A 232,347-nucleotide genomic window follows, 5' to 3' on the forward strand; every position below is an offset into this window, starting at 1 on the left:
GCAACGACTTTGTTCGTTATTCAAACCGCGCTTCTGATCATTTTTGCCCCAGGCAACTAAGTACTTGTTTTCCATGCACCCTATTTATGATCTAAAAATCTTGTCACGTTGCGTAAGAAAAGGAATAAATGCTATTATTTGCAAGCTGCAAAACGCTTGCAGCAAAGAACTAATCCGGGGAAGTTAATGCTGCAGTAACATTTGCGTCCTGTGGACGGAAACGCAACCCCTGCAGGCAAAAACACTGACAAGCTCGTCCCTACGTGCAGGGACGTAGCCAGAGGTTGGGCTTGGGGTTTCGAACCTCCTCCGAAATATTTTCCAGGCAGTGCGTAAGCGAGGCTTAGTGTTCATTTCCCCAAAACGTTTCCCTTCTAATAACCCATAACCCCCTCCGAAAAAAATTTCTGGCTACGACCCTGCCTACGCGCCCAACTAGCTTCTTTGCGCTTGTCATAATAATCATCCCTGGTGACTGGCACATATCTAGGGTTGTTCATTTTCAAATAAAACCCGATTATACACGATTTTTACTCGCTAAACATGGTTCAGGAGATTCGGGTTAAACCCGCTTCCTCCCCGAATGGACCTGTTCAAAGTAGCGATTTGTAGAATTGTGTGCTGAAGGTCCAACCATTCTCAACCAGTATTTCATGTAAGCAAACCCCACAAACACAGCTGTCGAACTCATTAGTATTGGCTTGACTGCACCGCTTGCTACCCCAGGCTGGAAAATGCTGCACTGACCTTGTTGTGCCTACCTAATGGAAGCTGTAATGTCGAGATAACGTTCTCCCGGTTGAGATGCATTCAACAATCGGACATGCTCCGCATGCAAATGATGTAAACAATGATGTGTAAAATATCGATGACCAGCTTTTCGTAAACAAAATGTTTCATTCATTTCTTAGACGTTATCAATTCTCTTTACTGTCGTCATTACTGGTTCATTTCCAAACAAACGCCAAATTCTGCCGAGTACTCGCTAGAAAACTTAGATGTCCGCGCAGTTACCAGGTTGAAACAAACACCAATTTTAACGCGTAAGAGTTAAGAAGCTTGGGGTACCTTCTGATAAAATAAACTAAATAAAATGATATAAAGATTTAACCCTCCAAAGAAAACAAATTTCGGAATGGCTTTACAAAACCCGATTTCTCCTCGATTATCAGTTTTAAAGAAAGCATTCGATTTTCGCCTCCCAATTTCAAAAAAATATATAAAACCCAAACATGAACAACCCTACAAATACCCATTAACAGGATCGGCCAGTCATCAGCGGTTGGCCCCCCCCAAAAAAGGGAAGCTTTTGTCTAACTACAATTTTACGCGGTGGGAAAACATTTTGCATGAAAATGAAAGTGAAAACAGCTAACATGCAAACACGAAAATCAATGAAGAACCCTTTGCATATTTTGCTTTTGCCTGCACAAACCAAAATTGTCTACAAGCTAGCCTCTACTCCCAATCCCATCTCACCTTCTAAACTTTTTCAACGCCCCCAGCTAGCATGCAAAATGGCAAGCCATTGCCACCTACAGTTGTTTGTCAATTCACAGAAGATGAGGGGCCTGACCACTGTGCAATACGCTGGTCTTTGTGCATTTTATTAACCGATACTATTTTTATTAACATGTATTTTTATTATGAGGGATGCTGCTTCCCAAGCAGTTCGCATGCTCAGACCACGACACATCAATGCAAATACGGCAGTAGTTTATTTATGACACCGGCGGTAAGAAATGCTTGACAACACACAGAAACACGCACTCCTGTCAAAGAATACATGTCCACCAAGAAATGACACCGTCCAAAAACCGTGGCGCCTTGCTCCAGAGTAGTAAAGTTAAGATCGCGCCATTAAAAATTCTCGAGGAAAAAATGCTTGCGTCTACTTAGCCCACAGATGTGGGGGCACGATTAAAGGTAGAAATACACACATTCGGTCCTGTACCATACGCCAGGCCAAGTGGAAAGCCACATTGTAGAAAGGTTGCCACTATGATCAAATTTGATAAAGATATGCACTAAACAAAAACGCAATTCTCAACGCTTGTAACAAACCGTGACTAGGAAATGTACATGGAACGTAAAATCCTATAAAAGGTAGACTAAAAAATAAAGCAACTCAATTTTCTCTGTAAATAAACGGTGCTCTTTCCTCTATAGTTTCTTGCAGCAGTAAATCTTGTGACAGTCATAATGGAGACCATAATTATATTAAGTACACAATATTTTCATTCAGCTCTTACCAGTACACTGAGCCTGGCTAATGATGGGCACACAGGACACAAACAGTCACACACTCTTGTGACAGCTTTGGCATTGGCATAGCGAAACAGCAAATCAATTGCCTTCTACGTTGCAATGGAAAGAACACAGCTCAATGTATTGGTTTCACATCAGTACGACATCCACTGGGGCTAGCAACAAACTGACTGTTCAAGCGACTAGACAGGCAAAAAGAAAGTGCCACGTTACGCACTACGTAATGTATTTACACAGCATAATTATGCGAAACTCACATCGCAGAAACCTGCAGGACAAAGATCCGCATTATTTGCATCCAGGACCATCCATACTCTCAGACTTCATTTTTCATTGGGGAAGGGATGGGGGGGCGGCTGCCACAGTGGCCAAACAGAAGCGACATGCAGTAAAACCTCGCTGCAAGAGAAACTCACGGGACCCGGCAAACATGTCTCTTGTAACCAAGGTCTCTTGTATGTGATGTTGCTAATGCGGCAAACACAGGAAAACCAACCAAACCGTTTTCATTCGAATGTCTCTTGTAACCAAGTGTCTCTTGTAACAAGGTTTTACTGTAACTGCAAAATATACTAACTCAAGTGCACAGTTTGTAAAGGAGAGAAGGATGGGTTAAGTGCTCAAATCTCACTCTTTTGGGGCTTGTTTTCATTTCAAATGACACCACAGGGCTTCCGCTTCCCAATCTGTGAGCCGTGAGGCACATAACTATTTATGGTATGTGATCCAGCAGGTGTGCCAATGTCTTGAGCAAGCAGCTCCTAGAGTTATCAAAGAATTAGGGCAACCGCACTCAAAGCGCAGTGACAGCAAGTCGTGCTCAAATCGACAGCATGCTGGGAAGCTCGTAAAGGAGGAAACTCGTATTGGAAATACCTCGTTGTATTGAAACTGTTGCCATAAAAGGATACAGCAGCAGTTTAGCATTGTGACCGTATGTCAATATGGCAACTGACTGCATGTTAGGAATTTGTTTTTTTAGGCAGCGATGTTGCGTTCAGCTTTATTATTTATACTGCAGCCAGTCCTCACTCCCAGCCTACAGAGTCTTGCCAAAATAGTCAGTCTCGCTCTCTATCTTGTTTATGTCTGTAATTCTACACGATTCTTTTTTTTTTTTTCCAGTTCATTCTGCTAAGTATGTCTGGTGACAATACTGGTTCGATTCCTACCACACATAAAAAAGAAAGAAAGGAAAACAGCTAGCTACTGCCCCTTCTAGAAAGTAACGAAGCACTGTTATGTGCCATTACAATTATTCGTTGTACCACACAAGACAACAATAGGCTATTGCTTGTTAAGATAAAGTAACAAAATAAACCAATGGGATGCCCGAATGTGAACAAATCAGCTAGCAGTTTAACATGAAATTTTTTTTAATTTACGAATCACCACATGGAATTCAAAAGAGCTCGAAAGCCTGTGCAGCTAGTCTGCACCACATACAAGTCCTTACAAAAACATCTATGACTAACGAGTCCCACAATAACAGTGACTAGTGCCTCAAACACCAAGCTGTAAATTTGCAAATTCTGTGCACTGCTTCGCAGCTCGAGCAAAATAAAACAGCTTTAGCAACTATAGAATCCTTCTTGGACACATTAGTGGCTCCTTCTCACACACCACAGCTTGCCTAAATTTGACTCTGCCTCCTGTAGTAACTCCAGTTACCTATGTTAACAAAATGACTAAATAACAAACACATAGCTCTAACTGGTTCAACTGTTCAGCAGCTTCAGTAGCGAAGGAAAAAAATAGTTCTTGTAGTGTAACTAAAGCGGTAGTAATTTGCAAAGATTTCTGTTCATGTTGAACGCTGCATGGCATAACTAGAATTGCATCCCTTGGCAGTTTTCTCTCGTTTTTTGGCACTTATAAATGTCAGGAGCAGTTACATGAATGTTCACATTTGTAACTTGCACCCCCCCCCCCCCCCCCCAAGAAGCTTTACCAGAGTAAAAAATAAGGGTTGTTTAACCTTTTTTTCACTGCAAAATTTTGAATGAGACTGGCAAACTCATGCACAATTCAGCTACGGTGTTCTGGTAGAACAAAGTAGAAAGGTCAAGTTTTGTCTAGGCCCAACAATGACATTGTTCTGCATTAGTGAGGAAACGCATCGAAAAGCTGCTTCAGCATAACTTTGGGGACAGTAACATTAACATTCTCATCGACCCAACATGCGAGTAGCACAGTTCCTCATCTCCATATCTTTCCAACATAACTGAACACAGAAGCTCACATGACAGTTACGGTAACCTTCATTTTGTAATTTTGCGGCAGTTCTGTTCTGGAGAAGATACCATATGTGCCTTTCCCATTTGATGGACGAAACGCACACTGGTATCCCTGATGCTAGAACTCCATTAGTCAAAGCCACACAACTGATGCTGACTGGAGCATTGTAAATGCAGCCGCTCTCAAGGAGCACTTTAACAACTGGGAACTGAAATGGGGTCTATAGCATACCCAATCGCAGCGGCGTGTAAACTAATACATAAACTAACACACAAGCTGCCTTGCTCCTTGCTGGAAAATCTACATCAGCAGGAATCCTGAAGAGCCGCAATGACATTATCTCGGTCAAAACAGACTGAAGTACCTTTCTTCGCTTGATTTTGATCTGCATGCTTCCACAGCATAAGCATCCCCAGTGAGATCGGTCCAGGTACAGGGTCCTTCGAGTGTATGCTGGGTGCAGTACAAGCACAAACGTTTCTCTCGAAAAAAAAGTTTTGCTGCTACGCTGCTCATCCCTTCAACTAGAAAAATCATACCCCGCAAGGGTGGTTCAAAGCATAAAGGAGTTCGCATTGCCAGCAAAGCTAGGACCGACGTTTCAGTACAACTTTGCTCCTCACATCCCGCATGTTGACTTTTAATGATCGCAAATGTGTAGGCTTCACACTTGGTGCCAGGATAGATTTGGGCCACAATCACAAGCGTCACACCAACTGCTACTAGTCAGCCTTAACACAGAATCACGGAGCAGCAAAAACAGCAAAATGTAGCGCATGGACAAATAAAGAGCCTCTTGAAGGAAATGGAACGAAAGAAGGATAGAAAGAGGAGGGAAAAAAAAAAGAAAGGAGTGGCAGCCACGAGTGGGAGGGGCTCGTTCCCCCTCAGGTCTTGGGCGATCCCCGGGAGAGGGAGTTCTGAAGCCGGTAGAGCAGGGTGGTCTTGGGAATGCCAAAGCGTCGAGCGGCAGCTGTCATAGGTACACCCTCGGCGAAGACGGCGCTCAGGGCACGCTGCATCTGCTCCTCTGTCCAGCCAGAGTTGCGGCCGCCCCGGGCAGGGAACAGCGAGTGCGGGGTCCCTGCGATGTTAGAAATGTTAAATGACGTCAAAAATTTCTGGCCCCTGCGTGCGTGTCTATGTTCCTTTAGATTTGATCTGACTGTAATGCACGTAAATTAGTCACCAGTCTGCAACGCTTTTAAGATAATGCTTGTAATTTTAAATGACTGCAGAAAAATGTAAGTTTGGAGTCACTGGCTCCAAAGCCAGGGAAGATAACACGAAAATGTACTGTCATATACCCAAAGTAAGAACTAATTATCTTGCTGCTGCCTAAAATGAGGACTAATTACGGTAAATTTAACTTACCTTTCTCCGCTATTGTTTTCTGGAAATATTTGTAACTTAAAGAAGCTAGTCCACGTCAGCACTTCAAAAGGAAGGTGAAAGTGTTCCTAGTCACTAACCACTGTCTCCCAGAAACCCGAGCGAGCATATTACTTGTGCGACATTTTTCTTCCCTCTCACTCTTTCTGTCGAGGAAAGGCTCCTTTTTCCTTTAAACCACGGTTGTGTATTGTAATACTTATAATATCCCAATGCTCAACGTTTTTTTATATTGATATTGCATAATGCCTGATGCACTTGCTCATGTTTTTATTGCACTCACTACTTGTTATCTTCAACCTTGGGACTTCCTCTGTATAACTCTTTCGTTACCACGCCTATTCAAATCGATCACCGGTGATCGATGATTTATATTGCCTATTTCGACATGTTGTAGTCGTTTCTCGTATACCTAATGCAGCCAGTGATTAGTCTAGGCATTGCCCTTTTAGAATCAGTTTAAATTTTCCCGCTCCGGCGACATTGAGATTTTTGGCGGCGTTTTTTGCGAGCTGAGGTGCGCATGTTTTTGACGAAGGGGGCGTGGCTGCTGCACTTGAGAAAAAAGGATGCAGATCGTGGTTAGGCTGCATTATCATAATATTTTTTTTTGTCAAAAGGCTCCTGGCAAGTCAAATATTAAATAATGGGGTCAGCTTTGTAATCCGACAGCGTTGAGAGGTGATAATTACTTGAAAATGGCCCCAGCTATTCACTAATGATCTTTGGTTCGGACAAAGGGCAGCTTTATTCTCCCAAAGCTTATTTCTGATGATCCCCCGCATGTCTAGCAAGTGTGCCTGACATTTTCAACCAGTTTCCAGCAGTTTCGGTTTCATTTTCGCATTGCGAAATTCATATTTGGCGCTACTACGCAGTTACCCAACTACAAGCTCATTTGCCATGGCGCCTCCGTTGCCCGCTACTGCTCCTCAAAACAAGCACGCCGCTCGCGCTTCCACTTTATCTACGCCTTGCTTCTCCGATAAGAGCTTCCGCTGAAAGTCAAACGATAACACCAAGTCGTCGGGTATCAGTTCAGACGAGGAGAACGCTTCCAATTGGCCTTGAACACCGCCAGCTGTTCACCGGCCAGTTTCGGTTTCATACAAGGTATTTCCGGAAGTCTAGTGTCGCTTCTTAGTAGTACTGTTTATTCTGACAAAGTCTCCAACAGGCTTGTATTTGTTTCTTTTCGAAAGTGTTAGGTGGCGCTGCAATGTAGTAGGCTCGTAGAGTTGAACTCGCTTCACAGCCCGACGGCGGCTTGGTGAAAGCTTGCTGGGCATGATTCTAGCGCATCGTACCTTATTCCTGCAAGCAGGGCTACCATAGTGAGTCAGAACATGATAATAAAACGCAAATGAAAGTTCTGACTGATGAGCGATCATCAGAACGTCAACAAGCATCCACCAAAGAGTTTGGTTCTCAACTCCAAGCGGATTTTTTCACGTCGCTTGCTTGCCTTCAATATTGTGCCGGTCATAATCATTGACAAGGTGTTTTTACATCCCGTGGAGGCTAATTTGGGCCTTTAATAATGTCAAACCACCAGATTTCCTCTAGAGAACTATCCAAAATAGCAAAACTTGAAATAGAGGTTGGGCTTCACCACATGGCATGGGCACCACATGGGCTAACATTTTCTTTTATATCTGACAAATTGTACTGCGCAACTCAATTTTTTTTCTAGGACAGGTTTTTGAAATGTCTACCTACAAAATGTATATTCTAATTTTTTTTTACTACATGTGGTTTATTATACACAACTTACTTTTTTCTTTTTTCTTCGACGCGCGGACAAAAATTTCGAATTCGATAATTTTTTTTCGGAATCATTATTTAGGAAAACATTAATAAAACTGGTGTCGTTGGAAAGCGCGTGGAATAATCTGGATTGTATGTCACTGCAATGTGTGCCTAACCAATATGTATAGCACAAAAAAATGTTTTGTCAGACCCTTCAAAATTGGTCAATTTCCCGCGGTAACGAAAGAGATAAGCTACTCAATGTATGCACACTTCAGCATTTTTCTGAATAAATTTGAATTTTAATACCACTTGTAGTGAGCTGTGGCCAATGTGGCTACAGTGCACCAGGCGGTCAGTCACAAACAAACAAAAATACCTGTACCTTTATGAACAATGCATACAGAAGGGAGCCGGGGTCGATACTAATCTATCAGACTCGACAGCGAAATGTTTATGAATCCAGATGCGACAATCCACGCATACGAAATGTTTAGTCGTTTTACAGTTTACGTATCCTGCTGCAGTAATTACAGGAGAACAGTGTTGCCTGCGCAACAGATGTCCCTGCCCTACCATCGATCAAGAAGTGGAGCGCCTGCAGTGACGCACCTTTGTTGATTAAAGCTTTAAACCAAGTTCTTTTTGTGACGCGTCACGGCCCCGCCAGTCCTCGTCCCGAGCCAGTGCATCGCCGCCTTCCTCAGCGCTGTTACACGGAAGGACTACTTCATTAATGTTGTGGCACTGTAAATGGTATGGGATGCTTAATAGGCAAATCTTCCCCGCCAGCAGCCTGGACAACAAACGGGAGAACGAAGCGCTTTTGATGGGCTGAAGGCTCGCATTCCACGCTTTCCGGTGATCCCCAGCCAAGGCCTGTGAATAAACCTTGCCTCACCCCTTAATCGCTCGATGGAAGGTGTGGGGTAGTCCGCAGTGTACAATAGAATCGCTGCATCTTCGCCGAAGCTGTCGCCTTGCTGGCCTCTCGCCTATCCGAGCAACCATGGCTATGACTGAAGGTAAGGTGACCTTGACAAGCATCTGGCACCACCATTGGGGCACGGGGAAATTTGCAGGGAAGGCCGGTGGATGAATGGCCCACGCATTATGAATAAAAAAGCAAATATAACTGTGGGCAAATATAAATATAAATGCTGCGGTGCGACTCATGAACATCGTGCTTTTCTGGGCTGAGATAGCACTGATGTGGTTTGAAAACCAAGAGGAAACGTTGACGACATCGGATTTATGCATCAAGGAAATTAGGAAGTGCTTTGGAAATTCAATAGCGAAAAGGAAGACAGCCAAGCAGACATTAGATTTGCCAAGCAGACAATTTTTGCAAATTGCTATTAACCTCAGTTACTTTAGACTTATTGTGGTCGTCCCAGGCCAATTCACCTGAGTATACTGTAGGCACATACGTATCCAGCACAATATCCCTGTCACACGGCAGATCTAATGACATTTACAGCAAATGTCATTCGCTCTAAACGTCATTAGTTCGGCGCTACACGAGATTACCGAATGACATTTGAGGCGAATGACATTTAGCGGCTAACTGAAATCCCGGACCTCGGTTAGTGGCCAAATGAGTAGTCTCGACAGCAGTAGCGCGTCCCTAGACAGGAAAATTCAGTAACAAACCAAAGAATACTGTTTCTAAAAACTGTCAGTAAACTTATATTTTCTTTTTTGTATTGTTGTTCTATAAAGAAAGACCAGCAAGTACTAACAAAAAAGAAAATCTCGTCCCCAGTGCACGCGCTACCCTAATCCAGATTTTTTGCAGACTTGTCTCAGCTTGTGATGTCTACTGATGTCACCTAAATCGGTGGTTTTCTTGTTTTTATTTAAAAATATTCCTTTGTTACTTTTTTTTTTTTTTTTACATATTAAGTGTGAAAATATTCTAGATGCGCTTGAAATGTAATTTTGCGGTTTTGCGAGCTCGCTAATCGTCAGCGCTATCACAATCAAATGACATTTGTTCCGCCGTGTAGACCCGCACGGCCGAGCTGAATGTCATTTACAGCTAATGTCATTCAGTTTGAATGACATTAGATTTGCCGTGTGACAGGGGTGTTACATAAGGGATATACTGAAGTAGTGCCGGGCAGTTGATACTAGAATGCCAGAAGACGAAAAAGTTGGGCATGTAAAGGGACATTGAAGTGATTGGTAAACATTGCGGGATTACTAGTGTAAATTGTAGTCTGGAGTCTCTAGAGCATGTTTAGTCCCCCCTCGCTGCATTTATGCGACTTCATTCAGTAGAAAAGTCAATTAAAAAATGCTGTGCTCCTCTCTGAATCCCCCTTGCCGATTTCCTATGGTGTTCGTATGACATCAAAACAAGATGGCTTGGCTTCACTGCGCCACTGCATGGTTTGCCGATCAGTTGCCAGGGGTCGTCGCAATTCGTTCGTTCACTTGAAACTAAGCCACCTCCACACAAGCGCACATGCGATGCTTCGTTGACTGGTACACTAGTAGAAAAAAGTCCAATTGAAGGCGGGAGAAGAGTCAGCGAAGTTAATATAGATACTAAGGGACTAAAATCAACTGAAACTTTTATCATAGCGTAAAACCAAGCTGCAGGAAGTAATTTTTGCACTGGGCGAACTAGCGCAGCGGTCAGCTGCACGACCATACATCTGCGAACGCTTTCCGCCTAACGAATGCACTCGCTAGAAGTGAGATATCTGTGGGAATTTAGGGGACATTTGGGGGACTGTACGTGTGTACAGGATGCCTACTACCAGGACAACACCTATCTGTTACAGATGTGGATTCGCCGGCCATATCTCACAGTCAATGACCCGGTGGTTGGTCACTGCCGCCTGAGGACAAAAGCCAACATGACGTTCACCTTGCGTAGGCATAAAAACCCTGACGCCCATTGGTTGCCACCATTTCCATCTATGAGCAACAACCAGCCTTACAGCCCCTGCAGTGGCTCTTCAACCTCTGATAGAAGTTTGACATTGCTGCTCAAGTGCCAGTGCCAATATCTATCGCCTTGGCGCCGTTCCATGTCCCCGGCCCCAAGAAACCAGCCAGCGCGGCTGATGGGAATGAGGCCGCCAGACAGTCTCTACAAAATACAGTGGAACCCCAATAATACGGCTTTCAATGGACCGGGTGAAAGTGTCGTATGAATGAGGTGTCGTAGGATTAGGGTGCAGGTAAATGCCACCATAGTAGACGGCCTCACACGACAGGTAGGCTAAGAACTTATTTAGATTACTATATATACCGTGTTCCCGCGCAATTCGTGATCCCCTAACTGAAATCGCAAGTGTCTAAAAAAATATATTTTGTGCACCCCCTGCACCATCTGTGCTAAGCCATAGCCCGCCAGCACTGCGCCTCACGTACACGGGATAAGATGGGAAGGCCGACATGGCCGAGCAAATTGAGAGAGGAAAAGGCGAGAGCGTTAAACTGCCAAGGCCGCAACCTAGTAGCGACAGAAAGGGAAACAAAATTAATGATAGTACGAGGTGGCAATGGAAGGAAAAAGGCGGGAAAAAAAGGAACGAAGCGACCATTACCGTGGGGCATCACATATGTGCTCACATTTGTTGGCTCGAGGAGAGTTTCGAATTGGTGGTTCGCCGGCCACCTGGACTTTGACTTTTTGCGGTTGGTGCGTTGGCACTCTGCTGCCTTGTGGGGCCGTTAAAGGCACCTGTCTGCTTGCTTAAAGGCAAATTCCCACTTGCGACTCTGGCACGTCGCATGACGGCGTGACGTGCGTGTCACGTCGAGGCGGTGTTCAATCTTGCGATGAGCAATGATGGGACTGCGTTTAGCGGAGCTGCTACGCGACCTGTACGATTTCCTTGGTGCTTCCAGCATTAGCAGTAAAAAAAAATTGTTACATGAGCGCGGCAAAAACAGGTAGAAATCACTCTAGAACACATTCTTCTAACCTGGAACAGTGCCGAAAGTATTGCGGGTTGCAGGAGGAGTCAAAAACAACGAACTCGAGCAGACTCTTTTCAACATATTATTGCAGGAAGAATTATACGTTTGCTTTCACACTACAACACTAGTACCCCAGCCCGCAAGGTTCGCTTCTTTTCACAGACGCAGAAGTTCTGGTGCCTTCGAACTCCACGGTGTTTACTACTCGCCAATAGAGGTACGAAAAGGCTGCAAGTCAGCCTACCGTCCCGCTATCCATCTGGCTATACGCCTCGAGATTCGCGATCGCTGCGCCGCCTGCCGCCGATTCTCCGCGGCGTTTGCGGGATTAGGGCTGCGTGGCTGATAGGTGGTCATACAGTGTTTTGGTTCTCTTTCGCTTCTCTTTGCCTTTCCGCGCACTAAACAACTTGTTATGGTGACATCTGTAAGCCAACTGCACGTTTAGGGCACTTAAAAAAAACAGGTGCGTCTTGGTAGAGTGCTCTAACGCCAACAAGAGCTACCCGGGGAGGCGGTTCTGCGCGTTTCTTGGCCGCTCTTGCGGGCGTCGGTGACGGCGGCAGCATATCACCGCTGTCACCTTGGAACACGTCAGCACAAGTGAATTCTGTTTATTGTCGCCTCGTTTAGACCTGATATTGGCACTGTAAGAGGTTGGTTCGTTTTGCAGCGCAGACAACAAATGCGGCTTTGCTTTGAATATGCACGTCGTAGAAAAATATGTTTCGGGGATGTGATAACCCAATAGCTGACAAAAACTTGTGCCTTTTATGGGAATATAAGCCACGCGAAAATGTTAAGCACACTCAAAGGCTGTGCATTGTCAGATATGTGCCCACTCATGCCTTATAGTAAAAACCAAAGTATATGTTAATGAAATCACGGGAAAATGAATGGTCTGCAAGTCAGGAATAAATAGAATAGTCGTACGGGAATTAAAAAAGAAAACTGAGTGCAGCTTCTGAAATGCTAAAGACGTTTGTTTGAGCAAGGTAGTATTCACCAGACCAACTAGATGCGAAATGCACTGATATTTCGCTAGACATTGGGGGGGGGGGGGGGGGGGGGGGGGATGAGGAGGAGGACGCTCAACTATCGTTGTTTACAAATGCGGAGCGAAATCAACGAATGAACGTTTTAGTAATCACACACACAAGCTGTGTGTTCACTTTTCGTTTGTTTTTCGCCTTCAAAGAACGGCTGACCACTCGGCGGACGCATTTTTTGAAGAATACAGGGTAGGCAGTTCACAAGCGATACGAGGTGTCGTTGGAATAGTTGATTGATTTATTGCAGGGTTTAACGCGCCGACGCAACGGAGACGATGAGGCACGCCGTAGTGGAGGGCTCCGGATTAATTTTGACCACCTGGAGATCCTTAACGTGCGCCGAAATCTCGTACACACGGGCTCGTTGGAAGAGTGTCGTATCTGATAAGGGTCTCTGATTTCGGTTTATGCTAGATTCTGCAGTCTACCTGTGTCATATGACGATGTTTCGAAGAAGAGTTTGGTCACGGACGCGGATTACTCTATAAGACCATCTTTGCGCTTCTCGTGGAGGATAAATATAACAGATGAATCTTTGCGAGCGCTCACCTCGGGACAAGACGACCCAGCATTAAATTTGTCGTCGTGTGCTGACTACGGAGTGTAATTTTGCATTTATCCATCGTACTTCTTTGGTACAATGTTTGTGAAATTTATACCGCATTGGCTTGTTCATGGTACTGATCAATATCTGATATGTGATATTGGCAGGCGTACCTTGCGTGCTGTCAGGTATGAGTGCTCCGCTGAATTTTGTAAGTGCACAAAGTCGATTTACATCATAGTGTGTATGGCCGCAACATGACACTCGGAGAAAACACTGCTTACGGAGACACTACCACTAAATTTCAGGTTAGCGGAATTGCAATCAGCTGCATGCAAATGCTGGCTTCGGGACGCCCGCCTGTGACACGCCCGGCGCTCATATAGATCTCACTAAGATCGCGTCATAAACGTTTATACTCTCGTGAACACACCCCACTTGCAAACAGAGTGCCTGCTCCATGTTATTCGGTACTTCGAACGCGGGCAAACGGTAAATCGCTGTCTTGAACGAGCCCCAAAAGCAACGGTGACAGGGGGGAGCGGGCCGGGGACTCCCGCGCCTGCTTTCGAAACGAGCCGCTAGGGGGATTTCAGTGGCGCCCCTACAGGCCGCGCTCGAGGCGTATATACGAAGATTACTTGCTTTTGAAATACAAACACCTTTCTCTACACCGATGAGTCCCACATTGTTCGTTGATTCGTACATGTGTACGCTGAAGACACTGACCAAAAAACCCAAGTGCACGGGACGTTGCTTGCCGGGCCCGCGGGCCCATCTCAGCAGGCCGGCCGGCCACCGTTTAGGATGCCGGATGTAAACAAACGATTCGTTTCCAGCTACATCAGCCAACTCCACGGCCATGATTGGCTATCCGTTTTTGTGATGTCATTGCGCGACGAAGCATTTCAGTCCAAGAGCAATCGGAAGCGATGACAAGCGCAGGGGTGAGACAGCTGAATTAGATTTGGGAGCAGTTTTTGGAGCAGCGAAATCTCGATTTTGGAGCAGAAGAACCTTGAGTTGGAGCAGAATGATGACATTTATTACGTCACCTTAGGAGCCTAAAAATCAAATTTTTGACAACTCGGGGGGGGGGGGGGGGGGGGGAGTGCACTTTTTAATGGGTTTTGAACGTACATAACACTGAAACAGCCTTTCAATGAAGTTTTTTCTACTAGAGTATCACAAGGTACGAACTGTACTACCTTTTCACAAACCATTTTTAAATTCTTAGGCTCTATGCATAGATAGCATGGAGCGCCGTTGAAAACATCGAATCGAAAAACTAAGCAATCGTAAGGCATTTTCATTATCATGTGAATGCTGAAATTATTATTTTTGTAATCGCAGACTCGGCTTTACACACAATTGTAGAGGCATGGCAAAAGTTGCGCAAAGCGAGGTGACAATCTTCGCACCCCACCAGCCCTCCCATTTCAATCCCCAAGGTGCGCATTCACTACGATCGCAATTTGAATAACGTTGGTATGTTTAGCCACCTCCCTCTTGGCATTAAATTTCACTTCGGATAGATAAACCATTATTACTAGCGTGCAATAATAGCCCGTCCCGCTATCGGCCACTGCTTGAACATTTTGCGGCAATGTAGCCTGCGCCGCCACTTCTGCAGTGTCGATCGTCTCATTTCCGCCACTCGCAAGCTTGCTGTCAAAGGCAGCAATAACTCGGCGTTTTATTATAACACCGCAATTAGTCCGAAATTTCACTTCAAGCACGCACCGTGCCTCTCACTCGAGGCCGAAACACGGCGAATTCACGGGCATCACGTTGTTTTTGATGAACTCCCGTTCTTCGAGTCATGCAACTTCCCTCACCAGATCAAACAACTAAATGAAAACCCAGCCACCCCCATAACCAAAACCACAGTAGAAATCGGCGAAGAGCACTCTGCCTGAACCACGTGCAACTGCTTCGCCCGACGGCCATGTTTTCCAATACTCACCACACCAAGATGGCGGCGCCCAGTAATGTCGTTCTGGATATACGGCGCTCCCAAAATTGCCGTTTTTTCATCAATTTTCACCAGTAGTTTGTTGCCTGAGTACACATACGTATTTTTTTACAGGGCTTTGCAATTGTTTTCCATGGGAAAACTTAAAAAAACTCACAGAATATAACATGTGCAACCCGACATGGTGACCTTCGAAAAAACTATCTTAGGGACAATTTTATGCGGGTGTTTTATTGTATGATCAATCAATTAAACCTTTACAAACAGGATCACCTTGGGGGTGCTGGAAAATTATGCCGTCGGTAAGCATTTTTCCCCACTGAAACTGGCGGGAGCGTTAAAATCCTTGGCTCTCAGACTGCTTTGGAGAAGTTTTGGCGCAGTTTTTGCAATTTTCAAGCTTTTGGAGCAGCCTGGCGCAGGAAAGCAGATTTGTATCAAAAGTGCGCAATATGCGCAGCTGTCTCACCCCTGCAAGCGACAGCTGACTCACCGCTTTGCGACATCGCGCGACATGCAGTGTCACAAGTGGGAATGTGCCTTTAGTCTATCCAGCAAGTGGTCGGGCCAGCAGCGCACTGTTTACCTTTGCACATTAAGCAGCATCAAATGGGAGTTCAGAAATAAAAGTCGACAGGAGGCGGCGTAAAAGGTGGGAAAAACGCCGGTTTATACCCGCCAGCGTCCGTCATGTAAAGCGGACCACTTGCACCCAAGCATTGTATAATCAGGGTTTTTAATGCCTTGTTTCTATGGGGAGTATGCTGGTAAGGTGGGAACCAGAAAAAACGGTTTTGCCTTCCAAGCCCAAGCTTCAAACGGTCATAACTTCTGCTACAGACCAGATAGAATGATACCGTTAGTCTTCTTGCACTCCTTGATTTGTGCACAGTTCACTGGCACCAGGTTCGGCTGCATCACTCTAGCAGTTTTTTTACAAAAGATGGAAAAAATGTCAAATATAAAAACCATAATACAGTGTAGACCGCTTATAACGTATGTCGCGGGAGCCGCAAAAATCCGCACTATAAGCGATACCGCACTATAACCAAAACACGCGCGAATTCAACCACATCGCCCCCTATCTCTCAAGTCAACCTATATTTATCATCACTCAAACGCACAGCACTTAAAAACGAAGGCACGGTCTACATTTCGTATTATTTTTAACATCAGCCGCTGCTGCAGGGAAAAAGCGCAGTCTCACAAACGGCGAGCGCGGCTTTAACTTCCGTTGTGTTTGTTTTGAAAGACCATGACTGCGTTTTTAGCGTCTATGAACAGATGCCGCAAGACGTGATAAGAACGCCAGCGGGATTTTTTTTTTTTTACCCCACCATGTGTTCACAATGCCGAAGGCGGCCTGTTCTGTGAGGCGGCTGCTTATCAGCACAATGTACTGGTGGTGGAAATCTTCGGCTTCGCGCGGCTCGAATGTTCGGAAAGGGAAAGAGCGGTGGCGTATCTGCAACAACGTTCTAAAGCGTGAACCGCGTGGTAGATTTGGTATCGCGAAAACGTGCAGTGCACGCCAGCGCGGATACAACTGGCGTCGTGTGGGCGGTGTGGTATGAGGCGGCAACATGGCGTCGGCACTGGCCGTGAAGCGGTGCAGGCAGTTCCAGTAAGTTCCAGCGACCGCTTCTAACCGCTCGCTGAAATGCCACACGGGGCGCAAGCGAAGATGCTCATGCAAGAAAAGAGCTAATAATGTGGGCGAAAAGTGGAATATAAACAGCCATCCACGCTGCTTGTGAAAGCGCCCATCAAAAAATACCGCGGTGGTAAGCCTAAACATCTCTGGCGCGGCTAGCCGGCTCGGAGCGCTTCGAATCTCCCGCCATTAGGTACGCGTCTCCCCATTGGTGCAAGTCGTCAGGCTCCTCCCACTGCCACGCGAAGAAGCCACCGCGAGCACGGAATCGTCAATACGAGCACGAAAAAAAAAAAAAACTCACGCGCAATGCCGATGTGCACGATTCGTGCACGAAAACGGGCCATGCGGTTCACGATTAATAAAATAAACTTGCCGCGCGCGGATGGGGAGTCTGTCGCTATCTTCCGAAGTGCATCAAGCAAGGTCAGTTGTGGTTATCAGGTACGCTCGAACTAAAGGGTGCCTATTTTTTTTTTCTTTGGGTGTCTACGTTAGAGGAGGGCAAGGGGTGCACGCTGCGTCAGATGGCCGATTTCATCATTTCTTTTTTCTTTTGCTACCCTAAAACGATGCCTCAGCTGCGCCGGTCGATCAGCAGACCCGCCGAAAAACCGCACTATAAACGGTATTGTGCTTCAACCAACCGCATCTTAAGCGGTATGCTTATGCATTGAGTTCTATGGGAGGCAATCCGGTGGTCGCAAAAACCCACGTTATATCCGGTCCCGCACTATACAGTTGAACCCCTTTATAAGAGACACGTACCGGGGAGCAGTTTCTGTCTCTTATATAAGATGTCTCTTATAAGCAGGGTGCCATGTTTTTACCAACTGATCAACCCATAGTTCAATGTGGGCACCGTATGACTCAAATAAGCTCAAAAGAACGCTACAGCATGTTGAAAAAGATTCATTCTAATTAATGTTTGGCCCAAGCATTTATGAAACTTTGTTTGCTTCATGACTGTATTTACACTGTTTTTTACAACCAATTCTAGAAGCTTTTTTTTCCTTTCCTTGTTTGTGGAAGATGAATCGTAGATGTTGAGTTCACAAGCCTGATCAATAGCCAGAGCGCACAGCTTCTTCCGCTGTGTGCTCAGGCTATTCATTACGCTTGCAGGACTCAACATCTGCACTGCTTCTTGATTGGGAGCTACGCGAGTGGGAGAGCCCGCATGTGTGATCGCGCTCCATTCAATGGACGGCAGTAAGCTTCAACCACATCTGTAAGTTGCATTTTCATTGGCAGGGCTTCTCATTGTCATTTCATAGCTGACTGAACCACTTTGTGTTTGCTGAAGTTATAATAAATAGCGACTGCAGGTGTCTGTTGTCCACCTGTGCTTTCAGGATGGAAGACTGGTGGCACTGTGTCTGAAGTTAAAATGTCTGTTACAAGCGAGATTATTGATTAAACTTCAAGGATAACTTGTCCCTTATAAACAAATCTTCTACATCCGATGTCTTTTATAAAAGAGGTCGATTTAATGGGAGAGATAGGGCAGCCAACCATGTGGGTGAATAGTGTCTCTTATACCCATTTGTCTCTTACATCAGTGTCTCTTATAACGAGGTTCAACTGTAAGTGGTTACGTTATAAATGGTCTACACTGTAAATTGGAATGTAGCTGTTCTACACAAAAACAAATTTTATATCTACAATCAAAATGAAAAACTACATATGTTCACCAATTTTTATCATCATAGCTGCAAAAATAAAGTTTTCGATCAAAGGCCCATGTGCCCCCTTAACTGAAAGATCATACGTTTTGTAGCGCTGGCAATGGTAGCTTTTACATCACTGAGCCATGGCTGATCCCCAAGAACGCTTCTTTGACCAAGGAGGCTGGCTTTCACTTTTATTATTGGGCACCGACGAAACAAGAAATGCTTTTCACCACTCCAGCGGCCGGCCGGCGTGCCCGCCTACACCAGACACCCAGACCCCATCAGGCTGGCCGCGAACGAAGCAGCAACAAGCGCAGTTTCAAATAACATGCAAGCGCGACCGCCCTTCATCTCATTTGGTCTGGGGATGACGTCCATCTCATATTCTCTTCTCTCTCAGCGACGTGCCAACCGCGCGTGAAATACACACTCGCTTCCCGCATCCATTTCAAATAGTCCTCGTAGCCGAGGCTTTACCCAGCCCAGACATAACAAGGGTAGAGCTACGCACACACGATTTACAGATTATTTATCAACAGCGGCTCGCAGCGAATGGAAAAGCACCAGTTTGGATCGGTCGGACAATCCCCTGCAGTAGGTACCCTAACCTTTCACAGGTGATGAGGTACAAACCGGGTGCGGGCACGCTTTACCGATAGCAACATAAGCGCGTAGAGGACGAGTTAGAAGGACGAGTTAGAAGCTCAGGTGGGTCTCTTAACCATTTGCAGAACATCTTGTTTCTTTTGCCACTTCCTGCCGAAGATATTGCTTGCAAAAGCTCGGGCATTCACCGTAGTAGGTTATGGATTTTGCTTATTGTGCACCAACGCTTTTCCAAAACGAAACAGAAAGCATGATGGCCAACTCTGAAGCGTGAGGGAAGCAGCCTACCTCGCAGTGTATAAGAGCTGTAGCCTGTGTTTTTTAAATTACATCGGCTCATGGAAAAATTTGATTCACATTTATATTTCATGTGCTCAACCAATTAGGCACTGTTAATTTGAGGAAAACATTTATAGGTGCTTCTCCAATGAGCTCTTGCCGTTCACAACATTTGTGATGTCACCAAACGTAGTACCCAAAAGTGTACGGGGCGTCGACACCCGTTTTCATGTTTCTGGCATTTTCCGCCTTAAACAACTGCTGGTTGCAAGAATGGTGCATTTAGGTTCTCAGCACCGTAATCTATCCATACAGGCCAACTTGTTCCCGCCCATTAGTGTCCCTTTGAGTAGCTCATGCCATTTACAGCGCCACAACAATACTGAAGTAGTCCTGACATGTAACACTGCAAAGAGCTCGGCAGACAAGGATAGAAGAGCCCATAAATACGGACTCATTTGGTATGAGCCAACCCCGTTAATACAGATCGCATTTACAAAATTCTCGTGGGAGTAGATGATTCACACTGTGCTTGCGGAGCCCTATGTACTTCAAGGTGTCTGCTGTTTTCTGCTAATGCTGGCAGCCAAAGCGCAGCTATTGTCTTTTAAACAGCCTGGCCCCAAAAAAAGTGTGCCACCAGCCGTCTCGCACCTTGGCCGGAGCCGCTTCCAGAGCCGGAGTTCTCGCCCGATGCCGCCAGAGTTGCCAGCACTGCAGAGGCGTCTCCTTCGACCTCTGGCTTGGCACCGGTGCCACTTTCGAGCAGCTTAGCCGTGGCCAGCAGGCTCAGCTGGGAAGACGCAGGGAACAACTTCTGGTGACAGTTTCCGTCAAGCAGCGCTGCGCTGGACTGGAGAAGAAAGAGCACAGACCGACTACGTTGCAGTCCCCCACTCTCCTACAGAGTTTACAAGTGACGCAAGACCGTATGAGTGAAAGCACCCTCTCCTCAACTCCATGCAAGGAGAACTACCAATTCCCTAAGGATGCTAATCTAAAGATTTGAAAAACATTCCATAAGTAGGTACACAACAGTTCTACGCCCACCCCAACTGCAGTAGTGTATCTCGAGTACTGTATTATTTTCCTGTCTTGCAATTTCAGCAACAGCAAAAAATTTGAGACGACCACACAGGGGTGCTGCGAATTTAAATTTCAGCCAGAGCCATTGCTGATTATAATTGATTGCCTGTCTGCAACAGACAGATTGATACCTTTAAATCAGCAGTTTGTATCAAGCCTTGGCCGATTAAACCTTCTGGGTTGTGCTGCCCTGTGCATGTATGTTTCCCGCGAACAAGAATTGGGCAACACGCCACCTTCTCTACCAACATAAACTACACCACGACTGCAGCCCTCTGAGCACTAATAATGGTCAAACCAGAGGCCTCACAAGTGCCAAAGCCCCACTCACCTCCTCCCCCTTGGTAGCCAGGGCCTGCTCTAGCAACCGCGATGTCTCGAAGTCCTTCTCCTCCTCCTCCTCTTCCTCTTCCACAGCCTCATGTCGTGGCCGCAGCCGATGCTTCTGGTCGCAGCCTCCGAGCTCCTTGGTGGACAGCAAGCTCTCCAGCACGGAGCACGAACTGCTGCCGCCCTTGCTTCGCCGCGTGCTTCGCTGCAGGGTGACCGCCTCCGAGGGGCAGCTACTCCTCTTGGGAGAACGCTCCCCGTCACTCGAGTTCTCTTCCTCCGCTTCCTCGTTGCTCGAAACCTGGCTTTCTGCACAGGGTACAACAACACAACGCTGTAATGTAATACCAAAAAATGCGCTACGCACTGGGGTCGAAGCATACATATCATAACCGCCATTATGACATGCTCTTCACTAATTGATAGTTGGCCCATTCCTCATTCCTGAGAGGAATTGAATTACAATATCCCCACAGCAGATGGGGGTGGCCAATCTCGCTCCTCACGATTAGTGGAACGAGGAGCACATGACTGTAGTGCTGCACGAACAAGCGATCATGTAGAAAGACACCCAATGCCATATTCTTTACCAGTTTCTCTGAAAGAGGAATTAACCACGAATTTTGCATCGCCAAGATGCAAGCACCCAACAAAATGTTGGTCTACCAATGATGGTGGACTTCAAAGTAGGTGCCCATGCCCGTGTTGTCCTTCGGTGGACACACATTGTTGTGTGTTGTTCACGTTCTATGAAAGAATGCATTTATACCGCATATATGCATATATAAGACGCCTCGGAAAAAAATTTAGCTTGGCCCAATGAGCCGCGGAAAGAACGATAGAAGTGGTGACGCTTAAAGGGGCCATACAGACAAAACACAGGATTGATTCATTCGAAAGATTGCCTTGTTAGAATCCTACTGACACCACTTTTAACGCCAACTTCGCTCGAATAAGCTACATAATTAGGAAAAAAGGGAATGGCCATGCGACCCACCAGCTAATTTCCCGCAACCGAACCTATGATGTCATAGCCCAGCTGTGCGATTGGCTGTGCCTGGCAAAAGCAAACACAAATTAGGCAGGGCTTATAAGATTGTCGAACGAGCTATCTGTGCTTAAATTTAGACAAATACCTTTTATAGCAGTAAGAATTGTGGGGTGAACAATTATAGTTACGAACAAATCCGTAAACACCGAAGCAGTTAGTGCAGCACTTTGCCGGCTGACGCTGCCTAACACCGCCGTCGGACGCGTTGGACTTGTTCAACACAACACTGACCAACTGACATAAGCGGCCCGGTCACTTACATGACCATGTTTGTCGAGCCATAGTTTACGTTTTAGGAAACGATTAATAGAAACCCTCATAAAAATACGGCAGATATAGAAGTTCAGCCAGAAGCAAAGTGTGAACACCGGCACGTCAGCAGTATTGCAACGCCACCTATGAAAGTGGGCGATAAACAAGATAACGAAACGGCCGTCTGTGAAATGGTAGCAGCCCTGGTCAGCAGGCTATCTTTAGTTTTAAGGCCCTGCTCTGAACACATCATTGTCGACGAAAAAACATGATTTAGCTGACTGCTGAGAGAGACGACTAGAAGTACGAGGAGACAAATAACTCGATCAAGGGATGAGAAAAGAAAATTTGCAAAGAATGGCTTAAAGGGGCACTGACACAAAATTTTGAAGGCGAGATAACTTCAGAGATAGATTGGTGGGAACATATATACATCACCTGCAAAATATCAGCGGCGAATACAGCCTAGAACATATTTAAAATCAATTTTAAAGTGTGCGAAACGCAACCGAGCAGCCAGCAGAGGACCACGCGCAATCGACATCTATGTAAATAAACAACATCCAAACACGTCACGAGTTTGTGTTTGCCGCTTACGCACTGCCGGCGTTTTTCGCCGGCTCGCCCGGCTCGCCGCTCCAATCGGAGGGCCGGAGGGCGGAGCTTCTGCTCTCGAGAACGAACGACCCGATCGTTGGTGGCGGAGGCGCCGTGATTTCGTCAGCTCATCGGGAAGCTGGCCGCGACCAAAGTTCTACAGCGATTCCAGGCACTCTATTTCTATTACTGTTTATTACCATTGGATGCAAAAACGCGCCGGAGGCACGAAAAGCCCACTCAGCTAGCCGCACGGTCGCTGTGCAGGCGGCGGCCAAGGCCGTGAAGTGGCCCAAGCCGGCGCAGGTAGCTCGAGTGATAGCTTGTTACCGCTGCACGAAATTGTCCCCAAGTCCCGACCATGGTGGCTTACATGAGAAAGGAGTTAATGATGCAATGGCGGGTTGCATTAAAAATTGTCATCTGCACCGCTTACGAGAGCGGCTCTCGAATATCCGCCGCAGTGCTAAGCCGAATACAGAATACATCTGTAGGCGGACCTGTAGGCAGACCGGTCGGCTGCTCCCAGCGCGCGTCTTGCCACCCACCGTCTCGAGCGTCACGCGTTGTTCTTTAGCCGCGGTAGCATTTGCACTCGCAGCGCCTGCGTCACATCCACGGTCGCTTTTTAATTAAGCGCCTCACGAGATCAGTACGTGGGGGCATTCGCAGAAACTGCCGTCGATGCGGATTCGACAGTGGTACAGCGGCTCTGGTTTGTGATATCCCTCCGACGGTCACGTGGTCAGCTTTGGTCACACAAAATCCACAAAATCCATCGTTTCGCGGCACTCGCCGAAACCGAAACTGCGACTGGCCGCATTGAAAATGCCTCTAATTAAACAACCGTCGCACGCTGAAGCAAATGAGGTTTCTACAGGTTATAAATAGGTCACTAGCTACTTATCGCAATAAAAAAAACAAGATGCAAAATTTTTGTGTCAGTGACCCTTTAAGATAGTGCAAGATAGAAGCAATTGGAAGTCAAACGGGAGGAACCTACATCCAGCAATGAACATAAAATAGGCTGATGCTGATATTATAAACTGTGGTGATGGACTACTAAAAAGTTCTGAAAGAACGGCCACCAAACCACAGAGATAATATGGGATGGGCGAACTTTCGAGTCAGGTTCAAAAACTACAAAAAAGTGGCTCCACCGCCAACCAAAACTGCGGCGATATCAAGTAAAAAAGCCAGACAGGTTGTGTCTCTTTTGTTTAAAATTGAGAAATCAGCAGTGTTCATGGCCACAGGACATTTTCACGGAGACATTTTCCCGGGCTTTCAAAGGTGTCGAAGCAAGCGCAATTTTAGGGGGTGCGCAATCTTCCGGGTCTTTAAGTAAATTGATTATTTCACCCCTAAAGGAAGGTGGGCGACATTTTGGGTAGGGCGTTCTCTTGAACCTTTATGGTAGTACAAATTACACAAGACAGAAACAGGGCCCAGTGGTTCATACAGCTTCAATTTCGCTCAAACCAGACATGAAAGTGAACAGTTGTCACCTTGCTCTCGAGGCGTGACATGTCTTGGTCTGACCCTTTTCCTCTTGCTGCTGGCCGGAGATTTTACGGGTCTCTTTGAGGGTAACGTTGTGCTCGCTGAGTCCACGATGTTGCTCGCCCGCACCTCCGAGGATGCCAAACTGGACATGAAACAGAAGTGCATGTTTTCTTCTTCCTGAAATGCCTGTTCCCCAGAACACCAGCCAGCAGTGCTAATACACCAAGTGTGCAAGAGCGCAGTTTACACTCTCCGATACCTAGGGCCCCACCCGCATGCCGACGCTAAATTCCTAACAATTAATTCAAGAGCCTGACAAGACTATGCATGCTTTATTGATTACTGTTTCACACCTGTTATCTAAAATAGTTACAGACACCCGCCGCGGTGGCTCAGTGGTTAAGGCGTTGTGCTGCTGAGCACAAGGTCACAAGTTCCATTCCTGGCCGCGGCGGCTGCTTTTCTGATGGAGGCGAAAATCAAAAACGCCCACGAGTTTCCCAGGTGGTCAAAATTAATCCGGAGCCCTCCACTACAGCGCGCCTCATCGCCTGCGTTGCGTCGGCGTGTTAAACACTACAATCAATCAATCGAAATAGCTACAGACAACGATGCATCGGCCTTCATTTGCGTGCAGCATGCTGTAGCAAAAATACCTACCATGAGAGTGTAAAGGAAGCAGACATAAACATGCACGGCCTGTATTTTGTATCAAGTCTTTTGGGGAGTAGACAGTATTACAGTACATCTTTTAGACATTATGCCCGTTCTTACTTTGAAAAAGCTCAAAAGAGCCTTTGCTGCCACGGCCATAAAAGACGATTTCACACCCAAGCATTGTAAAGACACAGAGCCAACGAACCTGGGCAGCTGCTCAACCAGCTCTGGAGTGTCGCTAGTCAGATCGGTGAGGCCCTTGACCTGGAGCGCCTCTGCAGCTTTCAGAAGTGACGCAAGCTGCTCCCGTGATACGTTCACCTCCCCATGGTACATGAAGTCTACAATAGCTCGCAGCTCGTTGAACTTGAAGTCCTTGAGAATGACTATTGGGTGCTGGCATTGGTTTTCTGCAAATAAATTCTGAAAGAGAAGAGAGTGTTGTGTTAGTTGTCCCCTGCCGAGCATTTAAAGGGGCCACAAAGACAAAATACAACTTTTCCATTTGAACACAAACAGTTCAACTTTAAAACCCACTCATCTGAATTTCAGCCCCCAACCGTAAAAGAAAAGAAATATTAAATAGCTTTCAAATTTCATGCTACAGTATGTCAGCACTGACTTAACGTACTAAAAACATGGTTACTAGTGGGTTAACAGCCTGTTAGCATCCAAATGATATGATCAAACGGAGCTGGAGGCCCCACTACAATCGCCCAGCCATGTTTCTTGGTGGTCGCTTTGGTCACTGGCCCCCAATCGCATGAACAGGTCCCGGTGTCGTCACAAGGTCTCGCGAGTAAGTGGCTGGCGAGTTGCCACTGCTTCACCTGTTTTCCTAGATATTTAGCTTAGTTAAAGGGACACTGAAGGAAACCAGCAAGCTGGTTTCAAACTACAGTTTGAGCTTCCCATAGCCATTCTAGCATTAAATCGGTACCGAAAGATGCCTTAATTCCTGAGAAATCGCTAATCAAACAACGCATTTCCCTTCCTCATTTCCCTCGCAGTGATTTCATGACACAAACAGCAGCTGCAGCAGCCAACATTTGCGTCACGATAAACCTTCTGAGAAGCAAGCAAGGAAGTGGTGATGTATAGCCGTATAGAAGCGAGCTCACGCATGCCTCGTTGCATAGCAGAACTGCCCCGCATTTGGACGAGTAGCGCCATCCAGCAGGAGCTCGGGAAGAAGGATGTTGCGTACGCGAGACGCTTCGTACATTAGAAAATACTGACTTTAGCCAAAATAAGCGCTCCCGTGATTTTCTTTTCTTTTTTGCGCAGAAAAGGTACACAGAGGGTCATAATAAATGTACGGTACAGGGGCCGCACAGTTATCCGGCAGAGTATTGTACCAAGTATTTGTACCAAAATCAAAATGAACTTGTAGGCATTTGGGGTCGCCCCGTGATCTACTGGCTGTGCTCTCGTGATATTGTTCCTAGCTTTCTCTTTGCTCTTCGACGTTCAAACATGGCACTACAAAAACTTCCAGTTGAGCTTTATCTACGTCTGAAGCCACATTGTTCCAATATTTGTCACACAATTTTAGCCACTTCCGGTGTAAGTTGCGTGGTAAAGCCAGCGGTGGCGACACCTGTCCTCACGTTTTTGCTATTTTCTATCTTAGGCCAGCTACACATATGAGTGGTATATTCGTGGTGTCAGCGAGCTAATCTATCGATCTAGAGCAACTTGTAGTTTGTCTTCAGTGTCCCTTCAATGGAAGTTTGAGTTAAAATTTGCAGGATCGTAATGCAGCCTTTCAAATGAACCAGATCTGTATATTGTCTTAGACCCCTTTAAGGTAAGCTTGCATTAGAAGGTCACTAAGAACTGAGGAGCCTTTTAAAGGTCACGCCTTTCACACGTATTTACAGCTAGTTGTACAAAAAAGTGGCACGTGGGCTGCACTGGAACATTGACTGAACTGTGAGTGCGTCAGTAAAGTAGAGGCACCTGAAAAAATGGGCTGCACGCCGACAGAACTGCCTTGTGGGCCTTGAGACTGAATCCTTCGCAGGCGAGTGTGACATCCGTAAAAGACTCGCTGAAGAGAAGCTGGTCGAGGGCACTGAGGAGGTTGCTGTAGTGGCTTTTCCACTTCAGGCAGAACTGCTGGGAGCCCATCGTAGCGCCTGACTGAAAAAACAAACAAGGAACGCTAGCTAAGCCGTCACAGAGAACACAGCACCGCACACGCACGAGCACCAATTTTATATAGTGCATGGCGCTTCTCCAACAGTCAACCCGCGCAATTTGAAAAAGGCACCTAATTCAACAGGTAATGTATGCCAAAGAAACTGGGAGGGGCGCCGCGGTAAAGGAAAGAAACAAGAGGCCGAGGGAGAGAGAGAAAGAGCGGTAGCTTGGTTCCCTACGATGCATGTCGTAGCTCTGAAGCAACGTGACCCGTATTTGTGCAACTTACGTCGCCGTTCAGAGATTTCTTGGTTCAGAACACTGTTCCGCGAGATAAAGAAAGAGCACTTGTCAACGAGAGTTGCGAATAACGGTTACAAGCACATGACTGCGCGTTTTAAGACGCGCGGAACGCGCGATCGATTCGGCCTCCCAGCACAAGCAACGATTGCGAAACAGCTTGTCGGTAGTTGGCTGTTTTTGTTAACATGGGCGAGGAGCTGTGAAGTACACGTATTGCCAGATAAATTATCGACAAATGTGAAGCAGGTCACTCACCTCGCGTGAAGTAAAAGTCTGTTTACAAACCAAATGCTCGACTTCCAAGTTTTCAATGTTGCTAATGCACCCAATCAAGAGCCCGCTGCGACATATTAATTGGTAATAAAAATAGTACTGATTATAATTAAGATGGTTTACATATAAAATACAAGAATTACGGTTAACTGTAGCTTCAAATTATAAAGTGCTTAAAGTGGCGGTTGTCTTATGGTCTTTACACTCACAGGTGGCTAACGGCGCCAAACGGCGCTGCGTTCGCATTTATTTGTGTCTGCTTGCAAATACGATGGCCAGCGTTGGTTGTAGCTGGTTGTAGTGAATCGGAGCCAGCGCGTAACTTCTATATTTTATGACAGACTTTTGTTACGTTTACGCAATGTCTCTCTGAACATGAACCATCCTTCGTAATCGAAGTACCATAAAGCAATCATGTACAGCCGTTTAGAGTTCCAGTTGCTTTTGGCTGCTCCTTCGAAACTTGTGCCAACGAACGCTGAAACTTGTGGTTCTTATTCTAAATTGCTCTGTTTTTCGTGAATGTAATATTCACAGCTTTATTTCGATTGTGGATAGCGTGTGTGTCGTTGCCGAACGTCGTCGTGCGTGTGTGATCTGCTTTAGCGGCTAAAGCAATGCATATATATACTCCGCGCGCCCTCGCGTTGTCTCATGAAACTCGATTACTTTCTCTTTTTCAGGCTTGGCGTCACAACGAGACCCAAGAGACTGTCACAGAACAACGCCTTTTGCAAGACTAATGCTCGTCAAAGTGCCACCCTATGAAGAAATGCGATCGCGGCTAGCATGACTGCTCTGCACAGCAGCTGAGAAATGTTTAAAATGTGGCTGTGTAGTGTGAAATCGTACTGAAATCACTTAGCAGAAGGACAGTGTGCCTTGTTGATGGTGGTGATGTTTTACAAATGTGCACTTTGATTTTGCACGCTGTGTTCATTACGTAGTGCGCAATGTTTTTCACCAATGCCTTCCTTGCACTCAGATTTCACATGTTTCTTGGTCTTGTTTGAAACCAAACTTGCACAATTTGTTTTGTAATACCACGCATATGTGCATAGCCATAGTTAATCTATGTCCCCCCCCCCCAACTTTTTTTTTGGCAGTCGCTCTTTGCACAAACATTTGCTGTTCGTGCAAAGAGCCACAATACCATGTACTATTGTGATAAATTGAAATACGAACAATGGAGCGCGCGGCTTTCAGTACATGCCGCGCATCCTGGCGACGAGCCGTGTATGCGCAGTAGGAACAAGTTACGAAAGTTCGTGACCAACCATAATAGGAAAAGACCATCGTGTTTCTATCATCCGTTGGGCGCTCAGCACGAATAAAAAATGGAAGAATATAGCTGTGTGCACCGTTTTCGCTCATCGCAGCAACAAAGATAGATAACGCTTGCATGAGTGGGTGCTGAACGCGGTGGGAAGACAAACCAAAACGCTCACGCGCCAAACGACGGTGCTTCCATATCAACGTGAGACACAAACTCTCGTAACTTGTTCGCACTGCGCATACACGGCCAGTCGCCCGGATGCGCAGCATGTACTGAAAGCCACGCGCTCCGTTGCTTGTATTACGATCGATCACGACAGTACATATCATGTCAAGCAGCTCTTGCATGCTACTTAACGTTTATATTTTCTTTTGCAGTGTAACGTCTATAAGACCAGCATTTGGTATATGCTTGTGTAACATTGTGTTGTGTCTCAACGTGATGCCCCTAGCAACCCTTCTCTGCAGCTGAAAGATATCCCCTGATTCTGAGAAAGCCGTAAAAGCAATGGCTTGTCAAAAATGTTCCACCGATGAAAAATCTGAAACACTGCCATGAAGAGCCAGGTTTCCCTCTTCATCATTCAGGGCTTAATTAGCTCTCACCCCTAGAAGTAATTTGTCCCTTGCCAAGCAAGCTTGTTCTGTCTCAAGCCTTTAGCAGCTCCTAAAGAGTACTTGCCACATGCCTTGCTCTAATCGTTTGTCATTATTTTTCCTCCCCCTACTTTTGAAAGTGTGGCCACGGCAGAGCTCGCAGTTGCCACCGATGGAGCCTGAGCCCGGCGGAGGCCGTCCCGTCACGGCGCCGTGCCCCTACTGCTTCGCTCACCTGAGTGTCAAGTCCCTGTCGAGGCACAAGAAGAACATGCACAGCAGCCAGAAGAAGGTGCACAAGTGCTCCATGTGCGACGCCAAACTGACGCGGCTCGACAACCTCCGGCGACACATGATGCTGCGGCACCGATTTCAGAAGACCCACTGACGCCCCAGGCAGCGGTCACTTCGTCTAACTTGGAGGTTGTGTGTGGGTTGTGGGGTGGGTGGGGGGGTGGGGGGGGGCTTGTTTTGAAGCAAGCTTGAGGATACTTGCCAGAGTTCCGCACCGGAATTAGCCACCAAATCTAAGTCATCTATAGACCAGCTGCACCAGTTTCTGTGGCTTGCACTGGTTAGAGGCAGACAAGAAAGGAGGAAGCGGTGCCATTTTAAGTGGAACACAACCTCCTCCCTGTGCTGTCTCATTTAGAACTACTTTGGGATTGCCGAAGAGCAGGGCAACCAACTTCAGATTTTTGTATAGCTCACTGTGCTGTGTTCAAGTAGTGGAGCTAACCAACTCCCTCTGCCATTAGCCACAACTCCGAACTCTTTTGAAGTGCAAGAGGAGGTCTTTTGTCAGTGTGGTTTTAGGAAAAAAGCACTATCTGTACAGGGTGCACCAGCTCTTAACTTCCATTGAGGCTGTGTCGTGAATTGTGGTGCACGCTTTTGTTTGGGGCTCCTTCACCGGGTCAGCCCAACTGTTTTTTCTGCATGGTTCATATGCACAGCATGGGGAAACCTGGTTTAGATGCACGTAAGCTTGTATCTTTGCTGCACCTTGCCTGCATTCAACAGGCAGCATTAGCCAACACACACCTTAAGTACACTTGATTGCTCGGTCATGGTATGTAGATTAGTACTATGTCTGATGCGCACAACAGGGTCTCTACATGGTGAAGTTGCATGGGACATAACAGTAAAGGCACTGCTTAGGCACACAGACCACAAAAATGTTCCGTCGAAATGGGAAAATTCGGTCTATACCAACTGCCAATAGCTGTGTACCTGTGACCAGTAAGAGGAGTCCATCTGGCAGCCTGGTATTTTTTTATGCCAAGATGCACTTCAGCTACACATACCTCCTGTATCAATGCAACACAATAGCCTCACCAGCCAGGGCACAAACTGCATAGTAGCGATTGGCACAAACAACTGTTCAATTTAATTGTAGCATCAGTGAAAATAGAACTGTTAGCTAGTGCGGCATTAATTTATTTAAACATGAAATGTTTACTGGAACCCCTCTTTTTAAGGATTTTGTGCTACCATGCAGGCAGGGACGTCTACAACAAAGAAATTTAAGACCACACGTGTGCTGCAAACCTTAGCATCAGCTGTCCCTACTACTGACAAATCTCTGGTTGATTGAAAGAGAGGAGAAAGAGGACGTATTGTGATTGAAATTGACAAGGGACCACTGCTGTCTCACAGATAGTATGTGTTCAGGAAATGTTCCTGAAAAAGATGTTGGGTGAAAATCAGAAGTGACTGACTGCAGGTATTTAACGAGCCATTTTGTCGAGCTTTGGCCAGGGTACATTTGAGGGACGATTGCACAAGGATGCTTGACTGGCTGCCAATATTTTTTGGTGGGAGGGGCTTTCGGAAACAACATAGCACTGAGTTGTTACTTAGGACAGAGCAGGGATGGTGCCACACATTGCAGAAAGCTCGGTGGATAGTTTCCAACAGCTTTGCCACTCTACATGCATGGAGTGTAGCATTTTGCAATGATAACGACAAGGCAAGATGTCCCAGGCTTTTGTGCTGCTTTGCGACGCTCCATGCTGAAAACCTGTAAAGGGTGCTTTGTTGCAAGCATGTACATAATGAGGGAAAGCCAACTTCACAGTGTAGTTGAATCAGAACAAGGCGAAAGTTTTATGAAATTCCTTCAGAAGTGGTGCCAGTGTTTTGGTTCGTGAATGGAACACACCAATAACACGTACCTTTTCATGGTACCAGCCAATAAGTTGAGTGTAAGTCGAAAGAGTTGTACAAGAAAACAGAAAGTCATTGCAAAAGCTTGCCACTTGCCGCTGAAACGTTTCATCTGTGGCTGTGTGCATCAGGGGTGGTCCGAATGTGAACATCAGTGATAGTAAGACACAGAACAAAAATGTACGTTGAAACCCAGCCTACAAAATGATCCGTAAGACCCTTGTCAAGTTTCAGTTAAATCGCCGCTTTGCAAAGCCCTGAGAACAGCAGACCATCTACCACTATTGCCACCAATCGCATTGCACTCCATGCAGCCGTAGCAAAGACAAGTATGCTTGTCAAAATTGTGGCACTGGACTGAGGCCACTACCTTTTCCAAAGTTTCGTTTCTTCCTTTGCACACCACCTTCAGAGTTTTATCGTTCTCTCTCATGTACTGCTGTAGCAGCACCCTCATGTACTTCACCAAACTTTTTGTGCACTGTTTATCACCCCCTCGAATCACCGCACAGAACTAGAAGGTGCTCAGCCATCAACGTGTGCCTTGTTCAAGATGCCTCCACCCATGCTGAACACTGTTGTCTATTAATTATCTGGACACACACATTCTTCAACTCCTACCTGAGCACTGTGATCTGGCTGCCTCTTTGGCAGTGAGGCGAAATTTAACTCGAAAACATGGTGATCGAACAAATGCATGTTCACAAACAGGTGTTATATACCTGCCCTTGGATTTCTCACTTGTTTAGGCTGTCATATCAACACCAGCAGCTGTGTTCACTGAGCTGATTGTGTACGAAGACCATTGCAGGCTGTCAGGAACATGCATGGGTGTAGTCTTCTGGGAGCTGTCTTGTGTAGGGGCCATTGAAGTCAACAGAACAAGGAGATACTGCACGTCTTGACTGTTTGGTCCTTGCAAGCACGACCGAAGCACACTGTTGGGAGCAACCTGAGTGCGCAAGCAAGCTGGCAGAATATTAAATCCTGAAAATGCAGGCTTCTTGCTTTTACAACATCCTAAATCGGCCCAAATTAACCCAGCATTGCAGCACAATTTTGCTTGCACTCATCTGTAGCTCTATCAGTAATACACACACAGCTTTTGGGGCATGAAATGTCATCATGTTGGTGGCAAATGCTGTACACTGCCTGCGGCAGAGTTCACCCGTCCATCTATAATTAGAAGTCGTTACACCCGCCCTTTGCATTCACAGCGAGAACCACCTGCTTACAGTGCCAGCACTTCATACGAGCTCATCTCAACCACCATGTTCACGGAAAGAGCGCCCACTGGCAGCCAGTTCTGACGCTGCCAATACTCGAGGTGCTTTCAATAAAACAACAGCCAAACCTTTGTCTTACACGCATGCACTACGCATGCACAGAGAACGTTTTCGGCATATGTAAGTTCATACGTTTGTATGGCCTCATGGAATGTCGCTTGTCATTCAGGTGGTACAGACAGAGTTGGTAAAGGTACCTGGTTTTCATGGTCTATTTATTTATTGTAATTTATCCGACATGCCCGGCTGTGACACTCCATAACCCACCTGAAATAGATAAAAGCGTCTTAATTGTGCAAGGTAGTTTTCCAGTGCTACTTGACGTGTCTCGCGTACTGTTGTAGCAAGCCTTTCCTTCAAACCTGTGGTTGTTGCAACTGAAGTTGTCATGCCTTTTCCCTCCTCACCATTTTCTTTGCCAGTTGTGCACTTAATTAAAGGTGTCTCGAGCTTGTCTATTTTATTTATTTGAAGATTTATAATAAATATAGACTTCAGTAACAATGCCTTTTGTGTTTTTGACCGTTCTCAGCGGACGTTCAACAAAAGGTGGACATTGGGCGAAGGTGCTTGCCGTGCTCGCTGCAACCGGTTAGTGCATGTGTGAGCAATTTACATACTTGATTGGGGCACGGTACTATGTGGCAACTGACGCTGTCTTAAAATTGTGTCCTTCTGCACTTGAAGACGGCTCGTTAAGTGAAGTAATGCACCACACAGCAGTGCTAGTGCACCATATGTGTCGCTTCGCAACATTACAGCACACTTTGTGTTCAAATGCATGAGGCACTGAACAAACAGGTCACTTGCAGCTGTTGCCGTCACAGACCCACTGCCATAGACTCTTGTTAGGGTGAGTTTAAAGTGATGGGGAAAGAATGCCCACTGCACAAGACAGCTGTACAAGTTTTCGTAGTAGGCATTGAAAGCTGATTACCATTCAGAAATACGAGAATGATGTGACAGTCATGTGCGCAGAGCCAGGTCAGTCTGAAATGAGGAAATATCGATGAAATGACGGAATATCTCATTCGACCAATTCGAACTGGATGCACTGTGCACCTGACATGAGAAAACTGACTTCTCTCAAGGTTCAACTTTTTCCCACATTTATTCACCGCGAAAGACGGAGTGGCAGGTGCTTCAATTGCATAGGCCGCTCAAAGTGAACGCAGCAAAAATAAAGATCAGTCAAGCAGCTAGAGTGGAGCTAGAGTTATTAATGCACCCAGGTGCAATGGCCCGCTGAAACAGGCATTGACCCCGACTTTTTCTTGCACTGGACGGTTCTCAAAATCAGATATAGCCCCAACTTGACTTTTTACTGTCCACCAACAAAAACATTTCATTCCATTTCCCAGGCTAGCGATTTTTGTTTCCATCTGTGGCAATCCACACCTAGGAACACAGAGTAAAGGTCTGTTGATTTTGATGTAGGCTCAATTCCCAGCCTCCTCGATTTGGCCTGCACTTTCTGAACCAGTTTTTGATAGTTCAACGCCAGCGCAGCTGTCGTACTGAACTGACCTCATGCACCCTCCTCCTCGCTGTCTCTCCCATGTCCTTCCTTTGTTGATGGGGGGAATAGAGCACAGAGCAAGAAATATAGGACGCGAAACGGCCCATAGCGGCAACTGTGGGCGAGCGACCAGATAATGTCGCAATGAATACCAAGGCGGACTGCAAAGCTTCGTAACTGCAGTGGTGAAGGAGAGGGTAGCGGCACCTGTTGGACGAAATGATAGCGGCCGCAGTTCATTCCGTAGCTGCACAGTGAAACGCCAATTGTGGCAGCCGCGCAGTTTCTTCACCTGCAGCAGATGCCGCTAGCTTAACCTATGACAAGCACTTGTGACATTATCTGGCCACGCTAGGAAGCTTTGTTTCCCCTCCGGTCTTACTCTTGCTCCGTGGAATAGAGACAAGAGCATAAACTCATTCCGCACCAGCCACCTTCACCACAGGCAAACCAAGGAACTAATTTCAGGTCCTGTGCACAGTAGTGACAAATCAAAGAGGCAAGTCACTGCCTGAACCAGTTTGGAGAGCGCAGCCATATCGAGGGCACCTTTGTGTACTTCTGCCTCCACAACCACATCCATCACAATTTGGCTGCCTCATGAAGGCCTGACACATGACTTCTGACACATGAAGGCCTGACACATGACACGACTTTGGCACATGAAGGCCTGACACACCTTGTCAGTTTGAATTCTTATCTATTGATGGACTGTAACTTGGCTTGAAATGCCCTGACAGACTCATGATCCGTGGAACCTTGTGCATGACACACAGTACGTGAAACTCGAAGCATGTTGGAACATCAGGTAACATTTACAGGTGTGAAATTTTCAGTCATGTTAAAGATGGAAGCAGCACTAAGTAAGCTACTGTTCACTGAATCAGACATGTTAGCCATGCTTAATAAACACTTTTGGACTCTTCCAGCTACTTTCTGCTGCCATTGAAGACATGAAGAAAAACAAGAGTATACACATTACCTCAAAAGGAGCTATAAATAGGACATGACCGTTTCAAGACAACACTATAAGAATTTAACAGTGCGAAGAGTTCCTCAGTTATTCCTATGACCAGCAATTTAAGCATGTTGTCTAATAATAGTACGCTGAAATTTCACTTAAACAGTCAATAACTTTGAGAAAATTTTGAAAAAAAAGTTGTTTAATGAACAAATGGCACATCTACAAACAAAGAAGACACTGCCAGCAACAGGAAAAAGAGGGTTGTAGGCAAAACATGTAGGCATCAAGCAGCGCTTGCATTAAAAATGCATTTGCAGTCGTGTTTTAGACACTATGTATTGGGGCATTATTTGTGCTGTACATGTAGTAAACACAATGGAAATGCACTCTGAAGAACACTTAAACTGTTCAAACCGCGCCAAAACACGGAAGTAGATAAAGCGAGGACACGGGGCATGCCGTCCTGTTCCCCCTTTTTCTAAACCGCCAAATTGCCGCTGTTTGAACAGTGCGAACCAGTACCAACTTTCCCAATCTGCAGTCCACCTACAGCAGACTCGTAGCAAGACAGGCTCGGTAAACATGAGTTCACAACAGACCCCCACTAGCTTCTTTGCAACAGGCACAGCGCAAAAACACCCATTTTAAAGCAATCCTGAAATCATCAGGCCATGTGGTCAAAGACGTCTGAGTTGAATGTTGCCTTTTAGCAAACAGCAGGAAGCTCAAAATTACTCCGCAAAGTTTGCCGCCCCTTTCCTGCACTTATGTCAAGACCCCACTGTCTTTCGTGCAGCATTTATGCAACACCAAGCATCCTGCTTGCCTCACCAGCTCTTCGTCAGAATTTACTCCTGCGCATGCAAGAACGTCTGGTTGAGCAGTAATGTTCTAAAGCATTTAGTGGAACCAACTTTCTACCATTTCCTCGTTGTGCTCCTCCACAAAAGCAGAAGTACTGAATTACACAAAAAATCTTATGAAAATAGGAACTGCTTTCGTATTTCCCTCTGCCTGCCCACTGCCTATTTTGGACATCCCACTGATGGATGCAATTGATTGTTACAGCCATATTGAGCAGAACTGCAGCAAAGCACAGGAATGCTAAAATTGAACCCATGAGCTCAGCGTACCAAACGTTGCTGTCTGTATACTAGGAGTGTGTGAATATTCTAATCTTTCAAATATTGAAGAAAATAACAAGACAGCCAATTCTGCTTGAACCAAATAGCACCTCTATTCGAAAATTTCCAATATTTTCGAAGCATTTCGTAGTTCAAAGACGCAAGTGGCCAGTTGCTTCAATAAACTCAGATACACAAAATTGTGTGTTGTTGAAGACAAGAAATTCCCCGCTAAAACACATGCAAAATATGCTCTTTTCACATGAGCTAGAACCATAGTTGGGCACTGGATGTACTGCGCTTCGAGCACTTGCGATCGATCGCTGCAAACATGCAGCGACTTTTCTCACTGGCGGCAACGGCATTCCCGCATTGCACCGGTGACGTGTGGCTAAACAGCCAGAGGAAGGTGCTTTTTGGCAGTGACCATTATTTCCCTGTCATTCAGCCAACTCCACCTTTGCGCTTCTTTTTTGGCAATCTGATAGCGTGGTTGGTAAAGCATAGCCACCACCTGCTGTGGTGGCACAGTGGCTAAGGCGTTGTGCTGCTGAGCCCAAAGATGCGGGTTCGATTCCCGTCCGCGGTGGCCGCTTCTCTGATGGAGGCAAAAAGCGAAAACACCTGTGTGTTGGAGATTTCGGCGCACGTTAAAGATCCCCAGGTGGTAAAAATTAATCCAGAGCCCTCTATTACGGCATGCCTCATCAGCTGTGTAGCGTCAGCACGTTAAACATCATAATCAATCAATCAAAGCATAGTCACCAGTTTTTAATCAAATGATATGCAAAGCTTTACCTTTTTTTAGCCAGTAAATTCTTTTTTTCTATAATAGGACATCAGAGATACAGTAATCGTGTCTGGCTTTGTGTAGTGAAAAAGGTATGTGAGCAGATGGCTGGTGACAGCACTGGAGCATAGCACAAGTGTGTTGGAATTCAACCCAAGTGCTCAGCATACCATGCATTCGTTTCAGTTAACGTTAACGCCACAAGCAGGCTGCAAAAACCTTGGCCACACTAATTGCAGGAGGAGGCATCGTTGCGTACACTAGAGATGTTGCCTCCGTAACTTTTCATCACCGAGTTTAACCAGTCTATCTGGAACTTATTAAGGCGGACTTCTGGGCAAGTTGGTATTCCATTGCAAAACCGTTCGAAGCGCAAAACATAAACGAGGGACGACGAGAGAGCACAGGGACACGCACTACTTCCAACTAAGATTTATTAGGAAAAGAAAGCATATATATACACAGAAATCGTGCGCACACCGGCATATTCTTGAGGTCACGCCGCACACACCCAAGGCACTGCGGGAGCACAAATGGAATGTAGAGCGTGGAAACACGGGGCACCTTAGTGCGCACTGCCGAGATTGTAAAAAATGTAAAAAATGTAAACCTGCCTTCAATCAGACTATAACAATAGCAAGACATCACAACCAGATAACCAGGGGACTTATCGAAGCTTTTGAAATGGCCCGCCTCGGAGGGGATGCATGCGTGAGCAAGCCCTCTCTGACTCTATCACAAAAGGAACTTTCGTATCTGGACATACGAATCTGAATGCGCGTGTTGCACAAGCTGCTGTCGAACAAATATATTTTTCGTTTTTTTTCGTTTTTTCGTTATTTTGTTTTATCGTTATTTCGATTTTATCATGCGTGTCATGGGTGTGTGCGGCGTAACCTCAAGAATGTGCCGGTGTGCGCACGATTTCTGTGTATATATATGCTTTCTTTTCCTAATAAATCTTAGTTGGAAGTAGCGCGTGTCCCTGTGCTCTCTCGTCGTCCCTCGTTTATGTTTTGCGCTTCGAACGGCTTTGTAACTGGAACTTGTTCACTGACATGTGAAAAATCAGGCTTGTCACCATTATAACCAAGCACAACTCTAGATTCCATAGTGTTACAAACAGCTCCAAGGGGAGGAATGGAAATGTGTTCTCTTTGATATGCAACAACTCCATTAATACTGATCACACTCACAAAATTCTTGCAGGAGGTGATTACTGGAACTGTGCTTTGCAGGAGAGACTTTTGATGAGACAGACAGATCTCCTCAGTTCCTTCAAGTCTGGCACAGCCAGAGTGCACTGTATTTGACATTCTGTTACAGTCTTTACTGAATGCAATCAATGGTCAAAGACACGGAATAACCTGCAGTAAGCACGAGCATTGCAGAAGCTCCATTATAGCCCTCCTTCAATTTTAGCAATCTTCACTGGCAAAATCCATTTACATAAATATTTCATTGTACGTTTCAACTCATCGTAACCTACCTATATAATCTGCCAGAACCTTGCCAGATCCAACGATCTGCTGGCCCCTTAAGATGCAATCACCTCAATTTGTTACCCTTGGGCCAGCTGTCAGTGCATTTGAGTTACTTCACGTTTCAACACTTTCCTGTACGAAAACCTTTATGAAAGCTAAACAGGGCTGCTGTAAAGAAACAGGAACAGAGTGGAACTTGAGCTTGTCTCTGGAATGCATTAACTTTTCGCACATGTACATTAAACTGAGGTTGCTCCATTTACTCAACACTTTCACCACAACTATGCCTCGCACAGAACCAGCAGCGCTATGTAGGGGCAGAGTTTCAAAGCGTGTCATCAACATAACACGAAGCTAGTGCAGCACTTAATCCCCACACAACTTCTGTCTATCCCCTTTCCCGCCATCCCTTGTAGGAGAAGGGCAAGAAAAAAGTAAAACCTCTTAGAAAGATGCACCGGCTCTACCGCAAGCGTACCTCAGTCGCCCTAGGTGAGCATGCCGTGCACATTCATGCGGTGCTCGCGCACGTAGTCCTTCCTGGTGAACTGCTTGGGGCACACCCCGCACGGGTAGCGCTGCCGGTTGTTCTCCAGGTGGCGCTGCATGTGCCGCCTCAGGCTGCTGCTGTTGTAGAATGTGCGCTGGCACATGCGGCACCGGGGCGTCATGCCTCGGCTCGCCGGCCCGCCGCCAGTCGGTCCCGGGTCACCTGCAAAAGGTTGCCCAGTATTGCCACACAGCAGACGACCACTTGAACAGGCAATGGACTCTAGCGCAACAACACGCGAATGGGAGCAACTCCTTGGCGAAACATTCGTTAAGATGGAAGCATTATTGGTTGGCACAAGAGTGTTTTGGGTTGGGGAAAATGTGTTACGACCACCCTGTGGCAGTTTTCAGAGTTTTTGTCTGTTTCCAAAAGCGCATGCCTTGACCCACGTCGTAGCGTGTGCACAAAGCACGTAAGAGCTTCATGCTATTCCTTCCAGAGTTTTTAAATGTTTCTATTTGGAACCGTACAGTAGTTTCTAACCAGGCAGGCTTGAAACAGATGCTTTTTAAATGGGTGCGAACTCAGAATAGTGGCTTTCATCCCTTCGTTAAAACATGTAGTTGTGGTTAAATATTTTTGCAAAATCAACTATTGCCCCATTGCACAGCAGCAAAACAGCCACATTATGAAGTATACTTACTATGTGAGAGCTGAAAGGCAGTAATTCAGCACTGTCAAATCAAGCAACAGGACGTTTTAATGAAACGTTCAGAATCAACATAGAACGCGCTAAGCCATGAATGACTATGACTATTGCCAAGACTGACTGGCCATGCCAAAGCCACAGGGAATCAACGTTGACCTTGCTGCATTTCCTACATCCACATTTGTTGTTGTTGCAACCACACCCCACAAGAAAGTGATAAGCAGCGGCGAAAAACTGCAGCCACTTTGTCATTGCCGCTTCTCCATAATGACCCATGTCACAACCCAACTCACAGACCAAGACCTCAGCATTGGTTTGTCAAACAAAGATTAACGATAATTTCAACAATCTGCAGCCTGAAGTGGTGACAGGCAACTTTATTACACAAAAGAATGCAGGCTACATTAGGAATGCGAACCTTTACAGAAGGGAACAAATAACTGCAGTAAGGTGGCCGCAGCTGTGAGATATCACAAGTCCGTGTCAAGGAAGATTGAAAAGCATGCAAGCACAATTATAGGTGATCTGACAGAACGTGATGCAATTTAAATTGAAACAACGACAATTCTGAATAATAAGGAATCCCCCAGACACAGCGGGAAAAATATGCAAATGAATTGTTGAGAGAAAAATAATAATATTACCTCTAGCCTTTTACAAAACAAGCTTTATGAAGCTTGAAGCTGACAAGCTTTAGTATACAACAAGCTTTCCCACATGACAAAATGAAGGTTTAGTTCCTGTGTACATTTCACTAAACGATTTCCTACACAGCCAAAAAAAAGTTAAAACAAAAATAAGACTAGCACGAAAAATGTATGGCACATGAATAATAAACTTATAGAGTTTACTCTCCAAATCCCTTTACGCATCTGAGCATCACCCCAACAATGCCGTTTTAATACACTATGAAGTGAAACAATACCGAAAACTATGGCTTATGATGTCACAACATTGAATTATAGAATGAATGCAAATTACAAAAGTTTCAAACATCTGTAAAACAATCAACATGGTCAGCTAGCAAGCGTCATTTATGTCTAAAGATAAACTTCAGGCAGTAAGCACCTCGCATTCCATTTTTATGGAAGCAGTTAAAATGAATCAATTTAATCTCCTTGCTGTTCAATCCTCCACGTGCCAAAAGAAGCCTGGTTTATACAGGCATGCAATCCTGTCTCACTATGTTTTGGGAAATTTTAGTATGTTCTGCAAGACTAGTGTGACAAAAGCCAACTGGCTAATGTCCAACAAACATCATGCAATTTCTCCTAAAGAAAAAAATATAATTGTTTTTTTTAACCGCAACACAACCAAGAGAGACCATCTAGAGTTTTGAACGTCCCCTCAGGAATATTACTGCAAGAAATTGGCAGCCCTACATGGCATGGGATGCTGTACAACAGTGCAACACACTTCTCACGTTTTGGATAATGTTTCTTGGTAGACAATCATCAATAGAGCATATTTGAGCTAGGCTGCCACCTATTCACCATAATATAAGCACAAACAAATATATCAGCATGAACAAGCTTTCAGGAACCTGTCGCCACTCGGTTTCTCTCAGATTAGCAGTGCATGGGCGTTTACCACCAGTTAGAAAGTCTATATCTCGATAACTTATTCCCATTTTACAACCTGCGCAACGCAGCCACAACTTTCCCTACAGTTCTAGGTACGGTGTGGTGCTTGTGTGAGACATTGCCCGCTGGGCCCCAACCACTGGCCACCCGTCATCGTGCAGGCCGTGCACGTTGATGCGGTGCACTTTGGCGTAGTGCTTTCTGGAGAAGCGCTTGAGGCAAATGTCGCAGCAATACTTTGGGGCGTCATGCGGCGAGTGCAGGGCCATGTGCCTCTTCATGGTTCCTCGGGTGGAGAACACCACTAAACAGACGGGACAACGCCGCCGTTCTTCCGGCGCGCCGTCTGCAATGAGATCGGACAGAGAGACAGTTCTATGCAGCTGCACCAGTGTAGCCCCACCCCGTTGGGTTCCACTGGGAGCCCACTGGGGAGGGATGACAAGGCTGGGTCGGCATGACAACTTCTATTTGTGCCTGCTCCGGCAAAGCACGTGCAAAATTAGGCTTATTCGAAGCACTGAAGTTACACTGAAGCTATGACTCATGCTGCGAGGGGTGCTCCAGATTTGCTCCATGCTTCCCGAAATCGTATGTCGCTGCGGAATGTTTCAGCTGTTACGCAACAGTGGTGGGTGCAAGAGCTCAGCATGTGCTTTATTGCACATGTTCTTTTGAACACGAAAGCCTGCATGGAGCCAACCAACACTGTTTTGCGACCGTACGTTCAATCGAAAACTGATAAAATGTGGGGGGAAGCACAAACGTCGGGATGTGTCGGCACCGTCTTCCCAACTCGCTCCTGCAGTCTTTCCAGTGGAACAACTTTTTTTCACACTGTCCAGCCCTCCACTATTGCATTGAGAACCATTTTTTGATTGCCATGGAGCTTCTTTTCCTTTTTCTATCTCAACGCAAAAATACTGTTTCATGATGCAGCATATTAGTTTTGCACCTGACAGTCAATTGTATCACCCGGTGTCTGTGGGAGCACACAATGGATAAACGCACGCAATGAATGAAAATTCACTTCAAAGAGCTGAGTAAGACCTGCATGAGCAACTGGGATTTCACGCACACCTTGGCCACCACAGCGAATAATTACATCAACAAAATGACAAGGGCCATTCACATTGTTGAGCACACCAAAGGGCAGAGTCTGTGAAAATGTGTTCCTCTATCACTGAAAAATTTGGGCATGTTGATACTGCTTGAGAACACAGAGAGAGAATGAACTTAAAGGTGGCAGCAATGTCAGCCAAGTCATTGCACCTGGCTCGCTACGCAGAAAAAGAGAAAAGGAAAGGAAAATCATAAAAATAAAAATATGTCAGAATATGTGCAAAATTTTCAATCACATTTAACGGTTTCAAGCTGAAACGTGTAACTTCTCATTTGCGATCTCTTGCAACTATGCGGATGTTACCAGTAACAATTTCAAATTTGGCGATGCCTAAAAGTGTTTTTTCAGGGCCCGAAATTTGCGCGTTATATTGAAAACCAAGAGGCAGCACAATGGCAGCTTTCAACCACACATTTACTGGCCAGAACACACATAAATGCAGCACACAGGGTGGGTGCAATCAATAGTTCTACCACAAATATTGCGGTAATAGGACGAGCAAATTCCATTTTCTCATACAAACAACTCACACCACAGCACACAATTCTCAGGGCAAGAACCACCTAGCACCTCTTTGTGACCCGTTGTGGCCATTCTTCTTCTAAATCCTGCAACAAGTACCACTCAGTGCAACAACATATGCTCTGGAACAGCTGCTCAAAACACATTCAAATTTGCGGTTTAATGCACCAAAGCAACACCTGGGCTATACGTCATGAGTCCTCACTTACTGGTGAGCACAGAGTTCCTCTATATCTGCTTGGTTTCCTGCATCTAATGTCGTGAAAATGGAATTTTCATTTCACCTTCTATGACCTAGTTCCAAATCACTGCATGCACAGCAGATGAAAGCCTCCGTTATTACAATGGATGCAAAAACAGTGGATGGCAAGATTTTGCAAGGTCTCCAGAAACCGTAATTTTTTTCCTCCCTTCCAAACAGTTATCTTCACGGCTACACACAAATGGTCACACGTGTGTATCAGGACAAGTTACGAAACTCTGGGTGAGCGACAGCTTTTCACAGATGTACTACATAAAGATACATTGAAACACGAACAACTCATTTCGTGGTTTTCAGTGCTTGCTGTGCACCCTGGCGACGAGTCGTGTATGCCCAGCAGGAGTAAAGTTGGGAAAGCAATCTGGTAACTTATTTTTACTGCGCAGTAACTTATAAGTTACTGGTAACTTATTCTTACTTACGGCATGATCCCTCTTTTCAAATGTGAAGCACATACTAAAAACCATGTGCACCGTTGTTCGTATTTCAATGTATCTTGATAGTACAGGCGAGGCCACTGTTAGCAGTAACACGGAGACGGGTGGCACGGGAATCTCGTGGCAGATGCAGAATCGGCGGAGATAGTTGCGCATCGTCTGCTACAGTTACTCCCACTTTTCCGCAAGCGGATAAAGTATGCAAACAATCTAGCCACGGTGCTACAACAAAACATATTCCAATTGAGTTATCAAAGCCTGCATTGCTGCACACAGAACATTTTAAACACACCTTCCACTTCCGGAGGGTCATTTTTGTTACAGAGGTTCGTGTTCAGCATTTATATCCTTGCAAAGAAAATATCATACTACAAACAATGTTGATTTAGTAAATCCATACCTCAGATTTATTATGATAAATTACAAAACATTTAAAATTTTTCAGTGCATCTTGCATGTGTGATTCGATAACTCAGTAAACATACTTTAATAGAACACCATGGCTGCAGTACTTTCTACAAGAGCGCATGCGGCAAAGTGGAAGGAACCGTAGCAGACGATGTGCAGCCATCTTCGCCTCTGGCACTGATTGTACATGTGCCACAAGATTCCCAAGTGCCCATCATAGTGCTCCGCGTAAATCAGCCATGTGCTCCACGTTACATCTAACAGTAGCCGCGCCTGTACAAACTGAATAAACACAAACTGCACTAACTTGAAATTACCAAACTTGTCTTTCTAAAGGATGCTGTTAGTAAGATTTCTGCCATACCTTGTACCCTTTAGATAATCTACAGTGTGAAAAAAAAAGGGGGAAGGGGGCACGAGCTCTTTTTTGAATACGTTCTAAAAAATTAGCGTCGTTGTGAGGTTGTCCCCTCAGGGACATCCCAGCAGAATATCCTTTTCCAGCTCACAGCCCAGAACTTAAAATTATGCTGCAAAGTTTGTCAATCCTTTTCCGTGGAATCCTTGCCATTCTCCGTGCCACTTTTAAAAGTGATGACCCTTTTCATGCATCACAGAGTAGACAGCTACACGGCAGCTATTTTTAATGCACTCCCGGTAACATACAGGCATTATCCTTGCATCTGCTATCTGCCACCCCAGACACATTTCATTCATTAGTGTTGATTGATTGATTGTAGGGTTTAATGCGCCGACGCGACGCAGGCGATGAGGCGCGCCGTAGTGGAGGACTCCGGATTAATTTTGACCACCTGGGGATCTTTAACGTGCGCCGAAATCTCGTACACACGGGCGTTTTTGCTTTTCGCCTCCATCAGAAAAGCGATTCATTAGTGTTGGCTGCAGAGCCTTCCCCCCAGTAAAAGTGTTCCTTTCCCTCCTGTAGCCCACTTACTCACTGCCGTGCTCCCCCAAGTTTTCTAATTTTTTTCTTCCTCATGGTAGCTTACGATGCGTACTGTGACAAGATATGCACGCACCTTGTAGAAAGTATTGTGCAGGCTGATTAAGCAAACAGTTTTTTCACAGGCTACAGTTGCACGTGCCCAAACATCTCATCAAGCAGTGACGCACACTGAAACATTTCATGATGACCAAACTTCCACTGCCTCCTTTTAATTGTACTCACTGATGAGAACAAAAAGGCCAAGTTACACAACAGATCCACAAAAAATTGGCCGCGTCTGCTGACTTCGCTGCAGATGTCATCGAAAGACGATAGTCGTCCGACGCTCATGCCTCATAGGTCCCTCTTATCTTTCCCTTTCACAACCCTCATGCTCTTTCTCTACCCTCTTACTACTCCCATGACGAATGCAAGAGGGGTTTGTTCAACACAACCCAATTTTCTTTTTTGGGACAGCGAACATCTATTTTCTACCTTTTGTTTTTATTGACACCTACACGGCAGCTATTTTTAATGCACTCCTGGTAACATACAGGCATTATCCTTGCATCTGCTATCTGCCACCCCAGACACATTTCATTCATTAGTGTTGATTGATTGATTGTAGGGTTTAATGCGCCAACAGTTTGAGCCAACATCTTTAAGTGCAGAGCACTTTAGGGGCTCGCCTTGTTGACATAGCTCACTCGCTGGACCCAAGTAGAGCCCTACGGCGTACCGTCGTAGCGGAGTCCCGTCGTAGCGGCATCCCACAAACGCTTTGAAAACCAAGCGGTTCATATAGTCATAGCCGTTCAAAACTCGTGAACTGCTGGCACTTGTCATACATCTCCCCGTTGTTTAGCACAAAGAAAACTGCAGGTACATTTGAGGAAAAATATAAGTAATTAACCAGCAGCGCCCGCGTTCATTTAGATGGCAACGCTCGGTAGGTTGGTTGGATTGGTTGTTGGTTATTAGGCGAAAAAAATGTGGCAGTGCAACACCGGCACATGTGGGAGGAAAAGCAGGCACAAAAAGAACAAAACTCCCGCTGGCGCAGTTTCAGGCAGGGGGCGCGCGAGCACTGCAAAGGCAGAAAATTTGAATTGCATTGGAAAAACCTCCGTTCCATTCACTAAGAGAGGAGTCAGACAGGGCGGCAGTGAGCGGATAATGGCACTACAGCCCATTATGGCGAATCACTGCTCTGCACTTCCGACAGATTTCACATTGAGTGGAACGGCTCTAATTTTGTTTTTGAGTTTGCCGTTACCTCACCTATCTACAACCCCATTTTTAACCAGTCTTTTTCTTTGCTTTTTATTCTCTATCGTAAATATCGATCCAACGTGTATTCTGAGTCAAAAGAGCACTGGTACTCTCCGTTACGTACTTCTATCTTGCCTCAAATAGGCCTCAGGTTTCTTCTGAGCTCAATAATATGGACGTGTATAAGTTATGGCAGCATTTCATTAGCAGCAAAGAAGCAATATACGCGGCCATTTTTTTGGCTGTGCGGCGAGTGTTTGAATCAAGTGACAGACAGACAGACCAAAATCTTTGCATTTAGGTAGCCCAAGAAAGACTCGCCTCTAACCCACCGACTGCAGTGTTAATTTTCCCCTCTGCTGAAAGCATACCTCCTCTTCTGACAGACGCATCAATTTTTACGGGCATATGACACTGACAAGAGAAGAACAAGACTACTAATATTCAATGTGGGGCCATGTGTGTCTTCATGCCTTGCCTTTGCGTACATAATTACGGTTAGACACCCCTGCACCACTGACGGAGCCTGCTGTCTTGATTGCAAGGGCATACAGGCCTTCTTGCAGGCCAGTGTGACGTATGCATTTGCCTCTCACCAATATCGCCTTCTACCCTGGAGAACCTTCCCTCCAAGCGAAACTGACAAGTGCCACAAAAAGCATCCCTCTAAAGGTTTCTGCTCAATTGCCTATACCGAAATGGTTTCCCAAGGAACTTCCCTTCTTGATTATGAGACCAGGCAAGTCCTTCATTAAGGGACAAACCAAGTCAGCAGCCATGAGTGGATTGGCAAGCCCGTGAAGACATAGGGCCGTATTCTGGGTCCCTCCTCCACTCCACCATTTGCTCCCTCCACTCGGCTCAGAGGAGGATTCAACAATGCTTATGTGTGGGTAAATCGATTTCAAGGGTCTCCTTCACTGGAGGCTCAAATGAATGAAGGACTCAGAATACCAGGGATAGTCTCTTTCCTGCGGAGAAAGAAGTATTTGAGGAGGGGAATCCGCTGGACTGGAACAGCGTGGGCGGGCGGCGCGTTAATGTCACTGTCTGGCGACGAGGAAATGCAGCTTGTGGAGCATCACAACAGATGGTGCGTCAGTGCTCTGTAGATTAGCTATACAAGCCATCAAATCCAAGTTGTTGAAGTGGGTGGAAAGTAACGGTATTTTGGGGGAACTGCAAAATTGATTTCGGCCGGGTCAGCGCTTAGAAGACAATATTTTCGTATTAACCCAGACCACCGAAATTTCGGCAGCTCAGGGCAGACCAACATGGCTACTGTTTCTGGACATAAAGGGAGCCTATGACAACGTAGACAGGGGATTGTTGTGGCATATACTGGAAGAAGAGGGGATTGGGTCAGAATTTGCAGGGCTGCTGAGGTCAATATATGAGGATAACAAGGCGCATATTACATGGGAAGGGCGTACAGGCACAGAGCTCGTGTACATTCAAAGAGGTTTAAAACAGGGGTGCCCCCTTTCGCCATTGCTGTTCACACTTTACATTAGAGGAATGGAAAGACGATTGGAGGAGAGTGTATTAGGCTTTCACTTGTCGTACCGAAGCAATGGAGAGTTGGTGGAGCAACGGATTCCGGGATTGATGTACGCGGACGATATAGTGTTGCTGGCAGATAATGCGAAAGACCTTCAAAAATTGGCCGACATTTGTGGTGATGAGGCAACGTACCTAGGCCTACATTATAACCCACACAAATCTGGAGTCATGGTGTTCAACGAGGAAGCTCATACAGCACCAATAAGAATTCAACAGGAAGCCATACCATTAGTAAATAAGTACAAATACTTGGAGATCTGGCTTAATGAAGGAAAAGGCTACCTGAATGTCCATGAAGAACACCTCAAACTGAAAGGGAGACGAAACGCAGCAGTAATGAAACATAGAGCACTTTGGGGATACAATAAGTACGAGGTGGTGCGAGGCATCTGGAAAGGGGTAATGGTGCCGGCGCTCACGTTCTCTAATGCCGTATTATGCTTAAAGTCAGATATCCTGGTGGGACTGGAGGTTAACCAAAAGGCAGTCGGCAGATTAACACTGGCAGCTCACAGTAAGACTACAAATAAGGCGGTACAAGGCGATATGGGTTGGGCTTCATTTGAGGCGAGGGAAACACAAAGTAAAATACGTTTTGAGGAGCGGCTTAGATATTTAGATGAGAAGAACTGAGCATCCAGAGTGCACCGGTATCTGTATTTTAAAAGTGTAGACACCCAATGGCGGAAGAGGACGCGAAAGCTGGTGACTAAATATAACTTGACCGCGGCGAATAAACAATTGGGGGCAGTCAAAAAGCAAGTGAAGGAAACAGAGATGCTCATGTGGACAGAGAGGATGGAAAAGAAGAGATCACTGGGAATCTATAAAGCAAGCAAACTAGAGATCCGGAAAGAGAACTTTTATGACAACAATAAAGGTAGTGCGTTGCTCTTTGAGGCGCGGGCTGGCTGCTTGAGAACTCAAACTTACATAAGCAAATATTCGTCCCAGGGTGAGACATGTGGGATGTGGCAGGGATAAAGAAACAATCGACCACATAGTAATAGAATGCCAGAAGATTCAGCCGGCCAGAATTGGGGGGAAAGTCCTACTTCCTGAGGCACTGGGCTTCGCAGTTGATGGAAGCATTAACTGGTCAGCAGTAGGTATTACTAAGCAGCGGCTGGAGTATTGGTGGAAAAAAAGCAGGGAAGTCGATAAAGTGTCATCCCAGCCAGGGGTTGCGGCAGGGCAGAATTAAAAAAAAAAAAATCCGAGTTGACGGTTAACTAAATTTAAATAACCAAGATAGGCTAGATGGCGCATGCCGTCACTCCGATTCAAAAGGGAGGCCTTTAATAATAATCATCATCATCACCATAGTTTACATATTCTACAGACGCGTAGCACAAAAATTGTAATATCGAATATGTAGTGAAAATTTCCAGATTTCTTTCAGTAAAATACATAAATAGAAGTGCCTGACATTTTAGCAACAGTTATTAGTAAACACTGCCCTAATTACAAGCTGTACCGCGTTCGAAACGAAGCACTAGAAGAAACGCCGGAGCAGACGACGTCTTCCGACGCCGCCTTGCCGCCACGAGTGATTCTTTCTTGCCGCTCTCGCCTCTGGTGGGTTTCTCAGATTAGCGCGCGCTTTTCATTTTGCACGGGCAGGGCGACAAAGTTAGGACAGTCTAAGTATGACCTAATGGCATAGAGGATAAGAACCATCATTTACTGGAACTAACCCCACCTAGATTCTCAACCATGTTTTTTTTTGTTGTTGTTGTTGTAGGTTTCGCATTCTAAAAAAATCAAAGCCTTTTCCTCTAACGACAACGATGTTTGAAACGCGAGGATTTCTTCTGCCGCAAACCGACTCCAATTAAAGGAGCCATGAAGAGAAAATGCAAGTTGGTTTTATTCGAAAGATTTCGTGTTTTATAGTGCCCCCAGCACTTGTCCGGATACAAACGGTGCTTTATTCACTGAGAAATTAAACAATTTAGGTTAAAATTTTGATTTTCCCGCTCAATCGTGCGTTTTCGTGGCCCCAAGTGACATCACAGGAACCGACCGCTCTGCAGCCTAGAGTACCTTCATTCATGCATCCGCCGTACAGGGTAGAGACACGTAACGCTGGCGCCGCCATGTTCGGTTGCTCGCTCGCCGCCGAAGCAAGTCATTGTGTCAAAACCGCGCTAAAATTATCGCCGCAACGCGGTTTACTGAAGAAGTTTGAATGATATTGTCTGTTTCGCGTTGCTAGGTCTCGTGGGAAACGAAAAGAATAACGCGTTGAGCCCGTTGGCCCAATTGCGGCGGCACGGGACCGTTCAAAAATTGTCTCCACCCTGTACAGCGGTGTTGGTTTGTTCCCGCGTTTTTTTACGTTCCGTAACCTAGATGGCGCCACCATACCGTGGCAAGCGTTTGGTTTGTTTTTGCCCGCATTTAAACCTGGCTTGTTTTTGTTCTGGGAGAAAATATTCGTTCCCTGAAACAGTGCTCGCTCGACAAATGGGGTCACGTAAGACACCGTTGCTTGCGTCAATCGGCCAGTGTCGTCTGCGACAACCCCAAGCCCCGTAGTGCTGTGCAGCTAAACCAAAGCATGCTGTGCGCAGTACGAACAGCAGAACGCATCAGTACTTCTATGTTTACATGTGCTTTCGTAACTTCCACTGTTTGTCCCATCATTCTTATTGCTTTGTAAAGAATGTGCCCTAAATTTAAGCCCAAATCGCTCGTTCGTCTAGTTTGTAAGCTCTACCTAATTTGCGTCTGCTTCTGCCATCCTCCGCCAATCGCAGAGCTTAGCCCATGTGACATCACAGGTTCTGTTGCGGGAAATGAGCTGGTGGGTCGCAGGACCATTCCCGTTTTTCTTAATTATGTAGCTTATTTGAGCGAAGTTTACGTTAAAAGTGGTGTCCGTATGATTCTAACGAGACAATCTTTTGAATGAACCAAACTTGTGTTTTCTCTTCATGGCTCCTTTAAAGTCCAGTCGCGCGAGGGATTCGCCGGCGTCGTCCGCCCACGACGGCAGCCGGCTATGCACAGACTGACCTTGAACCAGCGCGCCTTTTCCCTTTGGCGCCTCGCGACAGAGGGCGCGTCAGTGCCGTGCCCGGTGCCCTGACTTTATCGCGCCGCCGGAGCAGGCCCTGTTGCGCCTCCTCAATAATTCTTGCTTCGTGCTCTTTCCTACCCAAGCTTGCAGCAGCCAGTGCAATGGGTGTTGTATGTTTTACTCGACCATTGAAGTGTAGTTGGTTAAATTCCCTCTCAGCGCAATCTTAAAACCTTTCAGTGAGCAGACCAAACACTCGGAACCGTTCTCGTGACACTGAGAAATGCATTGTGGCTTGGATTCTCATGTTCTAGTTTGCTAACCAGGTAAAGTAGCCTATTTATACTTTCCCACACTACACCACATAGCACATTTGTGTGAGGTGTACTCTAAAGCATGTAAATTTGCGTCTTAACTATGTGCTCAGGAGAAGTGTTCACAGTTGTGGTCAACCTAAACAAAACATCATCTCTAACAGTGATAAAGCATGTAAAAGTGGTCACGGACTGGAAGTAAAACAGAAAGTGAATAAATTGGTGAAAAAAAAATAGAAAAAGAGATGAATGCTTCAAGCTGTTCCTTCATAAGTTCAGTTTTATCTCCACTAAAGAATCCTTTTAAGTTTTCTTAATCTCCACTGACAGAAAGGAGCGAGACTTATCGTCAATTGGCTTTCATTTGTACAGCCAAGCCTTCTAGGTAGAGTAAATAAAAAATGGCCATATACATCACTAATGATAAATTACAAATGATAAAATTAAAAAAAGACTTCAAAGCAGGTTAACATGCACAAATAGAAGCATTGTACTCTCACCCATACTTCACCACAGAGCAATAGAAAATGCGAGCATAACAACATCTCAACAATGCGTGACACTTTTAGACTACATAAAGCAGACACAAACATGCACACCCTACACACACACACGCACACCACTGTGCACTAGGAGCATGGCACAGCAGAATTTGCAATCCTTGGACAGCAGTTTCTCCTCGACCCGTGGCTACAGCACAGAACACACGGCAACCCCCAGGCGCCACAGTACTCCACGCTCACCGAAGGCACAGCGCCCTGCCGACAGTTTTTCTTCTTCTAAGAAGACGGAAAAACCTTGCAAGGTGGTGTCACGGGCGCGACACCGTCACCCTCGCAGGCCTGCTCCGTGCGACCCCCGGTGCGGTGGTGGTCACCATCGCGACACCACCCCGTGGGCCTGCTTCATGTGACCCTTGAGGGTGTCCTTACGGCCGTACTTGCGCTGGCACAGCGAGCAGGGGAAGTACTCCTGCACAGGGTCGTGCAGCTTGACGTGCCGCTTGAGGTTGCTGTAGTTCTGGAAGGCCTTGTTGCACATGCGGCAGGTGTACACCGCCCGGCCCTGGCTGTTCATCACCGAGTCGTACGCCGCGTCCAGGGAGAGCACCTCCAGCCCCATGGCCTCTGCCACGGGGGAGAGAACGGAGAGAACCACCGTGTTTGAGCGGGAAGACGCAAGAGGAAGCTTGACATTACGAGTTCAGCAAAGCCCATCCACCAGCATTGCACGACATCGCAGGTAACGTCACTTCCTGGTATGCTACTTCACGTGCAGTTACTTGTTTGCATCTTCACATGTGCTAATTAAAGGTTTCCACTGGTCCCTCCTTGCCCACAACGAAATATTTGATTTAGAGACCTAGCAGTGTCATGTTGTACTGGTCCTTCTGACATCCAACACAGCTTTTGTTCTAAAAGCGAGGAGACATTTCACCGGGAGAAGAGTAGTTCCAAATACAATATACAATGGCCACACTGCGGCATGCCTCTTGAACTACAACTGGCACACAGAAAACATTCGCGATACAATTGCATGGAAGTAGGAGTGCCAAAACAATGCTGGCTGAGTAACAGAAAAACATAGGGCACTGTATTTTAATCTTAATGCTCTATCTTGCAACTGAAATCCTTCGGCTTTAATTTCGCTAACATTAATTTAATTTTTAAGACAAAACCTTCAATTTGTGTTCCACAATTTATCTTTTTCCACTATTTCAAAATTCAATCGTTAAATTTTGGTTTGATTTTGATACCTCCGTTAAATTGTCAGCACACTGCACAAAACTCGCTACCTTTTCTTTCATTCCTTTTTTTTTTTCTCTTCATTTTAGCACTATGTTTGAACATGCAGACACACCCCACCAATCATTCCACACTATAGTGTGTACTGTCTGGCTGGCATAATGCTACACCGGATGAACCACCTCTACCTTACGATGTGTTCAATATACTGCTCCCCCTCTCAGCCAAACCTCATGTACCAGGCACTAAGATGAGATCTGTTCAGTTAGACCTAAAGAGCAACATTAACTTAAACACATAGACTATTTAGGAGTTTTAAACCCATCAATGCACAAAATAAATTAATCCCCAATTGCGATTGACAATACGTGCTGCATACATTTTCTGTAATTTTTCAAATGCTTCCCAACTTTTCTCTAGTGCCACTTAAAAAATACAGCGGAATTACTGCTTTCTTTCTGCCTAGTCAATTTATAGCAGTCTTCTCAAGAAATGCAAGCTACAAAGTCGCACATTTCCTGCTACAAGGGGGTTATAGCCCAAGTTAATTCCACCTCTGTTACTCCAACACTACAGCACATTAGTAGCAAAGCAAGTCAAAGCGTGCATGACGAAAACACGTTTCACACACAACTGCATCTAATTGCATCCAGTAAGTGCAGAAATCAAAGCACAGAAGGATATGCAAGGTTTCTTTAGGTAAAAACAAAGTCTGTGAACTACCTGTTGATACTACTTTGCAATGTTGCAAAAAAAAAAAAAAAAAACTGTTGATCATTACACACACAACAATCTCCTTATACAAAGAAAGAAAATTTCCACTATATGATTGACCACTTGAAATGCTCCACAAACATGAGAAATATTTTTTTGAGACGTGCTCTACATACAATGCCTTCTATTGTGGTGTACTTAGCGCTAAACACACAGCCGGCATTAAGTTTCCTGGGCACTTCTCAATGTAACAAAAAAGAATTGCTTTTAGCCACTCGTCAATCTGCTTTGAACTTGCAAACTGCGCCGGCAACATAAGTAAAACGTGTTCACCCTGCTGAACACTGGATTTTGCAATTCCATTTCATTTGAGCATTAGAGTACGTTTGTTCTCAGTACAGCCGTGACAAGCTTCTGGTTTCAATATGTACAGACACTGCAAAGTGCATATTCTTAGTAGGCAGACTTTCGCTAATACCACTGCACCCTACCAAAGGTGTGCAGTGGTTGTCTCTCGTGTCTTAAGAAAAGTGTGCATGTGGTGTGCCCCGTAGGGCAACAGTGGTACGTTATGTGTCTACTGGGCTCGAGATAGATCTTTGCGTGCAAACAGCAATGAAAAGGCGCTGTAAGTTATCGATTCTAGGCTGGGCATCTGTGACTCTTGAACTGAGTAGCAGTGCTTAAATCCACAGAGAGGCGGGAGGGAGTGCGGTAAGATGATTTCAGGCACCAGCGGCTAATGCATTTCAGCAATATGAAAGTGTACAGTCATGGTCAAATGAAATGCAAATACGGGAACATGAACCAGAACATGCACAACTGAAAAATACTGTTTGTGAAGGTGCAATAATGGCACACCCAATTGGTATATTTGGAAAGCCGCTTTCCCCAACTTTGTTACTGCCGTTAATACACACGTCAATTTGGCCTGCATGGAAAGAAATCGCGCTATTTATGTGTTCCGGATTATATTTTCGCGATCCCGTTTCATTTGTCCATGACTATGCACTAATCTGTAAACTCGACAAATACAACTCCTACTGCACATCACAGCTCTATCAAAACTTGAATGTGCCCTAAATTCCAGCATCAAATTGCAGCAAACATGCATTTCAAAGCATTAAACTCATAAACAGACGTTATTTATGTTGCTTGAAGAACACCGGTTGCTAACAATATTTTGCAGCAGCACATCTACTTCGCTGCTCGTTTTAAGGTACCAAGGCTATTATCAAGGACTGGGGCTCGTCACAAATAATCAGTGCTGCTACAAAAATAATATGACATGAGCACATAAAAGCCGGCTACATGAGATAAGTTGACCAGCAAAAAGGCAATAAACTCAGTGGTACAGATATGTCAACAGAAGAACATCAATAGGAGGTCACAAAAAAACAAAAAACAAAGAGTGAACATGAACAAAGCACAAAAAGTTCCCAGTCGAAGAATTTTTTCACTGTTGCATATTCACAGTTTCAAGTCAAGTTGGCACAAAGCTTCTTTCCTGGAGTTGCAGTCGGTGAACCTGGTGGAACAGAAACATGGTAACAGTCAGAATGTCGGATCACCCAAAAACATGGTGCTGATCAGACGGACGGTTGAGTAATAACAGTTTTGTGCTCACAAATGCTTACCAACCCTCTCTTAGAACACAATTACATACATAGGGGGGCACAGGGGGGAAATAAGCAATAGTTCCCCGTTCCTTTTGTAGTTTGGGGTTGGAGGGAAAATGTCATCCAGCACCAGCTGCAAGCAAATTTAAACGTTTACGCACCACTCCCATTTTTTCGTAACTGTAAATGTGCTGTACTATTAGTGTTTTCGAGAGGCACAAGCTGAACATCTATGTACAGGCAGGCTGTGTGGCGTTCTGTAATTGAACGTTGCATGACCCAATTGAATAAAGGTTCACATCAGGGCGGCTGTCGGAGAAAAAGGTCATGCTTTATCTGTTTCCCTGAGCAATAAAGCGGCACAAGGCTATTACACTTTTACCTTGACTAATTTTCCCATGTTGCGCACAAAATAATTTGGTTCAACAACTCAAATATTCCTTTGAGTAAAGAAAACCACAATGACGAGAAAAACTGTTGCCCCATTTGAACAATCCCTTTGGACTGGAGTTTGACTACATCACAAACAGTAGTTTTTGCAGATAGCAGCTATCCCAATTAGTTCTTGCAAACAGCAGTTAAACTGCTTCTCCCGTAGTGGCCTAGCAAAAAAAAAAAAAAAAAGCAGAAGGAAGTGGCAGTAAATATGTGCTGTTAACATGGTCGCTGATGGTGGTGACATTTCACGCAAACTATTAGAACAGCTGAAGCAGAAAAAAATAATCAGTATAACGAGCTGCCTAGAACATAAAGCTGCTATTTTGTGCATGCACATCTGGCATGAGTCACAACTAGGAAGTGACATTGTAAAACACAGTATCATTGTAACACCAATGACATTTGAGATGCAGGAACGAGGACTATCCACCACAGAGTTGACTGGGCTTTTAGCAAATAATCGTATGGTTTACCTCGCGGTCTCACCTTGAACCCAAAATGAGGTCAAGGGGAAACTTTTGTGCTTTTTGCATTCTAGAGTGAAGGCATGATGCAGGTGCATAGCACTGCTTTGCAACCCAGTGCAAGGCAGCAGCTTGACATTCCCACATTGGCCGCACTTCTCATACATTACAGCGTACAGGGGGGATTAAAAGAAATACGAACAACGGAGCACACAGCCTCCGACGCATGCTGCACCGTCTGGCTGCAAAGTCAGTAAACTGCGCGCATGCGCACTTCTTCGAGAGCGTGTGAGATTGTGGCCTACATTTATGAGAAATGCTTGATCAAGAAGCGACCCCGGTCGTTTATTTTGAGGTGCCTTTTCAGGCTGCGTCGCCACTGAGCGGGATGATCGTTGAACGGCATCGTGCTAGCTGCAATCAGCCTAGCTGCTGCGCGCTTGGCTCCCGAATTCAGTAGATAACAGGATGTTCAGTGGCGACAGAGCATAGAAAGGCGCCTGAAAATAAATTACCGGCGTCGCTTCTTTATCAAGCATTTACCCTAACAGTAGGCCACACTCTCAAACGCTCTTAAAGAACTACGCATGCGCGAAGTTTACTGACAGTGCAGCCAGACGGTGCGGCATGCGTCGGAGGCTGTGTGCTCCGTTGTTCGCATTTCTTTTAATTCCCCCTGTACCTATCTGACATGCCTCGTTTTAGGTGCTGAAACCAATTATTAGTGTCACTTGCACCGGAAGGGTGGAAAAACATGTTTAAAGAATTATATATTTCATGTGTCAAAAATACACCTGCACTTTAAGGCGTGCTGCAGCTCAAGACTAATTTTAGCCACCTGGGGATCTTTAACAGGCCCTGAAATCCCCACACAACACAGAAATTTTTTTCACCTCTGCCAGAAAAACTGTCACAATCGAACCCGCCTCCTTGAGATCAGCAGCACAATGCCTTGGCTATTAAAAATACGTTTTTCAGTATGCTTCAGGCAAGTGTCAAGAGCTGTGGCATTACTTCAACGCATTCGTTCTGCATTTCCAACACGCACAGTCTGAAAACTGTTCTCGTTGGGAGTTTGCTGCCCCGGCAGAAAAGAAAGTTGTGTTAGTGCTTTTGGCCCGGAGGCCTTACGTTGGTAATCTTGGCCAAGTGGCATTTATTGTAACAACAATGAGCACTACAGCTGAACAAGCGTTTACAAGCTGATTAATTTGTAACTACATTTAAACTTTAACAAAGCTCCCCAAAACATGTTTGCTACGTCTGCAGTACATTCATCAACCCACGAAGCTGAACTTTCCAGACAAGGCATCTAATCAGAGAATGCGAAAACATTAAAATGTTAAATTAGCTAGCGCAGCGACGATTCCGAGTCTGGCGTATGTGCGCCACTCGGGCAGAGAACACTCATGAAAATGAGAGCAAATACAATCACGCCGAAGCATCAAAAGTGTCTAGCGCGAAGGAGTAGGCGAAATGTTTGTAGCTGCGGAAACCAAAATTCCTCAAGGTGGACAACGGGCGTAGCTATTGTCGACGAATAAATGCTTCGATTCGTCGCCCATCATTGCATAAAAACTAAAAATGGAACCAGAGCTTGCAAAAGTAGCGTTACAAATTGACCGCGGTAGTTTCCTGTCGAGCGAAATGACAGGAAATGCACTTACGGTCTCCATGCCTACGATAAATGCGTTGCCACGACGGTGGCGTTGAACAACCTATCTACTCACTTTTTTTTACGAGATACTGTAAAAAAAATCGTATTTCACAATTCTGCACGATGCTTTTTAAAGCACGCCACATTCGCCTCAAACAGGGCTCCCGAAAACAAACGTCCGCGTTCGGTGTTCAAGCCGGAGCCTTAACCGCAAATCACCCACGACCACGACGGAGGCAGCGCCAAAGGGTAAAGGCCCCTGTGGTCTCCCGAAAGCGCACACGATTGTCTTGTGAACATCTGCGGATGCCAGGGAGGACACAAAATGCCAGTGGAGTTTAGGGTCTGCAACATCGGAATACTAACGGTTTCCTCGGGTCGGCGCACAGAAGCAAAAAAAGCACACAAAAATTCAATGCACGATGAAGATTAAGAAGCGATTACGTTCGTAGGACATGTAGAGGTAGGTTGTCTTGTAATAAAACACGTAACGCAAACTCAGGTAAAAGATGTTCAGCTGAACAGGTATCCGGACAAACCACACGATCACACAAATGCCACCGTCGCCATGTTACACAACAGAACACAGATAGTGTCAGCCATTTAGTAGCTAAAGATCACTTTCGTAGCATACCAAAAAGCAAAAAATATTAAAACGTGACATAAGTTTAATACATTTTTTTACTTACAAAGTAATAAAAATTTGTTATAAAAATAATTAATGAGCGAGCATGACACCCGCTCATTCCCATTCCCATTCACGACGCTCCGCGCGAAATTTACAAGATGGCGGACACCGGCTTGGTGCATTGCTCCGGAGACGTCAAAAATTCGAAAATCTTGGTTGTTGGTGCCGGCGGTATCGGGTGCGAGTTGCTGAAGAACTTGGTACTTTCTGGTTTCTCGGACATTGAAGTGATTGACCTGGACACCATTGACGTGAGCAACCTGAACCGGCAGTTTTTGTTCCAGAAGGTGCACGTCGGAAGGCCAAAAGCTCTGGTCGCCAAGGCGAGCGCCGAAAGGCTTGACCCACACGTCAAGATCAAAGCGTACCACGACAGCATTGTGAAGCCGGACTATGGGCTCGACTTCTTCAAACGGTTCGCAATCGTCATGAACGCCCTCGACAACCGCAGTGCGCGCAGCCATGTCAACCGCATGTGCCTGGCAGCGAAGGTGCCGCTGATTGAAAGCGGCAGCGCCGGCTACTTGGGTCAAGTGACGCCTATCTTCAAGGGGGTCACCGAATGCTACGAGTGCCAGCCACAGCCAGCGGAGAAGACCTACCCGGGGTGCACTATCCGAAACACTCCGTCCGAGCCAATTCATTGCATCGTGTGGGCGAAGCACCTCTTCAACCAGCTCTTCGGCGAGGCAGACCCGGACGAAGATGTATCGCCGGACTCGACAGACCCAGAGCTGAGAGGAGAGGTGAGCCTGGACCAAATGCTCAAACAAGGCACGGACGCCACGGGCAACGTTTGCCGCGTTTCGACGCGGCTGTGGGCCACAAACTGCGGCTACGACACCGAAAAGCTTTTCAACAAGCTTTTCGGTGACGACATACGGTACCTGCTGCGGATGGAAAAGCTGTGGTCCCGCCGAAAGCCCCCAACGCCCCTTCGGTGGGAGAACCTTCCCGACGCGGCACCCGGCAGCAGTGCCGAGGTCGCTGACAAGGCGAACTCCGGCATGGCGGACCAGCGGCTGTGGACACCGGATCAGTGCCGCCTGATATTTGGCGCCTCCGTGGCGAAGCTGAAGGAACGGGCGCTGGCACTAGGCGACGGCGACCACCTGGTTTGGGACAAAGACAACGAGGAGTGCATGAACTTTGTGACCGCCTGTGCCAACTTGCGCGCTCACTGTTTCGGCATTCCTCAGACCAGCAAGTTCAACGTCAAGGCGATGGCGGGAAACATCATCCCTGCCATAGCGACGACTAACGCCATCATCGCGGGTCTCATCGTACTCCAGGCGCTCAAGATGCTGAAGGGAAAGCTGGAAGAGTGCAGGTCCAGCTGCAGGCAGGTGTTCCTCAACAAGCAACCCTCACCGACCAAGAAGCTCATCATTCCCGCCCATATCGTTGGGCCGAGCCCGAAATGCTACACGTGCTCCTCAAAGGCAGAGCTCTACGTCAGTCTTAATGTAAAGCTCATGACGCTCGGCGTCTTTGAGGACAAGGTGCTGAAGGAGCAGATACGTATGGCCGCCCCAGATGTAGAGCTGGATGATGGGAAAGGGACCATCCTCATTTCAAGCGAAGAAGGTGAAACGGACAGCAACCGGGCAACGCATTTGGCCAACTTGGGTGTGCTGAACGGCTCACGGCTGCGGTGTGACGACTTCTTGCAGAATTTTCAGGTTACCATCAACGTCATTCACGACGAGAGTAAAACGGATGTTGCAGCGTTTGAGATCACAGGTGACATGTCTCAGCCAGAACCTGACACCAACATGGCAGATAGCAACCACAAGGAACAGGACAATGGCAAGGACGGCCTTTACGAGGATGGCGACGAGGATGATTTGCTTGTCATTGAGCACAGTGACATCGAGGAGTGTGAAAATGGCAGAACCGGCCTCAAACGCAAACTGGCAGATGACAGTGACGACAGCGTGGACGTCAAAAGATCCTGCGTGGTGATTGACTGACCACGTTCTTTGCCGCTTGTCCTACGTTTACAAACGCCCCAAATCTGGGGATGCAAATTTGATACCTGCCAAGAGAATCAGCGTTCATTATGTCAGAATGCACACCATTATAAATATAAAAATATTCATTGCGCAGCAGAAAGTACTTAGTGTGCCACCAATGAATGTACGATTACGGTTAGAACCGCCAGCACTTCTCGTTTTTTTGGTAAAAAGTGCAGATTATTCTTTCTTTTGCTTTGTCGTAGCAGTTTGAAATTGCAAATTTGCCCCATCGAGACTGTTTCAACAGTTGAGTTAGAACAAAGTCGACTTTATTACACCCCTGTGTCATTTCCAGTGTCGCTCTTTTTCGGCCGCTGGAAAATTCCCCAGGCCCTTCAAGCAACCCTGCCAAGTATTCCTCGTTGAGTGGTGCCAGCAGTGCTTTTTTTACTTTATTGCCTTTCGTGCAACAAGACCAAGCCGTTTACTTGGACATCCCAGCCATTTCATGAACTGCACACACGTCTGTCAAATGATTTCAGAACTCCTGCTGCTAATATTTGTATACTCTTTCTCGTTTTCAAATTTTTTTCCTTTATTTTTCTAGTTCCTTTTTGCGTTTGGCTGCTGTAACTGCAAGGATGTTTTCCTTCCTTGTACGCGATCACACAAATTTTACACTCACCTTGTCATTGTAAGCTTCTGCGTTCCCCAATGTGGCGTATGTGCTGCAAACAGTACACTGGTGCCCGCCACAAGCTTTGAAAAGCTTTGAGGCGTGGAATACGTTTTTGAACCGAAGATCTTGAGCTTCTGAATAAATAACCGAAGTTGTCTTCCCTGCAACTGTTGTCGTCCTCTCAAATGGTCGTGCAAATTTGTTGAAGGGTGCCATGAAGATAAAGTACAAGTTCGGTTCATTAAAGATACCCTTCTGTCCTGATAACGACACCACTATATTGCAAACTGCAAGCAAATAATCGAGATATGAAAGAAAGCATAAGAAGCAGTGGCACTCCCCAGCCATTTTGCGGTGACTTCTCTGCGACGTCAGAATCTTGTTTCAGCGATTGGCAGCTGCTGGCCTACGCCACTGCCAGAAAACGTGACTGGGCTGTTGTAGTGGGGCCTCTAGGTCCGTTATATCACTTGAATGTTAACATGCAGTTAATGCACTGATAACTGTTTTTAGTGCTGGCCCATATGACCACTCCTGTCCACATTGTCGCTAAGGCGAAATTTGAAATTTTTTTAATACAGTGGAATCTCGTTGATATGTTTTCAAAAAACTGTGAGGGAGAAACGTACAATCCGGGAAAACGTACTGTCTGGTAAGAAACTTGCTATGGGGAATTTTTAGTGTTCACAATTGAGAGCGCAGTAACCGGGAAATCGTGTGAATCAAGAATGTATCAACGGGATTGTACTGCATTTCTTTTTTTTGTTGTTGAAAAGCCTTTCTCATGGTGGGAGTGGAGCTGACTGAGTTGCCAAAGGCTAGTTCTTTCTGACTGAACAAAGTTTCGTTTTGTCTTCAAGGCCCTTTCAAACCCATTAGAAAAATGTCGGGGCTGCTGCACATCAGTACAGAAGTGCTTTTCAAGCAAAGCTGTGGCCTGGGCAGTAATGTACCAATGAGGATTTTCGGGCGTTTCACGCCGTTGCTTGTGTTTATACATTTTTTGTTGTATGCGTCGACTGTTCCATTATCAGTGAAATCAATCTAGTACAATGACTTCCTTCACCGAGATTGGTGCAGCGTGTGCAAATGCAGAATCCACAGCATTTCGGTGGCAACACTGACACTACTTCTAGCATAATTGTAGTCCCAGCAGTATTGTAAAGCCACCCCACCCGCCGTCTTGGTTTTTTTATGCTCTTTTCATTCTGTCCCAGCTCTCATACAAATGAAAATTTGGCTGTGGTCTTCCCAATGCAAGGCTTCAGGCATCAAAAACTGGGTGGCACTAACGTCGCCACCTAAGGCAAGGTGAAGGTTTTCAAATCTCTGCTACAAGAGGTATGCTGTTACGCCTCGTGGTGTAGTGGCAATGCCTTGGTCTTCTAGGCAGGGGATGTGCGTGTGCATAAATGTCGCTTCCCGACTTCATAACCAAGAGCAGTGGAAGTGTGCATTATATCTCAAAATGGGAATTTAGGTTTGATTAGTAGCTCCCTTTAGGCAGAGTGCACAGTCGTACGCTCAGCCAGCGCCCTGTCTGTGTACCCTTTTTGTAGTCTCATTTCCCTCACTGCTTTACAACTCAGTTATGTACCAACTGGCCCGCCTTCAATTATGTTGCACAGTCAAAACACCAAAACATTTCCATCCCTTACATTGGCTGTTTTTAGCAAATGTGCACCCAGGTATAGTACGATCTGACCTAACTGATTGGCAAGTCTTTGAACAAGGCCTTTCTTTGTACGACTAAGGCAACTGGTCGCAATGCAATGTTTACACTCTATCGCAGATGTCCGTCTCTATTAGTGGAATTCAAGGATGGCATAATATGCCTGTGTTTACAAGGTTGATACAGAGCGCCTTTTTGGAGCTTTATAGCCTCTTAGATGCATATGTGCATGTTTATGTAAGCATATACAAGACAGCTCTGTACACCCTGCACTACCCCAGTTGTGAAATTCCTTAGACAGGAGTTTCAATGACTGGAGGTAATTAACAGGAGAGCTGTTGAGGTGGACATGCAGAGCAGCAACGAAATACAAAGCTCCTTGGAACTCCCACCTTCTCGCCTGTATCAGGGGGATTCGAAACTTGCAGATGTTGAAAGTAAATTGGAGGATGGTTAAGGTGGGTTACCCCTACAAAGAGAGAAGGACAAGGCTTGGCCATAGGAAAGCTGCAGGATGCCATCAAGGGGAAATTCAGAGCAGCAAACCGCGGAGTTGATCGTTGATTAAAATGACGGTTGATCTTCCCCTAAAAAACCCATCGAGAATATAAGATGTAAAAATCAGCTGAGTGACTGCTGAGCAAGCAAGCATTACTAGCACAGTGCTTTTATTCATTCTCTACCAATAATCCAATGGCTATGTGCCATCTGTTGGGAGTACTAATTGTCTTTTGTGGGTTCAAGGGAAAGTAGTGAAGCCTACTAAACTGCAGAAAGGACCAAAATACTCCAGCAAGGCCCATGGGAATATTCCCATATTTGTCTTCGTGAAGCTCAACTGGCTGTGAAATATGGTTGGACAGCATTGCAATACAACATTGTTACAACAGTATCAAAGCGATACTTTTGGGCATCTATTCCTGCATAGACATATGGTTGCCAAATCTATTTGTATTGCTACAGTGAAATAATTTTACGGTATGTTCGGAACACCCCGACGTGCCTAAAAATCTCATTACCATATTTACAGCAAAAGGTGTAATGTCTCAGCACCTGCAACATTTTTTGGGTGGCCATCCATAGACAGAATATGCTGTGTGGCAAAGCCCACCCTCTTGTTAATCATGTCACAATAGTTACAGAAAGTGGGCGGGCCAAGCATAGAGTCTATGGGGCCAAGTACTTTAACCGACACCAATGCTCAATAGTGCGCTCATCAAACTGAATAACTGTAAATGGCACCAGGCTCAATGTCCATCTGTTGACCCTGAAGTGGTGGTTAAACCAAAAGGATAAAAACAAAAACCTAGCACACCTCCCCACTCTTGAGTGCCAGCCACCAGTCGCATTCATTTTACTAAAAAGATTTACTTTTTTTTTTTGTATCTCCGCCCAGCCCTGTTTCACAATGCCAAGCCGGTTTTAAGCTACCACCTAAAATCTCAACCCCCCATCGATAAAGTGATCGTTCCATGAATATTTTAAAAATTATTTTTGCTCCATTATGTTTCTAGCATCATTTATCACTGGTCTGCTGGTATGGAAAGCGTTATGATTTATGTTATCACCCAATCAGAAGTACAGTTTGTAAAGACTGTCTTCAGGTGTGAAGCCCGAGGCCTCCTGATGTACTGTCAGGTGCATAAGTGGACCACATTAGTTCTGGAGTAGCAAGCCAAGCTCACTAGTACCAGGCTGACCTTCCCAGTGCATAAAATGTTTTTTAAGTTTAACCATACGGTTCTCTCCCACATTTCTTCATCACTCTTCCAACACGACTGCCGCACTTGCAACCTCCCTCTCACTACCTACCACTTGGTGCACTCGTGCCTCGACAGCCCTATTCCCCTCCTCAACCCATCACCTGAGCCGTGGGAGTCTGCGCTGACCAGCTCGGCTCCGGAGCAACAACAAGCTCTGGTCAACCGGGTACTGGAATCAGCGCGGGCTCGCGGCCTCCTGGACTTGGGAGGCTGACCGCTTTCGCTCTTACTCCTTTCTCTTTAAGATAAATAAACGTTTATCTCTCTTAAGTGACACTGGCAGCCAAGTCACCTGGTCCACCGGGCCCACACATGGATTCCAGGCACCTTGGAAGCGCCATCTTGCCTGGAGGAAGCTGCCTCGTAGATAAGTCGCTCCCTGGCAGCCATCTTTCCGCTGCAGTGCATGCCGGCAAGAGGACTGGCCAATGAGGGACTATGGCATAACCGTGCACCAAAGTTGTCCCACTGCCCTCCTCCACAATATTTTCCCTTCCATTGGCTTCACGTGATCGCCTCCATGAATAAAGTCAAAAGCACCTTCATCCCAACAATTTCAACTTTTCTGTCCCATCATGCATCCTCATTGAAATCATAATAACCCAGTGGATTCCCAATCATGAGCTCGTTGGGGACTTTTTGGGGCTGGAGAAGTGATGAGGGACCCACAGTTAAGTATGTTGATACATGTCATGCTGTCAAATGCTCTACTTTTGCAGCTAAAGTCGCCTACACATTTCCATGCCCACCTTTTGTGTGTTCAGCTTTCTCACACGACTGCAGTGTTGTGCAAAAAGCCTACTTTAAAGCCCCTGCTACGTGGAGAAATCAAACGTACATGCCATGTGGCAAAGTATACTTCCTTTTTTTTTTTCCATTGGCAAAAAGGTTCGGCAAAACAGAGAAAAAGAGGGAGGGTCACACTGTCTTTACAGCCCCCCCCATACCCCCCAGCAGCTAGCTGTTAAAGGGACGTTGTTGGGAGATTATGTTGTATGTCTCTGGCAAACTAAAAATCGCCTACAGGCACCACTGACAATCGCAACGCATTTTTCTTTACATCGTCTGTCAATTTTTAGAGCAAAGCTTTCTACCTCAACCAGCCAACAGTTTCATCATGGTGTGCACCACAAGAAACACCCAACGTGGCTGGGGATGGGGAGGGTGCTTTTCACTCACGGAGCACAGTGTAGGGGGCGTGGCGAATGGGCACTATTACCCAGCGTTCCCCCACTCCGGAGCCTGCTCACCCCGGCGGGCCCATAGGCAGGACCCATTTTGTCAGCTTTGTCGTCTGCTTTAGCAATGGTTGTTTTGGGCCTGTTTTGGTACGACTTCACGTCCATTGCTCGCTTCCTTCGCTCGGCTTAACTTGTTCAACAGCACCTCCTAGGTAACCCAAACTCGAAGGAATTATATGGTCGTACAGCAAAGATATGTTAAGGAATGGTTTACAGGGCAGGAAAACAAAATGTAGTGACCACATACAGACATCTGGCCGCTAGAGAAACGCTACCTTCTCCGCACTGCTTGCCACAAATGGGACTCCGTTTTCTAAATTGATGAATACCGATTCGGTTGTGTTTTAAGTGGTACTACAAAAGGCAAAAGGAGCAACTGGTTCTGATAGCGATTATAAAAGTTCATTCAGCTTTCTCACAATTATCAAACAATTACTAAACTATCTAATTTTAATCGGCATAAATGGGAATCACTAAGCTCACATGCCGAATTGTTTCGGTGTCTGCGCTTGTGTTGCGTGGTGGTGCAGCCCCGAGCTAGCACATCAGGATGGCTAGGTTCCGCTGAAAGACGGCCCTTCCCGTTTTCTTTCTTCCGATGCACGGCCGGGTTGTAAACAGCGGCGGCGTCCGCCGCTCTAGCCCGGCCGCGGCCGATGCTACTGCGTTCGGGACGCCGCCCCGCGAATTCCAGGTAACGGCTGGCAGAATCTCTGGTTTCACTCTTCGTACAGCCACGTTTGTGAATTCGAGTGACGTGGCATGGGCAATTGTTGTGGGTGTCGCTCACAGCTTTGCTTTTCAACCACCTTCACAGTGTGGATTGGAGCCAATTTTTTTCGTATCAGAATCTAACACCTACTTGCAATATCGCTTAGTTGTCCACACGAAAAGATCGTCATAGTTTCCGCCATCTTTGCTGGTGCAGGAGACTGGCCACGAAGCTAGATGTAAACCACCATAATTGTCGCTGTCCAACGCAGCCGTCGGGACCGTACTTGTCCTTGTCGTCTGCTTTGGGAAAGGCATTTCCACCAAGCAGCCAAAAGTAGACCACCACAATTTGGTGCAGCTCATATTCCCCGACCCTTGTCATTTGGGAAACCCACTCCTCAGGAATGGCGGATCAAAACTGTAACCTCATCCAGGTCCAGGGGCATTCCTCACCAGCAACGGTTACCAGAGGGATGCAAAAGGAACACTACCTTTGCTTTCTGAGCATACATGCATGCTTTTATTCCATACAAAAATCATCTCTAGATGTTTTAGAAAGGCTGCCACGCAAACTAAACGCATTCACACAGTAACTAGCACTCCGCAGAACAAGTTAGAAAAACTGTGGGAGAGCAGATGCTGACTCATTAAATGCAGTGCTCTCGATGCGCTCTCAATACTCTTTGGCATGCCAATAACACACAGGCAGGCACTTTGACGTGCTCGTTATGTTGTAACATCGACAGCATGAATGCGATTGGTTTTCATGAAAAGTGTGCTCTGATAACACACAATAAGCTTGGCACAAACAATTATGCTTGCAGAAATGACAGGTTCAGAACTGGACATGCTACACTAACAAATGCTTTACTTAGTGGTACATTTAACAAAAACAAATGCCTCTAACTCTAATAGCACACTCCTTGGACCTTCAGTCTTTCCTTGGGCCTTCCTTGGGTACTAAAATCACTGCACTAACGTGGTATGGTTTGCCTTAATCTGAATTTCTCTCGGGTGGCTGCTTCAAATTTTGACAAGAATGGTTAAGGCCACCCTTCAACATTAGTGACATAGCCATCACACAAGATACAACTTCCCTTTCACAAACTTAGAGCTATGTCTCCGCACATCTGCCTGCTTGAAACAGTAAGTTATCCAAAAACGACGCAGTAAAGGACACTGCTGAAAACCAAAAAAAAAAAAAAAAAACGGTTGTTATTACACACACAAAGAAAATTCAAGCAGTAAAAAAGCGCCAGTGACTTGTGACTAAGCATTGCATCAAAGACATATCACGGTCTTTTTCTGCCATTTGGTTCATGCCCTGGGCTTGCACAGAGTTTACACGTCAGAATCACAGTGGCGATAACAGGGCCTTGTGAAGGCTACTGTCAGTGACGCATGAACCTCTTTTGTCCTACACAAAGAGAAAAAAAAGAAGAAGACAAGAAGTGGCCTCCAAGATATGTACAAACGAGAAACATTGTAGGCCAACCACTAATAGTTCATTCCTCTTACTGTGAATAACAATCACAAAAGATGGTACGCAAAGTGGCCGCAACGAGTGCAAGTAATGTAAAAGCACTGCCAATAGAATCAAAAGAACACCTATGTGGGCCTTGCCCATCACTACTCTGCCACAATTTGACTTGTTCAGCACAGTAGGTAACAAAAGGGACCGCAGCGGCGTGGTCATATGGTGCATGTCAGCCCATGAAACTGGTAAAAGCGGTAGACAGTGGAATCTTGTTTAATTACACTAGTTGCAAGGTCCAGGAGAGTCTGTTTACATTTACCACGAGTTCTACTGAATTTACTAGTGCCATTTACTGAGGATTTTTGGTCACAATACAAATCATAGGACTGCTTAATAATTAACTGCCAATTGCATTTAGCCAACTTTCGTTTAACAAGAATCCGCTAGGTATACCTATAACTCGATCACAGATGGACGGCACTTATGACACAATCGCTCGTCAAGTGCCTCACCAAGCCTGTTAGAGCTTTGTCGAGTTTCGTTGCAAAATACGCCTTCGTAAGGTCAGACAATACCACAGTGCATCTTTAGAATGCCTCAGTTGAAAGACACTCTTACTTAAAGGCTTCCACACTTACACCATGTGCACATGTTGTTTAAAGTACTTATCGTTCTTCATGCTCATACGCAGCAAGTAGTACAAGCTTTAACAAGCCCAGGTAAGCGAGCATCTAATCAAATGTCTTCCCCATCCGTTTACAGTGTAGAACAGATGACGTCACCGCACAATACTGATTTTTAACATTAAAACTAAGGCACCTTGTCAACCCCGTTCTCGATGATCTATGCTGATTTATACGCTATCATACATGAATGCATCAAATAGTGTTTACCAATCTCAAAATTACGCTCTCAACACTTATGCACTTCTCTTTTCGGTGCTTCCTGGTCACACTTAAGTTCGGAAATAAGAACAACTTGTTCGCCGCTCCTTTCACGTGGCCCTGAGCCTGCTCTTCCCTGTAGAAGTAATGCCCTGGAATCTGTGGAGGTTGGCCCCCTGGAAGACGCGCCGTGTGGTCGGCAGCAGTGGCCGTCACTTCTGTGCCTTGAAGCCGTACATGGTGTGGTACTGGGAGAAGCAGTTGCGCTCCTTGTTTATGCACAGCACCGCCTTGCACTGCTTGCACTGGTGCATGGAGCGCCGCTGGAGCTTCATCATGCTGCACATGACGCAGCGCCGCTTGGTGCATGGCTCGGGGTAGTGGTCCGGACCCCAGGGCCACCAGTCACCGCCGCCTGCCGGGTCCTTTCGGCCGTCTGAAACGGGGGATGGCGCAAACGTCAAAACGGCTCCACTACCTGTTCACTCGATTTCTACAGTTTATCGAGCTGCATTGTGGTTCTCGGAGATGCCTAGCGTTCTTGATTCTCTCAGTTTATCGGTGAAGCATGAAGCCGTACATTGTGGTTTGCACTATGGTATGCATACACTTCTTTTAGTTGTGCCACCCTTGTAACGAGTGATGGAAAATAATGGTTAGCGCGAGGAACTCGGAGCAGCAAAGTTAAGCCAGCAAATTCTTTTGGAGATGAGGTTCTCTCTCTCTTACAAGAGGCTGTCACGAGATCACTCAAAATCCTGACTCAATGAGAGGCTGGGCCTTCAACCCACGACACCACCCTCCTCTCAAGCGGTGTTAAGTTGGGGAAGTGTTTACATGACTTGCTATTTTCACAGGTTATTGCAAACTCTGAATATTTGGCAATAGGTGTGCCCAAGGGCTCCAATTGGCCTTAAAGATCACTTGAGCTAGTTGTTATTTTATTCTGACACGTTAAAATTAAGAAATTTTTCACGAGCACCCAGTTAGCAAAATTTATTTGATATTGCTATTAAACAATAAGAACAAAGGGTGTGTAAACAAGGTTTCAGGAAAATTATGTGTCTCCTGAATTTTTCTCTCGGGTCCTGCGGGCGTCCAGGTGGCTTGAATCCTAGTCTCGCCTTTTACAAACAAAATCAAAAGGCTCGCTTAACCAACACACTTTGTTTTCGCCACAATTGAAGGGAAGCAGGTGGCCAAGAAAGTTTCTCAATGCTTTTTATGAGGTACTGTGATTTATTCACAGTAAGAAAATTCGAAACCTCTTTTCCACACCAGCATTTGCAACAACAGAGCTTCAGCCACTACAGAACCAGCTTGAGCGGCAGAAGCTAGGCAATTCTGCATTAGCTAAAAGGATAAAGTTCGCCACTGCTTGTTGAGTGCTGTATTTGCACAGTTAAAAATAAAATTCATTCAATTTATTTCTCTGCACTTTCTTCTTTTCCAAAAATCTCAATATGGAAATACAGAGGGTATTTAATATCATGCAGTTCCAAAAGCATGGCAAAAAAACAAAAACAGCATTGAGCTAAATAAAAGTGTAATTTCTTTTTCCATAAAACCAAGATTCACAAATACAGATGGTAGTTAATATCATGCAGCTTTCAAGAACACAAATATCCGCATAAAATTTAAAGGCTACGCAACTAATAGCTGATGGCCGGTCAATTAGAATAAGTGCAGTGCAGAAACGCTAGATCGCATTATAAAATGGCAAAAATGAACTCTTACCTAAACACCCAGAAAAGTTCAAGTGATCTACCAAACAAGCTCAACTGATCTGTTTTTCTCAACAAAATGCACTTTTAAATGAGTTTGGAGAAGAAAAAAAAAGCAGGAAACACTGCACAGAAAAGCCCCACAAAAAGAAAACACAAACAAATAACATGCAGAAAGGACATTAAAATACATTCGGCACAAAAGCAAAACAAACCAGGCATAAAATGCGCAGTACCACTCAACAAACACAACAGCAAAACTACGTGAAAAGATAAGCAAGTGTGAGATGGTTGGAGCCACCACTGCTGAAAAATCGTAGTGCAATTTCACCACCACCACTTTCATTCCAGTCGGCGACCGGTTTCATCTACAAAGATTGTTTTGCCCTCACGACAGTTTTTCTTTGAGGCGACTCTGTGCATAGACTGTGTTAGTTCACTGAAATTTCGTAGTGCCACCCCTGTGGAAAAGTCGGTCAGGTGCAAGGTCACCTGGGGGCGACACGAGTGGCAAAGTATAAAGGACAGGCACAAACGTGGGACTGACGACAGTGTTGAAGCAAAACTATGCAATGCAGCATTATACTACTATGATGCAACAAAGGTGCACCTACATTATTACCTTGTAACGAGAATGAATTTTGAAGTGTTCTTAACTTCGGTGCACACAGCCCTTGGGACAATGTAGTCAATGCCCGAAGACTTCAAATGCAAATAGGAGCAAGAATTGTTGCCAAAGCTTGTATGTCAAGGGTAAACGTTTCAATGTGAAGACAGCATTACATTGATAAAGCACTGTACATGCTGGTACATGCTGTACATGCTGCAAACATTCTTTCCATTTCTCGTTACAGGCATCCCTCGGAATTCAGGAAAGAAGGATAATTCCTCTCAATTACCACTTCTTTGCACTTCGGGTCTTTCGTCATCATCAGTGCAAAAAATCCTTACGTCACTCAGATGTCACGATGGCTGCCAGCCAGCTCAAAAACAGTACTGAATGTGGTAAGTCCAGCGTATAACCAGGCAGTAGCGAAGACGTTGTGGCTATAAACTGCCCTGAATCCAAGACACAGACAGAATGGTTGCAACCACTCCTGCATACGTGCATTTATTTCTTGTGTAAATATTACGAAAATCCATTCTCATTTTGTAGCGGCACTCACACACAGGTTTTTGTACCCCACACAGACTTTTACAACCTCAAGCGGCTTCCGCTAGCGACACACAAGTGCACACAGCACGAAAAGTGTGGAAGACAATTGTCACAATTCGCTCGGTACGATATACCGAAGAAAAAGAAAGGAAAAAAAAAAGTTTAGATTTACCGCATCTACTCGCACAATGAACACATTTGCATAATAAATGCACCCCTACAACAGGCATAGAAAATTTTGAATTATTTTCAGAACAGCTCCATTTTAATACACCCCATATGGAAACACCCCATTTCTGTGAATAAAAATGCACGAAAAATTATTTTACAGAATGCCACTACGTCGTCGTTTGCCTGAACCCAGCTGCTATTTTGTAATCGCCTTTCTGCCACGGCATATTGTTATATTGTGGTTGTTATACTGTTTCCTTTGGCACCGTAACGCGAGGTGTTTGGCCTTGAGCGCTCATAGCACGATGCACTCGCGACAGGCAAACATGGATAACACCACATTTAAAAAGCTTTCATGTTAATTCAACAACTCTGTTCCTGCTTTTTAGGTGGCTACTAATTCACGGTAGAAGGTGGTTGTGACGCGTGCAAGAAAATGCAAAGTTGGAATTGCAGCCGTGGGGGAAAAAAAATGTTCACACCTCAAATATGTGTTAATTCCTTTGGGGTAAAGAGTGCGCCCATCATACGAGTAAATGAGGTAAGTTTATCAAGCTGAGATGACATATGTTGTTATTCAAACAACTGAAAAAAAAATAGCATATATATAATTCTGTGATTTTAAATTAAAGAATGAAATGACTAGCGTTTTCATCTGATACTTATCGGCTCTTCATTCAACCAAGCACTTTAACAGCCTAGAGATAAAAATGAGTGTAAATACTTATGCCACAGTCCACGGAAAAAGAACCTACGCATCAAAGCACAAAGTATTATGAACACATTTAGACTGATCAGAGCCTATGGCTTCGAAAAATAAGAGCAGGCGACCATATATGTACTGGTAACATTGCCTTACATATGCGCAAAGTCAAACACACTGCTTTCAGCTATTCAGATAAGCAGGAACTAAAGCAAAGCACAACTGCAAAAGGTTACAACTTTTATCAGTTATATAAGCACTGCAAACACCTTGTTTGTACTGCAGATGAAATAACTTCAGACGTAGTCACTACACATATGACAGCAAACAACACATGATACAAGCATAGAAAGCGAACTAATATTATCCCCTAACGTCATTTCCAGACCAAGACTGCAAGATGCATCACACTGACTGCACAACCAAACAGCCTGCCACATTCTGCATCGAAACACAATGTTTACCAATTCAAGAACTTCACCGTAATAGTCTTTTTTCTTTTTTTTCAGAGGCTCAGTTTTTATCTGTTCAAAACATTCAGCACTGGAATAACAAACTTCATTTTCATCATCTGTGCACAGTTACAATTTTTTCAATATTTTTGAACATTTTTAAAGACTACCAAGCAATCAATCGGTGACCAGCAAATTCCCAATTTCCTCTGTAGCATAACATAACTGAAGTATAACACAGAATTCCTAATAAACAGGTTTGAATCAAATGATAATTCAAATACTCTAACCGTGCCCTCTTATGCACAAAGACTACACCTCAGAAACATGAATCTGCTCGTGTTAGGAATTTTCATTGCTATACACACACAAAATTTTTTTAAAACATACTAAAAAAAACAGCTCCAGATTCTTCACACTGCCATCGAAATAGAATGCACCTTAATTATAAGTGCAAGAAGAAATGTAACTACACTGCACTATTCTTGAAGCATAAATAAATAAACAAAGAGCACTGTTCATTAACACAAATGATGATGATTACTACCTTTTACATTGAGTCATTACGGGTTTGGAAAATCCAATGTTACCTTGAACATCTTACTGCACAATGTCCGAAATGCTTTGACATGAAGTGTGTACGCAAGAAGTCAAAGTTACCATGCTATTTCTAATTTAGGATGTCTGAATTTTATTCTCCACATCAGCAAGCAATACAAACAAGCAATCTTGTGAGCTAAAGGAAAATGGTTGTGGTATCAGGGCGTTCTTGATTTTAGCATCCACGATACCTATATTTTTGGTGTTTAGCCTCTACTTCCACAAAATATTTTTGTTTCCACAGGTTCATAGTGACTGGTTCTAAACTTTGGTGCTGCTTAGACACCTTCAGTGTGTTACGTAGCATGACAGGATGGGACACAAGAGATTCACCATGGCGGTACTTATTGTCTTTCATGGCAGTAAAGTATAGCTCACAAAACAGCTGGTGGCAAAAGGAAGAACACCAAGCATCTTTAAACAGACAAGGAAAACAGCCACATACAAAAAAGAAAGAAATAAGAAAAAGACAAGGGAACAAACATACACCTAGGCTATCCGTGGTCACGAAGAGGAGCTTTGGTTAGTGTAAAGAGGTTGAATGTTGGGCAAGCTGGTAATGGTTCATCTTAAAAACAAAACTGCGCGCAAATTAATGGGGAAGCGCAGTTTATATTGGTTAGGGTCTTCACCGTAATTTCTTTTTTTTTTTTTTTTCCACAGGCTCAGTTCTCATCTGTTTCAAAACATTCAGCTTTAACCCTTTATCTGTGAATTACCTTGTTCATAATGCTGTCACCTTAATGCTACATGAACATTATTTGAACCAAAAACCTCACCAGGCATAAATTAGTGCAGAAGCACACAACGTGACTAGGAGTATTCAATGGACTAGATTAAAAGGAAAATGTAAAATGATATATTATATATAGTGACTGCTTCACTCGGTTTCCTTGGCTTCAATCATGTCACGCCAAATGAGTAATAACAACTGAAAACGAAATTGTTCTTTAGAACAAGATGACAATGCAGACAACTTGAGCTCACAGCTGACAAAAAATTTATGAACAGTAAAAAAAGGACGCAATTTTAAGCGCTCATGTGGGACAGAACACCAGACCTTCCACAAACACTCAAGTTCACTATTTTCCCCATCTGGCTGCCCATTAGCACCAGAGAGAGCCAAAACTGCCCAAAGATAGTTACTGGGGTTATCAAAAGCACACATAATTGCGTATGCATAATTAAGGCTGTTTACCGATTAACTTGAGCCACTGGTCATCACAAAATACACTAGCCATCATTGATGAATATATTAATTTCCTTTGAACACCATGGGCATGAATTTAACATGTACCACAAGCTGTCAGCCACAAACTCACAAGTTCGCTGAAAGGAACTCTTGTATGCACAACCGAACAACCTTGTTTTATGGGACTCAATGTGAAACTTGAAAATTTTCAACCTGCACCGACTGCTCCAGTATTTGGCATAACTTCACAAAATAACCACTGCGGAACAAAGCGTGATTAAATAAACGGTACTGGCCTCTCAAAAATAGGACGAAAAAAAAAACTGAATAGTGGGCCCTGATAGCTGCCTTCATGTACTTAAAAAAATAGATGGGACTTTCTAACTTTAGAATAGTGTTGTTTTAATATTAATAACACATTTTGTTATTAATATATTCCAGTTGAAAATTAGTCCTTGTCCTGTGTATTCCATCTTTCTTGTGCTGTGATATCTGCTTAACTTATCCCCTTTTCACATTTTTGAACTTTATCATTTCTGTTTAATCACTTGACCGCATTCATTATGCTCTGGCCAATTAATATTGCGAGGTAAGCCTTGAAACTAAAATAAAAAATACCTGCTTCACAGTGCACCTACCAGTCCAGCCTCCCCGCCTCTTTTCTTTTGCAGTGCTAAAGAGCATGGTGTGACACCAGTGCAAACAAGTGAGTGGGACATGGCACTGTCCCGGTTAATCCATTACGCATGCACCAAGTGCCGAAATATGGACTTGCCATACCAAATTGCTGCCAGAATAAATTCCTCGCCAGATCGGCTTCTTTACAGCAGAACAAAGAAGAAGAATATTTGCAACACGTGGTACTGAAGCCGTCCTAGCAGGTTGAAAAAGATCAAAGCAGACGGGACAGCGTTCTGCCTCCTCCTGGGTGAAGCACAGAGGACATGGATGACGGCTGGAGAGACTCCTCCCCCCCACAGATGAGCAGTCATTCGTGGTGGTGGCCGCCGCCCCCACTGCCGTTGGCATAGGGGTGGCACGAGTCGACGTGCTGCTCAAGGTCCTCGATGGTGGGCATGGCTGTCAGGCAGAAGGGGCAGGTCAGGGCCAGCTGGGAGGGGCTCGGCTGGCTGATGCCGTGCACCCGGCGCAGGTGGCGCCACAGGTGGTCCTTGCGGCTGATGATCATGTGGCAGATCTGCAACCGGGCAGGGTCAAAGGGCAGCCGTGTTACCAGCAGGTCACCCTCGTCAAACTGTCCGTTCTTTTCCATGTGGAAATTAATTATACCCGTGCCACATGTACACAAAAAATGACATTAAGTGCTTAAGGGGGGACACTGGTCTTAAAACAATTTCTTTTAATTTTCAAGTGAACTCTGTGAAACTTGTCAGTCTTGCTGCTTTTTTCCCACTGATTTCAAATATGCTAGTATTTTTTCAGTTGGTCAATTAGTTCCCAAGATAATTAGAGATAATTAGCCATTTTTGCCCCCACAATTAACAAAACAGTGTTGGTCACAAAACTGTAATCTTTATATTTTCCATTACTATGAACCCTGCTGAATGCAATCTTGGAAACAGTTTTTTGATGCATCGCTTGGAACTAATTTTACAGCTCATTAAACTTCGGTGTTTGAAATGGGCACTGAAAATGGTTCCTTGCCACTGGTGCTACCGAAGTTTAATGAGCCGTAAAATTAGTTCCAAGCGGTGCATCAAAAAACTGTTTCCAAGATTGCATTCAGCAGGGTTCATAGTAATGGAAAATATAAAGATTACAGTTTTGTGAGCAACACTGTTTTGTTAATTGTTGGGGCAAAATGGCTAATTATCTCTAATTATCTTGGTAACTAATTGACCAACTGAAAAAATACTGGCATATTTGAAATCAGTGGGAAAAAAGCTGCAAGACTGACAAGTTTCACAGAGTTTACTTGAAAATAAAAGAAGTTGTTTTAAGACCAGTGTCCCCCCTTAAAGCCTTAAGCTTTAATGCCATTAATTTGCTGATACATGCAAAAATGTAATGTCATTCACTCTAATGTCATTTTTTGTAAATGAGTTTCGCACAACTTATTCGCCCTCACAAGTGCGTTGGTTTCATGATTTGGTGCTCTTGAACATGATGGGCACCAAATGAAACCAACGAAACTCTAGCACCAGAGTGTTGACACAGTAACGTAGCTGAACTTCGAAATAAGACAACGTTTTGTGCACTCTTGGTGGCGAAGTTCTAAATATGACGAAGTTCACTAAAACAGCGGCAAAAGGCAAAACATTGTGTCACTTGTCATTTTGAATTTCTCAAATTTAACTACTCCTGGCAGGCGATGGCAGCTGCTGAAGCCACTTTTAGAAACAGCTCACACCATTTTTTTAGAAAACACTATTTCTCATAACATTTTCTTTCACAAAAAAAAAACATATTTAACCGTTGCAAGACATTTTTCTCTACATTAAAAACTTCTAAAACATGAGTGCATTCCTCTTTTTGGTCTGCCCAAATAATGTCATTCGGTATCTTAGTACCTTAAACACTTAATGTCATTTTTTGTGCACGTGTGGCACAGGTATTAAGTTTGGGGGTTTTAACATGTTAAAAGCAGCACCTGTGCTGTTGCAACATCTATTAGTCAGGTAAAAGTGAAGCTTGTTCCACCTAAATTACATCCACACTTTGAGCTGCCGACTGGCCGGCAATCACTGCCCTTCGCATAAAATTTGGTGCTCCTATTACTGAAACTTGTGAACAAAAAGCAGCAGACAATAAGGCTGCGGATTAATTTACACCACATGGCATTCACTGCACATGGTGCATGGCTTTTGTAATTGCGCACTGTCTTTTATTTCTAGTGCTAGAAGTGGGAAATTGTGGCCTCATGCAGAGAAGTGGAACATCTTGGTTGCTGACCTAAATATGGTTAATACATACAAATAGAGGTAGCACAGTTATATAGAGCACTTAGTTACTAATGATCCAAAAACTCGTACATGCCATTCTCCTCACCGCCAAGTCAGCAAAAGCTGCACCTTAAAGCTTCCTCTTTTAATGTTATAACGGACACCCAAATGCTGCAGACTTCCAACACAAAATGCATAAATTTTGAACAAAAAAAAAGTAGCATAGTCAAAGAACACCATGTTTGGCAAAGTAGTGTGTTTTTCCTAGCAAAAAGAAAGTAATCAACTGTAAGAAGCTTCTACCCATGGCCACTATGTTCTGGTAATACACATCCGGCAATTCATATGTGGTGCAGCTCAAAGAAAAAAAACCTGTGGAGTTTTTCTAGGTTTGCCTCCATCATTTTACCCTCATTTAATTTGTTCTGGGTAGTGCTTATGGCTTATATTTTTTTTTACTTTAAATTTAAACAAGCATTAACTAGTGACACTGCACCTAAAGTGAGAGTAAAAAAAAAATCAGCAGAAAGCCCCTTTTCCAAATTAGAGTTGCCCTAAAGTAACGAGCAGTTTTCTAACAAAAAGCTGTGGAAAGGGCTTCACCTAACAAACAATTTTCAGGTGGCAGTTTTCTTTGATGCATCCCAGTGAGATTGTAGTTATTTGGGATATTTGATCTACTAAGGGGTTGCCACTTAACAAAAACATCGATTTTACAGGGACTGTTACCTCACATTAGAATCTCATTGTTGTGGACATTTGCTCGTTCCCCTTTCCACATGGAAAACAGAGGTGGCCAAGACCCTCCTAGGTTATTTAACATGGACCAGTGTTTTTGCATTTCAACTTGACTAGCAATATGTACATACTTCCCCGGCAACCAGGGATCAACACTCCCCCCCCCGAACCCCCAACACGCACACATTTTTCAAACACAGTCAAAACTCCGTTTAGCAAAGTTGAGGGGAGCCGCGAAATAGTTCATTAAATCAAGAACTTCGGTAATTCGAGTTAGGCATTTCTTGGTCACTTAATTCGGTACATTCGATTACATTCTGTAGCGGCATCCAACAAGCTTATGTGGCGCTGCATTTGCAAAGTGTAAATGCTCTGAAAATGATATTGTGGCCCACGCATATTAAAAGAGACCACCAAAATTGTTACCTGAAACAAGAACGGCCCCGAGTGAGTACAAATTTATTTCCAACCAAAGAAGTCGGTGATGTTTCCTTGCGTGTGCTTTGTAAGCAACGGCTGCATGGACTTATTAAAAGTTTGTTGTGTGTCCAGTGAATCTTCTGTATTCTCATATGTTCTGGCAAACATCTGCACCAGATCAAGAGCATCCATCACTTGGCCCTGTGTCGGCCTTTTTTTTTTTTTACATTGTTGGAAACAGCACCAGTGCAATTTATGACACGTGAACGAAACTTTTTAACCACTGATGCTATGTGGTGAATTCAACTCAAAATTACAACTCCCGTTTCGCACCGCGCAGCTTCGTAAAGGCGGAACAAAGGTGCTCCGTGATGTTATCTTTGGCACACTATGAATCAATTTTGAGGCGTTCTTTACAAAATATACCACCAATTACACTTTTTGAGCTGCATTTATTGAGCAAAGATTCATTAAACCGGGACCAGTGATGATATTGGTTTCATTATTTTGAGTTAGTCAAAGCATTGGGCTCTATGGGCGTCTGAGGGGGGATTGGGATATCTTCATAAAGTGAGGACTTTCATTAAATCAAGTTTTGTTATAACGAGTTTTGACTGTATTTCAAACTTCCCTAACCCTTTGGATATTATTCCCTGAACGTTAGTTGTGTCCCTACATTATGACGCAGCTATAACTCCCATGTTGTGGCCAGCTACTTAGTGGCCACAACATGGGAGTTATAGCTGCGCAGTAATGCCAGCTTGCACCTTTTGAAGCGAGGAGGGCTGAATCACTGGCGACTCCTCAGCAAAGGATGCTCACCTGACACGTAAAGCGCTCCCTGTAGGGCACATGGATCAGCTCGTGTCGCTTGAGCGCACTCCTCGACCTCAGCTCCAGCTTGCACGCGAGGCAAGACCAGCGGCCACTGCTTTTGCGCAGACCGAACATCTTCCGCCGCGAGCGAAGGTCTTTGAGGACGGAGCCCACGTGGCAGGAGGAAGAGAGAAAGAGAGAGAGAGAAAAGCCCGCTGTGGCCCCTTGCGCGACAAAATGCGAGCCGCCATTATTCGCATCAATACTTTTATCTTTCTACCTTGTACCGAGTTGTCTGGGTAAATTTCTCTGACAGCTTAGGTCACAATGAAACAACTTCACACGCTTTGAAGTTACATAAAAGGATAGAGTAATAGAAAGGAGAGGAATTCGGTACTGAACACGCTACTGGCATTATTTGTACACAGGAAAATACCAAGGTTGCGACTGATGTTAATTAAGCTACACCTAACACAGTTTAGCTAACCTAGACAAAAATAACTGCCGCACAAACAAAGGCAGGCAATAAGAGCAGATTCTTTGTTGTAGTCCCTCGGGAGACTGACCACACAATGTAAAAAAAAAACCTGAACACTATATTATTACAAACGTCCTTATAAAGCCAGCCAGAAGAAAGGAAATGTGAAAATTTGGCTCCAGTTCATTAGACGGCAACTGCTGATGAACCCATTCCTATCTTGTCTTTGATCATGTATAGCTCTCGCACATTACAATATTACAATGTTGTATTCGGCATTAGACACCACACTATGTCTCGCTGTAATGTCTTCTTCAGCTGGTACTGTCCACTGAGGATGTTGTACCACACACCCCAAGAGAAAATGTAGCTGGTCCCAGCGGGTTTGTGGTTATTAGTGAATTTTGTGTTTAGTAAGATCTGCACAGGCAATTTTCGATGAGAATCTTTTCAGTGCTCTCAGGTTCACCGCTTACAGATAACTTCTCAGGGCTCAAACTCGATTAGTCAGCTCAACTTTCATGCATCCTACATTACGCTTACGTGTGAACGCTGGCAGAGTTGAAATCATTTTCAGAGGAAAAGTATTCGGCAAAAAGCAAAGACATTTTGCCACAGGAAAAGTAGCTGCAACTACCAAATCGCACAGCATTTCCAAGCCTAAGGTCTGCATCACGTCGTGACAGCATCAGATATGTTATAGGTGAAAAAAAAATTTATAATCTCGGGCTTTGCTCCAAAACTTTCCTGTCCACTTCTACCATGTCACTAGACCACACGTATGTATGCCGACACACTACATCATTTGCCTAAGGGTAATTCACTGAGCAAGAAGTGAGGTGTAGCACCGCCTTCTTTTATTTCTCTCACCACCTGCAAGCCTTTACAGAAAAGCGGCTGCACTGGCTTATTGCAGTAACCCCGATATTCAAAAACCAGCCTTATATATATAAATAAAACATTACAGCAGCAAACTTGCACACATACAAAAGACAAACAGTAAAAACACGAGGAGACTTAAGCTCACATCAGCAATGAAGGCACTCGAAGGTAATGCAAGTGGCACGAGTTTGCATGTAGGTGTTAGAACAATAAACCCAAATGTCAAAACACAAAATGCACCAGGTGTGGACAGTCAAAGCAACATTGGTGGCACTGCTGAATACTTGTAGCTTATTATAACTACAAGAAATCTTGCTCATGAAGGATTACCATGTATGAGGAAGAGGATGAAATGAGTGCATGCTAAAGCTTACACTAACAGCATACAATCGCTGACTGACATAAACCTTTCTGAGCTTTTTTTTACGGTATACTGCTACAGTTTTCCAAATTTGTAAAAATCCATCTCCAGCGTGTTCATGTAACTAACATGACAAGCGTTTGTGGAATGGAAATGGCACATCAGAAGCCCGCACACAAAAACCTGAGATTCCTACAAACATGGGAACACAGAACATAACTGGTAAGAATACGCTTAGCATGAAGTGTAACATTGCTCAAGCTCATGTCACATAATGCCATGTCAGCAAAGGGTGCTAAGAATCCCTGGACCCGGACAGGCCACCATTGGAATCTGAACCTGGCAATGTTTAACATGAGAACTTCTTCAAGCAAGGCGAGTCTAGAGGTGTTCAAGAATTAGAGGGGATTAAATGGGATGTAATAGGGCTTAGTGAGCCCGAATGGGGAGCATAAAAATGAAATAGACTTTATGCTATGCGATAACCCTGGCGTCATGCAGCATGTGGAAGTGCTCGGAAGGGTGAGGTGTAGTGACCACCGTACGGTGAGATCTCGAATTAGGCTAGATTTGAGGAGGGACCGTAACAAGCTAGCACGAAAGAAGCCGATTAATGAGCTAACAGCAAGATGGAAAGTTGAAGAATTCAGGACCGCGCTGCAGAACTGACATTCAGCTCTAACTGAGGAAGCAGAGTTTACGACACAGGAAGCGAGTGACAATCTCACATGCATTATCACAGTGTGTGCAGTAGAAGTCACAAGGTACGATCGCTAGACAGGATACTGGTAAACTTTCCCAGAAGACGAAAGATTTGATTAGGAAATGGCAAAGCAGGACAGCCTCCTCCCAGGCTGACAGAATAAAACTAGCGGAGCTTTCGAAGTTAATCAATAAGCGTAAGACAGCTGACATACGGAAGTATAATATCGAGAGGATTGAGCATGCTGTAAAGACCAGAGGCCGCCTGAAATCAGTGAAGAGGCGTCTTGGCGTGGGGAAAAATCAGATGTGTGCACTTAAAGACAAGCAAGGCAATTTCATCACAAACAGGGATAAAATAGTTATAGTAGTCGAGGAGTTCGGTACAGATCTGTGCAGTAGCCGTGACATCCAGGATAACACCGAACGAGGAAGTAGTTCAGAGGAGGTAGACATCCCACCAGTAACGACCGAAGACGTAAGGAAGGCTTTGAAAGAAATGCAAGGGGGCAAAGTACCAGGTGAGGATCAGATAACAGCAGACCTCGTGAAGGATGGCAGGCAAATTGTACTAGAAAAACTGGCAAACCTGTATACGCAATGCCTAATGACCGCAATGGTACCGGAATCTTGGAAGAACGCGAACATCATCCTAATACATAAGAAAGGCGACATGAAGGACTTAAAAAATTACAGGCCGATCAGCTTACTGTCAGTCGTCTACAAGGTACTTATCAAAACAGAATTTCTGCCACCTTAGATTTCTGTCAACCTAATGAACAAGCAGGGCTTCGTAAAGGCTATTCAACAATGGACCGTATTCACACGATCAATCAGGTGGTAGAGAAATGCGTGGAGTATACTGAACACCTATATATAGCCTTCACAGATTATGAGAATGCATTTGACTCGGTCGAAACCTCAGCAGTCATTCAGACATTGCGGAATCAGTGTGTAGACGAGCATTATGTAAGAATACTAGGGGAAATCTACAACGGGTCCACAGCTACCATAACCCTCCATAAGGAGAGCAGTAAAACACCTATAAGGAAGGGCGTCAGACAAGGAGACACAATCTCTGCAATGTTATTCACAGCATGTTTACAAGAAGTATTCAGAACATTGAATTGGGAACAGGTGGGCGTAAGGGTTAATGGAGAATACCTCAGTAACCTCAGATTTGCTGATGACTCGGGGGACGAATTGCAAAGCATGCTTTCCGCACTAGACGAACAGAGTAGAACCGTGAGCCTGAAAATTAATATGTAGAAAACTAAAGTAATGATCAATAACCTCGGGACAGCACAGCAGTTTGGGATAGGGGGCGAGGTAGTGGAAGTGGTAAAAGAATATATCTACTTAGGCCAAGTTGTGACCCCAGATCCCAACCATGAGGCACAGATAATTAGAAGGATCAGAATGGGGTGGAGTGCATTCAGCAGGCATTCTCAGATAATGAATGGCAGCCTACCATTGTCCCTGAAGAAGAAAGTGTATGACAGCTGCATCTTACCAGTACTTACATGCGGGGCAGAAACTTGGAGGCTCACTAAAAGGGTTCAACTTAAACTGAGGACGACTCAGCGGGCAATGGAACAAAAGATGAGAGGTGTAACATTAAGGGACAAGAAGAGAGCGGAGTGGGCTAGGGCACAAATGCATGCTAAGGACATATTAGTAGAAATTAAGAAGGAGAAATGGGTGTAGGCAAGTCACGTAATGCGAAGGCACAATAACCGTTGGTCATTAAGGTTAATAGAGTGGATCCCAAGAGAAGGCAAGCGTGGTAGGGAGCGGCAGAAAGTCAGACGGGCAGATGAGATCAAGAAGTTTGCGGGGATAAATTGGTCGCAGTTAGCACAGGACCGGGATAATTGCAGATCTATGGGAGAGGCCTTTGCACTGCAGTAGGCGTATACAGGCTGATGATGATGATGAATGCCATGTTGCTTGACCTCTTCCATAAACAAGATACCTCCTGGCTGTCACCCATTGAAACTCTAGTCCACAGCCTTTTGTTCGAAAAACAGTAGAATCCGCACAGTTACGCCTGTGGCTACAGGAAAAGAGCCAACTATTTTTTGCACTCTAGGGCCTGAAATCACCACTTTTCTTAAGAAATGAAAAAACATGGAAACAAACACTGAACTAATGAGAGCCTAAAGGAGTTGATTCTTTCGTGCAGGCACAACATGCAAATTAGTATGTTAGCAAAGAAAGGAAATCTACAAAACGAGCTGTTAAATTGTAGTAAAAATTTTGTGAACGAGCTAATAAAGGCCCGACATGCTAAAAAAAAAAATACGAAGCGAAGCAAAGCGAAGCAGCTAAAAAGGCAAGCTGTTACAAAATGCTAAGCAAAAATGTGACAATACGCCTCGTACATAGAAGCTCAAGTTCACTACAAGGCAGGCTTGAGCGGCTTCCTGCATTATTAAGTTCAGAAACAGACACAATCAAGACAACCATGACATCTCAAAACAACAGGCAAAACAAGTACTGGCTATTATTTGTTAGAACACATTATTGGCAAGCTTATTGCATAGTTCGATGCAAAATAAATGTTCATGAACAAGTTATATTTGGGCCTGTGCGCCAATTGATCTCCTCAAAGCCACATTTCTTGTCTTACAATAAACATGTAATTGACTGGAAACCTGTGTATGGCTACAAAATTGCTGTAAAATATGTATTTAATTGCTACAAAATTAACAAGCAAGAAAAGATGTTATAGATTTTTTTTCCATGAGGTGCCTGTCACTGCTGGGTGCTTTAGGAACGTACCTCATAAATTGTTACTTCCAGCAAAAATGCAAAGGTGGGAGTGGCAAATGTAAAACAGAATTGGGAGCACAAGTGATTTCACCCATCCATGACAGCTAGCTTTATGCTCTAGCCAAAGGCCTTTCCCTCCAAGAACAATTGTACTACGTAAGAGGAATGCAAAAACCAAGTCTGACATCACCTCAATCACATAAGGATTGCATAGCCTTAGCTATATCTGAATTCAGAGATTGGTAAATAGGACATTAAACAACTCCCAGCAAAATCCTCGATAGAATGAATTCTGTCAAGAAGCTTCCTTTTAAATACTTGCATTGCATTCACATCTTCATTAAGTAAAGCACCAATATCTTGAACATGCAATACTTGCAGTTCGCTGCATGTATTAAACCAATGCCTGCAATGTGCCTAATGTGAAATGATCCATAGACAATATGACTGCACCTGTTTCTGGGTTGTCAAGCCTTGGTCAAGGCTGCAACAACAAACTTCGATTAATGCTCCGGCAACGGCAAGTGGCCACACCAACGTTTCATTGCACTTTGACAGTGAAATAATGATCTTACGACAATCAATCCAGCATAAAAGAAAAAAAACTGTTTCACAGCTGGTTCAGCACAACAAAATATACTAAGCCTTAAAGCACTTCCCCGGGAACACAATGCCCAACAAATTGTTGGGCTGTTGAGTTTGACTAGCAGGAACACAATGTGCACCAAGAATGAAACCAAGAATGAACAGAAGACTCGTACACCTAGCTCACTTGAACCAGGCAAAAGAATACTTGCACTGTCCCTTACATTGATGCCGTGAAACAGAATTACGCCCATCACTTTGATTTACCAGTTTATAACAGTTTCGTGGGCCTCTTTTACTTCCACATCTGCAGGCATTCTACAGGCCACTTTTTAAGTGGCATATTTAATACCCCTGTACGCTCGGCCTTTGCTGAATGTTATTTAAAAAAAAAAAGAGTGTGTCTCGACTGCGAATTACTGAACTATAGGCAGCTTAGAGGTACATTTAGAAAGTTTTTTAAACGTCACTCAATGGCCAATTCATAAATTATTTTGAGCTATCACATAACAGGGGCACAACAGTAGCGCCTCAACTTAAAGCCACCTGCACTCAAATTTTACCTTGACGAAATTTATTTCGAATGTGTAGTACGTTTCACCAAATCAGCTGGGACACGAGTGGCAGCCCCGTGAGACGCCTCATTAATCAGCCAGAAGCGTTTAAAAAGGCTCCGCACAGATCACGCTGCACCTGCCGGCGGATCGCGTAAACAGCCATGAGGCGCCTGTGACGCCCCGGCCAACCGGGGCTTTTTCCTCTGGCCAGCCACGCAGCTGGAGAACCGGTCGGGCTCTTCTGTGAGCGCTTCATCCATTTGCTTCCTCGCGCGCGCGTGAAGCTTGCGCGCAGGCTTGCTCCCGAGATGCTGGCCGTCTGGCCGCTCGCTGGTCGGCTGCAACGTCACTTCAATGGCCGCGCTATCCTCAGTTTTGGTTTCAAAATCACCGATTTTTGCTGATCCCTTGCGGCATCTACACGTGTATTTCAGCTGTTATATTTTGCACTTTGCTTTCTTTTTAGGCAGAGTGTACGGAAACAGGGTTTTCAGGGTGAAATTTTGAGTGCAGTTGGCCTTTAAGGACCTCTCCTTCTCTCAAAGGACTAAACAAGTGCGCAACCTCAACAGCAAGGTCGTAAAAAGAACCCTGAGACGGAGAACTCAACAGAGGCAGTTTCAACCCTTTCAAAAGCCACTCAAAGTTCTGAGATGATGGCTCCTCTGCAAAGTCCACCGGCGAGTCATCAACTGCCGTGAGTCACGAATAATGCGTCCGACAGTGAACCAGCAAGTTGTCCCGGCGGTTATACCGACGACCGCAGACATTGCAAGCAAACGACTTGGGCTGGGTCAGGTGCTGGCGTCGATGGCGCTGCATGCTGTACGCATGGGTCATGGATTGGCCGCACAGTTCGCAGGTGAACACCGGACCGACCCCGCCAGCCGCTGCCTTTCCGCCGCCACCACCACCTCCACCACCATTGCTGGGAGTCGGCTCTTTGGCAGATAGTTGTTGCAGCAGCATGGGATGGGAGAAACCTACGGAAGGGAACAGATCAGTTTGCTTTGACCTCTGTCACAGTTTCCACTGGCTGGAGACAAGCACTGCATTTACACTCTCACTACATCCTTGGTACTACCCTACATTGCTTTGGGGACCTGGATAGTGCTGACTTTTAATTAACAGTGCAAAACAGGTTGCAGTGAACGAACAACACACACGGGGCACACCACTTCTCTCTCCCTGCCTGTTAATCAGTTCCTGTATTGCCTGGTTCAACAAACTCAGCACTTTCTTCTAGAACCAAGTAATATAAACTAGCCTCCTTCAATGCCTCACTGTCTCTTGTAAAGCTAAGCATTCTTTTTTATTGCTGAAAATTTGTGCGCGCAAAGTCGGCTGCTATGTAAAAGAATCTTAGTTTACATAATTATTGCATAAGTATTATAGAATGAAAGCAGAGAAGCTGCGCTTAAAAAAAGCACTCCAAAAATACTAGGCCACAACTGCACTTTTTGGCAAGTTCTACACTTGAGGCATTTTTTTTTTTCCTGAACTGGTGCAGCTAGGTGCAGTGTTGTGCAGATTAGTGCAGAGTGCTATTCTAGTAAAAAAAAAAAAGGACATACGCTGCACTTCTTGCACCAGTGTAGCCAGTGCAAGTAAAAAGCAATGCCTCTATTGACAATGCCTAAAACGCAATTTCCTCCTTTTTCCAAGTGCAGCAAAATATGAGCAAACATACCACAAAAATTCTTATATGCACACACTAATTTTCTTTCACGGGGTGATTAGCTAAATCAGGATATTTGGCTATGAACTGGCTGATGGGACCAATATGCATAAAGCCTATCAAGAGTTGAACTACACTACACAACAAGCACAAATTTGAAAGCTCATGCCCTCACCCTCACCAGCCAACACACAGTAACAAAGCAAACTGGCCTTTTTCAAACCTTTAATTCAAGGTGAGAATCATGTCTACGGTCCCAAAGTAAGTAAATCAAGGAGCAATTGAAGACGTTTAAGCTGCTATTAGGTGAGCTACCACAAAAACCACCAGATGGAGCTTTTGTCTCATGACAAATGGGCTACATGAAATGTGTGCATGGTTTTCTGCTCAACAAAATAACATTATCTGGCCACAAGAGCGAGGGAAGCACAACCAACCAGGGCAATGCTGGCACCTCAACCAAATCGGTCTCCCCTAAGTGCCTAAATCATGCATGGCATCATTAGTTCTGTCAAGGGTATTTACTGTACCATGAAGCAACAAGCAAGCACTTGCTCAAAATTTAGCGACAGCCAAAAAATTTGGGTGTGAACAATTGTTAGGCCCAAGATCTAAGCTTAAGAGATCTATGGCTTTTTAAATAACAAAAAATAAAAGAAACTCAAGTCACGGTGAACTTTACAAGATCCCTCATTCATTTGCCTAACAAGGAAGCTGCATTCTTGCAATCGTGCATCACACGAAGACATACGTGCTGCTAGAGTTGAGCAAATGAACAGAGTCTCGGTAAATTTGAATGCAACATTTAAAACACTGTTTTTGCACAGGGGTTAGGTAACATCTAATGTACCTGGTGTCATTGCTAAATTGCTCTGAATAGGCTCTCTTTGCTGCAGCAGAAATTGTTGCTCCCCCTTTTTTTCTACATCTCCTTCAACAACAAATATGACCTCTATTCAATATTAACAACAAAATGACACACAATCAAATTTAGTACATAAAAACTAACTATAAAAAATTGATCAAAAAAGAAAACAAGTAAAACGAGCTAATAATGCAAAGCACAACAGCTTTTCATGTGACTGAGCAACAATGTCAGAAAAAGCTGTAAGTGAAGCAACTAAAGCGGTGTGGAACTAATGCGAGCGCAAACAGTGAAATAAGAAGTTTGAAACCTCGGCAAGGAGTTACTTGCTATACTTATGAGCCCATAAAACTATATTTCAGCTGAGCGCGAAAAAGGGGAAAGGAACAGGCAGGCTGACAGTGAAAATCAAAAGCATTAAAACGATCAAAAGATGCACAATTATTGCTTCTCAGCTCCATTTAGTGTTTCATCACTACGAAAGCAATCATAGCACAAAGCATCTATATATATGCACATATATCATCAGCTAAAGTAGTTTCAAGCTACTGACAAGCAGCACATGTGCACATGGCAAACATAAAAAAATATATAAAATATGGTTCAGTCGTTAGAAGAGCACTCAACATCTAGTACCTACTTGTGCATGGTTACGCAGCTCATACGGCCATTACCATGCAGACAGTGAGACAGGTTCAATAATTAGTTGGAATATATTCCACACTGAACGTACCACAGACGGTTGGTTGGTCTACATAAGGACAAGGCACAGAATGTGTGCAAACCCCGAAACAGCACCACGCACACACAAAACAAACCAAAACATGAAAAACAACAAAAAGACTGCTTTCACAGACATCGTGCAAATGAGACGAGACAGGCATGTGCGATGAAAACAAGGCATAAATGTGCACCAGCAAGGCTTGTGGAATGCAGGCAGTCCAAACAAACAGAAGGCCCACTTACATTGCACGGTACTCTCAGTGCAACGTTAGCAACACACTCTGAAAAAATTGGCATGAAAGTAATGTCGCCCACGTGTAGCCATAGCCTCAGCAGAAACAGGGAACTGCAGAGGCAGGCGCTCTGGGCTTAGCAACTGGGCAGATAATGCAGGAGCGTGTAGGGATGCAATGTGCGTAAAAAAGTGCGAGCAGGCCGAAGTTATCGATGCATTGCAATATAGATGAGCTGTGGAGTATTTGCACTTACTTTGTGACAATAAGATCACTAGCTGCGGTACATGCACATTTTGCTAAGACACTTGACAACAAACGCACAAGAGCAGCGTGGAGGGCAGTGGGATAGCCGACGTCAAGACAATCACATAGCAAGACGACAACAGTATTCTCTTGAACTCTTTTACAATTCCATTGTAGCAGTTGTTTCTGTGGTAAACATTTCTTTAGGCCTACAGGGGCTTGTTTTGAAGGTTAGCATGAGGACCCCCGTTTTTAACTTCAACAGACAAGTAGAGTCCCTCATATTAAGTATGTCGCCCCCCCAACTACTATGCCATAACTGCCATAACCAGGGGCAGATCCAGGCTTTTTCTGAGAGGGGGGTCAGCTCCTATCAGTGATGATGATGATGATGATGAGCAGGAGGAGGAGGAGCCTTATTTATTCACTGTCGGGAAAGCAAAAACACAAGGAATACAACAAGTCATGAATTCACCTTTTTCTGCGACCTGAGTGGTCATCTTTTTGGAGGTTTAAATTCAAAAATTAAGGGAGGGGTCAGGACATCCGGACCCCCCCTCTGGATCCGCCAATGGCCATAACCAGAAACCGAACAAGCGCTGCACTGAGAAGGCTTAACTAAGAAGGCTTAACTAAGGCTTAACTAAGCCCATGAAAAGCCCTTACTAACAAGTTGGCTGACTATGCAAACGAGGCACAGTGATTGCGAGCTCGTGTTTAGCCACGTTTTGCCATACCATTGTAACCACGATCTATACTGCTCTAGTTCTCTACCAATCGAGACATTTAACTACTAGCTTACAGTGTGCATGGTGTTACAAAAGGACGAGGCTTAAATCATTTCAAGGCCTTTTGTTTTTTATTATTAGGACAGTTACAAAAGTTACAGCCAGAGCAGTGACAAGGAAGGAAGACTTGCCTTTGATTTAGACCAAATACGTTCTGCATACACAAGCATACTCACAACAGCAAATAGCACATGAAAAAAAAAGAAAAAAAAAAAGGACAGGGGCATACCATTGTAGAACGTAATTGCCACGAAAAAATGTAGGCAAGGATCTTTTTCTTCTTACGTCACAGACAGCCTATTCTTGAGACCAGAACGCTCACTGCGTTAAATTGACGAAAATAAAACATTTGGCATTATACGTTGGTATACTATTTACACTGAATGGCAACCTGAAGTTCAACGCTTTATGAAATGCGCAACTGGCATTATGAAAGTTGCGACCCCTTCTTTTCCATTTTCTTGTGGCTCGGCCCACCAATATCGCATTTCTTAATCTTTCGACTTAGCCCTGTACAGAGTGGTGCGTGTGATGTGTCAAGCTTTCTTTTTATTGCATTGCTACGTAAAAAAAAGCATACAGGTGTGCAATATTCACTAAAAACGCAGCACAAAAGCCGAGATTACGGGCCTCCCTAAACTCCCAAGCACCCATCACAAGAAAGTAGTGCTAGAGACTTAGTGCAGAAACGGTGAGTTGCCTAATGTCACGGATCTCAATACCATATTTTCACCCTTATAACTGACTCCTGCATATAGCACGTACCCTGCCGTACATAACCTGTAGAAAAAGAGAGAGAGAAAAAAAAGAAAAAAATGTAAATATGTACTAGAACAGTTGACTGCATAAAGTGACGCATATATATAGAAAAAACTAATGTTGCTCAATTCCATCGCATAATAGATGCCCTCTCCACTGTCCCTAAAGCTTTTTTGAACTTGCGCTGTGGAAGAAAACTTCACGAATTTTGGTGTGGGTTAAACGTTTCAAATTACAGTAACCCATGGTACATCGTATTAAATGCGAACATTACTGTCAGTGCTTTCATAAAGATTGATTACCCTGCTCAATTTCTGAGCAATCAACAAACTGAACTTTGTGTCATAATTATACTCCTTGGTAGTTAGGGTCGAACAAAAAAGGGAAAGAAGTTTTGACATCAGTGAGGGACGTGGATACAAGCCCACGACAAAAAAAAATTTCGCAGCCAATCAAAGCTCAGATTTGGTGGTTTCATGCACCATACTTGCCATTCATAGGTGTATACCACTCATTTTCCGTCCCAAGTTTCTGGCTAGATCCACATAAGTACACAGACAAACTAAACAGGGCTAATATTTATGAACATCAATAACGTGACCAGACACACACGTAACCTGTATCCTCATGAGCGTGCAAGCACACGCGCAAGCATAAAAGAGAAACCTAACACTAGGGAGCGAGTGGTTGCTCTGTAAATTGTGTCACAATGGGACAAATGCACCTGCTTCAAAAATCACAGCTAAGCTACGTTTCTCCATTTGATACTATGGCCGGCAGTAACTCCTCAGTGTGCAATGGCGTCACTAATGTGGGCAACAGGCTACTTCTTTTCCTCCATTTGTCGAGTTTTGTCTATACAGTCGAGTCCACTTGTAAACGATATCGTTTTTAGCAACGTATCGGATATAATGATGAACAACTATGGCACCGTCTGCTTTTATATGCTTTTTGTGGTAAAATAAACTGCTTATTACAATGCCCCAGTGCCCCGATATCAGATATAACAATTGAATCCGGTTACAGCGTGCACCGAAAATGTGAGCTGCCGCTGGCTCTCCGCACCGACAGCATGTGCCGCAATGCGCCTCGCATCCCTTCCACTTCTCAGAAAATGAGTCGACTGCACCGCTTATGAGGAAGTGCAGGGAGGAGGAGAGAAGTCTTCCTTCCAAACCCCTCTCCCAGTGCCGCCGCTTTGGCCTCATGCCTGCGCCCACTCGCACACTCACGCTCGCGCGCATGGAGGAAGATGCTCGTGCACGCTGCTTTGAATTTGGCTGGGTGGCTCTTCAACTGCCTCTGTTTTTCCGCAGAAGGGACACCAGGGTACATGTTTTGGAAATGTCTGAGTGCCTCACTGTAGAGGTGATCGTTGCACGTACGTGCTGCATAACAATGCAGTTGTGCAGCCTACTCGAGTAGCGTCTTGGCAGGAGGCCCGATGCATGATACAGTCCCTAAGGGACTTCGTTTCTGCCAAGGACCCTTTGCTCAGCCAGGTGAAGCTCCTATAGATGCTCTTGAAAAAGATGTGCACCAGCTTTGCGTGCCGCAAACAAAGCCCACAGACTACGGCTTCTTTTCTGCAAATAAGTTGTCGTACGAACTTGCTTGCATGTGAATAAAATGTTTTTAGCTCTGTTTTATGTTTTTATTTTGCAACCTGCTTATAACAATTATCGGTTACAACAACTGGACTTTCTTGGCACTTGGACATCGTTATAAGTGGACTAGACTGTACCTTTAAAAAAAGCATGTACGAAAGATGACATCAAGAGATGTCACATACAACTGTTCTCCTCCTACGCAATTACTGGAAATTCTCCCAGACAACCTAAGCTGCTGGGGCGAAGCTTCTTGAAAGCTCGTGCCACGTATGATTTATACGGTGCCAGGTAGTCACAGGATAAGAACATCTCAGGACATGAAACGTCTTCACAAAAACTGTGCCTAGATCACGTATGCGGCACAGGGCAGAGCTCTAGTGTTTGTCTCGGTTCCTCCTTGTGACAACAGATGGAGTTGAGTGCATCAGTGTGCCCCAAAGCGAACAATGTGTGAATGCCTTCTACGAAACGAAAAAATACACGGTGAGTATTGTCGCCTGAATCTTTTATAGCCTGTGCAAGCAGTGCCGCTACACCAGCACAAAACTTGTTGAATACAGTGAAACCTCGTTAAACTGTACCTGACGGGGACGCGAAGACAGTACGTACCAACCGGCACTACGGTTCATCCGAATGCATTAGGTTAAAGGGAAACTGAGTTGGGGATTTGGCTTAATATAAAGTAACTGCGGCCCATGTGGCCATGCTTTAACGAGATTCCACTGTACTACGTTATAGACAAAGAGGCCTGCATGATGACAGATCTATCATTTTCAAACTGCGCTCACATCCGGGGAATAAATTATTGTTCAAGCTAATTGTAGTCCTCCAACTTGTCTCTTCACCTATGCGAATTTCACTTTATGGCTGGGGCCACTTAGCATTACTTTAGATTTTTTTTATTTGACCTTTTCCCAAGCAGGCCACGAATAATTTTTTTGCCAGGTTATTCCCCAAACCAGCAAACATCGAGTTGCTCAAATAATTCCCCTTAGCTCACATTGGCAGCGTATAGATACATTTGCAACATAGAGATGCCTATAATTATTACCCCCGCTGAAATGTTTTCTGAACACACAGCACAGATCCTTGGTACGTTGACTTAGTAAATGCAAGAAAGTAGCAAAAGCATGAAATGCTCCAGCAAATCACAGTAACAAAAATCACAAACACTGAAGGAACTGAGGATCCTATAGTTAAGGACGTAAAGCAGAAAACAAACTGCTCTCTTACAAGCAGTGAATTTGGTGTGCATAAATATTTACTGTGTGATCCTACAACACATTGCGGCCACCATGTGCGTACTAAATGAGTCTAAACGTGCACATCTAGTATTCACAGGCTTGCGCTAGTTCACAACAAGCAACACCAAAGAAAACAAGGAGGAAGCTAAAAAACAAAAATTACCCCAGAGGACCGAGGTGTAACCTTGTTCTACGAAGCGCAGTTTTTCTTCACTGTTTACTTTCCCATCGGTAGCGTCTAAAGAATGCAGAGGACTGCATCTTCTTAAAAAGCAGGCAGAGAGTGGGAGAGAGACCACTTTCACCGACTGTTACATTAAACGGTGCATTGTGTGCCACTTCTGTTTGAGCTCTTCTTATGCCCAGTGAACAAGAAATAAATCACACGAAACAACCCATAGATGCAAAAGGAAAAAAAAAGAAAACACCTTACGCGCCGCCTACTAGGACAACGACCTCCTCAAGCACACAAGGAATGCTCCAGTCCACCGCATGGACAAGAAATAAGCACACCGCAAGCTTTCACGACCCCTTCCACTCACACAGTTTTGCACGGTAAGCTGCCCAACTTTGGATTACACTCAAATACAAAAGCTCAGATTGACGTCAAGCGGAAAAAAAAGGGGGGGGGGTGACCGTTCAGCTCGACATCTGCCGGTCGGGGGGGCTGCCGGGGTGGCGGTTCCGGGGCCGCCCCCTCTGGCCTTGCTGCAGCACCACGCCGTGCACCCCCTGCATGTGGGAGCGGAGGTTGTCGACCCAGTTGAACCTCCGGGGGCAGAACTCGCACTGGTGCTTCAGGAAGTTGGGGTTGTGGATGGCCCGGTGTCGCCGCATGGTGTACGCCGTCGAGAAGTCCTTGTTGCAGATGTCGCAGGGGAAGCGCACCTCCTCCTTGCTGCGCGGCGCCAGCAGCGGCCGCAGGAGGGTGTCCGCAAAGAGCTGCATCGACACGGCCCGCTCATTCACATCAACGCTGGGGGCAGCGGCGGCCACAGCAGCAGCGGCAGCATCTGCAACAAGGAAGCAATAAGGGCTGCAGTCTCTACTACCCCCTCTTCTTCCCCACACATAACGAAATAAATATGCAAATACAGTCCTTACCATTAACATAATTTTTTTTACCATTGTTACATTTCTGCACTTTCAAAAAACAGAAAAAGGTAAAGACAAAAGAACAAGGTGAACACGTGGTAGTGCAATCGCTAATGTGTTTACGGTTTTCGTGGTTACCTCGACAAAGTAAAGAAAAATTAGGAAAGACAAGTATGTTAATCACTTCAGCAGGTTTGGCCGTTCTACTGAATGATACGTCACTAAAAGATGTGTCCAAGAGCACTTTTAACACTAGAACAAATTACCCACACATTTTTAAGCTAATTTCATGCCCAGGGATGTAAACTGCCTTGAAGACACTAATAGCCACAAACGATAATGAACCTCTGTACATGCAGTAACATTCTGAATAAATGACACAGCGCCAACAAATTAAGTCAAAAGTTTGCATAATGCCAAAGATATTACTGAAAGCTGGCTAAATAATGGCAAGGAAGTAGTATATTTCCTTTCAAGTTGAAGTTGGGGCGTTGCAAGTACCAAGTGAAACAGCAATTAAGAAAGAAAGACAAACACGGGCGGTTTTCACCATGCCAACTGAATATCAGACTTAATGACACATCCTGGCACTAGCTAGACTGTAACTATGAAAAAATGCTTCAAAATGTCTAAGAAATTTAATAAAAATTTGGAGCTTTTTTGTGCTTCTTCGTAGCTTCATATTCTGTATGTTGTTGGCATTACGAGTATCTAAATGCACAAAATAACTCAAGTGCAAACATATCTTAATGCATATTTACACCAAACTAGAGAACACAGGCTTCCAAGCGTTGTTCACATGGGTAGTTTGACCCAAGGAGCACGTAGGCAACAGTCACACGCTTTATTTTCACCAAAGCAAGAGGGAAAGCACAGACTCCTTTGCTGGTTTCAAATTCTAAATAAACTTTTATTGCTCTGCAACAAAATATACTCCAGGCTTGCATTGTCAACTGAACTAGACTGGTCTTATGGAGCACTTCTATGAAAGCAAGAACAATAAATAGAAACAAACCAAATTTCTGGCACCAAGATGCATCCCCACCCCACATGAACAGTGCTGTGCAGTGTGCAGTGGGATTAAGAACAGGAAACAAAACAAAAAACAAAGCTTCCTCGTAGCTAGACTGAAAGCTGGATCAAGAGCACAGTATGATGCACTGAACACTCGTCTTGTCAGCTTGGGGAAGTGTGCTAAGCGCCATTTCACATATCGGTCGACATTTTAAAGTAACAAAGTACTACCACAACACGCCGCGATATGGCAAACGTTTTCATTCTTAGCACCGGATATGATGAACACTTCAGATTAGAACACACTGGTGCGACCAACCACAACCAAACGAGAGAAATCAGTGCACACACACACACACACACAAGCAACAGCTACATGACGAAACATTGATCAACACCTGTTACACTATCCCCTCACAAAGTGCTCTGGAATGTTTCAGTTAGGTGTTTCTGAAATAGTGCCGCCAAAGTAAGTTGTTCACTCTTAGGGACAAGAACGACTTAGGCACTCGACCAGCATGAAACAAGCTCGTTTAGACGGGCCCAAACATTGTTGGGTTCAGCACATCACGTGAAAGCATTACCTCATTGAAAGCATCAGCAATAGTCCCTCTTACTGCTGTGGAACAATGCATCAGAATGAAGTGTACTAAAAGCTCAAACCTCAGTATATAAAAAAGACAATTACGTTAGCAGCAACCCATCTTCTGTTAGGCCACCTACAAGTTACGAGACTGCTTGCATGTCAGTGGGATAAAACATACATACATCAACAAAGTTTTTTGCTTGCATGCCAATATTGACATCGTAACAGCATCGCCGATAAGCAAGGTGTATTCACGTGCTGCTGACATGGGCGACTGCAGGCTTTTTTGCACAGAAGAGCAGGGTTCAGAGGGAAGCCATGGGGTTTTACAGGGCTAAGGCTAGCTGTAGTAGAAGAGCTTCTTTAATGAGCACCGAAATCTAGTACTAGATACGAGTGCCTTTGTACTTTACCTCTAGAGCCATAGCTAGAGCCCTTGCAACTGGGAACCAAACTCGCAAAAGTTAAACATTCTCTTGAACTTTCCCGTTGCTCTCATTGGGCCGCTGCCACAGCTTCATCCATGGCCACTTCCTGCCGACGGTGGTTACGACGAATGGCATTTTGAGCTGCCCCAGCCTCTTCCACATTAGCGTACTTTCTTTATCTTTTCCACCTGCGACTAGTTTTGGAATGAAGCTCCCCGCCAACGCGACGGCGCAACGTATACAAGGTGCGTCTAGAACATCCTACGGTTTGCTGCCCCTTCTCAGAAACCTCTTCCTGCACTGCCCTTTCCGTTTCCTGGCAAACACTCCGTTTCCTGCACCATTGTTTTTCTTTACGCTTTTCTTTACTTCCTGCGTTCCGTAAAACATAAAGATCTAAGGCTCTTGCCTTGAAGCAGATGGATGGTTAGCATACAACTAATGGCACACAGCCGACAAAGGGCAAAAGACCGGAGAAACAGAGAGCTACCCAGGGACGGGATGAGGAAGATAAGGCGAGAAAATTCAGGTGCAGAGGTGAGTGGGTACGAGTAATGCAGGATTAAGGCCGCTAGAAGTCCGTGGGAGTAGCCTTCAACCCGCACCCATACGGTGACAACATTACAATGACGACTATTATTATTACTATTATTATTAAACAAGCTTGCTGGTTCCCCGCCTGCAGACACTCATGGCTGCTAACACTAGCATTCAAAACTGTTGGCACGGGTGCAAGCCACTCGGCAGCAGTTACAACCTCTATGACCAGTCAGCACTGTTGCCTGAGACGTCCCTGCCCCAGTACAACACTGGCTGCCGAAATTTGAAGTTCACCACACTGAGTGGAAATTCCGAGTTACACCACAAGGGCAGCATCATAAAGCACAAGAAAGCAAACCAGAAAAACAGGGTACACACAAACAACAACAATAAACAATATTTCAACAACAACGTAAAATAAAAAAAATTTATCTAAGAACATGCTCAGATGTTCGCACAGAGCACACCCTCTGTTCGTACAGCTTGCGCTCTTTCTGGCCATAATGAAATCTGTATACAGCTTAACAATGCAAAAGAACTCAAATGAGGCATCACAACACGAGATATAATAAGCAAATCAAGAGAAAAATGCCATCAACACAACGCAACAACAAAAATATCATTTAGGGCGACCGCACACCTCGCAAATGTAGGCTTAAAAAATGCAGGCACAACTGGGCTGTTGAAAAAAATAAAATACAGAAGTCCACGTTGAGGTTCAAAAATGTCAAACATGAGTGCAACCCTGAACAGCGAGAGAAAGCAAGAAAAAAGCAGCTATCACTCAAACTCTTCCTCTTTCTGCTGTCCACAATGAATGCCAAAACTGGCGAGTGCGAGGATAGAAAGAAAGTGCTGAAAAGAGAAGGGGAGATAGGGAAGAAGGAAAAGAACACAATCGCACTGTTTCAGCTCGGGTTTTAGTAAGTACAGTCTGAAATGTTACTCCTAAGCCACTCAGCATATCTGAAGCAGCAAGACAACGTCGTGCGTCAATAGTGAGCATCTTTGATTATCAATCTCAGGAATCAACAGAGACAGAGCAGGATGCTTTTCTCAAGCACTACTGCAGTGCAGGCATGTTAAGAGGTAGTTACAAAAAAAAAAAAATCACGAATATAAGCGAATTTTCTCACAAAGTGGCCATCCGGCTACTATTGCAGGCCTGTACACGGTTCTTCAACTTGGAAAAACTAGCCTAGACACATAAACCGGTGGGAAAGGCCCCACAAGGTGGAGTATTTCCCTTAAGTTACTAAGATGGTGTTCTAATTACTTTTGATGCCAACTGTATGTTCTGCCACTGATGATGCCCCCAGACTGCCCACTAACTATCCAGGGCTACCTAGTAAATCAAGGAGATTTAGTGTTCTTACGACATCTCAGTGCTGACCGCCTGCAACCGGCAGAAATCTTTTTATGAGCAAGTTTTTCAAGAGGGCACATTCTTCCAGGGTGTATATGTACTGCTGGCCTTCTGTGCCCAATTAAGAACCAGCAGACATCTCAGAAAAGAACTAAGGAAACTGAGAATGAGCCACTGAACAGAAGACGAGGAAATTGCCCCACAACCGTTTACTGTGTCGAATGGCGACAGAAACAGACAACATGATCACCTAGCTGCCAGTGGCAATAATCTTTACACTTTCCCCAACTGCTGTTATAGACATCACTGGCAGTAAGAAGTGACAGCAGCTTCAACGTTCACAAATGTCTCGTTCACTGCACACCAAGGCAAAACACTTGACCCAAATCAAAAAAGTAAACTCCCGAGGCCACCTGAACACTTCTCAAGGGTTTTGAATGCAGAGGCATTAATGTCCAATTGAATGCCTAAGATGCTTCGCCTCCACCCCGCGTTTTCGAATGGGTTTGTCCTCTCGCCACCTTTCGCTAAGTCGAGTTCAAAGGGGCCACGGAAAGAAAATACAACTTAGTTCAATTCGAAAGAACTAGCCTTCGGTAACTCAATCAGATTCATCCCAGCCCAGAAAGCTGTCTTTTAAACAGGAAAAAAAAAAAATGGAACGCAAGAAATACTTCTAAAATTCACGCTACAGTAACGTAATATGGGCAGGAGCGAAGGTTGTGGGCCAACAATAAAAACAGTTACCAGTGTAAGCTGACCATTAGAATCCAAGTAATACGATAAAATGCAACTAGAGGCCCTACTGCAATCACCCAGTAACGTTACTTGGCGGTGGCTTCTGTTGGCGGCCGCCAATTGCACGAACAAGATTCTCTGACGCCACAGAGATATTGTCAGAAGTGGCTGGGGAGTCGTCACTGCTTCATCAATTTTCTTTAATATTTTGATTGTTTTTTTCTTGAAGTTTGTAATAAAACTGGTATCGCTGCCATTGGGAAAAAGTAGTCTTTTTAATGAACCAAACGTATTTTGTATTTATAGTCCCTTTGAGCATGTGCTACAGAACAACTCGCGCTATGAAACGCTTCAAAGACGCATCGTTAAAGAGCTGTTGCGCTGTTACAGATGCCGCCACCAGCTTTCCCACCCAAAGGCCATTTGATGCCATTAATAAACAACGGTGGCCACATGGCATGTATATGTGACACAACCTGTTTTCTAATATGTATTAGTAAAACCTTATCATACTGCTCTTTTCTTTTTCAGAAAAACACCGAAACAAGCTCTTTCAATCCCTTTTTTTCATTTTTTGTATAATTAAAAAGAAAAGTGTAACGGTTTCAAGTGGTACATCTGCATGCCTGGCACTGTAATCTACAGTGTTGAGTTCTTTTCACAGATCAGTGTGCCTCTGTAGCGTTCAGAGGCAGGAGCTGGCATTGGAATGAAGAAAACCAAATTTACAGTTGTAACAGATATAAACCAAGTTAATGTACTTTATTACTAGTATGAAGCAAAAGCTCGGCAGCACAGTGTTTAGGTTTCCGACTGAAACATGGGAACGCTGTGAAGGTACAGCTGCAACTAAGCCAGGTTGTTTGGGGAGCATGCTCAAATTTGACATGGAGTGCACAAATTTGACATGGAGCGCAGTCAAATTAGTTGAAGTTCTTTGTATAACATTTCACTCGTGTCAAATAGGTAAGTACGGTGCAGGGTTATGGTACACTAAGGTGCTACACACACACACAAAAAAAAGGCAGCACGACATTTTCTGTGAGGAAAGGCTGCCGGAAGCTCTGAGTTTTTAATATATGCCTTTGCCCTTCAGCTTAACAATGACTGGAAGCATAAAAGACTGCTGCCAAAGCTTACCTGGGCCAGGCAGGGCGACCACTGCAAGTCGTCTCGCACAACTGCACTGTCGCAGCAACAACACCCTCCTCGTGTCCAAACGTGCATCACCGGTGTGAACTGTCTCACACCACACAACATACTCTAGCAGAGCTGCACTCGCTAAAATGCAAAGACACACACACAGCATCCCTGGGCAGTGCATGGTTCATGGCTGGACGGCACAGAGAAGACGAGCGGAGGGAAACGTCAGCCGCTGGCTCTTCTCTGGGTGGCATCACGTGCGTCACAGGGCGGAGGGCGGCAGAGGCCTGCGACCTCCGCCCCCGCCGCCCAGCTTGGGGTCGACATTGAGGTGGTGCACGCTGCGGATGTGGCGCTTGACGTCGTCGGGCCAGTTGAACTGCTTGGGGCAGAGGAAGCAGGGGAACTTGCGCCGGACGGGCCAGTGCAGCAGCTGGTGCCGCTTGAAGTTGGCCTTGTTGGCAAAGCTGTGCAGGCAGATGGGGCACACGATGCGCTTGAGCGGCAGGGGGGGCGACTGCATGGCCAAAGGGTCCAGCTCGTAGCCCAGCTCAGGGTGGCTGGACTCGGAAGCCTCGAGCGGAGCCGTGGGCGGGTGGTGCTGCGGGTGTATTGGCATGGACATCTCGTGCATGGACAGGTCTGCGGGCATGTGGTGGGCAAAGTAGGCCGACGACCCGTCAACGTTGGCCGCAGCTGCCATGTTGCCGCCAAGTTCTTCTTCTTCCGGGGGTTCCTCCTCTTCCGTGTTGTCCCCGTCCGTGTCAATCTCCTCTTCCTCTTCTTCTTCGTACAGCCCAAGCTCTGAAATTTTGTTTTCTCTCTGTTTATTATGAAAAACCACAGCGCATAAATACACACAGACATACTTTGCCGAGGGGTAAAAATGAATGTGGCCAGTGTACCACACGCATGAAATACACAGCACAAAGAGAAAGGAAAGTCACACTTTTTGAAATTGGACCATCGCCAGCAGTGTAAATTAACAATCGCACATTGAAAAAGCTGCACTTCAACCAAGTGGTTATGACACTGGCAGTATAAAGTAGACAAGAAATTATAAACAGCAAGCAAAGTGAGTTGCTGTCATTCGTCTCGAAAGTAATCGGAAAGATGGGTTGACTGTGGTTTGGCCAATGTAGGTAGTAATGAAATGGCTAGTTCTGTCTTGGTGGTGCAGTCATTAAGAAATTACACTATAGAAACGCCACCACAATTTTAAAAGTTAAGAGCGCACAATTGAAAACTAGGCCCACCTATAAGTGAACATTCAACAATTTACGTTTGCCAGGCAAGCTGAGCTGAACGAGTAACAAAACATTTCAGGAACCCCAAAGTGCCTCGACATTATGCAAGCTAGTGACTATAAAAATAATGTTTAATAGAATAAAAGGGACATAAGCTGGTACATCACAGAAAAGCATAAGCCTTGCAATTTTTGCCTCACGACACACACCAGTCAACTCTACAAGCAACAAAAGCAAAGCTGTTCAAAAAAAATTTCACTTCTCGTAAGGTAAGCTTAGCACGCAGACAATCATCGACATACACACAGCAGAAAATTTTCATGTTCATTTTAGTTGATAACCTACAAAAGGAATTGAGGTCTGATAGTGGCATGTGGTACAGGTAGAAAAGGCACACACATGCTTTCGGCAGAAGACCTCATTGCAAAAAAATTTATTAATCCATTAAACAGAGCTTAAAGTTGTCGCAATAGTAGACGCCACTTAACACCCGTACTTAGATTATAAAGACAGCTACAGCCTCATTATTGCCATCAGATCTAGCTTTAATGCGCCAGCTAGCAGATAAAAAAAAAGAAAGCAAGAGAGAAATGCATGAACTGTGTGTATTTTTCTGGCCTTATTCAGTAAACTACGAGGCACTGTCAAACAGCAAAACATCTGCCCAACTCATGAGTTCGCAAGATTTACAAGAACACTACAGAAAACAGACAGTAAAAACAATACACAACAGTAAAGCTAGCTTGAACAAAGCAGGGGCACAAAATACAGCCCAACAGTATGCCATACACCAAGGTCTCTCTTAGATCAATGAATTCAAGATGGGATGTCTGCGAATTGTACTTTCTCACAAACCAATAAAACAAACAATGAACTTTCTTGGGTACAATAACACGGAGGTCAGTGATACAGTTAAATGCAACTACAGTAAAACCCAATTAATTCAGATTTCACGGGACCGGAGGGAATGTCCGAATTAACCGAGTGTCCGATTACCCCAAGTATGGTCACAACTGAAAAATGCTTTCAACATCACCAAACTTTTATTATATCAAGAAGCCAGTGATTTAGACCGTGATCTAAAAAGTCGTATGCACATGATGTAAAGAACGACACAAAAGAAAGGAAAAGAAAGACAAATCCGTGGTCGCCGTGGCTGTCGGCTAGACTGATGGCCACAGCGAGGGGCATTTTGCCTTTCAACTTGGTTCTAAATCAATGCCATGCGTTCACCCCCCTCCGTGATGTACACAAGCTTGTTCGTATCCCGTTCCGATCTCGATATTTTTTAGGTGCGCCTTAGATTTCTGCTGTGAATCTGAATTAACTGAAGCGTGGCCAGAGTGGAATGCGCTGCTGTTTCTCCACCTGAACTCGGTGGGGAGTCCAAATTAATCGAATTGCGGCCGAATATGTCCAAATTAATGAGAGTTGTTCAGCCATAGAACAATGCAGAATTTGGACGGGACCAAAATTCCGAATTAACGGGGGCGGAATTTACATGTTTTACTGTATGAACTTGACAAGCTTTTGTGTGCTTGCTCTGGCCTTCTTATGCTGTCGTCACTTTTGTGCCAAGCGAAAGAACAGAAGCAACTAGCAAAGCAACGCCACGCACACTGAAAGCTTTTGGCCTGCGGTTCTTTCAGAGCAACACAGCAATTGCAATAAAGCATCCAGGGACAAGCATTCTCGTTTGGTTATCCTCCCCTTAATCCCCCAGGTTTGCTAATCGGAAACAATGCAAAATCTGTGCAATACTAACTGGAGCCTTGTACACACAGAGTGAATCTGTTTGTGGTTTCAGGCCGCAAGGAAGCACCTTGCCTTATAGTAGGGCACTCTAGCTTAGGAGAAAGAACCAATTAATCAATCCCCTATTTTGCATAGGCCACCATGGCTTTCATACTTAATCTTCAGCACAGCTTCAACTCCCCTTCCCCTCCACTTTCGCCAACAAGCAGAGATAGGAACTGAACTGAAACAACGAAAACTACGGCTGCACAAAGCAACATCATCAGAAGTCTGCCATTCTTGCAGTACAAAAGGCAAGAGAGTGCCAGAGTTTTGTGTCCCTGGTCTAACAACTCCAGTTGAATGGCAAGCATGGCTTATACAATTAATGTCTTCGTAATCATACAGCAGAACTTTGTCAAGCCCCAATTAGGGCATGGTAGGCGTAATACCATCTTTAGTAGAGAAATCAACTCGGACCGAGTCTAATGTGTTCAACACAGTGCGGGGCTGGGCTGCTAAGCTCATAAAATGTCGGAAATTAGCACAGCATAGCGGAACACAATAGACACACATTGAACATTTACAAAAATTTTGTAACGTTCCAAATCACTTTGAAGAGAGAGCACTCTTGAAAACACGCCACTTGAATGTCCAAGCAACTACAGCAGGAGCATTCCCTTGGCCTGAAGGGTAAAACTGTTCCAGCAGCCATTGCAGAGACATGGGCTCCCCCGTAGGCAGCTGCTTGTGGAGTGGGGCCTACAAGAGAAAAACGAGAGACAAGGCGTGTCAAAATAATTAAATCAACAATCCATGCAAACGTTGCTCTCTTACCTTTTAGATGATGCTTCAGGCTGGACTTGCATAATGAGTGCCGGTGACACAAACCACGCGAGACGGCCAAGAATCTACAACGCTTCTATGTTGTGCATACGCTCGACAAAGCGGCATGCATCGAGTTCTGAAAATAAGCAAGTTGATAGCGCATTTTTATCCGAGAGAAGGAATATGATGGACCCAATTAAGTGTAAAACTTTATTTGTCAAAAAAGCGACAAAAAGACAAAAAGGATTCAGATGGGCACAATCCCCATTTTATAATTGTATCAAACTCCCAGTGCGCGTACACGTCAATGCTTCAGAAGACAGGCAGTGCTAAAATACCCATAAGAGTGCAGCACAAATCATTCATCTTAAGATTTCTTAACAAAACTAATGCAAAACAAACCATATGCACAGTTGTAGGCATAAATGTGTAGACCTAAAGAGGGAAAACAAGAAAGGACGGGGCCCGACAACATGCTGAAATGCCTTAAATTAAAATGCCCATCTCTCTAAAAAAATATTACTGGCTGTTTGCTTGTGCGGCAAAAAAAAAAAAAACTATCAAATTGTCGTGCCTTTCATATTCCTATAGTAACAAAATGCAACTGTACAACACACAAACAGAAGCGAGAGACTAAACCAGTAACTGAACCATTCTTGTGTTTTCTTTGGACAAGTGTTTCTTTTTTTTCAGCATCTTTCTAATGTCATCTAGAAAAATGATGAAACAACTACGGAACAACAACACCATTGTTTTTGCACAAATTAAATTTGACAAGCACTCTAGACAAGCCTCATGCCAACACTTATGATAGAAGCAAATAATGTTCTCACACTGTCGGCATGGGCAACCAACAATGCCATCACAGGTCAGTTTCCATTGCTCTGGGCTTCACAAGGCTTTTAAGAAAAAGGTGCTCACATGTGTCAGATAAAACCAAGCTAAAAAAATTGGCTACCAGCAATAATAATGTTGCTGTTTGACCTTTGGTTGCCGAGTATTTATTTCTCCAGTCACTATTAATCGTCCAGTGGTACATACGAAGTAAATTTTTGACTTTCATTTGTTGCAAGCGTGCATACATAGCTTTAGCTCACATCCCCGAGCCCCTTTAAAGCGTTCTAGAGTCTCTTTGTGTATCGTAAGATGCTGCACAAAGTTGTGTCCCAAGAATTACCAAATATAAGCAAGCACACTCAGACAATAAATACCAGAAAATCTCCCACAGGTAGAAATAAAATACAAAGTAAAAGTGCCGCTACAAACACCACTATGGACTATTGTGAATAATTGTGTGGGAAATACAAAATGAGAATACACATTCCCCTCCCCATAAAATGTGAGACTCCAGAAACGCAGTGTGTAGTGAACTGACCACACCACTTTTCCTTACCCCTTCCCAAATGTGACTGCCACTCAACAGTGGCACCCCCAAGTAGGTTTATCTTATCTTGTTGAAATCGCGTTGTTGTTGCGGGAACTTTTCGATTCACACGGAAAAATACGGGCTGCTGCCATTGACTTTCTAATTTTCTGATTCGGGAAGACACACATTATGTGTCAGTTTCATTTGAGAGATGCACCCAAAGGAAGTTCTTCCCTCGCCTGTCTCTGCACTGAATAGTGCTCCTGTACAAAACAAAATTTAAACAAATATGTTTTTTTTTTGTGCAATGCTTTTTTGTTGCTGTTGTTAAACAATCAACAAATATGTCAACAGGCAAAAAACAAGCAGGCAGGATGACAGTTACTACACACAATGATGACTACACACAATGATGAAGTGCCACTTTAGTATCTGACAAGATGTCTGGAACTTCAAAACTGTGACACAAGCCCGCGCACACATGCACGCATGCTCACATAGGCATGATGCGAATTTTTGTTGACGCATAGGCTTTTAACGTTTGAGTATCATTACAAATAACAGCTATACAATGATAATTTTGGTATTGCAGACAGTTGAGCAAAGTCCCCTTAACTTGTGTCACTAGACAAAATACAGGGTAAATGTTTAATGCTTTGCAAGCAGGAAAAATGAAAAAGTAAGCTTGTAACACTTCCATAAATATTAGGACTAAGTGCCTGCCAAATGAAATCTCAAGGTGCAGGGAAGTTCTAGCTCTAGCTCACAATATTCCCAACGTTGTCATGACTCAATTCATTTATATAAAGCTTAATTAACTATTTTGACACACCCACTGAGCAGGATTGAGCTGGATTTCCTTACATTGCAATTTTTTTATTCAGAGAAAACAACAAATGTTCACAGCTCAGACTGATGTGGGAATTAGCAAAAGGGATCTTTGATCTATCATTTCACTTTAAAAAGTAAAAAAAAACTTTTCTTCTGCAAGAATTACTCATGCACCCATACACCGAAGATCATCATGAAATCAGGTCATTCATGTTATTGAACATGATTGCCACATTATTCATGTTTCTGTTTCAATTTCACCTAGTAACTGCCGTGAAAAAAAAAAAAAGTGAGTGCGTCATGATATTACTAATGTAAAATTCCCGTTCAAGCAAAACATTCGATGAACCCTGATGTGCAAAAATAATAGGTCATCAGATAATGATGTGCAAAGCTAATACGCCAAAAACAAATTAAAGACAGGTAGGTTCGCAAGCGAGTCTCTCTCGTAACATAGACACTTTTGCTATTGTCAACAAAGGCCAGCGCATGTTAATGCCTCCACTGCTGGTCCTGTTCTTTTCACACTGATAATCATCTTCAGAAGTTTTTAACCTCTGCATACCTGCCAGATTTGCCGGGATGGCATTAGGGAGATCTTACCGGGGGGGGGGGGGGGGGAGCGGGCGGGGGGGGGCAACAACAGAATGGGTAACTTTACACACATTTTTTATTTACTTACAAGATAGCAAGAAATGAACTGGTTCTTCGCCCAAACTACCAACAAAGTACACCACTTAAATGTTCGACATTGCTAATGCCGCCCTTTTCAGAAAGTCCTGGAAATAGTATACTGCAAGCGCAATACAAAACAGCAGGAACTGAACTGTTTTGTTGTTTCGTCTAAACTAACAAGCTACACCACTGGAGACTTGCTAAACCTTCAGAATGGCCGTGCTCGTGCGTAAATGAAAGTTGCGGCGGCGCTGCATTTCTATAAACAGTAAACTAACAATGGGACGAACAGGTTCACCGTCTGCGCATGGCCGACTACACTTTTTAAGCACTTCACTGATAACAATGCCAAATGGTGTCGGGTTGGATTGTCAGGTATACCTCCGGCGCATTGTGGCCATGCTGGGAAAAGGATTAAGCCGAAAACGGGTGCATTTTCGGGAGATTTTTGTTTCGGTCGTACAATCGTACAAAACCATGAAAATTCGGGAGTCTCGCGGAAAATTCGGGAAACCTGGCAGGTATGCCTCTGTCTAATGTTAACCAAAATCTATGAAAACACCTTACAGGCAATGCTTGCATTCACATCTGCTGGAGAGCATCTTTGTACACACACGTTGAAAATGATGCGAGTATTTATACATGATTAAAGCTGCGTGAAAATTTAACACTTCGAATCTCAATACAGAGTACCCCTGAGGTTGGTGCAGAACAATGAGGCTATCAGGAAAGAAATTACGTCGTACAAAAGGCAGTGAGGTGCAAAAAGATCCCCAAATAAAAGGCAAAGCTTCTCGTAAACAACCCACTGCTCTCCCAAACTGAAGAACTATTCTTCCAGTCACAAGTAAGCTGGGAAAAATGACAATCACTCAACGCTGGATGCCCAGGACATTTTAACATTGAGATACGCAAAAATCACACAAGCATGCACAACAAAACCATGCTGAGCAAATAAGGCCACCGGGTACCACAAAAAAAAAAAAAAAGGACTTATTAATGCAGCTTCAAATATAAGTACACCTCTTGCTTTTCCTTCTTTTAAAGCTGCACTGCAACTCAAACTCAGTAACTGTGGAAAAAAAAATAAAAACAGTGCTGGAAGAGCATGTTTTGCGTGAAATGCCAAGACCCGAAATCAGAATTAAACGAACTGACTTATTGATAAACTGAACGACTCTTGTTTCAATATAAAGCTGGCCCATGGCCATGTTATGCTGAGGTAAATTTTCCTATTCGTTGTCACCAAATTCATGGGGTGGGGGGCCTATAACATGTCTTGCTTCTGATATCAAATTTCTGTGACTCGGTGCTTATCCATGCAGTGTATGGAAGCAGAGGCTCTAGTAAGCCACAGGGAGCAAATGACACTAGTTTCTCATTCCCTACATGAAATTTTATTGGAAAGTAGCTTGTCAGGTCATTCCCAGCTTTTTTCCATGCAATTAGTTTCGTTGCTGAAAGAAAAGCTCAACTGTGTTCATGACATAGAGCAAGAAAAAATAATCCTGCAAATATTCAGCCCCTGAACATGCAATAATTTAATTCCGACCGACAGCAGCGCAGAAAAGAAGCTGAGTGAGGGGCACTGAAAAGCATTCTCACAAGGCGGCTTACAAACAAGTGTTCCAACAAGAAGACAAAATTACGTCAACGAAACATATCAGTGCAGTTGGCCTTCGAAATGCCAGCTACTTGAAACTCCCACCAAAAAAAAAAAAAAAACACACAACCCAACAGCTCACTAGCGAGGCTCGATGACTTGGCTGAAATTTATGCCTCAAGAAAGACATCTGAACTCTGCTGCAAACTGAATATACCTCACACATGACATAGGAGCATTTCATAGACCATGCAAGAGGAAACAAACTACAATCCATCTAAAGGAGTAAATAAATAAAAACTGTGGCAGCGAGTCATGCTAGCTGATGGAAGCTCTTAAAAATGGTAGTAATAATGCACCATCAAACAAAGTGTGAAGAAACAGCGAGAAAGCAGAGGTGGGGACATGCACAGCAGCAGCAGCAGCGGCCTCTCCTCAGCTCAGCTGGGAGGCAGGCGGAGGCGGGAGTAGCCGAAGCGGCTCACGCGGTGCCGCGTCTGGGGCGAGCCGTGTGTGATGCGCAGGTGGGTGGTGAGGTCGCTGGGCCAGGCAAACTCCTTGGTGCAGAGGTGGCAGGCGTGCTTGACCCGGAACGGCCGGTGCATCTCCATGTGCCGGTTGAGGCTGCCGCGCGTCGCAAACGCCCGGTTGCACGTGCGGCAGAAGGGACCCGGGGCCCCTCTTCTGCTGCTGCTGCACGGGGGAGGGAGGGAGAGGGACACACGCACACATGGCATCACTAGGGCTCAATGTACAGCGACCAACAGCCCTTAATCCTGACAGTACCCAAAGTTATGATCAAAGACTCTTTTTATGTCAATCACTTGAGTGCATTCGTAAACAACCGGGAAACTACACATGCAGGCGGCAGAAAATAGGTGCCGAATTGTTAAAAATGTTCCTCTGACAATTGCATCAAAGATTTCAACAAGTTGCACGCAATTCGTTCAATCACAACAGGCCCCACAAAGTTTTTACTTGCAACACCAGCAAAGACAGTTACAAAATATGTGATTATGCCGACAGTAGCATAACATATTAGAGAAGCCAAAACTTAAGTGAGTGTAGCCCGAGACCAAGCCACTCTAACGTTTGCAGCCCCATGCAAAGCAAGCCTTTGGTCCGTCCCTTTAGCTCACCAATGGTTGAAAGCACACTAGCACATGTGCAGCATAGTGGGCCTTGAACGACAGATATAGCAGAAGCTAAAAACCTTGTGCAACACAAGCTCTCTGCACCCTCACATGTGCACCCAGCACTTGTTGCAAAGAAGGCTCACGGTGGCTTCTGTGTGCAAGTCTATTTGGCATCGATGGGAGCTTATGTCTCAATCACAAAGAAACTAAAGACGCTATGCACACAGAAGCACTCGCTACCTCGCACCGGTGCAACACCATTACGAATTCTAGTGACTGGAGGCCATGGGGGATTTACAGTAACTTTGTGCGATTCAGGCCAAGTCCATTTTCCTTTTAAGAGCAACATTCCTCCAACCACAGCGGAGAAACACACACACCTTGTAGATGTGCCTGGGCTTGGAAAGTTGTCCACTGTGTTTCGGTACGCCGGCTGCTCGGTTGCTGGTGCCTGATTCTCCGGCTGCACAACCCCCCACAAGAGATAGACATCCGAAGACTGCGAGGCACTGCCCGCTCGTGCACTCTTAGGGTTACCTGCGGGCAAGAAGATTGACACAGTCACCAACCCTGGCTGACCTGCCTGCCCCCGCATTGCTTGACAATTGCCCATAGCAATGTGCTTCACCTCATAGGCATGTACAACGGTTGGAGCAGGAGGCCATAGCGATGCTTGTACCGTTAAGAGAGGTTTTAGAACTCTGGAATATTCGAGGAAGTACCACGTTGCGAACAAGCACTACTCCACTGTTTGGCCTCCCCTTATCCAAGCCCTTGAGCACGTCTATATTACAACTGTATTTGCGAATACAGAAATGCGATAAGTGTAGCACTTTGTGACATTAAAAAATATATTCAATTCAAGTGGTCTCTTCAGATGTGCTGCTTGGGTGCATCTGATACATATTATGTTCTGTACATTTCAGCATGTAACAAGCAAGCTTCTTTACTACAAAACAGCGAAATGTTCCTCATTTCACAACTTTTACTCCACAGTAGTAAACTCTATTGAATTGCAATAAAACAGGAAGCCTCACAAATGCTGTTACACTCTTCCAGCATACACAAAAAAAAGAGCTCTTTCCACAAAACAAACAAAAAAAAAACGGGAGAAAGATTGCCTCATCTTAAGGTCCTGGCAGGGACGATGAGTGGAAAGAATCTGGCACCAGTAAGTAAGCTTTAAGAGTATAATAAAAAGACACCCCAATAAGTTGCAAAGTTGGCAACATGTCAAAGTGTTTCAAATTGACACAAGCCTCGACGGCTTTGCCAAACCCCTTGGCGACACCACGGCTAGTTTCTTGCTCCCGAAAACTTAAACTATAATGTAATACTGCTGCAGAAAAATACAGAAAAAAAAAAGAACATCAACTCCCATGATCAAACAGGCACTGTTCATTACAAGAGCAAACCAATCATTGTTCATAAATTTGTTGCTTGAACCCATTAGGAAGGCCGAATTTCCTCGAAAAGGCACTGCGAGCATTACAAAGTCACATTTGCCTCCTTGCTTACTCTTACAATTTTTCATCAGGGTACAGCGAATGCAGCATGACAAGATGAAGCGAACATATATTTGCAGAGGTCTGAATGTCACGTTCCTAACAATTATTTTTTCAAGTAACAAAGATAGGTAATTCAAAGCATAAGCATTTTTTCAAGGGCTTATATCACAAGGCTGTGAAGGCAAAAAAGTTCGCTCCACTGGAGAAACATGTCTTCGGCAAGTGCAGTTACGCAATAGTATAAGTGTAGTATAAAACAGTATAAAATATTGTAAAACAAAAAATTAAATAAGGCTAAATAATGCACCAGCCGTTCGCGCTAAGTTCTCATTGCACCATGCATCGACACTCACTTCAAACAAAAATAAACACATCATGAACAAAGTTATAAAAAATACAGACAAATTAAAAAAAAGGGGGGTACCTTTCAGGACCATTCCCCACATGCTACAAAGCAGTCAAGTACACGAATTTAGACTGGAACAGCTGCCTTTATTCACTAAGAAAGACATTACAAGTCACAATCCCTACCAAGAACATACGCCACCCTTACGGAGAAGCACACACCCCATAAACTAACACGAAAGTTAAGAGATGCATGTCGACAACATGAAAGCAAGGACACAAAGTAAAGAATATCCTCAACCCCAGTAGCAAGATGGGTCAAGCCACTACACTAACAGTTTCCTCTACTTATCGTATTGAGGACAACACGCCCAAGTATGTTTCAGTGTAAGTAGGTATATGATGCTATAATTGTGCATAGGTACAGAGGTGGCGATACAAACAGCAACGCTAAAGAGTACATGCCCTCCACGACACAGCTACATGTGCAAAGTGAAATACGAGTATAATGGGGCCAAAAAACTACGCAAACTATTCAAACTAAATAACGAGTACAGCGCAATGCAAAAACATTTGCAAAACAGACAGTGTAGCGTACAGCCTAAAAGTGTGATTACAATATAATAAAAATTAAGGACAAAAAGTAAGTATATGTTTAGAACAAAAAAGTAAAACAAAAAGCTTTGGGTATACTAGCATCTGTTCAGCAGTTTGCTGAAACAGCAATACATTGCCCTGATAGTAGGTAGCTTGTCGTCCAGTGGCCATTCTTTTATGCGAATGACGCATAATCTGGACATCAGCGTTTAAAAAGACACAGTTATGCATAGTAAAATACGACCATTCATATTACAAGACTCGTTTAAAACGGTTGATCATGCTAAACGATCAAAACACAGGTTCGGTTATCTGGGTAGCTGAGCTTAGCTAGCGCAACACATGGTAGGTAAATAACACCAGCTGAGAATGCTTGTTTCAGCTTGAGAAAAAAAAAACTTATTAGAACTAACAACGCCAGTTGCCATTTGGTCAGTAATGCCAGCAAGAGCTTCCACTAACTCTTTCCCACCAAAGAAAAGCCCTTAAAAAGTTAAAAAACAAGTCTGGCCTCCGAAGGCCATTCCAAGGTTCCCTTCTGTCTGAAACGTAAAATTTTAAAGGTGAATCAGCAGCTTTGTGCCACCTAGGTAATCTCAAATACTTTGAAGTGCAGGAACTTCCCCTGCCAAGAATGGCCCAAGCCATATATGTAAAGAGTAATAGTCTACACTGTGTGCATAGCATAAGTTTAGGAACTAAGGGCGCTAAAATTCCGTGCGAGCTATAAAAAAAAAATTGCGTACAGGCAGAGTTGAGAAATCCAACCTGTACTTGCATTAGACTACTTGATCACCAGGTGCGTACAACAGCTTTCTGTAAATGAGCAAACTGGAACGAACTTTTGGTCGCTAAGGGAGTGTGTCGGCCGACAGCGAGGATTATACCATTCGGCCTTACGACTGACAACTTGGTAGGTCGGCAAACTTGCACAGCGAGTGAAATCCTCTGTACCGAGCTAATGTGGCTGCAAGTCAGGCCCTGTGTGCCTGCCTATGCGCCGGCACAAGAAGGCATTGTATGTTGCTGAAGCTTAGGGTGCATACGCTTGTGAGGCCACTGCCATGAGCAGCCATTCTAGTCTACGTTGTACATCACAGTTTGTAGGAACATTAGTCGCACGAAGGAACATTTGGAGTGGCTGTGACCTCAACAGAGCTAAGATCCAAGTGTGTGAGAACAGCCTGTTGCCAGAAGGGAGCATTGCGAGAAAAGAGCGTCTCAATCGTGACAGCATGCTTCAAAAGTAAACACGAAACTGAAAAAAAAAAAATGCAGTCTGTGCAGCAAGTTAAGCTGTGATGGACTCATGGATGTAGGCATCGCCACACAATGATAAAAATGGCACAGGCCTTGTGCCTGGCCAGTCGCAAGGCTACCTGTTCAACACCCACTAACCATGTGTAACGCGAATGGAATGTTCTAAAAACTGGTAGGCAGCTGCATTTGAGCCAATAGATGCAAAAGCTGCCCTCTGAAACGCTAGTTTCCGTGAAGGTACAAGGTGCAGCATTTCACAATGCATTTTCCAAGTTCTGTCCGTGAGTTGAGTTGAAAAGCCTACACTTGTATGCAGGAAGTGAAATGTACTGCCAAAAAAACTATCGCAAATGGCCTTGTCGGAAATGCCATTTTACTGTATAACAATTGCATTAGATGATGATTAAACTGTTTCAAAAGGGACATTACCTTTAGCTTTCTGGTCACACTAGGCTAACCGATTGCTTGCTCTTCAATGAGACAACTGTGTACACTTAAAAAGACATCATCAAAAAATGCCCCCATGACAAAGCCTAACAACGTCCCCAAACTAGTACAATGGGCTAAAAATTTAAGCCTCGCCATGTCCTCAAAATAAAATAATGGAGTAAAATAAAAGCCTAATTATTCCTCAAACTAAAATAACGAAATAAAAATAAGCAGATCCCTTTCTTTTCTTTGTACTGCACATTTCTCACATTAAAAGCTAGGAATAACACCAAGCAGGGTTAAAAAAAAAAGAAAAACAAGCTTCAAAGCCACAGTGAGTAGCCCTTTGACATTTTAACAGTAATAAATAGTGTGATGTTGATAGATCACAAGGGGACCATAAAAATTTGAACGTAACGAAAGAAATAAATATTAAACGACAGAAAGTGCAAAAAAATAAAGCCCATTGTGAGGGCGAACCATCTTGAGGCAAGTGTTCACACTTGCTGAACCCACATCAAGTTAAGTAGAGCTGATGAAAACCAAGCACAGCAAAAAAAGAAAGAACTATGTGGGGACCACATGCGTCCCCATGCCCACTTTGCATACATCCTCAGGGTCAGTCGCCCCGCACTTCTAGAAGGTCCTGCCACCTTAACAGCAACCACCAGTCATAGTTGTACACTTTGCAGCCAACAAAGCATTTTGTTCATCTCGGACCACAAACTCATATAGAATCCAGGAACGGTGTTGCAAATTACCTAGCTGGAATTTAAGCTTTCTGTATCAATCTGAACTCTACAAAGAAAAAAAAGGAAGAGACTAACATCAACTGTCCCAAAGGATTCTTCTAAGCACTAAATTGGAAAGGGACTTTCACACCGTGGAATTTAACCTCAATTTCAAGAATGTTTGAGGGAGGTGTTCTTGTTTCTATGGGCTTTGTCACATCTAATTGACTGCATTTGCACACGAGTCTTACAAACAATGGCTATTGGCTCTCAAGTGAAACAACCCATCCATATTACCGAAGAACTTCTTATAAGATTATTCACAAATAAAATTGTCCAAAACGAGATTCAAGTTTAGCCTCACACTTGCATGTTAGGCGAGTAATAAAAACACACCAAAACAAACAAAATACAGCGCGGTCACGCTCTACATGTGTACAATGTAAACACACACTAACAGAGCAAGTCATTCCCGGCACCAAACAATGAGATGCCCACAAATAAATGCGTCGGTCAAAGAACCAAAGAACGTCCTACTCCAATGAAAATTTAAAAAAATGCCAAAAGGCTGGTCAGGACACCGAACAATTCAAGGCAAATCTACACAGCTGCCAAACTTTGCAAGGTGATGAAAAATAAAAATAAATGCAAAAATGCAACACACATGTTCATTTGCGCGTACAAGAAGACGAGCAGGCGTAATTGGGTACAAGCTACAAGTGCTCCAAACTATCCTCAAAGAAAGGCTTCCAGAAATTAGCCAGAGATCTTGCAACGCCCACAATGGTGTCTTAGAGAACCAGTGGCTTTTACATACCTTTGTGTCACCATACGGAGAAACTGATTTCTACATGCTGAAGGGTCTAGTCAGACACACCACTTGGTCTCATTTCATACAGAATTCAGCAAAGTTCTGCTCTGACAAGTTTCCTCTATTGCTGTTGATGTGCCCTTTTACAGCTGCCTCCACCACCTTAGCAGTTATCTTAAAACGGTTCCACTGGTTTCCCGAAAAGCAGCACGCATACACAAAGAGTTTGGGGATTTCAGTTGAAACATAAATAACTCAGATTTATAGCAGATCAACTGGCATTAGGTTTCAATTGAAAAAAAGAAATACTCGAGGGTATGCAGTATGCATGGCTATCGAGCTGAAATTAATAAAAAAATTGGCATGTTCACTGTAATCGAATTCCTACACCTAGCATGTACCTCCTTTTTAGCTGCCTTGAGTGTAACCCAGCCAGGCTGGTTTTTTTCTCTTTCTTTTTCTTCTTTCGATTAAGCTGGTAGTCGTGGCCAGCAGGTGTGAATTTGCCCTTGGAAGCACTTGTTAATTCCTCGGCACTAGGCATTAATTTATTAGCTCACATGAAAGTTTTGGGCTGTTATTCTAAAAATTGAAAATTGTAAAGAAAAAGAAAACAAAACAGCACCAGCAATCCTAAACGAACAACCTACTCTCACTGCTCTAGGTCAGACATGACAGCAACTTTGCTTGCTTCAGCAATGCACGACTAACTCGAGCGATGTCAGGCAATGTCAAGAATGGCAAGGACAGCAAATGGCAAGCACCCACCTCCTTGACAAGGGGACCAATTAGCCCAGCCACCCATTTCCTTGTCATCAAGTAAGTGTGACGGCAATGTGCAGCAAGCGCACTGGCACCAGCTTTGCTTTGCAGCCCTGACAGACATCCATTTAGCGGTTCATCAGACACCACGTAACCGCGCAGTAATGCAACAAGTGCACAGCATATCAATTTCATGCCAAAACAAACATAACACCCGAATGCATGAACTTTCGTGTCCATGGGCATTCATTACAGTTAAGTAAAACAACTGCAGTATTGTTGACTTCTCACCTAAAATTACAGGCTTTCTTGGTTCTAAGGTTAGGTAAAAAGATTGTCACTATCTGCCTCTTTCAGTCCTTTGGTGCACCTATGCTTTTCCTTTTTTTAGCCTTCTGAATGCTCCAAGCTTGATTTTACAGCAGTTTCCGCACGAGTCTTGTTGTCAAAATTAAGGCGTAACAACTGACGCTCAATACATTTTAAAATAAAATGGACAGTAATAGTTTACCTAAATACATGTTTCTCAAAAACGCAAAACTCTATAAGCAAGGAGTATACTAAAAAGCAAGATGAAATTGGGCATTGGAAGGTATTACATGAAAATTTTAGTTGAGCATTTTGATGTACTACTTAGTCCCGCCGAAAGAAATGGATCGAAATATTTTACTATTTTATTCTGCGATTTCTAGAAAAGCGAGGAGAAGATTTTCAGGTGAGGGACCGTAGAAGTAACAACTGCACCATGAAAAAGACGAAGTTTTTATGATGGGGTTTTTACTCGTACGTTTAAAAACATTACGCCTGCAAGATTCATGATGAGCCCAAACAATGAGGCCACAAGCAGTGACAACAAATAATGAACTCGATTCTACATGAAAAATCTAAACAACAGCTACGATCATTATTAATGAGGCCAAATGACGGAAATTCATTCTGCTTCCACAATAAACGAAAGAAAGACAACAACACAGCATTCCATAGGCCAGATTTTAAGCAACCATCTTGTGACCTCAACTGCACAACTGTACAGTTTTGTGACCCTTACCTCCAGGATGCACGTCCTGCTTAGTGACTTCTTTTGTGATCTCAACCGCAAAACTGCTCCACTTCAAATCTCCATCTCCAACATGCAAGTCGCTCTAAGCAATGAAGCGCCGAAGGAGGTTTACTTTCTGGACATTGCGTGCAATTTAGGAAATGCTTTCAACTTCGAGCACAGTGTTGCTCAAGCTAGCCAAACAAACATATTCAGCCGAGCATGAAACCGAGGAAGGAATAAACCTTGCTCCAGTTTTGCGACAACCCCCGGGGTTGTGTGGTGATCCGCTGCGCCAAGCTTCCACAGGCACGCCCAGCACAGCAGGAGAGCATAGACTGCAGGTCACTCACAGTTTGGGGGCCACACCACCATCGAAAGGAAAGGATGGGAAGGAGGAGGAGTCTCTCTCTGTCGCTGCTCCTGCTCCTGCCGTTCCTCACTCCTGCGCTCCTTCTGCCCCGCCCTTGTTCTGCTGGGGCCGGTGGACGTTCTGGATGTGCTGGCCCTGGTACCATTTGGTCGTAAACGACTTGCCGCAGTACTCGCAAGGGAACCGCCGGTGCGACCGGTGCTGGTAGTACTGGTGCTGGCGCCACGAGCTCACGTTCTTGAAGAACTTGGCGCACGGGTCGCAGCGGTAGTTGCCCTCCGCACTCCCGCGGAAGTGGTTGTACAGCCGAACCGACGAGAAGTGCCAGCGGCCCAGACCTCCGCCGTCCCCAGCGTGGGGGCCTCCGCCTGCAGCAGCAGCACCAGCACAGCACCAGGGGGGGAGAGGGGGGAGAGACGGGGGAGGAGGGGAGAGAAAAATCTCAAGAGCGGAGCACGGCAGAGTGCAGTGTTGCTGTTCCCCCACCCCCAAAAACCCACCCACTACGAGCGGATCCAATCGCCATTGACACAACTGTTGCCGATTCATGGTCACTCGCACCAACTGTTCGGTCCCGCTAGCAGATTGCATGAATCACATTATTAACCCCAACTGTGGTGCAGCAGACTTTGCATTTTAATAGACAAACAATACCCTTAGAATGACAAAGAAATAAATACACCCATGTGATGGTATTGACCCTGAAATGCGTCATGAAGGATATACGAACGATGAGAGTTAGGAGGCCAAGCGAAGTAAGGCTAATTCAAGACTGCTTTCTGTTGCAACAGTTTAATTGTTAAGCACAAGTAAATTGTCTTTAAAGCACAGTGGGTAACTATGAATTACTACACAACTATGCACAGGTATTAGAAGAAATCCCATTTACAAACTTGGCAAGCTTTGGTTGGACCAAACCCTGACTACAGTTGTGTGCTGCCTGCTTCGAGACATGACGGACTAAAAAAATGCTTTTTCTGCCTCCCCTTGAGAGTTTGGCTGGAAAATCGTGAAACGCCAAATTTGTGAAACCTTATGCAGAGACTCTCACTCACAACACAGTAAAACAGCAGCCATCTAGGTTCAACGAAAAGGTGAAAGAACGCAAACGCAACTGCAAGATTAAGTGCAAGCCCTGACCGCAAATGAAGTATAGTACCAAGCTCTGCTAATAACCAAACTGTAGAGTACATAAAAGAAATGCCCTTTTTCAAAAGTCATGCACAACACTAAGTAAAGAAATGGTGCACACGGCTATATCTGAAAGTGAAAGCAAAGCACTTTGTCAACACGAAAAATGAAGTGTATGTGGAAATCATTCCTTTGCTGGTCAACGACGACACCAAGCAGCTTTGTACTTCAGACACATATGGGGGCCGTGTGCCACTATTTAGCTGTACAATGTCCCTGCATCCAGACGGGACAATTTCTTTCACACAATAACACAAGCACTGCAAATTTTGGGGTGTGTTCTAAACTCAAGATCTTTATTCTTAGCTGCAAGACATCTGCTAAGAAATTGCACAAGTGAAATATGAGCAGGAAAAAATTTAAAAAATCACTGGAGCATAGGGCTTTGGCCCAGCACTTCATGTAACTACACTACATTGAACATTCTTAAAAATGAAGAGGTCATGCAGCAAAGGTGAAAGGAACACACAATTTATCAGTTCGACGCCTTAGGTTTCCGAAGGACTGAACATAGATCAAACCACTTTGTTTAACGTGGCAACTAAAAATGCAGTAGAGCATGGTTTCTCAAAGTGGGTTCCGCGGAACCTAGGGGTTCCGCAGGCCCCTCCTCAGGGTTCCGCGAGCCACTGATAAATTTTCCCTGGTTCCGCAGTCGCAAAGTCTTATATGGTGAACTTGAGGTGCGATCGATCTAAGGAACCTCCATTACTCACGCCCGAGTGTCAGTAAGCACATCTCGGCGCATAACAGAAACGCGCGAGCTGCGCAATAAATCTCGCCAGCAGCTTGTAGCAAGCCAGACTCCGAAAACGGGCCACGTGGTTAAACTATTGCACTTGAATCTCGGCCTTATATTACCCCCATGCGCATTTCTCCTGTTTGGAGATAGGTGCCGCTAGCGTACGCATTCGCGTAAAGTCGACGGGAAAGAAACGATACCCTTGCTTGCTTTTGAATTTATTGCACGTTAATGTAGCATGAACGGAATGAAAAATGGCGGGAAGGGGGGGGGGTTCCTTGGCACTTAACGGTACTTAGCAGGGTTCCCTGGGACCAACATGCTTGAGAACCCCTGCAGTAGAGTGTTAAAAATGATACCGCATCTTAGTGTAAGGGAATATGTGAGTTTCAGCCTGCTCGGTTCAAGTCCCTCATTAAAATAGCACTGATTATAGAACAATGACACAAAGAGCATGCGCCAGACCATCCAATTGGCAACAAGGTTCCCTTCCAGCCACATTTGGCAAATGTGCGCTATCGTCAGTCTAAACATAAAATACTCACAAAAATGGTCTAAAATTGCAAATAATGGTACACCACTCTACAGGGCTCCAAAACAAGCTGCAAATAAGCAAATCACCCAAGGAAAAAAAATCCCTCATTTGTCAGCGGGAGCACCCAGAGCATGCTCTCAAAACTGACAGAGCTTTATATATAAACCACGGGTCACACAATGCAAGCCACACTGAAAGTCCCAAAAAAGCTAAGGACGATGGTTTTCTAGTCACAATCTATGAAAATTCAATGGTGTTAGCAAACATCTCCAGCTGAGCTGCCCCAATTTCCTGCACTGCTGTGCGTTTAGTAAGAAATGTGCTTTTCTTGGCACACTTTTTTCGCTACTGCTAGAAGCAAAAGACCAAAGCCCTAAATCAGCACCAACCTAATGTGTTGACCAAGCAAAATTACAGAAATCCTTGAAGAGGCAACTTCAGTACTTACCCTAAGTTTTAAAGTTTTGCCAGTACAGTAAGCTAACCCCACAACGTTACAAACATGAAAGCTGATGAAGCTCAAATGGCTGTGAAGGCAACAGAAGACAGTGAGGAGAAAAAAAAAGCACTTCCATATTTCCCTTCAGCTAGGTATGCACCACCAGTCATATGCAACAGACTACATATGTACAATCAATGCCATAATGTGGTGTTGAAGGCGCATTCAACAAAGTTAAGCTACTTTGGTGTTCTTATTGGCTGCAACGTTTGCAGACAAATGTACGTCTCTCCAGATTGTGCACAATACAAATGAACGTAGTGCATTTGTGCGTTATGTAACAGCCCCTGTGCACTAAATAAAAAAAAAAGTTGCATGTCTTTGAAAAACCCCAGTATGCCTTTTCACCCACGTCATTGGTCCCACACTTAAAAACACTATGAAACACTGCCTTTTACATCATAAAAAAGATATGAAGCGAAAAGCAGCAACCCAGGCAACCACAAACCCCACCCACAAACTAAGAACACAAGTATTTACAATTGTGCAACGGATCACAAAAAAGCTTACAACACGGTCTGTTCACTGTTTGTTTGGTACTGTACACACAGACACGCACTCAAGCATGCACAGAAAAAAGGGAACACAGTTGTTTCCAACAAGTAAAAATGGTAATCTCTGTATGCATTAAAACACTTCCACGTTTTTATCACTGCCAGCTTGAAAATAAAAACACTGTAATTGAGCTCCTTCTTTTCCCGAGTACCTAGAGTTCACAAGTCCCACTAAGAATTTGCCCAGTGAACAATTTCTGCCAAATGTCGACGCAACAGGCCCGACAACACCAACATGCCCCGCTCTTTAAGAGGGAATTCAAAGCTCCTCAAACAGTCACTGGAACATTCCGAAAAACGAAGGTTTGAACTGGGGCTAGTTGGAGGCGTTGCATTGTGACGAAAGACAGCGCGCAGATGAGGACGAATCAAAGAAATTCACATGGAAGAACACCGACTAACAATGAAGACATTATTATTTCGCCAGGCAACATGAGGGGAAAAATGGAGCGACCTCAGTTTTGAAAACATGCAAACAAAAAACAAACATTGGTGAACGAGGCTAGTGGGTGCAGCCACAGAGCCAACATCCTAGGAATTCACAAGCCTAGATAGCCGAGTTGTTTTTGATAAAGGGCAACTGAAGCATGCTCGCACAGCATTTGTGAAGCATCTTTATCACCCATGCTTCAAACATCTTGCCTGCACATGTGTTGCGCGACGCTGCGGCTGAACCATGTTGCTTGTCTTATCAGTTACATCAGTGATGTCAGTTTTCAAAACTGATGTCACTCCATTTTTCTTTTTATATTTTCTGGAGCAATAAAAAAACATCTTAGTTGTTAATCACCACTCGCATTTGTAAATTCCTTTCCTACATGCTGTTGTTCGTCCTAATGCAACATTCCGAAAAATATTTCAGAAAAAATCATTTATAAGTAGGAATTTGTGCAGGCTGCAATTACAAATGACCGCTGCGAGCATATTTTTGCCAATGGAAAGCAATGGAAAGGCCTGACCTGTATACATCATTATGTTTAGCCCACGCACATTTGATTATATTATGCTGACCTATCAGGTTACCTTGCAATTACCTCTCCATACCTTCTTCCACAGATACAAACATACAACAAGGCTAGACAGGTTACACCATTACTTGTGGCCAACTTAGGTTGCAGAAAAATGCCGGCAGTGGAGTATTTCACACATGAAAGCAGTGAAGAAAAAAAAATCAACAAAAGATCCATTCGTGGATTGAACACGTGAGCACTTCCGCTATGCAGTGTTTTTTACACACCCCCTGCCCGCCACACCAACTGTGCTTAGAGTTCTAACCGTATCAGTCAGTGGTCATGTTTGCTAGCTTGGGCATCGGCAACCTGTCGCTCCTTCTGTTGTTGTTAACCAGTATCGGTGTTTCGTTGCTGCCTTTCCCATTTTATCCTCTCTTGCTGCTTACTCGGTCCTCCACTCGCTGAACATTCCATTTTACAACGAGTGCAAGCCGTGACGGGGTGCATCAAGACGCCGTTAGACATGCGTGTTGGGCGGAGGAGGAGGCAAGCTAAATTTTACTAGACATTTCCCTAGCAACTATCACTGTAAACACTGTGCCGCCACAGCCCCCGCTGCCGCCAACTCTCCTAACGTCCCCTCTTTCCACTCACACTCTATCGTCCTCTGCTTTTCTGTCGCTCTGTCAGCAGATTGACGGCAAAAAATTTTTCCAAAATGCCCCATTTATTGCTCACGCAATAATAAAGCAGTTCAGCTTTTCCTAATTTGGCTGTTCCCCATTCCTTGCATACCACGAAATTTGGCAGCCGCACATTTGGTTAAACTTCGTGAAATAAACAGTTTGCAAAGAATGAGACGTTTATAAAGACCGTAAAAGTAAGACGTCTTCCCTTATGTGTCTGCCTCACTTACTTAGCTTGTGACGAAACCCATTGAGCTTATTTTATTTACTGGTAATTCAAACTAATGTAAACCGAGTTGCCATTAACTCACCTATAACCGTACCTGTTTGTGTAATAATATTCATCCCTCTCTCTCCCCCCCACAAAACCAACAGCTTTCAGCACACGTCACAACACCTTTATGAGGGGTGAAATGCACTCCCAACAGCCCAAATGTTGTGCCTAACCTAGCCATAAAAACAGTCAATGATCTCATTTTGAGTTGAAAAATAAAAAAAGTCAAATGCAGCAACCTTGTTCACACAGCTTACAAGAATGAAAGAGGATGGTGTACTGTAGGATAGGTAACAAAAGACAGTAGACCTATGTAATAAGCCAGATTGATACATGTGTTGCGTCGATGACATTTTCCAATTCTATCTGCTTCGCTAATATCTGCCTCTGGCTGGTATGCTTGATGTGATCCGGTAGTTCTCTATGCCTTTTACCACTCTCACACACTAATAACAAATAGTAAACACAACGCGAGCATGTATATAGTATTTTGACTAATAATCTCATAGGCTCACAATGATGATGATGATATGATGAATAAAAAGATCATTCACCTGCATTTTGGGTTGATTACCCCAGCACTGATGTCAATTCTTATTCAAGATATTAAAATTCCAGTGTGAGGCTACTGATTTCACTTCCCTGATGTGAGCAACGTTAAAAAAAAATTTCCTTGAACCTCAAACCCCAGCAGAAAAAGCATGCTTGAAATGCTAGATATAATTGCCGTGTTGAGGTGCTATTCAGGTCAAGCAACTTTTTTCATAAAGCTGTTTAATTCCAAGCCAAAAATTCCATTCTATGCAGCAGTGGGTATCAGAGCAAACAACTCTTGAGCATACATGATTCTGATTTTTTTTTATCTGAAACATAACACCTTTTACGCTCCTTCTGCTTTTTTTGAATGACGAATGATTGCTTTGCCTGTTTAGAAATACATAATTAAAGCTGGCACTCCTCCCCTTCATTTCCCTTCTATTTTAACACAAAAGAGCCGATCAGCAAACTTACAAAGCGGCCTCCTCCAGCACTGAAACAGCAAGAGCGATGCTACTGCCCAGGAGAAGGTGTAGAAAATACCCACACAATTCCACAGCATGGTGATAAGTACCACTAACTTTTGCTGCTGGTTGTCATGTTCTGAGCGCGCGTGCATGCGCACACGCACGCACGCGTGGTCGGTACCACTATTTTTTTTACTTTTGCTGCTGGTTGTCATGTTCTGCATGCGTGTGCGTGCTTGCACACGCACGCACGCACACACACGTACACACATATATATTAGTAAAAAGGACGACAGCTCACATTGACCTGCATAAACCTTTTGACTGAACTTGCAGAAAAGCACAACACACTTGACTGAAATTGAAATGGGAACAATTACTGCCACCACTTTTAGTAAGGGAACCTGAAGATACATAGAAGCTAAAGCTCGTGTCTTAAAAAAACAGTCCCTGGCACACTCTTTTTTTTTTTTTCTTACGAAAAGTGCTTAGACAAGCTCTGACAATCTCAGTTCCCCCATCCCAATTTCATCATCATCATGTTTGTGTGCATTGCAGGGCAGAAGTCTCTCCCATGTTTCTCCAACTAGTCCTGCCTCGAGATGCCCTTTTGATTTCTTCATATTCGTCCTTAATCCTACTCGGAGCTTTCTGAGCGCAGCTCCTTAAACATTTCTTGTAGTTCTCCTCCCCATTCATTGAACAAGATAATGTCGTTCGCAACACTCAAGTTTCTCAAGTGTTCTCCGTTGACGTGCATCTCAGGCTTCTCCCATTCGAGCTTCACAAATACTCCCTTGACACAGGCTGCAACAATATTGGCCTCACTCCAATTCTTGCCTCACTCCCTTCCTGACAGAAAACTTTTCCCTCTTTTCTTGAAGGATTATACTGCCCGTGCACACCTTGTACTTGTCCTCCATAAGCACCATGCAAGTCTCCTCTATTCCCTGCTCTTTCAATGCTCTCAGTATCGCAGAGGCGACAACGGAATCAAACGCTTTTTCCTATCTATTAATGCAATGTTAAGGGGCTTGTTATACTCCACAAATTCCTCTGCTACCTGATTGATGACATGAATCTGATCAACCTGCTCCTGCTCGGTCGATAGAAATAAAGTCCAACTTGTTTTCGCACTTTAGTGTCCCTTTAAGAGTCCCTCCGCTGTGACGCCGAACAGGTGTTTTAAGTGGCACTAAATCCCAAGTTCAAATTAATAAAAAAATTAAAATCTAAGCAAACAAAAATGAGTTCAGAGAGCTGCCTGATTTAAATACCTTAAATATGGACATTAAATACCCAAGCTACCAGATTAGATTTATAGAGTGTGGGATTTATCACGCCGGAGCTACACCAGCGCTATGAGGCGCGACATAGTGAAGGGCTCCAGACTAATTTTGACCACCTGGGAGTCTTTAACGTGCGCTGAAATCTTGGAACATGGGCACTGCTACCAGATTCAACTGTCAAAGGTGTGCCACTCTGATTCAGTGCATTTTCTGTCTCTTCAGCACAAGAGGTTAAATGAAGAGGCTGCAGCCAGCTCAACTCTTATGAAAGCTTCGTGTGCACAATGCAGTTAATTTTTCTGCATAAAAAAAAAATATATAACGTCGCAGACAATAACACTGAGAAAATAAAAATCACAAGAGATTTCTCCAAAGGTTTTTCAAGAAATGAAATTTTCGTATTTTTTTTATGTTGGCTCAACCACGCAACAAGTATTTGCTGTGAGTGAGCAATGGTGTATTTCTTTCCTTTCATGTGATGTGGGTGCGTGTGGCTCGACTATCACTGTTTCATCACCTCACCTGCGCAACTGCCGCCGAGGACACCAACGTCCCCCAATGGGAAACTATCCCACCCGAAATGACTGTCATTTTCCAAATGCAATTAAAGCAATTCCAAATGAAGTGAGCGTAGCAAAATTTTGCATGGTTAAAGATTACTTTCAACAGAAAAGTGTGTGCACTTCGCTTCAATGTAGGTGCACAGGAACAAGAGTTGATGTTTTCTTTCTGCAACCACACGCTGCTCTGTAGACCCAACAAGGCAAACGTCGTTTTCAAGCTCAGATTAAAGCCACTTCTAATGTACCTAGCTTAATGAAATTTTGCATAATTATGAATCGTTGTTAGTGGCCGAACGAGTGCAGTTTGCCATCATGTATTGGCATTGTAATGGTGGTTAGGGCCATTTGCAACAACCGTGAGCTCCTCATTCAATCCTAACAGCTATCCTAACAGCTGAATCCAGCTTTAAAAAGACACTAAAAAAATCTGGCGAGTTTCACCAAAACAACTTCCACTTATGAAAGGACGCCCGTTTGAAGCCACTTACGCAACCCACGCGCATATTTAGGGTGAGGCAGCCTACAAGGGTGTTCCGTTGTGCATGCGGTGTTTTGAAGGGAAGAGAAATGGTAGAGGAAAATGATTCTGTAAAACGCAGTGAAGAAAAGCCGAAGCCACTCCTTGTACACTCCACCTCCTCCTCCTCCCCCCTTTTCCACACACGCACATCAATTTACACAGTTTCGGAGAGAAAGTGAATTTACACACCTCAGTTATGATGGTGCAATAGAATGATCGGCATGCCTTACAACTGAGGATAGGTTGATCCTATAAATGCGGTCCTGGTAAACAACACCATCGAACAAAATGTGCCAGTTCACAAAGCAAAGTGTTCCTTTGCCCTCCCTTTAGCCCTGTTCACAGACACAGTAACAGGCTGCCCACGTGCAGTTGAGATTGCCCAGCAAACCCCACAACACTCCGCATAGGGCCAGGAAAACACAAGAGCAAGCGAAAAACAGAGGAAGGTAGCTGAGCTTGCTTGGCAAGTCCGCCCGCGTCTCCTCAGAGGTTTGCGGCACCGAGTTCGTCGCACAGGGGGCTCCTCTCCCAGTGCTTGCGCAGGTCGTAGCGCTTCTTGTAGCAGCGGCCGCAGCCCTGGCACACGTGCATCTTGATGGCACGGTGCATGTAGTACAGGTGCACGCGCAGGGACTCGGTCGAGCAGAAGCGCTTGCCGCACGTGCTGCACTTGTACGGCTTGCTGGGCACCGCCACCCGCCAGGGACCTAGTGAGCGCACGGGGCGGGAGAGAGGGAGAGAGAAAGGGTCAAGAGGAGGGGCACACACCCTGTCAGGCTGCAGCTGTGCAGCTTCTTGTTTGCCCTTGCATATCCACGTAAGAAATGCTCAACAAAAAGTTGAGTTTAGTTGTGAAGGCAGAGCCTCCCCCTCAGAAGAGTAGGCAGGGGGGATGCAACCAACACACAGGAGGGCATCTCCCCTGCGTCACTCAATGGGCCTGCCTTTTAAAACGGGCTAGACAATTCAAGTGGAACCACCCACTCTTCTCCCTCCCCATGACAGATAATGGGACAAGCTTGACCATGACAAACTACAGAGACTTCGGAGGTACGCTGCGACACACGCTTAGTCAACAACACTGCGAAGAATCACTATTAGAGCTGCTTCTCATTAAGCCCATGACCTTCCTGCTCAGATCACCTGTCTGTTTGCCAAGGAAGCTCTCATTGAAGTTTTAAGCTCTATATTCTTGATTTAGGAGGGCCTGCACATCCTCGATTTATTTCTCAATTTCTTGGTTGCCCTCCCCTTGCTTCCTACAATACGATTTGTACACTCTTCAAAATAAGCATGCGGATACCAACTACTGATGCAATCTGTTTCAAGCAAGCAGTTCTTTTAATACCGCCTTTGTTCTGCAGTGAAGTGTCTCTATAAAATGTACACGAACATACTACTGGATGCTGTTTTTAATTAGGCATTCAGGTACCACAAAAGTGGGTTTAGGGCACATTTTGCTTTCCCTTCAACACAGAAATAAGTCAGCTCAGAAAACACCCACAAAAGTATGCACAAGGTCACATAAACAATGCCCCACTGGTTAGCTCGGCATTCTCACAGCATGAAAGCTTGAGAACTGTTGCCACTAGGTTGTTAGTATCCTCACACAGTCAAAGCACTTGTCATGATACAAGAAACATAAAAATTGTTCTTAAACATGGGCAAAGGGCTGTAATCATGGCTGCCAGAAACTAAAAAAAAAAAAAGATCCTATATGTAGTGCTTAATGCCAAAGTAAATTATAATTCTAATGGCAGCCAGGGAGATACAATATAATGCTTGAACGATCAATTCAGGTGTACCAGTCTGAGATGCTTAAATAACTTTTTGAGTTATTGCGAGGATATGGGCACTCAAGGACAGCCTTTCTCAGGTTCGTGTTCATTTCTCGCTGCTTTATAAAAAAAAGCTGTTATGTCTATTGCTAACACAGTATGTTGAAAATGCGTATCATAATGCAAAAAATATTGTACGCTACAAAAAGAGAAGGTTAGCCTTCCCACCCAAACACACATAAACACTTGCACACAACAAAGCACACAGCCAGTGAAAAATTTGTTTTGCATTGCTTTAAAGGAGTACTGACACGAAATTTTCGTGCTACGTTTTTTTCGCTGCATGGGTGCCTACCAGCCCACTAATGACAGAGTGGCACATTAGACAGTCAGTCGCATCATAAATAATTATTTACAGCCTCTTTATTTGTGACAGTTATGGTTTCAACAAAACGAACAGCGAGGTGGCCGCCATGACCCGCCATGACAGGAGGGTACTCACGACGTCACCGATCTTGTCGCACCCCTGCCAATGCGGACGCGCGCGCGCCCAGACCGGTTGTGATCTCTACTATTCCCGCGCGCCCGAGCAGCATGATGTCAGTCTCAAAACCGTGACGTGATACACACGCCAGAGCAGCACGTGCCAACCGCAGCCAGAGCATTAGCCCCATCACGGGAGTTCTCACATCGGAAATTTGGGGCCAGTAGGATCGGATGGCATCATGCTGATGCCGACTGCGAAAGGGTATCCGTTTTGAGCTTTCTCGGGCGTGCAAAGATTGAAATGAATTTAAAATATGTTTGACTGAACTGTTACAGTTGAAACTCGCTGGGAGGTATCTCCATATACACAGGAAGCCTTTTTTTTATAGTTATCTCAGCTTTGAAATTTCGTGTCAGTACTTCTTCAAGACTGATATTTTCTTCACTGATATGCAACAATGCTCGCCAAGCATTTGCTAATCCTTTTTTTTAGAGCACACACTGTGCAACGTTGTTACTTAAGATGTCACTCACATGAAGTAGTAGTCATGCCGAACCCCCCAAACTATAATTTTCAACTCAGTTATGTGCAGATAGGCTGTACTACCCAATTGTATACAGTATTTCGGCTGTTCCCACCCGGCACAGCCTAATATAACAAAATTTTGCCGTACATAATTTTTGCATATAATTATTGCCAAAGTTGCGGACAGGCAATAATAAACAAATAATGATATAAGAAAGTGTAAGAAGTTACATCCATATCGTGGCAGTGCACATTACTTGTTGCTTCCCGACACGTGCTTTTCCTTTTCTAAGCCCACCCTCAAAAAACATTGCCAAGCAGAGCCATAAACGTAACAGGAAACCTCCAACACAGCATGCGACAGTTTAAATGACTTTGCCAAACACAAAAACACTGATCTCTTCTTGACATGAGCTGTGAAAATTGCACACTAGACTAACTTGTCACTAAACTGAAGGCTTCTCAAAAACCCTAACCGTTTCCGTGCCTCAACAATTCTCACTTGTCAAAACGTTCCGTGCAAAGTTTGCAGCCAATGACTGTGTCACGCCCAGGGATGCTGCGTTCTGCTGCCTTCAAAGATTCAGAGGCGTGACAGCAGTCTTTTTGCGCACAGTTGCTACTTTGGTTTCTGAAAATATTACTCCCCCACTTAACTTGAAGCAGGGAGAGGAAGCATGCTCATCCCTCAAGCCTTTGCAAAGTACAAGTGCACAAGTTTTCATCACAGCCGAGAGATGTGCATCACACTCCGAGAAAGAGAGGACACCACACTTTTCTTCAAATAGAGAGATAACTTGTCAATTAATGTTGTTTCCTTGCTACGCAGTTAAGATTCTTTTTTTAAAAAAAAAGCACTTATATTTGTACCGCAGCCAAAACTGCAACGCATAGGTATACAAGATTAGAAGTTTTAAAACGTTATTCTCCTCGAAAATGAAGATTTCCTGGGGAACAGACAATACAAGAAGCTCAAAAATTCAAAAGATATTGATTGTATTTTTGGAATAAAAAAAAAATCAGGCATGGAGAGGGTTAAAAAGCACGCGTCCAGGCTTTCTCAGAGGTATGTCAATACTCAGCTACGGGAACAGAAGTTTTTCCATTTCTTCCCTAACCACATAACAGTTTAAGCCAAGACCACTGGTGAACACAACTTTACAAACTGGCCGCCACAGACACTTGTCAATTTCGGCCCCACAGCCCGCTTCTGAAAGGCAACTTGCCAAGCTCACTTGAGGCCAGCACCTGTTGGAAGAGAACAGAACAACCCCATGCTACGACAAATAGGATGCACCGTAAATACTCAGCAGGGAGGCCTTCATCCGAGCACCTGAACTGGCTGCCAGAACTATCAAATGTGCACTCCCTACAAGCAGCTCGACAGTTCGTACCATGCTGTATCTACTATGCTACATATAGTAAATGCTCCCATGTGGCTAGAAGTTTTCATAAAAACTAGCTCCTAAGAGCGCAGTGTTAACAAGTGAAAGGTTAGCCATCTACATTTTTTTTCCCCTTTTTAGAACAATTAGATTTGCCCAGCCACAAAACATCTTTTTTGCAATGATTAGCATACCACAAACAGGAAAGAAATGGCTTTTTTAGAATGTAACAAGGCCTGTCACACTAGCTAATCACAACATTTAGTTACAAGTGGTTTTAAAATAACGCTATGTTACAGATGATTATATTTAGTAACTCACTAAAAACAAATGAACAACAATACATATACGACTGAGTAACAAGTTATACTTAATAAAGGGCATATTATCTGTTGCACAGTGGGATTGTACATTATTTCAGGGCAAGTGCCCCTCCCCACCCCCACTGTCTAAACACTGATAAACACAAAGAAACAAAACAGGGCTTGACAGCCGATGAAGTCCGCCTGCATTTATCCCATCCAAAATTTGTGCCCATGCACAATCCTCAAGCACTGACACACAGCCCATCATGCCTGGAGGACAACATACCTTAACTTCAAGGCTCAGGTCAGCTAGACAACACTGACGGCACCTAACCTTGAAGGGAGAATGGACACACAGATTGAAACAGCAATACCACTTTGCACAACCAGTAGGAGGCAGGGAAGATACGCTTGGAAGAATACTCAAATAGAGCTCGGTTTCTGGCACAGTGGCAGTTTACCAAGAATACTTCAAATCTTCTCACCTCAATACGCCACGCTTCATCTGCCACAAGCTTTAAACGTGGCGAGGAGGCCACACTAGTACAGCTTTTGGAGTGCAAATAGCACCTCACGAATGGCACACGGGACATTTAGGTTGACTGTTACAAACCGTTCCCAAGATGCACAGCCAACAATAAGACAGCACAGGGGGAGAAATGATAACACTGATTAAAATTAAACAACAGGGACGATTAAACACACAGAACAAGACATGTGATGGGTGCATTCACACAGAAACGCGTGTCCCGACTTGATGTACGAACCAGTTTTCACTTGGAACTTGGCACAAGTCCTATTCAATGACAAAACTGGTTACAAAGCAGGTCTGAGCAGCTCTTTTCGCGTAACACCAGCTGACATTTTCAGACTAGTCCAAATTCACCACACTCAGCTAACGCCTGCTCGACAAAATTCATTCAAATAGTTCCTGGCTAATCTGTTTCGTCTGTGCCTTAGTGATGGACATGATGCAGCCCTCGCTGTGTGGCTGCAAGCACTTGCTACAGTGGTTGAATGCCAAGAAATGGTACACACGGTTGCAAACGTGTTAAGAAATGACAAAGGCCTACAAATGCCAGTCGCCCGACGCACACCAAACTCAGAGGCCAGAATCCACGCAGCAGAGCATGGAAAAGCATCATCACAGTCTGGGTGCAGGAGGCAATTAGGCAAAGTGTAAGCTGGCACAAACAATGCCACCGTACTATATGGGCTAACAGGTTTGCAACACCTCTTGGGCCCTATCCAAAGCTAACCAAAGCTAGCTTGCTATTAGTACTAAAAATAGCATGAAAATTAAAGCCATTTGCTGTGCAAAGAAACTGGTGTCATTTTTCACTCTAGAATGCCTCAAGATCCAGAGCAACTAGCGAGAATATTTCCACAAGTGCTTGAGCTGTTTCGTGCTTTCAGTTGAGTGATGTAAAGCCCTCACATTTAGTAAACAACGAGAACTTCTTCAAACACACTTTCCGTCAATTCATACAGGAACACATTTAAGCAACGCCCAATCCCACAAGCGTAGTGCTAGCAGGTACTATTGGTCCTACTAATAAAAAAAACACAGAAGACAGGATTGCTTAGCTAAAGCTCTTTTATTTTCATTTTGTTCATTTTTTTTTGCATTTGATTCACTCGAAAAACAGTCCTCACAAGACGCGTATACTTGAAGAAATAAGAAGCCCACCAATGCAAAGGTATAAACAAGCATCCCACAGCACAGTCCACTACCGAAAAGCCACCGAAAAAAAAAAAATGCACAATTCTTTGTTCCAGTGGTGACCTCCATGACGAGACGTGACACGCACACACAACTCTTAACATCAAGACATGCCTACATATTGTTCTTCACGGACGTCGAAAAAAAAAACTGCATACAATGAGGGAACCTGTACAGTTCGAAACACTCGGCGCTTTCCACCTGTGACAGTTCCGCACAACACTGCAGTCGGTGTTTTCTGAGAACATGTCAGCATCTACACGAGTCACCGTAGTATTAACAAACTTTTTGATCTTTTTTTTTTCTTCTTTTTATGTCTAAACAGGCATACTACCGACAGACATTAAGCGAGGCATTGTAAGTGGAGTTAAAGCATCCCACATTGGCGTTCAAGTCCCCAGAAGGTCTCAGCAACATCCAGAGAAATGCAACGACGCAAGCAATGGAAGACCTGGCAAGTGTACACACGACACACACAAATTCTGCGCAACGTTTCTTGCACATCCACCGAACTCCAATCTGCTAAACTTTAAAAATCATGCACTGCTCTTCCCCCGTTTCCCTTGTAAATAAGAAGTGAAAGAATGCGCAGCAAAAAATATGCGAGAAGCAATGCAAACATACCACCACCGGACTGATATCCTACTACGATGCAGTACCTACCAGGATGCTACGATTACTTAAAAAGTGATGTCACAAAATTGAGACAGGTGACAAATTACAGCGGAAACCACATTTAACAGACCCTCAAGGGACCTGTAAAATGTTCAGTGAACCCAGAGGCCTTTCTATTGAGTGTTATCTGCTGAGTAGTCCTATTCAAGAAGGCAATAAGACCTTCAGGAAAGTTGTTCCACTAACTTGGCAATTCCACTTTGGCCTTTCCTGTATCATGAGAGTCCACTGTAAATTTCGGTGAGTGTAAGGAGTGAAGCCTAAACTCTGCTAAACGCACAGAAGCCCAGATGGCAAGTCTGAATGCGGGCCTATTAGGATGCTGAAAGTTGTCGCTAATTTCTATGCTGGGTTCCCCAAACGAGTCTCTGGTTCAGCCCCTATTGAAGACAAGTGGCCAAAAGAAATCGTCTCCATGCACACCCATGCGCTTCTTACGGGTTGTGATTGCGAGCACAATAACGCACCAACTCAGTCTCATTTCATCAAAAGGCTTCATTTCCTTGCCCCTTGAGAAGCCTTGCTTCGCGATCCACTTCCGCCTCTCGCACTCAAGTGGCCTCGATTTCTCTCCTACACATTGTGCCGCTGCTCACTCCTGCTGCCGTGGAATGGGAGAGTTGACAACGGTGGTGAATTTCGCTGCCTTCCTGTTTACTCATTTGGCTGCGTTCTTCCACCCCCTTACTTCATTTGCAATGCACTGGCGTGGCCTCCTGCTCGTGCTTTGGAAAGCTTCCCACACACGGTTAGGAGCCATTTCACGGCTTCCGACGCAGACGCCAGCTTTTTCGCTTAGTGGGCTATTTAATGCTTTCACATTAAAAGACGTCGCCAAATGCCCCAGAGTTTTTAGTTGCAAGGGGAGGCGACAAGGTGTTGAGACACTTGTAAATGTAAAGTTTGGTAATGCAACGACCAACTCCAGCGAGTTTTTCTCACATATGAAGAGGCACAACTATATTTCGTAGCAAATGCAACCGTTCTTGTATGCTCTCAAAGAAGTTTTCGCATGCCAATAGGCCCAACAAGGGAAGAGCAATGTGACACCATTGTTGCGCATGACCAAATAAATGCTGCTTGCAAGCAAGTGTGCCTCTTCTAGAGCCCTGACAGTACTGCCTGTCCTCTGGAACTCCCGAGCTTAACCATGCCCTAATTGTTTTCTTGTTTTCTTGTAAAACCGATTGTTCTACAGCTGGCATCTACCAGCACACAAATACACAATTCCTGAAGACCACAGATCTCTCATTTCTGACTAAAGAAAGAAGAAAATGCAGGTGAAAAGCAGTTCCCACACCCCTGAACAACAAAGAATTGTTTAAATACGACAATACCCTTACATCATACCACAATAACTACTTAGCCTCCACCAACTTGCGACACAAGCACAGTGTTCTAACCTCAAGACATATATGTGTGAATATACATATATATATATATATACTGTATACTTTTTTGTTTGCGGCACACTACAATTATAAAAGGTAATTTCTTTGACCACCACAAGACAGGCAAGAGAACTAGCAGCACTTACAAAACAGCTAACGGGCAGGCTCTAAAATAGAAGAAAAAAAAAATGCATTGGCGCCACAGTGGCGGCGCTGTAGTACTTTGCCCTCCTCGGAGTTTTGTAACAAACAAAGTGCGCAGCTCAATGGCTCGCGGCACTTCCAAGTTGTGTCGATGTGCAGAGTGACATGGCATTTCATTGCATGCATGGGAAAGGGTGCCAACACCTGAAAGGCGTCCGTGCTACCAATGGACACTTTGGATTGCGCGGATGAAGATTTTAAAACTAGTGCACAGATTTTTACAACGCACGCATGTAACCTTTGCATCGCATCGTCCCTCGGAAATGCGGGGAGGGCGGCAGCGGAAGATAAGATGCAAGTGATTTCAATTGCATAGAGCAGGTATAGTGTATTGCCTGGAAAACATGTGCCAAGAATAGCAGAGGTCTTTGTGAACTTGTAAATGGCACAGGAAGACCTGTAGCAGCTAGGAACGCTAAGGGGTGTCTTTGCAGAGAGACTCAAAGAGCCCCCAAGGCCCCCTAGCCACAGTTTTTGGCACACACTGTTCCTTGAGAGTTCGGAGCGAGAGAAAAAAGGACGTGCGATAGCCCTTCGAGAACACCAGGTTTCGTCTCAAAGTCTTCAAAGGCCTATTTAGGCCCTTCCTTAATAACTACAGATGTTGCAGAACTTGCCTCTTTTTTTTTTTTTTTTACTACCTGCCGACAAGGTTCCATCCTAACAGCTAAAAATCAAGAGTATATTCTCTCTACACATTTCTTGCCGAGAAAAAGAAGTATTTAGTCAAAAATTTAAATTCTCCACAGAACAGTTCGGCTGGGGTACCTTCTTAGCCCAATCTTGTTCCACAAAAAAGACAGGCAATGTACGGGCAATATAAAAAAATCCCTTAACATGCATGAAACGAGGCGTTGGATAGCAAAAGTCATTACATCATTCTAAACCAGTGTGCACTCCTCGTGTGTGACCGGCAGACATGCTTCATTACACGGAATGTGGAAGCAAAACCAAGGTGAGTAAAAGCAACTTACTGTAAAAAGGTTGCTGCCAGCGAAGACATAAAGTGTGAAAAATGAGACGTTGTGACAAGAGCCTCTGCATGCCAGACTTTCCCGACACACGTGCACATTGCCGGTTCTCTAAAACGCAATAAACCCCGCAAATATGCTTGTAGAGAAGCAAGAGCTCTAACGAAAGGGACACATTCACTCATCAGCAGGGAAAGAAGGAACTATAAATGCAACCGCAATGAATACAACAGAAACATAAATGCACAAACTTATCAGTGAAAACCATAGATTCAGTGCTATATCCTTGAACCCATGGAGGAAGCAGCTACGAGCATAAAAACAAACACCAAGCAAAAAAATAAGAAAAAGAAATTCACCTAGGCCAAGAAAAAATGTAAAATAACCAATATATAATAATAATAATAATAATAATATAATATGAATGTAATAATATAATAATTATCATAATAATAAAACACCCTGTGTCCCTGAAATAAGTTAAAACTACGACTTCAACACCAAAAAAATATGCTTTCCCATACTAGACCTCTTCTGAACCTCGCAGAAGCAAAGGTGAACACTGATGTAGGAACGCAGGCGCATAAATACACTAACCTCAGCATCGAAAAGATACTCTACCACAGGAGTCAGCCTGGAAAAAGAAAAAAAAAAGTTACGGCAAAGTCTAAGAACGTACCCTGATCCCGCAAAACCGAAACGAGTACTATTAGACGTGTGCAGATAGGCACCTTCACAAAGCAGAAAAATAAAAATAAATAAGAACAACTCTAAGATTACCAATGCAAGGCAGGAAAGGGCCCCAAGTGTGCCGCCAAAACTGACTGGGCTCCAATGAAGCATGCTCTAGAGAACATCGTAAGGGTGTGCAACCAAGTTAACACAACAAAGATACTGAGTAACCAAGAACAACACACAAAATCTGTGAGGCATCCAGTCTCCACTGGCAAAACAGATGGATCGATGCAGGCTATCGCTTGACGGAGCAGCACTTGGACAGTAGCCCACCCAAAAAGAAGGCAAGCCCCACGTGAACAGAGACCATTCTTGCGGCACACTATCGGAAGAATTTCCACTCTTAACTGGCCTTTTCTATTTTGCTCCACTGAGTGCTTTCCACCTACACTTCCAAGATGCAAAATCAAGCTATCTGGAGCAAGCCATCCAAAGCACATCGTGCACAGCCTAACAAAATACCACTGCACCCTCACCAACGCCCCTTTTCTACACGGCCCTCAGAAAGTACGTTGACCTGAAGAAGCAGCGCTTTCCCACAACGGTATGTGGAAGAGAAAAATGCATCAGCTGTGACCACACAACTACTTCAGGTAAAATCACCATAGCAGAGGGTTTTTCTACCTCTTTTTTTTTTTGGCCTGAAAGCCTGAAACAAATAAATACAAAGTAAAAATATTTGATACACTTGGGATTCCAAAGTCCTACCCTGAAATACGGCAACACCCTGCAACAAAAACCTATCCTACCATCTACCGTTGTTGCTCTAGAGAGCAGACACAGTGAGCCAAGCACGCAATACCAAAAACCAAATGCGAGTTGAAAAGCACGCTATAAAACCACAAAATTATAAATGCAATAGAGGTGCCTCTAGGTTGAGGCAGTTGATAATGAACACCAATGAATCTGCCAAGCCAGGCCTACAGCCCTTGCCTACTCTCCCCAACCAGGTTATGAGGGGACGTGTCAGCAGGGATCACTCTAATATTTCAGTGCGAAACCTTCCTGACAATTTCCCGACTGTTAATATAGCTGGCACAAAGCATTTTTTGTCTTTTTTTGCTTGTCATAGCATGTGTTGCATAAGCAATGCTGATGAATGTCGCACAGAAACAACCGGATTTGTAGCGACACAAAAGACAAACAGAGAAAAGATATTTCGTGAAGCAGGAAGCGGCAACCAACTAAATCCTACTTTTCACTCTCTACTGACAGCTTAGGCTCGCCCTTTACAACAGTTCACTTTTTACCAAATGCAGCAAGCTTGCTGGAACTGTCCACAAACTACAGGAACATGAACGCTGGTGGAATCGAGTTTATACAACGCTCTCTCCTAAGCACGTGTCAAATCTAGGACAGCCCCACCTGATCGCACTTGTGACCCCACACAGCCAATCGCTGCACAATATCGAAAATGATGTTAGCTTCCAACTCTGCCACAATCTCTTCCCTCTTCTCCTTTTCTTGCAAACAGCCAGAATGGTATAGTCTATTTGCAATGGACCAAACGAAAAGGAAAACAGAAACGACTCGACTGGTACATGAGCCGGAGAAGCTGGAGTGAACAAGATGCCTCCAAAATAACGGCATACCACTTTTTCAATGTAGGAGTGGCTAACTTCTGCTCACCCGTTACGTACCAGCAACTGTGGTAGGCATTAATTACCTCACAATCAGTCGCTTGGCCGCAGCAATGTCATTGTATTCCCCATTTACTGAAGTTACCGCGTTTTAGTTCTCTTCTTTTCTTTTTCTGCGACACGCCACTTATACATCTGACCGTAACTGCCGTGCCTGCCACTGGCACAACAGCCTCACTCGGCCCGATGCCCCCCCTCCCTTAGGTCTTGCTGTTCATGTCCGAGGGTAGCGGGAAGCGGTACTTGCGGTACTTGAAGTCGACCACGCGCATGTTGTGGATGGTCTGCAGGTGGGTCTTGAGGTTGCCCGGCCAGTTGAACAGCTTGCCGCACACGTCGCACTGGAAGCGCCGGTTGAAGGGCTTGTGCATCAGCATGTGGCGCCGCATGCTGTGCTTGGTCGAGTACGTCTTCAGGCAGATGGGGCACGTGTTGTCCGCCCGGGCCAGCAGCGCCGCCGAGCCCTCGGCGGCCGACGCCGAGGGCGCCTGCAGCTGCTGCAGGTACGAGTTGTACTTGCTCAGGAAGTCGTCCACGCTCGTCATCTGGTCGTTGGCACCCACTGGGAGGGGGGAGGGGGGGACAGGAAGAGAGAAGAGGGGGGCACCCAGAGTTTACGAGGGAAGGAGGAACGGACGCAGGCTGCCGCCTCCTTTATTCTCCCATCCACGGTGGTACAAAGAAGGTACTCATCATGGTGAGAATCTCTGCCAAAGCACTGTCACCGAACATCTTCAAAAACGGGGAAGGACCACTAAGCCGTAGTTCTCAAATGGGGGTTTATAAAAGGCTCGCAGGTGCATGTCTAGGCTCCGCAAAGTCCCCATCCTTGAGAAAACACCTGTCCTTCGCATCCTTTTATTTCTATCAAGCTAGCAGCACTGATTCGAGAAGCTGGCTGTGCCGTGAACATAAACTCTTTGCACCCCATAACCAACACATTATAAGTTAGCTTCTCCATGTGGAGCTGAAGCTGTGCAAAAAGAAGTGACTGCACATAACACTTACATAAAGCAAGAAAGGGAGTGACTTTAGTGAACATGCGGAAATTGCTTGAGCGCATCAGCACCCTCAAACTTCCCATCTCTATCCACCCACTGACACATTCGTGGTTGAGAATTATTGGGTAGCCTAACTGATCAATAGGCTAAGGCAGCACACCAAGGCAATCTACAATCGCATGCCTGGCATTTTACAAAGCCAGAAACCACTACAATCACATGCCTGGCATAGCGAGAAACCACACACTATTGGAAAATGAGAGGCATGGTAGGGCAGTGCACTGGTCATGACCTACCCAGATACTTTGGAAACGTGTCACCACAAAACAATCGGCAAAACAGAGTGCAGGAATACTTCACAAAGGGTGCTGCAACTCGACACCAAGATGAGACAAAAGTCTGTCAGGATAAAAACAACAATAACACCTGCATGTTGAGCAATGCTGCCCATACAAGAACACAGCTGGAGGTTCTTAAATGAGGACACAGCTGTCAACTGGCCTCAATTTAGGATATATCAAGAAGTGAATGGCTTGCCAAATAACGCTTACTTCCCCTGGTACAAACCTCGTAAGGAACCCACACTTAGCTATTCAGCACATCTCATGTCAAGAGGGCCTTTTAGCGGTAAACAGCAATACCACCCAACATTTTCTTTAACAAAAAGCAGCAATGATGCTATTTAACAAAAGTTTTTTTCAGGGGCAACAAGTCTGTTGTAAATTAACTGCTGGATAACAAGCATTAATAGAAATAGCAACAACTTATTGACTGAAAAGACAAGAAAGAAGTCAGATAAGATACTCCAATACCGCAGTCCCCATACATTCATGTGGTTGTACAAATGTAGGCTTGTATGGATAGATATATATATATAGAGAGAAAGGGCTAATCTCGCAAATACATGGAAGGAATGAGGACACTCTAGGAACAATGCACTACAACACATCTTCTTTTCATGGCTTCTGGACAAGCGACACTTCTCGCAATTTTTTTTTTTGTCTTTTTCCGTAGCACCTGGCACTTGGTTCAGCTCTGCGAGACAAAAAGAAAGGGACCACTGTTAGTTCAAGACTGACAGCACTTACAACCAATGTACCATGAGGAATAAAAAAAAGCTTGAGCTTACCTTGAGACTGAAACAAGCAAGGCATAAAGCATAAAACAATGCAAAAGTAAAACTATGCAGCACGCGCCACAGTAGCCGTCTCATCACAATTTTTCGGAACACTGAGCGGCTTGCAGATACCCTAAACTAAACAATTTCATCTATAAACATAAGAGCAAGCAAAGCCTCCTGAACACAAAATGTGGACAGTAACATCCACAGCAAGAGAGCTAGGTCAATAAGCCAAGCACACTCTCAGTTCTTAGTAGAGTATAATTATTTCCTAAAGGAACAGTCCTGTTTATGCGTACAAAAATTAGCTCTTAAAATGTTGAAATTACAATAAAGTAAGATTTTATAATTGCATGAGCACAGCTGTAGGTATGTAGAAATTGACTCGAATGTGCGCATGTTTTTGAACTTATTGGATGAATCTAGGCAATATCAAAGAAAGCAGAGCATGTGTTTTCAGCATAAAAAACACCCACAAAAGGCACCCTGGAGCCGCCATGAATGGCCAAGTAGACACAAAACATCTGGACAGGCACTCGTTTATTGCGCAAATCTAAAGCATACGCTACAGTCTACAAACAAATTGCAACAGCAGTGGACACAAGTTCATGGAAAAGTAGCCGTGCTCAGTGAGAGCATCATGTCAGGATGGAACTTCAGATAAAGAGGCGGGCTGCAAAATCATGGGTAACTGAAAGAGACACTACTTCAGAATTGTGACCCAGGCCCTTCTACAGTAGCCTCTCAGGAATGAAGGAGCAGCATCACAAATGCTTAAAACAAACGGAAGCCCTTTGCCTACGGCTGTGGGACAAAAAAATATTTAAGTGAACCTTTAAAAGCCGAGAACAGATTTTCTTGTTTAAAAACTATTCCTCAATTCTTCGGTTAATTTTCAAGTGGCGCGGCGGCACTTGAATGCCTTCACCCCCACATATAGCTGCCCCACCAGACAAGGCTAAAAAAAAAACGTTCCCTCCCGAGAAAAGAGTGGTCAACCAAAACGACGTTGTTATCATTTCTTGGATGACGTAGAGACTGCCAATTCAAAATACTATGCCAAATTGAATCAATGTCAACTGCTGACAAGGAAAGCTGAATCAACAAATAACTTTTCTTCATCAAGAATGTGTTACTATTAGTAGAAGTGAACTCATGAACTGAACATGACTACCAACTAGAAGATAATTTTCAATGCTTTGTTTAAACACATGAAATAAACACAACATGTTGATCTAAGAATCTAAGCAACTTTACTGCACCATATGTTGCAATACCACTACGAGACAAAACACAAACAAATTACGTTATGACCACACATTCAATTTGCATGATTCCGTGATAAGTGAACTAAAACCACCAAGCACATAAGCGGCTACTTGGGAGTGCAGGATGCAGCTGTGCTCTTTTGAAAGACATAGTTTGGGTGAATAACGGTCACTTCACTCAAGTACAACACTTGCGGTACTAGTACAAATTTTGTTCCAAGAAGCAACCACAAAACACAGAGGACACTACTGGATTTGGACTTTGCATGCTACTAGCAATAATCGTGCGTGAACAACTCGCAATGCGGCCTCCCGTCCAGCTTTTGTTGCAGCCAGCCACCATGGCTGGTGTTTTAAGTACCTACAGAAAAGCTGGCTATTTGTATTGACATAGAAGCAATCGGTGCAAACAACCCAGTAGGGTAGAAGGGTTAGTTCAGTGCACACACATATCACTAGACAGACTAAAAGTACAATTCTCAAGCTTGAAATGTTGGGCATTTCGTTGTCCTGGTAGTGATAAAGGTTTCCAAAGAATGTTTGTAATAAAAAAAATGAATAAATAGAAGAATAGGAGATTACAACCTAAAATACAATTTGCTGCCTTAATTGCTTTGTGCAGGCTACAAGAAAGTACTCCGTGAACAAATGCTTGCTTTTCCGTGCATTTCACCTAAAGAATGCAATATCAGAAGCAACAAAAGTTTGAAATATCATCAATGCGTAGAGAGGGTCAAGCGTCCGTACTGCCTGCTACAACAGAACAGCAGGAGTAATCACTGAAAGGTCTTTGCAAAAAAGAGCAAGGTACCATTCACTACGTACAAGCAGGAAAACAGTTTCTGGGTCATGAACAGAGAGCTAGAAAAGTTACCTCTGCTTTAAGGAGCACTTTCTCGCATGCACTGAATATGCTTGGCATTAATCAGAGCACGCACGAATATTTGTCAGTTTTCCGAGCGCACTTTGAGTGCTGCTGTTACATATCGCGAAGCAAACTTGGAAGGAGACACTAGCACGCACAAACAAAGCAAAGCAACATTTCCCACATCGGCAAAGCTTGCAAGGAAAACTGCAACCAACAGGTCAACTAAAACATGTGACCCTGTACAAGTCAAGGTGGTTCAAACTGCGTAGCTGTGTTGACCTACTTGTCAGAACGGTAAGAACTTTCTGAGAGGCAGGCAAGGAAGTGTGTGGCTTTATTAAAAATAGCGTGGCTCTAAGCCAACTCTGTAGAATGTGCATAATAATGTCCAGTCGACATGCTGATCAAACGTGTCTACGGGTCTACTTTCTTTCTCCTTGCGCCTTCTCAAATTTGTTTCCATTTTTCACTTTCCTTGGCCACAATGTGCTTTTCAAAAACAATTTTTCACTCACGTTCCTTGCACAGTCTGCCTTTAAGTAGTTTGAGCTTTGACTAAGAAGTCAACGTCATGCCACGGCCTATGGAACTTGCAGTTTCTCCAAAACTACTGAACAAGGCTGAAAAGTGGCTACAGTAATGATACAAACATTAAATATAACCTTCTGAATATAACGACACCAGCAGGGTTGTCTGATTCAGCTTAATACAAGACACAACTTCACACAAAACACTAAGAAACAATTGCTGCCATCATAAAAACAAGTTGGTACACTTTGGAGCCACACTTGGGTCCTTTTGTTCAACTGTTATACAGCTGAACCTCGTTATAAGAGACACTGATGTAAGAGACAAATGGGTATAAGAGACACTATTCACCCACATGGTTGGCTGCCCTATCTTTCCCATTAAATCGACCTCTTTTATAACAGACATTGGATGTAGAATATTGGTTATAAGGGACAAGTCATCCTTGAAGTTTAATCAATAATCGCGCTTGTAACAGACATTTTAACTTCAGACGCAGTGCCACCAGTCACTAATTGCAGTTGCTTCCATTGTGGAAACACAGGTAGACAACAGACATCTGCAGTTGCTATTTATTATAATTTCAGCAAACAAAAAGTGGTTCAGTCAGCTACGAAATGACAATGAGAAGCCCTGCCAATGGAAACGCAACTGACAGAAGTGGTTGAAGCTTACTGCCATCCATTGCAATTGGATGGAGTGTGATCACACATGCGGGCTCTCCCACTCGCGTAGCTCCTAATCAAGAAGCACTGCAGATGTTGAGTCCTGCAAGCGTAATGAATAAATAGCCTGAGCACACAGCGGAAGAAGCTGTGCACACAGCGGAAGAAGCTGTGCGCTCTGGGTATTCATCAGGCTTGTGAACTCAACATCTACGATTCATCTTCCACAAACAAGAAAAGGAAAAAAAGCTTGTAGACTCGGTTGTAAAAAACAGTGTAAATAGTCATGAAGCAAACAAAGTTTCATAAATTATGGGGCCAAACATTAATTAGAATGAATCTTTTGAAACATGCTGTAGCGTTCCTTTGAGCTTATTTTAGTCATACGGTGCCCACATTGAACTAGGGTCTGATTAGTAAGCGAAAACATGGTTACCTGCTTATAAGAGACATCTCGTATAAGAGACAAACTGCTCCCCGGTACGTGTCTCTTATAAAGGGGTTCAACTGTACTACAAAAAAAAGGTGAAAAAAAGAAAAACTGAACACAGCCCACTCAAGATACCTGTTTTTTACTTTTTCGTCTAACTAGAGACAAAAAAATTAGAAAAGGCTCCCTGATCAATGCACATTTTCTTTTCAATACTATGACAAATTGTTCGGAACAAAACTGCCACTATAATTCCGGCAAGAGTGTCTCAAATAAGAAAGCCAGCACAACACCACACACCTACAGGTGAACACCCTGCACACCCCAAACATGCGTCAGCCACAAAACGGCCTTACAACAACACTCAGCATCTAGCACTATACGGCAACACTATCACACCGATACATGACTACAACAGTGGCCTGCAATTCAAACTCGCTCCGCAAGGGAGCGAGAGAGAGAAAAATCCGCAAGAGAGCCACTCCAAGCAACATCAATCACGTCAAGGCGTCACTGGGTGACGAAAACCTGTTCGAGAGGCTAAGCCTCGGCACAGCAAACATGACACAGCAAGCGACAAAAAGCCTTGTCCTCCGAATGGAGTGGGAGAAAAAAAAGGAGGCCTTCTAGGAAGTGCCTCCACTTGTACATGCTACTGTCGGAGGCCTTCAATGAGAGCGCAATTGCAAAAGGTCGTAGGTTGCAAGTTGAAACACATGCAATGTGTCCGATGGCTACCAAGGTGTGCAATACAACTATACTGTGAAAGCACACTAACAAAAGCCTCATTTGTTGTTGTTTCGCAACTGCTTCTCCACCGAAGAACCTCCCACAGACGTAGACTGCAAACCCAACACTTGGAGTGCGGGCTGACAGGGTTGCACTAAAGACATCGACGCAAGGCATCTTTTTCAAAGGTGCCTGCCACCTTCAAGCAGTGCAAAGGAGCATATTTCTGCACGGACCCTACGGTGCTTGGCTGTAGTGGCAAACGTCATGCACAGCTCAGCAAGCCTTGACTAGATGAAATAATGTATACTCTTCTCTTTGCAGCGCCCTAAAATATACAGTTTACAATATTCAAATATCTTTAAATCAATGACCACGAAAGCAACCATTTGTTGGTTGATTTGGGCAGCCAGCGCAACTAATCTGCATCTAGAATGCATGCTTTCAAACCAAGCCAACTGCCACTGGGCATGCCTCAGGCCCCCTCAGCACTTACTGTCACTATATTGACATATATTGATTGCACTGCAAATGTGAACGTTATTTTCGGAAATGCCTCAAGCAAAGCGGACATGCTTCAATAAAATCTAAATACAGGAACCAGCTTAAGGTAGAGGCAGCCGATTTTCTGAGTTGCAATGCTGTATCAGTACAAATGTTTCTATCAAGAGCCGTGTTGCTTCAGCAAGTTTCGTGCATCTTGACTAGACTTGCAGGGTAAAAATATATACTTGGCATTGCAGCATTATTGTTATTAAAAAACAGCTGATTTATCTTCATTGCCCCAACAAGATACAAAACAAAGCATCACAAGCTTTCCATTAGTATTGCTTAAAGAGCTTATGAAAACAAAAACAATACTTTGACGATTGATAGCGAGCCCTTTCGGAATGAATAGACGCTAATTTTAATGCGATATGTCCTCAATTAAGAAACAGAAAAAGAGAAGATTGGCAACACTTGAGGGACCTTTCTTCTGCATGTGCCAGAAATTTCCTTCTCACTCACAGGCTTCTAAGCAAACAAATTGCAGTTGAGACCTTCAACTTTCTTCCTTTGTTAGTGATAAGGCAATGAACAAACGGCCATGGTATGAGAACTAGCAGCGATTCAGTGATAGTGTACTGGGAGCTTTCCGAAAATCTCCCATTTATCACAGCAGAGGAGGTTTGCTTCGCAAGGCACATCAGAGCCAAGCCTGCCACAATGCATGAAACCCCTCGCTAACAGACAAGCGTGTTCAGAAGTTGTAAGATCACAGCCCAATAGCCTCCCAAATGAGAGTATTATAATTAATTTAGAAACAGAACCCACTCTTTCAAGCCCTAGGTCCAGCTGCCGGTAAACTGCACTCCTTGCCTTCATTAATGAAATCAGCTCAGCGTGCCACCTGCCCTGGCAGCCTTCCTAATTATATTACCAATAAAGTGAAAGTGAGCGATAAGAAATCTGTTCCTTTAACCCTAAATTCCTCAGCGACAGCAGTACTGTTTCTCGTGTAGCAATCGCTAAGTGAAGTATAAGAGGCACAAATTTTTCGAATGAGTTACAAACCTTTTAACTTGTCTGCATGGTTCCTTTAGGCATAAGGTAATCACTGAAGTTACGAAAAAGGTCCTCCAGAGCAGGATAGAATGAATAGCCTAAACAAAAAAGACATCCAGTCCAACCAGAAAGACAGACAATATATCAGCTTTAGTAATAACTGAGAACTGAGTACCCGAACTGCCCTTTGCAATACAGTAAGTAGTATGGCCCTTTTGGGGATTGCAATAAAGTGCTGCTCTATGTTTAACGCTCAAGCATTCTCGAGTGAAGCCAGTTTTTAATCCATTTTTAGCTCAGTGAAGAGACCACGAAGCCAATGAATTCTAGTAAATAGGTGACATTTCTGGAGTTGAGGCAAATGTCTCTGCACGAAACATAGAATTCTCCAACATAAATTTTCAGCCAACAGTTTTTAACAATGTGCCAGGGAAAAACTCTCTGCCCTGCTGAATTAGTGAAATGAACAAGCTAACACCAAGACTTGAAACGTATAGTTCTTCAATTGCTTCAGAAAACAGCCTTTCGCACAGCCAGCACAAAACAAACATTCAGCACCCATCAAGTATGCGCCACTTATTCCGTACAGTTAGTCCGCCTAGTTTAGGTAACTAAGACAAAAAGAAAAAAAATTACAAGGAGACATGAGGACGGCAATTCGAACAATGAGCATGCGAGAACAGATTGCGCCAAAATTCAAGCTCAGGATGAAACATGCCTTCTAAGAAAAGTGCTGCGCTCTTGCACGCAACATCTGGAAACACAACTGCACGGCCCATAACACAGCCTGCTGTAAGTAATGAATGCAGTGCTTTTCTTGCAAAGAGACAATGAGCCAGAAGAAGATGTACTTTCGATACCAGCGCTTGATTCATGGTCAATGCAATTCCTTTAAAAGTGGGATGCCTTTAGTATTTCTGTTCACTTTGCAGCTTCCAGATTGAAACCATTAGGTCAGGCTCACTTGTCAGAAACTTGATTGTGGAATCCTAGCCAAGCACTGAATGACGGTTGACACTACTCTGAGCAAAATTACACGTAGAGAGCCCATAAGCAATTTCTGAATGACAAAACTAAATTTCCTTACCAATGTTTTCTCCTTATTATTTTTTTTCTTTTTCAAATTGTCATGCAGGTGTTTGAAACTTACACCAAACCGACCAGATGTTCAGGGTTACCAGAACAGTGCATGCAGCACGCTCAAAGCAAATAACGGATTTATGAAATTAAAAGACGATGCGAAAAACTGGAACACAGTAGCACCCACTACAAATTACTTTTACAGCAACAGACTTTGTTGTTCACAGACACCCATCCAAATTCTGTGGAGTCTGTTTTTTTTTTTAATAATTCTGCGGTATTAGTTTTTGAGTGCGAATACCACCCAAAACGCAGGCGGCGAAAATTGCCCTGCTGAATTGGTTCCATGCAAGTTTCTGACAAGGAATTAAATCTTTGAAGAATTCACGGTCATGTTAAAAGACCAGGCAGCTGAGCAACCTCCACAAACAGACGGCAGCTAGTGCATCCCTTCAGCACAGTGGGTCACGGTGCCAACAGAGGGCAGTCAAGTGGCATTGAGTGACAGTTGTGCACTGGTTGGCTGAGGCCATCAATTCCGCCATTCCAGAATGCGAATAACTGTAATCATACGGACCTAGCTGAAGGAGAAAAACAGCTAAAAAGAGCTCAGAGACATATATACGCTGTAGTGCATCCACAAAGGAGAAAATTCGACGCCTATGGGCTTCAATTGCCCCGCTTTTTATCGACAGCTGTTGGTGAAACGTTGGTGTCTTCCGCCTTGATGTTAAATTCATAATTTCATTTTAGGTCAGCAAGGGCAATGACTGATCAACAGATTGTATTTAAACTAACCTGGCTGGCAATGTGTCCTCTAGGCTGCTGAGCGACCAACTAGAAACGCCTTTCTAAGTTTCTTTTGGGGAAAAGGAAATTAACTTGGAATTAACACACGCAGAGCAGTGACAGATGAGAAGGCTTGCAAGCTGGCACAAAAGCTACAGTTGACAGGCCAAAAAAAAATAAAATAAACGACAGCACACAGATGAGCAAAATGATATAACTGCTGAAGTGAGCCCAAAACAAACAAAGGTTGCCCTCCCTGGCACATTGGGCAGAACTGCGAAGCGGGGTCGTATCTGTCGATCACTTCTCTCGCACGTACTGGTTGGCTTCAAGCGAGATCTCCGTATTAAACGGCCTTTCATGCAAAGGGTCACTAATAAGCGAGTTTCGTCACGGCGCTAAAAAATATTTCACGCATAACTTTGAAGTTTCTACAGTTTTGGGGACTTCAGCCACTGCCCCCAACGTCCTCTTTTTTTTTTTTTTTTTTTTTCCTTCTCCTCTGCCTGTTTAGGTTTTGGACCGCTGAGCAATTATAAGGCACGGACGACTCTTGCAGACCGACAAAGCGACCAGGTCACTATCGTCAGAACCGCACCGCTGCAGCATCGGCCGCCCGAAACCCCTCCTACGATTGTCGGAAGCCCTCACGACAAGGGGAAGTCATTGCACCCACGTCAGCTTTTCGACACACGCTAGGCGGAAAGACCACCACTCCCACAATCGCCGCCGCCGGAGAGTTGCTCAACCAGCGCTCCAATATTTCGCTCACACAAGGCCGATCAATTTTCTTAAGAGAACGGCGCCGCATTCTTTTTTCCCTTCGAAATTCAAACCAAACGGGGTCAAGCGAGCGCCCATTTAGACAGAGGACAGTGCGCCCGATCTCTCATGGCTCATACAAGTGCGTCATTCATGCGATCGGCTCACGTAACAGCCAGCACAGCGAATGCTGAATTCAGGCGTTTTGACTACCGTACACAGATGCAATCGGTGCCCTCCGACAGCCCTAGGCCTATTGAGCCCCACCGGAGTTGCAGATGTGACTGGCGAGCGCTCTTAACGGCTTTCCACGCTTTAATGCCCGCCGAGACCTCCTGCACAAGCTGCTGCCACAAGCTGCAGCTGCTTTTTCAGGCATCCGGAGCTTTCGGTTACACCGCCGCGCTCCTGCACGATCACGAAGCCAGAAGAGGTTTCAATCGCGATCTCCAACCCGAAAAGACAGCAAGCTCCAAAATGAACGGTCTCACGTATCCGACGCTGCAGTTTTCAGCCGGACTGGCCTCGCTGAACGACGAAAATTCAGCACAGCACTCCGGATGCAGAACGCAGTGTGTGCTGCGCGATTGGCCAATGCTGTTATGAGCATATTTTGAGGCCACCACACTTCGACGTGACTCCGTCGCACTCGTTCGAATCATAGACGGCCTCATTGTCACTAATTCTCATTTTTTTAACGAAAAGCCGGATCGCCTCTCACCCATGAATCGGTCTCAGTTCCCTCGCTTCGGCATTTTGTTTTGTATGTTCTGCTTTTCTTTAACGGTAAAAGAGGGTGAGGGAATAATAGCTGAGGAAGGCTGAGAAAAAAAAAAAGATTATACTACTTCTCTTGAGCTTCTCGAGAGTCATTCCAGGCGGCGCTAGCTGCCTGAAGAAGCAGTAGCGATGGCGATGCAGAAAACCCAGCCGGCGGGAGCATTGACTGGCGCATCATGGCGCTCCAGTTAGGAGCTTCTGGTGCCGGAGGAGCGGTTGCCGCTGCTTTACTACCCGAGCTCTTGGCTCCACGGCTGGACGGGACGTTGTGTATCTTGCGCTTGTGTGCGTAGACGTTGTTGCGCCACAAGAAGGACTTGTTGCATATGTCGCAACGATAACGCTTTCGCTGAGGCGTGTGCATGGTCAGGTGGCCGTCATAGTTGCTTTTGTTTGAGAAGGTCTTGTGGCAGATCGGGCACTCCAGGTCCACGGGCTGGCCGCGTTTTCCCAGCAGCGGTGGTCGTCCGCGTCTCCTCGGCATTGGGGAATCTACAAAGTAAAAGGGAAAAAAATGGTAAAAGTTTGAATTTTGCTTACGCCAGAAGTGCGCGTGGGCACGTAATTCGTATTTCTTTTTCCGAAGGGCACTTACGAAATACACTCATTCAAAAAAGTAAAAAAATAACTACCTGAATAAAGAAAGCACGCTTAGTCAAAAAAAAAAAAAAAATCACAAACTCCGCCATATCGAATTTCGCTTTAAACTGAGTTCAGTCAAGACATCAAGAATTAAGATCATGTTTTATGTGGTATGCTATAAATCCCCACATTATTAGCTAATACACAGATGGGCTTTTTTTTTTTTTTCCCTACACCGACGTGCACTGATAAGGTGGCTTACCAGTGACTTTTTAACCACTTGTATATAGCGAGCCCGATGGGAACCTTACTTACGAATTACTGATCACCTCTATGGAATCACACCATCAGCCAATTACTGCCGATTACCTCTTGACACCATTTCGCATCCATTGAAGGAGAAATCGCGTACAGGAATAGACAGTCCTGTCCGAGCTCAGGTGGTCAACACTGCCACAACATTTTCCTTGCATCAACACTGCCATTTCATTGCTGCCATTCCCTTTCAACTTTTCATCAATACTGCCACTACGTTTTCCTTCATAATTTTGCCTTGTTCATTACACAGTCGTTAATATACACAGCCCAATTCTCCAGAAAAGTCAGCCATAATATAAACTACGGTTGGAAATAATCGGCTATTAAACTTCCCCCCCAAAACAAACAATTCAGCGCAGTCCTCCATAACTGCTCCCATCCACTAGTCCAATTCTTGCAAGATAACCCTTTTTCTTTTTCCTCCATTCACATGGATATGGCAGATGCCTAATTTTGATTTTGCATATTTTTTCCTTCTGTTTAGCAGAAAGCTAGTTTCATCCACTGATGCTTTGCATCTCCCATTGTCTTTTCCACCTCTGAACTGAGCAGAGAGGCACCCAGCCTTGCCTTTTATGTACAGGGAAAGTGGCAAGCATAACACTCTTTTGGTGTGAAACACCAAAGAAGCACCTCACCACCTTTAAGGGAGCAGGTTTCATTCATAACACGCAACAGACAATAGTACTGTAGTACTGATTTCTAGGTACACAGTGACCCCTGAGGTTGACCGATTTGTATTGTTAGAGGTCAAAAAGTATTTGTGGAGCCATGTGCATATTGACGAGACAGGTGTGCCTGTGCCCAATGCATGTATGGACAGCAAGTTTCTATATTCAAGGGGCAGAACTGCATAGTGGCAGACTGGCCGCTAAAAATTTCGTTCATGTCGTGGGGAATCCACAATAACAGGTTCCCATTAACGAGACACAGCCTTACGAAGGTTCATTTGTACACTCAGCTAGCTAAAGCAACGGTCTTAAGACCTCATCAAAGCTCCCCAAGTCTGCAATTACAGGGAACAGGGGTGGGTGAACTACCCTGCCCGTACCCCAAGCAAGGTATGTAAATCAGAAACAGAAATGCCTTGCTGTGGTCATTTTTAAATTCTACCCCACTCGATGCCCGTTGTCCAGGCACTAAGCCAATCAAAATAACCTCTAAAAGTGAGAGCACAGACAGACAGGCAGAAGAGAGGAAAGAAATGACGGGACAGGTGCTTGTTCTTGTTGATTGTCTATCTGTGCCCTGGGTTATAGAAATATAAGCTGACTTGCCAAACAATGCGTTGTGCCAATAGAATAACCCAGAGACAAGATCAAATAGATCCACTGAATGCATAATGTCTTCGTTTCCAGGTGCCTGCCAACTTAATTTTTGAAGAAAGGCTAAGTTTCCCATTTTAGGGTGGCGAGCTATTGGGTATTCCAAAAGTAAAAAAAAAAGCGTTTCTAATAAACTTTTTTCTGCTCACATTATACTGATTCTGATAACTGACACACCAGAGTAACACTACACAGTTTTGATGTGCACTGATCAATACAACCTCAGAGCACCACGGATGTACAAGCACATATATACACATATAGTTCACAGTTGATAACAGTGAAAAGACAGAATGACAAAAAACAGTTCCAGATAAGCTGCTTCTTTCCCATCTAAGAAACAGAAGCACACAACCCAAATTCATTCACTTTTTATTGTCTTGCACTTGAAAGCTTAGTTCAAACAAGTTACGCATAAATATCCCCAGTCATACAAAACAACAACACCCATAAAAACATACCTTTTTACGGTATATACAGACACACAAAAGTAAATGCAGAAATTGCTCCAGTGATACCATACCCAAAACACTATCTCAGTGCACAATGGTACATAGCCACAAGTCCACAATGAAATTTCAGAACTGCCACATTTACACCGCAAATGCCCTCTGTGGCAGGAATTGTCTAAATTTTGTCGGCAAAGCCACAAAACTAGATTTGCCATTTTGCTGCCAAGCAGATTACTCGTTACTATTCAATGGATTGTATCATGTGCAAGTACGTTGTACCAGGAAAGCATAGTAGGTAACGTGACAGATTTTATATAAACCAACATCTCAAACCAACTCTGCAGTGCCCGAAAAACCAAAAAATTAGGGAGGGAGACATCTGTCATATGTCTCACTGCATCCTCTAGGGCAACCAGTTATAACTTGCATGAAACATTCAGTCACACTTTGGTCGTTCATTGATACTCTTGAATACTTTTATGCCAGTACAACACAGTGCCGAAATACAAGACATGCATTAAAAAACAAGACTGAGCTTTCGTCAAGAAAAGCCACCATAGTGATAAACTGCACAGCTGTAACACCTGAAGTCACAAATCCGATTATGCGGGGTAGGCTAAATTTCTCAATGAACACAAAATAGAAGAATGCTTGTGTGCCTGAGACTTGCACAAATGTTAACGATGCCCAGGTGGTTTGAGTTAGTTCATAGCCATGCACTACAAAACAGGTCTTTAGCCAAGCGTAGCTTAAACAGATTTTAACTAGAGCTGTGGGAATAGTAAAATATTTCCAAATACAAACAGCTTTGCTTTAATGTGTAGACAGCTTCTAAAGCATAGCTACAAAGAAAAGTAAAAGATAGCAAAGGCAGTCTTGATAAGAAAGTAACACAACAATTCAAAATTAAAGATTAAGACAATCAGGATAGCATAGCAGTGGAACAAAAATTGGCCACACACTGCCATGAAGAAATATGGGTTCTGACGTAACATGCTGCAAATACAGGAAGTGTATTTGACTGCAGTTTTTAATCACTGAAAAGAGGTTGGACACCCTCAACAATGGTATGACCTTGACCCTTAGTTTCTCACTCATACCCCTATAGTGCTTACAAAGAGTACAAGTAGTGCCCCTCTGCAGCTACCACATGCAGCTACCACTTGTTTTGCGCAAGGTATATACGTGTCAAGCTTTCTTGCACAGCTTCTACGTGGTGCAAAAAAGCCAACCCGAAAGGGCATGCCATGTGGCGAAGCTTGAAGGTTGGGATGTCGTGCGACAGAGCCAACTTTATTTGCTCTATTATTTGTAAGCTTTGAATAATCGGATACTATTACTTGCAATCTTTGAATATTCGGATACTTTGTCCGATAAAATTATGCTGCGAATCGAATCAAATCGCAAACGCCATTTGCGAGGTGGTAAATTTACAGTTTCGAATATGCACACACCTCTAATTTAAACCCTGAAATTTTTTTTTTTTCAGTCAAGATTATTGGAATGTCAAGAGAGAAATGCTTGAATTGCTGCATAAGTAGGTATGACTATTTAAGAATGACTAGAGAGGTTAGCGGAATGATGCCAGCCACTTCAAATGGGGTGACTGTTCCGAAAGTAGCGCAGAAAGCAAAGCAAAACATGAAAGGAGCTGCACTAGTACCCTGCGAATTTGGAATGTGCTTGTTTCACTCACTCTCTCAACTAAAGGTCATTTGAGCTTTTGCGGAAATGAACATGCCACCAGTATAAAAACGCTTACTAAGTTCTGTGGTGGCCAAGACTCCATGTCAGGATAGGTGATAAGTGAGCCTGTTCTCATATTGTTCATTGTCACAGGATAGCTTGAACTTTAATCTAACAAGTCCTCCGGAATAAAAAAAAGGGGCATCCCAGCGTGCAACAACTCCCCATGTGTTCCTTTAAAAAACGACACATTACTGGACATAACGAATGTATCTTACAAGACCTGCATGCACAAAATACTGAACAAGTGTCAAGTGAATTCTGAAACGAAATTCATATGACCAAAACAGTGCATACCCCCCCCCCCCCCCCCCCCTTAAAAAAAAAAACAACTAAAGACAGCATTTTTGGCAATGGATAGAACATCTCTAAGTGAACAAAAAGAAAAGAAAGGTTCAAGGAACTCAGTCCAGAAGGGTTTCCAGAAACAAAGATCAACACTTTTTCAGAGCAGCACACGGGCGTGTAACGTGTCACAGGATTCCAAAAAGCTTTCAATGGCACACAAGAGCATTTAAAAGTGTGATAAAATGCAGCTGCCAATCAGTATAACGACACTCAAAGCACTTGGCAGAAAAAGGTGCCAAAAGCATCACTGGCCATAAAGGTGTATTGTGGACCACAGTGGTTTGACATGAACAGTTACGGGGAAGTGCAGATGTTAGGCGAGTTGAAAAAGATTCATTCTGTTCGGAAAACCAGAGCAAGGAAATGACGGTACACGGGAGGGAAGAAATCCACGACGGGAAGAAGTTTATCGTGTCACATACTATTGCCTGTACATATTCTCACCCTTTTCGATAAGCATCACATTTGCGATAAGCATCCCTGTGCGTATTGCACTCACGCTTGATTGTTTCCTTGTGCTAATTTTTCCAACAGAATGCTAAATGTCTTGTGATGTCATTGTTTTTTTTTACAGAATTGTCTATACACCATGCTGAGCGATCCCAAATTAATCTCACATACGGGGCTAGATGTTGGTAGTCGTCAAATTGTCTTACTTTTCAACTGAAACTTCATTACAATACTGCAAACACAGATGTCAGTTTTCCCTGTTTATCTTTAATGCAAACAAAGTACAATGCAAGCCACATGCATAATTAATTTATCAGAAAAAAAAATCTGTGACGTACATGCTCTCACAATGCAAATGATACACCACAAAGTATGAGGTTCACTGGTAGCATTCACGTGGCTTCTTCCCAGCAATGAGCTTCAACCATGCCGCACTCATTTGTGCACATAACCTAAACTGTAATTGCATGGCTTGTCTTTGATACTTCGTTGGCTTTTTGGCATATTGTACACTGCCTGGTTCAAACAGTGAGTGTGCTAAAGGTATCCTGAACATCATTAAAAAAATCTTTGGGTAAAATTTAGCTTCAGCATCAAGTACAGAAACCTTCGTAGCCTATATGCTAATAGTCAATGACCTCCACCAAGCAGACTGCATCTAGACGTCTATCCATCTCATCTCATAGTGAAAACTCTGGTCAGTTAACCCTTTGAGGGTCACGGCCGTACATGTACGGCATCGCTTGTATGTTTAAAAAGCGCGCCTTTTTCGCCAACTTCTCTTGCTTGGCATGTGCTGCCACACTTCGGAAATACGTCAAATTTTTTTCTCGTGCCAACGGCTCTTTTTATTTTTTTATGATTTACTTCAGTGGCGCACCGGCTATCGTTTGCGCAACCGCTAACGAGGGGTCGCGCTGGGTACCGCCCACCTGGCGCCCGGGCGCCTCTCGCTTCTTGCGCCTGCCACCGACCAAGGTCGCCTGCGAAACTGATGAGGCTCTTTTCTCCTTTTTTTGTATTTTATCAGTGGTTCGCCGTCTATCGCTCCCGCATATGGCCTCGAGCGCCCGCGCGCGCGCAGCGGCTGGTTTTAGTATAGTCCTCCGGGCGCTTCCCGCTTTTTGCGCCCGCGAAACTGATGTCTATCTGATTTCGATTCACTCAAAAGGTGCCGGCTTGTTACTCTCTCATTTTTATTTAGAATTTTTCTTGTGTTACTCATGAACAAACCACATATATGTAACAACATAAACGATTTTTTTTGTCACTTTATGGTCACCATAAAAAAATTACTATAATTTTTTCTCGAAATAGATTCATCCGAAGAATTTAAATCAGCAATAAAAAATTCGACCCTCAAAGGGTTAATGTCGCACACCATTACCGACCCTGTGAATCAGAGTTTGGAACAAAAACTATAGTGGCACCGTTTGCACCAAGCAATATGGTCTGGAAGATGCAAAAATATGCCGTAAAAAGTGCTTAAGGAGCAGATATCTGCACTGAAATTGAATCCAGAATTGCTTCAATTATATACAGTCCCATATATTTCAGGCAGTTCACAAAATTTTCCTACCAGGATTGCTCATTCCGAAACCTCGGTCAGCAAAATTTGCAAGTTAAAGCGACAGCTTACTGACTGCTGGTAATTTGCCAGCGTCCCAGTCAACTACTGTCCCACCAAAGAACCATGCCTAAAGTGCAATTTGAGTAGGAATGTCGGCAAATAGGAGCAAATAGCATTTCATTTGCATTAATCTGTCCAACATATATGAATGCATTTGTATCACAGCCTTTAGGAACAAAGCAAAGCAGAACTTGCTGCATGTAATTCCTTGTTTCAAAGAATATTACACCTCACAAAAGATTTCATCCTAACTGATGACAGCTATCATTGGGAGTGTCTTGGCTCCATGCAGCCACTTTGCCACTCCAGCGAGCAGCCAGGAGATCTCAATTCACACTACCATAAAAAGTCTAGTGTAAAACAACCAAGAAGGAAATAGCTCTATACCTAATAAGCTACAAAAACCACTCTCGTACAACTCATTTTTCTTTCAGAGCTAAGAAAAAATTTCCTCCTCTCTATGAAATTCCCTTAGTATTGTCAACTGCGGACCAGCACTTTCTACTTTCCACTCATTTGCAGGGTCGACATACATAAACAGTTATAACAATCTGTACCATAATGCAGCAAAAAGAAGGGTCAAATTTTTTTTCCCAACACAACATTCAACCACTAACGATAACCAGCTCTCGAAAATTGCTTACATGATCAGCTTTCCATTCTTTGTTGCGAGGGTAGCCGTACCAGCAACATATTGCGGCATCCATGACAGTAGTTTGACAAGTTCTAGTACTCCCATGGTGGCTTGCAAACCTAACCCCTTGCGGTGTGTTTTTGGGCCATGCCCGACACAGCCGTAGCGGTCCACTGCCAAGGTACGCCCGACTTGGCTGTTCAAGGTTAAATTTTGCGGTTTTTCTCACTTTTTTCTCACAAGTGGGTAAAAGGTCCGGTCTGGAAAGGGTTAAGGCAGAAATGCACTAGCTGCTCGTTAGCATGCACACCGACTTCAGTAGCAGCGGAACGGTACATAGGGGTGTATGGACTATATGCAGTGACAACATATGGTGATGTGCAATTGGGGACTGCAGATTTCAGTGAGACCAAACACTATTGCAACACTTGGGCCAATGCCATTTTGGCAAAAAAGGAATGTGCGGCTTTGTGGCCCATCCATTCATTATTCAGAGAGGTAGTACACCAAAGGAAGTTAATTCTGCAAACCATTGATTCTGCAGGATCGTTTATGTTGCTCTGATTGAGAGGTTCGAAGCCCCGATGTGATTATGAAATGTTTCCATAAATTGCCTCCTACACAATTGTGTAGGGGATCCTTAAATTTTTCACTGCAGTTATCATGCAAATTTATAATCTCTCCATAAAAAAAAAGAAAACCACTGCATCGCGAAAATTTACTGCACCAAGTTTGTCTTGTACCACATATTCTTCGCGTCGATGCAAAGTTATTACTAAAAATGCCAAGTTTAAGAGACCACGTAGAAAATTTATGTCATGGCTTCTGCAGCTTTGGAATGAAAAACACTGGTTCCAGTCTGTTTGTCATGCTGAGCTGGTGCAAGATAATAAAAAGGACCACATATTCTGGAGATTTGGCTGAAACATGTAACCTTCAAGCCCGTCTCAAAGCACATGCTGCTCTGCTTGCACTCACTGGTAGTGACAAAGGACCTCACAATCATCATCATCACCATCATCATCAGCCTGCCTGGCCACATTATGTTTTAAAAAAAATGCATGAGAGTTTTACAGTAACGTGCGTCCTGCTTTTGCCACACGCTTACAATCTGAGAGATTGATTTTGATGTTAACACATTGCATCGCAATGGATTAATAAACCCACCCTAAGTCCACGTTTTAATGTGCAGCTTGTATGTACTCAACAAAAGCCAGAAGCGGGTGCGCTGGTAAAACGGTGGCTCCTCCAGCCTAATCATACTGCAGCCATGGTGGATCAGATCATGGTGGAACATTTTGAACAGGCACATACTTAGTAAGCCCTGCTAAATAAGCGTTTCATTGTCCCAGAAAAAAAAAAAAAAAAGAAAACGTTATTGCAACATTTCTGTAAACTCTCCAATGGACAATTTTTTTGGAGAATTTCAGTTTCGCAAAAGTCGATTTTTACTAACTGCTCACTAAACACAAAAACTCTGTCAGGCGAAAATTCGTTTTCCGGTTACACCCACACAAGTTGCACTACCACCGTCATTTTGAAAGGCATAGGTTAACAATTCTCTTTATAGAGCCCGTTGACCACCCATGGCCCATGAAGCCCTCATTTTCTACTGGAAGCCCCTTCCCCAGAATGGTTCTCTTTGTCTTTTACTGCAAAGCAGTATATGTGTAACCCCCCCCCCCCCCCCCCTTCCCCTTTCCATTCTGCCTTACACAGACCCCACTTTCACAACTGTTATTCCCCTCGTCACCACCGATGCCTCTTTCGGCTGATAACGGCTGATAACGGTGGTAGTGCCCTTATCAGGTGTTACCACAGAAACATGCCCGCTTTGAATGCCAACGTGAGTGAGCCCACCATTCTTCTTCAGCACGAGAGGCCTTCTGCTGGACATTTTCGCCCGTGTATTTCACGCCTAAGCACACACCCATCACCGGTAGCCGGTTTATGCATGCACTGGTTGGGGGTGGAAACAGGGGGGAGTGCATGCACAGCTAGGCTTCATGCTAGTACTACCGATAATGTGTGCGCTCTGCTGGCGGGAAATTTAAACGTGGAAGTCTCCCGCTTCAACGCGACCTGTCAGCTGTTCTCAACGGTCGAGCGGTTTGAGTTTGGGTTGGTGTGTTACACAGACAGCGAGATGCCAACGACGCGGGAGGGAAACGGGCAGCCACGTGTCTGTCCACTAGAATAAAGCTCGAGTCCTTCAAGGTTTGAACTCCCTATGGGACAGGCACATGTCACTCGCTCGGAATAAGAACAGCAGGAATCAAACAAGTGTCCGTCGGAACAGAAGAGCGAATGGGTGCGACTACAACAAAAAGCCGCTGCCACCGCCGTTGCCACCAGAAGTTTCAGCTCATCAAGTAGCTGGAAATTTCTCCCGGATGAACAGCAACTACCACGCGAGCAAATATTTCTTGTTCAGCTTGAAGGGGTTTTACAGCGACAATTTTAGCAGTGCCTATCACTTCTAAGCACGCGCACATAACCAGTTGCCGGATTATGCAGGCATGAGTTGGGAGTGGAGGGAAATGGGGCGGGGCTGACTGACATGTATGTCATGCTGGCGGGAGGTTTAAACGTGTACGCCCACCACCCAAATGCGAACTGTACAGTGTCCTCAGTATTTGAGCGGATTGGGTTGGTGTGTTACACAGACAAAAAGATGCCTACGATGCGGGAGGGAAACAGACAACTCCATGTTTGTCCGTTAGAATAAAGCCCAAGTCCATCCAAGTTTCATTCAGATAAGTGCTAATTGCTCAATCGCAAGTTACAAACATGTTTAGTTTGGGGGCATCTCGTGGACTGCATCTGGCTTCACAGAGTGGAAGGGCACTATTTTTTTATTTCTTTCAGACCCGGCAATTATGCAAACAGTTGGCTTTGCCGCGAGGCACATGCACCCTTCTAGCTTTTCTGTGCAGCATGCGCTATTGGGTTGGATTTTCCGCAAGGCACCTTAATTAAATGGAAAAGTCAGAGGCGTAAGACATCTGTATAAAACAATTCTACAACTCTCCCCCCCCCCCCCCCCATGTTTCTTTGTTTTTCTTTCTTGATATGAACTAGGTAGCCAATCTAAGTAATTAGCCTGTCTGCAATAGCTGCACTCTATTTTTAGATGAAATTGATGCTATGTACTCTCCTTAAAAGAAAAATTAGTGGGAAATCGCCTGCATGACCTCAGATTTAAACTTTCCATGCTTGTTTTACGAAGTTTATTTAGTTCAATTAATTTTTTCCTTCTAATAAGAAAATCACAATTTTTCAAAGTGCCAATGAAGGCGTTCGGGAACACAGTGAGTGCCTATGACTTACCACCCATACCCAGTTTGTTTGCTTAAACTTGTTAGTATGTATTTCCCACCAGCGCCAGTGGTTTGTTCTTGACTGGGAGGGAGGCATTATACAAACCTAACCAGGGGAACGGTGCTTAATTCCGACGGCACATGCAACGACACTGTGCTCACACTCACATTCGAAATAGGAAAACAAAAAACAAAACAACTTGCCAACACATGAACACTTTAGAGTCAACATTAGGACAAAAGCTCACTGGAGGATGCCAAGACAGAGACTCTCCACTTAAAACGTCGACACAGCCCCCTCTGGCCCGCACAATTATCTCAGATCAATGTCCATGGTGTGCGCCGAGCGGCAGTGTCGGATGAGGCCGTGCTTCCACTTGAAGGTCTTCTTGCACACGGAGCACTCGTAGGCCAGCCGGTTCTGGTCGTGCAGGACCATGTGCCGCTTCATGATGAAGTAGTTGCACAGCACCTTGTGGCAGATGGGGCACTCGGCGGGGCCAAAGCGCTCTTCCGTCGAGGCCGTTTCTCCGGGCCCTTCGTCCCCTGTCTCGATGATGGAGGCCAGCGAGGACGTCAACATGTCCCACTCTGCAAGGGGTCGGGAAGAGAGGGAGAGGGGGGAGAGCTTAGTGCCATTCGCTACACAGCGCGCTCATCCATTCACAAGGCGCTATGCGTCGAGATAGCCCACAGAGTAGCAGCGTGTGCATGCACATCATCTTCTATTCTAAAAAAAGTATCCTTGCCAGAAGAGTAAAAGTGCTGGCATGCATACCGAGATAAATGATCAGATGTTCGTGCTCATTGTTTAGGGCTGCCTCTACGTCGAAATTGTCAGCCAAGAGAAAATTTAAGCTTGTTAAAGCCAGGAAGTCATTAGAATAATTTATAGCACAGCCAGTTAGGGCACAGCAGTGCATGGATACAATGTGGTAATAAATTGCAATACACAGGGGGGGGGGGGGGGCATCATACTGTTCATTTTAGGTTGCAGTAGCCTCTAAGTTTGCATCGCAGGTTTTTTGTTTACAATGTGTGTAGGAAAGTACTCTGCTAAAGCAAACATGTTTATTAGAGTAAACTTAAGCTCCTATTCCGCAACTCAATTTCTTGCGTTATTTTAAGTCGCTACACCCAAGGACTGACCCGTCTAAGCTCACACTATGTATATGCAGCCTCAGTTGTGCACAGCCAAGATCACGTGCATGCCACTTCAACAGCCAAAGCTAACCACCTCCTCACATTCCCATAGAAAGAAGTCTGCTCCAAATTGCTATACTGGACACCAGTTTCCTAACGAAAATGACACTGTTGAAGACAAATATGCTTCTAGCTTCGCCCCTGACCTAAAATGTCTTTAACACAATTAATAAAGGCCTACTGGCAGCTGACTAAATACACAAGCATTCCCACAAAGATTGCAAGGCACTGAACAAGGATGTTGCCATGCAGATTTTTTCAGCCAGCAACCCAATATAAGTAGTTAAATGCTTATGGAAAGACAGTAACAATCACATTAGCAACCTCAATAATAGAGTTATAGCAGATCGGAGAACCGGTCCTGGTACAGTACCCGGTACCCCTGCACATGCGCACAACCAGTTTTTCAGCCTCAGCGCATGCGCAGAAACGGGGGTCGCGTACCGGGTACCGTACCGGTACCGGTTCTCCGATCTGCTATAACTCTCTAATAATACATCATACTTAGAAGAACCTGGATTTCTCCAAGCAACACTCAAACTTTGCATCCTGTTAACTAGGCAACACATGTTGCAACTGAGAAAATGCATTGGCTGGTACTAAAAACAAGACACAAGGCAAAACAACAAAAAGACAGGTCAAACTCTAGTCAATTCAATTTAATCGCACATCTCATTTCTTGGCACTTTGGCACTACTATACGCCTTTTCATTCCCACTGTTCCTGCAAGCCTAGAACACTGGAGAAGGCTTTGCAAAGTTATCCCACAATCCCAGTCCAAAGTGGGAGGATTTTCAGTGTCGTGGCAAGGTTTAATGCACTCAAACCAAAGAACGGATAAGTTTTCCAGGATAACTAACTTCCATTTTAGTTTTTTTTTTCTTTTTTTTTTTTACACATTACATAAAGTACACGATCCTTTTCTTTTTTTCCTCTCTCGAAACGGACATACATCCCGAAGTGTATATTTTACATGCCCTGTCCGACTGTGAGAGTGTGATTGTTTCCCTGTTCTTTCCTGGACAGAAGGCACCAATAATAAGCTTTGTCTAGACAAAGAAAATGCCAGTATGCATGCACCACACCCTATGTAGACTAAAGTGCTCCGTTGAAGAAACTATGTGCTCAGAAGCAGACTAAGCAAACTTCATTGTTTTACAAACTGCATACATGTTCAAGAGACATGAAACATTCAGCCTTCTTAATTCCCACAACAATTCGAAGAGCCTACAACAACAGTCACAGGAAAAATCAAGGCTTTATCTTGCGAAGTATGCCACTCTTAAGTCAGAAACATGCAAAAGTACCTCCTCGTGCCAGGTTTCAAACCAGCAGTTAAACATTTATGAGAGATTCTGTTATATACAATGTGCATAACAATACCAGTTCATACCACGAACGAAATAAAAATGGCTCAAAGTGGCATATTTCATTTCCAGTAAGTTAAAAATTAGTATACAACTCTGACATGTCGCACAAATAAATAGAGGTGTATGATGTAGCAGCCATTCGGCGTGTTGTGTTAACCATTAAAACAGGCAGATTGCCGTGTTTAAATAAATAAGCATGCCATGAAGAAGTTAAACAAAAAATGTTGTACTGCAAAAGATCAACCCAAAAAAAAAAGTTCTTAAAAAGTAATTTAAACTCACTGATAAATAAAAATGAGAATGGCGTCATTTATTTCGTCCTGTTTACATCTGTTTACCATTTCAGTACAAAACATTATTATTAACAGCAGCATTCAGCCGCTTGCTCTACAAAACCATTCTACAAAACCATTCTGCTCTACAAAACAAATGCCTACAAAACCATTCAATTCCAGTTTGTTTTTCAATACATAACCCATTTTTCGCAGTCTGGCTGCCAATAATGAAAAAAGCTGCTTGAGTCTCTCTGTTAAAAAAAAAAAAGATGACAATTACCAAAAGACCAGCACTTTAATGAAGTGAATTAATACTGCTCACAATACCCGACTTTTATGAAATCAGTGTTATGCATGGCATATTACTTGTGGTTGATTATGCTGCCAGCCTGTTTTCAGCGAGTGCACACACAAAAATGAAGTGACCATTCTTGAAAAATTAACCCACCACTGCGAGGAATAAAATAAAAGGTGATTTTTATTTAATGTAAAAATGAGAAAAATGATGAAACGAACAAAAAAGGGAGACCGAAAGGAGAGAGGCACTACATGTCACTGACCGTCATTTTTAGAAGCCATCATAACTACCACCGTGTGGCAATTAATGCACAGACAGAACAGTGGAGCAAAACTGTCACGCACAAGATAGCAACAGTTACAAGCTTGCTTTAAGGCACAGCCCCCTGACGTCACAAGAATCAAGGCAGAGGCCACCTTCAACAATACCTGCTTCAAGAAAGTGCTTGTTACACAGCGATGAAACTGCAGAATGACTCTTAAATTTCACAACAAGAACGATGAAACGATGTAGCACAACAGGTACATTCACGAAGCAAGAAATCCTGGCGTCCTGACCCGAAATCAGTCACCAACAGTCAGTAAAAGACTCCACCAACTCGCAGCTCAAATGTAAAGGGCATGTCATGACAATATTACTACAAATCAAAATAAATCCACAAAAATGACCAACAAATGCCCAAAAGCTGTAGTAGCAGTCATTTCCGAATTAAGCTTACATACAAAGAAACCCCGAAGAAGTGACAACACTATGTGCTATCAGGTGAAGCAATGACTAGTGCTAGTTACATACTAACGATTCCATAGATGGTGGCCTGTGCATGCAAAAGTAATCTTTGTATGCTCTGCACACGGGGTGAATGGATGAGGACTCTTTCCAGAGGGATTACTCTGTGCATACCAGACCCAAGTATTCTGCGGGCTTACAGAAGCATTCGGCAAGTTCTAACTGGCTGCTCAGCATTACTCAATTATCTGAGACACGGCAGGACACTCAGATGAAATGGAAAAAGTGTTGGAACCGAAGAAACTGCTTCTGAGTTTGTTTCCTTGCAGAAAGCAGAAGCCGCAGAGAAGCACTGAACCGATTTAGATAAAAATGGTTGCATCTGAGTTTAAGTCTAACCAATGGTCAGAGCAAAATTTATGGTTTGGCCATCAACGCCCTTCTTTTTTAAATAAGTGCCATGAAATACAAAATAAGAAAAATATCTTTAGGTTGTCGTCCCACCTTTAACCAGAGCAGCAATTCAGTTACTTAAGAATTAATTTATTAGAGCATCTACTGTAGACAAAAAGTTATATATAGGGTTCAAAGTTTTCAGTACCCACACGTAAAATATGATGAGAATCCGCTTACTTTACATTACCAAAAAAAAATGCTGAAGTTTAAATTTTTGTGTCTGCTGTGCACACGTGCCGAGCAAATTTCAGCCCAGGCTGCCACAACCTCATATGTTGAACGTAAAAACAGACCGAACACAAGGCGCAAGTGAAAGTCACGCAAAAAATTGCTATCCATTCAAATGCAGTCACATGGGTACAAAGGAAACCATACCCACACCAGCCATCACAGCAACCTTACAGCCAAGGTTGTTCTAGTCCCAGGAAACACCTGGCTGAGACCACTGATTCAACAAACGCAAGCAACGCAATTGAAAAATGCAAGTGAGGTACGATAGGTGTTAGCTGATAATCTCAGGGGAAGTTTCTTCCAAAGGAAAAACTTTTCACCTGTAGAAGCGCAGTCAAGTAAGTCTTAATTTTTTCTTCCTTGGAGATATCTGATCACAGTGAACTAGGACAGACCGATAAGTGGAGAAGCACTGAGGAGATTCCCTGTCCAGTGGGATGGCATGCCAGAAGATTGGCCACAAATGCTCAGATCAAATTGCCAAAACTCCTTATGTTCATTGTACTGATGCAAGGTGAAATTTTTCTCGCAAAAGAGAGGTGCTTGGCCATAGGCTACCAGCGACCCCACAGTGCCTACATGCCTACAATGTGCGTATGAATAATAGCTAGGCATCGCAGAAACCAGCAGTATGCTCTGGCTAAGTGGTAAATACCCATTCACTTCTTAATCTGTTAATGTTTTGTATGCACGCTGCTAGCTCCTGCAAAGGATTAGGTCAAAAATATCATCTCATATTTCAATTTTTGCCTCAGAGGCCACAAAGACAACTTTGAATTCCTTCAACGTCTCCATTTTCTACAGGCACGACATTACTGTCAGCTTCCCTTAGATATAAGATCTGACGACTTGTCTGCACCAAACAAGGCAGTGGGGCACTCATATTTGAACGTCTCAGCTGCGCCACATTTCCAAAACACAACATATTTGCCGGCTTCCAATGTAATTGAAATGGCAGCCTTTTCTCTGTAATACACAGCCATGTTCAAATTAACCCACTTCTTTTTTGCCAGCTTTGCCTTGTTCAAAGTCATCACGTGGGATGAGGTAGTGCTGTTCTGGCAGCAAGTGAATTTATAAGACGAGCCACAAGATGAGAGTAAGTTAGTCAAGCCGTTGGCTCAGCAAAAGTAATTTGCACTGAAAAATCGCTTGCAGCTGATAAACATGTAGTGCAAGCAGCAATGATCAAAAATAAACGAAGAGGCTAATATGTAGATGCAAGAGAAGCAAGCTCTGTCCACACATCATCGACAGCTACAAACAAACATCAGATTCAACAGGCTTAGAGTACAATAATTTCAGTTAAAGAGATCCCTGTAACAGCACGCTTGAGAAAGTTCAAGCTTCAATTCGTGACTGACTCGATATCACTGAGAAATTTTTTTTTGGTATCGTATCATCCGACCACAAAAGGTAAAAAAAAACGCACTACGTGCTACGAAAGAAGGGAGTAACGAACGTAACAGCCGTCTTCGGGGCAAGCTCGCTGACAGTGGCTTGGCTTCACAACCAGGAGTTTGTGCGCACTGCGGAAGAGGAGAAACGGGGGTTGCCCGAACGAGGTGACAGGTCCCCCTTCTTCAGCCTGAGCAAGCCACGTCACTTGGAGGCCACCGCACTGCCGCCAGAGCCACCGTGAACGTTCTTGATGTGCATGTGCATGTTGTCGCTGCGGTTGAACGCCCTGGTGCAGATGTGGCAGACAAAGACACTCGGCACGGCCGCGTGCATTGTCCGGCGATGTCGCGACAGGTTGGCGTTCTCTGTGAACTCCGCTCGGCACTGGTTGCACTTGAAGAGGCCCTTGAGAACGCTTCGCGAACGGGCCGCATTGCGCAGGGCTGGCCGTACACTGACTGGCATAACTGAAAAATGAAAAACAAAACAGCAAAGGATTCGGTTTCAAACACTTTTGCTGCTGGTAAGAGCTAAAAGTAAAGGCAACAGGTTGACGGAGTGAACTGCCACTGCAATTTCAACTTTCGTGCTTGAGTGAAATCTAAAGCATCAATGAAATATAATTTGAATATATAACTTTTGCCGCTGTTTGTTGCATATACGTACACTGGTGGGAAGAACAGGCAGTAGTACTCAACTATGCTTCAAATCAATATTTCAACTACGCCTGTTCACGAATGCAAAGACTGAGAGCGAGACTGAAATGAAGCTTGCCACGAAAGGTAGCCAGGCTGCCCGTTGATTAAGGCTTACGCTTAGTTTCGTCTTCCTGAAAAACGTTCGTACAGCTGAAACTGGCAGATCCACATATTTTACTATACATGGTCCTGCCTTACCCTTCCTCTTGGGAAAAAGTCTAAACAAGCACCGCCAATGCTGTTTTGCCACTAACAATTCGTGATGTTACAAACATTAGTGTGGCCAAATGTATGGAGGCGCGATACCAATTTACGGGATTTCAGCATTATCTGTGTTAGGCTACGTTCAGACTACAGACGCAACAGCCATATCGTGCGCTATGGACGTAAAAAAACGGCGTTTCACACAGTTCGGTTGGCTGAGACGTCAAATGACGTCATTATTTAAAGATATTACGACAGTTGCGACAACAGTCTGAACCCAGCCTTACTAAACAGCTTCTGCTACCTCGAGTGATGTATCTGCACTGTAGTTTACCAATACAACCCAACTAGTTCTCACACTTAATTATTCAAGCAGTACGGCAAGGCAATGGCCTAAATTCGCACTCCTGCATCATGCAGCAACAGCCTAACATGTGACTTTTGTTACACCCAAGACAGGTTACATGCGCTTGTCACTCGCAAACCATTAGAACATCGTACACACACAAAGAATCTTGCACAAAGTGAAAATCTCCTCCTTCGAAGCTCCATGCAGCCAAAAGCTTTGCTGCAAAGATCAGAATGTGTGTAAAGCCAATAGGGATAAACTAAAAATTCTTTCACAACAATTTCCATCAGCCTAAGGGACTGCAGAGATAGCAATGCCATTCCCAGTGTATTGCATCACGTGAAAATTTTTTGTGAAAGAATTTTATTGGGCTTTTGTTGCAACAGCATACAGGTGATGTTTTTCTTTTCTTTTAAAAAGCTATCAAATAAAGTGTTACTGAATGGAGCTTCGAAAAAAAAAGAGAGAGAGAGAGAAGAAACACTAGTTGCAAAATATGCTCCCTCAGAACAGCCGACCCTTCACAGTATCCGGCACGATGCCAGAGGCTGTGCTATTACAACAAAGGAGACAAAATACAAGCAACTTGTAACACTTCCGCATGACTGGCAAAAAAAAAATTTGAATTTATTGCTTTCAACATTAGCCCACCAGAACGCACCATCAACAACAAAAATAACTGTCAAAACAACCGACGCATCAAATCACAGACTCTCTTGCTACCAACCACACCGAGAATTACAGCACTTCTAAACTACCAAACACACACATAAAAATTGCTTAAACCAGAACAACATATTTGGCACCACCACTATAAGAAAAGGCAGCTACACGATGTCACGAGAAAAATGCAATGTTATAATTGCACCACTTCCACATAACGACATCGAGGCATGCTCAAGCAAATTTAATTAACAAATGCTGGTTTGTGACTAACAAGAACACTGCGTTAGCAGACGCTTAAACAGCTAGAAGGAGGCTTCCAAATTTCAACAGTTTATTTTTGGCTTATCACAAGGCAGGGCGTGACACGATAAAAAAAGTAGCACATACAACTCGTAATTTTAATGGCGCGGCATTTTCAAAGCGTTGCAGAACTTGAAAGCTTCGTTTATCAGGGTTCCATAATAACAAAAAAGATGTCAGACCCTGTTGAAATTGACGGCTTTCTCACATCGATAAAAATAAAGCTTCAACAACGTAAGCTACCTGCTATGATAATCACTGCATTTTAGGTGCATTTAGTCATGCTTGCAGCTTCAATCCTGCCTGTTCGCCACTGGCTGATACTGATGAACACTGCACCAAACTGTGCGAGATTTATGTATTTATTAATCTAGTTACCCTCAGAGCCCAAACGGCGTTAAAGAGGGGAGTGGGTTACATCCTGTGTAACAGAAAAAAAAAAAAAAAAAGCAGCAGCACAAATACAAGCTGAAAACAACAACGTGAAGATTCACCCCAACAGGTTGCTTACAGCGGATCGAAAAGTAATCTCATCTGTTATCACAGCAACAGACGAAGGCCCTTTTGGCTGTGGGCTGAACATAAGAGAAAGCCGATAGCTGGGGACACTGGGATAACAATCAACATTTTGAGAGATGACCCAGCAGAAACCACCATTTCATTACAAACAAGAACAGGAAATAGGCCAATGAATTTGCACAACCAAACTGGCATCCATCACAGGTGGTTTCCAAACTGCGAAAAAAAAATGACTAGCTGTACAAGTTCAACACATGCCTGCGCTGCGATGACAGAATAGACATCAGCACGGCTAAAATGCAGTCACATTGCATGGATTTTACCACAACAGGGAGACTAGATTGAAAAGATGCAACCACTGGTACATAAAATGACTATAAGACCTATTTCATGCATAACACTTGTAAACATTTTTTTTTTCATTTCAGAATCACAAGAAAAAAATTAATGTCAGCACTTAAAACTTAACTCTGATGATTCATGTACAGGACAATAGATTGTGCAAAAACCTTCAAAAGCAGCAGCTCTTCAAACGGACACGAAAGTTTGAAAAAAAGTTGCCGATTATGCAAGAATACGCCAAGATTTCACGCCCTAAAAAATGACTAGATGCACAACGCACGAGTGTTAACTGCGACCCTAGGGAGCTCTTTCACACAGCTATGGTGTACTACTACTCATTGAGCACAATGTGGACAGTCAGTGGCAATGCGTCTCACGCACGCTAACTTTGAAGAGGATAGTCATAAGACGTGAGCACATTCTTTGGCGGTCCGCACTAGACTCATAGGCAATGTTTTACACTGCTTGTTTGCATAGGCAGCTTTCAGTGTAAGGCAGTTTCAGTTATTAGCGGTAACAATGGTAGCTACCTTCACGTGCTTAACCACAAAAGCTTAACTGCTGACAAGAATGGTTAAGTGAAAGGAAAGGAACCAACAAGGCACAAAATTAGCGAAAGAACGACGGTACTCAGAGACAGCTTAGTAAAAAAGAAAAAGAGAATTTCCTTAGTGAAAATTAAAAATTAATACCGTTTTTTTCCCCCTTTTAAGCCGAAATATTTAAAGCATGCAAGAGTTTTATTCATCTATTTCCGATTTTTGGTTAACCACTTACAGGTGTAAAAACTAGCGCAAGATGTAACCTTGCCCCATGCATATAACCTGCTTATATAACAAGCAATATGAATGAAAAACAAATATTTTATGTAAAACTGGGGTACTTCGAAACAACCACAACAAACACCAAACAGGGTGAACTAGGTGGCTCAAAGGCTAGAGCACATTTCAACCATCTGACACAAATGAATCACTATTAAGAAATGCAAGAAGTCCTGCGATGTGCTATTCTTGTCATTTGAGTATAACCGGGAGCTCGAAAGTTGCAAGAACACAAAACTCAAAGCACTGCTTTAGTCTCTGTGGTGCCTTTACCCTGCATTAACGTGCCATCACAGACCATTGTGTGAACCAAAGTGTGACCTGATAATGTTAGCCAAGTAATTGTGACATTTTCTGCCTTCTGCAGTTTATGTTGAGAAAATGTACAGCCTCTATTTAAATATGTACTGATTGCTTTTAAAGGCTTTACTGAAAAATATTTCCACTGTGTACACACAGCATGAAATTTGTTTACTATTTCTGTCATACCTAGTGTGCGGCAATGTTTATGTAATACAAGATATGCAGCTCAAATGTTTCTCAGAGTTGAAAGAAGAAACATTATTTTACAAATCTGTGTACATATTTCTTTGGAAGTTCCAAATGGTGCCATTTTATCACTGCCACTTCGCGTCGCGCCTGATAATGAACGCATTCTCCCACACGAAGCAATTCCCTCTAATGTGTCATGAGAATTAACCTGAACAACAGCGTGCACAGAAAACGAAGAGCAGTTTTAGGATGGGATTAACAGCTCATGAAATCCATGCTAATATTTCTAAGATGCGACAATTTAATACTGCATTAGTTGTAAGATGCTCCCCAGCATACTTCTTCCATAACCCAGAAACAAAAATTCTTATTACATATCTCTTTGAAATATTACAAATACCAACAACAAAGCAGCAGGAATAAAAGCCACAACCAGATATAACAGTAAAGTTATTGCTCAATTCCCTCACATTTTGAGACACAATTAAGGGCGTATGGCTCAACATCACCACAGCATATCGTACGCGAGCAGGGTTAGTTGGTGCTGAGTAAAAAAGCTACCCTTTTGGCTGCGACAGGTTGGGTTATAGTTGTGACCAACAGCCCTGCAGGCTAGAAGGCCAACTTGCCAGGGCATAATACGAGCATGTAACAACATCAGTATATATGAGGACACCATCATGCGTCAAGGTGTCGTAATGTATCAGAAAACCCCGTCTGTACTAAGACACCATTGAGCGTTAAGGTGCTGTAGTGGACCAAAATACCCTGTCAAACATGCCTCTTACAGGCGAGAAATCGAAGAGGTTGGTGGTAAAACCATTTTTGACCTTTCCCTGGAGGTTAATCCCTAGATAAACAATGTTAACCAGACCTTGTAAACCTGGACAAAACTTGTCTCACCAAAAGCCATGATTAACCCTTTGAATGCGGCCAGGAAATTATTCTCACTGCCCTAGAAGGTGGTCAATATTGCATAGAGGCTCGGACACTAGGTGAGCATTGTACTTGCAGTGCACAGCTTTTACCAGTGCAGATGGGCTGCTAGATTGCTAACGAGGTGATTAAATTCGAGCGATGAAGCAAACAGCATTAGTGAAAAGAAAGCAATGCTTCCTTTTATAGATTGGCACACAGGCAACTTTGATATAGCCTGTACTTGGCACAGTTCTTAAATAGAACAAAATGATGAGTGCTTTTCTTAATAAACAAACAGAAATAGAGCAAACTAAACTAGCTTTGACTGTGTAAAAAAGATGGTGAAACAATGACTCACAATGCAGCATTGCTTCAGTCTCACACTCCAATCTACCCAATTACCCCCGTTACAGGGCAAAACAAAAATGCTAGTTAGTGACGAGCTTTGACTAGGTGGCGACTTCTCTGCCTTTCTCTGCCTTTCATGGCTGACAGATGTGAGATCTAGAAAAAAAAAATGATAGTCATAAAAATGCCAGAGTCAAATAGACAGGGCTGCCGCAAAAAATGGCACTTCTGACTAGACAGGTCTGCATGACCAAGGCAATGTCCTGGTTCATTTAGGACGGCATGCAGTGTATGCCCCAGCATTGAGAAACACTTGGGCCACAACACGACAAAGCCAGAAAAAACAACTCGCAATTACTATGCAACAGAATCCAACATTTGGCTTAACATAAATAGCCTGACCAGACTTGAGGTTGACTAATGAAAAATATCGAAAATGACTGCTCACAACATTTAAACAAACTTTAACCATTCAACAAACAACTACACTCCCAAAAAGTACACAACCGCAACTTCCGTTCAGGGTGCCATCTAGACAAGCGCAGATCAAAACAAGAAAGGTGAAGAGCTTCTCTTGCCTAAATTTGATAAAGAGATGCTGGGGCCCAAGCCCAAGCTGCAAAGTTTGAACAGAAAAGCGCATAACTAAAAGAACATTAGCACTTCACACACACAAAAAAAACAAGAAAGTACCGAAGGCGTGGCTGAAGCATCACCAAATTGCTGCGGTGGAACAACATCGCCCAAATTAGCGCACCAAGAGTCGCAGACATTGAAGAAAAGAAAGAAAAGACAGCTTGCAACAAGTAGATAACCCTCTGTGCAGCTCCCCAAATCACAACGGTTCCCGGGTCGAGGGCATCGGGTCGGGCTCGTGAAACTTCTTGATGTGGTTACGGCGAGTGGAACGCCAGCGGAACTTTGCCCCACAGTGCGGGCACGAGAGGGAATTCTCCATGTGCACGCTGAGGTGCTGCTTGAGCAGAGGCCGCGCTTTGAACACCTTCGAGCAGAAGGAGCACGAGAACGAGTCGGCCGAGTCGTCGCTCGGCGGAGGCGGGGAGAACGACGCCCGGGGCGGCGGACGGGAGCCGATCCTCTGCCGGGATCCCGGTATGATGCTCCACACGGCACGGTGGTGGTACGACGGAGACTGAGCCCTTGCGCTCTCTGCAACAGACAGGAGAACGACACAGTGAGCGACAACACGGCTGTTGCATGCAGGGGAGGGGGAGAAATTACGGCGCATGCGCGTGTTAGGAGGTGCGCAAATTCATATTTCGTGTTAAAGACAACATCTGAAACACTTTTCTGCAAACATCTTGAGGCAGGCTTTGGTTCACAGTCAAATGAGCTAATCCAGAAAGATACTGGTGATATACAAAGAAAGAAAAACCGAGCAGCAATGTGGACATTTGGTTACAGGCTCTACAAACCCATTGAAAAAAAAAAAGTGTTCAATGCAAAATTTGGAAAAAAAATCAGGTGATATGTATGTGTGAAAATAACCAAATAACAACAAACAACGTCTGTACATTCTGTTGGGTTTTATGTTAGATGCTGGGTAAATATCAACAGTTCACCTCAACTTTTACACACAGATTGGAACATAACTAATGCCCTCCCCCATATATCCATGTCCCATTAAGCAAACCTGTTCAACTAAAGAAGACTTTAACATTCCAGGCTAGCGACTTGAAGGACACAAAAGTGGTAGGAGGGAGAAAAGAAAGCACGGGAATTTGAGAATGAACAAAACGATGTTTTTGTATAAAAGAACCACTATGGATGCAGTGCTTTGAGGGACCTCTTCAGGATGCTGCGAGCTTAAGCCATATTTACCAGAAGTAGCTCGACAGACCTGTATTTCACCTGAATTCGAAACAGTTGTAAAGTTCTGAGAAAAAATGAGTAGCAGCCACAAAAAGGAAGCATTAAGTACTGAAATATACAAGAAATAATAAACAGAACATGCTTAGTTCTTTTGATAAGATCTGGCAGCACCTCACAATGGCCTAAACCAAGGAATCAATATACAGACAATATTGGTTCAACTAAACATAATTTAAAAACTTATATCACGCAATGCACCTAAAAGACAGCATTTAGACATGTTGAAAAAGGGCTGTGATCATAAAAACTTGCGGTAAAAATTTCTTTGAAATCCCTGTTTAAACATAACAAAAGGATAAAAAACAATAAACCCATTTTCTGTTATGACAGTAGGAAAAATAAATTGACTGCGAGTGGCAACAAAACCCACCATCCAAACCTGGGAGTGCAATACTGGACTTTGGACACCAAGCTTGAGAGAAGCTAGAATGCAAATGTACTAAAACTGACACATTTAATGTAGACTACAAATAACTAGCAGTTCCCAAACTAAACTTCGCAGAAAAAAGTACACAGAACAAGCACCTGCCGTGTCCTTCATTTGGTATTATCTAGTAGTGTCCACTCTGTAAGTAATGTCTTGAGCCTGGCTGAGAATCAACGTATTCTCCAAGAACATATCAACCAAGAACGTATTCTTTCACAGTGCTTAAGTGCCCTTAGGAACGATCACCCATAATCAATAACAAGCTGCTTTTAACATTATTGCGTACCTTAATTGTGGGCCCTGTCTTCACAGAACAGATCCTTCCCCCATTTATAACCTTTGCTTCATGGTTTACAAAAACACCTTGCACGTATAATGCCTTTATTGTAAAAAGACTAACTGTGCATCCCTCGATGCTCACAGAGCTGGCGTGTCAACATTAAATACAAGCACTCAGACGTCTCAGGAAGGGAAACAATGGCATCAAAGCCATGACTCACCTAATTACATGGCAAAACTTCCCCTTAGTAAGCACAGACTGAAGACTTTTCATATGTAATACAAATCACTTGTTCAACTCCACTAAGGTATGGCGCAAGCATGCTTGTAAAATTGCATGACACATCTGCCTACAAAAAGGTACAGACAATAATTGTTCACTTAAAAATAATTAGCAGCACTAGGAGACCTTATTCCTTCAGATCGAATAGGCTCTACAAAGCTAGAAAGCATAAAGATGTACATCATTGTCAGCATGCTCAAGCTGCTGTGGAAGACAATCATAACTGCAATTGCTTGGATCAGCAGGCTTAAAATAATGATACCAAACATAAGCTTGATCATTTTAAGCTCAAACAGGCTCGCTAAAAACCGCTAATATCCCCAAAATATTCAGTGATGGTACCAGAAGAATTCTGACACAGAAATATGCTTAAGACAATCAGATAAAGCACACACGCGACGAACAGGTACAAGGACACAATGTAACAGTCTAATGCATGCATTGTAAAGGTGAAACAAAGAGTAAACGGAGCATGGGTCGGAGATTTTGAGCGGATTTCACCTCGAAGTGACTTTTCAGGAAAGTCATTCTAAAATAAAATCCGGCCGCACATACTCTATTTATGCTGGCACCTGCATAAAATAGAAATTATTCTGATTTCACAAAGCAGTGCTCCGTTTACTTCTTGTTTCACCTGTGCATGCTATTGGAAATTAGTATGAGGAACACAAAGCCTTCTCAACTATAGCCTACATTGCACTGCCACAAAAGAAAAGAGAAAAAAATGTCTATTGAAGGTTAACTGCATTTGGCATGTCTTCATTACACCCACATGAGCATGGCCCTTGCGAGGCACAACTAGTATTTTTTTTTTTAATCAACAGACTTGTGCAGCTTACTTTACTACCATCTCAAATGCTTCCAAGCAATAAATACAAGCACAACTAAGTGTAGCAAATAGAGGCCATACCTCGTATGAACCAAGAATATTTTTTGTGGTGTGCAATCTCTGAGAACAAATCTTTCTAGGCAAGAAAGGACTTAAAAAAAACATTAAAATACCGGGCCACTATGAAGATGCGTGATACCGCATGTAGTGACCCAGGCACTAGGAGTGTGCCAGGCTTTTCAAAACTTCAGTGCAATTATGACAATGATAAAACTTGCCATTTCTTCAGTAGGAACCCACAATACCTCGCCTGTTATCATGCTCAAGGAGAAAAATTGTTGTGGCCTGCCGTGAATTTGCACTACTAAACAGTACAGACCACTGTCAACACCGAGTTTTAGGTAACGTGTTTCAGCACGACTTATATACTGAAGCAGAATAACAAATGCTGAAAAAATGTAACAAACACAAAATATGAAAGTTTTTTCAAATATCTTAGAACAGCTGTGCCAAGACTGAAAAATTACAGAAATGATTTACCCTCCTGCAAAATAAGGTACGCCTTAGTTGAAAAATAATAAGGCAACAGCTCAGATTACACAAGACTGGTAATTCTTCAGCCGAACGTTACCATGCCCACTCATCAGAACAGGGAACCAGAGAACCAGAACAGAACAGAAACTTTGACATGAAGACTTAGAGGGTGTTGGCACTGCTTGAATATACACACAACACCTGCCATGGTGGTGTAATGCTTTGTTACTAAGGTTAAGTTGCTGGTTCAAAACTGAAGCCGTGGAATCTGTTTTCCGGATGATATCAAAAACAGCCATGCAAACGACGATAATCCCTGTTTAATTATGGCACCCAGTTAATTTAAATCCATCTGTGATACTCAATATGCCACACCACTGAGGTAAAGCTACTTCAGTACGTTAAACCCATTCAAAACAAAAGTAGTGGTCACGCTACTTCTGCTGCACGCGCTTGTCTCGAGTTAAATCTTCAAAAAGTGGTGTGCTGAAACAGCCGGGGCTTCCCCATAAACATTCGACGAGCACCTGTTTTCCACTTTAAGCCGACAACTAATTTATGCTCAGGCTGACGTAATGCTGACGTTATTATGCTCAGGCTGACTGAATGCGGATGGGCCCAAGCTAGAACTCCAAACTGCATTGAATTTTTAATTACCTCTTAGACTGTATAATTTCCCTCTGTAGCCATTTGGCTGACATTTGTGTGAATGACAATCCTTCCTTTTCATTGTGCAGACTCATCTTTATACAAGATAGAACATATAAACAGCTTTAGTGCACCTGCAGAGCAGACACACAAAATGTAGTAGTACCGTTTGTTTGCTTTCACCAAGATTCACTTTGGGCGTTTGAACATTTTATTACTTCACTGAAAATAATAATTTTCAAGTATATTTGCAACTGTCTAAATAGCAAATTCAGCCCTAAAAATCGAGCTCAAGCAACCAACCTCCCAACCACCTCTCCCAAAACGTGTTTTTCGGCATCCAAATAAAAATGGTCACTTCAATACTGAAAAGTTTTATGTGCAATTTAAGAAAAAGTTTCTTGTAGAAAAGCAACTGATTGGAGCTGCTTTCATAGCTAGAATTTTTTTTTATTTCTGCATGACAACAGTAATAAGTAGACCCACTAAATAAGCTACCTATCTAGTAGCTCTTGTAATAACCTTAATGTCAGTGGCAAATACGCATGCCCACAAGTCTAACTTTACGACCATTATGCTTCTTAGCTTCACCACATGCACTGGTAATCGAATGCTGAATTTTGCAAATTTTCCATCCCAAATCTTTTTTCTGTGTGTAAGTAACGGTAAGACAATATTTTCGATCTCTGCATTCAGGACAATATTTGGGTGCAAGGGTAGTGAATGAAGCAGCCGCAAGCCAAATAAACATAAGGAGGGAAGCCGCACTTCACCTTGTACATCAAATACCAATTTAATGATAAAATTACGTGGTAAGAAATGAACAAAAAGGAAAGAAGACCAACTAGCTGCTTAATTAACTGAAAGAACAGAAGTGAAAAGGTTAAAAAAAACTGATTATTGTGCATAAGGCAATATACTACTTGTTTTCTAGACACTAATTTAGTGGTTTATCTCTTTCATATACACATTTCAGAAAGACCGAAAAAAATAAAAGAAGAAGGAAGAAGAGACCATCTAAGCTGATCCGAAAGAAATGCAACAGGAGCAAATCTATCTAGCTTAGGCAGAGGCAGAAGTTCAAAGGATTTGTCATACTGGCTAGCTACCTACCTAACTGCATAGTTTCATATCGATCATTACAGCCACCTGGCAAGAAGTAAATGTTTGTTCACAGGAGAAAAAAAAATTCCACAAAAGTGGATGCCCAGCAGTGGACAACATCACACTGCCAAACTGGTTTCCAAGACAGAACAGGAAGGAAACTAAATCCTAAAAATTTAACCTCAGCATATACACCCTCCCCCCTCCCCCACTCCTCAAAAAGAAGTCCCACATTCTTTCACTGCCCCAGAAAACAGCGAAAAACAATTTTTTCTAACAACTCCTTCACAAGACGGTTACAAAAAAGTGTGCTGCCCAGGCACACTGCAATCAGCAACAAAACAAGTTTTCCCTCACTGATTCGAGCAAGCTAATTGTGGGGGGCAGGCATGTGAAAGCGGGCGATATGCTTGTCCAGGGACCGTCTGTACATGAAGTGTTCACTGCACACGTGGCACTGGAAGCGAGCCACCGAGCCATGCTGCGTCTTGCGGTGGTGGTACAGTCCTGTGACGCAGGCATACGTCTTGTGGCACAGCTGGCACTGGTACGACCGGCGCACCGCTCGATGCGTGTCCATGTGGCGTTCCAGTGTCTGCTTGTTGAAGAAGCGCCGGCCGCACACGTTGCATGACGGCTGGGGCACGGTGGCCGCCAGCCTTTTGGGCACGCCGTGGGCCGACGCCCCGCCGTCCATGGCGACGGCAGCTTGGCCGACGAATGTGACCAGCGGCTCGAGGCCGGTGCGACCTGGAAGTCGACGCGCAACGCATCATGTAGCTACTTCGCCCGACTGCAACGTTGCGCAAGTCTAGCGTGTCGTCATGCAGCCTGCCGCCTCTTTAATCTCATTTTCCCGGCAAAATCTTTCCCTTCATTTCTTAATGTGGTACCATTTACACAGGCACCTCTATTACAGTCGTAGAATGATCTGTCCGTCTGTCCAGTCTAAGTTCCCTGCCCACTCCCCCCTTTCACATACCCAAAAGCCTTTCTCCTTTGCAGATTGACTCCATGCCCACTACATTCACAAAAGCTGTTGCATTTTAAACTACTTAGTTTTCAAACAGAATGAATGACCAGATTCTTTTTTGTACTTTGATGCAATGAGGGTTCTGAGGGTTCTGACAAAGACTTGCAATGTTTGAGTGTGCCTTTCTGTATCCACAACTCCTCCAGATAAGGCACTTCAAAAAGCCTATACTGGGACCTCTTCCTTTCAACACAGAATAGTGACACCTCCCCAAGCTGCAAACAGTACAACAGCCCCCAACTGATGGGGATACGATCTCGCATTCATTTTCAACAGGTTTTCATACAAGAAGTCCTGTTCAAGGGGAGTTCTTGAGCTGCCCACATGTAGATAATGCAGGGCAAAAAAATCAACTTGTATAACTGTACAACCAAATTATATGCCTTTACTCAGCTAGCATGAAATAGAAGTTCTAAATTTCTCACTTGTGCTGTAGGACATAAGAAATGACCCCTTTTCAAGGGTTCCACTTACGCTGGCCTTGCATAGTTAAGATTTAAAATATGAAAGGCATTTTGGGCACTAAAGATTATGTTGGAAAGTTGGGAAATTTCCTATGCTTATGATCTAAAAGCTGGGAAATAACAATGAACAGCTGCACAATGCAAACATCACTATTTCTTGCTTGCACAAACATGAATGTTTGTAGCACAAGTGACTACCGTAGACCCTCAGAGACAACCAGCCGAAAAACTGCAACAAAACTAGTGAAATGTACAAAGGAGGGCTATCGTCCAGGTTTAGTGTTAAAAAAAATCCTTGAAACACCAGGGTTGGTTATTTTGAGGGATGGGAGAACTCAGCTAATATAGAATGGTACTATGAGCAGTGCACTTACAATGACAACACTCGTGTAACATTTTCTCTACAATTTTCAGATCTCCAAGCAAAATACCGCACATTCCTTTAATCAGCACTGCAAGTACTTACTAGCCCCATTTATACCCCACAAATTAGCATTTCAACAATCTTTTTGGGGTTATGGCATTTTTTTTCTTTTTACTAATCAACAACACTTACACTGTCCTTTTTTAAACATTATATATCTTGTACACTCAGTGCAAGTTTAATGAATGCACTCAAAATCCAATGCATATAGAGTGAAGGCTTGGCCTAAACTACATAACCAAGCCTCTGAGTTTTTCAAGGGCTGGCTACATGACCATAAGAGTGAGTATCCTACAACTTTGGTTAACAAGAACGTTAAGAAGCACGGGCCTGAAATAACAGCACACTGCCCAGCTTATGCAACAATCGGTGGCACGTCAGATTCAGGCATGCAAACAGATTCTTACAGCACGAGTAACACAGCAGGGCACACACGAGACAGAACAGACATGGTGGCAGTAAATGTAGCGACAAACTGGGAAGTGTTCTGGGAAGCATGTGCCACAACAATGGGGAACAAAGCGGAGCTAGGCCCAGCAGGGCACGATTAGTTGGTCCTTTAGCCCCGTTCTGGCTAAGCGCAGACACCACTCTTCGCGTAGTTGGGCCATCCACTGAGGAGTCAGTAATAAATATGCTCAGGGAACATGGGAAAGGAAATCCAGACAGTTCATGGCTAGGTTAATTGCGTTCGCAACACCAGTTAGATGCCTTGATCAGGGCAAAGGAGAACATTTTGTTAGCTTTTCGCCCCGATTTGGTCACAAAGCTTAGGGGCGAGCGAGAAGTGCTGTAGTCCCATTAGTACTGTGTGCTACTAAACAAACAGTTTGACATGCAATGACAACCCATACCTCAAAGAGAGCCAGACGGCAGCAATGCCCCAACAATGCAACACAATCGACAAAAATCTCGCCCGTTTCCTTCAATGTCCCATGCAAGGTGCAAACGGAATTGCAGGTTACCACTGCAAGCACACTTCGTTTATGCATGTAGCACTCTCATATGCATTGTGAGAAAGATGCACTATACTGGCATAATCGCAAAGCCAGTGAAAAGTTGGCACCAAAGTCAACAGTGATGAATACTGGGAACCAACAGAATGAAAATGACAGAAGACACGGTGGAAAATAATTACTCCCTGAAGCAAGACATCAAGCTACATCAAGTACGGAGAGTTCAGCAAGGACTTGCTTGCATGTACACATTCTCTCTTTCAAGACACATTCTCCACATTCAAGAACCCTATGAAACGTTGGGGAGCTAAACTGAAATCAATTCAGGGCCACCGCTGCCAAGCGCTGTGCGTGGAAGGACTAAGTTCATACGGTGATGCAAGCAAACACCAAATGTAAGAGAAAAGACAAGACGTCATACCATGGGCAGAAGATGGGGGTGATTGAGTTGTCCTTAAGAAAAGTGCAAAAGATCAAAACCTGACCAGGCAAATATGTATTATGTTCCCGGGAGAAAATTTTATATACAAGTTAAATGCATCACAAAAACTTGAAAAATTGGTTTGCTGACTCTCAATTTAGTCACAGCCACAGGTGGAGCTTTACTAAACCTTCAAATTTCGTCTATTTCTTTTAGACACAATTTCATTCAACACGGGCAGGCCATCAACGACTCAGGGCTGAAACGTGGGAAGGAATCGTGGCCTATTGCGAATAAAAACAAAAGCATGGTAGGACACAACAACAATACGTCTAAATGTAAGACTTCACTTTATTATACGTGCTTTTTCTTTCATTTCTACAATTGCTCTACCACAGAGCATTCCATGCTGTTATGAAAAGCTCACAACATGTGCAAAAGTGTTAGGTTTCAAACACGTCGATGTGCACGTAGCCACAAGACCGAATTTTAACGAAGTGGGGGCACAAGACCCAATTTTAACGAAGTGGGGGCAATGTGCAGGCAGGGCAGCACAATGCATCGTCCACAAGCCGCCAATCCCCAAAAGTGAACACGACACACGAGATAGCGCACACCAGTGCTTTCATTGCATATGTTCCGTAGCAGGATTTTTTATTTATTATTAATATTATTACAAAACTTCTCTCGACAAACGTAAACCGAGGCGCATTGTACAAGACATGGTAAGCTGACAAGCAAAAAACAGGCAAGAAACAAGTTTTGCATACGTTAGCTGGGTAAGCGAGTAAAACAATAAATGCACATGCAAGAGCATTCTGAACTGGCTCACATCACAGAAGAAACAAAGATGGGAGGGGAAAAAATGGAAAGGGAAAACAAAACAAAGAAATTTACACAATGTGTTATTTTTAACTTAAGACGTCAAAATATTCTCTGTTAATTTATATATAGATATCGTATACACAATAAGCTGGAGGCGGTAAATAAAGGAGTATTTGCTCGTCGCTCCCTTCCTCAGGAGATGGCAGAGCATAGCGCCCAAGACGGCACAGGCAAATAAAATAGAGAAAGCAAAATGTTGCATTCAAATTACTCATCGGCCATGCAACCACCATCAAACTCCCAGGTATAACTTAGCCTCCACTATCACAGCCTTTCGGGGGGCAACCATCCTACCCTCTTCACAGTGCTGCCCCCCTTGCACACAAGAGCCCTCAAATATGCCCAGCCAAGTTTGTGAAGCTCGGTGTGGGGATTCAAAAAATAAATGCGCAAACTTCCCAGAAATTTAGAGTGGCTAAAAGGAATATAAGCAATAAGCCCCCTTTTTGCGAGGTACAGTACATGATCATGGATTCCCACACCTTTACGCCAGTCATTGAGTGGTGTAATCTACAGCGAGAATCACTAAGCAATTGTTAACATCGTAGAACTACTACTATGTGAAACCAGCCCCTGAACTTGAAGCGTCTATATGACGGTGCAGCATGGGCACTACTTCGAAGTTAAGCAGAGCAGTGAGACAATTACACCACCAAGACCATAGTGCGGAGCTGCGCAAATAGAAAAAACATGGGATAAAACTTAGCCGTATACCGGAAACACACTCTGTCTGCACCTCTATGCAATGGCCGAGGTTTTATACAGTCAGACCCACATACATAGCGCTTTATGGGAAGAGAAATGACAAGTTATAATCAAAACTTACAATTCAATTACTGCAACACAAAGGCAGAATTGATTCCCTGTGCAATTGAAAGCATATTATTAGTCAACAATACAGCGCTGTTACTACATATCACGTGGGACCACAAAACAGGCATGGATTGTATACAGACATTATAATATTATCAAGTGGATCCTTCATCAGCTTCAGACCATGCTACAGAGAAAAAAAAACGATGTTAAAAGACTTCCTCGCACAAGTACTGACAAACCTACTTTCTTTCTGGAACAGTCGTAATCAGTCGTTTATCCGTTATATCAAGCAAGGTCTCGCTGCATAAAGTGAGGCCTTCCCGACTAACACTCTGCTCTAACAAGGCTCTACGTACTTCTTTATGCTATGCTCCTATTAAAGACACAAGTGTACTATAACCCAAATCTTCAAGTCACACACAGGACAAATCAGCACGACAAATCAGCCTGGCATTGCAGCGCAGTATAAAACAAAAGACAAGCTGTTTGCAGTTCCTCAACTTTCAAGGAACCACAAAGACAAAATACAAGTTTGCTTCATTTAGACAAACTGCTTTGCCCCAATAACACTGATGCCAATTTTAATGCAACCGTTGAGCAATAGATCTAAATAATAAGGAAAACAGATTAAGCAGCATAACCTAAAGCCCAGTAGAACGAGTAACGCACCGATAACCATGTTTTCACTATTTTTCCTATTTGTCACTCCCAATGTTGGATGGCTCATAATTTAAAAGTTTTTCACCATTTATCTCGCTATTACAAAAAGAAAAAATATTTCAGGGCCTTGAGGGAATTTCTAAAAGCTAGCTCTTTCAAAAAAACAGGGCAGTATTTCATCCTCATGGTTCCATTAACGGATCAAATCAATACCTCATCCCGGTCTGGTACAACAAGCGTACATGCCGAATATGACATCACAAAAGTGAGATTGGTACACTTGGCTTTGGGAATGACTTTGATTCGATGTAGCACAGTCTGACTGTATAAGCACCTGAAACAACTTCCTGCTCCAAACTGATAGTACTGCTAGCTGGAAGCAGAAGCAATATACATTGAAACTTTATTCCCACCACAAAACTGAGCAAGCTATCTTTTTGACACATGTCATCGAGCACAGCTCAAATATCGTGAAGCAATTAGTAAGTACAAAAAAACAGCACCGGCCACCAGTTCCTGAAATTTATAAAACACCTTGGTGCTTCGTAACAGAGCTAGGCACTGGCTTTCTCCACAAATGCACAGCTATTACAATTACAATTTAAGGTTTGATTAATTCTCAAATAAAACCAACCAAAATAAAGAAACATAGCCTCACCTTGCATTTTATCAAGTTGCAGGTACAGCAAGGTGTTGCAAACAAGTTGTTATCGTAAGCTTTTTGTTTGATTCATATATAGTACTGGTGCTTCTTACAACCCCTCTTAAAAGAAAAAGAAAGTTGTTTCAATCAAGCTCATAATATTAACAGTGTTAACAAAGCAGTTTCTTCACAGCAACAAAAAAGCAACCAGAAAAAAAAAAAACGAAAATCTCTTGGTGCTTGAATAAAAGAATAAACCACTTTACGTAAAAGCAGTTAATGGTTCCCCTCCCTCCTACTCTTCATTTGGCAAAATTCGATGCATGTTGCTTAGCTATGGGCAGGTTCAACAATGCTTTTTTTTTTTCCTAAGCACTGGATTCGAGCGTCTGGCACACGGAGTTCAGTAACACTTGCATGCCTTCAGTAAGCGTCTCGGATACACCCATGAGTCAAATCAGAGCACTACAGTTGGAAGCATTCTATATCACTGGAATAGCGAAAAAAGATTCAAGAAGTGAGGTATCTGTGTTGATTCAAGACCAAGCCCCCAGCCTCAGCTGGGAGGCACAGCACGTCGCAACAATGTTGTAGGAACTGACAAGCGCAAAGGCACAATAATCCCACCAGTACTGCTCAAATATTGCAAAAACAACATCCGATGCTGCTCTGTCATTGCACGTCGTGTGGAGCAGCATCTCAGGCGAGAGCAAAGTCAGTGTTGTGTTTCAGAAGCAAGACATCATGCGAGTGCTACTTGGCAGCACTTGAAACAACGGAGGGCTCGCCTAACCATGTGCAGTCAGCCCTAAAGGACAAAACAGCCATTTTGTCCTCCTCGTTGCATCTTTGTTTGCAACTTGTGACAGTGTAAGGAAACACGCTTTTGATTCATTTCATATTGCAGAGCAACAAGGATTTCAATTTTCAACTACCCTGCTATTGACCAAAACAAAAAGGCCTCTGCAAAGCCTTAAGAAATAGACACACGTACTTGAACTCTCTTCTGCATACAAGTCATTTGTAATAATGTAAAACCAAGATAAGGCTTGAGCCTATTTTCAGGGAGGTCCTAGCTATGTTAGCAGTTCATTTTATCCCACCAAAAAATATGAGGCCAGCAACCGCAAAAGCAGTGAAAAGAAACGATCTGTGCATAGGGCCAAGCACCTTGTATTCAAACAAACAAATAATATAGAATTCCTGCAACCACCAGAACCTTGGGTAGCTGAAGTACAGCCTTACACACGTCCTCACCCAAAAATTTCTCTTAAAGCATCCAGCATCAAGTTACAAAAAAAAAAAAAAAAAAAAAAACAGCATGCCTCCATGTGTTACTCCCTGGCTACATGGCCTTTTGCCCATGCTCCCTCCCGATGCCCTTGGGTTCCTTAACATCAAGCACCACATCATGCTCCTCGCAGCACGTTGCAGTGGCACTGTGTTGTAAAGCACTAGAAACAAAATCTGCAGAAATTCAGAGAATTGTGTACTAATGCATCGCATTCTTATGCCGCTTGCCTAAAGTGCGAGCTCTTTACAGGCAAATTTTCAGTTTTTCAAAATTCTGTCGGACCAATTGTCTCCATTTACGCTATTACATAACGATTACAGGTGTTATTTCCACTATTTGCATTTTTGTGTGAATGAAAGGCATTACACGGTTTTTGATTGTTTAAAATTCTGTTCGACCATTGACCTCCATTTACGCTATTCCAACGATGAAAGGTGGAACTTCCGCGAAATCTGCATTTCCGTGGAAATGCAGGGCATTACACGGTTTGCCATTTTTGCTATCTTTGCGTATGCTCTTTTTATTTTTTCCAAATTCTGTACGACCAATTATCTCCGTTTAGGCTATTACAACAATTAAAGGTGGAACTTCAGCGAAATCTGCATTTTTGTAGAAATGCAGGGCGTTACATGGTCCTGGCTGTGGGAGTACTCGGCATAGAATGCGACGCAATGAAAGGATCCAGCCCTACATGAAAGATGATGGCGGAGTAAGGAGGTCTTCACCCATACGCAGGAATGCTGTGCGGGGAAGTCTCACATGGTTTCAACCGTGCACCCAATGGCCAGCTGTACTGAAGGTGCCAACAATGCAAAGGCAAAGCTCTTCACATTTTCTTCAGTACTCTCATAGTTAGCTATACAGTGGACTCTGTTTAAGATGAACTTCATGGTTAAGACGAACATCAAACGTCCGCACTGCAGAAAAGCTCAGCTTAAAGGCCAACTGCACTCAAAATTTCGACCACGCGAAATCACTGTTCCTACATAGTATGACTAAAAAAGACCACAATGTACGAAGTATGACGCCTAAAATGTGCGCAATTACGCCGCAAGCGATCAGCAAAAATAGACGATTTTGAAAACGAAATTGGGCAAAACGCGGCCATTACGGGCAGGCGGAAGTGACGTATCACCCGTCGGCGCGAGCTGTGCAGACCGGCTGACGCGGCCAGCCAGGAGGAGAGTGTGAGAGCACGCGTGCGGGGGTGTGGGAGGCGCGCGGAAAAGCGAGCGCTTCTCCCGCAAGCACGACACTATTCGTGCACTCCGACAGCAGCACACCGCGTAGGCCTGATGTCGCGACGACACTCGAAATGGAGAGAACCCGTACGGTGAACAAAGCCTCTTCGGAGCCATGAAAGCCAGGCGTAGCGGCGCGAAATGCGAGTTTCCTGGATCTCCCGCTGCGAGGCAGGCCGATCAGCCTGGACGGCTGGCATGTCACTTCCACTAAATGGCTGTTTGCGCGACATGCCGGCAGGTGCTTTGTCGTCTGCAAGGGCGTTATTTTGAGTGCCTGAAACTGAATAACCACGCATTGCACAGAGCTACCGGTCGCATCGCAGTAGTTCTCATGGTACCTACTACACATTTCGAAGGCATTTAGCCAGGGTGAAATTTGAGTGCAGTTAGCCTTTAAGACGAATTTCTGATAATACGAACAAATTTTCAGGGTCCCTTCAAGTTCCTCTTAACAGGAGTCGGCTGTATCGCCCTTCAAGTAGAATATCTACATAAGATTTAGTTTATGAGCATATTTATTTTTAGTAACCGTTACTTCGACCAGCAACACCCACTACAGCAAACACAACCACAGTGAGGTCAGGCCATCAAGAAAGTGCAAGAAAGGAATGGTGAACTTCCATGCCAATTAGTGAGTTTGTTGTTGTATGTCAATATAAAATATTGGGCTCAAAAGTTTCTAACTTCGCAATTCTACAGACTACATAGGTTTATTTTCCCTGCTCGGAGAATGTTTTAAAGCGCTGTTATGCATGATGTCAAATTATGCAGGCACATTCAGTAGCTTTTCAGACCATGGCAATAATTTTTAAAAATGCATTTACTTTCATGGATAAGCATTGAAAATGCAAGTCTATGTATATAGTCTCCGTGGGCTGGTGTTTCGAGAGCGACCGCAGCACCACGAAACAGCGGCGCCATCAAAAATCGGATGTTGGTCAGCCCGAAGGAGCGGTGGTACACGGGAGAGATTCCGCAGTCGTTGCGAAGAAGTCGAATTAGTACTGCGTATTTTTGTGTACTGCTGGGCCTACGGCTCCCGCAACATTTTTAAAAAGGTCGCAAGCAGGCTGCCGAAAAAATAGTTTATGTCGGCTCTCTTGAAATGAAGCGGAAAGGCGACAGCGATGAATCCGCGCAGTGCAGCATGCAATGTAAACAACGCCGATCGACTTCTGGTCATAAACATTGTTGTTTGCTGTTTTGTGTGAATGTGGTTTATAAGGCAAGCGAACTTCGTCCGCAACAAAAACAGCGCGCAAGCATACACCCCAGCAATCTTCCCTGAATGCTACGGAATATGACGCCGATCAACGGTTGACATGAAACTGCAGTGATTCCACAGGCAACCACTGCAGCTAAAGGAATTGGCCATTAATATGCGTGTCAGTCATCTTGAAGCCGTGACGGTGTCTATCGTTTTTCTTCTTTTTTTTGTAGCTGAGCTTATGCCTACCCCGGCATTTTAGTATTGTGTGTTGCTTATGCTTTAACAATCTGTATGGTTTATTCCTCTTCTGTATTACGGCGATCATCGCTGCTTACCCCTTACTATGTGTACGCGTGGAGCTTCGGCCCGTGCGGCCTCGGCAGCTGCTTTGACGCCGATAGCGCGGCCAACTTCATGCATCTCACATTTCGTTGGCTCAAACAGAGGACGCTTAATTGGGCAGTAGCTGCCCGGTGTTCACAGTTATGAGTTGACGAACACATGTACTGCAACAGCATGCTCATACGAGCCGCGGCACCCGGCCTTGCGCGTGCAGCTTGCCCTGCCTACCTCGCTTAGATTTACTGAACTCCTGATAAAGTGCAGTGATGCGTGAGCCGCGTGTTCTCAACAGATCTCACAACCATTCACTGCACCCACATTTAACTAAAAGTTGTAGCCTGGGGCCACGCCCATTGAACGGCTCCGTTGCGCTCGCTAGCTCCTCCTGGACGCAGTAAGCATCGCTTGCGGCGTGTTGCTGGCGACCAGGTTTTGCGGTGTTCTTATAAATAAAAACGTGCCAATATTTCCCCCTCTCTAAAACCGTTAAAACGATTGCGCTTGTTTGAGCACTCACTCATCGCAGCGTGGCACGGCCAGTGCGACGCAGCGCGCAAGCGATGTCAACAACATCCGATAAATGCCTCCACTGGCCGTAGGTGGCGCTGGTTGTTCACGCACCGGTGTCGCCACCATACCAGTGCACGGAGCCTATAAACACAACAGCTTGCACTACCACTCTAATTTTGTTCTCTAACATTGATAAATTCATCACTTGTGTGCTAAGTGTGGTACTTTGTTCAGCTTTTAAGTTTAGCAGCTCACCTCTCCTGCAACAACAGACTGGCCTGGTAGAAATTAAGTTATTTACTGCCCTCCACTGGAAGACTTTTTACACTGTTAAGTAAACAAGGTCGTGTACCAAAATGAGTGACCGTTCCAAGTTTTACTTTTTTGTCTTTCTTCTTATAGTGTATCACTATAGGAAGTTTTTTGTCTTTTTCCTTATAGTGTATCGCCCACTACACGATCAAAGACAACCAGTAGAAAGCAAATGCATACAATTTCCACTCAGCCACAATGTCTAAATTGCACCATGCAGAACATTAGGAGATAAAATAAAAGAAAAACACCAAGCCGCCAAACACGTAAAAAGAATGTCTCTCTGACTGGCTCTGAATGCATTTTTTTAATAGAAATTGACCATTGAAATAGAATTTCCCAGTGGGCAATGTGTTAGCTTGCTTCACTGACATTGCCTTTGGACACCTCCCAAGCTTTTTCAATCATTGATTACTGACACAGATCTTTTCTTTCACTGCGGATGCGTGTAGGCTCAAAACCAAGGGCAAATCTTTGGAACAAAGAAATAAAGCTCATCTAATTTGTTTAGAAGCTGGAACCTTGATAAAAGCCAGAGACTGATAGCAACAACAGCAAACTGCTGCACCTCCCCTAAAATAAAGAATGCACTTCCAACACTTGCTCACAAAACTGATTTGTTTTGAGTGGACCAATTGTATTGATCTGAACCACTACCACAAATATGCCTCCTAGTCATACATAAGTGTAAATTTTTACAATTTGTAGCTGTCTTATTTTTATTTAAGAAAAGCTAATTTCTAAGGAGCACAATGCAAAGGAAAGCGAGAGAGCTTTATAAGCTTTTGATATGGGACAAAGGTACATTAGATGTGAGTACTCAATGTAGCTATAATGCAACCTAAATGCGCAGTAAATGTCAGCCAGCTCACACTACTCAAGCCCTTAAAACTTGTAAACACAACTTGATATATAATTTCCACAGTGCATCACCTGTAAAAACTGAAAGCACTGCAATGAATGTCACATGTGATCAGTTCATTTTTAGCAATAAGCAGCAAGAAATTTCTCCAGTTGTAGTATAAAAAAGAAAAATGTCTCTACCCTGAAGCATAAAAAAAATGTGCGGCTGAGTACCACAGTCGGCTGACAACATAAGCAACTGCTGCCTGTAAACCACACGTCGTCTGTGCCAAGCTTTCCTTGCAAACAAATTAACAATCTCACTCCTCCGTGCAAAGGAAAACTGGAAAAGAAAGAAATAACAATAATGAAGTCGGGACAAGCTTGCTCACTGTAGAATGACACACGAGTCCAGACTCCACCTATCATCTAAAACATTTCGGAGCAAAGGAGACGAAAAAAAATCATAACAGAGAAAGTCAGTCTTTGTCACTGGTAGTTTCACTTGCTCTCGGAGCTAGCGGCGCAGGACACTGTTTCCTTACGTGACAACAGTGCAAACCACCGGGTGGAAGCTCGGAATACCACGCACAGCCCCAACAACACCCATGCACACGATTACAAGGGGGTCCGCGAGCACCAGGGAGGTGAGGTGGGAGGGAGGGAGGGGGTGAAAAAGAAGGGGGCAGCATCCCTGACCGCATCACCGCCGCGCGCCTGTCAGTCAGCAGCAGCACAACTCACGGACCGATGGTGGTGGTCATCAGCACGTCACCTCACGTCGGGGAAGACGCCGAGCGAGTGGGGGTCGTCACGCGGCGTTCCGGAGGAGCCCGCGGTTGGGACGGCGTGCATGTCGCGCTTGTGCCTCTCCAGGCTGCTCTTCCAGGAGAAGGGGCGGGAGCAGATGTCACAGAAGTAGACGTCCCGCACCGAGGCGTGCAGCACCTTGTGGCGCTGCATGTTGGCCTTGTTGCTGAAGGGCTTGGCGCACACGTCGCAGCGGAACGTGCCCGTCTTCTTCCGCGGGCGCCAGTAGAACTGCGACACTGCGGGGGGCAGAGAAGACGAGAGAAAAGGGAAAGGCGTCAACCGAAGGAGGCGGGTGAAAAGCCTTGGCTTGGCAAGCTCGGCAATAGGGCCAGTTGGTATTGGCTCCCACTTGCAGGTTAGCACGCACCGGATGAAAAACACAGAGGAAAGGGACGAAGATGCAGTGCTACACTTGTAACAGGGCTTTCATACCAGTACACCTAAAGCCCACGTGTGCGGGCAGCAGGCAGCCAGGTCGATCCCCTCGATAAACGCTGTCAAAAGCACGCACTGTCTTGTCCGCTTTCTCAGGTGTTGTTCTGTCCGGTGTGCACTCACCTATGCTTACGAATGCAAATATCACGTGTAGCAGCTCAATGGTTCCAAGGATTTTGAGAAAACCAGCTGGACGGGGAACAAGAAACACACTTTTCCTTTCTGCCAATCAATTGAAGTTAACAGAGTGGTTGAGCTTCTTTGAGCACTGTTGCTACTTTAATAGCAACAGTGCTTCACATTCACAGCTGTGGAGCAAAAATTAGCATAAACCTCATCGAAAGCTGCAAGTCATTTTGAAGGCATAAAATCCTCAGATAGGCCTGAACATGCTTAGCACACTGTAGCAGAGCATTTAAAATGACCACGCTAGGCAATCACTACGGCTATGTACTGACGAAAAGTGCACTAACACACTAACGAGCCATACCTCTGAAATGCAAAATCCAGCATAGAAACTTCCATGGTTAGCATGAAGCAGGCAACATTAGTGAAAGCATCGGTATTTATAGACAAAACATCACGCACAAGATTCACCCCCAACGCAGCTGCAATTTGCTCTGAACGCATACACTACAACCCTCTCCCCATTTTCTACCCTTGGCAAAATGGGCGGCCTGCTGATTGATACCACATCAATGTCACACAGGAAAGCAGAGTCAGTAAACACTGGTGTGCTGAGAATTATCACCACTTACTAGCCACAGCAGTTAAAAAATCACAGATTTTAATCCAGAGCCAGCACAGAGTTTACAAGAGCAAGTGCAGAGGGACACAGTAAATGTGAATGCAATGTCTCTGTTCCCACCACCAAACCATTCTTGCACGTATAATACGTAATTAAATGTCAGCTCACCTAAAATATCACACTCAACCACTCAGACCGACTTATTAAGTGCGTCCATAAGGTGTGAATAAGCAAGTGAAAGGACACTACTTGAGGAACAGCCCTCAGAGATGGGCATCAAACGGTAGGGCTCATATACCAACTTACAATAACCATGATGCTTTAACAGGGGATGCAACGTCATGATATGGAAGATAAAACATGACAAATTGCAACAGGCTGTTAGACATGTACACGTACATGAAAATAGTATGGCACCAGCGTACATTTCCCCAAAACCACGACTACGATTTGCATAAAACAAGGGATTACAGGATATTAGCAGTCATGCAGAAACAAGCCTCAAGCCCCTGGCATAGTTACGTTTACACTTAATAGAGCAGTCACAAATGCATGCAATCATTGTTTGTAACAACTTCTGAAGTTGACATCATTAACATATGGCACTGCTCATAACAATGACAGAAAAGACTCCCTAGGTCTATGACAAAACCTTTGATATAGTTACACAGTAAAAAAGTTTTAGAAAGTTGGGAGTCAAGGCATGCAGCCTGAAATCATGCTACCCCATCCAAAAATGAAAACATGAGAATGGCATTTCAATGAAAAATGTCTGTGCAGAAGAAGATAACATCAAGTTTTGTAATTATTTGCTAGTATCTTAGACTTGACAGAACTTGGGCATAATTTCTTCCCCATAACTGTGCGACAAATGCAAAGCTGGGTCAAGTACTTGTTACAAGCATGACTATGAAGAAGATAGTGCAGGAAAACACTGACTTGCAGAATTGTGCAAGGTGAATAGCTCTTGGTATGCAAGGCCAGATCCAACATCACAGCTGTACTAGGAGACAACAAAATGAAGAGGAAATGCCTCACTGTCGCTTCATTTATAGAGAAAAGCTTCAGACTTTCTTTGCACCAACAGAAATGTAACGAAGTAAAATGTTAATTTTTGAAAACAAAGCCAGATTGAGCAAAATCAGTTTTAGGGAACCCTTTCAATTAATAAATTGAAGATAAGCACCTAACATGTGCTGTAAAATCTGGTCACACTTCTATTACTGCGGGAAATTGACCAATTTTTAGGGGTCTAGAAAACAATTTTTTTGTGGTAAACATATTGCAGTGACATAAAATACATATGATTTCACACCCTTTCCAACTAAACCAGTTTTAATAATGTTTCGTAAATAATGGTTGCAAAAATTATTAAATTTAAAATATTTGTCGCGATGTTGAAGAAAACTGAAGTTGTTGAAGTAGTCAAAAAAAATTAGAATATACACTTTCTAAGCATTTAAAAAACCCGCCCAGAAAACAGATTGAGTTGCGTGGAACAATTTAGTAAGATATAAAAAAATGTTAGCACACGTGGTGCCTGCCTTGTGGTGAAGCCCAACCTCCATTTCAAAACGCATAATTTTGGATGGTTCTGTGGAAGAAATCTGGTGGCTTGACATTATTAGAGGCATAAATTAGCCCCCATGTGATGTGAAAACATCTTGTCAATGACTACGGCCAGCACGAGATTTGGGGCAAGCAAGCCATGCCAAGAAATCTGCTTGGAGTTGAAACCCAAACTCGGTGGTGATGCTTGTTGACGTTCTGATCATGAATTATCTGTCAGAACTTTCACTTGCGGTTTATTATCATCTTCTGACTCGCTATGGTAGTCCTGTTCGCAGGAATATGGTGCGATACGCTAGAATCTGACTCGGCAAGCTTTCACTGCGCAGCTGTTGCAAAACAAAAAGCGTTCAGCACTATGAGCCTCCTAAATTGCTGCACCACCTACCATTTTCGAAAAGAAACAATGTCAAGCCTGCTGGAGACTTTTCAGAATAGACAGTTCTACTAAGAAGCGACACTAGGCCTCGTACAGAAACGAAACTGCCCAGTGAACAGCTAGCGCTGTTCAAGGCTGATTGGAGGCACTCTCCTTGTATGAACTTATAGCCGACGACTTAGTGTTATCTTTCAACATTCAGCTGGAGCCATTATCACAGAAATAAGGCATGGGCAAAGTGAAATCACGAGCGGTGTGCTTTTTTCAATGAACAATATCGGGCGATGGAGGCAGCATGGCAAATTGGCTTGAAGTTGGGTAACTGCATAGTAGCTTCAAATATGAATTTCGCAACACAAAAAACAAAACCGAAACTTCTGAAACTGGCTGAAAATGTCAGGTCCACCTGTTCGACATGCGAGTAACCTTCAAAAATAAGCTTTGGCAGAACAAAGCTACCCTTTTACCAAACCAAAGCTCACTAGTGAATAGCTGGTATCATTTTCAGGTAATTATTACCTCTCAATGCTGTCAGATTACAAAGCTGACAATATAATTTGGTATTTGACTTGCTGGGAGCATTTCGATCAAAAAAATTTGATGGTAATGCAGGGGTGAGACAGCTGAATCCGATTTGGGAGCAGTTTTTGGAGCAGCGAAATCTCGATTTTGGAGCAGAAGAACCTTGATTTGGAGCAGTGAACGACATTTATTATGTCAGCTTATGTGCCTAAAAAATCAAATTTTTGGCAAATCGAGGGGGGGGGGGGAGTGCACTTTTTCATCGGTTTTGAACGTAAATAACACTGAAATAGCCTTTCGATAAAGTATGTTCTACCAGAGTCCTTGTATTCCTTGTACCAGAGGAAGCTCGCTGTCAAAGGCAGCAATAACAGCGTTTCATAACACCGCAATAAGTCCGAAATTTCACTTCAGGCACGCACCGCGCCTCACACTCAAGGCCGAAACATGGCAAATTCGCGGGCACCGCGTTGTTTTTGATGAACTCAGTCTTCCGAGCGGCGCAACTTCCCGTAACATATCAAACAACTAAATGTACCCACCCCCATAACCGAAACCACGGTAGAAATCTTCAAATAGCACTCTGCCTGACCTAGAGTGAACTAGCCTGAACCACGAGTAACTGCTTCGCCCGCCGATCATGTTTTCCAATGCGGCGCCCAGTGATGTCGTTCCGGAGATATGGCGCTCCAAAAATTGCCGTTTTTTCATCAGCTTGAACAAGTTTTGTCGCCTCAGTAAACATTAGTATTTTTATATAGGACTTTGCGATGGCTTTCGATGGAAAAGCTTTAAAAATGTACAGAATATAACATGTGCACCACGACATTGTTGATTTATTGATTGATCAATAAATTAAACTTTTACAAACACCATCACCTTAGGGGTGCTGAAAAATTATGCCGTCAGAAAGCATTTTCGCCCACTGAAACTGACGGGAGCGTTCAAATCCTTGGCTCTCATACTGTTTTGGAGCAGTTTGGCGCAATTTTTCCGATTTTCAAGCTTTTGGAGCAGCCTGGCGCAGGAAAACAACTTTGTATCAAAACTGCGCAATATGCGCAGCTGTCTCACCCCTGGTAATGCAGCATAACCACGAGCGGCACGCCTTTTTGTCAAGCGCACCAGCCACACCCCCTTTCGCATGAACACATGCACCTCAGCTCGCAAAAAATGCAGCCAAAAATCTGTGTCGCCGGAGCGGGAAATTTTAAACTGATTCTAAAAGTGCAGTGCATAGACTAATTACTGGGGTGGAATAGGTGCCCAAGAAACGAGTACGGCATGTCGAAAGCGGCAATATAAAGCATTGATCACCGGTGATTGATTTGAATTGGCATGGTAACGAAATGTTTAAAACACTTTAAGAGAACCAGCCAGATTAATTTGTAAAAAATAACGTTAGACATTGGTGAAAGTTCAACCATTAGTGTGCCATGCCTAAATTATTTTCGTCACAAAAAGATTAACTAAACATTCAAGAGCAATCCAACTGTAAGGAGAAATACAGAATTTGTCACTTTCATGCACTTGAAGTTATCCTGTTTACATCAAATTCTGTGTTCCCCAATGTGTGAGGCAGGCTAGAAGCTGAACCAATACTCCCCAGCCCTCCAGCAAACCAAGTTAAAATCTGAGGTTGCATGCTTCCAGTTTAAACTTCAGAGGCCCATTAGGTTCCTTCTCTTCAACTGTCCCGTCACCTGGCTCGAAGTTGCCAGAAAAAACAAGGGAGGGTTTGCAAACTGGTCATTAGGTAGAATCCATTAGTGCTAAGTGGAAAATGGGTTGGAAATACCTACTAGCCAGTTTGCCAGGAAATCTAGCAAAGGCTTAGAGTTATTAACTTTCACGTTTGCAGCAGCACTTTTGCCTGAACTCAATGAATATCTCACCCTGGAGGGCATACAAACCAGCTATACAGCGACCATGTTTGTAACCAGGCGCATATTGAAAAGTTATTGGCTATCAAAAAGGCTAATGCACATGAGGTTGCAGACAAAGTTCCAAGTATTTTCAGCAAGACTGAAGCTCGTGACCGCTTAAACCAAATATTACTTCTTCTTGCACATTGAATTATGAAAAAATCGATATACACAGCTACAGAATGTGAATGAACCCCAATTCATCTATGCCTCTCCGTGCTATGATAGCTGTGAACTGGCATTAAATTATACTAGTGGGAACTTGCAGAACTTTCCCTTCCATAGCAAAGCAACGAGGATTGTCTCAGAAGTTTACCGCAACACACTGCAATGGCTGAACATGCGTAACAGTGCCATTACGGGAACACCATCAGCTAAAAAACATTTCAGGTTTAAAAAGCAACAAGTTCCACGCAGCACATGCGCAAGAGGGCGGTCACAAAGGGACGGCCACTGATTAACGTAGGCCAAACGGGGCTTCTTTAACGAGCACTCCTCACACAACACGAGAAAGGCCTGATCCGTGCTCTCCCTCCATTAAGAACACAGCCATATGACCAAAGCATCACATTCCTCCTCAGCCACAGAGCTTCTGCAGAAAGTCACCGTTTGGGAGTTTATAACACGAGCGCGGCCAAAAACAGAAAAGAGGGTGCTACTGCTGCCAGGCGGACATGTTCTGTCCATGGGCGCGCTTCATGTGCACGTGCAGGGTCTCCATCCAGGAGTAACGGCGCGGGCAGTAGGAGCACTTGTAGAACTTGCGCTGCAGGTAGTGCATCGTCTGGTGGCGCCTTAGCTTGGCCGCACTGCTGTAGCACTTGTTGCACACACTGCACCAGTGGCGACGGAAGGGGGCCACCCCCGAGCCGGCCGGCGCCGCAGACGGTGGCGGCCCACCACGGCTCTGGCGGGTGCCGGCTGCCCACTGCCAGCCATGAGGCGCTGAAAGACAGCAAGAACAGACGCGCCGGTGTGTGCCAGCCACTCAGCCTGCACTACGCGAATCACTTTGCACATCTTTGCCATCAACGTGTTATAAACAAAAAATAAACATCTTGATGTGAGGTACTGACAACAATGTCAAAAATCTAGGATTGCCACCTAACTTGTTTCAGTCTAGTATAGCCAAGTTTATGCGCGCGAGCATGCTTATACATTCCACTTTCAGTTGCAAATGACAAGCAGTTGCCTGTGAACGTGTGTGCGAGCAAAGCTGTGTAGCAGGCCGCAAAGACAAGCGGCATTTCGTAAACAGAGGCGGAAAGGCGCAGGCGAAAGATGGGAGTACCGAGGTTCATTGGCGTTGAAAAGTGGTTCCCGTTCATGCATTTGAAAAGATATTGACGTATTATACCACAAATGCATGAACACAAATTAAAAGAACTCTGAACAGCCATATTCGGAGTCTTTGGTGGTGTTACCAAATTCTAATGGCAAATAAGGATAGTACCCGGCCACTGGTAGCAGTAGCAAGCAGAAGCAACTCCAATGCTCGTGGGCATGCGCATGCAACACTTGCATCACACAACTGCTCTGCACGACGGCAACTTTCCAATTTGTTTCTTTTTGACCCTTTAAGCCTGAAAAAATTTATTGCAACTAAACCTGCGTGCATATGGACTCAATGTACTTGGAGATGACTTCTCTAAACCATGCGAGATATTTCATAAAATCAGTGATGTGCCTCTCACGATGAGATCGCTCCCCACCTTTGTTTGCCTACAACCCTACCATTGATGTCAATGCCTGTTACGCCGCATCTGCGCAATGTCACACTTCACCGCTCATCGATACAGGCAGTGGCACACGCTGTATGCAATTACAGGTTCCCTATTACATCAAACAATGCATCAAGCTTCCAAGCTACTCATGGCACTCTTGGAGCAACCAAAGTGTTTCAAAGATGCATACGAGACTCCCAAACAGACGCTCCCCAGCCCACTACCAGTTTTTATGAAACCACAAGCTTCGCCCCCGGCTTTGGTTTAACACGAAGAAGCGATACAAAAGGGCAACTACATGAAGCACAAGCGGCAGACAAGCGTCCAAGCAAAGTTTGGTGAGCTCTTCAACAAAGAAGTGGGTGCAATGCACTGCAGCAGCACTGTAAGCCGTCTAAAAGGATGACCCCTAGAACATGCGCGCACACATACTTTAAAATGGCTACCATCCAGGACACCAGCCCATTTGCATCACAAGGCAGTAAACTTTATACAACTCTTTTCCCGCCCCTTCAACCACATGCATGTCAGTTTCTGTTGTTGTGTGGGAGAGCGCCTCAAAACATGCAAATAAGGAAACCTCAAGAATGAACAGCCCCTTTTCAAGTCGGTTATCGACGACCCTCACTTCGGCGCTCTTCTGTGAAACTGTGCATAGCTTTCCAGCGTAATATATGATACTCTGTGCAGTTTTGAGAGCACAGTACAGCTACCAATGTTGTTTCCTCAGGCCATAGCTGTATGCCATTTTCTACCGTGCTTCCAAGGCCCAAATTAGGGCTGTATAAAGAATAAAGTGCCATGGGTACTGGCATGTTTGGACCCCCACGAAAAGTACACATTGAAGAATTAAGGAAAAAATCTTGCAAGCACAAACAAGTTTTGTACAAAGTGTCACGATTTATTTCCGTTTTAGTGCCCTTGCTTATTTGTGTAGGGTAGAGACTGATAAAAAAAGAAATTGTCATTGTTCTCTTCTCTCCACCTTAACCCCTCTTTCGTGCCAGTTCTTCCTAAAGCTGGCCTCATTGCAAGGATACTTATCAAGGATTTTTACTTCAGGTCTGCACATAACAAATCAGGCGGACATCATTACGGTAGCTGGTGCAGCGACTGCAAACAACCAATGTGTTTCCTCTTACTGTTGGCACTTACAAATTAACTAGCGCTACTAAGGCTCCAGGCATCCACTAAATAGCCAAATAATGAATCACGCAGGTTAAACTGCAAAATGCAGGTACAAAGAAGACCAGAGAATCCATTTGTCTCCCGTTATAGCCTAACACCAACTGACTACACCTACCCTGTGCAACGACAATTCAAAATTTGTCCACATGATATGTCCAACCATTGAGTAACACAACAAAACAAAGAAGTCCATCAGTTTTGTCTTACTGATTTCAATTCCTGCAGAACTTTGCAAACGTTTCCCATTTGCCCCCTGAGAAAATGTCTCTGTGACTCTCCTGCAGCCAAGTATGCACCGCTGCTTAAACGTAATCAGTATCACATCACAACCAGGGACCCCATAAAGGCCACCTTTAGGTTGCCATTTTTCACTTCCTTCTGTCTGTGTGGTAACAGTCATCGATTCGACAGACTAACACGTGCACGAAAGAGGTGCGTGCAAGGATGCAAGGCAAATCTTTTTTTGTTTGTTTCGTTTTTCTCTCTTTTTTTTTTTTTTCAGAGTACAAGTGCACGCTTGCGAAATGAAGAAATGGATGCTTTGATAAAGCAAGTGTACACTATTAAAACTGATGCATAAGTAAATTCTTTGCTGCAGTTGCACTAAATCATGAAAATAGAGTGAAGACAATTTTGTAAGCACTTTCATAAATAGTCATCCATACTGCTCGGAACAACACTCCCGTATTCTTTTTCTTTTCCCTCAGCAGAGAGGTAGTAACCCCAGTCCAGATGCTACTCCCAATAACCCATCTTTTCTCTCTGCATTCTTATGAAAAACACGCAACACACATTACAATGTTCAGGCTGGAACGTCAACATAAAAAACGACACAAGTGATGCCAACATAAAAAATCAGCATAAATTTACCGGAACGTCAGCATAAAAAGTGAAGCCCGAAGTAACACAGGCTGGCGAGGTGGCTAACAATGGTGAGACAGTCGTTCTCAAGGTACCAATTCCTGACCGAGCCAAAGATACTGCCACAAAACATGGTGCAGTAGGACACAGCCTAATATACGCAAAGGGACTTGCACTTCACACCTTATGCTTTTTCTTCCACTCAGAACGGGAAAAAAATCCCTAAAATGTGTCCACAAGGGACAAACTACACCATGAGAGCCCAGTAATGCTACTGTGTTCACAGCAGAGCCTCAGTAAGGCACAACTGGTAGACAAGCACAAAAAGCATGTACACGCAACAGCACATTAGCAGCACAGAAACGGTAAGCTTGGGACTACACGGCCCTTGGTCTGGCTCAACTTGAAGGCGGTTTTATTTAACACAAAATTGTTTTGGTGCACCACGGTAAGGCAAGTGATTAGGAATGTGTTGAATTTCATCTTTCAGTACTCTGTGCAGTGATTATTTTACAGAGCTAAATGTCAGTACAAGCCGCTTAGTTCAATTGTACCTTAATATCTTAATAAACAATATTTTAATTTTGTACAAAAATAAATAAAGCAAGGGCATGTACAAGCCTTTGTGTTCGTGGGCAAAGCAACACCCCTCAACTATGCTTATAAAATCGGCAGGATCCTATGCTTTATTAATAAACAAAAACGGGAAAAAAAGAAAAAAAACTGTCCACACCATTCTCCTGCTTAGCTGACAGATGGACAGGTGTAGGTGACTTAGTGTGACAGAACAATCTGTGTACCACTGAATGCAACACAATGCAATTATGAGAGCCGCAAGCAAAAAGTTTTCCTTGATCTTTCGTGTTCCGGCCCCTACTTGGCCAACAAGCAGTAAATATAGTGCCCAAGTCGGCAGCCTGTTTTAGGCTTTTGTGGGCCTACTGACAGTAATAAAAGACAACAGCTTCGCCAAAGGGCTCAGATATAGCCTTACAAATTGCAGACATTTCAAAGCTTCCCATAATGCAATGCTACGATTCATGAGTTTAGCTGTAAACGTGACAAAAAAACGAAAGTGGATGTCGGATCAGTGTGCGAATTCTTAACAGCGGGCACTGAACACCCCTGCCGCTCCTTGGAGATGGGGGCAAGCACTGAATAGTTTGCCTTACGAGGACCTCATTCAAGGTTGCAGGGATTTGGTGACACGAGGCAAGCAAATAAAAACACTCGCTGACTGCCAAGCTCCGATGGTGAAAAGTGCAAAAATAGTGTGATTCGATTCCACGGATCTGCTCCAGTGGTGCCGATGCAATCCCAGGTTTGCTCCAACTTGTGCGAGCTTCCTCCAGTGGCGATTCCACAGCATGTGTGTCAGCAGAGACACCTGCAGTTGACACGAGAATTCCTGTTATCCACAACAACCCATCAGGGGTGATTCCTGAGACCAACAGGAGCTGTTTAACCCTTTGAGGGTTTTTGCCGTACGTGTACTGCGGCAGTTTTCCGTCCCGCAAGGTCTTTGCCGTACGGGTACGATTTCGAGCATCCGTTTGAAATTTCGCGCCATATTAATGATGCATGCTCCCTGGGAGGTGCTGCTACCTCCTGGGACTTACAAGAAGTGTTTGAAATATGATTTTGCTACCTTCTTGCGGTGAAAAACAGAATTCTCTGGCTTCGGCGTCTGTACGTGTCAACGCGTTTCGTGGTTTCAGTTTCGCCACGTGATCGCATCGGAGGCGCCCGAAACTTGATCGGCGCTCGCTATCTGGCGCGGCGGAAGTTGATTTCGATCTATATTGGCGCTGCTCTTATCTTGTTTATTACCCACGCTCACTAGGTATTCTTGCCCTCCTTGCTTGGAACTGAAGTAACCCAATCGGAGACTCCGTTGCGGGGGCGGCGGAAGTTGATTTCTATCTATATTTACGCTGCTATTAGCTTGTTTATCACCGGCGCGCATGGGTTATTCTCGCTCTCCTCGTTTACTGGGTTGCCTTCGAGTTCTTCAGATGCACGGCAAAGCGGCGATATGGCCCAACGAACTGCCCGCTCTGATGACACCGACCGCGATGACTCTTCTGACTCTGAGTTTGCTCCTTTCACCGAGTCTGAATCGCAAGACAGTCTTTCTTCGGTAGAAGACAGCTCATTTTCGGACATGCGCTTTATGCGTGCAGACTGCGATAAGGCACTGTGCATAGACCCGTGTTTCAAGGAATACCACACTCTGAAATACTATTGAACATTTTTCAGTTCTAAGTGATGCTGACCCCAAAATACTGTTCCTGATAATTTTTTACCATTTAATCCTGACTTTAGACATTTTGTACATTCCAAATCCGCAATAAACTAATTTGACCACCAGGGAATTGTACATTCCAAATCCACAATAAACTAATTTGACCACCAGGGAAAGTTTTTTTCAAAAAAATTCGACCCTCAAAGGGTTAAGAGGGTAAACGACTGGGTAACAGGCCCCAGACAGTAAGAATATGAATAGTTCATCAGAAACCTTGGTTTGACCTACAATGAAGGAAATGAACTGAAAAACATTCAGCGCATTTGGTGCCCTTTAGAACACCATCAAATTCTATGGTGCCTGGCGTAGCCAAGCGAGTCGCAAAAAAGAGAGGGAGCAGATACACCATTGATTCCATTAACCACAGCATTGCTGCACTGAATTTTTATGCTTTATATGGGTGCCCTGAACTGTGCAGCTGTTTATGAAAGATACACAAGCCAGTACTGAGAAAACCCACTGAACCTCAGTTGAGAAATGATTTTCTGAGCAACTAGAATAACTCAGATTTCAAGCGGATCGCCACATGACTGCCCATTAACTGGATAAGAAAATGAGAAGTTATAAAATGAGAAAACACTATTACACAAGACAAAGTAATGGGAGCATGTACGCTGTTCCTTCTTTTGTGATCACACACACACCAGCCCGCTTTCATCGACTCATTCAATTCGTCCTACAAAATGAGGGGTGTGTGGTCTGTCAGCATTTCTGGATTGAGGTGCAATTACAAACCTCATACGGCATAGATGCAAACGAAAAGACTTCAACTGTTAGCACTGCCTCAATAAGGCTGCTTTATGGTAATTCAGTCAATGCAAGTTGAACATTTTTCCTGCTCCTAGCACCCACTTCTTATTATCCTAGTTGCTCAAAGTGTTGTAAGGTGCATTAAAGGCAAATCAGCTTTCTATTTTAAAGCAAATATTAATCCTCTTATAGCTGCTCTCTCATATGGCACCTGCATCTGTCGTTTCTTGTTTTCTTAGCCCTCATCTGTTTAGCACCGTATGTTTTTTTTTTTCGTTACAACTTTAACGGTTTTCATTGGGTTTTAATCAAAGTCGAGCGTAACAAGTCACAAAACAAGCAGCAGGCATGGAAGTTTACCTACCAAAAAGTTGCAAGGTGCAGGAGCATTGGTTGCAGTTTCGCATGCCTGCTATTAACCACAAGCAATTTCACAAGTGCCGTCACACTTTTTCAAGAATTCAGATGTTACAAATGGTACGGCATAAAATGGCTTAGCGCAGCAATACCTATCTTCTGGCTCTTGCCTTTTCCTTATTATTTTTTTTTTTGCAACTCACTCGAAGTGAGGCCTTAGTCACCCATTCCAGTATAGGCATTTTGTCGACTAGGGTAGGTACTGAAGACCCCTCTAAACCACGAAACGCGTTGCTTCACATCCCCACAGCCACCACAGTTTACCTTTTGTTTTTACAAGTGAACATTTACCCACAGAAAAACAAAAAATAAACAGATTTTAAGAAATTCAAGATTGATCCCTCTTAGAACAGAGAGCAAGTGGGCTCGTTGTATATGTGGGAAACAGAGCAAAGTAACGCGACGCAGAGTAGAAGACACGCACACGGGGCTGCGTGTGTTTGTCTTCTATTCTGCGTCCTGTTAATTCCCACAGTTTCTCACGTTTTCATCCCTCCATAGAAAATAGACAGAATGCAGGGTGTGACGAATATGATTAAGTAGTCTTTCAAGTGGCAACATAACTGACAGAATAAGAAACCTGCGCAGCTGCGAAAGGTGACGCAGTCCACTATGCTTTTCAGCTTTATCCCCTAAGCCCCGAGAGAGAGCATACCAAGCATAACGAAGCTGAGCTGGAGTGACTGTGATGCACAGACAGATACTTTACTGGAGCCACTTTAAAACTAGCTCTAATTGCAACAGCGGGGCGTAGAGGGATACATTCTCGCACAAGGTGGCACACTGGGAGAAACAAACATGTCCCTAATCCTTACATGCCACACGAGGTGACAAGCCTGTCATTGTGAGCACAGGATGGCCCCAAATTCCACGTGTGCACATAGAAAATGGCTTTCAAATGAAAGGGTGCAGAGAGCAGGAATAAAACACAAAACAGGTGCAAATCCCTTCAAGTTCAAGAGGCCTCGCAACTCGCCAAGGGAAGCCATCGGCTAGCCTGGTGTTAATCGGCCCTGCCGAAGTGACTCAAACTGTCGGGATAGAAAGTGCCTCGACGTCAAGTGTGCACCTCCAGTGTATGCGTCGACTAAGTGCGGTCGACCAAGCAGCCCTTGGCAACTGTGAACGCAGAAGGCAAACAATGCCAGCGGAAGCCACGTAAGAAGATTTAAGTGCCCTAAAAACTCCCGCAACCGAAATGCCCCCAGCACAAGGGGACTTCTCATAGCCCCCATCACCCTTCCACTATGACAGAGTGCGTGGATGGAGTGCCAAATTGTGTATAACATACAAGAAGCAGAGGGGCAATAATTGAATATCAGTGCTTCCCACAGTGGGCTGCCCTTCAATCAACTTGGCCACTTTGATCCCATAGTAGGTGCGTTTAAAGGAGCCATGAAGAGAAAATGCAAGTTGGTTTTATTCGAAAGATTTCGTGTTTTATAGTGCCCCCAGCGCTTGTCCGGATACAAACGGTGCTTTATTCACTGAGAAATTAAACAATTTAGGTTAAAATTTTGATTTTCCCGCTCAATCGTGCGTTTTCGTGGTCCCAAGTGACATCACTGGAACCGACCGCTCTGCAGCCTAGAGTACCTTCATTCACGCATCCGCCGTACAGGGTAGAGACACGTATACGCTGGCGCCGCCATTTTCGGTTGCTCGCTCGCCGCCGAAGCAAGTCATTGTGTCAAAACCGCGCTAAAATTATCGCCGCAACGCGGTTTACTGAAAAAGTTTGAATCATATTGTCTGTTTCGCGTTGCTAGGTCTCGTGGGAAACGAAAAGAATAACGCGTTGAGCCCGTTGGCCCAATTGCGGCGGCACGGGACCGTTCAAAGGTTGTCTCCACCCTGTACAGCGGGGTTGGTTTGTTCCCGCGTTTCTTTACGTTCCGTAACCTAGATGGCGCCACCATACCGTGGCAAGCATTTGGTTTGTTTTTGCCCGCATTTAAACCTGGCTTGTTTTTGTTCTGGGAGAAAATATTCGTTCCCTGAAACAGTGCTCGCTCGACAAATGGGGTCACGTAAGACACCGTTGCTTGCGTCAATCGGCCAGTGTCGTCTGAGACAACCCCAAGCCCCGTAGTGCTGTACAGCTAAACCAAGCATGCTGTGCGCAGTACGAACAGCAGAACGCATCAGTACTTCTATGTTTACATGTGCTTTCGTAACTTCCACTGTTTGTCCCATCATTCTTATTGCTTTGTAAAGAATGTGCCCTAAATTTAAGCGCAAATCGCTCGTTCGTCTAGTTTGTAAGTTCTACCTAATTTGCGTCTGCTTCTGCCAGCCTCCGCCAATCGCAGAGCTTAGCTCATGTGACGACATAGGTTCTGTTGCGGGAAATGAGCTGGTGGGTCGCATGACCATTCCCGTTTTTCCTAATTATGTAGCTTATTTGAGCGAAGTTTACGTTAAAAGCGGTCAGTATGATTCTAACGAGACAATCTTTTGAATGAACCAAACTTGTGTTTTCTCTTCATGGCTCCTTTAAGCAATGCTATCCATGCACCAATAAAACAAGTACCAATGTTTATGATCCCACTCAAGTTGTGGAACAACAATGTGCATCCCTCACATTTCAGGTGCCTTTAGAAGCTGTATCCACACCAAGGCCTAATTCAAAAGCTGTTGACAGCGTGCCCTGCAACACGTTCCCTATACTGAAACTGCTAAGCTCCCACAATAAGCACCACAAAACATTTCTAAAACGAATTGGCAGCTGTCTTTCTTGAAGCTTCGAAACATGTTTCTTGCAACCATCGACTTCTTGCCTGCAAAGGCCAGAGCAAATTTCCTCATGGCCTCCCACAGTGCAAGTACAAAACTCCCATATCGAAGGGCACTGCCGATTTCTCAAAATAAAAAATACCTATACACCGCAACGTAACACAACAATCTAGTCGGCACAAAGTGGGTGAAAGCAATACTCAAGCAAGCAACAACAATTCAGAAGGACACACATACGAGGCACTAAGACAATTCTGCAAGCAAGTTTGCAGACTCCAGGAGGCCTTGCAAGACATGACGTACAGGTGCCTTTGTATGCTTTGTTGAGATTTTAAGCGGTGCATTTAAAGGAAAGGGGGCAAGGTGGAAGAAATGCAAGAATGTCACATACTGCTGACTGGCTGAGGGCATGCCTTTGAAAGGCATTCAAAATGTCTAAGGTGAGAGCAGCAGCTGTTAGCTGATGGCTGTCAGCAGGCAGCATTACACAAAAAAGTCCTTGGTAGCTCCAGAACCTTAAAAGGACACCACAGGCAAATTAGTTTTGCCATAAGGCAAATATTGGGCCTTTTGAAGATTTCTCAATGTTTGTCCAGTGACCAAAGGTGCTTTCTTAACTAAAATTCTTAACTAAAAGTTTGGCCGCACATCTGCTTGCTTTGCTGAAGAAGTTGTCAGAAGGCTTCCCTCACCCCGTGATTCCCTCTTCTCTGTCCCACCCCTTGCATACTTCCCTCCCCCACAATGATTGCAATGGAGGTTTAAACTATTCAATTTTCTCGCATTTGCACTGCTTGCGCAGCGGGCTTTTATCTCTTCTCGTCAACACAGTTTTTTAAAAATGCCATGTTTTTTTTCATGTTTGCTATTGTAAAAACCAACACAGTGTGTACTCTTGATTAAACAAGTGCTGATATGCTGGTACTCTCAGCTGTATAAGGATATTTTGCCATGAGCCATGGTGGCAGTTTATTTGCAGCGAAGCAGGCAAGTAAGCGAGGCGGCCAACCTTTTTCACTTTCAGGTATCCCGAGAAAGGCTACCCTCTTTGAAGTTAACAAATGAAGAAGAAAATAAAACAGCTCTAACCGGCAGGGACGTAGGGAAACACAAAGCAAGGAACACCCGTGCCAGAATACGTCTGTTTCTCTTTGTCCCTGCCGTTAAGTTTTATTTTCCCATACAGCATTTAAACTCACTCAGCGACAAGTTCGTGCAGCAACAAATACAGCTGTCATTCATTTCCCACTCAACACTTCTGCCCTCATTTGCTGTCACAGACTGTGAGCAAGAGCCACATTTTAGAAACTTCAATTGTGAATGCAGCAAGAAAAGTCATCACACACCCTTTTTTTGACCCTTTCTGAACTACTATGAGAACTTCCTTTACTACTACCGATGCTTTTACACAAGCTCCATGGGCATGTTTTTACAATTTGTAACAGCCCAAATAACGCCACAAGATCTGATGCAAATCTCTTGCTGCAAGAGTGTGGTACTTTAGCCAACAAAATAAGTTCCCCTAATGATGCAAGTAAGCTTTGCCTCTGGCTTTTAGCACCTGTAAGCTCCGGTCTTGTTCTCACGAGTATAAAGATGACAAAGCAGCAGTTTACAAAAGTTAAAAGCTGACCATATTGTTGTAGACTAAAATCACGCAGCTCGCTTACTTTAACTACAGCATGAAACATAAGTAGTTCAATGCAGCCCACTTGGTGTTAGCCCTACAACCTTTTCTAGTTAGTGTATCTAAACAGCACAACAAGGCCAGGCTGTTGCCAAACCTTGCTTTCTGAGAGCTTGTCCCAGTTAAAAAAATTCCTCGTCTTCGGCCGAAGTTTTGTAAAAGAACTTAGTACAACCACGCACATCAAAAAGCAAGCTTACCTAGGATTTATGTTTGTTGACCCTGCCTTCTTGGCAGCTCACTGGCACGGGCCACACCACAAACATTCTGCCTCAAGTAGGCAGCTGAAACACATATTCCACGCCACACTTTGTGGATGCTTATTTCACACACTACCTCTCACACGGCTACAATCTTTCAGACTCGAGATAACCAGTGCATGAGCAATTGCTAGCAGCAACACTCGCTTGTAGGCCCAATTTAGTCCCATAAGGTGAAACAGCAGCAGAAAACTACAGCCCAATCCATCAAAACTGCATTTCTTAGTACAACCTCACCCCCAGACTAGACAAACTCACCCAAAGTAGGACTTGTCAAGTGTGCGTGTCCAGCTTAGTGAACATCACGAGGGCATTCAGTTGCCTTGAATACAAGCAAAGAACCAATGTCCAAGGTCAGTTCCTGAACACTGACGTCGCACAACTCAACCCAGTAGCCTACAAAATCCACCAAGCCATACAGGGCAACTGTTCCATCCAACTATTGGGAAAGTTTGGGTCAGATTTCACAGTGTTGGCGAGCTGGTAGCACACATCTACGTACTTGGCTAAATGGCTTCATCACCAAACTCAATCAACAAAGCGGAAAAGTTGAACATAGCTAGATGTTGACATACCTGAAGGTTTTGGGGGCACTAAAGGACTGTAATTAGAAATACCAACATCCTCCACAATCCAGATTCTTTCTATTCCCTGTCAGGGCCTTAACAGCTACTCGCTAATGCGGAATGAACTGTCTGGGGGTTTGATTAAGGATTCTCCTACACCACTGTGCATTACATGAATACTGACTAAATTAGAAGCACTACTCGACGCTTTCCACAAATCTGAACAAAACGAATTTGGGTCTTGACATTACAAACTTGGAATACTTTTCTGGTGAACTGTTGAGGAACCTTTACTGCACTCACGAGTCTCGATTTAGTATTCTTATTGGTGGGAGTTTGATAAACTGCAGCTGCGTCGGAAGATTGCCGCCGCTCAATTGTTCAAACATGGGGCTCAACCGGGGGAATTCTGGTTAACCAGGGACTACCAACTTGTGGTCGCCGTACAAGTTTTTCTCGTGTTTTCAAAAAGCCGCTGGCTGCGATTATCCGGAGTCGCTGCTAGCAAACTTTGAGGTCAACAACGCCACATGCTGGGCATGCACAACTCGGCAGAGTCTGCACGCATATATGCGCTCGTTAGTTAGTACAGAAAGCTGGATCGCTTGCATATGTATGTCCCTTTCAGATCATGCGCTCCAACATTCTCTGCAAGTACGTAGTTGAAAATACCGTACCGTACTTCGATCGTTCACGAGTGTGCAGAACAAGGAACTTGGGTCTAGCGAACGTAGAACCGTCGTAACCGACGCGTTCCTAGAATCACCAGCGCAGTTCACGCATTCCTGGGCGCACACAATCGAAGAACGATGCAAGGCGCACCAGCATCCCTTGCATGTCCATCTCCATGACCGGAATTTCGGGCACTACGCCGAAGACGCGGCTGAAGGAAATAGCATGCTATGCTCAGACTACACCTGGGGGCTAATCTCGTCGGTTCCACCATCACCACCGCTAGGATGCCGAGGCACAAGCGTCGAGGGCACGGAAGAGCACACAGCTTGGTGCTCGCGCCCAACGGACGCAAACGAATACGCCAAGCGTACGCCACCATAGACGGAATCGGCGTCTCGAACCCAAAAAAAATGGAGCCCGCTGTGCCTCCTCCAACCACCGCTGCTGTCACCACCGACCGTAGCATAACTGCGCTTAGGTTCAGAACGAGGAGCCGCAGTTTCGCACTTCGGTGGATGCCATGGGGCGTGCAGCTAGCGGTCAGTATTCTTGCAGCAATTCAGGTACTGGCAGCCTCCTTCACGTTACCATAGCGCCACGTACTGTCTGCAATAAAGGCCAGCAGTTTTGTACCGCTTGCAGCAGCGAATGTATACCTTGAATTGAGTATCCGATCCGAACAGGTATCCTGTATTCCGTACAGGCGCGCAGTTTACAGTATATTGCATATTCGAAATCATGCTTGTACTTTAACCCCATGCAATTCGGGCACTCCATGCAAGCTTTCAGCACCTCCGGCCAATTTCTCGGACCCTGGAAGGCGCAATATTTATGACGAAAGAAGTTTGTTCAGAAGAATTTTTTATTCAGCCAGTTATTTGAAGCAGCCGTCTTCGCTTTCGTCGACTTGAGTGCACCTCCACCAGGCCATGTACCAAGCTCTCTGCTCCTGCGTAGAACCCACCCACACCAAGGGACCCCACCCTACAGTGTGAATGGTATGTGGTTACGATGTTTGTGTAATGCGTTCATTATTGTGTACCTCCTGTATAAAGCAAAACTAAAATGTGCCTGCATGTAACAGAAGCTAATGTAACCCGAATGTAGCGTGTTGTGATGAAGCGAGCAATCCAATTACTGTGGTGGGACAAGATCACACGCACTCAACCAGGAAGCCATCCATCCACATCCATTCACCTTCCTTTCGCACTTGCTCGCTTCGTGCACTACCACTGCAAAAGAACACACGAACATCCCCACAGCCAGCCCAACTTTAATAGGAAGATTTCGTACAGACGGTTACAAGGCATATGACATACAACCACCGCGATTTTCGTTTATACCCTGACCGTTTTACTAGGAGCACGTTAAAGGGAGAAGGGGATGGGGACAAGGGAGGGGCTACGAAATACAACTCACCATCCAGAGTAGGCCTCCGACGACTCGAGGCGATGATCCGGACGCGGAATTAACCGAACGCGACGCGAATACATTGATGCAGCTGGCTGGCTGTCATCCACGACGAAACTTGCAGTGGTCCAAGCTCCAGCACGCGCGCGACCAGACGGCTTCAGACTTCGAAACGCGACCGCAAGCGCCGATGAGTAAGACAGGACACAGGACAAATGACTGGACATCTTCGGAGAAGCCTGCCTTGAGGGCGGCGAGCAGAAGAGCATTTACTGCCGGTGTAGTACAATAGATGGCGATACAAAGGTCAACATACTGCCCTAACCAGAAGTACATGTATAATTAAGCGCCGCTTTTAGCTAAGTAGGGAACAGTCGCCCTACCGTTTACAAATTGGCCGGAATGCCGGTCGGACAACTAAGAGCGGTGCTTATTAAGCCCGATGCGATCGTAGCCAGGTCAACGTCCAGAGTTGCAACCGTAAAGCTGAACGCCAAACGAGCCGCAGACTAGGATCGCCGTGGGGCAATGAATAGAGAAAGGATAGGTTGGGGAGGGGGAAACGGGTCAGTGGGGCAACGTACCATGAGATGGCGTCGACTGCTGCTTGTCTGGATGGTAGTTGGACGGGCCGGGAATGGCGGGAACGCCGGAGGTGTCCATGAACATCATCATGGCGCTGGACGCGCCATCAGCTGAAGACGAGGCGGCAGGAGGGGCGGCGACAACAGGCGATATCGCCTGATCGTCGTACGGTATTAAACTAGAAGGCGACGGCTTGATGTCCACGGCTGAAACGAGAAGGAAAAACGCCATTCAGTCACCGCACTTTGAACACACGGGGAGAACGTAACGGCAGGAGTACATACCTTGACTCGAGATGGAGATGTCTGAAGGCAATGAGGCGGCTTGAACAGGAACAAGAGCGGTGCTGTCTGATGTGGACCCTGTGTGATGTGACTGTTGTGACTCGTTCCCTAGTGCTTGTGATGATGAGGCGACGTCCGTGAACACAGGAACCTACAAAAAGTCGGCAACAAAAGCAACGTTAAGAAACGAGCGCGCAACTGCTAGAGAAGCACAGTCCACCGCACGGACTAACGGCCACGTACGTTCTCCGTAGTCATGGACTGTTCCATAAGGTTCGAAGGCTCCACCTCAAAGTCCGCATCGTCGCCCTCCCCCACGTCGTCACCCATCGAGTCCTGAGTATGCTGCGAAGTGGCCAAAGAGTTGGTGGCCTTCGGCGTCGAGGCAAGATGAGCCCCGGAAGGCACCGCCGTAGAAGACACGGCCACCGTGGAAGAAGTCCTACTAGAAGGAGACGCCGCCGGAAGCGCGGTCACACGATCGCTCGACAAACTGCCATCCTCGATGATTTCCGGACTCTCCGGAGCCTTGATGCGCGTCGCCGGCGGCGCGCCCTGGTCTTCGGAGTCGCTCTTGTTGGAGTCGCTAGGGGACCGCCGCCGAGGCCGGCCGCGTTTTCGTTTACTAAGAGGCGGAGACTCCGCGCGCGGCGTGCCGATAGGCTTAGCGTCCGTACCGTCCACACTCACTAGACCACCGTGCTTGTTCTCGCCCGTAACCTCCGCCAAGCCCTTGACTTTGAGGGTCTCGGCAGTCTTTAATAGCGCCGAGAGCTGGTCCTGGGACACGTTCACCTCGCCGCGGTACATGAACTCGACGATGGCCTTCAGGTCCATGTAGCGCATGTCCTTCAGAATCACAATGGGGTGCTTGCAGGGGTTTTCCACGAACAGCGCCTGGAAGAAGGGGCTGCAGGCGGACAGGACCATCTTGTGGGCCTTCAGCGACAAGCCCTCGCACGCAAGCGTCACGTCCACCAGCGCCTCGTTGGAGAGAAGCTGCTCGAACACGGCCAGCATGTTCGACTGGTGGTTGTTCCACTTGAGGCAGAACTGCTGGGACCCCATCTCGCTGCAGTTGACGCTCGCTGCCGCGGCTGCAAGGGTGGGAGAAAATGGCGTTACCCATAGGCATTCAACATGGCGCTCACATGAACATGGCGGCCGGGAGGCCGCCCAACAAAGGCAGGTCAACATGGCGTCTACGTACGCGGAATGGCAGTCAAGCCAGGCCCGCTAATTTTAACGATCGGTTGGACTAGCAGTTGCCTATCGCAGGAAAGGCCGATGAACCAACTTTGCTTAGCTTAAATCGAAATTTCACAATTTTGAAAAATTTTATTAATTTTCCGAAAAAACCCGTTTATCAGAAATTCACGCAATGTATCAGATTCACGTAATTAACCAACCCTTATCAGATATTCGCTTTCGCTGTATATATTTCAGGTCTAGCCACTGCACCGTTAACATTGCTGAACGCGCCGCACCGGGACTCTACCCTCTACTACAAAGTGAACTTTACAATTTACCAACACATCATTCAAAGTTAAACGCTCGAGGCTAACAATTTGCATAGATTTACCGAAAAATTCCTACCTATGCAGGACTAGTAGTTGAAGTTTTCATTCGTGTTGCAGCGCGGCTCCGCAGACGCGGCCGTCCACTCTCGCGTCCTCGTCTCCACTGACCGGCCTCGGGGAGAGCTCGCTTGGATGTGTGATTTCCTGGGCGACGGGGCTCTCTTTTCTAGAAGCACGCGCCAATAGGAGGGCAACGTTCGTATGCCGCGCTTTTTTCGCCCAATCGGAGCGCCCAACATCGAAAAAAGTGCCGTGCGCAGAACGAGGAGGGAGCAGGCGAGAGGAAGCGAGGTGGGATCGAGGAAGCCGCGTCCGAATTTTCAATCATGGCGAACGCGTCTGCTGCAGTAAATAAAAATGGCGGAAAATACTGCATTGCGCGATGATCAATGTTGAATGGTCACTATCTGGCGTTGTAAAGTCATAAATCTTGTGCCGAGACGCTTCCAAACACTGTTTTCGCGCTTGCCTTTACCTTTACTCATTGTAGGATGCTAACGAAATGATTCCTTTCTCGTCTGACGGTCTGACGGGAGGGAGGGAGCCGAGGCGCAGCCATGTTGGAAAAATTCGTCCATCGACTGTACTGTTTTGTAAAGCTGTAATGTAAAGCTTTAAGTGGGCTTTCATACTTCGAAATGCGCTTCACTGAGTTCTGTGTGAACTTCGACACTCTTGAACAAGAATAAAATGAGGAATTCCTGCTCTTTTGGGGCCAGTTTTGTGAGAAACGAGAGAAGCACCGCTTTTTCGGCGCAACGTTTTTGTGCGTTGCAAACTTGATATGCGAAGGAGAACTCCCTCGCTGTGATTAGCAGGGCTGGAAAACAATATCTAAGACCTGAAGAAAGCATTTTAGTATCCTGTCACGCAATAACACGACATAGCGTCTCTGAAAGCGGTAAGCATGCGAATTAAAGCATCTTTTGTTGTCTAATAAAGTTACATGTAAGCGCTTGTCGATTTACCGCTGTTGACATTTTATGCTGAGGCCATTTTACACACAAACACCAGAATCAGCGTAGATTCAGGCTAGGCGATCTGCTATCGTGTTTTTTTTTTTTTTTCCCTCGACAACGGATGTAGGGGCGCATGATAAACACGTGAAATGTGTATTAAACATTGTTGACAGCCATTCCAGACTACCACGGCAACCTTCGGTATTCGGTTGTCTTTGTTGGGAGTGGCTACGCTGTCAGCGCAAAAAAAATCGCAGAACGAAATGATTGTTGTGCGGTCACGAACAAATACGCAAGAGCGATATTGGCCGTGTGCCAGGCACTAGAGGAGGTGACTCGACTTCCTAGTATTCTGCTGTAGTGGTGTACTTCTGTGTAATGAGGGCTGCACGCATTGGTATTGCCGAATCGATTTTTCGTGGAAGGAACTACGAAACAGAGTCGGACAGCGTTATCTAGAGCCGCCCACCTTCTAAGCGTTAGCCGGTGGGTGGCCGGCGTGGCGCTTTGTGAGCGTTGTTTTATTAGCGATGGCTCATTTGCACAAGCTCGTATTCGAGTGAGCCTGAACAGTTGCAAAACGCTTGCAAGCAAATGCTCAAGTGCAGATTCTAGCACCGCCGTCCAGGTGTGGACCGGCGTGAACGTTATTTCGTGGAACGGGAAACGCCGTATCACTTTTGTTGTTGTTGCACGAAGTACCGGTGCACAGATAGATACTCCATCACAGACATGCTGCGAACACTTATTATGCGCTTAAACCACCATTGAGTTGATCACATGGAACAAAATTTTGTAGGAGAGGAATACAGTAACAAACGCTGATCATTTAGAAGCTTGTTTACTGTTGGTGAACGCCGGCTCACTGGTTCATCTTTCTCCTAGCAGTGGTAGTTTTTTGTTAGAGAGGTGCTTGCAAAACAAGCCAGCTTACAAAGCATTCAGTTAAAGGAATACGGCGAGTTGTGCGCATGAAAACGCAAATTTTAGTTATGCGGTAGCAGCTGAACAAGCTTTTTTTGTTGTTGCGAGAAGCAACGTAAATATTTTTTTTGCCGGGTCTTGATTACGACGAATCGATTTACTGCGAAACCTGTCATCCGTTCACAAGAGTTTGTTGTGTTTTACGACAGCGAAGTGGCCAGTTCGACCCCAAAAAGACGTTATTCTTGAACGTGTACGCCACTTGTTGGGGAGTTCGTTACCCTGTCGAAGCCAGCTCCCTGGCTTCAAAATGTTATGACGCGCTTCGAAGGGTTAAAACGCCTACTTTTACAGACAATGAAGGGGAAACAGCGTAGAGTGAACCTAAATATTAAACACAGGCATTGATGCATGTAAATCAAACGTAAGGAGAATGGCTTTGTTCCTAAAGAGAATTTATTAAACACAGGTTACAGCTAGGACCCGCTGTAGTTAGCTACTACACGGGTCGACAGAGCACAGGATTTACGTAATGTCATTATTATTAGTGCTGTACAGAACCTCGTCAGTTATTTTCGAAGCCTCGGTCAGCCCTCCGTGAGTATGCGGGTCGATATGTGTCTTAGTGGCGCTTCGCCAAGCTTTTGCTGTTTCAACAGCTGTGTCCTTTATATTCCTGCTTTGCAAGTTTTCATTTTGCTGGGTGTGATTGTGTAGCGAAACTTTCAGTTCTGACACAGGTTCTTCGTTAGTTCTTCGCCCAAGTCGGTTTCCCGAAACCCCTATGCAGAAAATCATTCAGATGCGCTTTTCAGCTAGGGGTGGCGTGGGGGGAAGTGAAAGGGGGGGGGGGAGGGAAGGGGTATTCTAGTGACTTTATTTGCAACAAATTGGGTTGAAATTTTTAGGGCAAAACCCCCAGTCCATCCAGCAGGTGAACCTCCATAAAGTTCACCTTCTTTCAAAGCCTTATTCATTTTAAAAACATCTTGGAGGAAGTGAGGCCATTTAACAGAGAGGGCATTCTTAATGTGGTAGTGGTGGTAGCCCATAAACTGGTGCATACCCACGCAGGGGGATCGGCCAAGATTTGTTTTTATGAAAAATAACCAGATAAGGCAAAACAGTGCAGCTGAAGAAAGGATTTAGTACGTAGATTCAAGAGAGAAAGGAAAAAAAAGAAAGAGGGACGAGAAAGCAAAATAAAAGTCAGCCCGATTGGAATCATTTTAGCACGGCAAGCGAGCTGTCTCCGAAATGAAGGAATGGATGGCAGGACAAACATCCCCATGGCAGTGGCCTAGCTTTGTACCCCCAAAAGACAAAAGCACTGGCAGAATTAATAGCAGTCCAAGGCGTTGCAGGGGAGCCTTCAGCAACCTTCTTCAATGATTAGAGAATCGGCGGCAAAAAGGAAGAAATGTTCATCCGATTCGATCTCGTGGCAGAGTGGCACAAGTGCGAGGTTGTCAGATCTGACCGATTTAGGTACCGGTAAAGTGGGAGAACACCACAACGAAACGAGATCAGCGAAACTTCACATGAGCGAGTTCAGGAGAAGTGTGCAGCCCGTGATTAGACACGTCTTGGACCAACAGGTATTTGCGATAATGGGCTAGCAACATGGAAGTAAACGGGGGGAAGCACCTCCACAATCGGTAAAGCCAATGCCATTTTTGCTAACTTATCAGCGGCTTCATTAAGGGCAAATCCACAGTGGCCAGGCAGCCAAACAAGCCTAACTGCCCACACATGAGTGGGAACGCAGGAATAAAAAGTTTTAAGCATGGGACTGACAGTTTCCGAGGAAAGGACCATGCACACGGGAAGGGACTCAGTGCGTACCATCACTGAAGATTGCGCCGAATCGAGTTTCAGGATGGCAAGAAGAATAGCAAGAAATCCTGCAAAAAATATGGGAGTATAATCTGGTAAACGCAATGAAAAAGACCAATTCAATGCTGGAGGGAAGATCCCCACCCACCCCGAATTTCTCATTTTTCCCTGAGGCGTCGGTTGCAATAACCACGTGCGATGGGTACTCAGACTGGTGAGTCGGGAGAATATTTCTAATTAAGATATATAGTTGGAAGAAACAGCATTTTTTGGAAAGATATTATCAAAAGAAATCTCTGCTATTGTGGGTTGAGACTGCAAGATGGAAGCTGAAAGGAGCATGGAGTTTATTGGATGAAGTAAAGAACTGGAAAAAATGACCTGTGGGCGCTGGAAACAAGGCCAATAAGAACAGAAAAAATGCCATTGCGTGTTGGATAAAAACAGCCTGCGGTCTGGCCAGCGGGGACTCAAGGAACTGTGCAAATGCATTGATGGTTAGGCATTTAAACCTGGAATTCAGCGTTGGGACTCTGGCCTCTAGGTACAATACTCGACCGGGTAGGCCTAAGCAGCAACGCAATGTTTGTCATTACAGCTTCACCAAAGGCATGAGCTTATAGGTTGCAGAGCCAGAGAACAAGACACACCCAAATTCTAAGATTGGTCGAACATAGGTGCTGTAAATCATCAAGAGCGTATCTATCCTCAGACCTGTTCGCTTGTGGCTAAGACTCCTTAGTAGAGCTACAGCACGGGAGCCTTTCGCAGCTGTATGTGCAATGTGTAGGCGCCAATTCAATTTACTGTCCTACATAACTCCAAGGTATTTTAGCGAATCAACCTGACGAATGGATATAACGAAATCGATATTAGGTCTGTGAGAGGGAACACTAGGGTAGCACATTATTAATGCTTATAAAAAAAATTTCAAAGTATCCAGCCATGCTTCCAGGGCATTCAAATATGACTGAAGCGAATGAAACAAGGAATGAATGTCTTGCGATGAAGTGAAAAAGGCAATGTGATCTGCATAGGCATATGTATGCACATCTCGGTGAATGGGTACAGAGCTCAAAAGCATATTGAATAACAACTGGGGGACTTCATGTGTCTGCTTATCCCGAGAAGAGGCGTAACCATGTTGATAACAAAAAAGCTCTGTTTCTAGAAAAGCCGCTACCCACGCAGTGATATACCCCAGGAACAAATAACGAGCTAGGAATCTTCCACAAGGCATCCGTTGCGGACCTCCCTGCATCTTGGAGATTGTCGACTGTGCCGGTAAGGACTTACTCTCCATCCGCCGTCTTGCATGCTAAACAATGTTGTGTGGGGCATAAGGACTCGAATACGCAGGAAATATCCTTTCACTCCCCCCCAGAAAACTAAGACAGGATTCCTACAGTAGCTGTTATTTTGTTGGTCAACTACCTGCCCTTGAGGGTAGAGCATGTGCCTCCACGGCTGTTTTAATGTCGCAAATGCTCGCGGTATTTGCGTGGTGTCATTCGTTGCAAGTCCGGTGTTCAGTGTGAAGGTGACCAAGCTACCTCTGAGGGCTAAGCAACTAGGCTGTGGCTGCTGCCTTTGTCAGCCGCTACGATAGACAACTGACTGGAGAACTTGAAGTTATATAGAAGCTCCACCACACAATGAGGCTTCTGCAATTGCAAAAGAAGCTTTCAAGTATGCTTGTATTGCACCTTGTCAGCTCCCTATCATTGAGCAGGGCCTGTCTCGATTAATGCCTCTGTGATACAGATGCGACCCTTTTCCAGGCTTTTTGTCCAGCAGCATACTACATATGTGAGCTTTCGACGCTGACTCTGTTGTTATAGTCGCAGCATGCAAGTGGTGACCACATAGCAGAAATTTCCTCAAATGACGAGCATACTCCTGCTCTTCCGGCTTGTTTAGTCCCCCTAAAATCATTTGTCTTGGCTCCGTTGTTCACTCTGGTACATACTTCTGAGGGTGTGTACCGTCCCACGGAACAACAGGTGTCATTCATTCATTCTACAGAGAGCATTGCTGATGTGGAGCCAGAGGTGGTGCTGTGTGCCAGAAGACTCCGAGCGTCGTCTATTGACGACTCAACCCACTCATGTGAAGCTGGAGGCTGAGAAGCTTAGGTGTTTCTCTCCCTACGATGCAGGCTCTGGTAAGTTACCCGAACTGAGAAACCAATAACGTCTCATGGCTTCTCAGTCAGATTCAAAAGGTAGTATTACAGCAGGCCATTACATTACCCCCCCCCCCCCCCTCGCAACTGCTGTGCTAACCGTAGCACCTCCATCCTTGATGTCATGGCTTTCTCCAACTAAGTATTTTTACTAGCTGGTGGGGTTTGCTGGCATTAGTACCGGAAAAGTTTTGTCATAACGCACACATCACTCGCATTTCACTCGTCGAAGTGTAGAATTTTAGCTGTTAATTTTGATCTTCCAGGCAGGGTTTCATTTTGTTTGGTGAGGACTTGTTTTCCTTACGAGGTCATTTCAATAGGGTTATTGTATGCTGCCATTGGTGTATGTCAAGAAGAGGTCATTATTGCTAGGAATTTTACAATTTCCATGGACTGAGACTTTTTAATAAACTCTTGCAGTAGTAAATGCTTGTGGGAGTTAGCCAGTTACCACATCCTCTTATGCCTGAACGCACGTATTGTTGGCTGAACTAAATCCTTTATAAGATTTGACACTTGCCAAGCCTGGTCCTGTTGCTGCAAGGTCTATGGCTGATGGGACTAGGGACCGCATTTGTGACATCTGTGCATAGTAGCAACAACAATCCATAACTGAAAAGCTTGTACCATATGGCCATGGTATCCAGCCTCTAGTTCTGGATTCCATGTTTTTTTAAAATGCCGTACAGTTCCTGGTGATTGCTGAGTGATACTTGTACAGCGAATCACTATCAAAGGAAGGCAGGGTGGAAAAGTCATTCCGTAATGGGTGTCCATCAGATCGGAGCAATTTTAAGGTTTTTTTGTGCCGTGTTTAAATGTGCTATCATGTGCAAGAAAGAGATGTATAATTCTCACCACCTCTTTTGTCTCTCTCTGACTTGCAACAGATGAGCATTTTTCACTTCGTTGCAGATACAAGAAAAGGATGTGTGTTTGCTAAATGATGATTCCATCATTCATATGCCCATGCAGCTCCTTCAATTTTTGGTTTTTCAACAATTGGCGCTCATACTGCAGGTATGGTTCTTACCAGCATTTACCCCTGCATTGGCCCCTTCATCGGCACGCTCCTAGTCTGTAGTTTGTTAATGCTGCGTTCAGGTGGGTTAGATGACAATTCACACTTTGCTTCTGATGTGGTGCATGTTTTAGTTACCTTCACTGCCATGATTATTCATGAGTTTCCCTCGAGATCCCCTCCCACATATCGTAACTACTCTTTGATTTCCTGAATTCCCTTTGAATGCTGCTTGTCTAAGGTGCGCCCCTTGCTTGAAAAGCCATGTTTAGGACGTCTGTTACATAATGAAAGACCAGTTTCTCAAACTCCAGATCTTGTCAGAATTATTGGGGGTTTTATTGTGCCGAAGTTAAGAGGTAACATTTTGAGTCCTGCTAAGGAGGCCACTAGGCTAGGCTGTTCAATTTGCAGCATGGATGGGTGCACACATCTGATTTGGTCAGGCAATCTGAGGAAACCCTTCGGACTGGAGACCCCTTAGCAATACATGAAAAAATTGAACATTGAATCGTGTTACAGGCAGTCCGTGGACCGATAGTTGAGGAGGGCCTGTGGTTGGCTACTCCTTACTGGGTTGTATCACCTCATGGGTTTTTTTGGTTGCGAACTTTATCTTTCTCAGTGCTATGTAGCCTCTTGCACCTTATCACGGGAAGTGTGGATTGTTGCGAACCTCGGGTTTGTGTCTCACTTTGTTCAGTGTGATGGCACAGCTCGTAATTGCTCCTGCCATCCGACTGTTATCTGTAGGCAAATAAGAGGTGGCCTGAATATAGTTTCATCATGTGACATCCGCTTCTTCTGTCAATCTCTGCAGTTCTATATCAGGCTAACGCAGCAGGGTGGCCTCCATGAGACGTTGAATGTGACCAAGTGTACCCATTTCAGTCTCCTAGTCATGGGCCCCTAACTGATGTCTGTCATACCACGAGCAGCCACACACAACGTGGAATATTCGGCAGGAAGTGCCTCTTGCAGAACCGAACCCATATTCAAATTTACCTGCATGCCTGGGCACAGATTTGAAAGAGGCACTCACTGGGAATCGATGCCAGGTCCCAGTGCAGCTTTCGAGGTGGAATTTATAACCACTGCTCCCTTGCTGATGAGAATGGTATGCCAGGGTTTTGTTATGAAGCCCAGGATGTGAATACTGAATGTGCCATGGTTTGTGTAATTTCTACCAACTGGACCCAAAAAAGGAAAAAAATACAAATCGTTGCTGTGTAAATCTGGAGCTCTGTGTGATGGGCAATAATAGAGGTGTGATAAAGTAAAGGGCAGCCATTATGCTGGCTATACACAAATGAATGCAGGAGGTGGCAATCAGGCTATCACTGTTTAACAGCTACTAAATCTAGTGGGCCATTTCACAGTTGTAATAGAGTGGCCCCAAAATACACACTCTCTTCAGCCGATGAGCCTCATGCTAAGGTGTATTGTTGGCAAGAATTGGACAACTCTAGCCTAACTAATTACTCTCAGTGTTGTAGCAACCTCCCCATTTTGCCCTTTTTCATGTTTCCGACATGTCTTTCAACTGTGACGGTGCACTCCTGAAGCCGCACAGAGATAGCGCAATGAATTCCTCAGCCTGAAATCTGAAATACGCAATTGTCTTTGACAGGATCAGCCGATTCATAGAGGCAGGTTTGCCCAGCAACATCAATCAACCAGTGCGGGTTTCAACTTTAAGTTTTCTTTCACAGTTCTCAAGTGGAATTAAATGCAGCGTGCACTAAACTTAATGCATCTGCCAATTGACTGAAGTGAAGTTGTATGCAGGCCTCATGCTGCCTTCTAGTAGATCTCAAGTGTTGCTTTCATGTTTGCCGTCACCTTTTTCCCAATCATGGCCTTTATTTACACACCTACAGGCTGCGTGCATTCGGTCTTTGCGTCCCCTGCTGCATGTGAGGGTGTTGCCCATACGAGATTCAGCAGAAAAGTAATGAGAACAATCTGCTTTCTACCATAAGTCTTGTTCTCTTTGCGAATCATATTATCCCCCTTCAAAGTAGTCCCCTTGGGCAGCTACTCACTGACAGAGCTGCGCGGGGCTTGTAGGTTTCACAAGGAATGCCTTCAAGCTCATTGGTTAGATCCTGTGAGGCATTATGCAAACTGTTGAAGTTGCACTATTTCATGTGTTTTTTGAGTCAGATAAGAAAAAAAGATGTCGCAGGAATTGACAGCTAGTGTATAAGGGTCTTGGGGAACCAAATGCAAGGCCCTTTTCTGCCATAAATGAATTTGTAGAGATTACTGCATGATCTCAAAGTGCCGTGTTGCCGCAGCCAGGTACACTCAATGCCTATGCGGCGTTTTTTTATGATCATTTAAAGAGTTTGATTGACATTTCTGTGCTTGAGGCACAAATTGCCTGCCTGATGACGATCCCCTGATGGTGATAGCAAAAGAAAACAAAAAAAGGAGATAAAGAAAAGAGAAAAATAACAAATGAGCATCAATTCCACTTTCAACTCGCTCATTCTTGGTTTCTTGGGAACCAGAGAGTTTGAAATTTGGCTTTTCAATCATAATATAAAGCCTATGATGTGTGACCTGTAGTCGTGCTGAAGCACTGCACGGGCTCTGGCTTGCCTGAAAGCCTGGACTGAACTTGGGTTTGGGGAAGTGTGTACTACGTGCAATCTGCAACCAGTTAGCCTCACATATCTGAAAAATTCTCTGCCCCCAGTGCTGAAAGCTCACAATCTAAGTACTGTACAGTACTCCATTTTCCTTCGTCCATTCTAATGAACGGAATGAATTAACTCCCTCATCCACCTTGTTTCCATCATCATTCACTATCTCCAGACACTTCTTGAGTTGCTGGCCTGGCCAGGGAAAAAAAAAAAAAAATACGGCCATTCCTGGCACCAATCCAATCACTACACAAATGGTTATCCTTCAACAGAGAAGCAGAAAGAAAATTAGCCGAATCTTTGCGAACGAACGGTTTTGCAGACATGATGCTAACCCTTTATTTTTTCCCTTCAGCCTTGTTGATTGTAGCCATTTCATGTTTGATTACATGGCCAGCAGCGAGGACGGAATGGTAGATGTTGTGAGCTCGAGTGCCGTTGTGAGCTGAAAGCTCTGTTGGAAATTTACAGCTCAACTTCCTTTCACTGCACTTCGCCCCCCCCCCCCCCCCCCCCCTCCCCTCCCCCATTCTCCTTCCCCTATTCTCTCCCCCCCTCCCACACACACACACACACACACACACTTTGCAATGCTCCAGGGAACCCACCATTTCAGACACGGAACGGAGTTGCCTAAATCAAGCGTGAATCGGATAGACCATCATGGCAACATTCCACAGGCGTTGCTTTTTGGACGTCATGAGGAGGTAACAATGACGCTACTGCATGCATCAAACTCGTGGTACATACAACCAATTTGACCAAAATATAAAAAAATACCATGCGAGTTTTGCTAAAAAGCTTTTGAGTGCATGAAATGCACCATCTGCAAAAACAGTCTATAAAAAGGTGTTTTCATTTGCAAAACTAAAGCCAAAAGCTGGCAAACGCGGAAGCACGGGCTAGTTAGTGAAGCATGATAGGAAATTAAACGGCACAAAAGGCAAGGGCGAGAGAGGAAGGCACCACAGTGCTGACTTCCACGCTCATTTAATACCACAGTAAATAGCCATCAGAGTTTTGAAGCAAGCATTTGACGACGTCATTAAGTGCTGGCTCTGTTATAGCCTTCAGGTGGGCCTGGTGGTAGAGGGTGGCTCTTGCTTGGTATGTGCTCTTTAGGGCTTATTTCAAGTTATTTGTGCTTGTTTTGTTTGCGTGGTGCACAAATCTAGTGGATTGAGTGGAGGGTTATGGTGTGGCGAGATAGGTGTGGGCAGTTGCTGCAATCTCCCCGCTCATCACATTGTTGGCCTCCCTGTTACATGAGTTTTGTGCAGTGTCCTGGTATCAAGTCCACCAATACTGGTATTCAGGTGCAGGCTAGAAAGATTTGCTGTGCTTTCTAGTGCCCTGACTGGGCTGTCTAGAGCTGCCTGGATTTGCAGTTGTGTTATGTACATCTTGCAGGAATCAAGTCACATTGTGATGTCATCTGCGTGAGGTGGAGCTTTGGACGCACCCGATCTGCCCGAGTTGCTCGGCTGCTTTCATCGCAACGCGGTTCTGAAGGTGAGGCTGAATTATGGCTCTCTCGGGAACTTCATTAATGAGGGTACTCCCTTGTCGCTGAGCAATGCAGTGAGCTATTCTTTGCCCATGTTTACCTCAAATGTTCAATTCTAGAAAATATTCTTGACAAAGTTGTTTGTTGTTTGCCCTATTTCTTTCTGTAAACCTGAACCCTGCCCATTGCTTCAATTTAGTAGTACAGGCAAATGCGCAGAATCCTACAAGGCTACATATATGCTCCTAAATTTAATACCGTACGTGTCCAAGTTCCTGTCCCCCTCACTCCGGGGTGCAGGTTTATACAGTCAGACCTGAATATAACAAACTTGGTGTATATTCAGGTCTGGCTGTATAGGTCTGCACCCCAGAGTGAAGCAGGATAGGAACTTGGACATGTATTAAATTTAGGAGCAAAGATGTAGCCTTGTAGGATTCTGCGCATTTTCTTTTACTACAGTTTAACCTCATTAGAACAGACCATGATAGTGATCACAATTTCAGTCTGCTGTAAAAGAAGTATGAACAGTCCAAGTACTGTTACTACAGACTTTTGTTGAATCATGGATGAAGTCTGTTATAGCAAGAGTTCGGACTTTCCAACTGGTAAAAACAAAATAAACAATAAAAGTATGCCGGTCATTTTTCAAGATTCAGTTACAAGTAAAACGGGTTGTATCCAACAAACCTTCAGCATGACTTGGGTTTTTCAGCAGTCTCATCCTCGTGCGACACTATGAAGCACGACACAATTAAAATCACACTCATGAGTCCTCTCACATTTGCTGTGCTCCTGTTGTACAGCACCCTATCCATCTTTTCACTCGCTCGAACTATTATTACTACGCTTTCACATCCTGCACTTGGGGTTTAATTGTTTCCGCATGCATATAAGCGAAGTGCAAGTAAAGGTCTTGTGCTAAGCTTGGAGATTTAGCCACCTATATTGTGTAGGGGCTCGTATCTTTTTGTTTGAACTATGGCATATACATAGACATCTGACCTCTTGCACTAACATTGCTAAACTTTATATCCTATAACTTGGCTGCCAGGACATCACAAGTGCATGACTGCATGCACTTAACAGTGCTAGTCTTTGACAAGCAAAAACTGTTACTTGTACTAATTCACAGTTACATTTAGCTGTTTCAGATTGTTTTCATTTGATCATCACATAAATTAGAAACACAAACACGGCAGACATACAAACTGAAAAGTCGTCTGCACTTGAAAAGCTTACTGTAGAGCTGCAAAATGGACTTGTTGACCTTTTAAACTAGTCTGTTATATCCGAATGTATGTTGTAGCAGAATCTGCAGTAAACAAAGCTTAATCTATGGCAAAGATAGGAACAAGATGGCAAGTTGGGCGAGTTGGTGCTGATTCATATCGACAACAGGCGCGGAAAGACGTAGACTAAGAAAGAAATACACAGGACGAAATAGAAATAGCGCGTCGTCCTGTGTATTTCTTTCTTAGTCTACGTCTTTCCGCGCCTGTTGTCGATATGAAAAGATAGGAATACGAAAAGCATTGCAAATCAGTGCGTTGTATCTCAAATCTCAATATCTGTTGTAAGAAGATCTGCTGTAATGAGGTTACACAGTACCTTGAAGAGAAGTGTTTCAGTGGGGGACAGTCAGTTCCCTCTCAGTGGGAGTACTTTGAGCTTCGGGAGAGGGGGGGGGGGGGGGGGGTGGCGGCGTGGTATATAGAATGTTTAATTTGGGTTAAAAAAAAGACGCCATGTTTTTGACATATTGTAGCGTTTTCTTAGACAGAAATCAACATAACGTCCTCCATCTCAGGAAGCGTGCTCGCCCGCGTATTTTCTCTGCTCGCGTGTCTTTGCGCAGCTTGTTGACACATGTTTGTCATCTTAGTTGTTGAATTTACACTTATAAAATGCCAAAACAATCACGGCACGAGGGCCAAAAAACGGGCCAATGACGGTCGGTTTCAAGTATGGACCGGCAACCGGCCCGCTGATTAAAAAACCTGTCGGGCCGGACCAAAACCGGGCAGGTGGCAACCCTACTTCCTTTGCGCTCTTTTGAAATTTGTGTGTTTTACACTTACCCTCCTATATTTTCACCCCAAGCAGTGACAGCTTATTTTTGTAAAGGTAAAGGTTGATTTAAGCCATTTTGTTCCAACACAGCTCCCAAAGAAGACCTGTATGCCAAATGGGCATAAAGGAACGTGTGCAAACCAATTATCCATCCTTCCAACATTGAAATTGGAGGCTAAAGGGACAAACTTGCCGTATCTTAGAAACAGTCATCAAAGTATGCTGGCAAATTGCATTCAGCTTCATTCATCGTCAACTCAATAACCTTTTTGTGTTCTAACGTTTTTTTCCAGGGAAACAAAACCCGATTGGAAGCAGCATAATTAGCAGTGCAATATGAGGTGCACTGTAACATTCTTGAGAAGCATCAAGCATATGCCAAGAAAAATAGAAGATGCTAGTACTTAAATCCCCCATTTTTGTACACATATGGTGGTTTTCAGTTGTGACGCATGTGACAGGTTGTGCATATGTTGCCAAGATTTCCCGATAAAGATGGCACCCTTCTACGAGTGAATTAGATAGCAGTGCCGCTATAAGCCCTTTTGTGCCTCAGAGTTAAAATAGGCAAAAGCTGGGGCACAGTACTGGTGGCACCACTTCGACGAAGTGATGAAGGAAAACACCCAGCTCCAAAACATCATGGAATTGATGAATGACAACATAAACACCAAGGTAGAAATGAGTACACATTGGTCCACTTAGGTAACATGCATTTAGCGCCCATAATGCCAGTGAGCATTATTTTTGTTGCTCCTTCATGCTTGTAGCTATAAATATAAATGAGAAGCTGTGTTGATTTTTAGCGAATAGTGATTAGGACTGAGAAAACTTAATGCCAGTGAATGGAACTAGGAGGCTTCAAATGCCCACATTTAGCAAGAGTTTGTTGTGGTGGTCAGAACATTTTATTGTCCGGTAGACAAAAAGCGGTGGTGGAGTGGTGAAAACAGCCTATATATCAATGCCATTGCCACCTTCTCTACCCAGTCCAGGACTTTGTGTTGTAGGCGTCGAGCTCCGCATGGCAGCCTCCCACTGCTCAAACATAGTCATCTGAGGGAATCCCCACATTATGTGGTTCAGGTCAGTTCTTTCAGGGCAGAAGAGACAGGAGGGAGAGTAGAGGGCAGGGTGGATGAGGTGCCTGAAGACTGGGGAAGGAAATGTCCAAGTTTGGAGCTGCTGCTGCAAGACCTCCTGGTGCCACAATGTAGAGCAATGGGCGGGGGGTGGAGGAGTCGTTCGAGATGGTAGTGTGATGCAGTGTCATGAAAGGTGAGGAGGCGGTCGCGGGAGCTAGCAGGTGGCCCCGGCGATTATGGCTGCCGAGTGGCCAGAGCTCGGTAGGCAAGTCCTTGGGTGCTGGTGTTGGCTGCCTCATTTCCGGGTAGGCCAGCATGTGCGGGTGTCCAGATAATAGTCATGGCATGCTTTGGAGGTCGGGTGGAGAGGATGGCAAGGGCAGTAGGGGAGATCCTGCCAGCGCTGAAAGTGTGGATGGCGGTTTTTGGGTCCTTCACAACAGTGAGAGTAGAGGAGTGGGTCATGGCAAGCGCGATGCTGGCCTCCTCTGCCTCCTCGGGTGAGGTGGCAGAAATTGAGGCTGCCAATGTAATTTGGCCATCTAAAGTAATGGCTGCGAGGGCGCAGGAGGGCTCAGATGGGTAGGCGGTGGAATCGACACAGTCCTTCCTAGAGCTGTGTGACCCATGTAGGTCCTTAGCGCATCGTGAACGGCGAGCGGTGTGGTGCATAGGGCGCACATTTCAGGGGAATAGGGAGGATGCAGAAGTGCTTTTGTATGTGTGTAGTCAAAGTTTATAGGAAGCCAATGCAAAATATAGTGGCCCTGCGAGCGAGGTGATTGCACTGTGAGAGCAGGTGGGCCTCGAACAGCTCGTTTAAGGTGCTGAAGAGGTGTTGAATGGAAGACTAAGGGCCTGCTTGTTAACTCTTCTAAAAAGGGTGTTGACAGCGTCTACACCTGCCTGAGGTAGGGATGAGTAGGGAAGTGTGTATGTAATGCGGCTGAGGATGAAAGCCTTTATGAGGCATAGTCAATCAGGATTTTTTAGGCCCCGATGCCTGTTGGAGATATGGTTGATAAGGCGGAGTGTGGACTGTAGTGCAGAGATTAGTCAATTAAAGGTGGTGGCGTTTTGGTGATTAGCCAGACTGATTAATTTTTTTCTGCTGCTTTGCTCAGTGTATGTATTCATTAAGCCATTAAGCCATAGATAAGATAAAAAGTTATTTCAATTGAGAATTTAGTGCATCTCAACCTTAGGAAGTGGGCCGTAAAATTTAAGCATATTTGTTGGCAGACAAACAGAGATCGCATTCAAGATAGTTAAGCTCTTCTAAATTCTTTTAAATTCTATATTTGCACAAATGTTTCAAGAGACTTTTCATTTGTTTAGCTGTCCAGATGTTGGGAGCAAGGGCAGAGAAGCTGCCGGACAATATGGAGCACTGGTACTTCATCCTGGGGACGACTTCCAAGCTGGCCCTCGTTTGTTTCACGTGTCTATTTTTGAAATACTGCTGTTACTTACAGGTGCCCTTCATGAAATTTCTTGGGGCAGAAGCCTTTGACAACAGCCAATGGTACATTAGAACCAACAGCTGTAATGAGATTGGTACAAATGTATGATGTTTAAATACAAAATTTCGTCCCAAGTGCAGAACTTTAGCACTTAATTATAATTGTAGCTATCTGGGCAAGGAACAGTGGGGCAGGTATAGATTTACAATTGCAAGTTTCCGCCATCTTCATCTCTCTCGTCCTCTATCCACGCTTTTTCCTCCCCTTTCCCTTCCCACACACAGAATAGCTGGCCAGATACAGTACCATCAGGCTGACCTTTCTGTGTTTTTTTTTTTTTTCATTTCAATAAAATTCCTCTCTCTACTCCAGCTCAAATGAACATGGATAAGTTTCTGTGAAGTGAGGCATTCATACCATAAACTTACTGATTTAACCGTAGTTAACTTAGCTTTTTTCACTTCATTTGACGAAATATAATGCTCTTTTTGGGAACTAGAGCTGTGTACTTTACCTTAATTGACCAAATTTTAGTGGTACTGCCATGGAAAATGCAAAAGTTGACTTATTAAAGAAAAAAGCGCTTATTCCTAGTTTATATGGGTTTGTTTGTATCGTTTTTAAAGCTATTTTTGATTATTACTTGGTTATTCCTGAGTAAATTTTCATTTACAACTTCATTGCTGTTTGTCATGTTCTTGCATCATATTTTATCCAGGTATTCAGATCAACTGTTTGCACTTGTATTGTAGAAGCCAGAGCACTGCAAGTGCAGAGATTGTGTGTGGCACAAGCAATTATAGTTGGCACAAGCATGCACTCGAGGCACAAGAGCCAAGTGGCAAGTGCTTCCAGGATAGCTTAGCAGTTGAGGAACCACCGTCTATAGGTAATTTTAATGGTGGAACATGCTTGCGCCCTAAAATTAATCACCTTCTCAAGATTCTGATAGTAGTGCATACATAATCTCATGGTGAAACCATTTTTAGACCCTCAATTGGCTAGGCATGCCCCTTCAGCAGATATGGGGGGTGGCAGGATAAGCTTGCAGCATTGTTTTAATTAATATTTTAATTACAATTCATCTATGCAATAATAATAATCACGTTGCAATTGCTTTCACGTTATTTTTTCTTAATTACGTCTCAAGGCAGGACTGACAATTGGAAGCAAGCAAGCAGAAAAAATAGTGGCCAACGAAAAGCCAGCACTGGTAGCTTTGAGCACGACCCAAGAAATTTGGGTGTGTGAGCACCTTTCTGTTCGAATGTACAGAGGAAAATTGGGAACAAAAGATAACAAGAAAAAAGGAGCCTGTTACCAGTGGCAGTAAGAAAGCAGCTCACTCCCAAAAAGGTTGCTGCAATTATTGGTAGACAGTCGGGTGTCTTCCTTTTTCTTTTTTTGCATGCAAACAGGTACCTGATGATTCTTTCCTGTTTCTTTATTTAGTAACAGAGATTCACGGAGGCACAAGGACTGGAGTGTCCGTCAAGGATGTGCACCGTAGACAACATTTCTACAGTCATGTCCCCAAGTTGTAATTGTAGGACGGGTGGCCAAAATAAAGCGTGTAAGCAAAAATGTGGTTTCCTTTTCACTGAAAGCCTGCGGTGTGCTATGTTTTTTGAGTATAGTATTACTGGCGGCCAGCCACCCAGCCGAGCACAGGAAAGAGACGTCTGCACCCAGCAAAGTCTAGACTCTAGACCCAAAGTGTCTGTTTATTCTTCAGGCGTGCAGGCTTGTTCCCGCCAGCGCTCCCTCTCTCCGGTGGCGGGCTGCGTACAACACATCTGCCCTCTTTGGAGGCGTTCTGCTTTAATGCAGGTCGTAGGATGTCGGCGAAATTAGA

The 232,347-nt window shown here is 44.4% G+C and overlaps 5 protein-coding genes and 1 long non-coding RNA gene across 31 annotated transcripts; 3 read left to right on the forward strand and 3 right to left on the reverse strand.

Moving 5' to 3' along the window:
* Window positions 1–1,699: 1,699 nt before the first annotated feature.
* Window positions 1,700–27,704, reverse strand: LOC144169905 (uncharacterized). 3 transcript variants are annotated; one of them, XM_077699335.1, is made up of 7 exons: window positions 27,552–27,704; window positions 26,811–26,993; window positions 25,054–25,271; window positions 24,194–24,333; window positions 20,787–21,094; window positions 20,024–20,162; window positions 1,700–5,590 (listed from the first exon to the last, which is right to left on the reverse strand). In XM_077699335.1, exons 2-7 carry the CDS (start codon window positions 26,979–26,981, stop codon window positions 5,394–5,396), a joined length of 1,173 nt encoding a protein of 390 aa, XP_077555461.1. In that variant the 5' UTR covers window positions 26,982–26,993; window positions 27,552–27,704; the 3' UTR covers window positions 1,700–5,393. The 3 variants fall into 3 exon arrangements, with proteins under 3 accessions (XP_077555461.1, XP_077555459.1, XP_077555460.1); XM_077699333.1 differs by having other exon boundaries at window positions 20,024–20,222; XM_077699334.1 differs by lacking the exon at window positions 27,552–27,704 and adding an exon at window positions 27,283–27,487 and having other exon boundaries at window positions 20,024–20,222.
* Window positions 27,705–27,841: 137 nt separating this feature from the next.
* Window positions 27,842–29,878, forward strand: LOC144169912 (uncharacterized). Its single transcript, XR_013322542.1, has 2 exons — window positions 27,842–28,460; window positions 29,582–29,878. It is a non-coding gene; the product is annotated as an uncharacterized LOC144169912 (long non-coding RNA).
* Window positions 29,879–35,556: 5,678 nt separating this feature from the next.
* LOC144169907 (uncharacterized) lies at window positions 35,557–214,960 on the reverse strand. Of its 21 annotated transcripts, none has more exons than XR_013322540.1 (7): window positions 214,802–214,960; window positions 213,449–214,302; window positions 213,206–213,356; window positions 212,921–213,127; window positions 111,219–111,375; window positions 108,627–110,392; window positions 105,424–107,979 (listed from the first exon to the last, which is right to left on the reverse strand). XR_013322540.1 is itself a non-coding variant. In XM_077699353.1 (6 exons), the coding sequence occupies exons 2-5, from the start codon at window positions 214,271–214,273 to the stop codon at window positions 39,266–39,268; spliced, it is 1,407 nt and encodes a 468-aa protein (XP_077555479.1). In that variant the 5' UTR covers window positions 214,274–214,302; window positions 214,802–214,960; the 3' UTR covers window positions 35,557–37,101; window positions 39,256–39,265. The 21 variants fall into 21 exon arrangements, 18 of the variants coding, with proteins under 18 accessions (XP_077555479.1, XP_077555477.1, XP_077555476.1 ...); XR_013322539.1 differs by having other exon boundaries at window positions 108,627–110,395; XM_077699353.1 differs by lacking the exons at window positions 105,424–107,979; window positions 108,627–110,392; window positions 111,219–111,375 and adding exons at window positions 35,557–37,101; window positions 39,256–39,489.
* On the reverse strand, window positions 43,079–58,644 carry LOC144169910 (myc-associated zinc finger protein-like). Of its 2 annotated transcripts, none has more exons than XM_077699357.1 (3): window positions 58,516–58,644; window positions 55,368–55,421; window positions 43,079–52,561 (listed from the first exon to the last, which is right to left on the reverse strand). In XM_077699357.1, exon 3 carries the CDS (start codon window positions 52,554–52,556, stop codon window positions 52,308–52,310), a length of 249 nt encoding a protein of 82 aa, XP_077555483.1. In that variant the 5' UTR covers window positions 52,557–52,561; window positions 55,368–55,421; window positions 58,516–58,644; the 3' UTR covers window positions 43,079–52,307. The 2 variants fall into 2 exon arrangements, with proteins under 2 accessions (XP_077555483.1, XP_077555484.1); XM_077699358.1 differs by having other exon boundaries at window positions 58,438–58,638.
* Uba2 (Ubiquitin-like activating enzyme 2) lies at window positions 58,834–61,563 on the forward strand. The gene has a single exon (XM_077699336.1). The coding sequence runs from the start codon at window positions 58,858–58,860 to the stop codon at window positions 60,730–60,732; it is 1,875 nt and encodes a 624-aa protein (XP_077555462.1). The 5' UTR covers window positions 58,834–58,857; the 3' UTR covers window positions 60,733–61,563.
* A 2,581-nt stretch (window positions 214,961–217,541) lies between the features above and the next one.
* On the forward strand, window positions 217,542–232,061 carry LOC144169909 (uncharacterized). Of its 3 annotated transcripts, XR_013322541.1 has the most exons (5): window positions 217,542–219,788; window positions 220,530–220,668; window positions 224,964–225,071; window positions 225,775–225,876; window positions 228,238–232,061. XR_013322541.1 is itself a non-coding variant. In XM_077699356.1 (4 exons), exons 2-4 carry the CDS (start codon window positions 220,542–220,544, stop codon window positions 228,282–228,284), a joined length of 276 nt encoding a protein of 91 aa, XP_077555482.1. In that variant the 5' UTR covers window positions 217,542–219,788; window positions 220,530–220,541; the 3' UTR covers window positions 228,285–232,061. The 3 variants fall into 3 exon arrangements, 2 of the variants coding, with proteins under 2 accessions (XP_077555482.1, XP_077555481.1); XM_077699356.1 differs by lacking the exon at window positions 224,964–225,071; XM_077699355.1 differs by lacking the exon at window positions 224,964–225,071 and having other exon boundaries at window positions 231,647–232,061.
* Window positions 232,062–232,347: the final 286 nt, after the last annotated feature.

Source organism: Haemaphysalis longicornis, unplaced genomic scaffold (genome assembly GCF_048455015.1).
Source record: "Haemaphysalis longicornis isolate Haplotype H1 unplaced genomic scaffold, Haemaphysalis longicornis Haplotype H1 scaffold_2, whole genome shotgun sequence".
In the NCBI taxonomy this organism is placed as follows: Eukaryota; Metazoa; Arthropoda; class Arachnida; order Ixodida; family Ixodidae; genus Haemaphysalis; species Haemaphysalis longicornis.

Coding starts and splice junctions, on each gene's coding strand:
- LOC144169905 (XM_077699333.1), bottom strand. CDS start 26,981: ATGGGCTCCCAGCAGTTCTGCCTGAAGTGGAAAAGCCACTACAGCAAC. Junction 21,095..24,193: donor TGTCACGCCTCGAGAGCAAG/GTGACAACTGTT, acceptor TACCCTGTGCAG/AAAGCCAGGTTTCGAGCAAC. Junction 20,223..20,786: donor TGGCTACCAAGGGGGAGGAG/GTGAGTGGGGCT, acceptor TTTCTTCTCCAG/TCCAGCGCAGCGCTGCTTGA.
- LOC144169910 (XM_077699357.1), bottom strand. CDS start 52,556: ATGGGGCTGGAGGTGCTCTCCCTGGACGCGGCGTACGACTCGGTGATG.
- LOC144169909 (XM_077699355.1), top strand. CDS start 220,542: ATGTGGAGCCAGAGGTGGTGCTGTGTGCCAGAAGACTCCGAGCGTCGT. Junction 220,669..225,774: donor TCCCTACGATGCAGGCTCTG/GTAAGTTACCCG, acceptor TACATCTTGCAG/GAATCAAGTCACATTGTGAT. Junction 225,877..231,646: donor ATCGCAACGCGGTTCTGAAG/GTGAGGCTGAAT, acceptor GTCTCAAGGCAG/GACTGACAATTGGAAGCAAG.
- Uba2 (XM_077699336.1), top strand. CDS start 58,858: ATGGCGGACACCGGCTTGGTGCATTGCTCCGGAGACGTCAAAAATTCG.
- LOC144169907 (XM_077699337.1), bottom strand. CDS start 214,273: ATGGGGTCCCAGCAGTTCTGCCTCAAGTGGAACAACCACCAGTCGAAC. Junction 213,357..213,448: donor AGTCCATGACTACGGAGAAC/GTACGTGGCCGT, acceptor GACTTTTTGTAG/GTTCCTGTGTTCACGGACGT. Junction 102,223..212,920: donor GCAGTCGACGCCATCTCATG/GTACGTTGCCCC, acceptor ACAAAATTTCAG/AGCTTGGGCTGTACGAAGAA.